Source organism: Ambystoma mexicanum, chromosome 14 (genome assembly GCF_040938575.1).
Source record: "Ambystoma mexicanum isolate Mex_15411 chromosome 14, UKY_AmexF1_1, whole genome shotgun sequence".
NCBI lineage: Eukaryota > Metazoa > Chordata > Amphibia > Caudata > Ambystomatidae > Ambystoma > Ambystoma mexicanum.
The window spans coordinates 252807268-253095625 of NC_090940.1; positions in this window are offsets into that span (position 1 = coordinate 252807268).

Sequence of the window (288358 nt, forward strand, 5' to 3'; positions counted from 1 at the left end):
CAAGGCATCCGAGTTCGGCCGGTCTTGTGGAGAGGCACAATGGGATTCTCAAGTCGAAAATCAGCAAAATATGTGCAGGAAGCAAGTTGAGTTGGGTGGATGCATTACCAATAGCGCTATTATGCATGCGTACGTCTGTACAGGCTAAAACTGGGCTCTCCCCGTACGAAATCGTAATGGGGAGGCCGGCAAATGTTTGGTGCGCACCTAAGCCAAAACGACTTAGAGAGGTAGAACATCCTGTGCTTAGTACTTATTGTGGCCTTTTTTTTTTTTAAACTTCAATTTTTATCCAGGTTTACAAAACAGTATTTAAACATTCCCCAAACCCCCTCTTCCCCCCTACCCCACCATCCCAACTTGTAACTGCCCCCCCGACCCCATGTCCAAACCAAGTCTGTTGTTCCGGGAGACTTTTATCGTACTCTCCTTCTCTTCGAGCGTGTCCCTTAGTTCCTCATAAGGCAGGAATTCACCCTCCCTGAAGATCTGCCCTGCCCACTCCAATCCCTTATCCGACCAGGTTTGGGAGGACCTAAACCCCTTGTTACCCAGGTTGAGGGGGTGGCCCTAGAGGGAGGTCATCGGGGACGGCCATGTAGTGAGGTACGCTGTCTGAGGCCCTTCCTTCCAAATGTCCCAGAGGACCCCCAAGGTCGGGTGGGTTTTCAAGTGACTCGGGATTGTTCTTCGTGGAGCCCACACAAGGTGGCTGACCTTCAGGGGGTGAGTGTCCATATCCTCCAGGTATGACCAGTATGTCCCCATTCCTTCCTTCATGTGTTCCAATAGCACTCGCCGCTGGGCGGCGCGGAAGTACAAATGGAAATCCGGCAGCCCAAACCCTCCCTCCTCCCTTGGCAACGTCAGTGTGGTCTTCCTGGTTCTCAGGGTTTTCCCCTGCCATATAAAGTCCTAGATAGCGTTCCGGAGGGCCCTGAAAGCCTGCTCTGGGACGTTGGTCAGAAGGGCTGTAAAAAGGTATAGGAGCCGCGGCAGTACGTTCATTTTAACCACCGTCATCCCAGGAGAGGATCATCCCGCCCCACCTCCTCAGATCTGATGTGATCCCTGTTATTATGGGGTCATAGTTTGCAGTGGCCAGTTTAGTTAGGTCCCATGTGAGGAGAAACCCCAGGTATCGTATTTCGGCCATCCCCATTTCGATCCCGTGAAGCCTGTCTAAGGGGTCTAGCGCCGGGTCCCGGAGTCTCATAGGGAGCAGGACCGATTTCGAAGCGTTGATTTTCAGGCCCAAGAAGCGTCCAAACTCGGTCACCAGGTTCAACAGAGGGGGGAGTGAGGAGCTAGGGTCCACCAGGTAAACCAGGATGTCATCTGCAAATAGGTAGAGTTTACATTCCACCTCCCCCCTGCTAATCCCCTTAATTCCTGGATGTGATCTGATCGCTATGGCCAGAGCTTCTATCGTGAGGACGTATATCGGGGAGAGGGGACACCCCTGTCTTGTCCCTTGAGGGAGGGGGAAGGCATCGGTCAACTCCCCATTCACTTGGACCCTTGCCGTGGGAGCTCTGTAAAGGGCCGTTACCCAGCTCATGATCTGGGTCCCGAAACCCATCTTCCTCAGGAGGAGATCTATGTACCGCCATTCGACCCTGTCAAACGCTTTCTCCGAATCTAAGGAGAGGACACTTGCGTTGAGCTCCGACCGTTGCGCGGAGTGGAATAGATCTATGGTCTTACGTATGTTATCTGAACCCTGCCTCCCCCTGATAAAGCCCACCGGATCCCCATGGATTAACTTTGGCAATATACCCTCTATCCGCCTCCCCACCACCTTGGCCAGAGTCTTAACGTCAATGTTTAGCAGTGATATGGGGCGGTAAAATGCACACTCTGCAAGGTCCCTCCCCTCCTTGGGTAACATCGCGATGATAGCCCCCATCATGGAATCCGGGAGAGTTTCCCCCTCTAGCACGGAATTGATAACTCTCACTAGGTAGGGGATTAAAGAGGATCGTAATCTTTTGGAAAAATAAACAGAAAACCCGTCATTCATCCCGCTTATCGCCTTGTCCACCTCTTCCTCGGTCACTGGCCCTTCCAGACCCTCGGACATCTCCCTAGACAAATCAGGGAGTTGGATTGAGTTCAAGAAATCTTCTATCGGAGCAGTTCCCCTATCATATTCGGATGAGTACAGGGTCTTATAATATCGGCGAAAGGCTTCTCCAATATGGGAAGACTCGCAACCCAGAGTTCCCTGAGCTTCCCTCATTTCCCTCACCATTTTGTTCCTCTGGACCTCCCTTAGCTTCCAGGCCAGGATCCTGTCCGCTTTGTCCCCTTTCTCATAGTACTTTTGCTTGACCATCTGAAGACTTCTCTCCATTTTGTGGAGGAGTAAGTCCTTCAGCTGGAGCCTGTAATCCTCCAGGGCAGCCACACGGTCGCGTTCCGGCTCTCGGTCCGGGCGATTTTTTCCCGCAGGGTCTTCTCCTGTGCCTCTCTCACCCTCTTTGCTGATGCACCCTTTTGGAGAAGAACACCTTGTAGAGTCACCTTAAAGGCGTCCCAGAGCGTGTGTGTGCGCACTTCCCCATTGTCGTTTAATTAAAAAAATTCTGTTATGGCGTCTGCAATCTCTTGGGCATGGACCTCGGCCTTTAGCAGGGCATCGTTGCATTTCCAACAGCCTCTGCGTTCTTTACGCCATCCCCCGATATTGTGACCCCCACCATGTCATGGTCCGACCAGGGTACGGTATCGACCCTGTAGCCTGAAACATACGGGCAAAGGGTTGCGTCCACCAAGATATAGTCTATCCTTGAAAACAAAGCATGGATGGCCGAGTAGTATGAAAAAGAGGGGATTCCTGTTCTTGGGGACGGGATTGAGTCTACCAGGCCCAGCTCTTCATTCACCCTCCAGATGGTGCGCGCCGTAGACTCGTCCGTGGGTCTGGGGTTCTGAGGGCCCACCCGCTTCCTATCCAAAGATGGGTCCAGCACCATATTGAAATCTCCCCCTACTACCAACATGCCCCGTACAAATAGCTTCTCCTTTACTCCCTCCCAGAATTGGGCCTGGCCATTATTCAGACCGTACACCACAGCCAGGGTCAGGGGGATCCTTGTAAGGTGCCCCTCACCATTAGGAAACGGCCCTCGGGGTCCTGCAGGGTGGCTTCGCTAGTGAAGCGGACATCCCTGGCAACCAGGATGGCCACCCCTCTTTTCTTCCCCTTGTGGGATGCATGGAAAACCTCCCCTATGCCCTCCCCCTCTCATTTTGGGTTCCTTCACCCACGGCCAGTGTGTTTCTTGCAAAAACAACAGGTCCAACATTGCCCTCCTGAATTCTCGGCAAAGCAGGGACCTCTTGGTGGGGGTGTTCAAGCCCCGCACATTCAGGGTGCCCACTCGCAGGGCCGGTTGGCAGTCCGCCATAATCTAAGTCGCCAGATCTGTTGGGCACCTGCCTAGCATCACTGTTCCCTTTTCGCTCCCTTAGTCTCATTGTTAGGACATTGTTTGAACCTTTCCTCAACTCATCCCCGAACCCCTTCCCCAACCAGAAACCCCCAACTAATTTCGTCACCCCCTTCCCCCTCCCCGGCGTCCAGCCTGTCAGTTCCGCCATACCTGGCATTAGGCCGGACCACCAGACTGCCCTTCCCGACTGGGCACTCACATCCAAGCTCTTTGTTATGAGCACCCCCCTCTGTTTCTTCCCCACCGTCGCCCCCATCTTACTTGCTGTCCTGGGTAAATCTTTGTTCATCCGGACCATCATTGCGTCGGGTCCCGTCCCTCAAGCGGATGGGTCGCCCCGATCCTCAGTCCTCTGAGTCATTGCGCACCCCCTCCCTCCCGGACGGTGGGATGTTTAGCTTCCTGTATTTTCTCGAGCCGGTTTTCCTCCTCCTGGACCCCGGACGGTCCGAGGTCCCCTCCCCGATCGCTGCCAGGCCCACCTGGCCTCTTCTGGGGGTAGACTCCATCACGTAATCCTGAATGGCCCCTTTTATATCCTCTTCTGTGATTAACGACGTCCGTTGGCCCATGTATTCGAAAGTCAGGGAGGATGGGTACCCCATCTGTAGCACCATCTGAAGTCCGTTCTCCGGTTTCCCAATGCCCCCAGAGTCCGCTCTTTCGTTCAAAAGGGGCGCAGGGGGGTCCAGCAGCCGATCCAGCACTGTGTTGCTGCCGGGGGGATCCGGGGGGCTCAATCCCTTTCAACGGCCCGAGTACGGCGGGAGAGCAACGCTCAGGCTGCCATCACCTGCGCGCCCCCTGGTGGCCTCTCCTATTGTGGCCTTTTAATGCAGAAATTGCGTTTGATTCATCAGCAGGTGCAGGAGGCATTACCAGTGAGATACACCAGTCCGGGGCACACGCTGGAGCCAGGAGACTGGGTGCTGCTTATAAATGTTGAAAGAAAGTCATCATTAGCACCCAGGTGGCGTGGGCCCTATCAAGTACTCTTGGCAACGCAGACGGCGATACGGGTGGATGGACGGAAGTCGTGGATCATGCCACCCATGCCAAAAAGATTCCAACTTCACTGAAAGACTTGCCTGACCCAGACGACCGGAAGGAGACAGCGGTCCCAGGAACGAAAGAAACTGTTGCCAGTAAGCTGCCACCAAATCTGCCCAAGCGAGAAGTAAAACTCGAAACAAAGCCTGAGACGATTGCCAAAAAGGGTAAAGGGCAAAGAGTGCCCCAACGTTGTCCAGCAGAATCGACATGACTGTTGGCCGACACGAAATCTGCCTTGCAAATACCAGCAGAAACTAAACGTGCACCCCTTTGGCGCCCACCAGCACTTGCCAGCATGCCAAAGACTGAATCTGCATCACCGGCGCGGCGCACACCAGCATCTACAGTAGCGCCACAGGCTGACTTTGATCCTGAATCTGGAAGTGCACCGGCACTGTTCACGGATCACACAATACCAGGAGTAAGGCGATACGATTTGCGGCCTCGAAAGACAAAGTGATCCACAGTTCTTTGGTGTTTATGTCAACCTCTGGTTCTGCTCAAGGACAGAGAAGGAACTAGAGGTGTAGAGGAGAGAAGCGTGAGAATTGTGCAAGTCGGACAGTTCAAGACTCGCGGCTCCTCGGTGCGATCATAAAAAGTACATGTGTCCTGAACCAGAGTGGACAAGCTGGGCGCACATGGTACTAAGGGAATAAGATAACTGATCAAAAGTCCTCTGAGCAGTATGAGAAAGGACAAGTGATCTTGCCTAAAAATAAATAAACAAATCCAGGCTATAAAGGACTGGCAGAACTTAACTGTGACAAGTCCGTTGAACTTATTGACATCAGAGCAAGTGCAACAAAGAGAGATATCCACGACGAACTGTAATAAGGAAGAAGAAGGATGATGAGAAACATGTCGGGACCGGTTCCAGCCTCCTTCTGCACCACTGCTGAGAATGAGTCAATTGTAGAGACTGTAAGTTTAAGAAAAACGCATGGTAAAAAGAATTGTATGCTGGCACTGACAATAATTATGTGCTTTATGAGTGTGGTAGCACCGATAACGACAGCACTAGTATTATGGTATGTGGAATCGATACACCCATTGGAAATGTTTTTACCAATAGTTAATATATCTCCTACTGAAAGCCTGGTTCAGGTGATTACTTATACCCTGTCCCCCATGGAAGAAAGGCACAGGGAAGGGTTTGGTAACAACACGTTGTTATTAATTATGAATATGACACATGCAATTCTGAGGAAAACAAATTGCTGGGTATGTGCCCATTTACCACAGCGTGCTGGGAAAGGAATAGGTTGGTATGTACATCCATTACCATTAAGTTCTGCATGTAGTGCATCTTTAAGTGCAATGTTCTATGGGAAATGGAATGAGAGTAGTACGGGTCAATTAGACAGAAGCAACATGAATGAGTTTGAGGAAATAATAATGAGGACTGTGGGTTGTTCCATATTCCATAAAGCACAAGTAATGACCCCAGAGCCTTACGAGGAAAAGTATGCGAAAGATAATCCGACAAAATAGACAAGATAGATTGTCCCCACCAGTTAAAACATCTGTGATGACGTTTCGTGTAAGAACAGACGGGGACAAAGATGCAGTTCCCCCTTATTACACGGTGAATTATAACCCAAGAACTGTCCCTTTTGTCTAAAAAAGAAAGGCTCCTTTTCAGTCGGAACATTTACTGGATGCATGAATACAGTGGTATTGAATGGGAAATAGAACCAGTATACGTGGGAGATCCAGTTTATTTTATATGTGGAGAGAAAGCATATCCTTGGTTGCCCAGAAACTGGGGAGGTACATGTTACCTAGGTCTACTGTTCCCAAGAGTGTTCCTCTTAGAAACAGCAGACATGGCCAGACTATCCAGATCTAGAGTCAAAAGGAGTAGCGATGGTGTTTTGATAGCGACTGACGTAGCAAAATCATTCATTCCATTATTGGGGTAGATAGTGAACTCCTATAATATAAGGCAGCTGTCCAGGATACTAAAAATACCATAAACACAACGACAGATATACTATTTAACATCCAACCCTCCTCAAACTATCACTTTCACCAATCATGCTAACACAGAAGGCATACCCCTATTAAGAACCCAAGATAAACATTCCAAAAGTCCCATCATAATCAAACAACAATCTAAAGCTATAGAGACTACCAACATTCACCCACCCACCCCAACCCAAGAGCCACCCCCAGCCACACACCTCAAAGCAGCTATCATCAATGCGCGCTCCATACCTACTCACGGCACTGAAATTCATGACCTCATTATTGAGCAAGAACTTGACCTACTCATAGTGACAGAAACCTGGCTCCATCAAGCGTCCGGCCCCTCGCTCTCTGCCATTATCTCTAAAGCCCACCTCAAATTAAGAACCAGCCCTATTGAGAGCCCAGGCGGCTATGAAGTCCTGCGAGCTAAACTAGCCATGGACCACAAAACCACAATAAACTTAATAACCATCTATAGAGCACCTAACACTTTATCTCAACCAGAACTAGACATACCACTATTGTTAACGCCACTTATAAAAGCAAACACAAAATGCTTAGTCCTAGGGGACCTGAATCTAGGATTTAACGACCCCCAAGACCACAAAGCAGATGCACTACACAGCGCACTTAAAGACATGGCTTTCACACAACTCGTGAACACCCCTACTCATATAAAAGGAAGGTCTCTAGATTGGATACTATATCTTAACACTATAGTATCCATAGACTCCATCTCCCCGGTACCATGGTCAGACCATCACTGCATAAACTTCACTATCCTGCGCAAAAATCCAGATTTACCCAAAATGGTTGTCGAAGAATCATATGTAACAAGAAACATCCGTAAACTCACAGCAGAAAACATCAACCCACTATTAGCCAAAGCCCTCAATAACAAAATCATTAACGCCAAAGAACCTTGTGCCCTGGCAGACCTTTACCATAACTCTCTTACTAGTACAATTGACGCCTTAGCACCTTGCGTTAACAAAACTAAACGTAAAGACAAAAAGTCCTCCTTCTGGTTCAACGAGGAACTAGTCTCTCTTAGACGAATCAAAAGATCACTTGAACACCGCCTAAAGAAAAACCAGACCCCAGAAGCTCTGGAAGAATTTAACTCTGCAAACAAAATCTATAAATCAGCCATCATCGCCCATAAAGCAGATGCCTTTAACACACAAATTAGTAATGCGTCCTCCGATAGCAAAGAGTTATTCACCATACTCAAGGAGTTGTAGAATCCGATCCCCATAATTAACCCAGTCAAACCAAGTAAAGAATGGTGCACCACTATCCAAGATGCCTTGGACACTAAGATTAAACAATTACAAAACAAAATTATCTCTAAAAGAAACCTCCTGTCCGACAAAAACTCCACGGCCAACCAGATCTCCACTACCTTAGAAAACACTGCCCCTCTCTTCAACTTTACACCAGTCTCTCATGATACAGTACTCAAGACTATAGCCAAACTTAAAGCGTCCAACTGCAAAGGAGATAACTTCCCAGCACACCTAATTAAACTCTGCGCCCCCACCCTCACGCCCATAATCACCAACTTTGTAAATGCCTCCTTCGCCACCAACCAGGTCCCAGACAGCATTAAAGCGGCCTGGGTCACCCCCCTACTATAAAAGCCCACGCTAGACCCACTAGTGCCTACTAACTACCGACCCATAACAACTGTCCTATTTTTACTTAAAATCATTGATAAAATAGCTTATAACAAATTACAAACCCACCTAGAACAAAATAACCTGCTAGGAGCCAGACAATCAGGCTTTAGGCATAATCATAGCACTGAGACAGCCCTCTTGGATCTTAAAATCCAATTAGACTCTATCAGAGATTCAGGCAAACTAGCTACACTACTGCTACTGGACCTATCAGCAGCATTCAACCTGGTAGATCATGACAAACTATGCAACACTCCAAAAAAAAGATGTCAATCTTTCCAACAACGCCACATACTGGATCAAATCCTTTCTCACCGACCGTACTTCCAGAGTTGCCATTGGGAATTTTGCAGCGGACCCCATATTAGTGCCCATAGGTGTCCCTCAGGGATCCTGCCTATCCCCCACCCTCTATAATGCATACACCAAACTCTCATTCTCATCCTTAGACGATATGGGTGCCATTTACACCAACTTCGCAGATGACACACAGATCCTCATCCCTATCTCAGGTGACTACACCCAAGACACTCTCACCATTAATAAAGTTTATTCCATAATCCAAAACTGGATGGCCCTGAACAGTCTTTGCTTAAATGATGAGAAAACGGAGGTCCTCATTGTGGGCTCCCAAAAAAGAATAAGCACCCTCCATCCGGACTACTCTCACATTAACATCGACGGTACCCGGATCCCAGTACTTAAACAAGTCAAAACGTTAGGTGTCTACATCGATGCCAACCTCTCCATGCATAAACAAATAGCAGCCCTCTCTTCGTCCACAGCTTACACAGCAAAACTTATTGCTCTCAGTCGCCAATTTCTCACCCCTGTAAATTGCATCACCCTGGCTAGAGCCTTGATCCTAAAAAAACTAGATTACTGTCACATCCTCTTCCCTTCCAAAACCAACATAAACAAAATCCAACTACTGCAGGAAAAAGCCCTTAGAGCGGCTTTAGGGATAAAGAAATCAGAACATATATCCAACACTAGAAGAGAAAATCACTGGCTGCCTATTGAAGCAAGGATCATATTCAAAACCCTTAGCATCGTCTACAGCATCGTCTACAAATGTACCACCAACAAAGAGCCCAGCTACATCAACAACTCCATCAAAATAAAAATGGCATGCAGGTCGCTGAGATCTAATAATCTGGCCCTCTTAGAAGTTCCTCCATACAAATATAGCAGAGCAGGAGCAAGTAGTTTCAAAGTTCTAGCCCCTTCGCACTGGAACGCCCTACCTCTGAGCATCAAAAATGAGGAATCATTACGAAAATTAAAAAAAAGCTCTGAAAACCTGGTTATTCAATAAATATTAACCGCCCAAGCCCTACCTTCCCACGACCAACTACACTGCTCAGGACAACCGCAGTGCTGCAAACAGGTCCAGAACATAAGGTTAAGGACTATCTCACCAATTGGAATCTAACATATGACCACATATTCTCTTGTAACGTTTGTATAAAAAATGTATTATTGCTTTGTAACTGTAACATTGTTTAATAATTGACTACCTTCTGTATCTTTCGCGGTGATACCCCAGGGTCTGGGCGAGTAACAAATGTAATAAATAAATAAATGACGTTGGAAGAAAAAGGAATCAGGTTGATGAAGCTGCAAAATAGAATGGCTCTCGATGTGATCCTGGTTGATCGTGGGGGAATTTGCAAAATAGTGGGATCAGCATGTTGTGTATTTGTAGATGACTATTCCCCTACAATCTTTGAAGCAATAAAGAAAATGCATGTCCTAACTTCTGAACTCCCTACTGGAGAAGGAGGCTGGGGAATAGGGTCTTGGTTTTGGGGAATATTGCATTCTTGGGGAAGGAAGTTGATTTTGATATTAGTAGTGGTGTTTGGAATATTCATAACGTGTTGTTGTTGCATACACTGCCTACCAATAGTTTGCGCTGAGGTAACTGAGGGATGTACTAAGGGATGTATGCATATGATGACAAAAAGAAAACAAACTCATGGTCGGGCTGACCAAGACACAAATTAGATGAAAACAGTAAAAGAATTGATGGCTATAGATATTAATGAAGATGATGATGCTTACGATAGCATGCAAAATTCAGACATAAGTACTTCAGACTTATCGTCATTAAAGGAGGATACAATAATTGGATGAGACGTTTGGCATACGGCCAAAAGAGGGTTTGTCAGTCTAGAAAAATGAATACCTCTCATATGTGACCGCAAACGTATTTTGATGGCCGTGGGCCAACCGTCTCATGCACGATATGACAGAATATAGGTTTCCGAGTTTGCCAATGAACGGCCATTTTGATGTAACAAGAATCGCCATTTTGTTTTCTAACCATTGCCCATTGCTTTCCGTTCTTATTGCTTCGCAGTACATTTTCTGCTTACACTGCTCGACTGTAAAACATTGTTATCTGCACATAAAATGACAAGGCTGCAGGGCCGCGAGGATAACAAGAGTTTGTTGAAACACAACGTAGGCAGTGCCCGGATGAATCCCCGGCTCCCTCCCGAATGTAGCCTTGAAGCAGAGCTGCAGGGCATTTAACCATTTCACAGCTGCCAGCCAGTCTTGTTATATGGTAGAATATGTTTAGAATAAAGCAGCTAAAGGCTTGAATTATGCTCTTCTTACGGCCCCCCTTTACTGAGCCCTGTTAGAGCGTGTCGGCTCCCAGGACACGAATAGCACCTAATAGATAGCAAGGTCTGGAATGCGACTCTTCCCCCGTATGTAGCTCGCTTCTAAGAACAGAAGCACTGTGTTCTGTTGAACAACTGAAAGATGCCTCTGCACTTACAAATTGCCTATTTTTACTAGAATAGATATTTGGAGATGTCATAATTGTCGAAAGTGTCCATCATCACACCGAGTTCAAAGAAACCCAATAAAGGGGGGTGTTAAACATGTCATAGATGATTTTTTGATATGCATTTTGTATATATATAACTGATGTATGTAATTCACTCTCTTGCGTCCCTCGAGGTCTAGACATACACGTCGCGGGGAGTGAGACCGAGTTGGCCAACTGAGACTTTTTGCTTTGCAATAAACCCTAGCTTTGGGAATACAACCTCGTGTCTGGCGTATCTATCGTGTGTGGTGACTCGCCTTGTTTCCATAGACGTAAAGGACCCCTAGGGGCCCCTTTCAACCTAACTAGTACCTGAACGTCACCGGAGGAATGGGCCCAGTGCTAGAGAAGGGCAAAGCGATCCAGAAGTGAAGTCATCTGAATTGGGTTGTAAATAATTATTTTCCGTCTGGTTCACCCTGGGTAGAAATTACAGACAAGACAGGGGGGAAAAATAGTATATATGAGTGAGGGACCTGACAGCCAGCTGGAGCGTTGAAGCAAGATGTATAACAGTGGATGCCATCCGGAATTCAAGAGACAGTAAGGGGCATACCTGCAAAAGTCCGGGCGAGCTGGAGGAAGACCGGCGTCTGGAAATGGCGCCTGTGCTGACTCTGCGGAAACGTGCTGCATATGTATGCTTTCGTCCTGGACACTACTGCGCAACAAGGTATTGTTACGTCGGCGCCGAAACGAGGAAAGTGTCTCGCATCAAAAGTGCGCGGACTCAGGAGAGTAGTGTCTCGCTACTGTGGCAGCTCCATGGGACTGTGGAGGGAGGTCATGGGAGCAAGACTGTATGGGTAGGTCGTAGGACCTGCTGTACAGTGAGGCCTTGTGGGACATGCGACGTCAGTGCGTCCGGCAAGAGAGTTGGCAGGGGAAATATATTACTGCCCAGGTGAGCTGCAAGGGGTGGCTGGTAGATGGGAAGTGGAATCTGCGGTGGCCCGTTGGAAACTAAAATGGGGCACCAGTGAACGGAGCATCACTGTACTAGTGAATGGGAGGGCGGGATGAGGGGGAGATAGCAATGTTGCGGCAATTCTGCAAGTTTGCAGAGACATGCGTACGATGACCACTCCTCATGTGGTACTTTCGCACTACGGTGCTTGCCATTTGGGCTACGTGAGTTCACGTAATTTGTTGGAAGATTTGGGACAGTTGGTTCAAGCAGTCATGAACATCTTTCCAACTGCGAAAGTAATTTTTTCTGGTTTACTCCCTGGTTTACTCCCTAGTGCAAAATGGGACAACAGTTCTGTTTTCTGTCCTGATCAAAGTATTGGGAGGTGTAACATCAATCGCAGCATGCGTGCTTTCATGTTACGAGCTGGTATGTTTTTATGCAGCCACGACAACATTGTTCCCAGCAATGCGGATTATTTTGTAGCAGATGGTGATGCACTATCTTCTTTGGGAAATGCCATGTTCTTTTGGAATGTAAGGCTTGCTTTAGAGAAGGTTCTGTAATGGTTGTAGGAGTAAAGTAACAGCAAAAAATAAAAAAAAACACAAAATAATAGGTGTCAGTAAGGCATCTGCCCAAAAACCAAAAAAAATGGCTCTTTTCAGAGCCTACCTTAAAGGGGAAAAGGGAAATAATACTTAAATGTACAGTCGTCACTCTCTGATCCTGTACAGGTCCGTGGACATGGCGGTTGTTTGCAGGCAGCGCACATTACCAACAGGGATTCTGGGGTGGAGACGCATGCAAATGAGAATGAGCTGAGCTAGGGATTGGTCAATAAAGTTCAGTAGGTGTGTTCTGAACTGAGAGATTTAGTGAGACGTCTACTCCCTGACAGGAGACCACACCGCCATGGCTCTGTGTGCTCAAAAACAGATGATCTGGATTTTGGGAGACTCATGGATACATTGGTTGAAGGTGCATGCAGAAAGTTGCCGTCTATCTACAGATCTTGGATTTCCTCATGTGGAAGTGCACTGGCATGGCGTGCGTGGAATGAGGTGTCTGGACTTGGTACCTCTCTGTGTTGCGTGACTGACAGAGCGTCATCCTGATATTCTTATCATTCATTGCAGAGGAAACAGTTTAGGCCATGTCTCTGGAATTTCTTTGCAATTTGCAATGAAGGAAGGACTTGCGAAGGTCATGGACATGTTTCCCAATTGCCACATAGTTTTTTCCCGTATTTCACAAAGACAAATATGGCTGCGTTCTTCTGCATTTGGTCCACAAATGGAGAAAGCGAGACGCAATGTGAATAAGGCTGTTTGTGCCTTTCTAAGAGAGGTTGGCATGTCCTCATTCCACAATGAAAACATTTTGTTTCGCAGCTCTTTCATTTTTCAAAATGCATTGCGCACTTTTTTGGAATCACACTAACCTATTTGCCATTCCGTTTTTTCCAATGTACAGTTTTTGAAGCACACAAAACACCACTGAAAGGCTCTTTTCAGAGCCACCACTTACTCCCAGCATAAAGTCCTTTGGTTTTACTCCACTTGCACCCTCCATTTTTGTGTCCTACGACTGTCTGCAAACTTTTCCAAAAATGCACGGGGGCCTACAACGGTCACTTGTTAGTGCTATTGTTAAACTGAGAAAGGCGGCTCTGAAAAGAGCAATTTTTTAAATTTGTGTTGTTTTCCACTTTCCTGCTTTTGGGCACATGACACACTAGGAGAGGAGGGCAAAGGAGGGTAAGGAAGGGACACCAACCACGGGGATAAGAAGGGGCAGGCGGAGAGAGAAAGATATAGGGTGAGCTTTACTTAGGTAGGAAGCAGTTCTTCTGGTGCTCCATGACCATAGCCTCAAAAGCACTTTGAAAACTCTCCACGTGCAGAGAACTGCGTCGCAATACATGCACACTATTGTCACCTTTGAAAGATAAGGGTCAAAAGTATCTCGAATGGCTTGTGAGGCAGCTGGAGGGATGCGCTCCCCCACAGGAGTGTCTCTTGTGGTGAGAGGATCGGACACGGAGGATGCTATGGAGGAACTCAATCTACTACATTCTTCACATGGCACCACCTTGTGAATGTCCGCATTGTGGAACAAAGTTAGGTGTCACTTCATGGTTGTCGTACCAAAGCTGTACAAACCAGGTCTTCTGCGACTCAGCACCAACTGGCACTGGTTACACCTGACCAGGTTCGCACGTGCTTTTGGTACGTTCCCACAAACGGAAAACAATCGCCACACCCACGACTCCCGGCAAGTGTTTGTAGTGTGGAGTTCCTCCACCTCATTCTCTTCTTCCTCCTCTTCCTCGATCTCTACATCCTCACCCGTATATCACTCTGCAGGCCCTTGGGGAGGTGGTGGTGATGGAGGGTTTGGGGGTGGTGGTGAGGCTAATGAAGCCACAGTAGCCATGGATGCCATAACAATCAGTTTCCTATTGGTTGCTACAGCAGTAAAGGCAGCACAACTCAATCTGCTACAGCCAGAAGCACAATGAAGATGCGCTCGGGAGTGTGGCCATTTATAGGGGTGGAGGGGTACGCCTCATGACCATCTTGATCACTCAAAGCGTTCCAAAAATTTAAAACGATACGTCCACCGGTACAGCTATTGTATAGGACATGTGAAATGATGATTTTATACTCCAAAATAATTTCCCTTATGTGTATACGTTCTTTTATAATGTTGCGGAAGCACACAAACAGCGCAAATTAGTCCACACGCTCAGCGTGGGTGCGGTCACATGATGACATCCTGAAAACATCTGCAAGGGTAATGGGTGCCCGCTGGACAGCAAAAGTAGACTAACACATGTGCGCATGCATGTAAGTGTCCTACGGTCAGTGTTCGGGTCCTCAAACTATTTAAAAGTGTGACACAAGTGAGACGGACAGTTAGGGACAGGCGCAATGTTCGTTGTACTTATGGGTATACTGCGCATGTGCATAAATGATCTGCTGACTGTACGGACAGGTCCACTGTCCTTAGGACACCTCAATTTTGTTTCCCCACGAACATGCCGGCCACTGCGCTTGTTCTACAGACAGTTCCTTCTTGGCTGCGGACGATAGGGACAGGTATACTGTCCTTAAGACACTCCCATTTTGCTCATTTACAGACATCCCGGACACCTGGTGTGTTCTACGAACATGTTCTATCTCGTTTGCAAGCGGTATGGAGAGTTATAATATAATTAGGGCGGCCCTTTGTTTATTTACGCACAACTTGCACAGATTGTGCGTTCTAAGATCAGTTCCACCTTGGTTGACATTGGTACGGGTAGGTGTATTGCCATTAGAACATTCGTATTCTATTGCTTACGGATAGCACGAACAGGTACGCTGTTCGCGAACATTTTAAGTCTTTAAAAAAAAAAAATATCCACAACCCCATCAACAACAACTAATATACAAAAACTTTCTAAAAACACAAACACACTTCAATCAACAGAAATACAGGGGGAAGCAGATACTGACACAAATATAGGGGAATTAGGATTCAACACGGGCTGGTTATGAGGGGAAGATTTGTGAGGGGAGGAAGGGATGGATGTTTCATCAAAATGTCTATTTTCTTCTGGACGGTTTGGGGATGGTTCACTAGGAAATGGAGAAGGGGGCAGGTACAGGTGGGACAGTGGTAATGTACTTTTCCTCTCACAAGCTCCTCCACAAATTCCCTTAAACTTTTAAAATTGTGATTCAGTGTCTCCATTTTCATTTCTATCCTTCTCAGCATGTCTTCCTCTGTGTCATTTGTTGCCTTTTCTTCTTTTTTTTCCTGGTCTGTTAAAAATAAATATACATATGTTAAATCCCTATAAAATGCTGGTCATTATTTTGCTTATGCAGAGCAGTGTACCATTGTAATCGGTGTCTTCGGACATTTCCCCAAGCGGAAAATTCTCCTCCAACCACTCCAAAGTACTTCACATTTCTGTGTCAAAAAAACAGACAGACATTATTTTCTCTGCCCCATATACCAAAAAAATTACACTCACATATAAGAAAAATGAAGATCACTTACTATTGTGTTGTATATTCCCTTCGTTGTACTGCGTGCGCCTACTGTCGGTCCTGGCGGCAGAGTTTCTGTGAGGTGATTACGTTGGAGGCATACCTTTCTTTGGTTAGGGTATAATCCAATTCATTCTACATGGTCATTAAATGCATGGTTTTTACTTCACACGTTTAGGTTTCCCTATTTATTTATTAGTAATTATAATGTCTTTATGTGTCCTTTTTCCAAGCTGTGCATTTTTTGTGTAAGACAATAGTACAATTTCAGGTACCCCCTGCCAGTTTGGGCACTGTTGACCTTGTCCGCGCCCATCCGCAAACAGGCGCTCAGTCCGTGCCTATCAAATATCAAAACCGCTGGGGTTGTGTATGTTTTATGTTACATCTATATAAAGTAAGTAAATTATACTACATATCTTCCAAGATCACATGATGATAGTGTATATTCACTAAAAAAACTTTATTAACGCAATGTTATGATTAAGTTCCCCTTCAAAAAACCTATGAAATTCAGTACAAAAAAAACTTTGTTAAAGGGACGTTATGGTTAAGTTGCCCTACTAAAAACCCGTAAAATTCACAACAAAAAAACTTTGTTAAGGGGACGTTATGGTTAAGTTGCCCTACCAAAAACCTGTGCACTTCACTAAAAAAACTTTTCAAACGTGCCATTATGGTTGAAATTAAAACCCAAAAACCCCTGAAATTCAGCAGTTATGGTAGGCTAAGCACCTATTCCTGCCATCACCACTATGCACTGCTAACACTAACACCCAGGACATGAAAGATGCCATCACAAATGTCATTGATGACATCACTGACGCCATCACATGTTTAGCCCCTTTGTTTTTCTTCACTGCCACATATATATGTATATTCAGTAAAAACTTTGTTAAAGGCACGCTATACTTCACATTAAAACCGAAAAACATTTGCCATTCCCTAATTATGGTACGCTCAATATCCATAACTCGCGCCACCTACGTGCACTGCTAAGACTAACACCCAGGACATCAAAGATGACATCACAAATGTCACTGATGAGATCACTGAAAAATGTATGTGCTACGAAACATAATATTTTCATTGTGAAAAGAGGACATGCCAAAATCTCTTCAAAAGGCACAAACAGCCTTATTAACATTGAGCCTTGCTTTTTCCATTTCTGGACCAAATGAAGAAGAACAAAGCCACATTTGTCTCTGCGCAATCCGTGAAAATATTACTTGAGAATTAGGAAACATGTCATTGACCTTCCCAAGTCCTTCTTTCATAGCAAATTGCAAAGAAATTCCAGACACATGTCCTAAACTGTTCCCTCCACAATGAATTACAATTATGTCTGGATGTTGCTCTGTCTCCAAAGTAGCACAGAGAGGTAGCAAGTCCAACCACTTCATTCCACGTACTCCATGCCAGTGTACTTCCACATGTGGAAATCCAAGATCTGCAGCTACTCCACAGCTTTCTGCATGCACCTTCAACCAATGTATCACGAATCTCCCAAAATCCAAACAATCTGTTTTTCTGAAACACACAGCCATAGCTATCTGTTGTTCTCTCAGCAAAAAGAGTATCTGAGAAACTCTCTCCTGGCACAACACACCCATTAAACTTTCCTGACGAATCCCTTTCAGTGCTCATTCTCATTTGCATGACTTCTGAAGCCAAAAATCCCCGGATGTAACACCCGATGTCCGCGAACTACCGCCATGTCCGCAGACATATCGTAACATGAACAGCCCTTCTACCATTTCCACTTCACTCTCTGTGCCATTCCCTCATTGGATGTAGCTAAGAAGTCACATGACTTTACACCAATCACATTCAAGACCTCAACATCTAACTGCATCATCATAGATCAGCACTGCACATGTACTGTGAATCTCTCTGGGTACAAGTGTCATATCATTGGCAAGCACCATCTACAAGAAATACTGTACAAGTCTCCAAGAATTCTATTTGTAGCTCCATGCATATCCATATGCATGAACACAAACTACAGGTATGCACATTTTCTGAACAGTACATGAACACATTTTCAAACTGACTTTTAGCCTGTGCAATCTGTAAAATGAATCTACTGTCTTTTTTCAATCTCCTAAAATCAACTGTCACTTATAAACCTTTATACTATTTGCTTTCTTTATACACACACACACTCAAATCATGTTAAACTAACATTTTTTAAATGAAATATATAGACTACATATATTCAAACAAAATTGCATGCATGCACACTCTATGTTCAAATCTCAAAAAATAATACTTATACAATTACATAATTTTTTAAATTTCTTTATTTATTTAATTACTTTAATTTAAGCATGACAGTGAGGCACTATTACCTGGAAGAGCTTAGGTACAGAAATAGTGGTATTCAGTGGTACATTATGAATTTCACAAGACATAGTAAAGATATTTTGTTTGCTACAGTTAGTCATTGCAATACAATTTGCTCATTAAGAACATATCATATGTATTGAACTGGTGTGACGTATCTTATGTAAATAAGATAGTTTTAATGGTTTTGAGCAAGGCGTTGAGGATTGCAATTAAAAAAAACAATGTCTAAATTAAAAACAGTGCTATATACAAACAAAATTACTAATTTGTTTCTTTTACAATTGCAGTGAAGACCATTTGCCTGAAAAGTAGCAGCCGAATTTGAAGAACAAAGAAGAACTAAGAAGTAACCTGTTCATTTTAGAAAAAAAGTAAGTAGAATATCACCATAATATTTGTATTATTACTCAAACACACTGTAAAGTTAATTCATGCTATTTCTGTGCCTAAAAATAGAGATTGTGCACCATTCTGTCTAAAAATCCCCATGTCTTAAACAGCGATTTACAGCCAGAATGGCCCACAAATTCCTATTTTTGGACACACAAATTACCCAACTCAACCGCTAGAATTTTGATATTATAGAACAAACAACTGTTTTAATTGTATACATTAGATTTATTATTTGTACTTCTCCACACCACTAGCTTACTTTTTTCTGTCATCTGAACCCCAGTTTAGTAGCACATAAATTCAAGAATACCCATCCCTACTAGTTGTAGTTCCCAATGCACAATCACACACCATTACATACATCTTTATCATCTTACTCAAACACTCATACACACAGCACACATACATTGCAGAACACCCCAACCCATACCTTTTTTATTTTTTTCAACAGACCCTAAAGAATGCCTACCAATAGTCAAGTCCGTAGAAAGCAACGCAGAAGTAGAGCAAATGAAAATAAAAGTGTCCAACATAAGCATCCATCTCTAGCAGAATTTGTAAAAAAAAGTTGAAACAAAACAGCTAATACAGTCATTTAGTGAAACACAAGAAGTTTCAAGTACAAAAACTTTGCCTCCTGTATCAAAATGTAAAACAAACCAAAAAACAACAGAAAATCAGCTATCACTACAGATAAAACTGCTTCTTTAAATTTTGATATAGTGCAAAGTAAGCATACCAAGAAAAGTATTTTAGCCAAAATGTACCATAACAAAGTCCTTCAAAATCTTATAAAAACAGGAGAGAAATCAGGTTCAATGCTTAAAACCTATGGTAGGAAATTAATCTTAGAAGCGTTCTCAAAAGAAAGTTATTTATTTTAGTGTTAAACAAAATGAAACCACTAACAAAACTAATAACTAAATTACAAAAAAGACTTCTCAATAAACGAAATGTCAACAGAAAGAACTTCTTAAGTACCTGCAGAGGTGAATGGAATCACACTACGAGCACAGAACCATACTTTAATGAAGAAGCGTACAAACAAAAGCAAACAAATACAATTGCCATACATCGCATTGGTCGAGGTTATGAAAAAGTGAATAATACCATAATGGAACAAGAAGTACTCCTTACAAAAATGTGCCCTGAAAACTTAGAATTACCCCTCCATTCGACTGAATCAGAACATCTAGTGTACAAATGGCCATGCACGTCAATGTGTAACATTCCCAAACAATTTTTCAAGTCTTTACGCCAATTCCTCAATCAATATGTAAAAAGCAAAGACAAAATCAAAATTAAACCACTGCAAAATATGGATACCTGTCCAGTGCGCAAGCACACAGGACTACGAGAACATTCATTGGCCTGCATTACAGGATCTACTTGTAAAACCACCTTCCATGATATCAAAAGGATATCAACACATCATTCAAATATAAGAAATCTAGTCTATACACTGTACTATGCTAAAAGTCCTGCTTTAGCACTAGCAAATTTAAATAACATTCTTCTACATGGTACAGCAAAAGACCTACTTGAAGAAATTGACTATATCCAGAAAAAATATTTTGGAAGTGAAAGCCACTTACAGAATGAAATAGCTTTAAACCAAATTAGCAACAAGTCTACACATGGCAACCTTTTACTAAACACATACGAAAAAGAAATACTAAAATTTAAAAGTACATCAGCTGAAGTACCAAACCATGTGTGCGTATGTTGCCGCAGAACTTTGTATAAAAGTAACACAAAAACTGTAGACCTACTGTACAAAATAGAAGACAATGAAGATTCTAAATGGTTTGAATTAGCTCTCTACCTTGTAGCAGAAAACACATATGAAATAACTGACCCCTTAATACTTTGCAGTTACTGCACTATAAACCTTGACAACAACCAAACTCCTTCACGTGTAATCACAAATAATTTGGAATTATACCCACTACCAAAACCCCTACAACAACTTAATGTATATCAGAGCATCATAATTCAAACAGTGCACCCATTTCAAGCAGTAACATGCCTTCAACCAAAAACAACAAAATTACCTCCCTCTAAATTGGTAAAAGGCATTTGTGGAATAGTTTATTTACCATTAGATCTAAAAGAAAATGTGCATACTCTAGGAGTGCAACGTCCAATGCAGCAATCTTTAATTATCTTGGTAAATGGAGTACCTACAAAAGACAAAAAAATATGGCAACAGCTGGTAGATTTACATAAAGTTAGACAAGCCTTGCAATATCTTAAAGAGAATAATGAATATTACAAAGAAATTAATATTGAATAAAACCTGAAGGATACAACTGAAATAATTCAAGAAACACAAGAAGCTGGTCAATCTGAGCTCCTAGATCCTGCTACAATATCAAATACTTTAGACCATTATACAATTCATCCTTTGCACTCTAATGACACCATAGAAGATGCACTGGAAACATACCAAATGCATCAAACAAAAGGATCACCAATCAGCATATGGGAAAAAAGTATAGAAGCATGTGCTTTTCCTCTACTCTTTCCTACTGGCAAAGGAGGAAGGTACGATGATAGACCTATTCAAATATCAGCATCAGAGTACCGCTCATTAAGGATGTATTCTGAAGATCCCAGATTTAGACAAAATGTGGAATACATATTCCATCTACTCTTTGAAAGTGAACTAGCAACTTTATGTTACGGAGTTGCACCCATATTAAAATCCGGATCACAGTTTCAAAATATGACAGCTACACAATTATTCCAAAAAGTGCAAAAAAAGGATGAGGTTTTACAATCAAATATTACAAATCTATTAGCAAATATGCGTGGTACTAAAGAGTACTGGTTTCAACGTCATGGAGATGTACGTTGTATGATCAGGACCTTGGCCCACCCACTTGGTTTGTTACATTAAGTTGTGCAGAATATGCATGGGAAGATTTACATGATTTCCTACGCATATCAAACAAAAACAAAACATACATATACTAACACCTGGAGAACTTTGTTCTTTGGATCCTGTTAATGTTTCAAGATATTTTCACCATCACTTCATTGCTATGCTATATTTTATTTTTAATAAAACTGTTCCTCCCCTTGGAGAAGTGCAACACTTCTTTTGGAGAAAAGAATACCAAGCCAGAGGAGCACCACATATCCACATGCTTTTATGGATTAAAGATGCTCCTAAATTTGGTCAAGACAGTGATGCCACTGTTTTACAGTTTATTGAGGAATATGTCACGTGTGAAATTCCATTGGAAGCAACAAATAGAGCTCTTCATGCACAAATTTTACAATTTCAAAGACACAAATGTGGAAAATATTGTCGTTGCAAATACAAAAACAAAGGGAAATACTACACCAAATGCTGATTTGGTTTCCCTAGACCAGTTACAAATACAGGTCAAGTGAACAACCTCATGTTTTCAGTTAGACATAGTATTAAAGGTAAGTCACCTAAAAATACATATTACATAAAAAGAAAAGAAGAAGACAAATATATCAATGATTATAATGCAATCATTGCCCACTTATGGAATGCAAACATAGATGTGCAGTACATTGCAGACAATTCTACTGCAGTTGCACGATATGTCATAGCAAACTTAACCAAAGCAGAAAAGACAGAGCTCCAAGACCTCTGGAATGACCTGTCATCAGATAAAACAGTGTCTCAGAAATTATACAGCTTGGGCATAAAAATGCTCTCCCATAGAGAATGTGGATCATATGATGCAGCTGATCGTTTAACTGGTACTGCATTGTATGGTAAATCTGAAAATATAGTATGGTTAAGTCTTGGTCTAGCTAAATCTAGAAAAAGAATTCTAAAATCATACAAAGATATAGAAACAATAGCCAAATGTGATCCCAACAGCCAAGACATTTAAAAAAACAATTTATTGGACACATACTACCCAAACAGAAGTAATACTTTGGAAACCATGTGTCTATACCACATAGCCCAAAACCACACATACAAAAATAATATAAAACCGGATGAAAAAAAAGGTAAATAAAGAGTGACAAGCTGTGAAGGCAGCTTAGTTAAACTCACCAAACCAAATTTAATTAATCATATCAAATTGTCATTAAAGACTCCTCAACATAAAAAAGTATATTACATGTCCCTGCTACAACTCTTTAAACAATGGAGAAATGAAGAAGAAATACTAGATAACTATGACTCATATGAAGATGCCTTCAAAGCAAATGAAAGCACTATAACTGATGTAAACTTTACACAGTACAAAACAATGTTGCACAATGAAAAGCAACACGAAGAAGAACTCCAGGCCCAACTAGATAAAGAAACTCCTGACAGTAGTCAACCTTCTGTAACAGGAAGCCAAGAACCACTGGGAGAATCACTAATAATAAATGAGGCAGAATTAGCTATGGTAGAAGTAGACAACACCATGTGTCAGTATGAAGATAAAGAAGACTTAACTATACTACAATAATAATAATAATAATCAAAACTAAACAATGATCAACGTAGAATTTTTCAAGAAGTAACAAAACAAAGTGCACATGGTGTACAACATGAAAATAAAGAATGTTCCTGCCATAATTATAAACCTATACTAATGTACGTCAGTGGTGAAGCTGGTTCTGGCAAAACGTTCCTAATCAAAATCATCAGTAAGTTCCTTCAACAATTGACAAACAACAAACTGTCAGCTGTTGTCACTGCCCCCACTGGTTTAGCTGCCTACAACATAGGTGGTGTCATGTTACAACGGTTACTACTGTTGTCAGTAGAACACCAAAACAAATTAGACTATTACAAACTTCCTGCAGAAGCTGCAATGGAAGTATGCAGAGTATTGAAACAAATGAAAATGCTAGTAATAGATGAAGTGAGCATGGTCTCCAACCAAATGTTGGCTTTGATTCACCTCAGATTACAAGGAGTACTCAAAACAAACTGAAGAGCTCTTTGAAGGAAAACACATTATTGTTTTCGGAGATCTTCTTCAATTGACACCAGTAAAAGGTGAGCCTATTTTTAAAACATTAGGACACAAACTCTGCCGTAAAACTGTAGGCAGCATTAGAAATGTCAACCTTTGGCAACATTTCCAATACAGAGAATTAACAGAAAACATGCAGCAATCTGCAGATCTCACTTATGCCAACATCTTAAAAGTATCAGAGTTGGTATACTTTCTAAAGAAGCAGAAGCAATATTGAAAACCCGGCACATTCATGCAATTTATGGTGATAATGCATGTGCTACAGATGTTATGGAAGAATTAGCCCACAAAAATGTCAATTGTATGGCCTTAATGACAACTCTTGCAAGCTGTTTAAAATTCATTGAAATGATGTTAAGTAAAGAAATGCAACCAATAATGGAAATTAGAGCCACAAACTAGATGTACATGGTATGACACTACCCATGTGTGAGTAAGCCACAACAAGACTAAATAGTTTAGAAAATTCGATCTCAAACACAGCTGGCTTGGAAAAGATATTAAAATTATCCTTAAATTGCAGAGTAATGCTTAAACGTAACCTTGACGTGGACCAAGGACTAGTTAATGGAGCACTGGGTACAGTTGTTGGCTTTCAAACATACCCACGTGACAACAAAACTCAGATTGTCAATATTCTCTTTGACAAACTTTCAGAAGTAAAAAAGATAGGACGCTAAACAGCTCGATTCCTTCTCTTCAAAGACATGTATGTACGCAGAGAACAATTTTCTCTAACTCTTGCATACGCAGTCATGATTCATAAATCACAAGGTCTTACCCTAGACAAAGCAATGATAGATATTGGTAATACGGTCTTTAAAGAAGGCATGAGCTACGTAGCACTATCACGCTTACGTACCCTTGACGGTCTATTTCTAATCAACTTTGATGCAAGTAAAGTAAACGCTGATATTCCTTGCATTTTAGAATACAATAGACTTCACTCACTATACACCCCCATCTAAACACATATTCTGTTCCACAAAAAGTAAAACGTTATAAAAGAAAAATAAATCAAACAGAAATGCAACAGTATGTCACTGCAAATCCTCCAAAGAGAGTAAAAGAAACTAATACTCTATCAAGTACCACAAGCAAAAAAGAATCACTTAGGGAAAGTAAACCAAGTACTTCTTCAAAGAAGGAAGACAAACTCCAAAAAAAGCAGTCAGATACAGAACTACCTGGTCCATTTAAACTCTCAAATATAGTTGGTGTAAGTTGCTACGCAAATGTAGCAATGAATATTGTATTTCAATTACCACCAATTGTTGACAACATTTACTTACACAGTGCAGACCCATTGTGTTTGCAAATGCTAGTACTTCATAGAAAAGCAACAAACAATCCTGACAACACGTATAGTGTTTATGGAATAAGACAACAATTGGGCTACTGTGCTGGAATGGTGAAATTCACTATAAACAGGAAGATCCACAAGAATTTCTCATGTACTTACTACAAGTACTGGAAAACAAAAACATACCTATAAATGAAATCTTCCAGATTTCATACATGTGGAAACATACATGCACTCTCTGCAACAATGTGACACAAGAACAAATCCCTAATGAATGCTTCATATATATATCAATACCTAATTGTGGATCCATTCCATTTCAGCAACTTGTACAAAATGCAAACCATGGTAGATTATGTTCTACCTGCAATTCAGATAATCCCTCCACGTTAGTAATACAAACACATAGTAAATACGTAATACTAATGCTTCTACGTTACAATGCAGATGGTACCAAAAACAAATGCAAGCTGACTGGATTCACACATGATCAAATATCACTTGGTAAGAAAACCTTCACAACAATAGGTATAATCTACCACGCAGGAGCCACAACCAATTCAGGGCACTACACTGCATATATAAGAAAGAAATGTGGATGGTTTGAATGTAATGATAGTACCATTACTCTAAAGCAGCGATTGCCAGCAAATCTTACAAACGCTTATTTAATGTTCTTAAAACCAAAATTTGATAACTAAACTGTACTTAAACCTTAAGTAAACTTGTAGTAAAAAAATATAAACTGTTAGAATATTCCAAAAGCTATCTAACTGCCCAAAGATTTGACAACTAATCAGCTAAATGAATACCACTAAATTAGAGCAAAAAATAGACAGTTAGAATACACCAATTGGTATCTAACTGTCCCAAAATTTAACAATATCCAAACAGATAAATCAATATCACTAAAATATATATAAAAAATAGACAGTTAGAATACTCCAATTGGTATCTAACTGTCCCAAAATTTAACAATATCCAAACGGGTAAATCAATACCACTAAAATATATAAAAAAATAGACAGTTAGAATACGCCTACTGGTATCTAACTGCTCCAAAATTTTACAATATCCAAACAAATAAATAATATGTCTCTGCTCAAAAAAAATGCAACAGGCCAATGTATAAAGCATTAGCCAGAAACAACAAGTGAACACTGAAAACAAACAAACAAATAAACTGTAGAATAACAGAAAAAGGTTTTTTTTTTAATCCAACATGGATTTTTTTTTCTCCCACTGACCCAATGATTTTAGCAACGAACACAGAAACTGAGCAAATTGCACAGTACTCTGGTTTGTAATATACTAAATATGAGGGCAAAAAAAAAATGTTGATTATACAATGTAATAAGTCATTACAAAATACTAATACTAACATGCTATTTTCTTTTATTACAGAAATGAACAAGAAATACATGTACTCCAGTGACTAAACCAAACAGTAAGTATATTATACACTCTATGCCCTGTCCACAACCATTGCAGCATATCACACCCATAGTATCTTATAACTTTGTTCCTTATAAATTTGTTTTTGATCCAAAGTTATAAGCAACTATAAGTGTGATATTCTGCGGTGGTTGTGGCCAGGGCATAGAGTGTTGGGTGCATGGCCAAATGGCCATGCACCCAACACTCTATGCCCTGGCCACAAACACTGCAGCATATCACACCTATAGTCAAACATTTCAACTATGGCCTATGGAAACTTTTAATGTCCGCGGACATTATGAGTGTTCTTAGAACACTTTCAACTTGCCAGCGAACAATACGGACAGCATCTTCAGGACACCCCCTACGAACATTTCAGGACAACGCAAGAGTTCTAAGAACACTTCAAACTTGACAACGAACAATACGGACAGCGTCCTCAGAACACCCCCATTTTGTTTATTTGCGAACATTTCAGGACACTGCGAGTGTTCTTAGAACACATTCAACTTGCCAGCGAACAATACGGACAGCGTCTTCAGGACACCCCCTACGAACATTTCAGGACAAGGCGAGAGTTCTTAGAACACTTTCAACTTGACAACGAACAATATGGACAGTGTCCTCAGAACACCCCCATTTTGTTTATTTGCGAACATTTCAGGACACCGCGAGAGTTCTTAGAACATATTCAACCTGCCAGAGAACAATACTGACAACGTCTTCAGAACACCCTCTACGAACATTTCAGGACAACGCGAGAGTTCTTAGAACACTTTCAACTTGCCATCGAACAATACGAACAGCGTCCTCAGAACACCCCATTTTGTTTATTTACGAACATTTCAGGACACCGCGAGTTTTCTTAGAACACATTCAACTTGCCAGCAAACAATACGAACAGCGTTTTCAGGACACCCCCTACGAACATTTCAGGGCAAAGCAAGAGTTCTTAGAACACTTTCAACTTGACAACGAACAATACGGACAGCGTCCTCAGAACACCCCCATTTTGTTTATTTACGAACATTTCAGTACACCGCGAGAGTTCTTATTACACTTTCAACTTCACAACGAACAATACGGACAGCGTCCTCAGGACACCCCCATTTTGTTTATTTACGAACATTTCAGGACACCGCGAGAGTTCTTATTACACTTTCAACTTCACAACGAACAATACGGACAGCGTCCTCAGGACACCCCCATTTTGTTTATTTACGAACATTTCCGGACACCGCGAGTGTTCTTAGAACAGTTTCAGCTTGCTTGCGAACAAAACGGACACATATTGAGTCCTCAGAACACCCCCATTCAATTTATTTAGAACATTTCAGAACACCCGTGATGTCCGCAGACAAATCAAACACAACAAGAACATCTACCACATAAAAAAACACAACTTTCAACCTACCTCATACTCTCCCACCCTCCCCAAACACTCCTACACACCAACACACTCTACTAAATACAAATTTTGAACCGAATTTCACTGCGCTGTCCGCAGACATCCTCGAATCCAAAATGACGGGTGCTACCGAAAATCAGACGCGCTTCACGCTCCACACCATCCAATCAGTGAACACGTCGCCTGTCCGCGGACACCACGCAAACTGATTGGCCAATCAGAACACTGTCCGTGGAGCGAACAGGGAAGTGTGTCCGCTGACCGATATCACACAATTTTTTATGACCTACTTTTTGGTCATTTTTAAAAAAACTACTGGACGGATTTTCACCAAATTTCAGGACCAAGCCGCTACTCCTGGTCCAAATTTGGTGAAAATCCTTCCAGCGGTTTGGGCTGTAGGCGCGAGCAAAGTTTTTTCCCCATTCAGTCTATGGGAAAAAAAAAAGTTTTGGGACCCCCCTTATAACTTTGCCCCCCCTGGACGAATCCTCACCAAACTTTGCAAAAAAATTCAGAGTCGGACAAAGTTTGGTGAGGATTCGTCCAGGGGAGCGAAGTTATAAGCCGCCCAAAAAGTGCTCTTCCTATGGAAACAGCAACTTAACCGTAACTGCATGGCCACTACGTGGCCATCTAATGAATGGAACAATCTATCATTTAAGTGTTATTATAAATAAAGACATGGTAAATATCATATTTGGGATAGAATATATTTGATGTAGCTTGTATGTACTTTGAACCGAAACTGAAAATAGTATGTTGATGCAAGTGTAAGCCTTCTTGAATCCAGGAATGCAGAGATCCATTTCCATCACTTTGATCTGATTTAATGGACACATCTGTGTTCAACAAAACGGAATGCCTGTGTTCAAAATCCAAAATAGCAAGCCAAAATGTATTCTAAAATCAGGATTTTCTTGGTTATATTTCTGTGGGTTTATCTGGAAGCCCTGCCTGGTAAAAGTGTGATGAATGCATTGTCAGGCTGTAATGGCAACCTCAAGTACGCAGATGTCCACACAAACCTTGACACTCGACCAGGCAGAGCAATATGTTCCTTTATAGCAGCGTACTAAAAACAATATTTGATCATGAAAGCAGATGGTTCTTTTAATGCCAGGAACGTAGTAACACATGTGATTCAAGCAGAAATTACAGTACAATAGGCACCAAATAATGCAATTAAAGAAGACAAGGGCAAAATACATTTTCAGCTGTGACATTTGAAAAATAAAACATAGATCTGAATTAAAGGGAATAACAATAATAATCACATGTATAAAGAAGGATGTATTCAAATGTATGATATTAATAAATATACATATTTGAATAACACTGCTATGCATGCAGTCACAAACACATAACTGATATTTCGGATTCAAAATACTCTTGCAAATCTGAATGTATTAATCGCACATATCCATACAAGGAGTTTTCAAGAAAAGATATGTTGCAGTTCACTTTTAATTTTACATTCTTAAAGGGAAGGCTAACTCATAGCTAACACATCCCATTATGACAGATATAATTCACTGTGGCTATCAAACAAAGAATAGTGAGTAAGTGAAGGGAACCGATCACAGGTTCTGACCAATCCATTAATGCTGCATCAAATGATGCTGCCTGGCCTGTGTTTCCTGGGTATTTAATCCCAAACACATATAACGAGTGGAGAGCTCTGGGAAAACAGAAAAGGAATGCAGCCTATGGAACAGGAGAAATGGTGATTGGGGCTCCACCTGGAAGCATCTGATTGAAAATCTCATTAAGAAGCCCCTTCAGATGGAGATGTATGCAGAACCTTCTCCCAAGACAGAACCATATTACAAGAGAGGTATTTTCGGAGCAGGTAGTTAGACTTAAAGGAAGAGCCTAGGTTGAATGTATGCCGTAAGCCAGAAAATGCCTGGCCTTTAAAAGACAAGCCAGAAGTGAGCCCCCTGCTTCCAGAGCTTTTCGATAAATGTTTAAAGAATTCATTAAATCCCACACAGCAATAAATGTATTTCGGGGACACCCTATTTACAAGATAAGTGGCTGAAAGGGCACTGGCCCTTTAAGTGAAACGGTTTGGGTGTATATGTAAACTAGATGGTCCTATATCTGTAATAGTGCAGGGCCTATTGTACTGCACATTAACAAATGATTAATGAATTCCCTATGTATTCGCAGGAGCAAACCTTTTAGTTTGTGGGTGCTGTATAATTCACTTATTTTCAGCAATTGATCAATTTCTTGACCTATAAAATCCATAGTTTACTTTTAAAAAATCCTCAATAGTTTTTTTTTTTAATTTTATTTATTCTTCCTACATTTACATTTTATAATCTCACTGTAGCAAAAATCGTGGTGGAACTAGCATTCAATCAAGCATCCAATCAACTCACCATAGTCACAGAAAGGCGCCAGCTCATCCACAACATTCAATCGTGTTTCAGACTCCACAGCAGCACTGAAAACACACTTCTATACATGAGAGAACACATCAAGCTTGCAGTAGAACAGAACACTCCCACCTGCCTGATCCTTCTAGAACCCTTGTCAGTGTGCCAAACTGTAAGTCACCCCACATGTCTTAAACACCGGCATTTCCACAGAGGCATGCATCCTCAGAATCCTCAGAAATACAGTTCCCTACTTGGAACTTCATCAAAAGACCATCATCACCAATATCCCAATACTCTCCAAACTAGAATACTGCAATTCTCTCTATATGGCTCTGTCCTCTGAAAACCTCAAAGTAATCCAAATTATCCGAAATAAAACAGCAAGATGTGTACTACACGTAACATCTAATGGCAATATCACTCCATTTTCAAACACACTCAACTGGTTACCCATCAAAACTGAAATATAACTAAAAATCTTAAACTTTGCTCACAAGACCATCTACTCTTCTAGCCCCTGATGCTTCCAATCTTTCCTTAAACTTACGATTCCACACAAATACCTATGGCCATCAAATAAGACTAAACTGACACCTCTCAAATGTTTGCACAAGGAACATGGAGGAAAATCATTGGGCCTCATTCCGAGTACTGCGCTAACCAATGGCGCTATTAAAGCCTTGGTTGACGCCGTACCCGGACCGGCAGCGCCTTGGTGGATGGCGGAATTACCGCCCCATTCCAAGGTTGGCTGAGTGGTAATTCCCCATTCACCAAGGCTCTTCCCCATTCCCAAATGAGCCCCCATAGGGCTCAATGGGAATGAGGAAGATGCAAATAACAGTGACCGTTCATTACGGTCACTGTTATTGGCTTGGAGGCCCCTTTGCGCCCTCGACTTTAACACCTGCTCAAAGCAGGCGTTAAGGGCGAGGGCACAAAGGGAACTCGGAGTATGGCGGTAAGGGATCACCGCCACCGGTCTCGTTACCGGTGGCCACTATCCATTACCGCCATACTCGGAATGAGGCCCATTCTCTTCCATTTCCCTCCAACCCCCCAAGGAACACACTACCAGATTGCATCTCACAAGAACTGAATTGAACACCTTAAACTCTGCAAAGGCTGGTACAGTGCCAACCTTCAATCACAAACAAGCATACTACCTGATTCAACCGTCATACACCTAACACTTCACCCACATGACTCCACACCCTCCTTCTTCTGGACACCCCCTTTTCAACTATATAAGACACTCAGATATCAATTGCTACTCCCCCACTATCCACCTTGGGTAATACCTTCCCCCCACTCCTCTACCGCCTTCCACCTGTCTTTTACCACAACAGCACTTTACTGATTTGCTCTTTCAAAGCCCATAGCATTTGTACCTCTTCAGTACACTGCACAAACGTGGATGGTTGTATGAATGCAAGGAAGGACATTCCAGGATCATACACCATGTTGCAGAATGGGCTGCAATTCTTGAGTAATTTTGTGGAGATATTGTAACTCCAGATTGTATGTTAAAAACAGTAGCACACGATTTTGGGCCCCTTTCTCTCTGTATTGTTGTCCTGTGGATCTGTCTGTCCAGAATTCTGCAGTTGTATCCATGGTTTAGGAAGTAAGATCTTAAAGCTTGTTTGTTTTTATACACTGCCTGTTGAGTCTGAGCATATGTGGGTATACCTTAATGCCTGTCTGAATATTGTGTCATGGTTTCTGTGCACTTGGTGGAAGCTGTCACTCTTCAAATAGCTGGCCTGATCTGATGGTTTGTCTTATAACATGGTCTGCAGCAGGCCATCTTTTATTGTTATGGTGGTGTTAAATAAATATTTTTTTTAGGAGAGTTTGAGGTGATGGTTGTATGGAATTCATTGAATGTTCAATGGAAGGTTGTATCTTCATATTCCCCGGTGGTCCAAATAAGGAGAATATAATTAATGCAGCACAGATATCTTAGTGGTCTGCAGTTGGAGGTGGCAAGGAAATCATTTCCTAGTTCTGCCATGAAAGGATGGGTGCACATCACTCAGTTTGTTTAGTAGGTCAGTGGTTTCCTGGTTATAGCTTGGGCTCTCGTTCACAAGTGGGTTCACAATGGTCTCAACCCTGCAAAAATATTCTCTGTTGGCGCTCATGATCAAGAGATGAGTGGGCCTCCATGCGGGAGGGGGTATTTGTGTATCTTGGGGAGTATGTAGAACGTACAGGGTTATGGGTTATCTAGGACCTGGCCCTGAATGCGTTCCTTGGTGACATTCAGAAGTGTCTTTACAATCTTGTTGAGTTCTCTTTTATATCATTTGGTTGGACCTTCCTGCACTTTGTTGAATATCATGTGTCAAAAGGTTGTCTGTGCACTTCATGCACATAGTCACTGGTGTTAATTATGACAACAGCTCCTCTGTCTACTGGTGGTATTGTAATAATCTGTTGTTCTGGGATTTTATTGCATTCCTTTCGGTCAGTGTCAGGTTATAAGGCTGTGTAATAGGCATATCCAGTATGGCAGATGTTGGACTATGTCTGATATATCACAAGGTACTCCAGATGATCCCCAAACTTGAGTCAGCAAGAATCAAAATGTATAGACCACCCTTCAAATGCATGTCCTATTGCTTCTTTCTCATTATTTTTGCTATGTGCAAACCAATGTGGTCACAGGGGGCCACCAGTAAAATGTGCTTCTCATATCAAGTCTTTTTACACAAACATTTGTCCTGTTTTGTGCTTAGAATATGTATGCATGAAGAATACGAGCGCTTCCTGGGTGAGTGGTTCCTGCGAGTGGTGACTGCTCGGCTGGAGGAGCACTTCTATTTTGCTGTTTCAAACGGCTCCAAATCTACTATTGGAAGAACGTTGTGCTAGACTCCGCCCACTATACCCAGAAACCTATTTAAATTGAAGCTGCACGCTTCCTGCGTATGCACTTCCTGCGCAAGTGGTTCCTGAGAGTGGTGACTATTCGGCTGGAGGAGCCCTTCTTTTTGACTGTGATAGACTTCTTCAAACTGCTCCAAATGTATTATTGGAAGGACTTTGGTATGATACACTCAAGAACAGATGTATATTGAATATACATAAGACATTGTACACTTACAAGCTAGTACGCATTTCTAAAACTTTTGTTTGTATATTTGCAGTGCCAGACTTCGGCCACTATACCCAGAAACCCATTTAAACTGAAGCCATGTGCTTCCTGCACGAGTGGTTCCTGCTAGTGGTGACTGTTCGGCTGCTCAGCTGTGCAGCGAAACAGCTGAACAGCCACTCGCGACCACCTCTACGAAAACCCTTCTCGAGTTTCTCATGTGCTCCAAACAAACAAATAGAGCTTCACTAACCGCAAGACTTTAATATACCCAGACTCTGTTCCCAAGCGGTGGCAGGCAGTGAAGCAAGATTCATGGAAAGAACAACTGATGGTGAAAGCCAAGTATCATTAGACAAAGTTAATAGTGGCACTCTGTCAGTGTTTTCCCTGTGCTATACACAAAGCGAGAAATGCTGATGACAAAACCAGGCCGGCCAGCTCGCTCATGCTGTATGAACTGTGCGAGCCAGTCAGCACCTCACGTGAAGTATGTATGGAAAGCTTATGCGGGGAAAAGGAAGCTGATCTCAACACGAAGGCGTATGTGAGCAAATTGTTCTCAATTTTTTGTGATTGCAGTGAAATTAAGAGGAATACAGCTCAGCACCCCCACCATCACAATCTACCTGTGTTTGAAGACATTCTTGTACCGGAAACGCAAATGAATAATTCAATGCAAGAGAAAATACATGGGAAGAATGATACAAACCTTTCTGGGTCCTCGATATTTATCTCGAGACCTACCACTCAAGTCCTGAACTCAACCGTGTACACTGAAAGGTCATATATTAGACCCACTCCCAGACCCTCCTTTGGATTTAAGAATTCAGTAACTCCATCACAAGAAATTACTCTTGCTGCCATGAATACCAGACTTTACAGTCTGACCAAAATATATGAACATCTTGATAGTAAAACTGACCAGAATATAGCCACCATAAATACCTTCCTTGCATGTTCTGAACACATTTCTATGAATGAAACCATATTAACTTTAAAATAGCTGATATCAAAAGCGAAATGACAAGTGAAATGGCATCCTTGAAATGTATATGTGACTATAACAAAAAAAGGATTGAGTCAAATTGTAGCCATATTGGAGGAAATCCTGTCTGCTGATCCCTCTGAAATATGTGATCTAAATCAGATTCTAGAGGGTGACCCTGGAGAAGCCCTAATTTCTATAACGGACAATGAAAATGAGCAATGTTTAATTGTAATTCAAACAAAACATCCACAAAAGAATAAGCAGACTTATGACTTGTTCAAAAGACAAAAATGTGGGCAGAAAATAGTCAGAAATAAACAAAATAAAAAAATAAAAAACCAGTCAGCTCCCAAAAATAGCAAAAAAACAACAGGTAAATGAAAATTCATAAAAGCATTGTCTACCCCACAGTCGAATACAAACAAACGAGGATGATAAAGAGGCAGGAGGCACATTGCAAGAAAATGATGAAGAAGCTGGAGTGAATTCATGTCCAGCAGTAGAAAAAGAAACCTTGTCAATCTAAATAGATCATGATGAGAATATGAGTGCTCTAATGAATATGACTACATGCTCTATAACAAATGATCTAAACGAATCAGACCAAAGACAACATTAGCCTGATATCACTGAGTGCCTCGATATGATTAATCCCAATGTAGGGAATCCGGCTGGCGAATTTCTCACATTGGAGAAGAGAAGGTCTTTGACCGAAAATCATGATGGAGTACCGGTCTCGAAGGGCAAAACCTCTGATATGAAAAGAGAAAATAAGAGAGTGACGATAGAGCCCCATGTGAGAGAGCCCATGACAGAAGGCCGACATGGAGATAAGACACATATGAAAGGTGGTGGGAATCAGGTAAATGATTGGTTTGCAATACGAATGACAGACAGGAGGCAAAGAGACACATACGCTAACAGGTCGACTTTACTCGCCCTATTTCACACTATTCATCCCCTAGATGCCATAAGTTCCCGAGAAATTGGATCTGTAATCATTGATAGAACATCAAGGTTAGACACAGCGATCATTTGTGTGCCATCTCTGATAATTATACAACTAATTTGGTCAGAGAGCGACAAAATAAATGAAAAGGGATTTGAGATACAAAATCAAAACTAACACAAAATGAGAGCCAAACAAATTGTAGAAATGCAAGCGGTGCAAGCAGTGACAGACGGGATCATCAATAGTGCATTAAACCGGAAATAGAACCCTTAATAATCAACTGCCAAGGCACCCACAGTCAATTGAAAAGAGATGTATACAATAAAGAGGAGCAACATAAAAAACCTGATAACAAACTAGCTGGATGGGCTTGGTTATACAAATCCATGAAAGAGACTAAACAAAGGACAAATGAGTAGCCAACATGTAACAGCACTGAATCCCCATTTAAAATTGCAATTTAGAATACCAGAGGCCATACGCATCTGATTCAACGGGATAATTATAAGCTATAGGAGAGCTATGATCTAATCCTATTACAGGAGACATGGCTGACCTCCGAACCCATATGGTCGAATCACCAGATATGCTCGGTGCCTGCTATAAAGAAGAATAGCGGCAGACCCTCTATGGGGTTGATAGGTGCTCTAAAAATTACTTCTGTGGGTAACTTGACACATTTGAAAAACTCGACACCCAGGAGTCCAACTTCTCAAATACAAAATCAAAAATCCACCATATTCCATTGGCATTATAAATTCCTATTGGAATACGGTAAGCATTACAGACGAGAAATTCCTAAAAATAATGTGCAATTTGTTAGATGAAATAGATTTGGATCCCACTTTTGTAACAACTTTCATTGCAGGTGATTTAAATATCCACTGCATTCCTAGAGGGCAAAAGGTATTATCAAACCGAGCTGATAAATGGTTTAAACTTATGTGTGATAGGAACATGAGTATTTTAAATGGTTGCGCACAAGGAGATGTTCCTCCCCAAGCAACATGGAAGAGGCAAAAAGGGGAAGCTATAATTGATTATGCCTTCTTCTCAAAAGAAATTTTGGAGGTGGTGTCTCAGTTCAACAATCTATCGACATATCTAAGTGATCATAATATTCTAGTTATATCATGTGAAACAACTAAAAAAGATATTAGCAACTCCTATCAACCTCAATTGGGGTTAAATCAGGGTCTGAATAGAATCAAATGTTCCACAGAAAAACTAGAGAGACTACTAAAGAAATTGGTAAACTACTAGCCAGTTAGAATATAAAGAAATACTTCAACAATTTAAAATTACATTAAATGAAAGTGGTTGCGTGAGAGAAAGAAACGTAAAACTCTATGATCCCACAATAAGGAAAAAGAAGGAGGAAAAAAGGCAAGCTCTAAGAAACATCAAATTGAAAAACAGTGAAGATTATAAAAATCTATGTACTGCAATAAAAACCCAATATAGAAACTTCCTTAAAAAATATCGAATTGTTAAATCACAAAAAGAAAATGAAACGGTGTTAGGAGCAATTGCTAATAAGTCAAGTGCCAAAGTTAGGGCCCTACTAAACAATTGAGCCAAGACAGATATAACACCACACTTTAAATGCCATCGGGGATCAAGGATGGGTGGACCACTTTACAAAATTATTTTAATAATAATACTTTATTGTGATGTAATCCTAAATTAGGATTTTTACACAAATATACAAATACATAGATAAGTACATGAAAATACTAATGCCTAAATAAATTGAACATCTTAGATCCTAAGTCACACCGTATTGATCTACTAATCGATGTTACTCAAAAATACAATGGCACAATAGTGCAAGAATACAAGTAAAACAAATAAAACAGATAGGCCAATAGAACAATTAGGACAAGGCGCTGGAACAATGAAACGGTGGGGCAATATAACAATGCAGGTTGGTACACAATGACAACATAACCAGATGTATATATTTAGATCACTTTCCACAATACCAGATGCCAAATATCTAGACAACCGGATCACTAGATGTTTTGTGCAGATTTTAAACCAGTAACAAAGTTTTGACGTGAGACCATATACTGAAGAGGGCTAGCTGGAATCCCAGGGATTCAGAGTTCAAACAAGTGTCCCAGAAGACCTCCTCATTTATTGCCTCATAGTTGAGGACCCAGTTCCTGAGTGCACACATATATAGTGATCCTAATTTAGACCAAAGGGTCAGAGCATGCCTAGTTGTTTCAAGCATTCCTGCAGTCTGACATATTCGGCAGCACCTAGACTCAAGAGGCACCTTCAAACGAGGACCAGCAAAAGCCAGAACCGGGAGCTGATTTGTCCGTAGCCTTAATATAAACTGCCTTACCTCTGGTGCCGGACATAGCATCAGGTAGGGTTGAGGTTTTCATCTGTAGATGACATGAGACACAGCCTCATATCCACTCAATTTAGACAGGTGGTTAGAGTTCATGCTCCAATCCCACCTGTTGAGCTTTTGTTCAAAAGATCTTTTTAGGTGGATATAGGGCAAGTGTTTCTTTTGGGTGTAGGACCAATTGATCTCCTCAAAGAGAGATTCATTAAGTTAAAAATTAAAAATTGAGCCCCGGGGGTGCTTTTCTACATCATAGTTGTCGCCGACCAGTTGCAACAATTTGCATGAAGGAGCAGAGCAGGATTTCAAGAAAAATACACCTTGCACACTCAGTGCCATGCCTCTCAAAGAGATGAGGCCCATCTATAGGAGCAGGAACTGCACTGTACAGGAAGGACCTAATCCCAAGGCACTGCACCAAAAATTGCCCTCCACAGCATTCAGACATTTTAGTTCTTGCATGGCCAATGCATCCAGGCCGTAAAGCATGGAAAGGGCAAAACAATGTTGGTATAGTTTTAGGATATCTGCCATGTTAAAGCCTGAGGTCCCCTTAGCAAATTTACAAGCCTGTAAGGTAAGCAGTTTTGCACAACATTTTTTATGTTTGATTATGGCATCATAGTTGGACAGAGCTTTGAAGTCCAATCCCAAATATGGGTAGAATCCACCACGGTGATCGTACGAAGATCAGTAGCGACGCCAGAGCGACAAGGTCAATTTCTAGCAATAGCTGCTATCTTTGTTTTGTTGAGATCGATAGTTAAGCCCAGCTGAGTTGCATAGACCAACAACTCATTTAGCATGCTCTTAATGCCAGATAGTGTGCAGTCGAATAGAATTTGATCATCGGCATGGAGCATACCGACAATAGGCGTATCACCCAATTTAGGGGGGCAATTAGACTTTAACAACATACGAGGGAGAAGGTCAGCGATATAGAGGTTATAAAGCATGGGCGCTACTGTGCAACCCTGCTTTAACCCTATATTTATGTGAATTGTTGATGACACTTCTCCATCATCATTAAGTCTTACCTTGGTAGATGTGTTACTGTGAAGGGCAATTAATATATGCATTATCCAGGCAGGGCAATTCATAGCTCTAAGCTTTGATCAAAATATGTCCAGTACCACTTGGTCGAAAGCACTTTGGAAATCTATGAAAGCTATGTACAGAGTGGCTTCCTTGTTACTGACAGTGTTATTTATTAGTTGGTCGAGCCCCCGGATGTTGTGGGTCGTGCTCGACCCAGGTATGAAGTCAGTCTGTGCATAGTTTAAGATCCTGTTTCCAGAGAATTATTGTATAACAAAGAGCTGGTTCAAGAGCCACCAATCATATATGACACATTTGAAAATAAGCTGGAGATTGAGTTAATTGAAATTGATGACATCATTAGGAAACTAAGTACCTCACGAGCACCGGGGCCTGATGGCATACCAAATGCAACCATGAATCTGTTCCCAGAAAAATGGCTGATGATCTTGGGGAAAATATACCTTAAAATGTATGAAACAGGGATTGTTCCATGCTCATGGACGTTGTCTATTATTTTCCCAGTTTTTAAAAAGGGCGACCGTTTAAATCCGGTTAATTATAGACCCTTAGCCCTAATGGATTCAGCAGGGAAATTATATGCCAAAATGATATTGTTGGAACTAAATAAATGGCTTAAGGCAAACAACTTATTAGATAATAAACAGTCAGGTTTTATAGCTGGTGTGGGCACAGCTCCTAACATCCTAATATTACAAGCACTGAAACATCAAGCCTTAAACAAGCAAAGACCTTTGTATGTAGCCTTCATAGACTACAGGCAAGCTTTTGATACAGTATCGAGACCAATGTTATGGAAAAAATTAAAACAAGCAGGATGCCCAACATATTTACTGTATTTAATACAGCAGTTATGCTCAGAGACAATAATACAGGTACAATTAAACAGAGAAGGGCTCTTAACACAGTCCATAAAAACGAATACTGGACTAAAACAAGGATGCCTGCTGGTGTCCACTCTTTTTAACTTTTATATATCCAACGTTGGCAAATACCTAGATGCTGCGTGAGCCTTCCCCCCGAAGTTAAATCAAAGAAAGGTGAGATATTCACTCTTTGCTGACGATTTGATAATATTAGATCAAACGCTGATTGGCCTAAGCAGAACATTGGGCGCCCTGGAAAAACATACAAAGGATAACAATTTACAAATCAATGCAAGTAAGTCTAATATTCTTATGCTAGGAAACAGCAAAATCCCTAAAAACAAATTAGAAAAGCGTTGGTATATAGATGGAAACATTGTGAATGTAACTAAACACTATAAGTACCTCGGAATAAACATCAATGACAATAAAAGTGAACTATTGTATAAAGATGAGGCCAAACGAAAAATGAAAGTACTCTGCTCTTAAGCTAAACTAATACAGCAGAAATATGAGACATTTTCCAGTAAACCAGTCATTGTGTATTATAGACAAAAGGTGACCCCTATTGTTACATTCGGAGCATATAGCAAACTGGATATTGACCAACCGAACTGGCTGCATCTAGAAGGCATATTTTGGAAGTCTATTCTCAATCTTCCAAAAAGGTTTCCTATGTCTATAGTAAGATATGAATTGGGACTCATATCCTTCTGAGAGGTAGTTAACTGGAGTTCATTACAAGTGAAAAATGCAAGTGCACAGAAAAATATGGTTGCAGAGTAATTGGTATAATATTCAAGATGTTCTCTGATAACAACACAGGCATGATAAATTACTGGCTACAAATTACTGGATAAAATACAAGCTGCAGAAAAATTATGTCAGAAGCGGGAATAAGTTAAACTCTCCTAACAAATAATCCAGAAAGATCTAAAAAGAAATATTGGTGGTTTGATTGGATAACAAAAAGAAATGATTGTGAAAGAGATACATGTTTTAGAAAAGGGTATTTTCCTGATAAAACGCTTTTTGAAATTCCAAAATATATAAAAAAATATCCAAACACACAATATCGGACAGAGATGATGCGATTTAGATTGAACCTGGTACCGACAAGGGAAGTTAAAGCCGTTTTGGATATGAATGTAAAAATGGACCCTAATTTTGTAAAAATGACAAAGTAAAAGTGACCCTTAGACACATCATGATTGAATGTAAGTCATTAATGAAACTGAGAAAAGATTTATATCACGCTCAATGCAAATGACATATGAGAAATTATGTGTCTTGCTAAACATATATCAATTAATTTAGCGATCATCAGATACTTGATAAGATTAGAAATAATAATACGTAACAAAATATATCTGAATTAGATGGTGCAGCATTGGGATCTGCTCTTTCATGAGTAAGCGATATTGTGTAACTCTTTTATAAAAAACAAATAAGATTTATGAATGAACTTATTAATGTTATGTTTATCATGACTGTGGCAAATATTTGGGTCGTCTTCGATGCTATAAGATAACCAACAAATGTATTGTAGACCCTGTCTTTCACAGAGGAAATATACTGTTTTGTTAAATACTCTGACAAGATTAATTTGCAATTGTTAAATATTATGGCAAGATTTTGTGTAAAGAAAACTGTAAAGTTGATTGATAGACCTTGTTTTTAGCAGATGCAAATATATTATATTGTTAAATATTCTATTGGCAAGCTGTTATGTAAAAATATTTGCAAAGTTACATTGCAACTAAACCATATTAAAACATTTTTTTTAAAGTATGCATATACCAAATAGATCTATGTGGCCTCCAAATCCATGGCAAAAACCTTTGATTTTAGCCATAGCCATAGCCGTGTTCCTCCCGGGATAGGGTGTGGTGGGTAAGGAGTCGAAGAGTTTAAATTCATCATGACGATACTGTCTCAAATCACCCCAGATGGGACATGAAGCAGAATGCTCATGGTTGAAGCTAACACATTAAAGAGGCTTTAAAGGTGTTTGAGATAACACCCGTTGCTTCCTCGATCTGGTCTCTCCTTGAAAAGAAGTACTTTGTAAACTCTCTTATAGACGGTAGCAAAATAGAATATATCTCTCTATACAAAAAGAGAAAAACTGTCCAGACCAATTACATAACATAACATAATATACCATAACATAACATAACATAACATAACATAATATAAAATAACATCATACATATTATTGAGAAATGTACAGGAAGTAAGGTTTTAATGAACAATTCACAGCTGCCATCAATTTTGGAATGATGAGTCCCCTGAAAAACTCAACACAGGGCTATAGCATATGAAAGTGTGTCCCGCATTCTTACATTTCCAGCATCTGTAATATTTCTGCAATCTGGACCAATACTTACTAACTTGAGTTCTAACATATTCTGAAATAAGATCACATATCTTTTTAGTTCAAGACAAGTATATCAACATTGCATATGGTCCTTCCCTTACTGCAATGGCTTGGCAGGCTGAAGAACAATGGTCTGCAGGGTTCCACAGAGCAGTGCCACAGATTTAGATTAGCCAAAGCATTCCACCCATCAATCCTTTTGTGGTGCTTAAGTCATTCTGAGCGGGAAGTGTATACACAGATGTGGGTCTCAGCCTGCTGGGCTTAGAGGTTCAAGCTACACCTGACTGATGAGGCTGAGAAATGTTTGCCATAGCTTGTGGTCTTGTGCAGAAGGGATGTGACCAAGCAGCTTGTGCTGAACGTGCCCTTCTTTGATATTGATATTGATATTGTATTTCTATCGCGCTCGTACACAAGTGTTTCAGAACGCGACAAGACAAGGGAGGGGAACAGGGGAGAACAAAACAGCGATCTTACTAGGCCCAGTGACATTGAGAATACGCAAGTGCACGGGAGAGGGGGAGGGGAAAAGTGCATGGAAGGGGGGAGAAGTGGAAAGTGCGAAGCATAGGAGAAACAGATAAATAACAATAAATAAATAATAAAGGCAACAAACAGTTTTAGTGCAGCCAGCAATTTGCAAGTGCTAGGTTTAAGGCAGCAGACAGGGTAGGTCTGATAAGTGCAGGAAGAAAAAAGGGGGGGCTGTATGGGTACAGATACAGACCCCAGTGCATGGAGTGGCCCGGAGGCAGTGCAGGAGGGTGGCATGGTGCGCATGTAGCTGGGCCCGGAGGACAGAGGGTGGCCATGTGCACGGTTCCAAGAGAGAACAGATCAGCAGGGGAGAGGGGGAGCGAAGGCAGAAGAAAAGAGGAAGGTCTTGAGGTGCTTCTGGAACCAGGGATTGTTCCCCTCAAGTTTTAGCATGGCAGGGAGGCTGTTCCAGAGGGAGGCCCCAGCCGAAGACAGAGATCTACCCCCAGCTCATTTCTTTGAAAAACAACTGACCTTGAGGGAGATGGAGGTAGAGGAGCGAAGTGCTCAAGAGGGGAGGTATTTGCAGAGGGATAGCTGAAGGTATTTTGGATCCAGGCCACAGAACGCTTTGTGGACAATGCAGAGGGTTTTGAATGTAATCCTTGCATCCACTAGGGGCCAATGGAGAGATTTCAGAGCTGGAGAGATATGATCCCAGGGCTTGAGGCCAAGGACAAGTCTTTCAGTCCTGTTCTGGATTAGTTGCAGAGGGCCGTGAGTAGAGGCAGGTAGATTTAGAAAGAGGCTGTTACAATAGTCCAAGCTAGAGAGAACCAGAGCTTGGGATGCCATGAGCTTCTGGGGGAAGGAGAGGAAAGGCAGAGTACCTCTGAGGAGGTGCAGTCGGAAATTTCTGGGGTGGAATTATGGCTGCTTTGCATGTGGTCTTTCCCCTTACTGTAATGGCCTGGCAGGCTGAAGAATGATGATCTGGAGGTTTCCCTGAGCGAAGCATTAGAAGTATAGATTAATTCACAAACTTCCAGACATCACTCTTTAAGTTGTGATCATCTTTAGAGCAGGGACAAAGGTATATAAATTCCAATACCTAATGTGAGCTATGAAACTACCAAGCACTGTCTCTGATTAGTTGGGGCAAAATGTTGTCCCCAGACTCTGCTGGTCCTCTTTTTCCAGAATACACAGTTAGCTGCTGAAAGAAGGCATGTGTACCTTGCATCCCTAAAAATACCCTTGCAACCTATCTACCTTGCAAATGTATGCTCCTCCCCCTTCTTGCTCTTGCTTTAGCTTTGAGCTCTGCAGAAAAAGGAATGCATAAAGGAGAGAAAGCAGACGCGAGAGGGTCTGTCTTCAGACAATGTTGGTTGAGAGGGGAGAGGAGTGAGGAGGAGCAGGGATACTTAATGAATCACTAGAATCTAATAAGGAGTACATCCTAGTTGGAACCTTCAGTCAATGAAGTGCCATCCATTGGTGTACAGGGGAAAGACAGTTGTTGGTGCAAGGTAACTCCTGGATGAAGTATGTGAATGAGAAGGTGTGTGTGTCATCTGCAAAGAAATGCCAGAAGTTTAAAAGGAAAAAAAACTTTCCAAGGGATCAGCTCAGGGGAGAGAGTATGTTGCGGGACCTTGTTAAGAAGAGGAGTTTCAGAGGGTGATTCTATATTGGAGGAGATGGAGAAAGGGGGTTTAGGCATGTTACAGGCAATACATGCAAAGAAGAGCTTGTGAGAGAGTTAACAGGAGAGATGAAAGGCTCATGGTGTTGAATGAAGAAGAGAGTTCTCGCAGTGCCATCATTATGTATTTTGTGATCTGGGACACTGAAAACCTTGGGCCTTCGTCCTACCAAACAAATCAAGGGACCCAACAACCTCAGGGTGCACTCCTCTCCCCTTTCGTCAAGCTTGCAACACATAGCTTGATATGTTTCACTGCCAGTGATTGAAATAATCATGGTAACCCACAAACCTACATCCACGCTGGAATGAGTACTTGCATTTTAGCAAAGCCAAAGAACTGATTCTACCAGTATCAGATACAATTAAGGCATTCATGATGTAGTATATATGCAGGGAACAGGCTAGAAGTCATATACAAAGGTGCACACTCCCCAGCATAGGCACAGAGCTCAGATTAGCAGCCTCACAGAAAGGACACATGCTTAAGTATGGATACAGAGGACAGAAGTGAAGGAATAAGGAAGAAACACATGATGTAGCATGGGTAGAGATACCGATTAGAAATTACCAAAAGGATGCATACATCTGAATATAGACGGATATCATAAGAATGTCATGGTTTTCAAGTGCTGTTGTCATGAATATGCCACTGCAAACCTGATGTTGTGATGTGCAACGCAACCACTGGATACTATGATTATATATGAAGAAACAATGTAGCCAGCTAAACCATGAGTAAGGGCTTTTTGAAGAGCGAAGTAAATTCCATTTATGGGCAGAGCATTTTGAAATATGTAGGGTCTAGTCATTACAGCAGTTTGGCACTATTACATTCAATAGGCTTCCCAGTTTAAAATACTTTGTTTAAGTGGTGAAGCTGAGATTTGAACCCCATCGGCACTTGTGTCGCTGTTGTCATCATACAGCAGCTTGCAATTTTTTGTGAATGTTTGACTTTCATTAACTAAAATAAATAAATGCTTTGAAGAACTGACTTAGAAAGTACATATATCAATCCGGCAATATTACAAAAAAAAGATTGGTATAAAATAATGTGATGCAAAAGCAGAATACTTGAACATGTATTTCCAGCATTACAAATGGAAGCCTGCAAGTACCAGATTACTAATTTACATGAGCATAAAATATCTCATCTGGAATATACTACTGTAGTTTAAAGATGTAAATGCACCCAGACAAAGAAACCTTGTGACAAGTTTACTTTCTTCGTTCACTGTGGACACATGTTTACAGATTATTATTGATGATGTGAAGACCATTTGAAGTAATAGGAAAAAAATAAAAACCAGTTTTTTCATCAACTAAACAGAGCTGATAATTGGCTTGCCACCGTGTTATGTGCTAACTTGTATATAACATTAGAGTAGCTGTAAAGAAAGAGAGTGCTGTTCAAGGGTATGAAGTATATGGATATAATAATGTGGATACATTTATAATAGGGGTTGCCATCCTGTTGCTCTGCATATGATTTGGACTACAACTTCAATGATCCCTTATCATTAACTATGTTGTCTCGGGGTAATGATAATTATATATATAACATCTAGAGAGCCAAAGGATGCAGACCCCTGACTTAGAACGGGTAGTATAGCTCAGTGGTAAACACGCTCATCTTAGAAGGAAGATGACGCCGAGCAACACAGGTTTGAATCTTGTGTCCGCAAACCAGTTATACATTAGAGGAAATATTATGGGTACATTTAGTAGCACATGAAGAGAGGAGATACAGAGGGTTGCAGGTAGAGGATACATGATAGGGAGGCAAAGCCAGTGACATTAAACCAGCTATCTACACTCTAGGATCCTTTACATTCAAATCACCCACATGAAAAGAAAAAGCAAGCAATGATCTGTAAATGCCACTATGATGTGAGAAAGAAAACCTTTCACTGAAGACAGCACAGTTACATACAGTGAGAAACGATGATCTGTCAAGTATCACAGTAGTTTCCAGTGGTAAAGTCTTAACTGTTTGGCTAAACTGTCTTGAATTTGGCTTCTTAATCACCTCTCCCAACAAACACATTATGTTATTATCAGGGCTTTCTTCTCAGTATTTACAACCCTTGTTTGGAGGGACCAAGCTTTAGAGCTGCACCATACGGGTGCTATATTAGTTTTCATGACTAGTGCTTCCTGGTGCAAATATGTTGCTTTGTAGCACAATAGTTGTTACTATCATCAACGTTTGTATAGCCAAGTTTATTAACCGCAGATTGTATAGGCGAAATGTGCATTACCAAGATGTGTTTGCTGGTTTCTTTATTTGTTTCGATAGCGCCCTACTCCTAGCTGCTTTACAAAATGTGCATTTTCAAAATGAATGCGATGGCACAATACATGAAATGATGGCAAACAATAAATAGAATACAACAAAGGGGAAGCGAAGAGGAAAGAAGGGGAAACACCATACAGAAAAGAAAATGGGCCCTATTACGATACTGGCGGCAGCCGTGCCGGTGAAACCGGCACCGCTTCCCCGGTATCATTTTATTTCCGGCGCCTGCGAATGGCACTACCAGGTCATTATGGCCTTTCCAGACCTGGTAGTTGCCCATTTGCGGGCGCTGGAAAAAAATGCTCGACATTCCCATTTGAGCCCCATAGGGCTCAATAGGAATGGGGAGGTCGTATGCAATAGCACCATTCGTGAATGGTGCCAGTGCCTCCGACATGCTCTGCTCGCGGGTGCGGTATGTCCCGCCAGGTCAGACATGGGGGGAAGGAATGTACCCGCGAGCAGAATTCGTAGTTTGCCGGTCTGGTAACAACGGTACCGGTAACTTACCGGTACCGTTGTTACCGGACTGGCAAACTTATAATGAGGCCCAACGAGTTGATGGTCCATAAAAAAAACAAATAAAAGAAAAAAAACATGTGGGAGTTTGTGTGACAAAAAAACATGCCACCCGCTTCAAAAAAATAGAAACATTAGAGGAGAGCCTATTTCAAAGTAAAACATGACTGAAAGTCCATTTACACTAGAACAGACATCAGAACACCAGGAATTACCCCAGATAAAAAATATGGATATATATGGCTCCAAACAAGAAACAGGACCTGCAACTTGGGCATAGTTTTTAGGCAAGCAAGATTGGATTTGGTATGTAGGTTATTTATCACGCGCTTAATACCCAGAGGTTTCTAAGCGCTGACCCGGGGATCGAACCTGCGTTGCTCCGTGTCGTCTTGTGAACACTTTGCCCCGGAGCTATCCACCTGAGACAAGAAAACGCTTGTGCTTGAAAACTCTTGCAACATAGATAGCAAGAGAGGTAAGAATGATTGCAAAGCTATCCAGATGTAAAATGCATGCTACCTGCAGGGACATAGTGGAGGAGATGAAGAAGCACAGGACGGACTGATTGCCCATACCAAGTCGTTTTTAAGAGGTCAGTGCGGCAATACTCCAGCACTGCCAGTTCACATTATCAACCTATTATCAGGGCTGACTGCAGTAGTGCTGTAGTCCATTCGGAGCTGTGATCTGGCATAAGAAGACAGATCTGTGCATTGAATCATCATGGCACACAATCATTTCAACTTTGGTTATTTCTTGTGATCAGTACATTATCCAAAGAAATATAAAACCCATAAACAAGTTGTGCTATAGTAAACCCACAAACTGGAAGTGCTACAGTGAACAAAGAGTGCATTCCAATGTTAATTGGTTAAATCAGACCGTGGTTGTTATCAACAGGCAATCAGCACACTATAGGGTATCAAGATGGGTTATTTATATTTATATATTTATATTTTGTAAAATAAGTGCACTGTCTTCGTACATCTGGCAGACAGCTGGGCGCCCACCCATGATGGGGGACCTGGGCAAGGACCCCTTTTACGACCCCACCCTCCTAAAGACGTCTTTGTGTCTAACAGCAACCCACGAGGCTCACTACCCTGACACATTTCAGACACTAATGTGCAAACACATATAAATAAAATTATTTGGAAAGATGCAGGCAAAGAGCTGGACCATTTTAAAGTCAAGACCATCTGGTTTATGAAAAGACTAGAACAAGCTGTTCACGGTGGTGAACATGTTCCCTACTTTCATTTTGTTTTTATTTATCTTGTTCATGTTATTTATTTTTGACAGGACACTTTATTTTTCATTTTACTTTTACTTTTGTGTTACTATGAGTTGGCAGCTTTTCTTTTTTTCTTTTGAAATACATTTTTTTCACATTCTCTTGAGGCATTACCTGTGTTAAATTGTTTGGCTCTCTGGAGAATATAGACCAGCATCACATTGGGCCTCATTACAAATATGCCGTTCCGGAAATAGCAGTGCCAGTATATCCTTACCGGCATATTTTTCTGGACCGGTAACAGAGGCATCGAAAATGACCCACGGCATCCGGTAACACCGTTGCCGGTATCTGCTGAAACACGCAGCTGCCTTGCCTGAGATACCGGCATGGTGTAAGTAAGTGCACATCCCCAGCTGCACAGACTTGCAATCAACGGCAAGGACATGCTGGTAACAACGTGAAAATGATGCTGGAAACAACGGCATCGCGGACCAGGCGTTAAGTGGAATCTGGTGGGCAGACATGCCACAGGTGCTCAAAATCAGCACAAGTGCTCCCAATGGGCTGTGCCACTGCACAAAAGGACCACTCCCACACCTCTTCCAAACCAGAACCACAATGCTAGCCATAGCTGTAGCAGTACAGGACCTGGAGGCCATGCCTGCAGAGCTATTGATTGAAGAAGCAGTGAGGCACCGGAGGTGCATGAGGAGAAGGAAGGTCATCATGGCCCAGCAAGTACCCAATGAACAGAAGGTTGTACCTCGCAGGCAGCCACCAATCCCTCGCCTAAGGGCCACCCCATTCAACCTCACCCCGGTCAGATTCACATCCTCTACCGGCTAGACAGGGACACCATCACCACTATAGTGGACCTGATACATGATGACCTGGTGAGCCTCATAAACATCCGTACAGCCACCCCAACCCCTTGCTGAAGGTAGTGTCTGTGCTACAATTTCTTGCCACAGGCACATATCACCACACAGTTGGGCAGCTGTATGGGATCTCCCAACACTGTTTCTCCAGTGTGCTCTTCCAGGTGCTTGATGCACTCCTTTGTCACGACCAGGACCACATCAGCTTACACCGGACTGCTGAAGAGGTAAATGCCACAAAAATAGCATTCCATGCCCTTGCAGGAATGCCTAATGTCATTAGTGCAGTGGACTGCTCAAATGTGGAGCTGGTGGCCAGGCGTGCTGTGGAGGTAGTGTACCACAACAGGAAGCTGTACCACTCACTCAACATACAGATGGTGTGTGTTGCCCGCCACCTCATCACCAATTGCTGTGCAAGATTTCCTGGCTAAACACATGACTCCATGGTGCTGCAGAACTCCACACTGCATCAGTACATGGCACGACACGTTGGACATCACACGTGGCTGCTCGGTGTGTCCAACATCAAGGGCATGTGCTGTGTTGAATTCTGTGGAGCAGTAAACAGCATAGCATACCTGGCGGCTGGTTGAGGCTAACTCCAAGGGCATGTGCTGTGTTGAATTGTGGGGGACAGTAACCAGCATAGCATACCTGGCAGCTGGGTGAGGCTAAGTCCAAGGGCATGTGCTGGGTTGAATTGGGGAGGGGGGGGCAGTAACCCGCATAGCATACCTGGCAGCTGGGTGAGGCTACCTCCAAGGGCATGTGCTGTGTTGAATCATGTTCCAGTATGACACCCAGGACCAGTGGATGTGCACACTGCATGCATTAAACCATCATTATTCCTACTGTCATTTTCGGAGTCAATTAACAAACTCCTGTGAAGGTGCACAGAGGCCGCTCAGGGAGTAAAATGTGGAAGGTAGATGAATAATAAAAGCAAGTTGAAATCATAGTCACAATTGTCTGACCAGTATCCGCATACATTGAAGTGCACAGGACCCTCCTACTCAGTGTTGTGAGTGCATGACATGTGCAAGTGTGTAGGTGTAAGTCAAGGTGCAACACAGTAGTGCCATGCCAGAGTGGAAGGGCTTGACAGCCGTGACACAATGTATGATGAATATACAGTGCATACATAACTAAATCTATTCTGTGCCCCAACATCCTAGAAACGACATGTAGCAGAGTGGACTACACCATTGTAACTACAACAACAAGCAAAAACACAGTCAAGCAAACACACAACTCATGATGCACAGTCACAGGCTGCATTGGCTAACACTTCCAAAACATCTTCTTGATGCACACACATGTGATTGGTACAGTTAGCTCATAAGTACCGGTTACATGACTCCATTACGGACACTGTACAAATCAATGCATTCATACTGAAACCTGCAAAACTTTACTTCAGTGAAAGACAAATCATCTACAATCTATTATGATTAGAGTGGTCACCACAAACCAACGCCTCCGACCCCAATTTCCCTCCCTCACGCTTTTGTACATACTAGACCTCACCACACTCACACATACCCTTCGTACCACTAAACAACACCTGCACATCATGGTAATGCTAAGGACACTGTGTAATCAATAGTTATATCAAGACTGGACTACGCAAACCCCCTATACCTCAGACTTCACGCGTACCAAATGAATAAACTCCAAAGACCACAAAACGCGGCAGCCAAATTGCTACTTGCGCTCGGCTTAAGGGACCACATCTCCCCAGCCCTTAAGACGCTGCACTGGCTTCCAGTAGCCCGAAGAGTGACCTTCAAAACCTTGTGCATCTCCCATCGAGCACTGCATAAAAGCGGACCTCAATATCTTCAAGACAAGCTAAAACCCTACCACCCCCCACGCACCCTAAGATCAAGCTCAGCCGGTCTCCTAGTCATACCGAAGACAAACTCAATCAGGTTAGACGGATCATCATTCTCAGCCTTGGCCCCCACGCTATGGAACTCACTCCCACCCCACATCCGCCTAACTGAGGATTTAATGTCTTTCTGCAAACTCCTGAAAACCTGGCTCTTCCCCTAAAAACAACCCGTACCAAACTAACCCAAACAGACCAACAGCAACTCAAGGACACCAATCCCTCAAACCACCTGATGCGAGAAACTAACAGCTAACAACCCCTAATATAAACTAGAAGGGCAAACAGAATTAAACGAATAAAAGTAGATCAAAGCAGTGAAAGTATTAATAAGAGTAAAACATACCGAAACAGTAAAGTAATTTAAACTCCTGAAATGAACTGAATGCATGCGGAGTGAACGAAATGAATGGTGCCAATGAATTAGCTAGAATGGATAAATCAGGTAGGACAAAGGAATGCGCTGAGTGGAAGAATGCATGAGTGGAAGAACAGCATAAAACAGATGAATGTCCGGAACGGATGAGCGTACAGCGGATAAGTGTGTAGAACAGATGAATACGTGAAGCAGTTGAGTATGTAGAGCACATGAGTACTTATAACTGATGGATATGGCAGTACGGAGAGTGTATAGATCAATGGAGCAGATTAATGTACAGACCTGTGAAAGCACAGAGCGGATGAGTGTATAGAGCAGATGAGTGTATAGAGCAGATGAGTGTATAGAGCTGATCATTGTATATGGCGGATAAATAGATAGAGCGCACAAGTGGATAGAGCGCACAAGCGGATAGAGCACACAAGTGGATAGAGTGGACAAATGGATAGAGCGGATGAGTGGATAGAGCAGATGAGTGGAGAGAACAGATGAATGTATAGTGCGGATGAGTGTACCGAGCCGATGAATGTATAGAGCGAATGGATGTATAGAGGGGATGAGTAGATAGAGTAGATGAGTGGATAGAGTGGATGAGTCGATAGAACGGATAAGTAGATAGAGTGGATTATTGATTAGAACGGATGAGTAGATAGAGTGGATGAGTAGATAGAGTACATGAGTGGATAGGGCGGATGAGGGGATAGAGCGGATAAGTCGATAGGGTGGATGAATGGACAGAGCGGAGGAGTGGATAGTGTACAGTGAAGATGAGTGTACAGAACGGTTGAAGGTATAGAACAGATGAGTGTAGAGATTAATATATGGAACAGCATAATGCTGTTAATGCGTGTAAAGCACAAGTGCCTAAAGTGGATAAGTGCAGAGAGCAGATGAGTGCATAGAGGGACGAGTGCGCAGAGGGGATGAGTGCGCAAAATGGGATGAGTGCGTAAAGAAGATGAGTGCGTAGAGGAGATGAGTGCGTAGAACAGATGAGTGCGTAGAGGGGATGAATGCGTAGATGGGACGAGTGCGTAGAGGGGACAAGTGCGTAGAGGGGACGATAGCGTAGAGGGGACGAGTGCGTAGAGGGGATGAGTGCATAGAGGGGACGAGTGCGTAGAGGGGACGAGTGCATAGAGGGGATGTGTGTGTAGAGGGGAGTGTGTAGAGGGGATGAGTGTGTAGAGGGGAGGAGTGTGTAGAGGGAATGAGTGCGTAGAGGGAATGAGTGTATAGAGATGATGTGTGCCTAGAGGGGATGAGTACGTATATGGCGAATGAGTATATACGACCGATGAGTGTATATGGCGGATGAGTAGATAGCGCGGATGAGTGGATAGTGCGGATGAGTGGATAGAGCGGATGAGTGGATAGAACAGATGAATGTATAGACCTGATGAGTGGATAGAGCAGGTGACCTGATTGAGTGGATAGAGCAGATGAGTAGATAAGTGTATAGAGAGAATGAGTGTACAGAACAGATGAAGGCAGAGAACAGATGAGTGTAGAGATGAATATATGGAACAGGATATTGCTGTTGAATGCATCTAAAGCACGAGCCCTTAAAGCGGATAAGTGCGGGGAGCAGATGAGTGCATAGAGGGATGAATACATAGAGGGGTCGAGTGCGTAGAAGGGTCGAGTGCATAGAGGGGATGAGTGCGTAGAGGGGATGAGTGCGTAGACGGGATCAATGCGTAATCACTGCTAGTTACACACCCCCCAGCCAGGCGTTCTCCTCAGGCCTAACGCAGCCACTTCGGATCTGGATAAATCCTGCCAGAACTAACACATACCCCTGACCTCTCAACCATCCCACCTACCGCTAGAAAGCAGCTATTACACAGATACCACACGAGCTGTACACATACCCGGTGCTCACACGCACCTTTTTGACTCTACTCTCTCTACTGATATGAACTTCGGTTCCCAAGGGCGTTCAACCTACCAGCACCTTCAGACCATACCAATGGTATATAAGGCGCTATATAAATGCAAAATAACAATAACAATAACAACATGCACATATAGTACTTTTTCATTTGTGACCCATGACTGACATACATCAATTCCATTTGTGTCACTTGCACGAGAAGTGATGTATCCCATGTAGTGTATGAATGGTCCATGTGAATGCACCTGCACAACAGCCCCACATGCATACTGACCAAGTGCCCTATCTGGTACTCGAAAGATAAGGAATGAGAGCTAAACTCAATTGTGCTTGTGCATGTTATTTTTCTCAAATGTATACTATGCAGCCTGTGCCAACATGATATAACCAGGAAATTGACATGTGCACATTCTGTTGCTCCCGTGCAGGTGATGCTGGGCATCCCCTGAAGCCATGGTTATTGACCCCTGTCAGGCAACCACACAACATCCATGAACAGGCGTACAACTGTGCCCATGTCTGTACCCGCTGCCCCATTGAGCAGACTTTCGGGCTGTTGAAGGCCAGGTTCCGCTGCCTCAGCAGATCTGGTGGGGCACTGATGTACAGCCCTGAAAAGGTTGGAAAGATTTTGCTTGCATGTGCCATGTTGCACAACATCGGCATCAGGCGCAACGTCCCCCTGCCCCCCAACATGGACATGCTTCCACCAGAGGAGGATAAGGACACTGATGATGAGGAGGCTATTGGTCAATGCTGCGAGGGCAGGGATGGACGTGCCACACGTGGAGAACTTATTGATCACTACTTTTGAGCACCTGTTACACACACAGCATACACACACAGCAAAGGACATTGAGCACAATGGGCACTGGGCACTGTACTTGAATAAATGCACTCACACTGAAAGATGAATGTCCAGTCATGATTTCTTTTGACGACACCAAATATATTGTGAATATATATATTTACAATTGAAAAAGGCCTTAACTCCCTCTACCATCCCACCCAAATATCCCTCCCTACAGCCCCTCCCCATCTATCCCTCCCCACACCCCATCCCCAACTTTCCCGCCTCACACCTCCTCCACAACTATCCCTCCTCACACCCCCTGCCCAACTATCCCTCCGCACACACACCCTTTCTGTGTCCTATTTATGCCCCCTTTTAGGCTGAGGGGTGCGCCCTTCTGCAGGGCGAGTCAGCCACTCCGATCTGTGCCTTGGGCTGCTTGGTAAGGTACTTGCTGCAGTGGTACTTGTGGATGGTGCCACTGGCAAGGGTATGTGCTGTTGGTCTGCAAGTGCCTGACCCAATACTGATATGGACTCCACCAGGGATGATATTATCCCATTCCCCTCCCTCACGCACCGTTCCAGATGGTAGATGGCTGCTAAGGCTCTGCCATGAACTTGTGCAGACCTCCTAGAGGTGGCATGAAGTGTCTCAGGCATGAGATGCGTCTCCTGCAGGTGTTCTTGCACCATTCTGGCCATCAATTCCTGTCTTATCTCCACCCTAGACAGGCCCCCTCTATATCGCTAACATTGCATAGGGGTGGTTGTTGTGTGGGATGGAGACTGATTGGGCCCACAGGACTGAATCGCTCAGCCTCCACATAGCTCTGGTTGCTAGATTGATTTTCCACCCCACTGGCGTCCCCAATGTTGTCGGATAGATCCCCTTGCATGAGGGGTGCCGGTTCCTCCTGCTGTGCTGGTGGATGTGCCACAGGTTCCTGCTGCTGTGCTGGTGGATGTGCCACAGGTTCCTCCTGCTGTGCTGGTGGATAGGCCACAGCTTCCTCCTGTCTGGGTTCTGGCTGGGCAGCAGGAGTAGTTGCCTGCTCCAGTCTGCTTGTGGATGCACTTGATTCCTGGGTGGAGGTGGTGGTTGACCGGCAGCGGCGTGGCCTGGTGTTCCTTGATGTTTTTGGCTGTTCAGCCTCATTGCCAGATGATGTGCCTGTGTGGGTCAGAAAGGCAGGGCATCAGTGATGGGTGTGGATTCATCAGGCAGAAATAAATGCTAGTACTTTCCAATGTGTGTGCAGTGTCATGGAAATGGTGGTGGCCATGGCATGTTGCATACATGCATGTGTCGGGAATGCTGTGTGGGTACATGTGTGGTGTGCGTACATGGTATGTGCAGTGGATGTTGCCTGGGGTACTGGTGTTTTCAGGTTTGGGTTCATGGGTGTGCCACACAAGCTGTATGACATGGTGTGTCTGAGTGTGGCACGGATGTGTTACACATGTGAATGCTGCCTGTGCAAGTTGCTGCATTGTTAATGATTTAGCGGGATGGGACATGGTGAATGGGACAAGGGGGCTACATGTATCATTGATATGTGCATCTTGTAATTTGCTGGTGGTGGGGGTGCTTGACACATGGCGGTGACAACAGCAGTTGTGCAGTATCAGGGGGATGTGTGTCTGATTGCCTGCATGTGCATCTTGTGGGGGCGATACAGGGGGCCTCTTTGATATGTGAGTGCTGTATGGATGTGGGTTGTGGGCAGGTTCGATGTGGATGTGTGCAATCAGGTTGACGGTGGATGGACTGCCAGCATGGTTGTACTGGCCTCAGGTACGGCATACTTCACATGTTGGCCTACTCATTTGCATTGAGGCTACAAGGTGTGTGTGATCTGAAATTTGGCTTAAAGGGACTCAGCAGCCTCATCAGATGTGACATCTCCAGCCTCTGCATCTCCAACTCCCTTGATAGCTTCCAGGTGCATTATGCTGCTGCAGGTTTCTTACCAGGCCTGGGGCCTCATTTCGACCCGGGCATTAAGGGATTACCGGTACTGGTAAGGGCACCGGTACCATTAATCCCTTACCACCCTACTATGAGTTCCCTTTGCGGGTCCTCCGTTAACGCCTGGTTTTACCAGGCGTTAAGGACAGGACCTGCAAAGGGACCTTAGAGCTAATAACGGTACTGCAATTTGCGGTACCGTTATAAGCGCCTTTCCCATTCCCATTGAGCCCTATGGGGGCTCAAATGGGAATGGGGAAGGGCCCTGGTGAATGGGGAATTACCGCCCCTGCCAACCTTGGAATTGGGCAGTAATAGCTCCATTCACCAGGGCGGAGTCGTGAGGTTTTGGAGGCACCCAGAGACGTAGATTGTCCCACCTCTTGCGGCAGTTCCTGATGGTTCTGGGGGTTGTCCCGACCGCTGACACCTTCCAGGCCACCTCCTCCTAGATGGCCTTCTTCCTTAATTGGGTTTGCCAGCGTAGGTCACTGCAGAAGGCTTATTCCGAGTTCTCCACTAACGTGTCCGCCAACATGTTCAGTTCAGCTTTGTTGAAACGCAGCTTGCGCCGCTATGCAGCTGGTTGCCTTGAGGACATGTCTGGGAAACTTTTTCAGAGCTTTGAATATAGCTCTGACTCCTGTGCACTGAGGATTGCAATGATTAGTGGTTTTTCATGGCTGCCGGTACATTTCCTCTTCAGGGATCACGTTAATTCCGGCCACATTAATACCGGTGCCGGTAACAACAGTGCCCGTAGGTTCGGGAGTGCGGAGCCAGAAACATTAAAGAAGTATAAAGTGTGGTGTATTTTCAATAATACATTAATTATTACAAAAAATATAATGAGATAAATATGTAAAATTGAGCTCTTCCAAGAAAAGTATGTGAAAATCCTGAAAAATCTTCTGGTAAATGCAGAGATACACTCGACCTCACATAGTGGGTCTTCTTTTCTCAATGTTTTTTTAGGATCTGTGTTGTCATTAAGAGTAGTTGATTCTCTAAGTCTTCCAATGGATGAAGCAACCATTTTGTAAAAACATCAAATGTGTAAAATCTGGAATAGAATAGGTTTTTAACAACTTCTACCACACCTTGGTCCCTATGGTGCAGATTGCAGTCCCAAGCTCAACCAGTAACTGATGGCTCCACCTTCTGCACTTTCTCAGCAGTCAGCAACAGCCCACCGATGTTCAAAGTATCCCAGATGTGCTGTTCTAAATCGACATAATCTGAGACTGTAGATGTGTGGGGTAGGAAGTGCTGATTGATCTTCAGCCTGGTTAGGATTTCTGCATTTTTGGATGACAGTCTTGCCCTTTTGTCTCTGGTGATCGCAGCTGCTGAACTAAGAATGTGTTCAGAGTTAACAGTGGCTGCAGAACACAAGAATCTTTTTTATTTCAAATCTGCTAACAATTGGTTCCCACTCCATTTTGATGTGCCAATAAAGCAAAATATTGTCATCAATAGTCAGCTACACATTATCTTCAAATTACTGCTTGACCATGTGTGGTCTTTATTTAAACAATAAGCCCTGAGTAGGGGGGGCATTACCACTTCAGGTAATGCCCCCCCTTGCCACAGACTTATTGCTGTTAGTGCCCCGGCCCGTAAGACCAGGGTACTAAAAGAATTTTTTCTGTTGCAAAAAGCTCTGTTTCGCAACAGAAAAAAAGAAAAAAATGGCCGCCAAGGAAGGGCATACGTAGTCCATTCTCACTTTCCATGGCGGCCGTTGTAAATAGTAAAAGAATAAAAAAGTAAACAAAAAAATGGCCGCCATGGAAAGGGAGAAGGGACTACACGTAGACCCTTCTTCCTTTCCATTGCAGTGTGTGGCAGATCGGGAGTGGACGCATTGGAGACAGAAGTGTTTCCAGCACGTCCGCTCACAAAGAGGAGCAAAAAAGCAGGTAAGTGGAGGGGGTGGGGGGAGGGAAGGGAAATCTGTGAAGGGTGATGGAGCACTTACCTGATTCCCCGATGGGGGAAGATGGCAGCCTCCAGCCATGAGCAGGCTCAGAGCGGAGCGATTACCATGTGGTCATTCCCCTGTTCGAGCCTTCCAATTGGTTGCGAGGCCGCCACACCCCCCCCCCCCCCCCCGACGGGTTCTTCTTTTAGATAGATATTTGTTCTGTTTGCTCTGGATTGACTGAACATTTGGCTAAGCATTTTTCAAATTGGGTTGTGTGCTCTTGAGACATACTTGAGCTGCTGTGCTCACTGATGACAAAGAAGATGGTGATTCTCCAGTTCCTTTCTTTGGATGTTGCAAGTGATACCTCTCCCTCTCAAGTGCAGCAATTTGGTGTATAGTCCACATCCTGTACTTTCCATATCACCCTACAAAGGAGTTAAAAATCAAACAGCATGGGTTTAAAATTGTAGCACATATGAACTCTTCCTAGCCATGCATGCATATGTTGATCCTTGCATTAGTTTCTAAGAGCTTTGGTAGGTTGTTGGCCAGATGCAAAACTTTGTAATCCTTTTCATCTCTGTTTTCCTGACCCACCATCATGATTTGGTTTGCAATCACATAAAACAGAGGATTACATTACTTATTATAGTGCAATTCATTGTTGAAGGCTTGCATAGCATGTTCAAATGGCACTAGAAGCTGTTTTAACGATTTCACAAGACCCAATGTCCTATTCGTCAAATATGTATGACCTTGTTTCACTGTTGTACTCTAGCACTTTGAAGTGTCCTATATGTGCTAGATGAAATTACCAGTAAAAATCTTAGACCAAATAACCGGACAGACCCAAGGAAGATGGTAAAATACTGCTTTTATCTGAATGAAAGAAAGCAGGGTGTTGTAGAGCTATCAAAATAGATGCATGCATAATCACACCTCCTCTTGTTTGTACAGAGTTTATATTATTTTTCATGCGTAATTTATGATGTCATTCTACGTGGCATTTTGCAAAAGCTACTACCGGGATGGATTGGATATGGGGAACATGTCTACTTATAGAATCATTGCAACATTGTATGCAAAAGTGCCAGACAGGCTTTATGATTGGTTTTCAACCCCATCCAACCTTGGACTTTCAGCTTGTTAAACAGTATGTGAGTAGAAATGAAACTTAAGGGCTCGAGATACGTCAATTCATTTCTTTTTTTCCCAATCAGTCTATGGACCTGATTCTTAGCCAAAGTCTTCTGTTTGTAGTTGACCTCATAGTGAGCTCACTGTTCTGTAACATTGAGGGAGAATGAGCAGACCACTATCTCCATATGTGTTTTAATGAATAGCCCTTGTTTTTGACTTCTGAGTCATGTGTTGGGAGACATCGATTTTGTCCATTTCCACCTCTTATTTAGGACTATTTGATTTTATTCAACAGGGCGCCATTACCCTTTCTGGCCTTTAGAGACTTGCTCACTCCACCTTACATAGGCGTTCGCCCTTGTGATTGTTCAACACTTTGCACTTGCAAATGTCCTTGTCTCTCCTAATCTTAGCAGAAATATGTATTCTGCACATGGTCCGTTCCTTCGACTCCCTTTGTGCCTTGCACCCATGTCTCGAAATATCCTCCTTGACTCCAGGCCAATGTACTCCCTTATTCTGCACACGAAAAACAGCTTCTTCATCATTTCTTCAATTTGCAACCCTGAGCTCCTCTTTTGAGGTAACAGGGTTGATTCTTAACACAGACCGTCATCCATTGTCTTTCAATGGCCGTCCTAAACGTTGTATGTATACCTATTTTTAGCGCAAGCTTGTATGTACCTGTTCTACCTTGTTTTACAGCATATGTATAGTTTTTGGTCAGCACGTTATTTCATCTTCTTATATTCACAATTACTTTGTCTTTAGCTATATGTTTCTCTTAGTGTTTCAGTTACATTCTCAATGTTAAGTATTTTCATATCGTTTCAGCATAGGTTCATACATCTCCTTTATGACACCATTCTGTCGTCTTCAGACTTTACTTAGAAATCATCCATATTACTCATAACGGCATTCTGGAAACTTGGTGGTGGGCACCCTTCCTGTTAGCATCCTTCTTCTGTTTCTACATGAGGGTACAGTCTGAAAGGCTGCCTGAGTGCATATCGTCTTTCATACACTTGACGCAGTATAGGAATGTTGCATGGATTCATGCATGGGTTCACAATTGTAGCTCTTCACCTGCTACTCTAATAGGACGGTGGTGAAGGGGCAGGGACCACAGGAGAGACATCCACCTTCTCCACTACACCTATGTACTGCATCACATACTCATTGATGGTGTTGTGTTGTTCAAAGAGGTGTAGATGCAAATACAGGGTCAAAAAATCAATTGGGTGGAAGCCCCCTATACGAATCACAGCTGGTGAAGACCATTTGCTGTTTTCAATCTTCTGACCTTAAATAAAATGGCAGAAATTGACACATATATTTTACCATGTGGCCATTACTTTGTAAAACATTTATTGGAATTTCCTGTACAAGGTAGAAGCAGTGGTGTACAAACAGGGCATATTTTAGTCATTGCTAAAGCAGAAACATGTCTTGGGATGCTTGTGGTTTCATGCAGAAGGGATGTAACCTATCAGTCCGGGCTGGACTGCCAATTTTGGAGTGGGGCCAACCCTGTTTTGCATATGGTCTTTCCCCGTATATAATGTCTTGGCAAGCTGAAAAAACGATGGCCTGGAGGGTTGCCCAGAGCTATGCCCATGGTAATGATCAATTTAAAACCTACCAGCCATTACCTATTTGTTTTGCTTAAGTCACCCTGAGTGAAATGGGTATGCCGGGATGTGGGTCCCGAGCCTTCTGGGCCTAGAGACCCAAGCTACTTCTCACTGATGATGCCCAACAAGGCCAAACCATGTCTGGGGGTGTGAGTGGTCTTGTGCAGAAGGGATGTGATCTTGCACTTTGGGCTGGACTGCCCCTTTTGGAGTGGGCCCAAGCCTGATTTGCACAGTCTTTTCCCTTCTGTAATGGCTTGGCAGGCTGAAAAACAATGGTCTCGGGGGTTGCCCAGAGCTGTGACCATGGTAATGATTCATTCAAAACCTTCCAGCCATCACTTTTTTGTCTTGCTGCAGTAATTGCTAACTACTATTGCACGTGCAGTGTTGCAACAGTTGTCACTAACAACAAAACCTACAGCCAATTCTTTTGGTCTGTCTGAGCAATCACAAAAAGTACATGCCTGATACTGCCAGGATGTTTCCATTTGTGTGCTCCATTTCCGTTGGCAAACCTTAAAGAGTGACTTGCTGGGAAGTCTTTTTCAGAGTTGGAGTTTAGGCAGTACTGGTGGTTGCACAGCCGGTGTGCAGTTCCTTAAAAGTAGCCAAATGTGCACTGATGCATACATGGTGTGTTTCCTGTCTCCTTGTGTACATGACATTTGTCATGTGAATGGTGTGCATTTTTGCTATCCTATATTCATGTTTGAGTTTCATCCAAACAAATTGATATGCACACTCTCCCTTTTCATTAAATTAACGTAACTGCTTGGACTCCAATATATTCAAATAGGTTTTCAAAAAAGTACCCCTATATTGAAAAACCTATCTCCACCGTCAAGGGTAGACCCATCAATGTATATACAACAAGAAGATAGATATAATTAATTACACAAGTTTTCTCATCAAACAGATAAGAAGGACAAATGATTTTCTGACACCTAATGTCCTGAAAGAATAGACGCAGTGCTGTTATATTATAGAACTATCACATTCATTTATTTATTCATATTGTTCACATTTCTAAAGAATGACCCTTACAACATACATAGTGGGTATGCAATATACATATAAATTATCTCTTTGATGAGAAAACTTGTGTAATTAATTATATCTATCTTCTTGCTGTATATACACTGCTTGGACACCATCATCCACATTGTCTCTTGATTGCTTAAGTAACTGAGTAATGCCTCTTGGACAACTGGTGCGTGGACCCCTGGTCTCTTAAGCATAATTAACAGAACTAAGGACCCAGTCTGTTAAGAAAAGAGATTTTTGTCTTTCTTAGACCTGAGGCCCTGTGATTTTGGTTTGAGTAGGAATTTAATTGTGTCCCCCTTTCCCATGTCTTTTTTTATTGTGTTTCCGGGACACAGAGCACCTTACACAAGGTAGTAAGACACATTCATCAAGTTTAAATATAAATCACGAATAGAAATTTAGCATAAAAAGAATGATACAATAAATCTTGTACTCTAAGAAAAATACACTTTACACATAAAACAAACACATGTAATACATTACTAGTCAATGTGCAATAATAGAAATACATAAACTTCTTGACAAAGAACTATGAAAGAGATGCTAACACTGTCTCCCCTTGATCTACTACATGCTGAACATTTTCAAAGATTTTAAAAAGGGATTTCACTTGTTCCTGTGTGAGAGATACATGGGAGCCCAACATTAGTCTGTTCCATAAACACTCAGACAGCACCTCTGAAGTAGATTATATATAAGGACCCGGGAATATAAATAATTTACTTGGTGCAAACAGTGCATTCAATAACAACATGATAAATGTATTACAAGCTCTCCGTCTTGCATAATCTGCAATTTCTGAGTTCTTTTGGAATTCCCAATTTTGATCCTATGACTACCAAAGTTGGTAGACAGTTTAGTTGAAATTTTAGGAACAGAGTTCCTTTGACGTAAATTTCTGATGATACAGTATGCTGCTATTAGTGGGCACATAATGAATGCCATTGTCAGCGTACAGTTTAAGTCTCTGCAGATCTTCTTGGTCTGCAATCTTACCAATGTTTTCTTTTTTTTTATGACCACACAAGTGTCAGTAACAAGTATCTCGAACAACTTCATAAAATCTGTAGAGCATTTTTGAAATTTACAAAGAAAAGGATTAGAAACCGTCTCAAATGTGTCCCTCAGATAGGATGCCAAAGAGGGTTTTTCTGCCTCAAGAACCTTCTCGTAAAAGAAGATACTTTTTTCATATACTGTGCCCACTATGAAAGCAAACCCATCTCCTCCAGAGTCATCCTTAATGTCTACCTAAATGGCACTGTCATGGTTCAAAGCCCTCAGGTCAATCTCCTCCTCTTCGACAGGCGGTTCCCTCGCCTCATTAACTTCCTTTCATCTCCGGCTGTCCCCTACTCTCATTCCTTGGCTACCTTGCCCACTCTTCCCACCTCCACAACTCCGCAGGGCATACCTCTGATTGGTACTCCTTCCTGGAAGGTCATTAAGGCCGGCAACCTTCTTCATCTTGCCACTGCTGTCAAAAACTCCTCTGACATCGGCCACCTCCTTGAAGAACTGGACCTTGATGTCCTCGGTCTTACGGAGACATGGTTCACGGCCAGCTCTGTCATGAGCTTTGACAGTAACCTCCCTGATGGCTACAATATCCTCTACGCACCCAGACCCTCCCGGGCCAAAGGTGGTGTAGCCCTGATCTTTCCTGAGTGGACTCCTGCACTATCATCCCCACTCAGATTTACTCCTCTTTCGAATGTCTTGTCTGCAGGCTCTCAATCTCACCTAGCCACTCTCTTACTGTTGCTACTCTGTACCAGCCCACTGGGCAAAGTACCTCTTTTCTTTCTGAGTGGTCTGACCTCTCTTCCTCCCTCCTGACCTCTACCACTCAACTAATCCGCCTTGGTGACCTCAACATCCACCTCGATTCTCACTGTCCCTCATCTCATCTCTTTCGCAACCTTTGCGACTCCCTCTCCCTCTCTATCATCCCCTCTGGCCCGAGGCACTCTGCTGTACACATACTTGATGTCCTGATCTCCTCTGGCCCCGCTTCTCTATCCCTCTGACCACTCCTCTCTCCTAGAGTGACCATTGTCTTCTCTCCTCTCACCTCTCACTCTCTTCTCCCCAAGCAAAGCTCACCCCAACACTGCCTTCTGGGACATCCGACCTGTGAAACATATGCCAGTTGAGGCTTTTGCTGCCACGTTCTCTCCACCCTCCTCCTCTGGCTGACTTACACCCAGACACAACTCTGTCCCTTCTCTTCTCTTCCATTGCTGATACTCTTGATGCTCGTGCCCCTGTCATGAGGATCCGCTTGAAGTCGAAAGCCAAGTGTAATTCCTGGTATGACTTCGACCTAGCTACACTTAAATGTAAGTGTAGGGAGGCTGAGAGGAAATGGAGGGCTTCTTGTTCATTCTCTGACAAACTGGCTTGTCACCTGCTCCAAAGGCAATACCAACACTCTATCCGCACCAAGAACAGAGTCCACATTCAAGCCCATGTCTATGTGGTATCTAAAACTCGGCCGCACTCTTTAAAATCTGAAAGGAGCTTGCCAACCATGCTGCAGTCTCTACCCCTTCTCTTGCCTCCCAGGCTCTCTGCAATGACCTTGCCTCTTACTTTTTCTCAAAAACTCAGGACATCTTGTCCACCATCTCCGCCTCACCCCTTCATATTCCCCCTCTGTCTGCGCTTGCTAACCCCCCTTTAACTACTCTCTAAGAGGATTCAATTCAACACTACAGCTAAGTCAATGCGTAGTCTGGGATACTGAATGGAAACCCTTATTGATATATCTTTACGTCCAGTTCATGCGTCTGGATGACTACCCCCATATAACACCCCTCTCTTGGAATCCCCCTGACCCCACTGAGCCAAGAAGTAGTTCTGTTTTGCAAGTTTAAAATGTTTATTTGATAATTTAAACAATAGATATATATATATCACACTTTATAATAAATTAATAATTGAATATCACACTTAATCTGAGCAGTAATCAATAATGGATAGTCCGGCACTAGCAAACTTCTTTATAATCAATGATGAGTGGTTATAGGATGGATAAGATAGCAACAATACTTTTATGGTTTCAAATGGATGCAAGGTGGAATGAAATTGCAGTACAGAAATACTCAATATGATTTCAACAAAACAATGTAATCACTTTTCTCTGGCAATCCACTCCCCCCTTTATGCAATGCAACGAAATGGAAGGAAAGCACACAGTTCTCAGAAATGCAATCAACTGTAATTCAGTTCACCCCAGCAAGCTTAGACTACAGAAGTTTGAAACACAGGCCCAAAATGCTTTTATATGTGCTGGCAATGAAGTGAAAAATATGCTAAAATGCTTTTAATTCCCTCTAGAGGTTCAGGGTGAGTGGTATCTAGTTAATATTAGTCCAGGCTCACTCTAGCAATGATTCAGGGATGGTTCTTAAGAGGCAAACAAATTTTTAGCAAGGAAAGCAAGGAAGCTGCTGTTTTCACACGTGGCTGGATTTTTAACCAAATCGCAAATCGCGGTAAAATTTGCGAGTGCGAGAATCGTGATTACGGCAAAAGTATGAAGAGTCGGTTATAGGCTTGTTGAAAAGTTGAGATTCTAAGCTTTCGGAGGAAAGTTAAACCAAGTTCCTAGCCCAAACGGTTCCAGAGATACGGACGATTAAATAAAGGTAGTTTTTCGGATTTGAAATTTTAAATGTTCAAAGCGACAGGTTACAGCTTGCAGCTAGAAAATGACAAGTGACAGCTTTGCAAATGACAGGTGACAGTTAGGAGGCAGTTCTGGTTAGATTAAAATAGATTGAATTATATTATTTTAACTAAGAGATTGGTTCTGCACAGTTCTGCTAGGTACTCACAATATAATTCTAAAAGGAATGGGCCTCGCCACGGATCTGGTCAACAGGTTTTCTTCACTCGCCAAGGACGGTTTCTGCGCACAGCGTCTGGGTCAGCTCTACTCTGCTGGTCTGGTCTGGGTCTCTGGTTCTGATCAGGTCTGTGGGTCCGGATACAGCGGTCTCCGGTTCAGCTGGTCTCTCTCTGGATACAACACTGCTCTCTGGCAAATGGCAAGAGTTCTTGCAAAGAATTCAAACAGCTCGCCTGGCTGTGAATAGTGGCAATGATTTGAGGCCTGCTAAAGAGGGATTTAGCTTGTAGTTGACCTCTCTGCTACAAATTCTGAAGTAAAGTCTTGGTCTCTGAAGGTGGATAGATTGAAGTCTCTATGTTGGCTCTCTGGAGGTTGATGGAGGTAAAGTATGGATTTTCCCGGCAGAGCGTCCCGCAGCAGATGGAATAGAATGTCCTTATCTGTCCTGACTGTCTGCTTTTATGTGTTTTGAAAGTGGGTGGAGAGGCTAGCTTTCTAGGCCCTACTCCTCTCCACTTGTCATTGGCCACTTCCTCCTCTTCCCCTTGATTGGGGGAATGAAATGAAGTGTCATCATGATGAGGTCTGTTTATGATACAGAGAACCCACCCCTGTCAACTTTACACACAATCTATATTTGACCTAAAGACATATTTCATAGATACACAGTGGTTTGAAATTACATGCACCCATCACATTTACTTATGGTAGCCCCTGTTCCAATTCTGTCGTTTCTAGGAGCTTGGGTTAAAAAATGGCAACATATTTCACTTTTTGGTCGGGTTACCAATATTGGATTTGTCCCCACATTTACACAAATGTTCGCAAAGCATGTGGGCATTAGGTGGTGGAGTGTCAGATTTTTAACATACATACATTTAGAGTAATATCCTCTTTTCCACTAAAAACCCCCCTGAACATACCACCGGGTCCTAACACGTCTTCAAATGTGCACAGAAAAATCACAAGAATAATGATATCACTTATAAAATTTTCACAAGTCCGCTCTATGAATGATCCATCTTTTTAGATTTATGTTCTGGCCCCAAAGGGGTGTGGTTTCCCAGGTCACATGGTGTAGAAACCAGTTTATCCAGTTTCTGCCAAGCTCAGAGACCCTGCCCCTCCCAGCTTCTGCCAAGAGGAAGCTATTTTATGGTCCCCCTAATAAACCATCTGCCTGGGCCCTGGAAGGCCCATTGTTCAAGAGGAAGCCATTTATGGCCTCCCCCCAATAAACCCTCTGCCTGGGCCCAGGACAGGCCTTTGTTCAACTCCCTGTAGCTGCTCCACCCCTAATCTAATCAGAGAGGTGACAACTCCTTTTGGCAAGGGGAAGAGTGGCTGAGCAGGTTTTAACTCATGTGGGGGTAGATGTCAGGCAGAATTCAGTTCCTTAAGCCAGGCCCCAGCTAATGTCACTTCTAGTTACCCAGTTTTCTGCATTCAAATAAACTAACAATTTTTACACATGCAGCTAGAATGCTGATTCTAAGTTCAAAACTATGACATTTTAACAGTGACAAACTATGTGGCAGTCACAAGTCTGTCCCTCAGTTTATTTACACATTTCGATTTTTGGTAATTTTAAATCCAGTTTCAGTTTAAGCCGCTGCAGACCTGCAGAGCTCAGCAAGTCTTGTTATAAACCTTCAAGTCACTTCAGAATATAACTTTACATTGTATGCACCTCTTAGTAAGTCTTTCTTTGGCCTGCTTTGGGTTCATTTATTCAGTTTTACACAAATGTCTGGTGTTGTTTTAAAACGCCGGCTTTCTGATAGTGGTGAGTACTGGTAATGCAACCATTTTTGGGATTTAAGAAATGAATTCCCCACAGTTCTAGGTTGCTTTTGGCAATCAGCTTTGCCATTCCCAATGGTTTCAGGCTACTGTGTGGGTAGTCCAATGGTGGTTTTAGGCAGTGCCCTTCTGTGCCCATAACATCGGCAAAAATGGGTGGCAGCCTATTCTTCATGCATTTCCCTGGGCATTTTCTGGGAAGCTCTGGCCATCATGATGTTTTCAATGCCAGTACTGCACGGTTTTTGTGGTAGGGCTCGGATGCATGGGCAAAAACATCCCACAAGCCCCCCTCTTGCGATGGCCATTCTGTTTCACTGATGGAACTCGCAAGATCTGAGATGTTTCCTCATCTTCTTCCAATAGATGGCACAGTTCAGCATCTTTTTCTCCATCCGGTCGGATCAATCGGTTCTCCTCGCTGGTCCTGATGGGAAGGTTGGGCGGTACCCCGGGCCCCTTGCGTCTCTGCTCCCGGTCTCCGGATCGTCCTCCCTGGCCAGTCTCAAGGTTTTCTTTCTCCTAGGACGACAAAGGAAGAGCGGCAATACCTATTCATAGACATTTTTCCCCCACCATTGATATAGTGGGGTGGCATATAAATTTATAGTCAAAACATATGAACATGCACATTTCTTTTTGCATTCAAAAACGAAAACACCCACATTGAGAAACTCAGAATTTGATAGGCGATATATAGGATATTTTAAGTTAGAACTGAATTAATCTGAGACAGTACCCTCTAGGATTCCAGAGGATTCCTCCAGTTGTTGCAGAGTGTGTCTGGGATGGCAACACTTCAACTGGTTAATGTGGACCCACTTGTCTTCCCCCTCTGCCAAACCGTCTTTGGGGATGCAGATCTTGTAGGCCACAGGGGAGATCTTGTCTATAATCTCAAAGGGTCCCTTCCATGTAGGCAAAAATTTTCGCTGTTTGACCTGGTTCCTTTGGAAATTGTATAGATAGACCCGGTCTCCCACCTGATATTCCTTCCTGGAAGTTTTCAGGTCATAGTGGGTCTTCATACTCTCAGCTGATCTTTCTAGATTCCGCTGAGCATAGGCAAAAGCATGTTGAAGGTGTTTCCTTAAATTCTCCACATACTCGTGAGTTGTGGAGGCATTTATTAGTGTCTGCTCTTGGGTCCTGTACAGAAAATGCTGCAGAAGCACCATCTTGCGTCCAGTCATCAACTCGAATGGTGACATTTTGGTTGCAGATGAAGGGGTAGATCTGATGGCCATTAGGACCAGAGGTAATCGGATATACCAACTTGGCCCAGAATCTGCCACAAACTTCTTTAATATGCTCACAATGGTTCGGTTATATCTCTCTACTGCCCCAGAAGAAGCTGGACGGTAAGCAATATGCAACTTCCTTTTGACCCCCAGTATCTCCCACATCTTTGTCATTACTTCACTGGTGAAGTGGCTACCTCTGTCTGACTCAATCCTTTGAGGTAGACCAAAACGGGAAAAGATGTGGTTAATCATCAGAGCAGCTGCTGTTTCTGCCTTGCAGTTTGGGGCTGGGAGACATTCCACCCACTTGGTAAACAAGCATGTAACGGTCAACATGCACTTGTTTCCTCCTAGCAGAGCGAATCACGGGGCCTACAAAGTCAATTTGCAAATCTGACCATTGCAGTGTCATCCCCCTCTTTTGGAGGGGTGCACGGTGCGTGAGGGATGATGGCTGAAATTGTGCACACACAAGACACCCCTTCAAGTATTGGTCAAGGTCCTGCCCCATGTGTGGCCAGTATGCAACCTCTCTTAAGATTTCCAGTGTTGTGTGAAACCCCCTATGACCGGCGGTGGCCGCATCATGGGTGTGACTTAACATCAGGCTTCGGAATGAGGTAGGAACCACCCACTGATCGTGGCCAGCTTTGGATTTCCTTACCAGCAAACCGTCTTGGATTCGGAACATTTTTGGACATTTCATCAACACTCTTAGGTCCTCTTTCCCAATGTAATCGGAATCCGTCAGGGGAAAGTTCTCAGGGTCCTCAAGGTGTTGGTAAAATTTACAAATTATTGGATCCCCCTTCTGAGCGGTAATCAAATCAGCATCAGGGGTCTCCTTACTCCATTGTGCAATTGAAAGGTCATTGTGAGCATTTGTCTGGGACCTAGTGATAGCAGTGACCTGGATTTCCCCCAACAGGGACTCAATCTCAATTAGATCCCCTTGGAGGGCCCCGGTTTTGGCCAGCTGATCAGCTAAGTCATTTCCAGTTTTGTCTGGTCCCTCTACTTTGGAATGACCCTTGATCTTTTTCCAGTAGATGTTCATCCCATTCGATGTGACCAGATCATCAATGTTTTGGTTCAACTTCCCATGTTTCAAGGGTTTGTTGTTAGCACATAACATGCCTCTGGTTTTCCAATTAACCAGGTGCTCCACGAACCCGTTCCGTACATAATCAGAATCTGTGATTATGACCAGTTCGTGGAGTTGATGCTGGACAGCAGTGAGGATGGCCTGATGCACAGCCATCAATTCTGCCACCTGACTACTTCAGGGACCAATTTTGTATCCAGCGGAGGGTTCTGGGAACTCCTTCACCCATGCATTCCCTACGCCAGCCACCAGTTCTTTCTCCCCGTCGTTGTCAACATGGTAAGAGCATCCATCCACATAGACAGTGGGCATTCCCTCACACTTGTCCTCTTCAAAGACTTTGTGTGGGGAATTAAGGTATGCCTCCGTGTTGTCCTTGATTTTTAGGCTTTCGTCCTCGAGACAGTTTTCTCTGGCACAATCATGCAAGTCAGCCAGACCTTGCGTGAGGGGACTCTTCTTGTTTTGGCCATATCTGACCTCCACAGGAAAGCCTTGCATTGACTGAATCCAGGAAGTAATTCGGGAATTACTCACATTTCCGGCCCGGATTCTGTCACTTTGGAGATATTGCAGAGGCTGGTGTGGAGTCTCCACTATGATGTGTTCCCCATGGATAAACGGGCGGTAATTTTTCAATGCCCACACCGTTGCCAGGAGTGCCTTCTCACAATCGTTGAATTTTTCCTCCACAGAGGATAAAGTTTTGCTCGCATAGGAGATTACTTTATTGACCTTGTCATGCTTTTGGTATAATACTGCCATCAAGCACGTATTAGAGAACCCCGTCTCCATGAAGAACTCCTTGTTTCTGACAGGGTAAGCTAGGCAGGGTGCTTGTGAGAGGCTTCTTTTGAGTTGTCTTACTGCCTCGGCTTGTTCTGGACCCCATTCCCACTTGACCCCCCCCTTCAGGAGATGAATCAGGGGTCTGGTGATCTCTGCGTAGCCCTCAATGAACTTTCTGCTGTAATTAGTCAGTCCAAGGAGGCTCCTTAGTTCCCGCAGAGTTGTGGGGTCTTTCAGTTTCTGAAGTGCCTCCACTTTCTTTTCCTGGGGACAGAGACCCTGAGGAGTAATCTCATGCCCCAAGAAATTAACACGGGTTCTACACCACTGTGCTTTCTGAAAGGAAAGTTTTGCTCCGGCGGCCCTCAACTGGGTCAGAACATAACGGATCTCCGCTTTGTGTTCCTCCTCAGATGAACTTTTGATGAGGACATCATCTACATAAGCCAGGTTACCCCTTGCACCCAGGTCGGGCATGGCCTTGTGTAGGAAAATGTTGAATTCATTGCCGGAGTTGAGGTATCCGAAGGGAGTCCGGGTCCATGTGTACTGCTGGCCCCCAAAGGTAAAAGCCAGCTTGTATTGGTCCTCCCTACTGACAGGCACGGTCCAGTATCCATTGGTCAGGTCTATTGCAGTGAATACCTGTGACCCCTGGATCTGGGCCAGCCCTTGGTCAATGTAGGGCAGAGGCCATCGGGAAGTATGGACCCGTTTGTTGAGCTCCCTAAGGTCGGCGCAGAGTCTCCACTGGCCGTTTGGCTTTAATATTCCCAGCACCGGATTATTGAAGGTGCTGTGGACGGGACGGATTATTCCCCTGGACTCAAGGTTCTTAATTATTTCAGTAAGGGACTCCATTGATGCGAGAGGCAAGCGATATTGCTTCACAAACACTGGAGTCATGCCAGGGTCCGTGGGGATTGTTGTTGTGTGGATGTCGGTGCGACCACAGTCATATGAGTCTACCGCAAAGAGATCTTGGAAATCCAAGAAGACTTGTTTCAACTTTTGCTTCTGTTCCAGAGTCACACAGGCATCAGCTAGGTTGACTCTCTCTTCCACCATCTGCCTGAAGCCTGGAAAGACTTCTGGTTTGGCTATCTCAGCTGCCTCCTCCAGCTGGGTGGAGAAGTCCCTGGTCAGAGTGCTGATTTGGACTGGAGGCCTCAGGTGGGAAAGGCAACCCTCATGGACCTGGAAAATCACCTCATCCCTCCTGAAGTCACAAGTCACATCTTCCTTACCATAGGGGCAGGAAGTGTACACCAGGAAGTTCCCCCCATGCCGGGTAAAAATCCTGTCTGGTGTTGTATTGTCATCACTGTCACTGTCAAAACAGTCCTTGGGGATTGGTCCTAACAGTTCATTCCCTAAATCGATGGAAAAATGTCGGTCATCAACCGCCATTCCAATAATGGTGCCTGCGGCTAGAGTAATACTCTTTAAGTCGCTGTTATCCACCTCTATTAGAATGCTGTCATGTTCTATGTTGACTAATGGAGTTGGGTTTACCCCCAACCCTTCCTGTTGGAGAGAAGCGTTTAGATGTATGTAAGCATCAGGGTTTTTCAAATGTTGTCCTCTTTTAGCTTTCACTTCCAGGGAGAATTGTCGGGTCCTTTCTGGGATGGTGACTTCCTCTTTGTTCTGAATTTCAACTGCATAAGGTAGCAATTGAGCTGAGCTAAATGCTTTTTCTGGATCATCAAAGCCCATGGGATTATCCGCTAATCGGGACCAAGCTTTGAAGTTTATTAGGTCCAAACTAATGGCAAAGCGATTGAGAATGTCACTGCCTAAGTAAAAAGCGTCAGTGACGTCTTGCACGACCCAACAATTGTGGACTATGCTCTTGTTGCCAATGGAGATTTTGAGCATACACCTGCTTGGCAGGAGATGTTTGGAATTGGGTGCTTCCAGGTCCATTTCCCATTTGTCTATCAGTTTGAATGTGGGAATGGCTGGATCTTTTGGGAGTTGGCGGAACATGGCTTCGCTGATGAAGCTCTTACCGTTGGTCACACACACTCGAGCGAGAACAGAGTCCTTCCCATCATTTAACTGAACAGGGATGAACAACTGCTCTCCAATTTGCTGAATATCAGCCAGGCTCTGAGCTGATTTCACATCTTTCTGGACTATAGGAGTGGGAGTTTCTGATTGTGGATTAGTAAAAAATTTCAGGGTGTTTCCTTCCAGTGTGGAATACCACCTTAAACTGGAAGGGAGGTTGATTTTCAGAAATAGAGAGGACCCCCCATCACCAGTCGGTTGTCCTACTGCTATTACTGTCACGTCTGGAATTTGGTTATTCTGGAAGTGGAATTCTACTTGGTCAGATATTTGTTCAACCATGTGGCAGGTGCCGTTTAAACTAACATGGTTGACACTCTGTTTTAATTTTATGGTTCGGCTAGTCTGGGTCCAGAGGACCTTGTTTACGCAATCTATTAGGGGTGACAACCTTCTCAGGAGGTCATTCCCTAGTAAACAAGGGGTGCCCTCTGGAGTCCCAACTATGACCGGGTGTTTCAACTTGTGTCGCCCAATTTTAATGTCCAAATCTGCCGTCCCCTCGATGGGAATTTCCTTCCCGTCAAAGTTCTGGAGTTGTCCAGGAAGTGAGGTGAAAGGAATTTGGTAATTCCCTCCCCTTCCTGCATTCGGTTCATCAAAGGCCCTTCTGGACAGAAGGGTAGCTTGAGATCCAGTGTCCACCAGTGCCAAAATTGTACCCTGCCTCTGTACTTGTACCGGGACATAGTATCTTCCCTCCTTCTCCTCAAGGGGGCACAGATAATGCACATTTTTGGACAACTGGTGGGCTAACTTTCTGGTTTTGGACATTGCAAGAGAAGAAATTTGGGCAGAATTCTGTGGAGAGCCTTGGGAATCTGAAAGAAAAAGTTGGCAACTGGAGATCAGAGCCATTGTGGGTTCCCCTGGTTCCGGTTCTCGGCCGCCCCCCCTTTTTGGAGGCAGTCACCAGGATGGGTTTGAACCAGGGGATTTCCGTATTGTGAGTTCTGGGATGAGATGATGGGCGGTGGTAGCTCAGTCTCCATATCTCCCCAGTCTGAATTGACATCCCTTGGGACCCATTTTTCCTTGGGAGGAGTTCCCCCATCTCTAAAGGAGAAGATCCTTTTCCCAGGAACTTCTGAGGATCCCTCTCTCTCAAATTGGAAGACCTGTACCTCCTCCACAAAGTGGGTCTGTTTGGGTCCTTTGTTTCTCCTACCCCCCCTCTGCTCCTTGGGAGGCGGGCTTTCAGGGGCAGGAGATTTTGTTTCCGGTTCCTGGGTTTCCAGGGGCTGTTTACAAGTTGGGAAGGAAGCTTCCTCCAAGGTTTTACACCCCCCTTCCCCTTGTGCCTCCTCCCTGGGAACCGGTGTGTTATCGGGGTGCTGTCCCCGTCATTGTTCTGGAGCACCAGGTCCCGAGTTTGGGGCATTCTGTGGTGGCATGCTCATCTGAGGGTTCTGTTGCCCCCTCAGTATGTGACCCAGATCCCGTGCCATATTTTGGACCTGGCGCTCTAACTGGGAAACCCACTCAGGCTGATACGGGGCTCTATTTTCTCCCCTGGGCTGATCCCGGGAAGGGTAGCTATCCCTTATCTGGTAGTACCCCTGGTTGGGAAGATTTTGGTACCCCTCCACCCTTGGCCTCCCCTCTCCCGGATTCGGTTGTCTGGGCTCAGGGAATTGGGGAAAGAAGGATGGATGATTTTGGGGCTGGAAATTGGGTGGATACCTGGGGAAAAAGTTCTGCCCAGGATTTGGAGAATTTCTGCCCTCCTGGGGGAAGTTAGGAGGGAAGTGCTCCGGGTCAGGTGCTTGGCTGGATCCACCCCCTTGGGCTGGAGGAGTCCACACATAACCCAGGATTGGTCGGTTTCCCTTGTAGCGGGAACTTACATAGTCAGGGGAGCGGGGGACCGCATTTGTGGGACTACCTCCTCGACTCCCTGTCTGTGACTGGCCCGAGGGCCTTCTGGGCTGTGAATTATTAGGTGCAGGTAGGTTTTTAGGCCCCCCCATCTCCAAATACAAAACAGGGGTGACCTTTACCTCTGCCACCTTGGCAGCAGCAGGGGTGCTGTTGGTTTTGGGATTTTTCTGGGTATTGCTTTTATTTTCTATCGGCTTCTGCACCTCATAGATCCGGGTAGCCTGTTCAATGACTCAGTCTAAAGATCTTTTCTCATGAAAATCTCTCACGAGCTGGGTCATTATATATTTGGGCAAGGCATGGAAAAATGTATTGACAAATTCTCTGCTGTCTGTGCGCATCCTTCTGGTGGTCTGCGCAAAGGCACGTTTCAGTTCTTGCACGAATTCTTGTGGGGCCTGATCCTCCCCACATTGCAAATTGTAGGCTGCCTTGCGAGCCTCTTGAGGATTTCTGTGAACAGAAAAATGTTTCAAGATGGCCGCCTTATAGGTGGACCATCTTAAATGATTTCGGTCCTCCAGCCCCGCAAAGAAACTGGAGTATTCTGGGGAGAATGTCCATTTGACGTACTGGATGCAGCTACTGCTGTCCTTCAAATGGAAAGTCTCCATCATTTGCTCATAGAGCTCCAAGTGTTCCCATACGGAATACTTGGCGTTCTTATGATAAGGCGTGATAACACTCCTTATTGCCTTTATTTGCTTCAATGGGTCCTTAAGCAAGGCCCTTTTTGCCTTATTGGCCTTTTTGGTTCGGGTAACCCTGGTCCATTCATCCTCTGACTCAGAGGCACTGCTCCCAGAGGTTCCTGTCTGATCTTCCAGGTTTTCCCGGATTCTGCGAGCCTGGGAATGGCTGGCAGAATGTGGGGACCTGGTCTCCTGTGTCCTGCGCCATTCAGAGGAGTCTTCAGGTTCCTCCTTGCTGCCAGGATTTGATGGGTACCCCCTCACTGACCTAACTTGGTAGAAGTTTTCAGGATGCCCTTAATGGGCCTATTCTCCGGGGGTTCCCCACTAAATTGCACTGTGCTTGGGTGCCCATACCCGGATGCCCGCCCATCCATTCCTGGGAGGTACTGGCCTATGAGCCCCATGCTTTTGGCTGGATAGTAATCTGCCATCCCTGTGGTCCGGTGCTCATGTGCGCCAGGGGACAGGGGGGTGGCAGAGTCCAGGGACTGAGAGAGATAAATGCCTCTAGTACTAGGGCTCCTGAGGTTATGCTCAGGAGTTTCCCTTTCCCAGCGAACCTGGTCTCTATCCGCTCCTGCTCCCTGTTGCAATGCAAGAGCCTGCGCCTTCAGTTCCTCAGTTAAGGCCTTACTAGACTCTATCAGTCTCTCCTGCATCGCTACCTGTTGTTGGAGCCTATCATTGTGCTGGCAGAGAGCCTCATTCTCTCTCTGCGTTTCCTGATTGGTCCTGGAGCACTGGGCCAGTCTTTGCTGCAGGAGGGTTACCTCCTGAGCTGAGTCCCTATTAGCCTGCTCCTTTCTTGCCAGAGCATCCTCCACCTTCCTGGTGTGCTCTAACAAGTTCTGGTGTTCTTTTTGGAGGTCACCCAGTCCCTGGAGGGCCAGGTGATTTTCTTCCATTTTCCTTTTTAAGTGGCAGACTTCCTGGCCTAAGGTATCCCTTTCCTGACTAAGAGCCTGCATCTGTGCCGCCAGGTCGTCCCTTTGCCTTTGGAAGGCACCAGTTTTCTGGCGCTCCTGGTCAAACTCTGCCTGGGTATCCAGGTCTTTCAAAATCAGTTTATTGCTCTCTGCCTTCTCCCTATCTAGGTGGCTTTGCAGGGTGACTACCTGCTCAGCACATGCCCTATTGGAGTCTAACTGTTGCTCCAGCTTTTTCTGGCTTTGCAGTAGGGAGTCCAAACCTTCTTGGTACTCCTTCTGCAAGGCCAGAAATCTGGTATCCTGGTCCGCCTTTTCCTGTTGCAGCACATCCATATCCTCTTTATTTTAGTGATGTACCGTCTGCTGTCATTTTCTGACTCCTGGCTCCTGAGCAGCCTCTGCTCAGAAGAGTCCAGATCAGATTGGGCCTTCTGTAATGCCAGCAGTTGCCTACTCGCCAGATCTTGGCCTTCAGCACATTTGTCCTGCATGGCTCCCATATGTAAATATAAATATGCCGCTACCCTGGCAATCTTGTGGTGCTCATCCTTGGCCTTCGGGCCATGTATAGTTCACTCAGGGCCACATGTAGGGGACCCTGATCTCCCCATGTATCTGACCCTGTTTCAGTGACCTGTTGCGCGATTGCCTGCAACCAGACCGTTTGGTCCTGATGAGTCCACTCACCTCTCACAAATAGCTTATGTAAGAAGTGTTCTCTGGCTATTTTCATATCTACCAAGGTCGTCATTCTAGAGATTGGTCTCTGTCCTGACTTACAGAAGTTTGTATTTTATTTTTGCAAAACAGACCTTTTCCTTAGAGCGTTCCTTTGAGGAGTGCTTTACAGCGTAACACAGCGTGGTGATCCAACCGGATATGTGTATGTGGTCAGCTGGCATGCTGTATTAATCTGCACAAGTGATAGATCTAACCCAAACGTCCGGCTCGAGCCCCCAATTTGTAAGAGGATTCAATTCAACACTACAGCTAAGTCAATGCCTAGTCTGGGATACTGAATGGAAACCCTTATTGATATATCTTTACGTCCAGTTCATGCGTTCTGGATGACTACCCCTATATAACACCCCTCTCTTGGAATCCCCCTGACCCCACTGAGCCAAGAAGTAGTTCTGTTTTGCAAGTTTAAAATGTTTATTTGATAATTTAAACAATAGATATATATATCACACTTTATAATAAATTAATAATTGAATATCACACTTAATCTGAGCAGTAATCAATAATGGATAGTCCGGCACTAGCACACTTCTTTATAATCAATGATGAGTGGTTATAGGATGGATAAGATAGCAACAATACTTTTATGGTTTCAAATGGATGCAAGGTGGAATGAAATTGCAGTACAGAAATACTCAATATGATTTCAACAAAACAATGTAATCACTTTTCTCTGGCAATCTACTCCCCCCTTTATGCAATGCAAGGAAATGGAAGGGAAGCACACAGTTCTCAGAAATGCAATCAAATGTAATTCAGTTCACCCCAGCAAGCTTAGACTACAGAAGTTTGAAACACAGGCCCAAAATGCTTTTATATGTGCTGGCAATGAAGTGAAAAATATGCTAAAATGCTTTTAATTTCCTCTAGAGGTTCAGGGTGAGTGGTATCTAGTTAATATTAGTCCAGGCTCAATCTAGCAATGATTCAGGGATGGTTCTTAAGAGGCAAACACATTTTTAGCAAGGAAAGCAAGGAAGCTGCTGTTTTCACACGTGGCTGGATTTTTAACCAAATCGCAAATCACGGTAAAATTCGCGAGTGCGAGAATCGTGATTACGGCAAATGTATGAGGAGTAGGTTCTAGGCTTGTTGAAAGGTTGAGATTCTAAGCTTTCAGAGGAAAGCTAAACCAAGTTCCTAGCCCAAACGGTTCCAGAGATATGGACGATTAAATAAAGGTAGTTTTTCGGATTTGAAATTTTAAAAGTTCAAAGCGACAGGTTACAGCTTGCAGCTAGAAAATGACAAGTGACAGCTTTGCAAATGACAGGTGACAGTTAGGAGGCAGTTCTGGTTAGATTAAAATAGATTGAATTATATTATTTTAACTAAGAGATTGGTTCTGCACAGTTCTGCTAGGTACTCACACTATAATTCTAAAAGGAATGGGCCTCGCCACGGATCTGGTCAACAGGTTTTCTTCACTCGCCACGGACGGTTTCTGCGCACAGCGTCTGGGTCAGCTCTACTCTGCTGGTCTGGTCTGGGTCTCTGGTTCTGATCAGGTCTGTGGGTCCGGATACAGCGGTCTCCGGTTCAGCTGGTCTCTCTCTGGATACAACACTGCTCTCTGGCAAATTGCAAGAGTTCTTGCAAAGAATTCAAACAGCTTGCCTGGCTGTGAATAGTGGCAATGATTTGAGGCCTGCTAAAGAGGGATTTAGCTTGTAGTTGACCTCTCTGCTACAAATTCTGAAGTAAAGTCTTGGTCTCTGAAGGTGGATAGATTGAAGTCTCTATGTTGGCTCTCTGGAGGTTGATGGAGGTAAAGTATGGATTTTCCCGGCAGAGCGTCCCGCAGCAGATGGAATAGAATGTCCCTATCTGTCCTGACTGTCTGCTTTTATGTGTTTTGAAAGTGGGTGGTGAGGCTAGCTTTCTAGTCCCTACTCCTCTCCACTTGTCATTGGCCACTTCCTCCTCTTCCCCTTGATTGGGGGAATGAAATGAAGTGTCATCATGATGAGGTCTGTTTATGATACAGAGAACCCACCCCTGTCAACTTTACACACAATCTATATTTGACCTAAAGACATATTTCATAGATACACAGTGGTTTGAAATTACATGCACCCATCACATTTACTGATGGTAGCCCCTGTTCCAATTCTGTCGTTTCTAGGAGCTTGGGTTAAAAAATGGCGACATATTTCACTTTTTGGTCGGGTTACCAATATTGGATTTGTCCCCGCATTTACACAAATGTTCGCAAAGCATGAGGGCATCAGGTGGTGTAGTGTCAGATTTTTAACATACATACATTTAGAGTAATATCCTCTTTTCCGCTAAAAGCCCCCTGAACATACCACCGGGTCCTAACACGTCTTCAAATGTGCACAGAAAAATCACAAGAATAATGATATCACTTATAAAATTTTCACAAGTCCGCTCTATGAATGATCCATCTTTTTAGATTTATGTTCTGGCGCAAAGGGGTGTGGTTTCCCAGGTCACATGGTGTAGAAACCAGTTTATCCAGTTTCTGCCAAGCTCAGAGACCCTGCCCCTACCAGCTTCTGCCAAGAGGAAACTATTTTACGGTCCCCCTAATAAACCATCTGCCTGGGCCCTGGAAGGCCCATTGTTCAAGAGGAAGCCATTTATGGCCTCCCCCCAATAAACCCTCTGCCTGGGCCCAGGACAGGCCTTTGTTCAACTCCCTGTAGCTGCTCCACCCCTAATCTAATCAGAGAGGTGACAACTCCTTTTGGCAAGGGGAAGAATGGCTGAGCAGGTTTTAACTCATGTGGGGGTAGATGTCAGGCAGAATTCAGTTCCTTAAGCCAGGCCCCAGCTAATGTCACTTCTAGTTACCCAGTTTTCTGCATTCAAATAAACTAACAATTTTTACACATGCAGCTAGAATGCTTATTCTAAGTTCAAAACTATGACTTTTTAACAGTGACAAACTATGTGGCAGTCACAAGTCTGTCCCTCAGTTTATTTACACATTTCGATTTTTGGTAATTTTAAATCCAGTTTTAGTTTAAGCCGCTGCAGACCTGCAGAGCTCAGCCAGTCTTGTTATAAACCTTCAAGTCACTTCAGAATATAACTTTACATTGTATCCACCTCTTAGTAAGTCTTTCTTTGGCCTGCTTTGGGTTCATTTATTCAGTTTTACACAAATGTCTGGTGTTGTTTTAAAACGCCGGCTTTCTGATAGTGGTGAGTACTGGTAATGCAACCATTTTTGGGATTTAAGAAATGAATTCCCCACAGTTCTAGGTTGCTTTTGGCAATCAGCATTGCCATTCCCAATGGTTTCAGGCTACTGTCTGGGTAGTCCAATGGTGGTTTTAGGCAGTGCCCTTCTGTGCCCATAACATTGGCAAAAGTGGGTGGCAGCCTATTCTTCATGCATTTCCCTGTGCATTTTCTGGGAAGCTCTGGCCATCATGATGTTTTCAATGCCAGTACTGCACAGTTTTTGTAGTAGGGCTTGGATGCATGGGCAAAAACATCCCACAACTCCCTCCCTCCTTCTCTTCATTCCCTCTCTTCTCCCCTGATGAGGTCGCTAGACAAGTCCGATCTATGAAAGCCTCATTAAAACAGCTTCATCCCTGTTCCTCTAAAACCATTAAGGACCACATTGACACCCTTGCTCCATCTCTTGCTGATTTTTGCAACCATTCCTTTGCCTCAGGATCCTTCCCCGCCCCTCTGAAGCACCCCCTTGTGCATCTCTTCTCAGGAAAACCACAGCTGATCCTTCCTATCCAGCTAACTATGGCCCAATCTGCATTGCTCCCCTTCTGCCCTTCTGGGCATACTCCTGGAAAAGCTGGCCATCTCTCAGCTTGACCTTCATTCTGATTCTGTTGGCTGTCTACATGACTGCCAGTCTGGTTTCAGAGCAGCCAGAAGCCTGGAAACTGCTCTCCTGAACATCCGTGAAGATCTGCTGTTGTGTTCCCAGGGGTCTAACTTCTCACCCTGGCTTTTCGACCAATGCGTGCCAACTCTCGCCCACTGCATTGCCATTCTATGCTCAGATTTCCAGTGGTACACTGACGACACTCAACTAGTTTTCAGGCTGCCCTAGGCCACCTCCTCTGCCTCTCTCATCTCTGATTGCCTAACTGCCATTCAAGACTGGTGTGCCACCAATTAGTTTGTCTGAATGCCAGCAAGATGGAGATCCTCCTCATCGGCACACCTTCACTGTCCTTTCCCCTCTCTCTCTGGCCGGCCTCTCTTGGCCCTCCTCCTATCCCCACCAGCGAGGCTAAGAACCTCGGGGTCATCTTTGACTCCACACGTTCCTTCTCTGCCCACATCTCTGAGGTCTCTTAAAAGTAAAACTTCCTTCTGCACCTCTTCAGAGGTACTCTTCCTTTCCTCTCCTTCCCCCAGAAGCTCACTGTCACCCAAGCTCTGGTTCTCTCTGCGTTGGACTATTGTAACATCCTCTTTCTAAATCTACCTACCCCTACTCTTCGTCCTCTGCTACTAATCCAGAACAGGACTGCGAGACTTGTCCTTGGCCTCAAGCCCTGGGATAGTATCTCTCCAGCTCCGAAATCTCTCAAATTGGCTCCCAGTGGATGCAAAGATTAAATGTAAAACCCTCTGCATTGTCCACAAGGCTTTCTGGGGCCTGGGTCCAAAATACCTTTAGCTATCCCTCCGCAAATACCTCCCCTCTTGAGCTCTTCGCTCCTCTGCCTCTAACTCCCTCAGGCTCAGTCGTTTTTCAAAGAAACAAGCTGGGGGTATATCTCTATCTTCGGCTGGGGCCTCCATCTGGAACAGCCTCCCTGCCACGCTAAAACTTGAAGAGAACCATCTCCGGTTCCGGAAACACTTCAAGACCTTCTACTTTGCATCTGCCTTTGCTCCCCCTCTGCCCTGCTGATCTACTCTCTCTTGGCACTGTGCACCTGGCCACCCTCTGTCCCCTGGGCCCAGGTACCTGCTCACCCTGCCACCCTCCTGCACTGCCTCCCGCCAGCCCTTGCACTGGGGACTGTATCTGTACCCATACAGCCCCCTCTCCCCATTTTCTCCTTTTTATGCACTTATCAGACTTACCCAGTTCTGTTGCCGTAAACACAGCACTTCCCACTTGCTGGCTGCACTATCCCTGTTTATTGCTCCATTATCTATTTATTTGTATTTATTACTATTTATCTGTTCTCCTCTGTTCTCCTCTGCTACGCACTTTCCACTCTCCCTCTTCCATGTACTTTTCCTCCTTTTCCCTTCCCATGCACTTGCACGTTCTCAATGTCACTGGGCCTAGTAAGATCACTGTTTTGTTCTACACTCTTCCTCCCCCTTGCCTTGTTGCACTCTGAAACACTTGTGTACGAGCGCGATACAAATAATATATCATATCATATCTCCAGACAAACAGCACCGATCTGGGCAGTCCAACAACCTCTTTAAGGATACGACCTTCCAGTGACTCAAGATACTGTCTACTTGAAAAAGATAGAAGCTCTGTGCATAAACGCACATGGGGTAACCTTCGGGGATAAAACTCAAGAAGGGGAACCAAAGAAAAGGCACAGAGCTTGTAATTTATCCTTTTTACAAAGGGTAAACATATTCTTCATTTCTCCTCTGTTTCATTTTTGAGTTTACAGTTTAAAAAGGTGAAAACAAGAAAACAAAAAGATTCTGCTTCCAACACTCTTGAATTATTAATCAACCAATTAAACATTTTTCCTATTTCTCCTAGCGCTGACAGACATTACACATGATTTAATAGGATTTATCATTAAATTTGAGTTGAAAATGGGCTGTGAAACTATCCAGAGAACGTTGCAAACTGGCGGGAGTAAAATCCATGATGAATTAATCATCAGTATACGGGATGCAATATGATTTTAAGCTCCCACATTTCAGTGGATATGCTCCCCAAAGCGTGCACTCTCTCCAGAGGTCAGCTAAATACAAATTAAAGAGAGTTGTTGTGATAACACACCTTTGACATACCCCTTGACAAAAGGAGATGGGGCAGGATAGGCTACCCTCGGTGTTGTATCAAACCCTCGCCTCATTGTTACAGTAGAAAAGCTGTAATATTTGAAGTAATCCTGGGTCTATCCCAATTCTACTAGCTTATTCCATAAGCAGGAAATATTTACATTGGTAAAACCGCCATAAACAGCTCTGTCCCCATACCCTCCCCCACTAAGAACATGCAGGAGGTGAATGATATGATATGATAGGATATTTATAACACACTTAATACACAGAGGTTTCTAAGCGCAGATCCGGGGATCAAAACTGTGTTGCTCTGTGTCACCTTGCTTCCAAGGCGAGCACGTTGCCTCTGAGTTATCCTCCCGAGACATACAGGAGATTAATGCAAAACCGCTCTCTATCCTACCCACTGCCCTTCTCCACCCCGTTTGAAGGGGGCTGAAGCAATTAATGCCTTCTGCCCAAGTAATTGAGTCCTTCAATAGTATAATAGCTAGAATTTTGGATGAAACATCTATCAGGGAATTGTGCCGATAGATAGAGGGTTCATTTCTTGTGCCTTTTTTAAAGATGGGAATAATGGTGGAGTGATTCGAAGAAGCAGGGACCCCAGCAGTACTGACTACTTGAATAAAAAGACTTCATAAAATGTGTGCCCACAGGTCTGAAATATTTTTCAATAATCCGTTGGTTATACTGTCTCGTTCACATGACCCACATTGTTTTAACTTATTTATAAGGTCCTTTATATCATCTGTCTCAAATATGCAGGACCACTTCACCCCAGTGTCTTGAGGCAGAATTCTCTCAATAACTTGTTTTTTACCACTACATTTGACAGTGAAATAGCTAACCCAATCAGCCTCAGTGACACAGGAGGATTGACATTCAGCTTACATTTGGAATTGATAGGCACGCTCTCCCTGTTCATTAAATAAATGTGACTGCTTGGACTCCAACATTCACGTTTTCTCTTGATTGCTTAAGTAACTGACAACAGCCTCTTGAACAACTGGTGCTTGGACCCCTGCTCTCTGAAGTATAATTAATAGAACTAAGGACTCTCTGCTTTGAGAATAGTGAATGTTTTCTTCTGTGAGTGGGAATGTATTTCTGTCCCCTTTCCCATGTTATAACCTGTATACCCTCAACACTAACTGATACTTGGCTCTAAGACACTTCTGTTTCTTTGTACTTACCTTTTTCAGTCTGATGGCTCTCTTATCAGGGACGAGTTTTAACATTACCATTTGGTATAACTAGGCACCAAGACTATCTGGAATGCTTGAAAACATCTGAAGGCCATCACACATCCATAACAAGTCTTAATAAATCTCCTCAATATAAGTAAGATATCATGAACCACCTAAAGGTGAGGTTTCCTTTAAGGTTGTCTCATCCTTTCTGTTGATTTACCATGTCTTTGCTAAAAAAACAAGTTGATATGTCTACATACATCCCTGCTTAGACGTTCATTATAACGTGTGCTATGTCACCCTGTTTGTTATGCAGGTTTGCTCAATTGTTTTCATCTATTCTCCCCCAACCTCTTCTCCAACAGTCTACGGTCTGGTTTAACACCCTGAGCAAGTTCACAATTCGCTTACCCATGGTCCAGAACATTGTGCAACACACGAGCAGGATGGAGCAGTGGGTGTGGGGCTTATCTGAATCAAGATATATTATGGCATTTTAAAGTGACCACGGTGGCGTTCCCCACCAAGTATCATGCAGGACACCATGTTAGTTATTTGCAGGGTATATTGTGCCCAGTTGTACACTGTTAGCGGCATTTGACACTGTCGACCACCCCATTCTGTTGGCCCGTCTTGCCCAGATGGTTATATCTGGGCAAGTACTAGCCTAGTTCACTTCGTTCCTGGTGGACCACACTCAGACCCTTGCCATGCCCCTTTCTCTCTGCTTCCTGTCATCTTAGCTGTGGGGTGCCGCAGGGTTCTTCCTTGTCTCTGATTCTATTTAATATTCACATCTGGGCACTTGTGTGTCTCATCCGTTCCTTCGGCGTCAGTTGCTACTCTTACGCTGACGACACCCAGATCCTGATCTGCTTAGTTCTGGATCAGGCTGAGGTGTTGTCATGCCTAGGGGGTGCCTGGCGGCCATGGGGGATTGGATGAACCACAACTGGCTTAAATTGAATGGAGACAAGACTCAGGTAATAGTGGTGGGCTGTCCTCCTGATCCTTCACTCTGGGTGTCCTCTTTTTGGCCCTCTTCTCTTGGACCCCTCCCGGCTCCGACGGAGAAGGTGAAAAACTTGGGGGGAGTTCTGTCTGCTTCTCTATCCATGCAGAACCAAGTTGCAGCTTTTTGCCAATCCACTCATTTCCAGCTTAAAGTAATTCAAGAGCGTACTTCCCATGATTCTAGCCCCCCTTCGTCCGCCTGTGGTGGCAGCCCAGGTGCTATCCCGGCTGGACTACTGTAACTCCTTCTATCTGGTGCATACGAAGGGGTTGATTTGGCGACTGCAGCGACTGCAACAACGAGCAACTCATGTAGCAACAGGCACGCCCTATGGAGATCATATCTCCCCGGTGCTCCGGTCCCTTCACTGGCTCCCGGTTTGCCAACGCATCAAGTTTAAAGCATTATGCATTGTCCATCGGGCGCTGCAGAACCTGGGGGCTGAATTTCTTAGAGCAAAGTTCACCCGCTACAGCCCTAATCGTTGTCTGCGCTCTGCCTCGGCTGATCGGCTTTGTGTGACCTTGTTCCGGCGTGTACGGATTGGAGGCCGAGCTTTTTCCATAGCAGCAGCTCTGCTATGGAACATGATTCCAGTAGCCAAAAAAAAACAAAAACGTCCCAACCATTTGGCCTTTGGAAAGGCAGTGAAGCCTATTTGTTTTAGGTGGAGAAGTTCCTTGTTATGGCCTTGCCTCTTTTTCCAGCACCGTGATACCTTAGGCTGACCGCGCGCTTTAGACATTCACAACACATAACATAACTTAAGTCAAAGTGTAGTACCGGAAGAAACACTGGTCCATCCACACACCAGCCAGCTCACACCAGCTGCCCTCCACAGAATACCAGCACACAAACCGCAACAACGTTCCACCCCAAACATTCCATAGCCCAGCACGTTCCACCGATACGGCACATTACTACACAGTTCCAACACCATCATCTTCTTCCTTGATCTTAAGCACTCTTCCTTCATAAGACGTTCCAGCAGCTCACCCACTTGTATTCTTTCCCTGATGAGCACACAATGAATGATTGTTTTCCAAGTGACTCAGATTCTCTTGTGCCATATGTGTGCCTGGATGTCCAAAATGCAGTTTTATACAGAGTGCTCAGATTTCAATATGGCTATTGTTCTCAGCGCAACTCAAAAACACGCTCATTTTGGACATTCTCTGCATAAAATATACATACATACTACAAATAGCACATCTTTCCACCAAAAAAAGAGTAAAAAAGAAACATACAAATATAAATACAATCGAAAGTGCTACATATCCCTTTGAATGGTAGATATCGCATAAGGAATGTCCCATTATTAAATGTGTACATTCATTAGCGCTCTCAATGATAAACTCACAATCTTAAAATTATTCATTTAAACTAAATATGTGATTTTCACTGCATGTAAAGAAGATCACTGCAGTGAGTGTTTGTAATTTAATAAGAACAGTAGCAGCCTTACCTAATAAAGCTTTTGATTACCTTTGCTCTAATATAAAATGTGGAACCACAAACACAGTCACGTTATTTAATGTTCATTTGCAGAGAAGAAGAGCACAGTGACCTGAGAGCCTAGTCTCTCAAGGGGGGGGAACAGCCAGTGCCATCATATATCAGAGTGCAGGGGACACACATACAGAAAATATAAAATATCTTTTCTGATTGTTAAGTAATAAGGACATTTGTCTGACTGCCCCAGCCCATCTGCACCTGTGAATGGTTAATGACAAAATACAAACTTTTCTCGACAAATGATTCTATGCTCTCTAGGTACTCCTGGACTCTAGGTTAGCCCTACAAATCCAGCATGAATGTCCCTTCTCAATGGTGTAAATATCCCAGTCTGCTGGTCTATACGCATTCACTGTGGAAACATAATTGACAAAGCTTCTTTTTCTGCTGCCAAATTCCGTCTAGAAAGAAGAATCTCGGAAACGTAGGATTTTTTTCCTCCACCTCCCTCCCTCCCCCGCAAACTATCTCCTCCTCTCCCCTCCCCGCCCTCCGAACCCCACTTACCTTCTTTTTCTTCTTTTCGTGGGAGCAAACGCGCTGGAAACACTTCTGTTCCCAGCCCATCCACTCCCGATGGCCGCCAAGGAAAGGGAAAACGGACTACGTTTTCCCTTTCCCGTTGGCCATTTTTTTCACGCTCAGGCCTGTAACTACGGCCCCGGGGGTATTACCTCGGGCCGTATTGGCTCCTCGCCTCGGGTCTTATTGCCACAGTAAATAGCTTACATTTTTTCTTTCTTTCACTGAGGTAAAATAGCTCAAACATGCAGGAAAAACATATTATTTTATGGCGCTGCATGAAACTACCAGGTATAAAAAAAGACCCATCTGAGGTTTCTTGTGCCGCTGTACGAAACTAGTACGGATCAAAAAAAGACCTGCACAAAGTTTCTTGTGTGGCGAACCTAGCCCAGATTGATAAAAGACCCTCCCAAGATTTCATGTGTTGCTGTGTGAACTGATCACAAATCAAAAAACCGTGCAGTTTCTTGTGCCACTGCACAAAATTAGCACAGATAGAAAAGAAAAGACCAGTGCGAAGTTTCTTGTTGCGCGACACAAAATTTACATGGGAGCAAACACCACACACCGTGTGAAACTGCACAAAACTAGTGAAATTTCAGTGGCGGTGGAAGAATAATGCTGATTTCACACATCAGGAAGAAGCAGAATCCAGTACAGATTCCGTACTATTCGGTTTGCGAGCAAAGATTTTGCTCACCCTTAACTATACACATGTTTAAATGCCAGAAAACATCACTTGCAGGCATTTATTGGCAACTATAAAAAAGCTTTTTATCTTTGTGATGCTGTCTACACAACTTCGCAAAGTGGGCATTAGCAACGTTCTGCGACTTCACAAAGCCCTAGCCAAGATCCAATGCAATTGCCTGCAGATGGAAGAACCAAGAGTAATCCATCTGGAGTTTTTAGCTTTGAAATTGGGGCGCATAAAAAAGGCTCCTGGGGTCCTTGTTGGGCCAACTTCAGGGGGCAATAGACAGTAATCCTAAAACATATGAAATGAAGTCTGTCAAACTTGACACTGCTTGACATTGATATCTGGGTACACTGCCATTTTAAAACTTTCTGCATCAGTGTCAAATTGGGCTAATGCTCTGTCAAGGCAACCACATGTATCCAACGAAAAGTGCAAAACAGACGGGACTGAGATTGTCGTAACCAGAGTAACAGCCATAATCTTGCCAGCCATGCCAAGAAACCTTGTCAATCTAGGTATATGGATGGCCTTCAGGAAGTCTCTGATGAGGTCACCTCCATGAACTACAATGATATGAGTCTACATACACCTGAACATCCATGATTAACTAGAGACATGAAACATTAGGCCCAGATAGAGTCCCTGATACAGCTGAATTCGGAAAAGCTGAGAAAACAATAATTGAAGCTCATCCCTGCATCAGAGACCGTGCTTACCAGACAGAGTGAGTCCTTGTTGTGGAATGAGGTTGTCCTGGAAAGTCAGCTACAGGATTAACATCTCCCCATTACGTTTTGCCACCTAGTCCTTTCTCTCTACATATGTAGAATGGGTACCTGTGGACAGAAAGAGATCAAAAACTCTTTCAAAGATACACTACTGGCCTAGCTTTCGTTCTGATGCACAGGAATATTGATACTAATGGACATGATGCATCACTGCAATAACCCAGTACAACCAGTAATCTACATGCAACACCTGGATCCCATTGATTGAGGTACGTATACATATTGTGCTTAGAAAAGGGCAGCAAGGGAATCAAGAACATCGTCATGGCCATAGACTACTTTACAAGATATAGCCCCATCATCACCCACCAATGACCAAAAGATCCCAACCGTTGCAAAAGTAAATTCGGGAACACTGCTTTCTGCAGTATGGCTGGCCAGCTCTGAATCACTCTAATGCTGGAATCAACTTGGAATCTTACATTGTCAACACATGTTGGGGCTTTCTGAGACTACCTGTGAGCAGAACGTTATAATATGTCCACTTGCAGGAAGAAGAGTCCACGTCCATCCCCCAAGAAGTCCTATGGCTGGGAACACATGCGAAGCAATGGAGCATCGGCTCCGCGATAGGATGGACACTGCCACTGCAACAATGTAAGCAGAGCCTTGCAACCCTTTGTCATAGCAAAAACAAACAAATGATGGATGGAAGGTTAAGAATGAATCGTAACATTTGGCATTGCTCTGGGAAGCCCTACAGACAATCGTTCTTTGCCTGCCAAGCCAATACAGAAGGGGAAGCACCATATGCAAATCAGGCTGGGTCCCACCCCAAAAGAGGCAGTCCAGCCTGAACTGCTAGGTGACATCCCTTCTTCAGACCACAAGCATCCCCAAACATGTTTTGCCCTTGTTGTGCCTCATCAGTGAGGAGTAGCTTGGATCTCTAGGCCCAGCAGGAAAGGACTCACGTCTGGGCATACCCGTCGCACTCTGGGTGACAAAGCAAAGAAAATGAGCTAACAGCTGGAAGGTTTAGAATTTTAACCTCTGACATTGCTCTAGGCATCCCTACAGACCATCGTTCTTTGCCTGCCAAGCCATTACAGAAGGGGAAAGACCATAATCAAATCAGGGTGGGTCCCATCCCAAAAGGGGCAGTCCAGCTCGAACTTCTAGGTGGCATCCCTTCTGCACAAGACCACAAGCATCCCCAAACATGTTTCGGCCTTGTTGTGCCTCATCAGTGAGGAGTAGCTTGGATCTCTAGGCACAGCAGGCAAGGACTCACGTCTGGGCATACCCGTCACACTCTGGGTGACAAAGCAAAAACAAAGAGGTAACGGCTGGAAGGTTTAGAATTAATTTTAACCTCTGGCATTGCTCTCTCCATCCCTACAGACCATTGTTCTTTGCCTGCCAAGCCATTACAGAAGATGAAAGACCATATGCGAATCAGCCTAGGTCTCACCCCAAAAGGCACAGTCCAGGCTGAACTGCTAGGTCACATCCCTTCTGCACAGACCACAAGCATCCCCAAACATGTTTCAGCCTTGCTGGGCTTCATCAGTGAGGAGAAGCTTGGGTCTCTAGGCCCAGCAGGCATAGCAGTTCGGGCTGGGCTGCTATCATTGGTGGCAGTACCTGAATGATTTGCATCTGGCTGGACCCCTTTTACAATGGCACAAGCGGACTAAAAAACATTGGTGTGGAAGGCTACCCAGAACAATGGCAGTGGTTCAGATTTATTCAAAACCTTCATCCATCACTTTGTGGTAAGAGTTTGTCTCACTATGTGAGAGAGAGTATGCCCAGGCGTGGGTCCCTTGCTCGCTGAGCCATAGGGAACCAAGCTGCCCAACAAGGCTGAACCATGGCTGGGGTTGCTTCTGTTTCTGTGCAGAGGGGACCTGGCCTAGCAGTTCGTGCTGGGCTGCTACCATTTGTGGCAGTACCTGACTGATTTGCATATGGCTGGACCCCTTTTGCAATGGTGCAGACAGGCTAAAAACTGTGGTGTGGGAGGTTGCCCAGAGCAATGCCAGCGGATCAGATTAATTCAAAACCTTCCACCCATCACTTTTGTGGTTATGGCCCTTTGTCCTGCCTTTCGACCAACCTGATTGGCCATACCAGGCTTTATCCAACACTGGCCCAGGAAGCTGGTGGGCATTGCCGGCCCCCCTCTAAGAACCCCCTTTAAGGACAGCTCAGAGTCCTGCCTGGCCTCATTTGCAGGAACAGGGGCTGGGAACACATGTGAAGCAACAGAGTATCAGCTCCATGATAAAATGGCTGCCCCTACTGCAACGATGCAAGCAGGGCCTTGCTGGCCCTTTGTCCTGCCTTTCGATCGACCTGATTGGTTGTACCAAGCCTTATCCTCCACTGACCCAGGAAGCTGGCAGGCGTTGCCGGCCCAGCTCCAAGGACCTCCTTTATGGACTGTTCAGAGTCCTGTTTGGCCCTGTCAGGCCGCTGGAGGCCAAACGCCAGACTGCCCTACATGGTATAGACTGCTCCATATATATGTGCCCAAGCATTCAATTACTCTAAAAATATTGCACACCTTGGCAAAATCTTCTAATGTGCCACCTACCTACTTCCTTCCCAACTCCCAGTCCCATCCCTTGTCCCTCAGCAAGATTGCAGCTCCAATGCTGCATGGTGCCCCTTGGGCCTCCATTCCCTGTTCCAGGAAGCACAGAGACATGCGCCTCACATCGCGCACTCTGCTGAGCTACCCTTACTCCCCCTACCCTCTACACTAGAAACAAAATCCTTGTCCTAAGACTTGTTGTCCCCAGCACCACACTAGCCCTTAGATGCGCACGCCGATCAGGACACAAAGAACATGCACATCCATGCCCTCAGCGACCTTCACACAACAGCCTCCAGACACCCGTACGCATCGAAAGCACAGGACAGATCCCCCAAGCAGCCTGCTCACTAAGAATAGTCACTGCACCACCCATGGCCATGCGCAGTTCCACTTCCGCAAATGCACTCAAGGTCAGAGCTGCACCTGAACCTTCAGCCGCTGTAAATACCAAGACCACGTACAACCGCAAGTCAGATATACCTACAATTACTATGAACAAATGTGCCTTAAAAGAAGAGTGCACTCAAAAATGTTATTGTCCCGATCGTTCGGCGAAGTCGTTATAAGCATACAGTGATGGATCGTAAAACAAATTCCGATACATCTTACCTTAGTTTTCGTCACTTTTACACAAACAAAAATAACGTGTTGGGCCCCGCCATCTTGTGCTAATTTTATCCGTGGTTCGATCGCCCTAAGTTCCAGTGCGCTCAGGCAATAAATCAAAACACCCGCCCCTGAAGCTGACATCAAGGTTCTCTGTCCACAAGTTATTGACGTGTCTCCTTGGAAATGGCAGGATGCCGCTTTCCTCAAGAAGTATAAACAGACCCTTTCTGATCAGGCAATACTCTAGTTTCTTAGTCAACAGTTTCACTGTGTTTAGTTTAGATCCCCGGTGGCTCGTTTCTGCTTGGTTGAGCTATCTTACTAGTTTGAAGCTCCTGCGAACCGTTACTTACAGTAGTGGAACTGATTTCACTTGTTACTTCCGTTTTGGTTAAATCTTTGTCGTACAATGTAAACAATACAGCGCTACCAGTACGAGTCTGAGTATTTAGAGGAAGAACTAATGAAAAGAGAAGGCTGCTGAAACGATGTGGAATCAGACAATAGTTGCAAGATCCATCACCCAAGCCACAGCCGAGTCGCATGGGAGACATTTCAACTTGGTGTACTGTAGGATATTTTGTGTAGATTTGGGGTCTGGCGGTATTTCCTTACCGCCAAACAAGATTGGTAATTTGGTGATGACTTATCCTTGCATTTAGATTGGATTTGGCCTTACCTCCTTTCAGTGACCATGTCTTATTACATTATATGGGATAATTTAGTAGTATACACTATTGGTGGTAATTTCTGGTGGTAAATTACTTAGTGGTAAATTACGTAGTGGTGAGCATATCTTTCCTGTTCTATTTATGCCCCATTATACACAAAACCTTCCTTATTCTTATAATGTTCTTGTGATCTATAGAGAGCTATGGACCTACATTCAGAAACACCACAATTTCACATAGAGCATTATCAATAACCTGTGGTGTTATCACTGATTTATCTATATCAGTGAACTATTCTTCCATAGGCCTCATTACTGATTCATTACTGGTTCATGGACCCCCAGTAATCTATATTTTGTATTAGATTTCACCCAGACACCATGCACTGGGTGAACACACGCATACAACTATTTATCACTGCTAAGTCTATCTATTCCATCTGCATGGGAAACATGACAAATGTACTATCTAAAAAAGAATCTTCCCTGTGTCATAAAATATTATTCCAAAGGCACCAAGAAAAGAGAAAAACAAAACTCTATAAATGTTCTGCTTTTATGTTGTATGTATTAGAAACAATTGCAATTCAAAATAACATCTTACCAATCACAGCGTGTTGTTCTCTATAATAAAAACAAGAAAAGAAACAATACAAAAACAGAGCAACATTCACTTTGCAACATTATCATATGACAAATTAAGTAGCGAGAACATAGGGCTTCTCAAGCCAATGATAAGACACCAAGATCATCGGTCTCTGAAGCCCAGCAAAAGCGATCTGGTCTTTTTCTGTCAGACTTTCCCCAGCAGATCTATGCTGCTTACGTGGCATAACTGCCGATGCACTTCCTTCCAATCATATTAGCAGAAAATGTATTCTGTTAACACCCTCATGTCACAAACAATGGTAGCTTCAGATTATAATAACTGTATCTTTTTCGATTTCCTGCTGCCTTCCTGTCTTTTGCATTCAGCACAGCAAGAGAAAATAAGAGAGAAAAATGCACGTTTAAAAAACGAATTTCAAAATATGCACTTTCACCTCACTTTGTACATGGGACTAGATTATAATGTTAATGAGTTAGCATTAGTGATTAGTACTTATTAATTAAATCAGTCAGTTATATAAATAATATTCAATAATGTAGTCCTCTATGCATGAGGGAATCCAGAGGAACAAAAAAATGATGCACTTTTACTCTCTGTAGAAAGAAAAAAAAATGATGCACATTCACTGTCTGTAACTCTATATTGGGCTTTGGCTGCATTATGAATTCCATACATTGCATGCCCCCAGCCATATATTCACCTGTTATTTTGGCAACATAAATATGACTATATGTGTGTGCCACATTATTGCTGGTGACAAAATGCCATCACATTCAGTGAGGTGCTATAAATTTCAAGGCACTATACTTCAAAGAACTATAAATTATACTACATTATCCCTCCTTTTCTGACAATTTGGCAGTGGTCCAAGCCACAATTGGAAGAAACCCAACGTGCGCTCCTTTTTCTTTTTCCATCATAGCAATTCAACAAAATGAATATTCACACTTTTCACAATAAATCACTGTTTAACCACCATAAAATCAAAATTCATCTCAAATAAGTCCATCAGTTCTTATAAAATATTTTACAAATAAAATAAAATAAAATATATAATTAAAACAAAGAATTAACATAACAAATTAAAATAATTAATTAAAATAATAAAGATGTGGAAGTCCATATGTCCAGGATACATCCAAATTCATGCACCCACAACGCTGCAAGTTTATTGTTTCTCTACTGTTGTCCGCCTCTGAGACATCCCGACCAGCAACATCACATCAGCTGGTTCATTTGGGGCATTCTTTCATCCTGCCACTCTTGGATGCTTTTTCCATAGGAGTCATCTCTTTTGGCATCCCGGTTACTTTGTCTTCACCTCCACCCGGAAGCAGGCATCACTTGATCTTCATCCCGTGGACTCCAGGACTCCATCGCCTCCTGTGTCCTCCGGTCCTGTGACGCAGGTTAGTATTCTAAATCGAAAAGAAAAGAAACAGATTAAGTATATAGCACAATACTAATTTCACCCTTTTACCAAAAATAAAATATCTATGTATTCAAAAATATTTTGTCCTTTTTCTTTCGCTTTTTGAAATTAAGCACACGTTAGAGAGAAAACAGACATACATAAAGCATCACTGATCATACTTTCAACTTTATAAAAATAATTTCATTAGTTTCAGCCCACTTTTAATGATCATCACATATAGTCTTTTTATTCACATTTATTCCATTACAACAATCATTTCTATTTTTATTTCTCTGTTATTGGGCCCTATAAATAGACACACGTGTCTTCTTTCATGTCTTCTTTCATGTATTTAAGGGACCTGATTTGTTTCTACATGCTCGAGCCTCCTTACTTCATGTTTGGGGTGCCAGGGCTTAATTTGGTTAACATGAACAAATTGTTCTGTTACCGTTTCACCTTCAGTTCTCAAAATTTTGTAGACCACTGGGGATACTTTATCTATAATTTGAAATGGGCCCTGCCAGGCTGCTAGAAATTTAGAATTTTTCTGTTTACTTTTTCCAAAATGAAATGTATACACCTGATCCCCCACACTATATTCTTTCACAGATGTCTTTTTATCATAATATGATTTTGCACTGTCAGCAGCCCTTTCTAAATTTCGCTGCACAAAAGCAAATGCATGTTGTAAATGCTTCCTCAGTTCTTCCATATATTCATGAACTGTAGATGTGCTTACAAGTGTCTGCTCATGCCAATACTTCATGAGGACTGATACCTGTGGCTTTGGCAGGAGTTGATCTGATTGCCATCAAAACCAGAGGTAAACGTAAATCCCAGCTGGAACCTGCTTCTACTAAAAACTTCTTTAATATCTCCACAACAGACCTATTACAGCGTTCAATTCCACCAGAAGAGGCGGGTCTATATGCAATATGTAGTTTTCTTTTCACTCCCAGTATTTGCCACACCCTACTCATTAAAGCGCTTGTGAAATGACTTCCTCTGTCTGATTCCATTCTTTGTGGTAACCCAAATCTTGAAAATATATGATCTACCAGTAACGAGCTGCTGTTTGCGGACTTCAATCTGGCGCAGGAATACACTCTATCCATTTTGACATTAAACAAACCACACTCAAAATATAAATATAATATAAATATAATAAAAAAGGTTCCCCTTGCTCAACCTTTTTACAGGCCCTACATAGTCTATTTGCAAATCTGACCATGCAAGAGTTAAGCCTCTTTTCATTAATGGGGCTCTATGCATTGGTGAAGCAGGTTTAAATTGGGCACATACTAGACATCCCCTAGTATATAATTCCACATCTTGGGACATATGTGGCCAATAAGCATAATCTTTCAGTATCTCTAATGTTTTTTGTGAACCTCTGTGTCCTGCAGTTACTGCATCATGTGCATGGTGTAGCATTAGCCCTCTGAATGAAAGGGGTACCACCCACTGTATTTGTCCTGTTATGGACTCTCTAATCATGAGTCCATTCTGTAGTCTAATTCGTTTTTTATTCTTTAATAGCACCCTCAACTCTTCTTTTCCCACACAATCATTTTCTGTTAAAGGGTTTTGTTCAGGGTCTATCAAATGATTATAATAGATTCCCAAAATGGGATCATCTTTTTGTGCCATAATCAGATCTTGATCTGGTGTATCATAACTCCACTGTACCACTGGTTGTTCTACCTCCTTTGGCGCTTTAGAGTGTGTCACTGCATCAATTTGTATTTCACCAAGTAAATGTTCAATAGGTAGCAACTCTCCCATCACAGCCCCAATTTTAGCTAAATGGTCTGCCTTATCATTTCCCTCCTTATCCTCTCCTGGAGTTTTTAAATGTCCACAAATGTTCCTCCAGTATATTGTCAAATCATTCTCTGACCCCAATTTGTCTATGGCTTGTATCAATTTTCCATGTTTAAGGGGATTTTTATTGTATGTAATCATGCCTCTTGCTTTCCAGCCAGGCAAATATTCCACAAAGCTATTTCATGCATAATCAGAATCAGTCATCAGGACAATTTCACTAAATTTAATATCAACTGCAGTAGTAATTGCTTTATAAATGGCTGCCAATTATGATACTTGACTGCTCCTAGCCCCAATTCTCATCCCTATACTGGGAATGCCTTCACATTTCAACCAGACATTTCCTATTCCTGACACCAATTGTTTATTACTGTCATTATCAATGTGAAAAGCACAACCGTCAACATATGCAGTTGGCAAATCCTTGCATGTCTTTTCATCAAAACCTTTGTGTGGTGATTGCCCAAATTCCTGTAAACTAGATTCCACTTCTACTTCATTTGATACATGTTCAGCTGCACAGTCATGTAGATCTGTCAAACCTTGAGCAACTGGGCTCTTTTTATTTTGGCCATATCTCACTTCTACAGGAAAGCCTTGCAATGCCAGTGTCCATGAAGTGATTCTGGACTGTGCTAGGTTACCTGACCTAATTACTTTACTCTCTAAAACCTGCAAAGGTTGATGATTTGTCTCAATAATTACCTTTTCTCCCTGAACAATGGGGCGGAAATGCTGTAGCGCCCACACAGTGGTCAAAAGGGCCTTTTCACATTCACTGAATTTAATTTCAACTTGGGAAAGCGCCTTACTTGCATAAGCAATGGTTTTGTGATTCAAATCATATTTTTGTGATAACACTGCTGACATACAATATTCAGTGAAACCTATTTCTATAAAGAAATCCCTATCCTTTATGGGGTATGCTAAACATGGTGCCTTTACAAGACATTCCTTTAATTTAGCCACTGCCTCAGACTGCTCTTTTTCCCATTTCCAGGGTGTATTCAACTTTAATAGTTTAGTCAATGGTTGAGTAATTTCAGCATCATTTTCAATAAACTTTCTGTTATACCCCGTCATTCCTAATAAACTTTTCAAACCTTTCACACTTCTAGGGTCTTTTAGTTTTTGTATGGCCTCTACTTTCTTCTTTTGTGGGTTTAGTCCATGTTCAGTCACTTCATGGCCTAGAAAATTACTTTTTTCTTGCACCATTGTGCTTTTTGTAAAGATACTTTGGCACCTGCCTTTTGCAATTGGCCAAGAACATGTCTTATTTCATCAAAATGGCTTTTCAAGCTTTTATTTTTTATCAGGACATCATCCACGTAAACTATGGTTCCTCTTTCCGCTGCATCAGGCATGGCCTTTCTCAAAAATATTCCAAATTCACTCCCACTATTGACATACCCGAATGGACCTCTAACTCATGCATATTGGGTCTTATCAAATGAAAATGAAAATAAATGTTGAATCTCCTCTGCCAATGGCACGCACCAATCCAGATGTGAGATCTAATGTGGTAAACACTTTTGAGCCATGCACCTGAGCCAGGCCTTGATCAATGAATGGCAGTGGCCATCTGGACACTGGCACTCTTTTATTTAATTCTCTCAAATCTCCACATAGACGCCATTGACCATTTGGCTTTAACACACCTAAAATAGGTGTGTTGGATGTGCTATGAATAGGCCTGATAATTCCCCGAGACTCCAAATTTTTAATTATTTCTTCTAATGACTCTAAACATGCCAGTGGTAATCTATACTGGCGTACAAATACTGGGCTTCTACTACACCCTTCCGGTAGTGTGGCAACATGTAAATTAGTTAGGCCGCAATCATAAGCATCTTTAGCAAAGACATCTTTAAACTCCATAAATATTTTTCTCAATTAATTTTTATCTTCATCGCTATCGCATGCATCTGCTGATAAAATCTGCTCCTTTACCATTTTTGAAAATTCTGGGAAATCTTCCAGTGGAGGAATCTCTGTGCTTTCTTCTAACTGTGTGACTGTATCTCTCTGTAAAGGTGCCACTTTAAATATTTTGGTATATCAGCTTCCACTTCAATGGGCTGATTTTCTGTTTCATTTTCATTTAAGTCAAATGTTATATAATCCTTTTGATGACAGCACACTGTCTCATTTGAATCATAAGGGTACACAGATTGAATTTTAAAGATCACTTTGGGCTGAGTATCCAGGTACTCTGGCAACACACCCCCTGCATCTACATGCCTTTCAGGGATATTTCCAATTACCATGTTATTGAAATCTGCAGTATAATGTGATTTTTGTATGGCCATTCCTAACAAAGAATTTTCCTCTAAATGAATATCTTGACATCCTCTATTATTCACCATAATGTTTACAGACTCTTTACCAACATCTATCACTGGAATGTATTCATAATCCAGGCCTTGCTGTTTTACGAATTCATTCAAGTACACAAATGCATCAGAATCCTTCATTTGCTGTCCATTTTTGCACTTCAGCGTTATTGCAAACTGCTTGGTGAATGCAGGGATAATAGTATCCTTCCTCAGCTGTAATTCAATTGTATATGGGACCAGTTGTGCTCAATGATAAGCCCTTCTTTTGTCTTCAAATTCAGGTGCCGGCCCACCTAGGCGTGACCATATTTTTTGATTAAGGAAATCTAACACCATACACATTCTGTGCATTGCCCATGTAAAAGTTATTTTGTGTCCCACTCACTATCCACACATTATGGTGAATTGCTTTCTGTCCAATACTAATCTTCAGCATACATCTGCCCGCAATTTGGTTTTCAAAGTCTGGACTGTCCAAACCAGAGACATATTGGTTTTTAATTCTAAATTTTGGGATCTCCTCCCTCTCCATTATTTTTTGCAGTAATTTCTCATTAATAAAGCTTCTTTCCTGTTCAAGCGCTAAATTGGCTTTTATTATTTTAGAATAGTCATTTATACCAATGTGAACCCATGGTTGCTCATCTTCCATTTGTATTTCAGCAAAAGTAGTGATGTGTTTTTCTGTGTCTGTTTTAGGAGTAGTATTCTGTTTGCATGTCTTCTCTTTTAAATAAAAACGTAATGTGTGCTCATCTATTGCAGTTTGCCATTTTTTCCTAGGGTCTAAATATATTTGTACAGATTGTTTCTCATTTTCACTTTGCATTTTATCTTGACACATCAAGATAACAGTGACGCTAGGTATACAGCTATTCTGGAGATATACTTCTACTGCATCATTTGTTTTGGCAACAGTGTGACATTCATTTATATTGCTGTTTTGTGATTTTAGTTTCTTAGGTCTCAATGGTTTTTTGGTTAAGGACCACAATACTCCATTCACCCCATCTATGAGAGGAGACAATCTTTTCAGGCAATCTGTCCCCATCAGGAATGGAATTTCACAAATAGATGTGATCAATACCTCCTGTTTCATTCTGTGTTTTCCTATCTTTATGTCAACCTCGGTAACACCTATAATAGGCACCTCCTCACCGTTAAAGTTATGCACAGGACCTTCATTTTGCCTCACTGTGATCTGATTCTGTGGAGACCTCCCCTCATTAATACTTTTTACCAATTCTTTGGACATAATTGTGGCCTGTGCGCCAGTGTCAATCATTGCAAATGTATTGCATTTCTCTTCTACAGTGATGGGAGCATAATACCTGTCCTCAACTTCCTCTAATACACATAAGAAGTGTGAATTCTTACTGATTTCAGGACTCACCTTTCTCAGGCCTTTTTCACTTTTGGCTAAGCACATTGGTAAATGGAAAGATATTTTTCCCTCCTTTCTGTCCATTTCTATGTGAGAGACTTTATTCATTTCCCCATGTTCAGAGGTTTTTTGGAGTATGGCCACTGTTCGCCCATCCATCCAGGTATCATCAGATGTCACATTACAATCCTCCAACTGAAAATGTGTAACAACATCACTTGGCAATTTGTCATTGTCTAAATCTTTGCATTTGTGATCATTTAGTATGGTACCAGTCCTTTTAACTTCTTCAAAAATATGCGGCTCAAAGAATTCTTCAGGTGATTGACCTGTACCCTCCTTTTGAGTATTTCTTTTTTCTGCCTTTGTTTGGTTATTGTTTTGATTGCCCAGGGAAGGAGTTATAGCATCCCCACTTACTCCCTGTTCACTGGTATTCCCCATACATGAGTCATTTTTCTTAAATCTATCTCTTTGTTCTTTTGGAATTTTAGGTTTTTCTGTTTCATTTCTACAAATCTCCATTGTTTGATTTAGCTCTAGGTTAAACCGAACTTCTTTCATAAAGGTATTTGCACTTTCTGTCACATGTTCATTTACCGGTATCTTTATTTTTGAATCTTTAGACATCTCAGAGTCATTATGCAAAATCATATCAGAGCAATCTATTTTCTTAGCATCGCAGTTATCATTCCTACTTAGTCACTTACTATGAGAAGCCCCCCAGTCGTTGCTATGGCCTTCTGCCCCCTCCTTTGATGACTGTTTTTGTGCTATACAGAGCTTTCCTATTTGTTCAGCCAACATTTTCACTTGGGCCTCGAGACACTGGAATCTTTCCATTTGTCTAGAATCCTCTCTCTGTGGCCTAGATCGATATTGGTTGTTTTCCCCCTGATTGGATCTATTCTGATACCTCTCAGGAGAATGATTTCTATTGGGATTGCTTCTGAACTCTTGATTCATATGTGGAGGGGAGCTAGGTGCACCCATCCTTTGATTGTAGTCCCCTGGTGGTGAATCATTGTATTGACGTGGAGCGTAATTCATATTCTGCCTCATGTCCTGTCTCTCATGTTGTGGATACTGACCCCTATGTTGATTCCCATTATCAGTAAATCGATCCAATATCGGGGTCTATCCTGATTACCATATATCATGGTGTTGGGATCAAATCTGCTCTGTGTCCCCAATGTCTGGTAGGGACCATTATTTCCTTGATCCTGACTTTGTCTCTGATTATTATTCATACCTGACATATCAGGCCGATAGCCTACCTGGGGCCTATCTCCTAAGTACCCAGGGCTGAAGTAGCTCTCCCTATTACTAGGATCATGTGATTGAAACATTGGTGCAGGAAGTGACGGCCTTTGTTGATTACCGCTTTGTTCAGGTGTCAAATTATTTTTACCTGGACTTTGAGCAGACTCAAGGGAGATTTTGGCTGACCTGATTTCCATCACTGTTGCTGAGGGTTCTTTAGATTTTTATCTAGTGTCTTTCATTTTATCATTTTCTCTACCCAGACAATAGAGTACCTCATATAGTTTTGTGCTTTGGTGTACAATCCATTCAAGTGATTTGTCACGGTCAAATTCACAGACCAACTGTGATAGGATGTCTTTCTGGAGCCCATAGAAGTAGGCAGTTTTAAACTCATTAGAATGGGGGTCAAAAGATACATCAAAGCGAGAAAAAGCTCTTTTTAAGTCTTGTAAAAATTGGCGAGGTGATGTATTAGGCCCAGCAGTGATTGTGTGAGCAACTTTCTTTGCCTCCTGTAATGACTGGAAAGGAGAAAAATGACATCTAATCTCGTTTTCAAACTCAGCCCATGTCATATTCTGCTGTTCATTTAATCCCCTTATGATACTGGCTGTGGGAGCATCTAGAGTTAAATGAAAATACTGTCTGTATTGTTCCTTAGGTATCTGGAGAGCTTTAAATATGTCATGCACCGCTTCTAAGTGATCGTCTATGCAGAACTCCCCTCCCTTTTTAAATGGTTTGATCAGAGCTTTGATGGATTTCATTATCTTTATGGGGCTACTCGTTGCAATGCACGGAATTGCAGTACTTGGTGATTCAACCCTGGTTTCAGGTGTATGGGATTGGTGGCGGCCCCCAATGGGTGTATCAAATCCCCCAAGGGCGCTGCAACCAAGTTCAGTCACCGGCCCAATCACTGGGGCACTAGCTCTTTGGGTAGAAATAGGATTCACTTCAACTCCATTGAATGTGGTGCTCTGCCGTCTATCCTGGGACCTGGAAATGCACATTTGCTGTTCCATATCCTTAAAGGGATGGTCTAGTAAAAAATGTTATTTAAAAAATAGATAGGCAACATAAAAAAGAAAATACTAGCATTCTCCGTTTTAAAACTTCCTATGTAAAATTTGGAGCTATTCAAGCTCAAAATTCGCAAAAGCAAGCACATGGGCGCAAATGGAGGCCCTCCTGTGCTGGCTTTTGCTTTTGCGGCACTAATGAAGGAAAAGCCAGCCAGCTGTAGTAAACAAAGGCTACCGTTGGGTGGCTTTCCCTTCATTAGTGCTGTAGGCGGAGGACGGGGACCAGAGACCAGAGCAGGAAAGCTGCAGCTGAATCTCAGTAAATGCTATTTATTTTTATTTTTTAAATAAGCACTAGCTGCAGTTTTTTTTCTACGTTTTCCGGGCTGGAGGAGCCTGGAAAACTTAGAAATAAAACCGCAGCTTTAAAAACGTTGTATTTATGTTTGCGGTCACTTTTGAAGCGACCGCAAACATAAATACAACGTTATTGTGTTGGAAAACGCTGTGGTTTTTCTTTCCAAGTTTCTCAGGCTCCTCCGGCTCGGAGGAGCCTGAGAAACTCGGAAAGAAAAACCGCAGCGTTTTCCAACACAACCGCGTTGTTTCTGCCTGAATCTGCTTTCACATTTGGGGTTCTCGGGCTCCCCACGGGGAGCCCGAGAGCCCCAAATGGTAAAGCAGATTCAGGCAGAAACAACGCGGCATTGCGGCATTGCGATGTTTCTGCCTGAATCTGCTTTCCCATTTGGGGAGCCAGAGAGCCCCAAATGGGAAATCAGCTGTAGGTAGAAACACTACGCTGATGTAAACGCGGCATGTAAACATTGCGTTGTGTTTCTGCCTGCTGTGGCTTTCACTTTGGGTCTGGAGCACCGGAGACCCAAAGTGATAGCCACAGCAGGCAGAAACACACGCGGTTGTGTTGGAAAACGCTGCGGTTTTTCTTTCCAAGTTTCTCAGGCTTCTCACGCTTCAAAAGCGACCGCAAACATAAATACAACGTTTTTAAAGCTGCGGTTTTATTTCTAAGTTTTCCGGGCTCCTCCAGCCCGGAAAACTTAGAAAAAAAACGCAGCTAGTGCTTATTTTAAAAAAATAAATAAATAGCACTTACCGAGTTTCAGCTGCAGCTTTCCTGCTCTGGTCTCCGGTCCCCGTCCGCCGCCTACAGCACTAATGAAGGGAAAGCCACCCAGCGGTAGCTTTTGTTTACTACAGCTGGCTGGCTTTTCCTTCATTAGTGCCGCAAAAGCAAAAGCCAGCACAGGAGGGCCTCCATTTCACAAAATGGATGCGCCCATGTGCTTGCTTTTGCGAATTTTGAGCTTGAATAGCTCAAAATTTTACATAGGAAGTTTTAAAACGGAGAATGCTAGTATTTTTTTTTATGTTGCCTATCTATTTTTTTAAATAAAAATGCTTACTAGACCATCCCTTTAAACTTCTTAAGGAGCCTGTCTGCCTCTTTTTGCAAATAGTTGTTTTCATCACTCATTTTATTAATTACCTCCTGCATATCGCACAATTTCATTTAGCATTCATTGAATTCTTTGTTTCTCTTGTGTCTTTCTTGAAACATTTTAACAATTTCCTGTTCAACATTCTGAAGATCACTTTCTTTTTCATAATGTTCTTTTTGTAAAATCTGCATTTCCAAAACAACCTCATCTTTTTCTTGTCTAATATGGTCTACCAACGCTTTTAAATGTACCAATCTTGTTCACTATACTCAAACTCTTTCTTGCTTTTGGATAATTGAGTATCAAGATCCCTACATTTTAACTGCATGTCTTTTTGACATACCTCCAATTCTGCTCTTAACATTTCCTCCTTTTTACTTGCCCCATCTAGGTCGGCTTTTAACCTGTTAATCAGCTTAGTATAATTTTCTTGCATTCGCAGGGACCTATTCAAAATAAACCATGTCTTGGCACATAGCCGTATCAGACAACCTTTCTCTGCATGTTTATCAGCTGCATTTAATAATCTCAGAACGCAGACCTGAATAATGCTGCTTTCTCCAAAAATGCTGGCTAGTGGTTCTTTCTGTACTTCACCATAAATGCGGTCATGCCATGCTGTGGCATTATTTGATGACCATGTCCCTTGTGCATATAACTTTGCCTCCAGATATTGTACTAGTTCTGAGAATGTGGCTTCTATTTGAGAAATTCTGAAATTTGCTTTTAGTGACACACTGCTATTATGAAATGGGTTCCCTCTAATGCATGGATGGTGGTGTGAGACACTTTTGAACATTGGAGTACTGACCCTAATGAATTGGTCATAATAATTGTTGTGTGCATGGATTTTGTTTTGGTGAAGTGAAATGAATGGTATGTAGGGTTGAATGTTGTGGATCTTCTGAATGAAAAGCATTAACTGTTGGTTTTTTTATGTGATGTATTTTCACACCATTAGGTGTGTTTTAGATATGCAATATTATTAAATATTTTGTACGAAGGAAAAGAATATTGAATCATTTGTTATTATTTATGAAGAAGCAAATATATAGATTGTCATCCTCTATCTATGACTTCAGGGCAGCCTGCCTCGCAAGGTCCGTGTTGAGGATTATGATGGTGCTTATGCACGAACTTCACGGAACAGTTTGGCCGCACAATCCAAGTAACAAGTAAGTATATTGTGGATGTGATGTAATTTTTAATACCTAGACCATTTGAATTTCATTTTTTTCTCCTACTTTCTCCGAATTGAGATCCATCTCTCTGTAGAAATGCAGCTCTACCTTCCCCAGTGCATCGCAGAGCAAGCCCACACACTCCATCGCCTGCCCCTGTCAGCTCTGCGCGAGCACTGTTCTTACGAAAGTCCTCCCGTTGTCATTGTTACAATTCTGTACTATCATTACCGAAAGAAGGTGCTCTGCTGAGAGAGTGAGACAGTGACAAGCCATATCCCAAGTGTACATTTAACTCCATTAAACTGCCTGTGCCCTCTCAACCCCAACCTTTCCAGTCCAGGGTCCCACCAGCCCCGACCCCCCAGTAACTTTCATGCTGATACTCATCTGACCCCCTTGTACTGACAATTCCAGAGGCACACAGGGAAATCTCAACAGTACCCAGTAGCCCAGTGCAGTCCTGGTTGGTGCACTTTTGCACTCGCCTTGTCCCCATCCATCCGCCTTCCAGTATCTATGGCATTTCACACCTATGACAGTGCGCTCCCAATGGGGCGGGGTGGGTGTGACCGCTCAAGTTGTCAAACATTGATGACAACCAGGTTTGCGTTTGTGTTGCAAGCCTGGTCCTATGGCCCTATTTGCTGCATGAGTAGGCCTACGCCTGTGCGCTGGAAAGGCAGCAGGGTGGGTTCATATGGCAGATGGGAACCATTGTGATGGAGGCAAAGTGGGTGTCTATGAACATGTCCACCTTTCACATACACACCCACTTGTGTAAGCTTTTTTAAACACCTTGAGATTTACCTGGAGAATTTCTGGGAGATCTACTAGGTATATCATCATCAAGCTACCTTTTCACCGGATACTTGTTCTTCTGCTTGCTGAATCTGCTCATCTGTTCGCCAAAGTAAGGGTAAGTCAACTAATTACTTCCCTATGTTCATTGAACGTTACTATGAACATTTAAGTCGATTTCCACCAAGTGTACCAAGGATTTTAATGTTCATATATCTCAAAGACTTATGCATTAGCGTTTAGTTCAGGTATTTCCTTCTCGATAACTACCACAATTCACCACTGTGCGTTGTAGTAGAATGTGCAGTATAACAATTGTATAAAAAAGTTGTCGCAGAGTTCATTGGGCTAGGTCACACAACTTTTCTGTCTTTATTCTAATTAAACTTTAAAAATAAATCTCTCATGCAGATTACTTTATTCAAATTCATCCTGTGTTTTTCATGCTAATAGTTCATATTTCTTTATACAGATCTCATACACTTTTCAAGAATGCCATCATGTGTGGTTGTCAGTTGCACTTCTGCATGCCAGATCAAAGATCTGGGTACTATCCTGCATGTATTCCCAAAGGATATTCATTTAATAAGAAGATGGCTTAGACATTGCGGTTGTAAAGTGGATGAGATTGAAATTAAGGCCAAGGAAATCTTGGCCGACATGAGGGCCAATTGATTCCGCGTCTGCAGCCTGCACTTCACCCAGGATATGTACGACCAGTCAAGGTACACAAAAAAACGTCAACTGTTAGTTCTTCCTAAATTGCTTCCAAATGCCATCCTAACTCATTTTCTGCATGCAGCTGGTGAGGTGAGTAGTGAACGTTGAGTTTGTTCTGTTTGTTGATATGTAGGACGATGGTCTGCATTAATAAGTATTTTCTTCCATCTGTTTATCTACATCACTGTTCTATTACTCCATTTTCCATAATCACTGGATTCAATGCAAGTGTCAGATATTTCATCTTAATATACTTCATCTTTCCCTGCTTTCTTGAGCCTCTAACCAGTAAATGTGATCCTTGATGAAAACTTCCACAGTGCCCCTTAGAAATTATGTTTGTGAAATTTGTTGGTTGACATATCCTTCTTCACTTAGAGCACATCAATGGAAGAGCAGACCCTCGCAAGCGGTGAAACCACTGACACGCCTTCTATCCCAATGGTGAGCCCTACCGACCTGCACAAAGTAAAATTGTATCACTTCACCTAAGTCCACTGTTCAAGTACTAATTTTCCTTTTCCATTGTACTATTTTCGGACATTGGGCTGAAAATGAAGGAGCAAGATTCTGCATCAATTTCTTTTCCGGAGTCAACATCAACCTCATACACAAACCAAGTAATTAAATAATACTACTCTTTGTATGCGATTAAACTACTTGCATATGGTTTGCTTTCAATCTAAACATATCAAAATGTATTATGTGTTGTACTGGCAATTTGTACAAGGTTGCAGGTATGGGTTTGTGTATGTGTGTACCATTGTGTGCATTTCAGTTCAGTATGTTCCTTCTTCTGCATCAGATTTTTTTTCTGTTATATTTTGCTTTTTAATCCATATTAAAACAAGTGCTGTATTACAGGTGGATGGTGGAAGTTTGACTACTATCTCGCCCTCCTTTGGAACAGGTCCACAGCTTGAGGTATTTCTATTCACATTTCACTTTCACGAATCACAGTTCATCCAAAATTGGATTTACTTTGAGACATAAATGTATGTGACCGTGCACTGTTTAAAACTTTCCTGATTTTGGTAGTAACGTTGCACTTCCCCCTAATGCAGAACAGTTACAAAGGACACATTACAAAGCCAAATACTTTGCAGGGCAACATTGTAATCACTATCTTTTACAGGGTGACCTCAAATCAAGTCTATGTTTGAACTCGGATCGATATCACGTGAAATATGAACTGAATGTAATGATCAAGTCACATACACTCAAATCGAGATTTTTGTCCATACTAATGTTCTATCTGTGTTGTGACAGCAACCCTAACAGTATATGGTTCAAAGTCTATGTAAAATACTTTGCTTGGAGGTACTCAGTCGAATGCAAAAGTTGTATTGTGCACTTTGGCTGACTGTATTTTTTGTATATTACTCTTTTCAAGGAAGGAATGTACTCAGATGTGGACTTAGAAGAGGTGCATGCAACCGAGGTATACATTAATGAAGTGAAATTGCGCATCACATTGCATTCTGAATACATTTTCATTATGTCGCTATCATTTCCAATCCGTCTAGTTGTTGTTGATTTGTAGATATTTACTTATGTTTGTTTGCTTTGAAATTAAATTTGCTGTATTAAAACCATATAAAAATGTTTTTTGTAGCCTGATGTCGCCGTCTGCAAAGAGAAGGCCACTGTTTCGAAACAAATCAAGAAAACAAGGGTAGAGAACCTAACAGTTGTTTTGCACAAGCTTTTGAGCAGATGTTTTAGTCTTTCTAGGTTTTTAGTTGCAACATAGAATGTTCGTTTTGTGAGCAATACATTCGGCATCTTCTTCTATTTATTCTTTTAGAAGCCCAGAAGTAAGAGGAGTGTAAAGTCACAGACATCGCTTGAAACCAAAAATGTTGCTTGCCAAACAGATTTCACATTGGAGCAACTAATATCTCAGGCACAGTGTGGCACAGTCAACAAGTAGACTAGTTATGCATGTGTCCAGTGGCCGGAAAATGAATAGAATGTCACATACGACCCTTACAATGTCATCCTGGACCATTGCTACTGTGTGCCAGGTCGAACACATGAAGATGAAAAAAGTGATGATGCATTGCAATTGCTTGCTGACCCCTTCACACAATCTACACCCGCTAAAAATGTTCTACCAAAAAAACATTCAAAGTTAGCTGTTTCTCCAATTCATGTTGAATTATCAGATCATGAACTGACAGAGGTTGAAGCTTCAACGAAATTGACCAATGATGTTGCACAATATCTTAACTTCAGATTTCAAAGTCTTGAGGATATGTCCACCACCGTTGACTCAAAAAATCAGTACTGCAGGATGATTGAGTACTAAAGGAGCAAAAGTACATTGTGTTTCATTGTAAAAGCAAGAGGAAATATCGAGGCTGAGTACCAGAAAAGGAAATACACCAAACACGGGTTTATAAAGATTCACAGATCTTTATTCGACTCCGCAGTTTACAAAGAAAATAAATCTGGCCCTCATTACATGTATGTATGTATGTATTTAGTTTTTGTAGAGCTCCGGTAGCCCGCGGGCATCAGGGTGCTTAAACATACGCAACAGATACTATGTGACATACGACATTTAAAGGGTCTGCTAACCACCGAAAGCCTCTAAGAGGCATCGTCACCCGATTTCTCATCTGAAAAGGTGAGTCTTGAGCACCTTCCTAAAGGTGGAGTGATTAGTTTCCAACCTCAGGGGTTCAGGGATGCTGTTCCACAATTTGGGAGCCAGTACATGAAAAGATCTGCCCAGCCCGGTTTTCAGCTTAAACTTGGGCACGATCAATAGGCATTTGCCACCTGATCGTAGATTTCTCCTGGGATTGTAGGGTACTACACTCATTTTCAGGTAGGCGGGCGCTGTGCCATAGAGGCACTTATGAACCAGGCAGAGAGCCTTGAACTTTATCCGTTCTTCTACTCTCAGCCAGTGTCAAGATAGCCTCTCTTCCGTAACATGATCTTTCCTCTTCAAATTTTTTACTAACCTGACCGCCTTGTTTTGGATCACCTGACAGCTGGAGAGATCCTTGGAAGAGGCCCCCAACACCAGGGCATTCCCATAGTCAAGTCTAGAGAGGATGATGGCTCTGGCTATCGTTGCCCTATTTCCCTCATTCAGCAATGGTTTGATGGCTTTCATCAGCCTGAGATAGTAGGCTGTGTTTATCTGGAGGAAGCTGGTCTGGGCATGCAAGTCGACCGCAGCATCGACCATCATCCCTAGTGTCTTCACTTTAGGGACCACCTGAATTGTGGCGTTCTTGATTTGGAATGTTTTATACTCTACCCCCAGTTTTTCCAGCTGGCGACTGGAGCCAAACAACATCAGTTCAGTTTTGGAGTCATTCAAGCACATCCAGTTTGCCTGCATCCAGTCGTCAATGATCTTATAAACCCTGGTATTCACTTCGCTGTCTGTGGTGTGATTCCTACCCCCTAGCTCCAGTATGAGTTGGGTGTCATCTGCGTAGTTTGTAAACGACACTCCGGCTTTCACCAATAGGCTGCACAAGGAGCGCATATAGATGTTGAACAACATTGGTGATAGGCTGGCCCCTTGGGGTACTCCGAATAGGATATCACAAGGGTCGGAGAAACTGTTACCCCAGTGTACTCTCGCTTGGCGGTTGGCAAGAAAGGACAGAAGCCAGTCAATGGCCCCCTCCGAGCAACCAACATTCTCTCTAAGAGCCTTGATAAGGAGGGGGTGATCCACCAGATCAAATGCAGCGCTAAGGTCTAGCAGCATCAACATCCCCAACTTGTTGTCATCCAGCAAAGTCAACATCTGATTCTGCAGGTCCAGCATGGCTGTTTCGGTGCTATGGAATGCTCTGAAGCCAGATTGTTGCTGGTGCAGGATTTCCTGGTTCTCTACGAATTGTTGGAGTTGCTGAGTAGCTACCTTGTCCAACAGTTTAAGGATGAAGTTTGAATTGGTTATGGGGCGGAGGTTCCCGGGATCTTTGGGATCTAGGCCCGCTTTTTTAACCAGTGGAGTAATAGTGACTTTCTTCAGCTCTTTCGGCACCATGCCCTCTTGAAATGAAGCATTTACTATTCTTCGGAGGACGGGAGCAAAGATATCCTTGTGTTGGAGAATGATGCCGGGGGGCAGAATGTTTTTGGAGCAAGTGGTGGGTTTCATGTTATTTAGCACCTCCAACATCTCTGCCTCTGAGATAGGGTCGAAGTTAAAGAGCTGCTCTCTGGCAGTAGTCTTGACTTCTATGGGGCAGTTCTCCTGTTTAGGAGAAGTTCTGGCTTTGATAATATTTTGTCTTGCCTTTTCCGTTTTTGCTTGGAATGCATTTAGCACCGTATTACAGTCCTCCTCAGAAGGTTCGAAAGGGGGAGTAATAGATACAGGCTTTTCAATGTTCTTCAAAATATTGAAGAGTTTACTTGTGTTGTTGTCCGCTTGCTCGATTTCTGTGTTGAAGAAATTAGCCTTAGCTGCCTGAATTTTGTCTTTATATTCCTTATCCTTCCCTTTCCAGCTCGCTTTACTCTCTGCCGATTTATCTGTGATCCATTTCCTTTCTAAAGACCGTTTTTCCTTCTTCAGAGCAAGAAGCTCTGGAGTATACCATTTTTGGCTATTGCTAATTCTCCTAGTTAGCTTAGTGGTAAGTGGTGCCACGGATTCTACTAACTCAGATAAATGTTTATTATATTTGTCGAGCAGGTCAATGCAGGAGTCGTGATCCTTAAAGGAGCACAGAATTTTGTCTAAGCAGGGCTTGAGCTGTCGCTCATTTACATTTTTAAAGTTTCTAATTGATACCTTGATATGGGGGTTATGCTTATGATCATAACAGGGCAGTTTTAGGGCTGGTTAGTGATAACCAGCCCTTCAGTGTGAGAAGTGAGAGGTACTGGACATCTGGACATTCGTACATTTATACAATTTCAGTAATAATGTCCAGCCCCTCTGCAAGTTAATAATCCATGATCTAGAGTTCGTGCCAAGTTCACTTATGGCTTATACGACAATAAGCACACGGATTACATTTGGTTTACCTATAAACAATTTACAATGGGAACAGTGTATTCCCAGGTTTAGCAGTAAGCCTTAGCACATGTCCCTTCACAATGCAGATTTCAATGGACAGTAAATTCTCTGGCAAACGTTTCTGGCTAGCTGGCAATGGACAGTGAGATTGCCCAGTACTTCACTTACCACTTTCAAGACATGCAAAGTAAAACAATTGTGAGTTCTGTCGTGGTGCAGGTGTCTGAAGGTTCATTGTCTGTTGCCATGGCGAAACATGGTTTCATCGAATCCATTCAACTTCTGCAATCCAAGGGAATGGAAATAGAAGTGATAGCCAATGACAGGCACGTTTCAATAGCAAAGGCCATGCGAGAGCAGTTTCCAAACATTCGGCATCAATTTGATGTATGGCATGTTGCTAAATCAATCAATAAAAAATGTACAGCTGCTTGGAAAAAGAAGGGTTTGGAAAACCTTATAAAATGGTGTCAGTCCATCAACAACCATCTTTGGTGGAGCTCCAAAACTTGTGATGAATCTGTGGAAAGTCTACTTGAGAAATGACGTTGATTGATGCACCATTGTACCAACGTACACGCATGGACAGAAAACCAACAATTCCACGAATGTGCACATGGAGCGTTGTCGAGGGAGGAGGAACGGAAGAAGTCTTTGGTGCCATGTTCACCTCCACACAAAGCACTTGAAAAGAATGTGTCCAATAAAACGCTTTCGAGAGACCTGAAGGGACTCACTGATTTCTGTCACAATGGAGATTTGGAGGTGTTCCATAATATGTGTCTAAAGTACATGCCCAAAAGGTTGTACTTTGGCAAAGACGTTATGGAGGGGAGAACAAGACTAGCTGTACTTGCCCATAAAAATAATGTCAGTAGGAATTAAGCGAGAATTTCAAGAAAATTGGGTGTGCAACGTTACTGCAATTACAAAACAAAGCAAACAATGGGTGGCCGAGCCAATATAAAAGGAAATGGATTTTGAATTTGTGAAAGATCCGACATTAATTGTGTTGGCCATGCATAGTCATGGACTGGAAGCTGATTTTGTTCCCAGGAGCCATACAATGCCACAAAACATTGCAAACGAGCCTTGTCCTCCAAAATCCGAACTTATTGTAATGTATGGTTCTAGATTGAAATGATATGTAGCTCTCTGTAAAATGTGTTCGAATACACATCTCTAGGTGTTATAAATGCCAAAAAATAAAATTTCAATTCAAAAGAATCTGTAATTGAATATTACACTCCTTGGTCAAACTCCCCTATATTAAATGTGATACCCTGCATCGGAGTTATTGGTTTATACTGTGCCTAGTATCTGAAAATACTAATTGTGTTGGCCATGCATAGTCATGGACTGGAAGCTGATTTTGTTCCCAGGAGCCATACAATGCCACAAAACATTGCAAACGAGCCTTGTCCTCCAAAATCCGAACTTATTGTAATGTATGGTTCTAGATTGAAATGATATGTAGCTCTCTGTAAAATGTGTTCGAATACACATCTCTAGGTGTTATAAATGCCAAAAAATAAAATTTCAATTCAAAAGAATCTGTAATTGAATATTACACTCCTTGGTCAAACTCCCCTATATTAAATGTGATACCCTGCATCGGAGTTATTGGTTTATACTGTGCCTAGTATCTGAAAAAGAGAAAAAAACATAAAACATTCTCTCAGTACAGAGTAAATGTTGGTGCCTTTGGAAAGGCCTAGACAGAACCAGTGCCCTCGACACAGTGAGCATCTAGATGAAGGTGAGATCATTGATCATTGGAGGCACACCACTCCAGGATAGCAGACAGAGAGTCAGAGACATTCGAGGTTGGTTTTGCTATTCTATGCCACCCAGCTATTGTCAGCCTTATGAAAACTGATCTGACGCCAAGGGCACACCCTACTCGAATAGTGGGGAACAATTCAACAACGCATTATGCCCCTTCCTGACTTGACACAGATATCCCAAGAAGAACTGTTTTTCATTCAGCGGCACGATCATGCACTTGCATAAGTTACTGCCATTTAAAAAACATTTTCTTTGGTTGTGCTTACACCCCTAGCACCAAACCTTTAATTCCTCTTGTAATAACGCATTCATGTTGTCAAACAAATAGAGGTTCTGTTTCAATTCATGAAGGTAATATTTTATTTGTTGTTTTGGTTTGAGCCCTTGTTGGATGGCACGTTTTCGGCATTAGAACTCTGCCTTTCTCAAACAAGGCTATTCACAACAGAGAAAATATAATCATACAAACAAAACATGTGACTTAGGTTATTGTCCTTGCTATTCAAAAACATACAAGATAATACAAAGCATTCTGTGTGCATCTGTTCAAAAACATAAGAAAAAGCAATATATTCTGGGTGCATCCTTTGTTATTATCAAATAAAATCAAATAAGAAGAAAAAAAGGAGGAAAAACCTGACCTGATATGATTACTTATGGGGTGTCTATGACGTGCAGTAAGAGCGGGGGTGTGGTTGGGGTTAGTGGGGATTACCCAATACACCAAACTATACATGAACTCGAGATACATCCAGCAAGCCTAACCCAGAAGGAACTCAAATCAAAATCCTGATTCTTACCAATTATCTCAGGATATCATGGTGGATGCCTTCTACAAAGCAGTGGCAAATAATTTGAATCAACTGATAAGAAGAACTTAAACAATTACCAAAAACACTCATAGCAACCTAACCCCTTAGGAGAGAATAGCACTACTGAATCTACAGAATAACAAATATTTTCTTATAAAGGAAGCTGATAAAGGAGGAAATATTATCATAATGGACAGGGTCAACTATATTCAAATGGCAAATAACCATCTAGGAATCCCAAATTGTTATGAGAAACTTACCACCAATCCCACTAAATGGACAACGCAGGACTTATTGAAGGATGGAATCAACAAGGGCTAATTATGGACGATGAAAAACTACATCTCTTTGTTTCAAAACCAGTAACACCAACAATTTACTTTCTCCCAAAAGTACATAAGCATTTTGAAGATATCCCAGAAGGCAGGCCCATTGTGAGTGGTATCGGTTGGGCAACCGAACCCATTGCTGAATATATCGACAATATACTGAGACCCAAGGTATGCCAAGTACAAGCCTATCTCAAAGACACCACAGCAGCCATAAACATGCTGGAACAAATACATTGGCAAGACAACTACCTTTTGGCAACTTGGGAAGTAAAGGCGCTTTATACCTCGATTGGGCACAACCTAGCACTCGAAACAATGGACTACATTTTTAAAGATAAGTCAGCCTAACACTTCAATTATGTATGTATGCTCAAGGAAATGACAACATTGGAAAATAATATCTTTACCTTTGACAATCAATACTTCAAGCAAATAAAAGGAGTGGCAATGGCCATGAAATATGCACCATCCCTTGCAAACTTAGTGATGGGAATGGTTGAGGATCTTTTTTATTTATCGATTGGATGCATACAATAACAAAACAGTAAAATGGATGAGATTAATAGACGATGTTCTTATGATTTGGAACGGAACCTCACAGGAATTAGAAGAATTTTTACATCAGGTCAATGATAACCAATACGGGTTAGAATTCATTGGACTAAGTAGTCAAACTGAAATCAACTTACTAGACTTAACAATTTTTGCATCAGGGAACCAGCTAAAAACAAAAACCTATTGAAAGGAAACGGAAGTGAATTCGCACTCTTTGCCACAGTTATTCTTATGATTCCTGCCCCTCATGTCCCCAGCCCTCCAAGATGTCAGGCTGGAGCCAGGCCACGATCACCTACATGGCCCTCAAGGGCCTCTCCATCTCTCCAAAGACCCACTTGGAGTCAGACTTGGCGCTTGTGGCACCATACTCACTCACTCCCATAGGATAACATTGGGGATTGGACTTGTAGTGCATTGATGGGGACAAGATGGATGCCCCCACATATTTCGGTTCCCAGAACTGTATGTGTGGTCTAGTCTTTTGGGTATGGTTCAGCGCAGAGGCTCCTGGGATACCCAGAGACTTTTTAAGCCACACCCAGGCTGAGAAACATGCTTTGCGTTTTCTGCACCTGCAGCGTGACACTCGCCGTGTTCGGATCGGTCTCCAGTATGCCTGCATCTTTCTTCTGCGCTCAGCTCCTGCAAGAACAATAACACTGTTAGGAACAGCCTTAACTTGCAGTGCTTCTGCCCATCAGTCATCGCTGTTTCTGTTCTGCTGGCATCTTCGGCGGTGTCATTGCCATCCTGGCACGCCGCTTCCTAAGGAAAAGGGAAAAGAACAGAAAAAAGGCATTAGTAAGCATTCTGCAAATCTTCACTTATTTTTAAATACTGTACGAGCTTCAAACGCTTACCTGAATCCCAACCGCTCTGGGGGAACTCTGTCTCCGGAATTTCTCCTCCATCTACAAGAGGGAAAAGACACTCCAGGTTAGCGTGGAAACATCTAGAGGCGCTGCATACCGTGCTTACCCACCGCATTTGTTCTTCATAACCGGCATCCACGCTGAAAACGTCGCGGCACCTAAAAGACACAGAAAAAGAACTCAGTTCGAAGCAAATACGAAAGGGGTGCATTGCGCCTCACGCTCTCACTCACCTTCAGCGCAACTCATCTCAGCAGCATGCTGATATCCCCGGACACCGGCCATCATCTAAGGAAGGAAAAGAACAAAGTTAGAGAGCTGTTCAAAAGACTCATTATACTTACCTGTCGGACTCTTCCCAGTGAAGTAACTAGGCTGCAATGAGCCCGCATCAATCAACGCACCCCTGCGCTGAAGCCAAGATGGAGAGCACACTATCCAAGAAAACCAGGTGAGCTGTAGTTCAAAGGGAAGGGTTGGACCCCGGGGAAGAAGAGGTTCAAGCACAATAGGGAGTTAAAGTCTACCAATCCTGTGTTTCAGGCCCAGTCTCCAGTCGAATAGCCTCCAGAGAAGGATTCAAGGTCATAAGAGGTCAGAACAGGCTGAGTGACATGCCCGTGGATACCAGATGAGCGTTACAGTTATTAGAAACATCCTCCCAAAGGGTGAATTCATACGAGCAAAATGAAACTGTACGGAAACAACAGCATTCAATGCAGAATGCAAACTTTTGACCAAAAGATTCACTGCTAGAGGGTACCCTCAAAAAGCAATCACAACAGCCCGGAAAAAAGCCCAGACAATGGACAGACGACAAACTCTTACTCAGAAAATCAAAGAACAGAAACAGAACAAACAGTTCAATTCATCACCACGTATTTTGCTAATAATAAGGACATCAAGAAAGTACTTAAAAGAAACTGATATCTTTTAAAACTAGATCCACATATCGGAGAATACATCAAAGACTGACCTACTATAGTATATAAAAGAGCGAAAATGCTAAGAAGAAGCCTAAGTCAGTCACTATTACCTGAGAAAGAGGAAGCAACGAGAACCACATGGCTACATCAACCATCTTCAGGATTCAGAAAATGCGGTTTCTGCTCAATGTGTCCACATGCAATGCCAAATATGAATGTATTCAAAGATAAAAACTGAGTAAAAACACCAATCAGAGAACAAATTAATTGCCGCTCCAAGTTCGTCATATACGCCATCATATGCACCTGTAACCTAATATATATTGTGATCACAATTTGTGAATTGAGGGTACGAATTAGAGAACACATGCCTGTGATTGGAAGTCAAGATAAAAACCTACCACTATCGGACCATTGGCAAAAGTACCACCAATTACAAGACAAAAGAGAAATCAAGTTTGCTGGACTAAAGAAGATCCAAATGGTGAGACGAGGAGGGAGCCAGGAGTTACAACTATGACAGGAAGAAGCCAAACTTATCTGCCATTTTAAAACTGTAGAACTTGGTCTGAATTCAGACAATAAAATGGTACACTTTCTGTGAACATGTGCAAAAACCAGATTCATTTGTCACAAGGATAGCCTCATAAATTAATATGCCTTTTTTTGATATGACAGGCATGAGAAAACCAGTCACAACAACCATAAGATATTGCAAGGAGAATATGTAATTAGACATTTGAATGATGGGCTGTGTTTCAAATGTGTAAAAAGAGTATGCCAGCAATGGAAACAGCAAGAATACCGAGGAATGCGAGATAGGTGTTATATTAATACACTCCGTCGGTGAGTAGGGCAACACATCAGGAATTTAGCAGCCGTTCTATTTCCTGCCCCCACTGACAATTTGAAAACCCCAAAAAAATGTAAACACCTCAAACCAATTATTTGAAAATCAATAAGCAAACAACATCCCACTCATTAATTTTAACCCAACCCAAGCCTATGAGTATGGAAAACCATTCTGAGCCCGAACTACTAAAACCACAACACATTGCAATGTACGCTTAGCCAAACACGGTCTTGTTACACGGAAAGAACAGTGCACCCAACATGGAGCGTACCAGCACTCCACATGCACGTGTAAAATTAGAAACACAAATTTAAAATATAAACGTAATGATTAAGCCTTTATTTTTTTGCGTTTGATACATAGGCACTTAAAACTTAATATCACTCACATCCATGAGAGTAGAATGGGACTGAATCGATCATAAACATTAACAACACAACCATACTGAGCCCAAAAAATGGCCACCGCTACACCCACAATGGTAAGTAAGGAAGGACTTAATTTCAAGCTGCCGTATGGTTAATAGTGTAAACAAAATGCCAGAGAGATGATCCACACAGCCGACACGTGAAGCAGGATCACACACTTTTAAGGTAAGCCCTTAGTCCGCTGGAAACCCACCCAAGTCAGTGGACTTTACCGAATTATCCCGCCCAAACAGGACCATGCAGTAAAGCGTGCGGTTTATACCGCGTAGCAAAAAATTAAACACCAAGGGACTTGTTTATATAGTTTTTGACAAGGAATAGCATGGTAGTAACAATAACAATATGGTGAGAAAATGCTTTCAAAAGAAACAAGCGTGACATTTAAAGAACACACATATTATTAGCTCTTATGAATCAAGCAGGAAATGATAGAAGAATGGTTCTTACCCAAAAGAGGTTGAATGTAAATACACCGTACATTATGTTTATCTATCTATCTAAGTCTTTGTAAAACCAGTTAATTGAACACAAACCAGACAAAAATGGTCTAAACCCATGCCCACACCTCCCACGTAACCCCGACCACATTATTTTGTTTGATAATAACAAAGGATGCAGACAGAATATATTGCTTGTTCTTATATGTTTTTGAATAGGTGCACACAGAATGGATTGTGTTATCTTGTGTTTTTGAATAGTAAGGACAATAACCTAAGTCACATGTTTTGTTTGTATGATTTTTTTTCTCTGTTGTGAATAGCCCTGATTTGAGAAAGGCAGAGTTCTAATGCCGAAACACGTGTCATCGAACAAGGGCTAAAACCAAAACCAAAAATAAAATATTACCTTCATAAATTGAAACAGAACCTCTATTATTTTGACAACATGAATGCGTTATGACAAGAGGAATGAAAGGATTGGTGCAAGGGGTGTAAGCACAACCAAAGTAACTGTTCAATGACCAACAGAGTAGAGGAACTCTAAAGTCTCCGTAGATGCACACACCTATGCGACACACCGAAGTATATATGTTGAAATCGAAATAAATGGAAGAATATATATAGGTCGTGCAGGAAACAACTGAAAATATCATCAGAAAGCCCCTTAATTTCAAATACATTTTAAAAACATGTTGACCCACTGCTCAGGGATGTGCTATGTCACCTGTCTTTCATGGTTACAGAGAGGGCTGACCCATGCACCTTTTGGAGGGCCACAGCACCAGTAATGAGATCACACACAGTGTCTGACCATGCACCGTTCATTGGTAAAACAGTGTACATAACAGCATTACACAGGGGTCGGAAGGCTACAATTGCTTTTGTGCTCATCTGTCTATTGATTGCAGTGTGTGTAAGCTACGATCATCTCTCCATGTAGCTAATGCTAGAGTCTATCTAACGCTCACAAGTTATATTGCGAAAGACACGATAATATGCTACAGCCTGCTACTCCATCAACAGGTATTCCGCTTGTTTGAATAAAACAGTTCTGGAGGAGGGTGTGGTAAGCTTTATTTGGAATTTCCTTTGAGGGCTGATAAACACTTGTGTGTTGCATCAACACAAACCATTTGTGAATGTTGACACGTTAACGTGACGTAACATATCTTTAAATGGATGTTTCAAGCTATCCTTCCTGTTCTGAAACACTGTACAAACTCAATGCCTTTTTCCTGCATTCTTTTTGCTGAAATTGAAAGCTAAACGTCTATGCCTTTGAATAGGACAAGCGCCTTATTGTAATTTGGCCTTGAATGCTAGGCAGCAATTGCTCGAAGACATAAATTGTTGGGAATAGAAAAAAGATCAATTAAACTATTTTGAGAGTGGCCATGTACCGCCAGGTTAGTGTGAAAGTGTGTGATACATAGTACAGAGTGTTTGCTGATCGCCAGAAACTAACCATGGAATTTCCAGAAATTATGTAAATTCAAGTTTACATAAAAATTGTATTGGGATTAAAAATGAGTAGGGTGCAGTGCTGTATGCACAGCAATAAATAATTGATGGTGAGGTAAACATTGTCCGTGTGCACTGTGTTCGCTTTTCGAACATTAATCTTGCAAGCTTCATTATAATGACACCTGTGCAGTGTTCAAGCTGAAAGGTTGCTATGTTTGTTCTTGGTTGTCTGCATGTGGTTTCCTTCCCATCGGAAGCTATAACTACTTCACTGCACTCAAATTGTATGCAACTTGTGGTCTGAAGTAGTACATCTTGATTTCATTTGTGTGTTAAATATTGGTTGTGTTGTGCTTAAGATTAGGTTTCAATTATTTATGAGTTATACGGTAACTTGTTATATTAAAATAAAGAACAGCTACTGAAATTTATTTTTATTGTGTTCTGTTTGCAGATACTATGTACCGTATTGCCCGTGCCATAGCTCCAAGATGCCAGCAGATGACTTCTTCAATAAACACTGGAGGATTACCATAAGCAGTGTTATTTCGATCAGCGTTATGTGGGAAAATCTATATGGCCCTATAAATTTCTTTGGCAATTCCGGCAATAAGGAGCAACATGTCAGCATTCATGATGTAAGAATGTGGAGAAGCAAGAGCGTTGGGCTTTGAAAGAGCAAAAATAAATGTCTTCTCCAACACGGAGCACCAATTGTTTTGCTGTTGTGCCATATGGCAAGACAAGGACACACAAGGACAAAGAACATTGAGCCTTCATCGTAATCTGTGTAGCTCGAGAGTCATGCGATGGTCGGCAGCTCTAACTTACCTGCAAAATTAAATAATTATTTTCCTGGAGTTTATAATTTCTTGTGAACATTCTTTGAAAAATAAAAGCACTTGCAACATTGCAGACTTTTGTTGATGCATTATTGAAATTTTGTATACGCAAATGCTATTTAGGGCAAGACAAAGAAGGTACGCTCTGTGTAAGGTTGTCTGTGATTATCTTGTGTTTATCTTGCTGTTTCTGTGGGGTGGGTGATGACGTGGCACGTTGGGCTATGCTGACCACAAATGTAATGAAAATAGGTGGAGCACATCGTTGGGATAAGTGATGTCAGCATCAGGGGCAGGTGTTTTGATGTATTGCTGTGAGGGCACTTGAACATAGGGAAATCGATCCACAGATAAGATTAGCACAAGATGGACATGCCAACATGTTATTTTCACGTGTGTAACAGTGAGGAAAACTAAGTTAAGATGCATCAGAAACAATTTTATGATCGATCACGTATGCTTATAACATCTTGCCTGAACGATCAGCACAATACAATTTTTGAGCGCACTATTCCTTTAACTCCATCCTATTAGCAAGCCCTAATAATGCAATATTGCATGCCTCATGGTCACTGGAGTCCGCTGCACCTATTACCACTTTATCTGCCTATGCCCTGAAACATGCCTCCATGTCATTGAGTGATGCCATGTTCACACGTGAGCCCACTACCCCACAGATAGCACAGTGCCGGTTGCTCCTTTCACCCCTGCTGCCAACTGCACTCACAAGCCTGCCGCCCATGTATTTATTAAAGCCAAACGTATAAGGGAACTTGCAGCCTCTGCAATTGACGTTGTAACGTGCATTTCAAAGCCTACTGCCCCTGTAATTGCTGATGTAACTTGCATCTCAAAGCCTACTGCCCCTGCAATTGCTGATGTAACCTGCATTTCAAATTCTACTGCACCTGTATTTGCTGATGTAACTTGCATCTCAAAGTATACTGCCCCTGTATTTGCTGATGTAACCTGCATTTCAAAGCCTACTGTCCCTGTATTTGCTGATGTAACTTGCATTGCAAATCCTACTGCCCTGATCATTATTGATGTCACCAGCATTTCAAAGCCAAATGACACTGTACCTGCTGTTGGCATTTGCACCTCAAAGCCTATATCCTCTGCAATTATTGATGTCACTAGCATTTCAAAGCCTGCTGCTCTTGTTTTTGCAGATGTAACTTGCATCTCAAAGCTTATTGCCCCTATGACTGTTGATGCCACATGCTTTTCCAAGCCTGCTGCCCTTGTAATCACTGACACCATAAACACCTTAGAGCCCACTACCTCCTCCATCCTCTCAGCTATTTGAGTTCACACAAGTCTCCATCCCAGAAGTCATAAAAATCATCAAAGGGCAGAAGCCTTCCAGATGCCAAGGCAACATCTGTCCAGCGCCACTCAGTAAAAATTGTGTGGCCGAGCTGACCCACATTCATCGCCTCTCTCAACAATAACTCCTTCTCCTCCGGTAATATACCAAACAACCTAAAAGATGCTTCTGTTCTTCTGCTCCTAAAAAACCTATGTTGAACCGTAACATCCCTAACAACTGCCGCCCCATCATGACAGTCCCCTTCTTACTCAAAATACTGGATAGTTCAGCTTACATGCGAATCCAAAAAGTCAGGGTTTCGCCCTGGACACGGAACGGAATCAGAGCTCCCGGACCTACAAATCCAAATGATGAGATCATAGACAAAGGTAATCTGGCCCTCCTCCTTTTGCTAGACCTCTCTGCTGTCTATGAACTTAGTGGACCACAAAATCCTATGCCAACCCCTCTCCACAGCAACCCACTACTCTCCCAGAGCCATAGCCTGGATTGAGTCTTTCCTATCCCACTGAACTATGAAAGTCTAATCTACCGCCTTGCCTTGAAAGGGTACACTCAGTCTGGTAACCCTCCAGGGTCTCAGGGATGGGAGGACACACTCTGCCCAATCCAGATACACCTTTTACGGGGGGATATAATTTGTTGCAAGGGCCAATGGTCTCTCTGCGACAATGCAACATTGTAAATTGATAATAGCAGAGGTGGTCCTAGGAGGAGCCACTAGATATGGCTATCCAATTTTAGAACCAACGCATATAGCTCCCATGTGTAGCCTACCCAAACTGACCAATGTAACTGTATGATATGTTTATGGTATGGAACCTGGTTTTGTGATGTCATACCGGGATAAAACCGGGTGACACATGCTTAGGAGGATACGTGCTTTTCTGGTGTCATTTTGTTTGCTAATAAAAGAAAGTAACTTTACCCCATGGCTGAGTCTTCTGTTCTTGGGGCCGGGAGTCTTTGATGGGCCCAAGTGTTCTCTGCTGATAATTGCGCTGATTGCTAGAGAGCCTCAGCCACACCTATATAGTGAGAGGAGGGAGGTAGACCAGGGAGCTCAAGATGAACATCAGCGGGTACTAGGAAGGCGGGAGGAGTGGGTGGAAGGAATCATGAAATGAGATGCTGCAGGTGTGAGCAAATAAGCCAAAGAGATGGGATGATAGCAGGGGAAGCGTTGTGCAAAGGGAAGTTAGACAAGAGGGTAGGGAGAAGAGAGAGAAAGTTAATTCCATTTGTTTTGGCTGTGCCATGGTGGTATCATGCTTCCAAATATTTAATGACAAGTCTTTGGTGTTGAGGTGAGTTGGATTGCATGCTATATATTTCCTTCTTATGTATTACTATGCACGCAATAGGGGTCAGCAAACTACACATCTAGATTTCCCACACTATTGGGTCATAGAAATAAATGAGAACATCTCTAACAGTCTCCCTGGATGACAACATAATGTAGGAGTACGTGATAGTATGGTGAAAGTTGTATTTAAGACGTTTTACCTAAAGAATGTTTTGGGCATTTTAGAGGCGTTAGTAAGAAAGAAGCTGTGAGTGTAACAGCTTAAGATGATATAAGAGGGAGTGGTAGCCATGGACGAGGCAGTAGAGTCTGCACCAGGTAGACAGGTTGTGAGGTGTGGCTGCAAGCAGAGTCAGGGACAGAAGAGACTGAGAAGGTTGAAGAGGAAATGTAAAGAGAGGCTTTGAAGTTAGGGGCTGAGGCTAGGATAGAAATGTTGTAGGAAGTTAATCAGATTGCAGAGTGAAGATAGACAGACGAGTAAGCAAAAGTTAGCTCAAAACGAGAATCCCAATATGAATCCCTAGATAGAAAGTATGTACTTGGCAGAGTAGGGAGGAGTGCACAGCAGGGCAAATAAGGGAATTGAGCAACTGTGCTAGATGAGGAGATGCATGGAGGTAAGGAGGGTAAGGTTAGGCAAGACAGGCAAACAGAGGACTGAGATGCAATGCAAGGATGGGGTAGCAGTGATAAGACATAGAAGATGATGAATACAGTGAGGAAGGGACAAGAGAAAAAAGCAGTAGCTAAAGGAGTAGGAGGAGAGAGAAGAGCCGACTGTACTTAACAAGTGGAGGCCTAAGCAATGGGGAAAAGGAAAATACAGTCTGAGATTAGGGGCCAAATAAGGAGCAAAAAAGGGAATGAAAGACAGATGTGGATAACCCTGGAAGAAGCAACAAGTGAGGAGAGTGTGGACAGCAGAGAATAATGCAAGAGGGATGGTGCTAGTGAAGCAGAACAGCTGTTGAGGAGGCAAGGTAAGTGGTGGATATTAAGATGAGGGAGATGTCCAGAGTGAGAAAGGACAAGACTGATAAGAACAGCAAGGCAAGGTAGAAGTCAGGGGTCCATGTTATAATGTCCCTGCAAAAATGCAAAAATGTCTCCTGACAAAAATGTCACTGTTTTTTGTGGAGACATTATTACATTGAACATGTGGGGGACACCCCTGCAACTCCCAAAATATATTGTTTTTTTTACAAAGGGATGAGGGGACATCCCTGCAACCCGTCCTCATACATAATGTCACCATATATAATTTTGCCAATGGCTTTTCCCAGCGACATTATGTATGGGGAAATTATTAGCCAATACCAAAGTCAGGGGTAGGGGGTGGAGTTAAAAGTGTGCATGGGACAACGAGGGAGGTGAGAACTGAGAAGTGAAGTTTGTGATGCAAAGGAAGAAGTCTATGAGATGAGAAATAAAGTGTAGTATTAGGATATACATGCCATGGGGACAAATGAGAAGGGGCTAATGGTCATCTAGAAAGGAAGTGTAACAGAAAGGGGACAGGAAGCCATCAGTAAGCAATGAGGGACAGAAAGGAATGTTAGTGGAAGAGATCTGAGTCAGTGTGAGAAAAGGGTATTAGCTGGAAAAGGTGTTCAGTGATAGGAGCCACTACGAATGAGTTGATATAGGACAGAGTGTTATGATACAAGAGAGAAGTCTGTAGCTGTGATAACCGGTTTTCTTGTCCTCAAGAGTGAGAAAGTTGTGGAATGGCATTGGCAGTTTCTTCGTGGGGGAAGGTTCCAAAACTCCATTGGCCCAGAGTGCTTAACTCAGTATTCCATGGATGGTGGAAAGGTGGTAACTTTGTTAATTCCCAAGAGGGAGACAAGACAAAGGGGAAAAATCCCTCTAGGTGCATTCCGAAGTGTGCTGATGAAAGGAGACTGGATGAACGTCTCCATCTTGATTGAACAAAGGCCTTCTGATGGTGCCAGCAGTTAGGCAGAACAAATAGAAACATAGGCATTGGAGGAGGCAGCAGCAGAAAACTGGACTTAGTAAAGCAGGAAGACAGACTGGAAGAAAGGCAGAAAAAGGAAAGCTAGGACTGGGGTGAAGCAGTAAGCAAAGTTGACAGGACAGGGATGCTGCGAGCCAGGATGAATGGAGAAACGGGAGGAAGGGAGTAGATTCACACAAATGGAGGAAACAGTGGTGCTGTAAAGCCACCAGAAGTCGAATAGGCTCAATGAATGCATGTTTGATGTGCAAATATAGCTTCAGAGTACTGTCAACTTAGATGAGTTCCCATCCAAAAGATCCACCAAATTTCCCACATAGGTCAACAATTGAAGGGTGCCAGCTGGGAGGGGGACATGACACATGGAATGAAGAGTGGACAGAAAGGAGAAGGTATTGTGTACAATAGAGGGAAGTGGCAAAGCAGATGAGATGAGAGGCTACAGAGAGGAGGTAGTGTCTGGGAACAAAGGAAAAGTACAGTTGGAGATACAAAGCCAGAGGACTAAGATGTGAGATGGATGAAAGTGAAAGCAGGATGCCAGGATGGAGTGAGGTTAAGTAGGGAGAGGCGGAAGGGAAATCAAGCGGAAATGATGGGAAGCGGTGCAGGGAGGAGGGCAGTGATAATAATGAAAAGAGGAAACAAGACAGAAGAATGCCAGGTAGCCCAGAGGCCATCAATAGACAATTGAAGGGCAGGTAACACAGCAAGAGCAAAGAAACGTGAGAGTGAGGATGGAATAAACTGGTTGTCTAGTATTAGAGCCAATTGAGAATAGTCTGAAGCTGGAGGTCTCAGGGTGGAGACGGAACAGGGAAGGGGGAGCCGGGATCAGTAATAGACTGAAGCAGAATGTAGCTCCAATTCTTTCTGGTCCAGGCCCTTGTCATGGGTGCACATTTCTTACCATGGCCGAGGGATGGATCCCACTGGAACCTTCCCCAGTCCCATAGTAGCTGGACAGGAAGGGGCACTATGCTACCTGCAAAATATAGATGTTAGACTAAACAGGAGATGGGCTACACCTTGAGTTCTTACCATATTCTCACTTCAGGACACAGACACAAGTTGCATTTTTTAAGGGATCCCAATTGGGTCCCCTTTTTAATTTAAACAAAACACAATACCTATATAACGATTTATAACCCAGAACTACAACTTGGCATGATCTCCTGTTGAGATTTCTGCCCCTTCAGCCCACCCACCCGCAGAGAGGTAAAAGGTAGACTCTTAGGGTGGAACTGATGGACCAGACCCCCATCCATACCTGGCACAACTCCCTGTTTTGGAGGGAAACAAGATGGACCCAGTGGGTGGCCCCATCCCTAGGTGGCCATTGGCAGGCTGCCACTTCCCTTCCTTACCTCACACCAGGGTACCTATACGTAATTGCCATTTATATCTATCTATATTAATAGAAGTCTAAAAAATGTTGTGGGTTTATGGCTTGGCGAAGCGTTGTTCCTTATACAATTCCACACTGCTTCACCAATCTGCACCAAATTGTGCATAGTTACCTGTTAGGACCCTCCGGGCATTATTAGCTACATGACATTTGGACACCCCACCCCTTTCCTTGGATTTCATCAAAAGTCAAAATGTGTTTGTGGGTTTGTGGCTTGGCGAAGCGTTGTTCCTTATACAATTCCACATTGTTTCACCAATCTGCACCACATTTTGTATAGGTACCTGTTACAACCCTCCTGACATCACTGGCTACATAACATTATTTGGACACCACACACCTTTCCCTGGATTTCAGCAAAAGTCCAAATGTGTTTGTTGGTTTGTGGGTTGGCAATGCGTTGTTCCTTATACAATTCCACACTGTTATACCAATCTGAACCACATTTTGCATAGTTACCTGTTAGGACCATCCAGACATTACTGGCTACATGAAATTTTGACACACTGCCCCTTTCCCCATATTTCAGCACCTTCACACGTGACGGTTGGCTGAAATCAGAGAAACATCAATGTGGTCCTAGAAGGACGGTCTGGACGAGGCCTTAGGATGCAAGATTTCTGAGATATATGCACTGTAATGCATTGCAACAAACTCCACTGCGACAGGGAGAGGCGGCAGGTGGAGAGAGAGCACAGGAAGTCTCAGTATGCAGCAGCACACCAACTCTTGCCTCCGCCCAATGTCTGCTCCGGGGTTTTAGAGCCAGCCACATGCACCCATTTTCAGTGGAGTTTACTTCAGGGTGCAAAGCACATCAAGCGATAAGCGTATGGGAACAGCAACCTACAGGATCATTGATTTTCAACAATTGATGACTGAACCTGTTGGGAAAACAGATACTTTTTGCTAGTACCCTATAAAATCTAGTTACTAAAGCACACATGATAAACATATACAAGTCAACATATACATATATATTTGTTCTTATATAAATATTTATTTATCTATTTAGACATTTGTTAAGCGCACTTAGCACAGGGGCATCTAGGTGCTGGTTAAAGAAACATGGTGGTTACAGATCATTTCTTACGTTGCTTATGGTTATAATGTTATAAGGATTTACAGTGGCTATTTTAGGGTATATTGTTACATCGGTCGTAAAGAGGGTTACTTATGTTGCTTGTAGTTACAGTCATACAATGAGTTACAGGAGAAATCTTATGGTACATTGATGCATCGGTCGTACAGATGGTCATGGGATACATGAGGATAGAATGGGGTGCAGATTCGAGGTAAAGTTCTACAGTTGTGCGAGGGTATCTAGTTCCCTTATACATTGGTGATTTGGATGTTACTGCTCTAGTCAGACACACCCTTTCAGGGCCTGTCTGAATGTGTCCTAGTTGTCCTTAGTGGTGTGGGTGGAGGCTTGGGTATTGGGCTGACCCACCTCAGGCACTGTTCTTCTAAAAGGGGTGCCTAGGCCACCACATGAGGCACTAGTAAATAAATGAGCATGGCCCATGCTCCAAAAGTCCCAAGACGACCCTGTACACATTGGGAGCTGCCATCTTCACCTCCACCATGACTGTCCTCTTCTTAGGCCCTCTGTGCCCTGGGAGGCTGATGTGATCACTGGCATGTAGCCTGTGGTGTACTCATCTTTTTTGGCAGCCCTGTCCACCGCATAGGGCCCCTAAAGTCACTGCCAGGGCCCACGGCTCATTCTCACTTCTAACTGCATCCCTGTTGCTACGCAGATGCTGCCTCAGTCATTCCCACATTCTGGCATGCATTGACAGCAGATGGGCTAGCCCCCACTCTCTCCTCCACGCATCCATAACAAGGGGTGGTGTGCATTCTTCACTCGGGCCACACTGATGCAGCCCCCATGACTTATCTTCAATGCCCCACCGAGTGGGAAGCAGTGCTGACTTCAGCATCCATGCTCCACTTTACCTCATGGGCCTTCTCTGGCATACGCAACATAGGAAGGCTTGTCTTCTAGGCAAACCTGTCTGGCCTCAACATGGGTCATGGCCAGCCCACACACAGTGCAGGGGATCTTTTCAGTTAGGAATGTCAGGTCAGGCACCTGGGTGGATGGACAGCTACACATGCCCGTGGATGCCCAGTCACACAGTCTGGACCCATGGACCCATGGCACATGCAGAGTCACACCTGGCATACATGTACACGCTGACAGGCATTGATTGACCATGGAGGTTGCTCGGCCACAGGTGCCTCAGGCAGTTGAGAGTTGCTTGCGTTTGGCTCCTTTCCAATCTTCCAACCATCTCCCACAACGGTCACCCTTTAAAAAAAAAGTTATCTCCCATGCCCATTCCACTCCTTGGCAAGGGAAGAATTTGTACACTGCTGTTTTCTTTCTTTTTTAATCTTTTAAACATTCTGTCCAGTCGCATTGTAGGCTGGATGGTTCAGTCCACAAGAAACAAGCAGGCGATGTAGTTAACACAATGCACAAGCACATACGCTAAATAGATAAAATATTAACACACCCTGGTGTCTGTATTTTTATTTCTTTATTTTCCTTCAAACTAAAAGCGTTAAGTCCACCTATTCAGGCCCATATTGGGCCGACGGCTGCAAGAAAGTAGACAACAAGGTAGTCAGTGAACAGACATGAAAAGGTGTGGTAGACGGGGGAGAACACAAGTACAAAGAGGTGCTGCCAATGGATGAACAGGCAGCCAATGAGGAACAGAAGAGAAACTCAATTTGGGGTCCGCTGAACAGAATACAGGGCTGGTGAAGGTGATTAAGAATGAACAGGTGGAAGAAGCCTGGCTGTGAGTTGTGTGGGTGGAGATGTTGGTTGGAGTGTGGAGAGACGATAGGTACACTATATAAGGAGGCAGCAATAGCAAGGCTAAAGGGCTTGACATATTAAATACACTGGAGAAGCAAGGGATAAGTTGGGAAAGGTGTGACATTAATAATACAAAGTAAGAAAAAAGAGAGGGTTCAAAGATATATATAGGAATGAGAAATGGGAGCATTCACAGTTCCAGGGACACAAGTTGAAAAATTAACTTTTGGAGGGGACACGTTCAAGCAGAGTGGAGGAGAGGGCCAGCCCAGTAAATTGGAAAATAGGGAATTTCCTTTTCCAAGACTCCATTTGCCAAGCTGCTTACGTCAGTCACAGTATCTCTAAATAATTTAGACGGCTGTGGTCTGCAACAATGGACCACCTGTCAATCCACATTAAAAACACCAGCAATCAAAACCTTATTTGTAGGATAAAGGTTATACCAAGTAAAGAGGGTCTTTTCAATTAAACATTGTATTTTCATTGTAGCCTTTGCCTGCCCTACCTGAATCAGTGTACTCAGTGTCTTTTTGCCCTGCTCACCTGAACCAGTGTGCTCAGCGCTCGCTAACAAGCATGCCACCATCAATTTTAAAATTCTCCAGCCAGTGCATCAGCACGTGCATCGCGGAGTGCAGAAGAGTGTCTTGGGTCTTCTTTCGATGGACGAGAGCCGGGAGCAGTGAGTGGTTTATTAAAAATATTTTTCTCTAAATTCATAAGTATGAAGCTCTCCGCCATTTGCAAATATGCATTACGCAGCGCGTCATCGCATGCAGGGAAAGGGCTAAGAAGTCTGGATGAAGCTACTAGTTCCTTAAAGGACTCTTAAGGACTTTCAACCTTACTTACTACTTTATTATACATTTATTTTACTTACTTTTGTTTCTGTTTTAGGCTTTTTGCACGTAATACGTGCCCCGCCTATAAAAACAGACACCCGCGCGCATCGTGCGCACGCATCATAGCAAGTCCCGTAGAAGTCCTGCTTGGCCGCTTAGACGCGGCGACACAGTGACTCGGTGGGGCTAGCTGCTTTTTCTGGCAGTATCAGGTGGTGTACATGTGAACGTACTCCTGTATCACGTTCTTACCAATTGTTGGTGCACTGTCATCTTGGTGCACTGTTATCTTGTAGTGTTTCGTGTGGTGTGCTCTTTTTTGTTGAATTTTTGGACACCTGTAAGTGAGTACAAGATCTATGCTCATACGATTACTATTTAAGAACAAAGAGCTCTGTTTTGTGGTTGTGTTTGCCTTTGTGTAGAGGATCGAAGACTTAGTTTAGCAGATCAAATGTCACGAGTTGTATACACCCTAAAATACAGGATGCCTTTATCGCCGGATCACGCGTCTGGTGAAAACAACATGCATGGGTCTCCTGCTACTGACAAAATCCAGCAACAAAATTAAATGTGCCACATGAACGTCAATAAAAAGTATCACCCTTACCCCCATGACCCAAACACCACTACACAATCGAGATATTCGCAAATTTTATGAAAAAAAATCAAATGTCGGCTACTGGTCAACCCACTCTGCAAGTAGAACTGGCTGATCCTTCAATGCCCTATATAATGCCACCTGGGAGCTCAATTCCAAATAATCCAGACCCTAAAGTGGGAAACCCCAGTCCCATTATCTCTGATCAAACTATTTTGACCATTCCACACACTCCTCTGAAAATTATACAGCATAAGAGAACTTTCTCTATAGTCCAAGAGGAAACTTTAACTGATGCTGAAGTATTTGTTAGTGCGGAGGGTGTTGTGGAAGTCTCTGATGAAAGTGTGAGTGGCTCTCCTGTGGGTGCCATATCTCTGCATGCAAGTATTGGGGATCTTGAAAGTTCTAGGCTTTTAATGTTACTGATTACCATCTCCACAGTTCAATGGACTCAACTAGACAGGTAGTGGATGAGTCTGACATACAGCCTACTCCTCTGCGATTTTTGTCAACTGGCCTGTCAGCTGGTAAATCTGGTGATTCAGTTGGCAACTGAGCACTTATTGAAATTACCTTAGGGGCAGTTAATACAACTATTGCGAGCCTCTACAAACTCTTTGAAGCTATGGATGGTAAGATTTCTCTCCAATCCGCAATAATAGATCAAATTGGTGAATGGATGAAAGGTGTTTCGTGTGACCCTTTGAAAGCAGACATGATTATGAATATGGTTCAGAGACTCACAGTCCTAGAGACTAACTATACATCTATTAAATCACTACCTCTTGAGCCCTTGGCGTCAGTTTTGCCCATGTTCCCCAGGATCATTCATCCTGTGGAGTGCGTGGAAGAAACGGATGACAAGAAGAATGACTCATGGGTTAGTATTGATTCTCCGGTGAAAATTGTGTCCAATGATGTTGTCCATTCTATCCAAGACAATCAGGGTAAAGTGGCCTCCCAGCAGAATCATAAAAAAATGCCGAAAAACACTGGTAATGAAAAAAAAAACAAAAGCATCAACTCATAAATTGATGCATGTGATGAAGCTAAATAAAACTAGCAAAAAAGGCTTGCAAGATCAAGCGATCATTTCGGCTGAAACAACTGAAGTAGACGTTGCCACTCATGTGTCTGCACAGTTGGAAGGAGGGAGTACTCCATACGTAGCGTCCAAAGTTTCAGCTGTGCCTACGAATCCAATGTTGGTGACATCTTTAAGTTGTCCTGTAAAAATACTTGAACCTCCTGCTCTTGCTCCTTCATTGGGGTATGATCCCCTGAATGAGCTTGTAGCATTACTTGAAAAAGAATCATCTGATTCTGGTCCACCAGATAAATCTGCACTTGCTGATGCTAATCCAATTATCCCGATGCGAGAGGATACATGTGGCATAGATAAACACTCTGCCTCTGTGCCTGCTTGCGATTTGGGCTTTGAGGAGCGCATGGCCGCACTTAAATCTGTGTTGGATGCCTACCTTCTTCGAAGAATAACTGAGGCTTTGCCGGGGGCCATTCCGTTGAATGATAATTCATGGCCTTTGCAGAAAAATGGCTCACAATTGCCTGATGCAGGCTATGTAAACAAGGAATCCTTGACTGTATGTTAAAAAAAATGCCTTGGATCTGAGAATAACGATTCCTCCATGGTCCAACCCATAAAGATGCTCCAATGATGAGAACTGATGGTAATTCAAACCTTAAACCTAGATCTAACTTTCAGAGAAATTCCAATAAAAACAATTTTGACTCCTTCCATACACTGATACTAAAGTGCTGTGATGGTCCGTTTGAGAAATATGATCTTTGTCGCTCGAGTGTCCTAAATATTTTTGGAGACATTCAGGCACTAGAAGATCTCTCCTCGAGTGATTTTGATCAAGTTGAATTTCAATGTGATAAAAATCTCTCCATAGTACGAATGTGGATTAAATCAGGGTTGGTTCGGAACACGCTATGGAAGGCCAAAATGGAACTCTTTAACATCGGCATTTTGCTGGCCTTAGATCCAGCTCGCCAAAATAACAATTTGGGTAACCAAAGTTTGAATAAATCTACACCATTGCCAGAGCCAGACTGCTCATGTCCGTTTTGTATTAAAGAGAACAGCTCGCAGCAGGTTTTGTTATTTAAAACCCAATTGTAACCATTAACTAGTGAGAAAAGAGAGGACATTTTGCTGGCAAGTTGGAATATGAGAGGTTTTCTGCTTTTAAAGTGGGCACTAAATGATCAGTTGAACTGTTTTGATATTGTGGCGTTGCAGCAAACCTGGATATTACAAAACCCTGTATGTGATGATCATGGTCTCATCTTGTTACCAGCGGTTACATCAGGTAAAGGTAGACCTACTTCAGGCTTGAAGTAGGTCTACCTTTACCTGATGTAACAGGGGGATTTCAGATTTCTGCCTGGATGTCATCAAATAATTTCATGCAACTAGTGAAGATTACTTATGCAACGCACACTTATGCCTTAATCAATCTATATCGTAACCCGGCTGAGATTACAGATGATGCCTTCTACCGTGCCCTGTCAACCCTCTTTGAAGAAATTGTAAAGAATGGTAACATTTCTGGCATCATGGTGGTGGGTGACTTAAATCTTACGTGTATCCAGTCAGAAAACAAGAAGGCTAGTAGAGAAAGGCAGAGATGGGATAGGTTTGCAAATGAATTAAATCTTAGAATGGCCAATGGAGCCATTCAGGGGGACATCCCACCAAATCATACATGGGAGAGAAGTGAATCTAGATCCACGATTGACTACATTTTTTTAAGCAACAATATTTTTGTGACTGCTAGCAAATTTGTAATTGTCAAACAAACCAAAAGTGATCATCATTTATTATCATTGTATTGGACTATCTCAGACCAGAGAATCGTCAAATTACAGAAGTGGTCCAAACAAAGGATAGTGTTCAATAATGCAAAAAACCGGTTCAGATGGTCAGAATACAAGTTAACATCTTTGAATGATTCCATTTTGAATAGTCAAAGGTTAGATGGGTTTGAGTCATATGTAGATGTGCTAGATACATTTAGGAACATCTTACCGTGCACCAGCAGACTGTCCAACACTCATATTCATGGCTTTGATATTGTTTTACAACATAGGAAAACTGAGCATGAAAGAAATCTGCAGATTTTACGTAAATTACCTCTGGCAGAAAGAGATAAGGCAATTAAAGTGGCTAAACGCTCCTATTGTAAATGGGCTCGTTCTAGGAAAGCTCATCTCTTTCAAATTGATGGTGAACTTTTCATGTCAGCCTGCCATAGGAAAAACTCAGCACAAGTTTGGGAACTGCTAAACAAATGCAACTCCTCTTCTCAAGTTGATCATCAAATCAATGGGGTTACTGAAGCACAATGGCTCACGCATTTTACCGAACTTTATGCTGATGAGAACATGGGTGATTATAATTACATAAATAGATCTGCCCCTTGCTGGTATTTAGCTTGCTCCGAAGATATTGTAAAAGAATTCATCAATAAATCCTCCTCATCACGGGCAGCAGGTCCGGATGAGCTTACGAATTACATGTTTAAACAAAATCCGCAACACTGGGCTGCTATTCTTAATAACACCTTCCAACACATTTTGTCATCCAGAAAGCTACCTAAGTCCTGGCGTTCCTCGCTGATTGTTCCTATATACAAAAAAGGAGATCGCAAGGACCCTAAATGTTATCGCCCAATTGCTTTGCTGGATGCACCTGGAAAAAGACATGGACCGCTAAGGTGCATCAGCGTGATCCAAAGCAAACGGGTTTTGTAGCTGGGTTGGGGACCGCTGTTAATTTGATTACCATAAATGCCATCAAATTGCAAGCACACTCAATAAAGCAACCGATTTATTTTGCCTTCGTAGACCTGCATTCTGCTTTTGATTCAGTTTCTAGATCTAAACTTATGAACAAACTCTTCAAAGTGGAATGTCCACCTACGTTGAGGGACATTATTTATGCCCTTCATTCAGACATTGTTGTGCATATAAGACTGAATTTTGAGGGATTATTATCAGCCGCAGTAACAACCAAACGAGGGGTGAAGCAGGGATGTAGTCTTGCTTTAGATCTGTTTAATTTTTTCATCAATGATGTCAAATGGATTTTTGACAAGGTAATGGCTGATGCTGCAAAAATGAATGGTGTTGAAGTTAAAGCTCTGTGGTACGCTGACGACCTTGTGCTAATTTCTAAACACCTATTGGTTTACAAAATGTACTGTCCGCCCTCTGTAATTATTTCAGCATCAATGAGTTGGTTGTCAACAGCAAAAAAATAAAAAATTGTCTTCTATGCACCTAGAGGTTCTTGGCGAAATAAAACAATGGAGTGGAAAATTAAGAACATAGCAATTGATGTTGTCCCAAATTATGTATATTTGGGGCTAATCTTTGATGGCCTCCCCTCTGCCCACTCTCAACTGGCTAAAATTGAACAAAAATTAACCTCGGCAATTTGCCAGACAAGATTAATTTTGTTTAAATACGGTAAATTCTCTATAAGGTCAGCCATTATGTTTTGGACTCAAAATGTAGTAGCTACTCTACTGTATGGTCTGAAAACCCAAAAAGTAATTCAACCAGTCTTTTTGAATCAACTGGAAGCAAAATTTGGGCGGGCAACCCTTCATCTTCTCCAGTGCATTCCAGGTCTTGGATGCGCTATGAGTTAGGGTTAACTTCATTAACGGCTATGTATGACTGGCATTCGTGTAATTTATTTCGAAAATGTTTGCTTTCTACTCCGAATGACTCTACGTTAGTTGTCCTTATTACGGGTACATAGGCCTCCTAGGTGGATAGCAATCCTCAAATCCACCAAGTCCCAGCACCTTTTCTTCCAGAGCCATCACCAAATGAGAGACACCTATTGAATCGGCCTGCAAATAAGACGGTCATAATTGATGCTGACATCAGATCGCTGGGTGTAATTGGCCAAACTTGAAGCAATATATCCCAATAACTTTAGTCCCTTTTTTAACCATAGTATCATTCTGGAAATGTTTTCCCAGATAAGGCAACTTAATATGTTAAGCTCTGAAGACATTACTCATATCGATCTGCCAAAGTTTGACTGTGCGACTAGTTGGACAATCATCAACTTTGTTGATAGCCGGTCAGGTGGCACAGCAAGTAGAGCGCTCGCTTTGACATCCCTGCAGAGCTTGCTAATGCAGGTTCGAATCCCGGCGGGGCCAAACTCAGCCTTTCATCCTTCTGAGGTCGATAAATGAGCACCACACACTGTGGGTAATAATAAAGCAGCGCTCAGATACCTGAGGGTTCTTAGCGCTATATAAATGCCAAAATATCATTATTATTTTATCCTTTGTTGGTTGCATTGCTAAAAACATGTGCTACAGAGCTAAATATTTTGAGCTTTCAACTAATAATTTGTCGGAAGCATCGTCTAAACCTGTTGGAAAAGGAAAAATGGTTATCAAAGACAGTTTTTGATTTGAAGAAATCTCTGGTGGGTAATCATCACAGAACAAGCATCTCTATTTGCCTCCACCTTTCGACCTGGTAAGACAATTGTGGAGAAAGGGCAAACAGAGCACTGGATCTGTGAAGCGGTTACTATAAAGACCATCTGACAAAGAAAAGGAAAGCATACTTTGAATTGGTTATCATGGAACACTAGAAGATACAGATGTTTTCTTGGCCAACCCCTAGGCCTTTCTTTACTTATGTCTTCTGATGGATTTATATTGCAGGCAACATGGATAACAGAAAATGCCAGCATTGATGGATATAATATTATGTGTAATCCTGCCACACACTCTCAAAGACATCGCCCTAATGGAGGCTTGGCCATCAGAGCTAAAACTAGATATTCCCTTAAATCGTTTAATAATTAAATTGGCCTACCCTACGTATTATCAGTTTCTCTATTTCAACATCAGGTTAATAAAGGAATACTGACTATTAATGTATACAATCCACTAAATGGTCTGGCTACAATGAAATTACAATGTTTAATTGAAACGATCCTCTTAATTTGGTAAAAACATTATCCTGCAAATAAGGTTTTAATTGCTGGTGATTTTAATGTGTACAATCTTCATCTACATAATCCTGAAAATGTGCCAAACAAAATGTATGCTTACTCAAGAGTGCACTTCACTGGTGGCAATGACCGTGGTTGGAAAAAGTTTTGCCAAAGTTATGATTTGAAATGTCTAATTTGTGAAAATCTTGAAACCAGATTATAATTATCTAAAATATTGTGGTTTATGGGTGTGAAGCTTGACTAGTGCACTATTGACCACTATTTTACTTTCTGTTTGAGGCAGGCAGTGTCCACCCCTCCACAAAGCCCACCCAAAAAGGCTTAGGAAATTTAAAGCACAAATGCAATTGGATTCTGGTGAAACACGCCCTGTCTTCCTAATTCTTCAAAAGTTTGTTAGTAATGAACAATGAATTCTCAGTCCTGCAATTATATCTTCCAATATTTAATTTATTCTTGATACGATCAGCCGACATGTGTTTCGCCCTTAGTCATTTTCTAGATTATCTTTTACTGGATCAGTTGTTGGTCCGATTTCTGTCTTGTGGCCGCTGTATCAGGACTTTTGTAAATATACTTGTTGTAAAACTTGAATTTAAATGAACCTTATTTCAGGTGCATCTTCAGTAGACACATGCGTATGCATCAGAAATATGTAGTGGTGGAAATGGTTTTTGGTAGAATCCCCGGAAAAGTAAGAATGGATTTGACTCTGCCTCAATACGTTAATCAGTTTTCTCAGGTAAAATCCCTCTGTCACTGCCCTATAGGTTTGCAGCATTCAATAGATGGCGTTGCCAACTTTCCAAAAAAGAATTTCCTGATAATTAATACAACTAAAACAAAAATGATTTCTCTAGGGACCGGTGTTCCAAAAAAACATGCATTCATCTTGAAATTGGATAATGTAAAATTTGAAGTGGTGGATAGCTATATTTATTTGGTTCCCCTGTAAGGCCTAATCCTATCATTCATTTTGCGAGGATGTTATTACAATCAAGATTTGGAAAAATTATTAGTAATAAAAAGCTACATAGCAAGCAAGGGAGGACATAATTTGGAAGGAATGCTAACAATATACTGTACTAGTATCATTCCAGTCTATGGATTACAGGCGCTTCCTCAGAGTCAACTCAAGTGGCTTGATACCTTTGAAGGCCCAATACTTCACTCTATGATAAATTTACCAAATTCTGCCCCAGTCAAAGCACTGAGGATGGAATTTGGTCTCTTCTCATCAACTACAATATGGCTTGTCCAATGCACTAGTCTATTTTTTAAATTGGTTTCACCTCCAATAAACTTCTGAGAATTATGGGTAAACGATCTTCTAGATCAAAAGCCAACACTTTTGTATACGAATTGGAACAGTCTGCCTCATCTCTTTTGCCGTCATTGAGATTATTGCTGCCTTCAGCACAGTAGTTGCCTAGCTTTGATTTAATATTGAAGAAAAAACCCAGATACTGGGACCAAGAATTTAATCTGGGAGGACTTGTGAATAAGAAGAAATATGACGTTTTTTTCTTCACAAAGCTTTTTATTAAATGATCCATGTACGTACTTAACTAGGCCTTGCTCCCCTGCCCTAAGGCGGTATAGTCTTTATCTATGGCTCAATCTGCTTCCTACAATGGATTTTCTGGGCGCTTGGGAGAATATATCCTATAAATGTTGCCTATACAGAAAACAGATTTAGACAAGTCGTCATGTTTTGAAATTATGTTCCATGCTAACAAATTATTATTGTAAGGGATATGGGAAAATCGTAAAACAAAGTGAAAATATTGAAAATGATCAGTTTTGGAGTACTCTTTTTTGTGCAGAATCATAAGTTTTTACAGCTGCTGCTTTGTTACATTTGGAAAAAGGAATGGATGCTTTTAATGATAGCTTAAATTAATTGAATGCATTATTTTTAATTATGTGATATTATGGTATATTACATTTTAGAATTCGGTAACAGTATGGTCAATTTAAAGTATTTATTTTGCTATGATGTCTAGATTAATGTTTTGAGTGAAATAAACCAGATGTATACTTGGTTGGTGTTTATACAATGAAAATAATATTTTTTTGAAAATTTTATCATGAATGAATATAATTTGTAAATGTGCTTAAGGTTTGTTTAATAACCGAATGCACAATACGTTTTTTTTTTTATAAATAAAAAAAAAGAATATACAGGGGAGGCTGTCGATGGGATAAGATGAGGGACCAAGTGAGAATGCAAAATTCATCAAGGGTCTTCTGACTGGTTATAGTGGCTGCACCGCTAGTGTCCTGTGACCGGTGTTCCTGCCAATTGGAGGCTACTCGGGGAGAAGGAGGTAGTTCAGGAGACCCTGTCAGAAAGGGAAAAGAGGACTTACTGAAGCCTCATTGAGGGTGGCCATTTTAGATTTGGAAATGATGCAGTGAAGCAAGGCACCTGAACAGTGATGGGTGTTTTTGTCACCAGGCATGCCTCACCCTTGGTGCTGGAAACACAGAAGGCGCTGCGGATGTGATGAGGGAACCAATTACCATAAAAGCGTATTGAGAAGACATGTTTATATAGAAATCCAAATTAAAACAAGTAAGTTTAAGAAAGCATCAGTGGTGAGACGTACGGCCATCTCTAGTGATTGCTCACTGACTAGGATAGAGTCCACCAATGGTCTTTTTCTGATGTGCATCGGAATATTCTATGGGGCTAACAAAGTGCTCCCATGTCCCTTATGAACAGGCCATGCATGTGCAGAATGAAAAGCGTGCCGCCAGACGGCTCTGCCACTGCGGGCTGTATCTGAAGTTGTATTTCTTATGGGTAAATGAGAAAAGAGCTGTGACAGATACTGTATGCAGTAACCAAATTGAGCGGGAAAGGTCAGGAGCGGTGTTTCGCTACTTTTATACTTTTCTGTGTACATTCCTCTACTTTTTACCATCATATCTCACAAACACGCTTACTCTCTCCTTACATCACCACTCAACTAGAACACAGAGATACTATGACACCATTCGGTATAACTGTTCTCATATCAACATTCGCCGCTTACTCCACATCATTCTAAGTAATCACTGCTGGTTACACACCCCCCAGCGAGGCGTTCTCCTCAGGCCTAACGCAGCCACATCCGATCTGGATAAATCCGGCCAGAACGAACACATACTCCTGAGCTCTCAACCGCCACACCCATCGCTAGAAAACAGCTATCACAACGATGCCGCACGAGCTGTACACATACCCGGTGCTCACACGCACCTTTTGACTATCTCTACTCTCTCTACTGATATGAACTTCGGTTCCCAAGGGCGTTCAACCTACCATCACCTTCAGACCATACCAATGGTATATAAGGCGCTATATAAATGCAAAATAACAATAACAATAACAATCATATTCACCATTCTGTACAGAGGATTTGTCCATTCATGTCCTTGTGCAAGTGTAAAGTTGATATTGGAGCCTCAGTTACTAGTCACTTACACTATTGCAATGCCCCGGCCGCGACACCTTGTCACATGTTGCACTATGCTTCCACCTACCTCTCCCGGCGGAGACCACAGTTGCACTACTTTTTCTGTACACTTCTACCACTGACTGTATGTCACACCTGAGCTACAACACACGACAGACTCTCAGAATAAAAACCAGTAGCACATCCCCGCAGACAAGTGCTAATAGCAGTACACATTATTACACAGACTATTCTCAAATATACTAAAACACACAGGCTGACCGCTACACAAAATAAACAGAAAAGAGCACGTGTTGATAAGGGGCACTAAAATGAACTTCGAAATGCGTTTGTATTCTGAAATGCAATCTGAATGTAGAAATGTATTTATGTCCTGTAATGGGCATATGCCACCCATTATATCCCCCTAAACGTTTGGATGCAAAACATAAATATTAAAGGAGAGCTTTAATGTAGAGACTCGCAGTCCCTAAGTGAGTGGTCTAAGCTGTAGACATAAATAACTCACGCCTGCTCCTTTAGGAGCCCTAGGACAGGGTTCCAGTTTGCCTTGTGGTAAGAGCATGCACGTGCAGGCTTGAGGGCCTCTGCTGAAGGATAAGGAGCCACCTACTGGAGAAGCGAGAGACAGGGAGTCAAGCCCTTGCGCTGGATACATCTGGGTGAGATTTTGAAGACAGAATAGTATTGTTGTGCGTTGATGAGTTGGCAGTTTTAACCAAAATGTCTTTCCCAAATACAGTATAGAACTCCTTCGGCCAGATGGTGCTGTTAAGGAACTAGGTGTTCAGACGGGCTGGTACCTTTGTCTCTCATTACCTGCCATGGGGTCAGGGGTGTGATGTGGCAATTATCTAAACCACATCCTTCATTATGGGGTGTCTAGTGTGACGGCTCCTGAGCCATACAATGATTCAGAAAGCGAAATGTTGCCTTGTGCAAGGACAACACAGCCTGGATGTCCATTGCGTGGGTTCCCCCAACTGTTCTCTTTTTTAGCAGGGTTGGTATCAGTTGTCCAAACCCTGACATTTTTGGACACGTTGGATTAGTGCCTGGGGTGGATTTTGGCTGAAATGTGCATCAACGTTTTTTAAAGTGCATTGGGCTTGTAAGGAACAATGATCAAAACTTCATGCTGCCAAGTACCCAAAGTCATAACATTGGCCACCAAAACTAGTACCACACGGCCCTTTTTCCCTGTTGCCGTACCGTCCCAGACTGTGTGCGGCAGGCAAGGCAGCCCTATTTCGCTTCCCTATTCTGTCCTGCTGGGGTGCATGGGCAGACTGGGTATTTAGGAGTCTGGGCGCAGCACTACCTGGTGCCCCAAGAAGAACGTGATGGTGGACCTTTGTGGTGTATCAGTGGCAAGGGCTGACGGTAGACCGTGGTGCTCCCACTGCATGCAGGTTAGCCTCCTCCACTACAGTAAGTGTGGATCACTCTATACGTTCCTTTTTCCCACATTGTTAAAATGGCTGCCATTGAGTGAAGCACTATTATACCCTAATATCGAAGAAAGAGCAGAACAGGTAAATGCATGCACCGCGATGGGATAAACCTAAAGCAAAACAGATTCAAGTTGCTATGGATAAAGCAGATATATAGAGATATTTTCAGATCTGAGACATGGTACATCACCTTGTACAGAAAAAGAGATATAAAATATGAGCGCCAGATGCATCTGTACCACTACAGGAACTGAATAGATGTGGCGGATGCGGCACTGTTTTGCTGCATTGCTGCAATCTATCAGAGCACAGTACAGCAGCCTATCTATTATACATATCACCTTGTCGCACAAAGGAAATAATCTTTTAATGCTTTGCTGCACACAGCGCTAATCCTCAGACATCGTTTATCACTATCATTTAGCAGATTGCCTTTCCCCTTGATAGATTTTGAGTTTGCAAAATACAGAAGATGAAATTTCTCCTGCTTTCGAAACGGCCTAGCACTAGGACGTTTGTACTCACACTGCCCGGTCGTTGCCACGCAGTTGCTCTCTGTTCCCATTGCACCGGGATCACTTTATTTTTAAGGCACCATCTATTTGCACAGGTGGATTTAGGGCCTCATTACACGGAAGGCGGTAAGGGTTAACGGTCACCGGTAATGGTACCGGTGACCGTTAACCCTAACTGCCTTACTACGAAGTCCCTTTGCGGGTAGGTCCTTTAACGCCTGCTGTTTAGCAGGCGTTAAAAACCAACCCGCAAAGGGACCAGGGTGCTAATTACGGTACCGCAATTTGCGGCACCGTAATTAGCGCCTTCCCCATTCCCATAGAGCCCTATGGGGCAAAAATGGGAATGGGGACGGGCAATGGGGGAAGGGGGAATTACTGCCCCGCCAACTTTGGAATACAGCAGTAATTCCCCTTTCCACCAAGGCGGTGCCGGTATTTTACCGGCATGGACCAAGGTGCTAATAGCACTTTTGTCCTCCGCCTACCGTGTAATGAGGCCCTTAGAGTTTTAACTTTCTCATTGTAAGTGCGGGCCAACAAGGTATGTTAAGTTATGTTAAGTTCAATTATACTGTGCACCATTGCCATTTCCATGGTCTCCCGGCGCTCTTGTGGCTCTGTGAGGTATGTTGGGGTTGGTTGGATAGGGAGGGAGAAAGGGATAAGATAGTTCTTGTGCTCATCTGTTGATGCTTGTAGAGCCAGGAGCAACTGGCATCTGTGCATGTGAGCTTTCTCAGTGTGCTCTGTTTTGTGTACACTGGATGCTTATTGCTTATGGATGGGTGGCATCTCTTGTTATCATGTGTATCAGCTCCAATAGCTCCCTTATGAGACTGATAGTCTTTCTCTCCTCTTTTAAGGGTGTTTGATTTCCCCTTATTTGAATCCTTCGTTTTGGGTTACAGGGTTCTGAGTATTCTTGTCTCATGCCTTCTACAAGATAGAGCTCTATTCCAAAAGTTGGAAGTAGAGTTGATGCCTAGGCATATAGGGTAGTGGCAAAGGATAGCCTGGGAGTTTCAATCTGGCTTGCGCTAATCTACTTGGAACTCTGCCTAGATGGTGAAGTGGGAGGAGACAGAAAATGAAGGGGACAGTACCTCGTGGAATGTGCCTACTTTCTGCATGACTAGCATGTCGTTGCCTTGATGGGAGATCGAAATAAGAGTGGTACTACAGGACTTCCCTGGATTTCTCGATCAGGAGTGTTCATTTCTTGTTCATTATCCTGGGAAACCTCCATTCCTTCTATGCCCTGACCCTCACTAGCGTAATGGTAACCCCTCCCCTGTCACCGGCAGTGCAGTGCACCAGACCAGCAGATGTTCTAGGAAGGGGCCCCACTTGGAGAAAAAACATTTGTTTTTTTTTCAAAATTTATTTTTCTTTTTGATTTCAATTTGCATTGATTAAGAAATTATTTCTGTAACAGAAATAATTTCTTTATGAAAGCAGATTGACTACAAAAATAAACTTTCTTTTTGAAGTCCGAGGGATCCCGAGGGATCCCCGCACCCCATGCAATGGAAGACCGTAGGCTGGAGGCCACCATGCCAGGGGTAGGGAAACCCTATGACTTCAAAAAGAAACACTATCTTTTTGAAGTCATTCATAAAGAAAGTATTTCTATTATGGTTCGGTCCTTAACAGAAATAATTTCTTTTTGAAGTAATAGGACTCCCCTCAACCCCATGACGGGTGTGTGTGTGAGTGTATGGTGAAAGGGTGCACACTTAAATGTATGGGTGACTGCCTGGGTGTGCCTGCATGGTGAAAGGGTGCACACTTAAATGTATAGGTGCCTGCCTGGGTGAGTGTATGGTGAAAGGGTGCACACTTAAATGTACGGGTGGCTGCCTGGGTGTGCCTGTATGGTGAAAGGGTGCACACTTAAATGTATGGATGGCTGCCTGGGTATGCCTGTATGGTGAAATAGTGCACACTTAAATGTATGGATGGCTGGGTGTGCATGTGGGTATATGGTGAATGGTGTGTGTGCTTGCGTTCAGGGGTGCAACAAAACCTACATTTTGGGGGGGACTAACCCTTCAAATGTTGGGAGAGGCGCTAACTTCACGAGCAGTGGAGGAGGGGCACACTTTTTTGTGTGAGGGCATCTCATTTCTTTACTCATTTTAATGAAACTATTCTAGTGCAGCTTCAATGTTACAAGCAGTTAACTCTCTCCTTTAAGGTTGAAAGCTCCTACTTATGGACTGCTGTGAGAATTGAGTGGTCTCCTGTTCCCTCTCTACCCTTCCAATCACTCCCCTGACATGCAAGTACTAAACCCACATCACGATTTCAATTGCCTAAAGAATGTGGCATTTGAATGCAGGTACTAACAGTAAAATGCTTTATGTTAGTAATTGCTGGGATCTTTGTCACAGCGAAACCCAGGTGCCGTCTAACATCTTTGTCCTGTTCTGTCTGGCAACTGCTCTGAAGGTCAGCCAGGTCGAGTCTACATAGCCCAACATTTCGAGGGGGACAGCGGGGGTGCTGATTCCCAGTCAACTCAATGGTGTTGCACCACTACTTGTGTTTAATGCCTTGGTTACTTATTGGTAATCTTCCTTACTCCTAGCCCTATTCTTCCTTGTCCCAGTTCTTGTGTTTGAGGCACTCTGCATACACAAGCACTGGGAAGAGGTAGAGGAACATGAAGGTAATGTCTGATTTAGCTACCTTTAAACTTCATTACTCCTAGTCCCACTCTTCCTCAACCCAGGACTTACCTATGAGTCAAGGAGCCTCATACGTAAACTCTGGGAAAAGGAAAAGGGATGTGGAGGTAATTCTGGGCCAAGGAGCTGATTTTGATTGTTGGTGCAGGGGTGAGAGGGAGAGGGGATGTTTATGGGTGGTGGGATTGAGCGACAAATCATAATGGTTGTCCATGTCCAGCCTAAGCAGGCATGATATGTGGTATTAGTGGCTAAAGAGGCATTTTGGTGCAGCCAGTCTAGTCATTCCTCTGTTTGCTATGATGTTTTTTTATAACTGGGCATTTCTGATAAAGCAGTCCTGCTAAGTGTAATTACCTGGCTAGACTGGCATTTGGGTGCTGCCAAACTAGTCGTTTCTTACTGGGGCATTGTATATTTTTCTGGGCATCTGTGATAAAATGATATGATATAGTCATTTATAACGTGCCGTACACAAGTGTTTCTAGGTGCGACAAGGCACGCAAGGGAAGATAGAGGGAGAACAGGACAAACGATCTTACTAGGCCTTGTGTCATTCAGATTGTGCAGGTGCGAGAATGAGAAGTGCAAGGGGAAAGGGAGGGGGAAGTGCAAGGGAGGGAAAAACAGGGCAGCAATGCTCTGAGTAAGTGAAGCCAGGGCAGTAAGGCTCTGGGTAGTGCAAGGAGAACAAGGGACTGTAGGGTTACAGTTACAGCCCCTAAGTGTGTGGTAGTCCCAGAGGCAGTGCAGGGGTGACTGATCAAGAAAGAGTCTGGACTCAGTGAGACTCTGATGGTAGCCCAGCAACCAGTCGGTACAGCAGACAGGTAGGTCAGGTAGGCCAGCAGAAGGGGGAAAGAAAGAAAGCAAAGGATAAGAGGAATGTTTTGAGCTGCTTCTGGCTCTTCAAGTGGTCCGGCTCAAGTTTGAGAGGGGCGCGGAGGCCTTTCCAGAGGGAGGCACCTGCATAAGCGAGAGATCTACCACATACCCCCCCCCCCCCACTCTCTGCCTGGGGAAGTGTCTAACCCTTAGAGAGTTGGAGGTAGCTGAGTGAACGTCTTGAGAAGGAAGGTATTTTGGAAGAGAGTGTTGGATGTAGTGTGGGCCCAGGCCCAGAAAGCTTTGTGGTCAATGCAAAGGGTCCTGAAGTTGATCTTTGCAGCAACCGGGAGCCAGTGGAGAGATTTCAGGTTCTGGAGTGATATGAAACCTGGGCTTGAGGCCAAGGATAAGTCTTGCAGTCCTCTTCTGGATTAGTTGCAGAGGGCAGAGAGCAGTGGAAGGCAGGTTGAGAAAGAGGCTGTTGCAGTAGTCCAGCCTAGGGAGAAGCAGGGCTCTGGAGACATTGAGCGTTTGGGAGAAAGTGAGAATTGGAAGAGTCCCTTTGAGAAGGAGCATCTGGTAGTGGAACTTCTTGGCGATGTTTGAGATGTGAGGAGAGAAAGAGAGAGTTGAGTCAAAGATGACAACAACGTTTTTTGCCTCGCAGGAAGGCGAAGGTAGATGGTCCAAGGCGGGCGGGCAGAGTGCAAGACGGAAAGCAGGGGCAGGGGTCCCAATGAGAATGATCTCCATCTTACTGGCCTTAAGGAAGAAATCGGTGGATGCGCACCAATCCTGAATCGCGGATAGACAGTCAGGAATGACAGTCAGGAATGAGAGCGAGAGGAGAGTAGCCTGAGAAACCAGAGTGAGAGGATGGAACCCTGAGGAATGCCACAGGTATAGAGAGATGTGGCGGAGAGAAAGGGACAAAGTTGCACCTGGGAGGGGCAGTCTCAAGGGCCTGATCTGTGATGCCAAGGTTCTCATGGAGTCGATTGATCAGGAGGCATTGGTTGACATTCAGAAAGATGAAAGAAGGAGAGGATCCATTGGTTTATATTAAAAGTTTTCAAGACACATGAGCGCTTGAAACACAGGCAGCTTGGGGGAAGTCTATACCTGCATTTTACCATATATTATGCCAACGGCTGCCAGAACAGGTGCAGAAGCAGCTGAAGAAATTAGTGGGGACAGAGGCAAAACCATGGTTGGAAATTCAGTTGACCATCTCACACTATTGCAGACTCCTACAGGATAAGAATTGCAAAAAGGACGATACACAAAAAGGTGATGAAGCAAATTTAGTGCAGAAAAAACTATCCAATTATGCCATTGAAGGGGTAATGTTAATTAACGTGGGTGGATCAAACCCACAGCAAGCAATACCTATGCCGCAAGTAAACAACCAAAGACCGTTTGATCAGACAAATAGTGGATATGCTCCAAGAGGAAGGGGATATCAAGGGAGAGGTTGGCAAGGTAATCAAGGGTATTGGCAGAATAATCGGGGAAGTTTTCAGAATAACCAACAAGGGTTTCAGAGTTTCCAAAATGGTAATCAAAACATGCAAAATAGGCAGATGGGAAGACAACCGCTTGTGGTTTGTATGTGTGGAATGACATGGCACATAGCTTGTATGTGTAGAAGCCAAGGGATGGTACAGAATGCTCAGTTTTCAAGACAGAGAATGTCAAATCCACCTACATATTTGCAGCAGAGCGGAAATGGAGTAGGGCAAGATCAAACCGTGCAGCAGCAAACGCCGAAAGTGCAGCAAGGTTTGCAACCACAGCAAATGACAGCTAATCAACTGCAAGGACAATCGCAGCAATCTCCTATGCAACTTCAGCAAAACACAAACACAAAGCAGCCTATGACGTGTAGAATAGGAGGTGTCACTGTTGATGGAGGAAATCCATTCACGAGTGATGGAGTGAGGTTGTACCCGCAATAGGTCAGCTCACTGGGGGACCTGATGTGTTCAGTCCTATCTATTATGCAGAATCCTTGTGAGGAGCCAAGGATAGACATAGGGCCTCATTCCGAGTATGGCGGTAAGGGATAGCGGCCACCGGTAACGAGACCGGTGGCGGTATTCCCTTACCGCCATACTCCGAGTTCCCTCTGCGCCCTCGCCCTTAACGCCTGCTTTGAGCAGGTGTTAAAGTCGAGGGCGCAAAGGGGCCTGCAAGCCAATAACGGTGACCGTAATGAACGGTCACCGTTATTTGCATCTTCCCCATTCCCATTGAGCCCTATGGGGACTCATTTGGGAATGGGGAAGAGCCTTGGTGAATGGGGAATTACCGCCCGGCCAACCTTGGAATGGGGCGGTGATTCCGCCATCCACCAAGGCGCTGCCGGTCCGGGTACGGCGTCAACCAAGGCGTTAATAGCGCCATTGGTTAGCGCCGTACTCGGAATGAGGCCCATAGTTATAGGCAGCAAAGCTTACTCCTTCTTAGTGGACACGGGTGCAACATGCTTGTGTATACGTGAGGGCACATTTTTAATGTCTGGCGATGCAATGAATACTCAGGGCTTTACAGGAGCTACGAGTCGTGTTCCTTTTACAGAAGAATTACCAGTCTCTACAGGAGAGTGTGATATGAAGGTACCACTGTTTTATTCAAGGCAAACAACTGTCAACATATTAGGATGAGATTTAATGACAAAAATGAAAAGAATATGACCATTTTATTTACAGATGAAGGCATAGTATGCACAACCCTATGACTAGGCTTACTGAAAGGAGTTGGGGAAGTGAAGATTAAATTGAAACCAGGAACAATTTTACCTTGAGCACGGCAATATCCCATGTCTCGAGAGGCAGATGAAAGAATTTTCAAGACGATTTCCGCCATGATGGACCAAGGTATGTTAGTGATGTCAGAGTCACCATGTAATACTTCGATTTGCCCAGTGGAAAAAGGAAAGGGGGGTTGTGGCGTTTAATACACGATTTAAGGCCAATAAACAAGATTGTAGTGGCCGACTTCCCTCTAGTCCCTAACCCGTCGACGATTCTATGTAATATTCCTGTAGATGCATGATATTTCACGGTGATTGACTTGAAAAATTAGTTTTTCTAAATCCAATTGCACAAAGACTCACAAGAATTGACATTGTTCGTTTTTAGACAAGTAGGATTAAAAAGCACAAGGCTGCACCAGGGGTACTGTGAGTCCCTATCCATTTTTAACAGTGTCCTCCAAAATGGACTTAAGCAATATTGCTTTAGAAAGTGTAGTGCTGCAATACATAGATGACATTTTAGTTTGCAGCACCGCAGAGGAAGAGTACAGACGCGATTCTGTTCAGCTGATGATTATACTGGCTGACAAATGATATAAGGTTGACAAGGAAAAGTTACAATATTGTCAACAAGAAGTGTTGAACATAGGCCAATTGATTTCACATGAGGGAAAGAAATTTACTCCTGAAAGATCTGAGGCCATTTTAAAAACAGCCAAGCCACACACGATAAAACAAATACAGAGTTTTCTAGGATTATGCAATTATGTCAGAGCATGTGTCTTTGACTACAGCTCATATACTAGGCCGCTTTTGTATGCCTTAAAGAAAGCACCACGACTAAAGAAAAAATCGTGTTGACTGAGTCAATGGAAGAAGTGTTTGATGAACTGAAAAAAGCCATTTGCACGGCTCCAGTTTTAGGGATTCCCAATTATGCAGAGGATTTGTTTTATTCTCGCACAGAGATGGTACTTTTATGACAGCAGTACTTACACCAGAACTACATTGGGGTACAAACCCCTTGCATATTACAGTGGAATTATGGACCCAGTAGTGAGAGGCCACTTTCCATGCAAACAAAGTTTAGCATCTGCTGCGTTGGCCATAGAGAAGGCAACAAACATAGTGATGGGATGTTCCATGACTTTATTTGTTGAACATAAATTATTCGCAATTTTAGAAAAACCAAAAGGCACGTTGGCTACTCAAAGGGCTTCTGCCTATGAGGTAATCATATTGACTCCGGCGATTAAAATAGTCTGATGTAAAATAGTAAATCCAGCTATGTTTATGAGTTATGTGATGAGCTTCCTAGAGTAAAGGAGAATGCACTTGCAGGGGGAGAGATTGTCTTCATTGACGGTTCTTCAAAAGTGATCATAAGTACTCGATTGCCATCACATTATTCAGCGCAAGCTGCAGAATTATTGGTGTTGATACTCGCAGTCGAGAATCACGCAGACCAGGAAGTAACAGTGTACAGCGACTCCGACTGTGTGATGTCGACGGTACACGCAGGATTAGCACGTTGGAAAAGGAGGGACTACCTCCAAGCAGATGGCGCGCCAGTGCAGAACGCAGCCTTATTGGATAGGCTTATTAAGGCACTATAACTCCCAGTGGGCATACCAGTCGTTAAATGCGCAGCTCACACAAAAGGGACAGATTTGATCTTGCACGAAAATCAAGCAGCAGATGCTGAAGCCAAGCGCATAGCAAATGCAGACATAGAAATGATGAATGTTCAAATCATTGATGTAAATGAAAAAACGACTGTATTATTAAATATGGACAAGAGATATAATCACATGCTTAAAACACAGATAATAGAACTCCAAGGGGAGGCACCGCAAGAGGAAAAGAACTTGTGGAAGCGAAGGGTGTGTTCTTTAAACCCCTCTGAAGCATTGTGGTGACAAGACAGCACTGGTAAACCAGTAATGCCTATAACCTTATTAAAAATAGCGTTAGAACAACTACACTATCCAGCACATACAACTAGGGAGAATCTTGCTGTAACCATTGCTGAGGATTGATTTGTACCAAACCTAATGGAACATGTTGCATTTTTTATGGTAAATTGTATTATTTGCCAGCAGTTCACGGCTGGGCATACACTACGCATAGTGAGGGGGTTGATCCCAAGACCAAATGGCCCTTTTCAGCACTTGCATACCGACTATGTCGACATGATACAAGTTTGTAATGGATACAGATACCTTTTAGTTGTAGTATGTCCTTTCTCCAGATGGATAGAGGCAGGTCCGTGTACGCACCAAAACTCTACCTGTGCAGCCAAGTTGTTGGTGCAGGAAGTGTTTCCCAGATGGGGGGTGTGTGAAGTAATGAGATCGGAAAATGGACCGCATTTTGCTAATGCAGGTTTCGAGCGGATCACTTCGCTGCTCGGAATAAAACATACGTTTTATTCGGCTTATCATCTGCAAGGAAATGATATCTGCGAAAAGCTCAATGGCCTGTTAAAAGAAAGAATAGCTAAGTTGAAGCTTACTTTGAGAAAAGGGTGGTTGCACAGCCTACCACTGACATTGTATGCATTAAGGAACCAACCAGGTTCTGACCACCATCTTCCGCTGCACAAGATTGTGACTGGCAGAAGAATGAGAATGCCTTTAATGCCTCCATCCCAAGTTAGAAGTGATGCTCATCCAACATCAGAAGTGTTAGGACTTGAATTGCAAAACTACTTGAACTGTTAACATCTAGTTTTTCTGTGATACCAGGACAGTTGCAGAGACGAGGTTGTAAGCAGTACAGAACACAGAAGGAGATGCTTCAACAATCCAAACTCCTGAATTTATACGGCCAAGAAGTTATCCAGGTGACAAGATCCTGATTCGTAATCACACAAGGAAAAAGTGGGAGGAGCCCCGCTTTCACGGTCCTTTAATTGTCGAGGATGTCAGGCCATCTGCTGTCAAAGTGCAGGGTAGGCAAGCTTGGATCTTCTTGGGCAATACAAAGATCTATGCCGGAGAGACACCTCTGCTTACACCCCAACGGGAGGAAGCTACAATCATCGGGGAAGAACCACAGCACGTGCAGACGAGATCCATGATGAGGAGGAAGAACACATAACCTGTCAAGTGGAAAGCAGGAAGAACTCTTTAGTGGACTGTGGCTTAATCTGGACACTCCCTTTTTAGCTTAAATAAAAGCGTAAAAGAACACATTCGAACACTCTGTTTATCCTAGTTGCAGGGTTAAGGGAAGATCTGCATTCTTGAAAGTAACATTAGGTTATTAACTTTAGACTGAGGCACACTTAAACCTTGATAAGAATAAGGATATGCCAAACTTTGATCGTGGACACAACAATTGGAAAAGAATACAGTATCCAGATTTGTTCCACACAGAGCTCTTCTTCAGAGTTACTCATGGTGTTATCCAGTGATGACCTTTCTAGGCACGTACTTACGTACTTTGAATTGGTGTTACGTACGTATCCAAGACTGGTGGTGAGAACTTGTCGCATACCAGATTTTCTTGCCAATACTGACAATGAGAAAATTGTCAGAAGACTGCTTATAATCATCGCTGAAGATTTTTGAAGAAAACACAAATGCCCCTATCACCCGACGCAGCACATACACTGGTGGTGTTCTTTCGTCTAATTGAAGACTACACGCATCTCGTTGGGAGGCACACGGATGTGGTGTCATTTCTAAGGGACTCAAGAAATACTACAAATTTGAATATGATCCTGGAGGGCATCATAATGCAGGTGGCAATCTATTCTGAAGAAAAAAACACAGCTGTATAGAAACTTTTCCTCTGAGGGACAGATCGATGAAGTGAAAAAACTTAAAACGTTGTACATGCTGACAGGGAAGCTACAATGTAATTTGGCCTAAAAACTTAAAATTTTGTTCATGCTGACAGGGAAGCTACAATGTCATCTGGTCTGAAGCAGATTCGAGGTATCGATTGGGATTAATGTAGCAGAGTTCATCGCAGCTCACAGAAATCATCTTTTTTCACAATAAAGGAACATTTGCACCACGACTGGTGGAGAAATTGGTTCCAGTAAACAGCTAGTTGATCGAGGACGAATGCTGCAGAAAACGACAAGTTTCCAGAAATAAATCTAAAAATGCAGTGCCATTAAAGATATTTTCCTTCCTTAACATCAAATGATCGAGATGGGAAACCAGAGAAGCAATTTCGTGCTGCCCCAAGAGGACAGATGGTCATACTGCCCTAGAAGCAGCTGCTGCAGGCTAACGTACAATTGTATTGTTTACACATGTATTGTATTCATATTGCTTTCACTGACAGTTAGAACTGCTTTCTATATAGGAGCAAATGATGGTTCCTATATATGTGTCTGAGCAAAAGGAAAAAGTAATACATTGCGCATAGCACTAGTTTCAAACACTACTTTTGAATGCCGGAGACAGGGTCGGCAAAACAAGCAAAGTGAGGGATTGACAAAGGTTGGGCCCACACAGATAATGCATGCAGACACACCTGATCCAGTGACAAGAAGCCCAAGCACAAGTCTCACAAGACAATCACGTGCAGAGTTGATAGCAGAATCAATATGGCCGTTTGTAGCCATTGCCAGAAAGAGACAGAGGGATAAAGAGAGACTTGCTGAACTTTCTTCTACTCAGGGAACCCAGATGGATGCTCCTGTAAATCAACCAGCTAGAAGAAGTTATACTGACGTGTTCAGAGATGTGGTTATAGCAAACTACAAAAAGACTTTGAGAATTAAAAGAAGCACCCAAGAAGACAATTATGAACTGAATGATTATCTGGACAGCACAGCACACTTGGGAAACAACATATGTTACTGTAACGCTCACCTGATTCCCGTAGAGGCGCCGGTCTTGACTGGGCGTATACCGTATCTTCAAAGGTGATGTGTAACACACGGCTGGCTCTTTGGGCTGGACCTCTGTGCACTGTATGTCTGACTCGAAGGGTAAGATGTCTGCAGATAGAAAATATGGGATTAATGAACTGGGTTATTGAATGTCTCTCTCTTCTTCCCTTTCTCTTCTCCTGTAGAACCCCAAAGGTTAACGCTCTCACCTTAGGTAAGTGAACGCCGTGCTCTCCATCTGCCTCGGGGCAGGGTGCTGTAACCAGTTTCTTCACTGGATAAGGGGAGCAGGCCTCTTGACTTCAGAGGACTGCTGTCCGTCGTTTACTGCACGAACGGTAAGTTTCGAGTAATTCTAATGTCTTTAAAAGTCTTTAGTAATGATGTCTCTTGTTTTTGCAGGGTTCCGGCGATGGCGGATGACGGGCTGAAGTGAGTTGAAGATGGAGCCCGTGTGATGAATGGAAGCGCCTGGAAGCACGTAAGTAAGCGCTTGTTGCCTGCTTCACGATGCGCTCTAACTGTCTTTTTATTTTACAGGTACAAGTTCGGAGCGGCTGCAGGGTGCCGGAATACCCACTGGGTTAGATGTGGAAAGGAGTAATGGCACGTGAGTACTAAAGTTCTCCAATGTCTTTAAACGCACCTTGTTTTGTCTTTGAGATGCGGGATGCAGCGCCGAAGGCCTCCGGAGCGTGCGAAGAGCTGGTAAGCTTTTGTCTTTCAGATGCCGGAATGCAGTGCGAAGACCTCCGGAGCGCACGAAGAGTAGGTAAGCCTTTGTCTTTCAGATGCCGGAATGCAGCGCGAGGCGTTGGTGACAGCCGATGGACCAGGTAAGTGAAGCGCTGTCACTGAAGACCGTAATGCTAACCTGTTCTTTCTTGTCTTTATAGGTGTTGCTGAAGACTGGATTCAGGATGGTAAGCCTTTTTCCTTAGGCCCAGGATCAGATGCAGAAGACACGATGAGCGTTCTGCTGCAGAGGATGCAGAATAACGCAAAGCAAGATTCATCCATCGGGTGTGGTTTAAATAGCCTCCTGTAGTGCTTAGGTGTCTCCTTCCACAGCCACGCCTAGGTAAGAAAAGAGTTCCTGCTTTCCAGAAGAGTTCCAGTGTTCTGAACCTAGGGAGTGGCTCCTGCCCCACCCAACAGGAAAAGTAGTTCCAAACAGAAGAGGATCAGAGGCTCAACTGGCAGGCAAGTAAGCAGCATGGTCTGCTGCAGGTAAGTCCACCCAAGCATTATGAGCCCGGCGCTTCCAGCGCTGGGACTGGGCATATTTATGAGCCTGGTGCCACTGGCGCCAGGACTGGGTCCAAAAGGTCCCAATTGGGACTGGTTGGCACTCGGAACCTGGGTTATGGATCTGCTTCCAAGGGAGTTGGGAAAACCCTGACCTTTTGGAAGCAGAGATCATGACAGTACCCCCCCTCAAGGCCCCTCCCAAACCGGGCTTCTCCGGGGGTTTTGGCTTGTCAGGAAATGTTCGGTGAAATCTTTTGATTAGGCGAGGAGCGTGGACATATTCAGCAGGTTCCCAGGATCTCTCTTGGGGGCCGTAGCCTTTCCAGTCAATTAGGTAAAATAGTTTAGATTTGGAGATCTTGGAGTCCAGAATGCTTTTGACTTCAAACTCGAGTTCTCCATCAACTAGGATGGGTTTTGGAGATTTAGTTAGTCGGGTTTGAGGTTGCACGGGTTTTAATAGAGAGACGTGGAAGACCGGATGTATCTTCATGTGCGGGGGCAAGTCCAACTTGACCGCTACTGGGTTTACTATGGTAGTGATGGAATAGGGACCAAGGTACCTTGGGTTGAATGTGCGTGGCCCTTTTAGAGGTAGATATTTGGTGGATAACCAGACTTGATCCCCTACTTGATATTGAGGGGCTTCCTTCCGATGTTGATCTGCTCCTTTCTTGTATTGTTCTTTAGCCCTTTGAAGGTGAGAAACAGCTTCCTTAAAGGCTTGGGTGATAGTAGAATGCAGGTAGTCTACTGCTGGTGTTTCAAGATCTTGGAGGGGATCCAACTCCGAGGTTCGAGGGTGACTGCCGTATAAAAGAAAAACAGGGTTTTCCCAGTTCCCGAATGGACAGAGTTATTGTAGGCATATTCGGCTATCCAAATGATGTCTTTCCAAGTTTTTTCAGTTTGTTGCAGCATGCAGCGTAAATACTGTTCCAGAGTTTGATTGGTCCTCTCGGTTTGTCCGTCGGTCTGAGAGTGGTGACTGGTCGATAGTCTCACATCAATTTGAGCCGACCGACAGCAACTTCGCCAAAAATGAGAAATAAATTGACTACCTCGATCCGAAATTAGAACCGAAGGAAAACCGTGCAGTCGGACGATGTTTTCGAGAAATTCTCGGGCCAGAGTTGCTGCTGTTGGCAAGCCTTTGAGCGGAATGAAATGCGCCATCTTGGAGAATAAGTCCACGATTACTAGAATCGTATTATATCCGGAGCATGGAGGTAGATCGGTGATGAAGTCCATAGAAAGCGTATGCCAAGGGCGAGGTGGGATGTCAATAGGGCGTAAGAGGCCTGCTGGTCTTTCCTTTTGACTCTTGTTTTGGGCGCATACTCCACAGGACATTATAAAGTCTCTGATATCTTTTTTCCAAGACGGCCACCAGAAGTAGCGCTTGATCTTTTCTGAGGTCTTGGCCATACCGGGATGTCCTTCCATTAAAGAATCGTGATAACAAGAGATTACTTTTTTCTTTAAATCTGTGCTGGGCAGGTATAATCGTTCTTGGAAATACAATAAGTTGTCCTTTACTGCAAAGTCCTTTCCCTGCAGATGCCAATTCTGTATGTCTGCTGGAGTTACAAGTTGCCTGGCGTTATCCTTAACTTCCTCTATGGATTGTGTGGCGATTACACCCAGAATTCTTTGTTCGGGAATGATTGGTACAGGTTTAGGGTTGATCAAGTGTTCTTCCACTCCCATCCGAGAAAGGGCATCAGCTTTACCGTTTTTTGTACCAGGTCGATAGGTAATTATGAAGTCAAACTCGGCAAAGAATAATGCCCAACGGAGTTGTCTAGAGGATTGGGCTTTTGCGGTTTTCAAATATTGCAGGTTTCGGTGATCCGTAATCACAGTAACGGTATGTCGGGCCCCCAGCAGATAATGCCGCCAAGCCTTAAAGGCAGACTTGATAGCCAGAAGTTCCTTGTCAGTAATCGTGTAATTGATTTCAGGAGGTGAGAATTTGCGGGACCAAAATGCCACGGGATGCAACTGATTGGTTACCGGGTCCTTTTGTGATAGAACTGCCCCCATGGCAAGGCTTGAAGCATCAGTTTCCACGATGTAGGGGAGTTCGGGGCGAGGGTGTTTTAAGATTGGTGCAGAGATAAATTTAGTCTTCAAATCCTGGAAAGCTTGTTCCGCCTCGGTAGACCATTCAAAACGTTTGTTTTTCTTTAACAAGGCAGTGATGGGCTGGACTATTCGAGAAAATTCGGGGATAAACCTGCGGTAAAAGTTAGCGAAGCCTAACATGCTTTGCACACCTTTTACGGAGGATGGTGATGGCCATTTGAGAACTGCATCGACCTTCTTTGAATCCATACGCACTCCGCCAGGTAATAATATGAATCCCAAGAATTCAACTTCAGTCACGTTGAAAACATATTTTTCCAACATAGCGAAAATTTTGTGTTGACGCAATCTTTCGTGGACCAATTTACGTGTTTCCGATGTTCAGATTCCGATGAAGAATAAACGAGGATGTCGTCAATGTAAACAACAACACACACATCTATGAGCTCTCTGAGGACATCGTTCATAAAATATTGAAAGGCGGCCGGGGGATTGCAAAGTCCGAAGGGCATGACCTGATATTCAAATAGCCCATATTTGGTGCGGAAGGCCGTCTTCCATTCATCGCCCTCTTTTACTCGTACCAAGTGGTAGGCTCCTCTAAGATCCAGCTTTGTATATATGCATGCTTTTCTGACTTGGTCCAGGAGTTCAGGGATCAAAGGTAACGGATATCTATTCTTGACGGTGATCTGGTTCAGGGAGCGATAATCTATACAAGTTCTAAGGTCTCCTTCCTTTTTTGGAACGAAGAACAAAGCTGAAGAAGCAGGGGACTTGGAAGGACGAATAAACCCATTTGCCAGGTATTGATCCAGGTATTGTCGAAGGTGAAGGTTCTCAGGCTCGGTGAGGGCATAAATTCTACTACAAGGAGGAGTAGATCCAGGTATCAGGTCTATATGGCAGTCATAAGACCTATGAAGAGGTAGAGAGTTAGCCTGGTCCTTCCGGAAAACATCTTGGTATTCTAGGTATTCGGGAGGTAACTGGGGAGTCTCTGAAGAAATTGCTGCCAGTGCAACACCAGGTGGAGGGTGACAAGTAGAGACACATTCTGGAAACTGGACTGTTCTTGCTCGCCAATCGATCAGAGGATTGTGTTTCTCTAACCAAGGTATTCCTAGAATAATCTGAAACTGAGGAGCCTTTATCACATCGAACACGATCTTCTCATGGTGTCCATCTTGACTTACTAGCGTCACTTCTTGAGTGGTATGCGTTACTGGTCCGGAGGCTATCTCTGTTCCATCCACCGTAGTAATGACGTCCTTTACAGCCTTGGGACAAAGAGTTAGATTCATCCTCAAAACCATTTCATGATCCACATAATTGCCGATGGCACCGCTGTCGACGTAAGCTTCAATTGCATGTAATCGATCCGGATTTTCAGGGCTAATGAGGACCATAGGTATCACGAAATGCGAGGTCACGGAACTGGTTTTCACGCTCGGCAAGAGGACCTCTATTCTTGTCGGGCGAGGTCGTTTCCCTGCTCAGAGTTTGTAACTTTGGTAACTGCAGCTCCTACTGCCTTCTTGGCAGGTTTCACCGGACAGTCTCGAAGAAAGTGCCCTGAGTTTCCGCAATAGAGGCATAATTGCAACTGTTTTCTCCTTTCCCGCTCCTTTTGTGTTAGAGGACCTTTCAGGCCCCCTATTTGCATGGGTTCCCCGGAGTCTACTCCTTTGGAAGGAGTTGGCGGTTTGGAAAATACTCGAGCATCAAACTTGGAACGATCAGCCTTCCTGTTCTGCAGTCTGTGATCTATTTGAACGACTAAGTCTATATAGTACGAACAATCTTGTGGGGGATTCACTACTTGGGCTAACACATCTTTGAGCTCTCCACGTAGACCTCTATAAAACAGCGTAATCCTTTTGTCCTCAGGCCATTGAGTTTCCACTATCAGTCTGTTGAAAGACGCAATATAAGCCAAAAGGTCTTGATTACCTTGTCGCAACGAAAGAAGCTCATTGTCCAAGGCCTGCCCCTGTGAATGTCTTGCGAACAGTTTTTCCATACCGAGCTGAAAAGCTTGAAAATCATGGAGGACCGGATCATCTTGATTTACTAGAGGGATCGACCAGTCTGCCGCATTGCCACTAAGGTACGAAAGCACGAAAGCTACTTTAGCTTGATCAGTTGGAAAGGCTGCTGGCCGGCATAAGAAATGCAACCGGCACTGATTGATAAATACTGCAAACCTCTTTGGGTCACCAGAAAATCGTTCGGGCGGAGCCAGAGGTACATTCCCAGGTAGGTTGATCTGCACTGGATTCATAAAGGATGTAGAAGGAAGATTTCCCCCAGATGCGGGTAACGGGGTCTGTCCGGCTTGTGACTGTAGCAATTGTCTAGCGAGATCATCTGTTCGCTCCTTCGAAATAATCAGTTCCCTTCTTAGAGCGTTCGTTTCCTGACGGGCTGCATGCACTTCTGCCCTTAGTTCCCCAAGTAACTGGGCTAGCTGGTCGGTATCCGAGGTTTCCATAGCGCCTGGACGGGAGTTTTGCGGTAGGCTTTGCGTTCTGTAACGCTCACCTGATTCCCGTAGAGGCGCTGGTCTTGACTGGGCGTATACCGTATCTTCAAAGGTGATGTGTAACACACGGCTGGCTCTTTGGGCTGGACCTCTGTGCACTGTATGTCTGACTCGAAGGGTAAGATGTCTGCAGATAGAAAATATGGGATTAATGAAATGGGTTATTGAATGTCTCTCTCTTCTTCCCTTTCTCTTCTCCTGTAGAACCCCAAAGGTTAACGCTCTCACCTTAGGTAAGTGAACGCCGTGCTCTCCATCTGCCTCGGGGCAGGGTGCTGTAACCAGTTTCTTCACTGGATAAGGGGAGCAGGCCTCTTGACTTCAGGGGACTGCTGTCCGTCGTTTACTGCACGAACGGTAAGTTTCGAGTAATTCTAATGTCTTTAAAAGTCTTTACTAATGATGTCTCTTGTTTTTGCAGGGTTCCGGCGATGGCGGATGACGGGCTGAAGTGAGTTGAAGATGGAGCCCGTGTGATGAATGGAAGCGCCTGGAAGCACGTAAGTAAGCGCTTGTTGCCTGCTTCACGATGCGCTCTAACTGTCTTTTTATTTTGCAGGTACAAGTTCGGAGCGGCTGCAGGGTGCCGGAATAGAGATCATGACAGTTACCAACACATGAAAGAAGTTGGAAGAAGACCGTCAGAAGAAGACTGCTTTGTATGCACACTCCTGCCATACAGCATGGGGAAGTCAAAGATCTTCATAGCAATTATAATTGATTTCCAGGCAGCACATTGCCTATTGCACATAGCACTTTGCAAAGCAAGAAGTACATTTATGGGTAGCGATGCTTCTCTTAAATGGGCAACTGAAAAGACAGATCCAGATGAAGATGACTACATACAAGATATAAAGACAAGAAATATAAAAATCATTGATCAGATATGAGAAGCCAGGAGTGAAAGGAGCTGGTATTAGATTGGAAGTGAACAAAACACTTGATGTCAAAGGAAAAACTACAGAGAAGCTTGCAGATGGAAGAACAGAGGACAAATGCAGATTTGGGGGACAGTATTATCACCAAACGGATGGGAAAAAGGTGGGGTGATCTTCAGAGCATGGATGATCATTGGATACTACAAAGAAACAATTGAGAATGCACAAATGTTATGCAAGCCATTATGGCCAAGACTTGCTAAACTAATGACATGGGTGGAAGATAGGGGAGAACCTTTGCAGATAGCAGATAGTACTATTAGAACGTTTTGCTTCAGGAACAATGGTACAAGAAAAATGGGAGAAAATCAGAACTGTGGACAAATATTCAATGCACCAGGAGTGATGCATGGAACAGCAGTAATAATGGATCTTTATTGGGCTTGTGGATCAAAAGCCTACATAAGACTGCCTAAAGACTCAGGAAGAATTTGCACTGTGATGAATGTCCATGTTCCTGTATTGCTGACTCCTAAAGGTGACCTGAATATTGACAGTTTTCCAAAAGCAGATGCTCATCTAAGGAAGAGGAGATATGTGGAGCTTATAAGTCGAACAAAGAGAGAATTACTTCTCTGCTAAATCAATAGAAGCCTTTGATGCCATTCCGTATGAACACAGGCTGTTCAGCCATACCTCATCAGTGTTCACGATGATCTATATGCAAAGAATCCAAGTTGGAGCAAATACAAAGTGGTTACAGATCACCAGATGGGAATTGCTGCAGACAAATAACACAACTATAAAATGATTCAATGCAATCAGAGAAGTACTGGGAGCTGTAAGACTAATGGCTCTCCAGAACAGATACATTCTGGATATGATTACAGGCATGGATGGAGGTGTTAGTGCAAAAATTGGAGAGTCATGTTGCACATTTATACCTTCTCATGATGACAAGAATGGAACTTTGACAGAGGCCATAAACATGCTGATGAAACTTCATGGTCAGATGATAGAAGAAGTAGGAGATATTGCTGATGACAGCTGGTTTGGAAATTTCTTCTCATGTGTTCTACAATGGATGGGAGATATGTTCAAATTTCTTGGAGCGTTGCTATTATTAGTGATGCTTGGATTCTGTGCGATCAAGATAATATTCTTGCAGTGTAAGAAGACAGCAGAGAAAGCCATAGGAATGAAGATCATGATCGATGTTGAACCAGGATGGAAGCCTAAAGACTTAACTGATCAAGAGATCAGAGACTTTGGGAAGTCTAGCATCCATGCACCTGAGGGAACGAAGTTCCTGTATCCAAAGGACCACAGGAAGTATGTGGGTAGATGGATCTACTGCAGTCCAAGTGGACAGTGCATGCTCATGACATGGAACAAGGATGAGCGTGTGACAACAGCAGGATGCCTGAAAGGAGGCATAAAAATATGGATCCCTAAGAGGCACTTTTTCAGACCTGGATGTCTGGATATGGAAGAAGATGAGAGAGTGGTCGATACATCGGCCAGAGGGGGGAGTGTAGAGGAGGAGCCAAGTACCCCTACTCCACCTACCCCACCTACATTACCTGAGAAGTATGAACCAACATATGTGACATATACTACACCAATCAGAAGACAAGAAGAAGAGCAACGACTCTGTGCAGTACCTATAAGAATACCTATACCTAAGAGACTATGGGAAGTAAAGTATCCATTAAGGAAACCATACCTTCATCCAAGACAATATGAAGGCCATTTGAATGCGAATCCTGAAGAAACAAAGAAACTGAATGACCAGGATGAATGGTGATGTCATACGAAACTGAATCAATTCCGTTTATAGAAGATAGCAAGACCAGAGAGGCAGACCGTTTATGAAGAATGAAGAAGTACCAGAGATAAGTGACATTTTTGGATCAAGATGAAGAAACTTATGCCACAAATGTGATGAAGATATTTACTTAGTTTAAACGTGTACAGATGCAATGAAATGCAAGCAGCAAAGCAATCATGAAGCTAGCCAAATGCTTATAGTGAGTAGATAGCGGCAAGCACCAACATATACATATATACCTCATAGATTCATATGGATTGAATAAAGAATGAAGGTTCCGCTACGTATATAGCAGTCTTGAACAAACGAGCAAGGCCTCAAATGCAGTGTCGGATTTACAAAAGCAATTGAATTAAATAGAATATATTTCAGCTAAGGAGTTGGATGAGCCAAAGAGCCATGGTCAATCAAAATTGGCAGACATTAGATACAATGAACGTGAAAGATCAGAAGCTCCTGTTCAAGAAGGTCAAGTGAAAACAACAGATGTCAGAGGACTATTGGAGGATAAAATCAAATACAAGAAAAGGCTCAATTCATGGTGTCCAGTCACGTGATGGAAGAAAGTTGGATGCATGAGGAGATCACACCTACGCACGGAAGCCAGACAGTACCCATACTCCTTAAAAAATCCCAGAGAACAGTACAAACTCAAGGCCAACTTCAGACACTAATTGACACTGAACCGTTGAGGTGATGATGGAGTGTCCTTTTTAATTGGTGGGAAGCTGGTATCAAGACAAGCTCACCAGCACCTGGTTGTTCAGTCTGCATGCTGCTCACGTAGGTGGAAACTTATTGACGGGTGTTAGAAGCCAACGAATTGTAGAGGGCCATGTAGTTGGGGGTCTTATAGTTTGTATAGCCAATGGGACGTTGTACATTTAGTGACATTCATTGTGGCCATTTTGAAGGGAGGGCTTAGTTGCCCAACCTGTTCTTGACTATTCAATTATTTATCTCTGTTACTCTATACAGATATTACACCTATGCTTAGTAGTTCAGTTAGCCAATCCCTCTTCCGGATAGGTTTTAGAAGTTTGCCAGGTAGGATGACGTTGGTAATGACGCAGGTCTACACATCAGTAGTGACACATTTGGTCTATAAAAATACTGTTTTTTCTTAAATGAGTTGAGAGTTGAGTATCGAGCAGTTGCTGATGTTGGTTGTACTCCCTGTTTTACTTACTTACATTAAAACAGACAAACGTTTTGCCAAGCTATTTGTGTCATCTGAATTATTGATGTTTGATTAGAATCTGCATCCCCATCCATCTCAAGGGTATTGCTACTGATCTTAAAAGTCTGGGAGTCCCCAGTTCACCTGTGAAGTCCAGCAACGATCCATCATCTTCCCCCTTCATTTTCAACCATTACAAAGTACCGCTCAGAACCCTTCGGTCTCCACGCAACATAAACATCTATCAATACTGTTGACACCCAGCTCTACCTCAAGATATCCTCCATTGATGGCACCAACACCTTAAAGGCCAACCTCTCTTTGATGCATGTGTAGAAGTCCAGTGCTCACCTGAATTTCAACCCCCCCCCAAGATTGAATTTCTACTGCTGACCAACAACACCAAACACCTGACATCCAGACCTGGGTCACTGCTATGCACATAGAGGGTTTGACTGGATGAATCAACTTCCGGTGCACCAGTGGTCCAGGAATTAATATTGGTTTCTAAACCATCAATCCGCTCCACATCTCTAGTACACCAGAAGAGATCTGAACAGATTGGAAGGACAAGCAAATTATAAACCTCCTTGTACAATTTTGATTATGTGGATGGAATGGCAGGCTTTTCTCTGAAAGGTTGTGGATCGTTGGTTAGTTGCAACACAGCAAAAATACAATCATTACCCAATGATAAAAGAGACTGTCCCAGACAGTTCTATCACACTACAAAATACCACCCACCCTGCAAAAGAATGCAGAGTACAGCCTGTTTCAAAGAAGTAAAAGGGATGCTCTCTGGTTAAAAAACTGCAGGGTAGTCAGTGTAGTAATTAAGTGTAATAGTTCAAGGATACTTGGTTTCAACACAATGGGCCATAAAATGTCACTAGGGGCCTTCAGATAAGGATCAGAGGGGACAGAACCACAATGTTCCTTATGCTGTAGGAGTTTTCGGTGTACAACAGGGCCAAGTTGGTTTCAGGGCGCTTTTCAGCTTCGGCAACAGAGTTCAAGATGGGAGACAGATGCAGGCATCAGGCGACTGGCAGTTTGACTGCAGGCTAGTCTACACGGTGGCTCAGGGTGGGGAATTGTCTCAGTGCTGGTTGGTGGTTCAAAAGCACTGGTTGAGGTGTCTCGGATGGCTTTAGTTACTGCGGCATAACAAGAGTCAGTGGTGCAGTCAGTTGCAGCTTGAGCGGCTCGACTGGTTCAAAAAATGTCTTTTAAGGCAGTTGTCAGTCGATGCTTGTCGATGCACTCCTCCTAGCTTCTTCTCTGGGCTTGTGTTCTCCTTTAAGGTGGATGACCCAAAGTTGAGGATAGTGTTGCAGGCAGATGCCTTGTCCTTGATTTGGTTTAGAGACTCTCTGGCACTTTCCACCTAGGAAGCTTACTGCACAGCCCAGCAGGGCACACTGTGTGCTGGCTGGGTACCAGTTCTGAAGCTGCTTGAGGGTCCCCCAGATTCTGTATCTTCCTCTGTTGCATGGGAGGTGTTAAGGGGAGGAATCGTGCTTCCATCTTGGAGGTCCTGACCTTCATTCACTGGCAGAAGATGTAAGGCAGACTGTACTTTCAACCAGGGTCCAATGCTGGGTTCATTCTACTTCTGGTGAAGCCTTCAGATGATCTCCCAAAAGAGGGGATAAGCCCTCTTTTAAAACCAAATGGATCACAGGGATAGGTGTGGGGCAAGTCTATCTTAATGGACCAGTCCTGGATCCCCACCAACAATCTCCTGTATGTGTGAGTGTATAACCAGAGTGCTTTGCAACAGAAAAGGTAAAGGGGTGAAACCATGTACTACTAAGCCCCATCCATCTTCTTGTCTGTTGTGGATGAAAAGATCCCTATGGTTAATGGAGCTCTCTGTGGTTCTTTATTAAAGTGACAGTTCTCCCTTGAAGCTGCAGTGAGACCAGATTTTCTGGCTCTGTCAATCCACATACTCATACCTTCTGAATGTGGTCTCCCTGCAGGGATGACTACTGTAAACACACAGTCCCAGACATGACATTTCACTGTCACTCGATACTGAGGGCGGGTGCTCGCATCAGGTTGACACAGTGCATATGAAAGGGTACTGTGGTTGCCTGACTCCTTTGTAAGCATTTGCAGCCAGACCACATGTGGGCCTGTTTGAATTAAACTCTGAACAATTATAGTGAGCATGGCGATGCTGCCACCAGCTCCAGGGCTCAACAAAGGGAGGACAGGCAGATCCATGGAGCCTTTGTTAGTTAATTGGGCTGGCCATGACAGTTGGAAGGTTTGACCCACCCCTTTCTGAGATGACATAATGTACTCCTGGCTGTCATATTCCAACTAAATATGACAGGGGGGACTGCGCCTGTAGGCTGTGTTAACCCAGAGTGCATAGGTTTATGTGAATGTGATGCGGGGAGCATAGGAAAATGTCGGCGGATTAGCCCCACACATTTTCTGGAGGTTGATCTACCATCTTTTTATTTCATTACAAATCCAAAAAAGCCCAGGCGTGTGCACACCCACCTTTTGGCTGGTCGAATTCCTCACATTAACACACCAGCTGGTCACTTGCGTGGAGTCTCTTTGCTACGACATCGATAGACACCTCACATTCAAACAGAACATAGCAATAAAGACACAACAACTTGGTACAAACTTTCTCTCTTGCGGGAAAATAAAGCCCTTCATCCCAGCAAACAACTTCATATCTGTTGTCCAAGTTTTGGTCCTCTTGCATCTGGGTGGTGGCAATTCCATTCTATAAGGCCTTCTGATAACTACCATGACACCCCTGAGATGGGTCCTACATGCTGCAGAGTGACTCATCAAAGGACTCTGCAAATTCAACCATATCACATTGACCCTCATCTAACTGCAGTGGCTCCTGCTGAAAGCACAGATCTCCTTCAAATCCTTCAGCATCATCTACAAGGTTGTCAAGTCCTCAAGCTACCTCACTGACAGTATCAGCATCTCAGGTGGCCTAATATCCACCAAAAATGTCTGGCAGAGCTAGTCCAGTGCAATATTAAAAGAGAAGAGTTTTCAGATGTCTAAATTGCAGATGGTTGGCAGTACATCTAAGAGCAAGATGGAGTACATTCCAAAGTCTACCTGCTTCCACAGAGAAGGCACAACCACCAACTCAGGACAGGTGAAACTTAGGGACAGAAACTAGACATGCACTCCCACAGCAGAAAGTTCAAACTGGAAGAAAACGGGTAAACCTATCACGGAGATAGTCTGCATCTTGAAGATAGAAAGCCCGATGGACTAATTAAACAGCCTCAAACTCCACACGTCTGTCCACTGGAAGCCAGTGGAGAGATCATAGAATGGGTGTAATGTGGGTGCCATAGGGTGTATTTGTGCAACAGCTGAAGCTGGCGGATAAGCCCCGCTGGCTGAGCCAAAAACAAGGAGTTGCAATAATCTATATGGCTCAGAACCAGTGAGGCCACCACCAAAGGTCTCAGATGATAGGGTAGGAAGGGCAAAACCCTGCACAGAATCCTTAGATGGAAATGAACGGCCTTGCAAACTGCCTGTTAGGCGGAAACCTGTGCAGTTCCCTCTGGGACCACTGCAAAAGATTTAGGACTACAGGTGTTTGGCAGTAAACCCACTTGGTAGCAGTCTGTACCACACAGATTCACTGTTGGTAGCTGTGGCTGAGCAGTCAGACCTCTCTAAGAAGAGTTAAGCAGTATGTGGAGTATACAAGATAGGGCAATTCTTCACAGTAAGACAAGCAAACACGCAACGAGACTCAGTGTAAAGATATTAAGGTATTTATTTATAACCAACATCTATCAAAAACACTATGGCACTATCACGGCAAACAAATCAAACACGAGAAAAAGTATCAATCTCTAACAATGGGACGAATCCCATAGGGTTATGTTCGGGGTCGAACATAACAAGTAGTTTCCACTGCCACCAGCCAAAACTCGACGAGGGGGGACGGGACAGTGCCCCCTTGAATAACAGATCCAGGAGTAATCGAATTACCCCTACTAGTACGTTCACAATAAGATGGTTTGTACTAGTTCTGTTAGTAAATTTAGGTCTAGTAAAGCCAATGGTGACTTTACATGCCTGGGGAGACAGTAGTCAGTCCCCGGGTATGGAGTCTATGGTGGCGGTCCGCTAGGACGCCCCAGTGTTACGGCACGTAGGGTGCGGTGTAACACACATAGAAAACATATGAGACCCTATGGAGTAAAAGACCCCATAGCCCATAGAACACATTGACATTCAAAGGAATTACACACATACATGTCCAAGAGTGGGAGGAAAAGAGTCTCACTCTTGGCAGGATGGAAAAAAACAAACTCCAGAAATCCAGCAAAGCTGCTGGGGGACTCACTAGGTTAGGAAATTCAGCCTAAACAGAGAATTCTCACTAACACTGCCCCAACCTAAGGTGCCATAGACAATGTCAAAGACAAAGCAACCCCAAGATTCCTAACAGCCATCACTGGACAAGGGAAGTCACCAAGGGCAGCATGTCAAAATGATGGAGTCCAGAGAGTCTGATTAGGATGATAGCCCAAGTGCCATTGCATCTGGCTAACTCTCGTGCACCAATCCCTGCATGGGAACACGGGCTGCAACTGCAAGCCTGTAATCCATATTTTCCAACAGCTGCCAATTATGTGTCTTTCTTTTTCTACTGAGGGTGTGGGTGTGCCTTCGCCTTTGCTATATCTCTGGTTCACCTGTAATTACATTCCCGCTACTCACACAGTGTCACCACTGCCTTGCATGCACTGCTCCTCCCCCCATTGTCCCTCTGTTATGTCTCCTCTGTAAATCTGGGCAGATTCCTCAGGAGTAATATGCTCACCTTGTCAACATGGTGATATAATGCCAAATTGATGTGATCCCCATTCAAGTGCTTAGAATCTGACTGGAGGAGGCCAACATGAAGCACTATATAAACAACTAGTAATAAAACAAAATATATATTATATACGACACACAGCATCACGCCCACATCGTGTCCTCATACCTCATAGGTTTCTCTTCCACTCTGCTGTGTATTCATATTCTCTCTATATCTTTTGATTGCCTCTTGGAATACACCATCAATTTCTCTGGATCCTAGCCAAGTTTCTCCACATTTCCCTGGGCCCCTCACAGTTTGGTGTCTCCAACATCACCTCCTCCCCAGGCACATTGAAGAAACAGACATGATCTCAGATAATAGCTAATGGGATAGCTCTGTGAATTAAGCGCTCGCGTATTTGTTTGCATACATTTACACATTCAAATCCTGGGAGGTCTGAGTTAGCTCTTTATCCTTCCACACTCAAGTTGCATACCATCAAATTGGGTTATAAAACATCAATTATTAAAATACTTTACAGGGAGAGGATCCAGCAGGAAGCTCTATGTGGAATCTGATATTATTATTATCATCTCAATCATACTAGAGAATTGTAATTTGTTTACTAGTCATTCATTAAGGGACTCGGCCTGGTAGTTTATAAACCCTCCCACCTGATTCCTAGGATCATGTTTAACACAGCATAAAACTAAGTGAACAGTTGTCAAGGCAATATTTTGATGCGTGCATTTAGATGCATCAATCTTGACATCTTTGAGTGCTTTCATCTTGTCATATGGGTATGGTGTGAAAGTATGCAATGGGGATGACCCATATGAACCATTTTCCACTCACTGCTGATCCTGTCCTACCCAATCATGGTCTATAGGATTACTCCAGCGTACTGTGACGCTTTTTGCTGTGCACCAACCTGTGTCTTTTTCACAATAGCACTACTTTGGACCGTTGCCCTTTATAAGCTTTATATCTCATCGCTCACACCCCGGTGTACCTACTCTTCCTCCCCCAATCCCACCGTGAATTTCCTCTGGCCTCTTCACATCTCTCCCAATCACCCTCAACCTCCATACTTTCTTTCCCTGTCATGGGAAACCTCTGCCTCCACCCTATACCCCATCGTAGCACCTCTACAATCTTCTTGCGTGCTGCCCCTCACGCAGCATCTTCCACACCTAGTCATTTGTGTATACTCTGCCAACTCACTCTCATTGTGGTGTTCACAATGTGCTGCTCTCCCATTGTCCCTCTATGAACTGCTTTGCAGACACGGCTGTTTAGAAATTGATTCCCAATGACCCCCTAATTTAAAACACGGGTGGGGACAAGTGCCCGTCAGCATGGCATGTGCATAATTCTGTGTCGACGAAATATAGTGATGTGGTTGATGGTTTTGTAGATGGGTTTGCTCTGGAGAAAGCTACCTCGGACACAAAATATCTGTCGACACATTTTAGAGTTTTTCCTGCTTATCTATTGGGATTCCCCCAAATCAGATGATATCTCTACTATTGTAATGGTGTGGCACCAGCACTTCTTCGGGACTGTAGGCTGTCTAGTGATGTGGTTTGAGGTATTGCTCTGTCTTATGCCTGCGTCCCAGTGGCTGCCATCAGGGTCTGGCTGAGCCACAAAATTGGGTTGGGCACAAATGAAAAAGTGTCCTACAGTCGAAAACGACAAATCCTTTCTTTTGTGACAGACAGTTTGAGTAAAAAACAAGCAAGAGTTTTGGGGTAAAAAGTGTTGCAATGTGTGCATTATAAAGAATAATTGTTCACTCACATTGATCAACACTACTACCTGAACAGTGAAACTGACCCACATTGACCAAAACAACTGGCCCACTTAAGTATGTTGGTCCTGCACTTCGGGCTTTGCCCTATTGCTGTAGAGTCCAGTCTGAGGCTGGCTGCCATTGCTGCCCCAAACATTCCAGAGGGTACACGCAGTGAACGGTACCATGTCTGATAGAAAGAAAGCTGTTGCCAAGCAACATCGGAGTGATGCAGGCTACAGAAGTCGTGGGTGATGAATCTGTGGAGTTGGACGTTCAAGCCTCGCATTTTGGGGATGTTTCAAAGGTGATGAGGAAGGGTGATCTGCTGCTCAGCATTGGGGATGGGGCAAGTGTTTGAGAAGCGCTTCTTTGGATATTTCAGACAGCATACTATGGTATTCAAAAACCAACTACTCCAATACTAATCTCTTTCCCAATCAAGACGTGTATTATTTAACAGTGGGTTAAATGCAGGCTGCCAAGACGAATGCTCTTGGGTGCACTTGCATAAAGATGCACAGCGCTTTGCATAGGTTAAGACAAAATATGGAAGATCTGGGCGCACGATCACTGCAAGAAGGTCTTCCTCAATTGTTCTCCATTCTACAGATTTGGAAGGATCCAATTTTTGGAACTGGTTCATTCTGTCTGGACTCTCATTTGTAATAGGATCATGAAATCTATTCAAATTCCGATGCTGCTTTACCAGCATCTCTCAGCACATGTCAGTGTCAAGAACTATATGCTATACCTGGTGCAGGTTAAAATGTGTGCTCTCCCTTCTCCCTTTCTGCAGCCCTCTCCCTCACCTTTTGTTTTCCTCTGGCTCTACCAGAAATGTTGTCAGGCCTAGTACGGTAGTCGCCTGTCTGTTTCCTTTTCCTTCCCACTCTCCCCCTCCCTTCCTTATCTATGTCATAGCTCTTGCACTATCTGAAATGTCATCAGGCCGAGTACGATAGTTAATTTCACATCCTTACTGTTCATGGCCTGTAAGAATGTCATTGCATTTTCCCTTGTTCCCTCCCTTGCCTCAAAGCGCTTTGAAACACATTTTGTGTAGGCGCTATATAAATAAACTATTATATCATATCACCGGCTTCCTCATGTGTTTTGGTTGAATTTACAGCAAGCTTTGTTCACGGTTTGTTAGTCGGGTGTTCTTCCCAGTGGTCAATTCTGTCTTTAGTCCCAAAACCCTCACCTTTTAAGCAGATTTCTCCCATTCCTGCACAGCCAGCCAATCAGGACTGGGTGCATTCAGGCATTCCAAAGGACAAAGGACCTGCCTTACTTCATGCCCTTCCAGACACAGTGGAGCCAGAGGTGCGTGTCAGTACTGAAGCCCACCAAAGGCAAACCGAACAAAGGGCTCAATCCTGGCTTGGAGCGCAGAGTAACACCCAAGAAAGACCTCACAAACAGAAAATGGTGAACAAAGAAGACCGAGGCCATTTTCAGAAAAATGGTCACCTATGGGTGCTATACTGCAGCTGAGGATTCAGCCTGCGGTAGAAAAGCACAATAGTAGGAAAATTAAACCACTATCAACATCCATTTAAATTAGTGAGGGTAACATAAAAAATGTTACATAAGTAGGTATGATAAGGGGCTACCAAATAACCCCCAGGACTACACAAAAGATGGTGTGTGTTGGACCTACAAAGAGAAAAGGTAAGTAAAGTGAATTTTTGAGAACAGTAGTTCACACAAGAACAGGTATTTAAACCTTATGAGAAATCTAAAGGATTTCTCTGTGACACTGCACTGAAGGTGCTGCGTGTCACCACATAATAAATGCCTATGGAGTTTGTCAGACTCCAAAAACAAAGGAAACACATCATCCAAATCAGGTCAAACATATGAGAGAGTGAGAAAAGGGGCTCCCTCACTCCAAGTTTAAAATTAAAAAGTCCTAAACTCTGGGAATTAGTACAAAACTGAGAATTCTCCCTAACACTGCCCCCCCAAACTAAGGGACAGGAGGATCTAATACTCACCAACATGGATCTCCTGTTTCAAGTCGGTTAAATTGTTTGCGGAGAACACCATCAACCTTTTGTAACCCTTGCTATGGCACTTTTTAACAGGTGTTTTCATTTGCAAGATATATGACCTAGACATACTGTTGGGTACATCTCTCTTGTTTAATGTATCAGTGATGTGGGTTAACAGTCCCTCAGAAGTTGTGACAACTTCTGAACCTACAATAGGCTTTTTCAAGGGGTCCTTACAAAGAAGTCCTTTAGACCTAGAGGGGTCTTCATGATTCCTCACCATATCTCTTAAAAGAGCAGGTTGAGTCTCTGGTATCTTGGTTGGAGAGGTTGTGGTTAAGCAAGGTACATGCTTCCACTTCCTCTTAAATCGTATTTTACCTGGCTTAGACGTTTCCCTCCTAACACTAGGATTTATACTGGAGTCTTCAGCAGAAGAGCCAACAATTGTAAGGTGTTTAGCCTTAGAGTTTTCTTTCCTGGTTTTCCATCAGTTTTGAGAATTACCAGTTCTCACAGGCCTAGATAGGGGTTCTATTTGTCTATCCACCTCCTCCTCAGAAGCAGTGTAGGTCAAATACTCTATAATAGGAGAGGCAATGATGTACATGGTTTGGGCTCCCATTTTCATAATACTCTAGTCTTGGGTTTGCCTGTGTTAGAGGTTAACTTACTAACATAAGAAATGACACTGGATTCTCTGTAGAGGATCCCACAGGCTCAGAGTGGTCTCTTAAGGTTGCCTCTCTAGCCAGCTTGGTTTGTTCCTGTTTCTTCCTACCGGGAGGCCTGGGGGTACTGGACACTACTGAACCCGTAGACCCTTTAAGAGAGGTGGCGCTCTATAGGAAAGAATGGGATGCAGATTGTACTCTCGCACCAATAATCAGACCGACTCAGGAAGTTGGCAAATCGTTAGCTGTTTTAACAATTATCTGAAACAGGGAGTACAACTGGCATCAACCGATGCCGTACAAGCGTTCTCAAAGCTTTTCATGAAAAATTACATTTTTATAGCAAAACCTCATCATACGTGATGTCATACTGCGTGGCAAAATAAACAGAAACCTATGTGAGATTGTTGTTGGCTTAAGGGGAACATCTAGATATACTTTCTAAGGGGTATGGGAGTGTGATTGGATCTCTAAGGTCAGGTGGACAGCTATGCCCATCCCTAGTGCAAGTCATCTTCTGTGTCATAAAAATACACGTTTCATTGGCTTTCAAATTATAGGGCTCTTTGCTACGTGTCCCTCTACAATTGGTTGGCACGCTTGTACCCTTCTGGAATATTCCACTTGCTAGCAGCATGCAAGGTGGTACCCCAGTTGCTGGAGGGTTGGGCTTGACCATACCTCCCCACCCAATTAGCCTAAAATCCATCATCGCTCTTACTGTCTGCCTTGCAATTAGTCCTTTGAACTCGGCCTTGCAAAGCATCACTGTGCCTGAGAATTAAAGGGAGTGTGAGCATGGTCTTATCTTCTGGTCTCAGTGCAGCTCACCCAAAGTCTGTTTTCATCTGACCCTGTGACAGGAGACTGTGGGCCACATTACACGGATGGCGGTAAGGGATTACCGGCACCGGTAAGGGCACCGGTGCCGGTAATCCCTTACCGCCCTACTACGAGGTCCCTTTGCTGGTCCCTACCTTAACGGCTGGTTTTACCAGCCGTTAAGGACGGGACCCGCAAAGGGACCTTGGAGGAAATTATGGTACCGCAATTTGCGGTACCGTAATTGCCACCTCCCCCATTCCCATTGAGCCCTCTGGGGGCTCAAATGGGAATGGGGAAGGGCCAATGGTGAATGGGGAATTACCGCCCCGCCAACCTTGGAATGGGGCGGTAATTCCGCCATTCACCATGGCGGGATCGGTAAATTACCGGCGGCAACCATGGCGCTAATAGCGTCATGGTTACCGCCTTCCGTGTAATGAGGCCCAGTGTCTTGAGCTCCTTCTTTGCATTTAACACCATTAAATGAATAAAACCTTGCACTTCTAGTATTTTTCCATTACATCTCAACTGGAGCCCGTCTTGCTTCTCACATTCATTGTATTCCCTTGAATAGATAACCAGTTTCTTGGCTGCTCCAACCACTGACACTGAGTCAGACAACCTTTCTCAAATCGTCCTTCGCTGTTGGCTATTTTCTTCAACTGCGCCACACTTTCAGTTCTTCTATTCATGGGGTCCAAGTTTGCTAAAATTCATTGTGGAACATCCAGATTCTATGCACACATATATATATATTGGCGGCACCGACTGCAGTCTATTCACTACGTATAGCCAGTCTTATGATTACTTAGTCTACTTGCGTTTCTGCATATGTACAATTATAAAATGTTTTTGCATTTTCTTCAGTGCTCTCCGCACGTGCAATCTTCACTTTGCTCATGAAATGTTGCTCAATTCTTTACTTTGCCATCAGAGTCTGTAAGCTCTTTGTACTCTCTTCATAGGCATCTCTTCTGGGTGCATCATCGCTGCTTCATGTGACGTCACCAGTCTTCCCTTTCATTAATCTTCACACTTATTCCGGAACTTCCTTCAGAAGACTGTCATTTCTTTACAGGTACGTCATACAGGGTTTTCTCAATGGATACCTTGTTTCAAGGACTTTTCGCTGTATAGGTGACATCAATGGCGTTGTGCATGTTGCAATTTCCAGTTTCCAATGCATAGGCAAAATGGGGCGGGACTTCCGGTAGAGGCACTCTGGTTGATTCATCGACCGCTCTCCCATCAGTCTTCACATCTAGACATCCTCGTCTGAAAAAGTGGTTCTTCTAAGTCCTTATCTTCATTACTCCTTTCAGAGATCATACTGATTTTACATGCGCATCAGCACTCCAGGTCATGAGATTACATTGTCCAATAGAGTTGCAGTACATCCATCTTCCCACATACTTCCTGTGGTTTCTCGGATATAGGAACGTCGTTCCCTCAGGTACATGAATGCTGGCTTCTATATATTTTCTGATTTCTTCTGTGTCAGCTCTTTGGGTCAAAACCCTGACTCGACATCGATCATGATCTTCATTCCTACTGCTTTCTTTGCTGTCTTCTTGCACTGTGTGATTATTATTTTGATCACACAGAATCCAAACATGATCATCACCAACAATGCTCCAAGGAACTTGAAGATATTCGCAATCCATTGTGGAACCCATGAGAAGATCGACGCAAACCAGCTGTCATCTGCAATATATTCTATTTCATCTTCCATCTTGATTTGTAAGTTTGTCAGCATTGTTATCGCCTCTGTCAAGGTCTCATTCTTTTCATCATGAAAAGGTATGAATGTGCAAAATTATTCTCCGATTTTGGCATAAACACCTCCATCCATGGCTGTAATCATATCGAAGACATATCTATTGTGCAAAATCATCAGTCTTATGGCTTACAATTCGTCATTGATAGCTTTGAATCCCTTTATGGTAGTGTTGATCGTCTGCAGGTGCTCCCATCTGGTAATATGTAACCATTTGGCATTCACCATCGTCTGGATCCCTAGCATGAAGATTGTCGTGAATACTGAAAGTCTGACTGAACAACCTGTGTTCATATGGAATAGAGTTAAAGGGGGTAATTCATGGATTCATTGTGCGCCGAAATTTGAGGCGCAAGCGTGAAAAAGCTAGCACACGCGTGCGATTCGCACACGTGCGATTCATGGAAGGCCATGTGCATGTTTTTCCTGGGATGTGCGCCAAATCCGCGCCTTCCTTACACGTCACTGCGACTTTCCAAACGTGTGCGTGACAGGAACAGGCAGGAAAAGTGCACAACTTCCCGCACACACACCTAAAAAGGGGGTGGAACACGGGGAATGGGGAACAACGCGTGAAAATGTAAGCGTAATGTGGGAAGTACAGCTGGGAAACACACGCAACGCCCACACGCCAGTGAACAACACGTATTCATGGAATCGAATAGGGAAAACCCACGCACGTCAAAACACATGCACCCGCACAAATACGTCTGCCACACGAAAGCAGGCAGAAGGGCCCCCACGCAGCATAAAAGTGTGTGCAAACAACAAACAAGCATATACAGTAACAATGAATGTCCAATTCCTTGCAGCAGTGATTGTGGTAGACCGCAGGAGGAGGAGAATTGCCAGGCCCCACATTTTCTTGCCCAGGACCAGCCTTTTTGGGATGCCTGATGATGAGGTCTATGGCAGGTATAGGTTTCCACCTCATATCATGCTACAGCTGGTCACTGAGTGGGAGGATGAACCCACCCTGTGCTCCCAAGCATTGAGCCCCTTGGAGAAGGTGCTCAATGTACTGCATTTGTTGGCCACTGGGTAATTTCAGCAGACAACTGCCATATTGGGGGGCAATCTCACAGCCCGCCCCTCATGTCCGCAGGCACATATACATGCCAAGAACACCCGCAGAAAGGCAGGATGTGGTCCAGGACATCTACAGGGTGGCACACTTCCCCAAAGTGCTCGGTGCCATAGATTGCACCCATGTGGCCCTACGTCCACCTAGGGCCACTGAAAACATCTACCGCAACCGCAAGCACTGGCATTCCATCAACGTGCATGTTGTATGCAATGCCATGGGAATCATTACCTCTGTGTATGCAAACTATCCAGGGTCCACCCATGACAGTTTCATATACAGAATGTTTGCCCTGAGCTGGGCCCTGGAAGCTGGGAAGCATGGCTCATAGGTGAGTACAAATGCCGGTGCACATGCGTGCATGCATGTCACACACAGACAAATACACAAGCCCAACTAATGACAACCATTATCACGTTACCAGGGAACAGTGCCTACCCTCTGAGCACCTACATGATGACACCAATACGGAACCCCACCACACCACCCCAGGTAAGATACAACGCAGCCCATATTGCAACCAGGGCCATAGTGGAGCGCACATTCAGAGTGCTCAAGTCACGCTTCCGCTCCCTTGACCGCTCTGGAGGACAGCTACTATAGGCACCCCCAGTAGTGTGCAGGACCATTGTGGCAGCATGTGTCCTGCACAACGTTGCAACATGGCAGGACATACCGGTGGACATGGTGGTGCCCCACATCCCCAACCACACGCACGCCCGCTGCGCATGGCAGGGAAAGGGGCACGTGGCGAGGCAGCCTGTACCCAGCTTGTGGCCACATTTTTCACCTAAACTCCAACCCCTGAAGAGTGCACACAGGCTTGGCACATACCAGGTGACAATCGATGATGAGAAAGGGACAGTTAACTGTCACAACCTTACCACCCTGAGAATGTGTCCATGGAAGTGCCACATTGTGTGCATCCCGAGCTACTTAAACACAACCAATCACGTGTGACCAAAAGGAACACATGCAAGGTGCATATCCCACCCAGCCCCCTGCAAAACAGGGCATGGAAGTACTGGTATGCCACCTAAACCCTCCCAACCCCCATGACCCCCGTTTGCCACACCATGCCATGGTATGCAACGGCAAAACATCAAAGCATATGCACACCACATGACACAATAGTCATGAAGTGGCAGGTGAGAAATGTAAATAGGCACCAGACAATTACACCTGACATGCAATCTGAAGAAATGACTGACCAAAACCTCACACCCTGAAAACTGTGGCACAAATGCATGCCACCAGTGGTGCAAGCAACAAAATTCAGAATACCTGTTGCCATGCACATTGGACAATAGCAAATTGGCATTACAAGCACTGTGTGCTGCGTGTGTGTCCCCTGCAACACACCGCTCACCGGACAGCACAGTGAGTGTGCATTGCGTTGGGGAAACCCCTTGAGCATAATGCAAAGTAAGTACAATCTACAAAATAGTACCCTGTGATGCATGTACACGATCAATGAATTGAAAGTAAACATGGATTGTAGGGACACAGCATACCTGAGAAGGCAATCTGGGTGCAAGTGTGTGCATGGTGTCGCCGTAGTTGGTGTGGGGGGTGTTGCCTAAGTGTGTCACTAAGGACATGCTTTGAATACATGCAGCTGAAATTAAGTGAGCCTCAGTGTCCTGTACACTGCACATGTGAACATTGCACTCAAGGACCCCCCTGTGTGTTAAACCACACCGATCCCCTGACACCTCAAAATCAAACCCAACAAAGGATCAGCCATTGACCAGCAGAACATATCATGTACAGAGTACCCCACATCGACAATGGCAGACAGTGAGCAATCACTGATTCATTGAAAATCTGTATAGGGCCTACACACAAAGTGCATCAAAGTGCCTCAAGGAGGGATGGAACAAGGGAGAATAACAGAACCTTCCTACAGGTCATTCAAACAGTCCAGAATGTGAAAAATAACAATCAAATCAAAGTAGATAGTACAAGTGCTTGTAACAATAAGTGAGAGTCTAGGGTGGGAATGTGGGAAACCCAAACTAGCATTAACATTGCTATGCCTGGCAGCAATAGTTGCAGTGCAAGAGTCACATAAGGAGGGGGGTGAGGGAAGAGGAGGGAAGAGGTGAGGAGATTAACAAAACAAGTGACGAACAATAGAAGGTCGATGAATAATCAAGATAGTGCTGGGGAGGGGGAGAAGAAACACAGAAGGAACGGGGGAACAGACTAGCTGTAATCAGTGGTGGAGGGACTGATGGTAAAAGTAAGTGCCAAAACTAAACTCAAAAAGGTGAAAGTGGGGGGTGGATGGACGGAGGCAGAGGGGGAAGTGTCTGCAAAGAACAAGCGGCTAGGTATCACCATGCCTGATGGCAATTGGGGTAGTGCCGGAAAAAGACAGATAGAGGACAAGGAGGAGGGGAAAGGGTGGTGGAGAGGGAGGAGAGAAGGAAGGAAGGGGCCAAGGTGTAAAGGCATGAAGGGTTAGAGGGGGAAAGAAAGCACACACAGGGGGCAGAGGGTGCAGAAGGGGGGTGTGACGGTGAAGGTAGGGGGGACAGAGGGAGACTTTCGGGGGACAGGTGGAGACTGGCAGGGCCAAGTGCAACCAATTGGAGGCAGGAGCAGGGCCACGCCACAAACTGGACAGTCAAGTCAAAAGCAATGCGGCCATATTTCAAATGGCACAACAAAACACCAGGCAGGGCTGCAAGATGGCCAAAGCAGGAGAAGCAAGGAATTGGGGGGTCGATGAAGCATGTGGTCACAAGGATAACTCAGCATGCAGCGTTCATGTGGCATATCAAAATCACTATAGGCCAAGTGTCCCTATGCAACATTGTCAGCACACGGACCCCTCCCTCCATCAGTGTGTGTTACACAGCCAAAGGATGCATGGTACCACCTACAGCAGGAAGTGCATGAACATAGACAGTCAAGTCATAAAAAAATCATAAGCAACATGATGAAATACACAGTCAACAGAATACTCACCAAAATGAAGTGCCGACATGCATTGGAGAAGCCATCCGGAATACCCACTAGGGGTGTACACTCAAGTAGGACTACAGGCTGGTCACAGATATGACCGAAGCCCAATGCCCCTGTGTGAGATGATGTCACACTCAGCCATCCTTGCGAGCCCATGGAAAGGGGAAGCAGGACTAGCATATGTGTCAGGACCACCCCAAGCAACACACATACACGAGACAAGCCTGAATGGGCCCTGCTGGAACACACAGTGGATGCCTTCAAATGGCACAAAGCACCACACTGTCACATGAATGCACAATAGACAAAAGAACATAATTATTATTATTATTTTCAAGAAAAAGAAAAACAAATCAAAAATGGCCACATCTGACCTGGGGGCGGGTCAGGGGGACAGCCAGGAGTGGAGGAGGTACAGAGTGCACCTCAACACCCACATGTGTAGATGTTGAGATACAAAAAAAACCTCAATGGGCTCAGCGCCTGCACGCCCTGACCTATGTGGGAGATAGGTTGTTGTCATCACCCTCTGGAAGGAAATCAGAAGGATGGATGCAGCACAGTTGCCTGACCACGCCTATCCATGCCTTGCCCATCAGCGGCAGCAAGCATGCGGGTCTGGTAAACTTCCTCCTGCAAGGATTTACGTGTAAGACGGAGTTCTGCCTGCATGGCCTCACCTGACATACGCAGTACCTCCCGGCTTGCATGGAGTTCAGCTAAGATGGTTCTTTCAAGCTGCTCCATCCTGTCTTCTTACCCGTCTACTGTCATCCATCATGAGCACACCCAGAGTTAATCGGAAGTTTGGTGTTCGACCCTCAGGGCCTCACGGTGTGCCTCTGCCTGACCAGCAAATGCTTGATGCAGAGCCACCATTTCAGCCCGGCACGCCCTGTCAGAGGCCGCCATGCCCAGCTTGAGTGAGAGGCATGTGGACTGCGTAGCCTGCTGCTGGAGTTCCACTTGCCTTTCACGGGGGAGGATGGAACGGGACACACTTTCCATACCTTGAGCCATCATCTCAACTGCCCCCCCCTGTTGCTGTGGTATGGCAATAATGGCATGCTCCCACTCAGTTGACCCCGGTGGCGCACGGCCACACCGTTACAGGCATGACACCTGCCGGGCCCAAGGAGCCGTGGTCCTTGCTGGGTTGGTGCCACCCGCGGCTGCAGGACTGCATCCCTGCGTCACCTGATGCCCCAGGAACATGGACAACTGGTGTGGAGTGTGACCCTGCACCCGTAACCACCACAGGCGGACATTCCAACCCTGCCTGGCCCCCTACTGGAGGTGTCACGGACAGAAGATCATCCAACACAGGATCACTTACCGGCGACGACACGTCATGATGCAGATCCGGCTCAACATAGTGGTCAGAGAATCCATCAGAGCCAGACTCGGAGTCCTCTCTGGGCACAATGTCCTGGAGTACCAGTGGGTTCTTGTGGGCTGCCACCCCACGACCACCACTGGTGCCTGATTGGTCATGTGAACTGACCACCATGTCTGTAATGACATCTTCATCTTCCGTCTCCACTGCGTCATCACCTGCAACATAAACAAAAGAAACATGAACATGCATGTCAGTAGTACATACCACACACATACAGATCACAAGAGTGACAGCCAACACATGAAGCAGACATGTCACACGCAACTCAAAGACCAACATGCATCCAGTGGCATTGCAATGCAAGGTTATCCCGAAAGCAGAAAAGGATGTGTGCAAAATGTGAATCCAACACATGTTTTGCATGTTGCCCATCCCCTGCATCACACACAACCTCTAGCAGGCACATATCTAAGGCAGAAATGAGAGATTACAACAAAGAGATAGCACATAGCATAAGCATGTGGGAACACACAAATAGCCACAGCTAGCAATCACACCGAACACACCATAACACATGTAGCATGCATGTTCACGTGCAGCACTCAACAGCCATCGGCTATGCAGAATACATGTGTCACAGAGGCACCTACGCTACTGCCTTTTGATACAGTGAAAGGAGGGACATGGGTACATACATGGCAGGTCACTATCACACAACAGCATTGTGATGGCATGTTGAAGGGCTGAACTTGGCACAGGAGACGGTGTGTGTGGTGCAGTGCATGTGTACCCCCTCAACTTCCAACATCAACACGTACGTAGTGATGGCAATCTAAAAAAATGACGGCAATGTAAGGGCAATTGCAGCCATCATGTGCAAATGGCATGCACTATGTAGCATGGCTACCGTGAAACAACCACCCTCTGGGCCATAGCAGGGAGGCACTGCATGGCAATGAAAGGTTCACCACAGAACTGTGCATTGGCAGACAGTGTTGGCATGCGTCTATTGCATGTCGTCAGTCAAATGTCACTACAGCCGATGAGAAGTGGACATGAGGCAGGACAGATGAGGAACCATCAGTAGTACACCCATGCATACAGAAGACACAACACCATTTGAACAGAGGCAGGGGGCCTGTAATAGGGGGAGCCATGTGCACGACACAGATGTGGACACCCTAAAGTCGTGCGTGATGACACACAGACCCACAGTGAGCATGAGATGGCTTTCCAAATAACACGGCACTTGGATCATCCTGGAGACATACTACAATGAGCAAGCGGTCAAGGATACCTGGGGGCATACATGAAATTCATATGGAGCATGAATGTGCACACATATGCATGGGGAACCACTGCCATCAGCACAGTCAGAGTGAGACACACTGCACCAAGGACAAAGGACGTATATGACCTGATATGACATCTCATCAGGATTGCCCTCGTACACAAGTGGCACAGAGCGCAACCAAGCAAAGGGAGGGGAGCAAGGGAGAAAAGAAAATGAAAACAATGATTATACTGAGCACAGTGTCATTGAGAACACGCAAGTGCATGGAGAAGAGAAAAAGGGGTGAAGTCCCTGGAAGGGGGAGAAGTGGTAAGTGCCAAACAGAGGAGATCAAAGAATGAAAATGAAGTACAATTAAAGAATAGGCATTCAAAAGGTGGTAGTGCAGCCAGCAAGTGGCAAGTGCAAGATCATTTGAATAGGGCAAATCTGATGAGTGCAGAAGAAGAATGGGGGACTGTATGGGTACACATACAGGACTCATTGCAATGGGAGGCCTGGAGGCAGTGCAGCAGGGAGGCAGGGTGAGCAGGTACCTGGACCCGAAGGACAGAGGGTGTCCAGGTGCACAGTGCCAAGAGAGGAAACAGTTTAGCTGGGGAGAAGAGGGGCAAATGCAGGAGCAATTAGGAAGGTCTTGAGGTGCTTCCGGAAGCAGAGATGTTTCTCCTCAAGTTTCAATGTGGCAGGTAGGCTGTTCCAAAGGGAGGTCCCAGCCGTAGACACAGATCTGCCACCAGCTTGTTTCTTCGATAAACGACTGACCCGGAGGGAGTGTGAGGGAGAGGAGCAAAGGACTCGAGAGGGGAGGCATTGGCAGAGAGATAGTTGAAGGTATTTTGGACACAGGCCTCAGAAATCCTTGTGCACAATGCAGAGGGTCTAAAATGTTATCCTTGCATCCACTGGAGCCAATAAAGGGATTTCAGAGCTGGAGAAATAGGATCCCAGGGCTTGAGGCCAAGGACAAGTCTCGGCGTCCTGTACTGGATTAGTGGTAGAGGGCGGAGTGTGGAGGCAGGTAGAATTATGAAAGAGACTGTCACAGTAGTCCAACCTTGAGACAACCAGAGCTTGAGAGACAGTGAGCTTGTAGGTGAATGAGAGGAAAGGCACAGTGCCCTTGAGAAGGTTAAGCAAGAGGATAAAATATCTCGAGACATCAGAAATGTGTGCGGAGAAGGAATGTGTGGAGTCAAAGGTGACCCCGAGGTTGTTGGCTTTGCAGGTGGGGGTAGGAGGAGGGCCAAGCGAGGCCGGCCAGAGAGTGAGGGGAAAGGATGGTGAAGGTGTACCGATGAGGAGGATGTCAGTCTCGTTGGCATTTAGAATAGAGATCATTGCCAGTACACCAATTTCAAATGGCAATGAGGCTATCAGAAATGAGGGAGGGAGAAGAGGTGGCCGAGGGTCCCCTGAAAATGAGTTGAGTGTCATCAGCATAGCACTTGAAGTTGTAGCAGAAAATGAAAATGCAGTAGGCGAGAGCTGCGAGGTGCTGTTTGGAAAGCCAGGCCGAGAGGTAAGACCCCTGGTGAACACCACAGGTAGAGAGGGAGATTGATGAAAGGAAGGAGCCAAGTTGTAGCTGGGAGGGTCACATACGCCAAACACACATGCCATTGAGTAACATGCATCTATGCTCACCGCACGATGCATCATAATCCATCCTCTCTCCCACTCCACAGATATGTTCTGCCGGGATGAACTCTGCAGCGATCTCCTCATGCTGAGTGAGTTCGTCCTCCTCTAGTGCTGGCCCACCACCAGTCACCTGAGACATGGCATAATTGGAGGCACGCTTTTGTTTTGCACAGCGTCGGAGGTCATTCCAAAGCTTGTTGCAGTCCTGAGCTGTGCACACCTGGAATCCCATGGCTGTCACACCACCCGCAACATGCTGCCAGTGGACCCAACGCTGGTGAGGCGTTGTATGGCACTGTGGCCCACAAGCATATTGCGTTGGACTGCCGACACGTAGTCCACAAGGAAATCCAGTTCCTGCTTGCCAAAAGGCTTCTTCTTCGACGTGCCGGAGGCCAAAGCCATGTCTGGCATCTCAGCCTCGTGCGCAGGGGCACGCTTCCTCCTTTTGTGAGGTGGTACTGACCCTGCGTGGCAGAGGTGGCCCTGATCAGTGGGGCAGTGGCGCTGGTGGACTGGACCAAGGGAGTGGGTGTTGGAATGAGGACGGAAGGTCTGGCTTGGGTCTGACTCACTGCTGCGGTGGTGTTGGCTGCATCTGCCCATGCAGTTACCACCACCTGGCTGATTGGCGCAGAAGATGTCATAACTGTCCCAGATACGTGTGCCCTGGTCACAGCTACACTGGACATACGTGACATGCACCTCCTGACAAGATGAAAATCGTCCAGGGAGTCCTCATCACGCAATGCAACATGCGCTGCCCGGCCCCGAGCCCGGGTGGTGGTCCCCACAGCTGCACCTGCAGCTACCACCACCGGTGGGCCTGTGACAGCAGATGAAAGTTGCTGTTGGGTCATATGGGCCCCAGGTTGTGATGCAAGAGCTGCATCTCCAGGAGCCACAAGGGGTGGTGGCATGTCTGCACCAGCACCTGGCTGGGCATCCGGCCCCAGTGGGGCACCCCTGCCTCTTCCCCCTCTGTAGCCACCCTGGACTCCCTGTCCCCCCTGGTCTCTGCGCCCACGTGCCCGACCACGCACACCCCTGGGAGGACCCCCAACTTTGCCGCCCTTACCCTTTGGTGGCCTCCCAACCATGGCACAGATGGTAAATAGCTGATGAGAGGTGCACTCAACAATTGTCCTGGGCAATTGGGTTTAAGGGGGCAGGGTACTGGATGGAATAGGCACCCCTGTGCTCCTGCAAGGCTGTCTGTGATCCCTGGGGAAAAATGACAGGTAACGCAATGCTCAGGCCCCCCCAAAAAATAGAAAAAATAAATAAATAAAAAGAAAAAAGTTTTAAAAAAGTAAACATTCAAAAGAAAAACGTGCACGTGACCCTGGTAGCCCATGTGCATGGATTTAACCTCCAGCAGTACGGTGTGGCACCCAGGGACACAAAAAACACATACGCGTGCAACATGCGGGCTACTATGACCTCGAAAATGGTAAACGATGCACAGGAGGAACCACAGAGGGGAAAATAGCATGCGCGACTCACCATCTGCCTTGTGTGGAAAAGAAAAAGAAAAACACACGCGCTTGTGCGCGTAGGCAACACCCCGCCAAAAGAAAAGGTACAAGCTTCAAATGCTGTGAAGTGATCGCGTGTGAATCCAGAAGAGTAAACAGACGCGTCGGTCTCCACAAAAAGCACATACAGTGGACTGCTTCCCCGCTGGACATTTAACCCGTGCTGACGGTAACGCCCGCACGCGTAACATCACTTGTGTGTTTACCCGCTAAGGCCCTTTCCTCGAATTACATGCTGACATGCTGTTTTTTCACATGCGGATTCACACCAGTGGCAACCCCCAGTCAGAGAGGCAGAGGGATGCCAGCTTCACAGAAAATGAAGTTGGCATCCTGATGGAGCGAGTCCTGGGGAATTATGAGGCCCTCTTCCCAAGTTTGCGCCTTGACAGGGATGGACGGAGGAGGATCTGGAAGGACATTGTGCGTGCCGTCAACACAGAGGGGGAGGCATCCCGCGACTACGACCGTGACCTGAAGCAGTGGGAGGACTTCAGGTCCAGGGCCCTCAGGAAGGCCCGGCGCCTCGTTGATCCTCATGGAGAAGTGGGGCACCGGGACCAGCTGACCGACAACCAGATGAGGGTCCTGGAGCGCATTAACACAGCGCTTCACCACCAAGTCCTCCAGATGCAGACCCATCCGGATTAGAGTAGTAAGTGTCCATGTGTTCATCTCCAGCATAGTGCATGTGGAGGTGTGTCAGGTGCGTGTACCTTGGACGTATGTGTGGCATGCACCATGTATGGATGTCTGTGTGCAGAGACATGACAGTGAAGCATGTGATTCCGGTCAAGCGTGTGGAACGAAAATGGTGTGTTTGTTCATATGCATGATGTTCACCTGCATGTGACGACGCACACATGTTTGCATGCCTGTGTCTGTACCTGGCCATGTCTGTTGTGTGAATCATGGATGCTGATGTCATCCTCATGGACATGCATGGTGTACATGTGTGTGTTACAGAGTGGTGAGTGTGTGACTAGGAAAAACCATGGATGCATGACACATGCACATCTCGATGCGTGCATTGACTGTTGAGGACTAGCTGTCCATGATTGCACTGTGATGGGAGGTGGACATGGACAGATGCATGACTGTGCAGTGGTGTATGTGCATTGCTTGTCATGCAGTGGTGTATGTGCATGTGTGTTGCTTGCAAGGACCCGTGTGTCGTGGAAGGTGATGATGGCTATGACATACGACAGTGCCACTCATGTGCATTTGCTTTGTGTCTGGCAGACTTACGTTCAGTCACCTGATGCTTGTCTTCAATGTCTTCCTTTCCACAGTGGCAAGTGAAGAAGAGGGTGGAGACAGCACTGTGGAGCAGAGCGGCGGGGATGCCTCCACGGCCGTTAACACAAGGCCCAGTCACCCTCCCAGGTAATGCCATCTTCCGGGAGCAAGGGGACTGGTGTCGCTTCCGCCACTACGGCCGCAGCTGCTGAGGAGAGGCCCAACAAGCCAAGTTTGGAAGTGGGCTAGTCGGCAGCGGAAGGGGCAGGTGAGCCCCCACGAGGGGCAGGATAATGAAGAAGACGGTGCAGAGGCATCCAGGTTGGTGGTGGGTGAGGAGGAGGAGGAGGCTGCTTTAGACCAACACGTGGGGCCTGTTGGGGGAGATTCTACTGGTGCAAGTAGTGCAGTCCAGAGACAGGGGCAGGAGGCAGCACAGGTCACTGCGGAGGTTCTTGTGCGTAATCCTGTCCCTGATTCTGCGACTGCATCTCTCTGCACCAGCAGGGATGCCGCATTCCAGGCCCGTCCACAGGTAGCGGATGTGTCCACATCAACTGACTTTCCTCTACCTGCGGACGAGGCAATCCATGACAGGGTTGAACCTGTCCTAGTCAGTGTCTCGATGTGGACACACGTGATTCATGGTGATGTGCATGATTCTAGGAAGGACATAGCACATCATCACGAGCAGCTGTGTGCCATCTTGAATTGGCTAGGATGGCTCATTGTTGCAGGGTTCCTCCATGTGCTGGCCATTCTTGTGACCCTCTCCTCCTCTGCACCCACTATGCACCAGTCGTCCTCCATCCGTCTTCTGCCCCAGATGCCATCAGGGCACTCTGTGGACCTGCCTCATCCACCGCAGCCAGGCTGGTGGAGATTCCATCCCTGCCACAGTCGGAAGTCGGAGGTCCAGCAGAGGTGGTCACCCAAGCAACAGGATCCCTGGTAATTGAGGATGTACAGGCAACTTCCAGCAGGGCACGTCCACGACAGGCCCGGGGGTTGTCAGCATCCCGGAGCCAGTCGTGGTGGCACAGGCAGATGACATCACGGCAGCAGCACCAGGCTCGATGTAGGAGGTGTCTGGACTCGGGGCATTCAACATCAGAGGGGCAGGCATTGGCCGAAGGGCAGGAGGACCCTGGACTATGTGTGTCTTCCGTGTGGCAGCGGATGGGCCAGCAAATGGTTGCAGAGCGGCGGCAGGCAGAGAGGGCACGGCTCACCATGGTCAGGGCGGAGAACTCCATGGGGCAGAATTTAACTGGGCACAGTTTCTCGAGGAGACTTGGAGGGAGTTGGAGGAGACCATGTCAGGGTCCCGGTGATCCCTCGAGGACAGAGCCCTGTCCCGGCTCCAGGACATAGACTCAGCGTTCAATGATGTCCTGGCCAAGACTCTTGGTAAGAACGGTGAGCCATAGGACTAGCTCGCTGCCATTGTGTATATTTAATTAGGCTTTGGTTTCCTTTCGCTCTATTTTTATTTTGGAGTCCATGGACATTGCTCCACTTTTTGTACATTTGTATTTTTGTAGGATTTTTTATAGGTTTCATTTGGTTGTGGGATCATGGACCCTGAGAACTTTCATTATTAATATTTCTTGAACTGTGGACTTTATTATTTTGATTTTTTAACGCACATGATGTTTTTTTTTTATTTGCCCTTTCGAATCTGCATTTTGTTTTCTGGACATGGACCACTGGGAGCTTTTCCTTTTGTTTTGATCAAATTGTGTTTTTTATTTAGCATTTCAGTTCACAATCATTTATTTGTCCTTGTCAAGGTTGTTTTTCGTTTGGGAGATTTCTGTTATTTGATAAATTTTCTTCAATTCACATATTTGTGTTGTATGCTCTCATTGGTTTGGTCCATGTGTCAGTCGTCATTGCCTCAGTCATGTGTCGCTGCTGTGCGGCCATATTGGGCATGTCTTTGGGTGCATGCATGTGTGCTTCTGTGCATGACATGCCATGGGGCCTGTATTGGGAAGTGGGGACAATGGATGGGTGTGGATTTGCACTGTGGGGAAGGGCAGCATGGGGTGGGATTTGGGTGGACATTTCCTACATGCATGTATGTTGTTATAATGGTGGTCATTCCAAGTTTGGAGGTAGCCATGGTGCTTTTAGCACCATGGCTGTCTCCAAACCAAGGTCCGGGTCCGGTCTGACTGAATGGGGACTTACCGGGTCATTCCAACCTTGGAGGACCCGGTAAGTCCCCATTCAGTAAACCATTCCCCATTCCCATTTGAGCCCCCATAGGGCTCAATGGGAATGGGGAAGGCGCTAATAACGGTACCGCAAATTGCGATACCGTTATTAGCTCCAAGGTCCCTTAACAGGACCCGCAGAGAACGGGTGGTCAGACCAGCTGTTCCTGCTGGGACCTGCTAAGGGACCTCGGAATAGGGCAGTAAGGGTTTACCCGCACCGGCATCTGTAACAGTGCCCGTAAACCCTTACCGCCCAACTCGGAATGGCCCCCAATGTGTTGGTTGGGTGGACATGAGTCAGGGCCTGCTGGCAGGTTGCCGTCACTGGGTGTAGGGGGTGGGGGACATGAGTCAGGGCCTGCTGGCAAGTTGGCGTTACTCGGGGGTGGGGGCTGGGGGACATGAGTCGGGGCCTGCTGGCAGGTTGCCGTCTCAGGGGTGGGGCGGGACATGTGTTGGGGCTCCCAAGTGCATGGTGCCATGTGGCCTGCCTGCAGGGCATGGTCAGGAGTTGTAGGGGTTTCCCCTGTGGTGTGGGCTGCATGCGGGGCATGGAGAGGTGGGGAGGGCAAATTGCATGTGAAAGTCCTCGTGCACCTCCAGAATGCACGTACCCCGCTCGCGCCAGGCCAATCACGTGTAAAACACCCCGTGCACCCCTCGTTATACGCATAACCCGCTCCCGCCAGGCCAACCGCGTGCACCCCTCGGAATATGCATACCCTGTTCCCGCCAGGCCAATCGTGTGGAAAACTCCCCACGCACCCCTCGCAATACGCATACCCCGCTCGCGCCAGACTAATCATGTGGAAAATGCTCCGCGCACCCCCCGGTATGCACGTACCCCGCTCGTGCCAGCCCATTCGCATGTGAAAGTCCTTGCCCACCGCCGGAATGCACGTACCCTGCCCGCGCCAGCCCATTCGCTTATATGAAAGTCCTTGCGCACCCCCGAAATGCATATACCCCACTCGCGCCAGTCCATTGGCGTGTGAAACTCCTTGCGCACACCCAGAATACACGTACCCCACTCGCGCCAGCAGAATCACGTGAAAAGGGCACTTGCGTACTCCCATATTCGTGCACCTGTGTGGTGAGGGGCCACATGCATCCCCTGCAGGTAGCCCACACCACAGGGGAGCCCCCTACAACCCTGGAAATGTCCCACAGACAGCCCATCCACCCTGACCATGCCCCACAGGCAGCCCATCCACCCTGACCATGCCCCGCAGCCATCTCATCCACCCTGACCATGCCCCGCAGGCAGCCCATCTACCCTGGCCATGCCATGCAGCAGCCCATCCACCCTCCCCATGCCCCGCAGCTAGCCCATCCACCCTGACCATGCCCCGCAGGCAGCCCATCCACGCTCCCCATGCCCCGCAGCGAGCCCAACCACCCTGACCATGCCCCGCAGGCAGACCATCCACCCTCCCCATGCCCCGCAGCCAGCCCACACCACAGGGGGGACTTTTTCCATGCAATGTGCCTAGCGATTGGCCTGGCGCGTGCGTGGTACGCATATTCCAAGGGCTGCGCTGGGAGTTTTACACGCGATTGGGTTGTCGCGTGAGTGCTGAGTGGGGTGTTTTTAGTGCAAATTCGTTGTTGGGTGGCTGTATGCTGGTCCACTGGCCTTTGCACCATGTGGGGGATTTATGCAGATGTTTTTGGCACACGGGGCGGGGTTGGAGGAGTAACTGGCGCTGCTGCAGGGTCGCTGCACCACGCTGCGCCTCGTCTGGTTATGGTTTGTTTGTTTGTTTATTTGATTTATAAAGCGCTCCAGACCCAGGGTTATATGGGCGCTCAAGAATATGGTTACATGGCAGATATATACATAGGAGCAAAAGTGCCAAATTTATACAGTTTACAAACATGCAATAGATACAAAAAGCTGTCAGAAATGTAATATTTTGCAATACATTTATAATGAGTACATAAAGACACAGAGTTATAGAGGCTGTGTCAAAGGGCGTGAGGTGGTAGTGGGTGCATACTGGTGTGTATGCGAGGTGTCCCGAAGGACCCGAGGTGGTGTTAGTTATTTATTCAGTAGCCAGGTGATGACCAGGGTTCTAAATGGTTGAAAGGTAGGGATGGATTCAGGTATGGATCCATGAATATGCTGTGCATCAAAATGGGTTTCGGCGCACTCGGCTGGCACACGCTGGCGTACGCTCCCTCTCTGCGCTGCCCGTGTATGCTGAATTTGCGCTCAATTCTGTGAATTACCCCGAAAGGCTTCTATCGATTTAGAATTCTCCCTCTTTGTTCAATTGAGGAATTCAACTGATCTCTTCTTTCTCAGGTGAGCATCTGCTTTTGTAAGCTCTCCAAAGTTCAGGTCACTCCTTGGAATCACCAATGCTGGAACATGGACAAGTTCTATAGAACACAGCCCTCCCCAGTCCTTGAGCAACTTCATGTGTGCTCTGGATCCAGAGGTCCAGTAGTGATCCATTATCACTACTGTTCCATCTTTCAATCCTGGTACATCGAAGATTAGACCGCACTGCTGATTCTCTCCAACTTTTCTTGTGCCATTGTTTCTGAAGCATATTTCTGCACTTGCCAGAGGCACTATCTGCAACGGACCTCCTTTGTCATCAACCCATGTTAGCAGCTTTGCAAGCTTTGGCCTGAGAGGTGTGCATCCCTTTTCCACACGATCTATAACTGGTTTGTGATCTCCTGTTACTGCGACTGCTCTGCATATGACACGACTATGCCTTCTTCCCATCCATCTGGAGAAGGTACTGTTCCCAATATTTGCATCTGGCCTCTCTCCTTGCATCTTTGTATTTCTTCATCATTTCATCATTCTTTCCTTGACAATTGAGCTTTTTTTTTATTTCCCATCTGATTGCTGCTCCCTTCATCCCAGGCTGTTTGTATCTTCTCACATGTACTCTAGTGTGTGTTTTCGCTCTTGTCTTCAAATCATGCACGTAATCATCTTGCTGTCCATTCAGTCACCCATACCATGGATGCTGTTCGACTCTGGAACTGACCTCTTGTATGGCAGAGTGCAAGGTGATCCAGGCAATGAGCTGTCTGGATTGCTATTTCTATAGTTATGAATATCTTGGACTTCCCCATGGCATAAGGTAGGAGGGCACAAACATAGCAACTCTCCTCAGGAGGTCTTTTTCCCACCTCTTTCATGTGCTGATACCACATGTTATTCCCCAAATATGATGTAGCGTCTAGATAATTATTTAACTCATAATCATCTTCCCTTTGTGCTTCTCTTGTGTCTCCCTTTTGCAATGTGAGCTTTCGCCTTAATGATCACAGAGTTTATCAAACATGGACCTTCCTACAGGGGGAATCATAGGAACACTTGTCAGAGAAATGGGTGACTTTACATGTGTCACTGGTGTAAGGATAATCACAAATGGCCTTGGACTCTTTGCAACAGGTAAAATACTCTGATTGGAGATTGAGTCATTCATCATTGGGTTTTGAAATGACTCCTTATAAAGCTCCTTGAGCTAGGAAAGTGGGCTCTATAGAATGCTCCTCGTCCAAACACTTGTCATATACTAGACAAACCCCTGTGCTACTGTTCTTTATTACCACAGTCCCATCCCCTTTATTTTGCCAGTCCCCTCAAACTACTCACCAATTGCTTTTCAGCTCAAGACCTTTGGGATCATCACCTGTGGAAACCAGGAGGTATTTCTTCAAAGAGGGACCAGTCCCACTGGTATCATTTTTCCTGCAAGAGTTCTATATTGGCCATTCTCCACAGGAAACGTTGCGATCCTCCAGCTGGATATTGGAGGGTGTCTGATTTTCGGAAAATTCTAAAGACCTACTCATGGATGGACCTAGAACCATCCTCTGCTACCACGTGAACCCGTAGGCCCTTTAAGAGCTGTGGCGCTGTATAGGATGAATGGGGATGCAGATCTTACTCTCGCAATAATAATCAGACGGCCTCAGGAAGTTGGCAAATCATTAGCTGTTTTATTAACAATGATCTAGAGCAGGGAGTACAACGGGCATCACCAGACGCCGCACAAGCATTCTCAAAGCTTTTCATAAAAATGTACACTTTTATAGCAAAAACTCATCATACTGATCATACTAGGTGGCAAAATAAGCACACACCTATGTGAGATTGTGGTTGGCTTAAGGGGAACAACTAGGTATACCTTCAATGCGGTATGGGATCGTGATTGTATCTATAAAGTCAGGTGGACAGCTATGCCCACCCCTAGTGCAAGTCATCTTCCGAGTCATAAAAATACACAATGTTTCATTAGCTTTCAATCTATAGGGCTCTTTGCTATGTGTCCCTCTACAATTGGTTGGCACGCTTGTACCCTTCTGGAATATTCCACTCGTTAGCAGCACACAAACTGGTACCCCAGGTGCTTAAGGGTTAGCCTTGACCATATCCTCCCCACCCAATTAGCCAAACATTCATCATCACTCCTACAGTCTGCCATTCAATTAGTCCTTTGAACTCGGCCTTGCAAAGGATCACTGTGCCTGAGAATAAAAGGGAGTGTGAGCATGGTCTTATATTGTGGTCTCGTTGCAGCTCACCCAAAGTCTATTTTCATCTGACCACATGAGAGGACACCGTGTTTTGAGCTCCTTCGTTGTATTTAATACTATTAAATGAATAAAACCAGGCACTTGCAGTGTTTTTTCATCACACCTCAACAGGAGCCTGTCTTGCTTCTCACGTTTATCGTATCTCCTTGAATAGATAAACAATTTTGTGGCTGCCCCAACCCTTGACACTGGGACAGGCAAACCTTCTAGAATCTTCCTTCGCTGTCAGCTATTTTCTTCAACTGTGCCACACTTTCAGCCCTTCTATTAATGGAGTTCAATTTTTCTAAAATGCATCATCGAAAATCCAGATTCGATACACACATTACATGGCCCACGGTAGCAACCGTGTAGTTATGGTTAAGTTGCTAAACTAATAGGAAGAGCACTTTTTTGAGGGGTTATAACTTTGCTCCCCCTGGAGGAATCTTCACCAAACTTTGCAAAAAAGTATATGGCCGGCTCAGAATTTTTTCACCAAGTGGGGTGAGGTTTTGTGCGGGGGGTCTGTGTTATATGGGGTCTCCATTTTTGTTTTTCTCCTTAGACTGAATGGGCAACAACTTTGCACATGGCTACAGGCCGCACGGCTGGACTGACCAGTAGTTTTGCTGCAAAGGACTCAAATGTATGTCCCAAAAAATGTGTGCTCCTTGGGTCAGCTCCGCAGACCCATTTCGCTGTTCGCTCCGCAGACCGAAGTGTCATTGGCCTGCGGTATACCATGCTGTCAGCAAACATTGGACGCGACCAGTGGTTGGCTGGAGGGAAGCGTGCTGTGCATCAAAGTTTTCTTGAACCGCCGCCATGCTGTATCGGAGGACAGTGCGGTGCTGAAAGGGACTGGAAAATATACTGTACGCTATGTGTTGGCGGTCAAAAGGGATGGAAAGGATGGGGGAGTGAGAAGTGGTTTATGTGACATATGTAATAAGGTGGAAAAAGACAGACATGTGTCTGCAGTATTCGTGCATGTAGAGCCAATTGGCGGGTACCTCCATATGTGACTGCCTTGTGTGTTGAAAGGAGGCAGCTGTCGTAAAAGGCTGATGTATTGGTCGTTGCATGGTTGAGGTGATAGTTGGAATATACTACAGGATTTTATATATGGCTGGAGATGGTGCAGTGAGAAGTTGTGCAGTGTGGCCACAGGGTGAAGGGTTTGTATAATATGAGTATGGAAGAGGGTATGGTAGAAGTGCAGTTTACGTGTGCCTGATTACTGTGATATGGGCAGATTTGCTGTAGTACGCCCTATGTTGTGCAGATGGTGTGGGTAGGTTGGCAGTGACACAATAGTTTGTGAATGGCAGGGGGTAGGGGTGGCGGAAGCAGTGGTATGTTTGTGGTTTCTGCTAACAGTGATATATTTTGGTGGATTGCTGTGTTATGGTGTTGGGGAGTTGGGTCGAAGTGCTGCTACGTATGTTACCTTTGTGGATAATGTTAAATGCGCACATGGTCGAATGCATGATCCATAGTGCTGTGCTGGGTGTGTGCAAGGCCAGCAGTGATGTGTGCATGGCCAAGGTTGTCCACCACTGTTTGTAGCCTTTATTATTTATTTATTTATTTGTTTATTTGTTATTATTTATCTGTTTCTCCTTTGCTTCGCACTTTCCACTTCTCCCCCTTCCATGCACTTTTCCCCTCCCCATCTCCCATGCACTTGCATGTTCTCAATGTCACTGGGCCTAGAAAGATCGTTGTTTTGTTCTCCCCTGTCCCCTCCCTTGCCTTGGCGTGCTCTGAAACACTTGTGCACAAGCGCGATAGAAATAAAATAGCAATATCAATATCAATACCAGCTCTCTGTGATTAAGGTAGGTGATTTAATTTGGTGTTAACTTACCATGCAGAAATGTACATATGTAACATTTGAACATCATTTCATGTTGCACAGTTTGATGGGTTGTACATTTTAGAATGCTTCAATGGTGCCACCAGTGTATGTTTGGTATTTTCCTGTGATGTCATTGTTATGCAAATTTCTTTTTAAAACGTGAAAACTCCAACATCTTTTTGGTCACAGAATGTGGGCAAGTATGTCAGTGGTGGATTTTGGGAAGGGGAGTGAATTGCACATGACATAGGTTGGGTGGGAGAGCGGGTGGCTGTGCTATATGGGTGGAATAAGTTAGTAAGGCACATGATGGCTTGCATGTGTGCATTACGTTGTGGTGGGTGTGTTGAAGGACTAGACTATTGGGTGCATGGCAGAAGGCTGTAGGCCATGCACTGGAGAGTCTAGGGCTTCAGCACACCCACTGCAGCAATGCATTTTTCACTCTGCATTAGGTAGAGGGTGGTTCTTGCATAGTCTGGTGTGTGCACAGTAGTTGGTGTAGGGCCAATGCTGTGAACATTATGTGGTTTGATTGGGAGCAACACAATAGTTTGTGAATGGAAGTGGGTAAGATTATAGTAGGTGAAGGAAAGCGCATAGGGTTGTGGAGACAGTGCTTTGTTTGTAGATTATGGTAACTGTTGCATTTTTCCCTGCATAGCTCCATTGTGGTGCACAGGTTGGGTAGGAGTGCTGCTGGCAGTGGTTTGTATGTGGATTGTGGTAGTGACAAGCTGACAATTACGTTCCGGTGGGTGTGTTGAAGGCCTAGACTATTGCGTGCATGGCCGAAGGCCCTGGCCGTAGGCCATGCACTCAAGAGCCTAGGGCTTCAGCACACCCATGGCAGTAATGCCTTTTTGACTCTGCATCAGTTAGAGGGTGATGATCTTTGGAGAATGGTTGTGGAGCACATTGTGCACGTGCAACAGCAGCAGACGTCAGTAAAAATGTGTGTACTGGTCGTTCCATGGTTGAGGTTATAGTTGGAATATGCTACAGTATTTGATGTATGGCTGGAGATGGTGCAGTGAGAAGTGGTACAGTGTGGCCACAGGGTGAAGTGTTTGTAAATTGTGAGTATGGAAGAGGGTATGGTGGAAGTGCAGCTTACATGTGCCTGATTACTGTGATATGTGCAGATTTGTTGTAGTACGCCCTATGTTGTGAAGGTTTTGTGGGTAGGTTAGCAGCAACACAATAGTTTGTGAATGGCAGGGGGCAGGGGAGGCAGAAGCTGTGATATGTTTGTGGATTCTGCTAACAGTGATATGTTTTCGTGGATGGCTGTGTTATGGTGTAGAGGAGTTGGGTGGAAGTGCTGCTACGTATGTTACGTTTACGGATAAAGTTAGCTGTGCACATGGTTGCATGCATGGATCCATAGTGCTGTGCTGGGTGTGGGCAAGGCCTACACTGATGTGTGCATCGCAAAGGTTGCCTACCAGCTCTGTATGATTGCCTTCTACGAAGTTAGGTAACTTAATTTGGCCTACACTGATGTGTGCATCGCAAAGGTTGCCTACCAGCTCTGTATGATTGCCTTCTACGAAGTTTGGTAACTTAATTTGGTGTTAACTTACCATGCAGAAATTTACGTGTGTAGCATTTGAACCTCATTTCATGTTGAACATCATTTCATGTTGCACAGTTTGATGGGTTGTACATTTATGAATGCTTCAAGGGTGCCACCAGTGTATGTTTTGTATTATCCTGTGATGTCATTGTTATGCAAATTTCTTTTTAAAATGTGAAAACTCCTACATCTTTTTGGTCACGGAATGTGGGTAAGTATGGCAGTGTTGGCAGGTGATTTTGGGAAGGGGAGTGAATTGCACATGACATAGGTTGGGTGGGAGCGCGGGTGGCTGTGCTATGTGGGTGGATTGCGGTAGTAGGGCACATGGTGGCTAGCATGCATGCATTATGCGGTGGTGGGTGTGTTGAAGGACTAGACTCTTGGGTGCATGGCCGAAGGCCGTAGGCCATAGGCCATAGACTCAATAGTCTGGGACTTCAGCACACCCACTGCAGCAATGCATTTTTCACTCTGCATTAGGTAGAGGGTGGTGCTTGCATAGTCTGGTGTGTGCACAGTTGTTGGAGTAGGGCCAATGTTGTGAACATTATGTGGTTAGGTTGGGAGTGACACTGTACTTTGTGAATGGGAATGGGTAAGATTATAGTAGGTGAAGGAAAGTGCATAGGGTTGCAGAGACAGTGCTTTGTTTGTAAATTATGGTTTCTGTTGCATGTTTCCCTGCATGACTCCATTGCGGTGCACAGGTTGGGTAGGAATGCTGCTAGCAGTGGTGTGTATGTGTATTGTGGTAGTTGGTGACATGCTGACATGCATGGTGGCATTACGTTGCGGTGGGTGTGTTGAAGTCCTAGACTATTGGGTGCATGGCCGAAGGCCCTGGGCCGTAGGCCATGCACTCAAGAGTCTAGGGCTGGAGCACACCCATGACAGTAATGCCTTTTTGATTCTGCATCAGTTACAGGGTTGTGATGGTTGGAGAATGGTTGTGGAGCCCATTGTTCACGTGCAACAGCAGCAGAAATGAGTTAAAAAGTGTGTATTGTTCATTCCATGGTTGAGGTGATAGTTGGAATATGCTACAGTATTTGGTGTACGGCTGGAGATGGTGCAGTGAGAAGTTGTGCAGTGTGGCTACAGGGAGAGGTGTTTGTATAATGTGAGTATGGAAGAGCGTATGGTTGAAGTGCAGCTTATATGTTCTTGATTACTGTGATATGTGTAGATTTGTTGTACAACACCCTATGTTGTGAAGATGGTGTGGGTAGGTTGGCAGTGACACAATAGTTTGTGAATTTCGGGGTGTAGGGGTGGCGGAAGCTGTGAAATGTTAGTGGATTGTGTTAACAGTGATACATTTTGGTGGATAGCTGTGTTATGGTGTGGATGAGTTGGATGGAAGTGCTGCTATGTATGTTCCATTTGTGGATAATGTTAGCTGCGCACATACTTTCACAGCACACAATGAGGAAGTGCTGGAAATATGCCAGTGGAAAGGGAAAATGTATTGTGTCTCATTTACTGGGGCGTGGCCCTCGCTGTAGCTGGGAAGCGCATGTGCCACATCCTGCCATTATGAGCATGATGGCCATGGAAATGGAACTGTGGGAATTATGCAATCAGGTATTTAAGGTGTGGTTGATAGGAAGGGGCGGTATCTTTGTTGGCTACTACTGTGTCGTGAGGTTGGTAGAGATGTAGAGATGTACAGTGCTTATGGTCTCTGATAAAGCAGCGTTAGTAGTAATTTTGGGTTGGAAGGAGTCAACGCTCTCCTGGGCTGTCAGTATGCGTGCAGTTTCGGTGTAATGGTTCGCCTTTGCAAATATGTGGCCTCCGTCAGAAATGTTGATTTTGTCGTGGTGCACTATGGCAGTCTATATTTGGGTTACATGTCCTGTGGACGTTTAATCCGTTCCCTGAAGAGGTTGCTGAACGCAGTGATGCAGATCTTTCCTACTGCCAAGGTTGTCTATTCATGCATAACACCATGAGGAGAACGAAACCATGCTGGTGTAATTTGTCCACAGCCACAGGTCGGAAGGTGTGTTGTAAACAGAAGAATATGTGAATTTATGCAGACTGCTGGGATGTTCGCCACCAACTATGAGATCATGACGTCTCAAAATATCCAGTGGTTTCATAGAAATGGCATTAATTTGAGCGCCATTAGCAATGCCGTTTTCTTTTACACTGTGCAAGAAGCGTTGAGCAGAATTTGGTAAAAATGTGAGGCGAGGCAAACAGAAAGGTTATAAAGAGAAAATAAAGTTTCTCCCAATAACGTAACAAAGAAACTGACAAAAAAAAACACTTTCACAGCCACGCTGGAAGATCCAATCCCCTACCATGCTTGAAATTGCTGTGGGTGGGCATGTGGATGTATTTGGATGGAGAAATTGTGCATAGTTTTACTGAACTTTGTAGGGGACGTGCTTTCGGAAGGCACCACACTTGCAGTGCGAATGTGTAATGCTACAAGTGAAGTGTTGTACAGGAGTGACACAGTTACATGATGGCGGCCTGGATGCCTTTGGTGGATGCGGTGTCACTATTGAATAGTAACGAATGAGGTAGTGGTGGAGCAACAGTAGTGGACAGGGAAGAAGGACTACTCCTGCATTGGTGGGGCACGGCCGTAGCGGTTTTTGGAAAAGCGCACGTGCCGCATTGTGCTCTTCTCATCAAGCTGTCCAATGGAAATGTGACTGTGGGATTTGTCCAATCAGGTGCTTGGGATGTGCATCACAGGAAATGGCGGCAACATTTTGTTCCATTTCTGTGTGCAGTGGGGGTGGCAGGCAGAGATGGACAGATGCATTGTGTTGGTAGTCAGTGATGAGTTTGTGGAAGATCTGTTCCACTAGGCTGTCAAAAAGGCTTTCATTGTGATTTCGACATGGAAGCAGTGGACGCTTTGTGGTGCTGTGACGATGTGTGCATTTTTGGCGTTCCCATTGCAGAATTTTGACGAGAGGGCACTTTTGCAACTGTGTATGCTGTGGTTGTGCATTATGGAGTATTCCATTTGGGTTCCATGCCTTGTTCCATGTGTACCGCCAACTCAAGAAGTTGATGAAAGCAGTGAAGCGCATTTTACCCATTACCAAGGTGCTTTTCTCATGTATCCCACCACAAATCATATGGGACTATTCCAATGATTACTGTCACCATCCAGCAACATTGCACTAGTAAAAACCTATGCAATGCAATGGACAAACGTTGTTACAGGGACGTTATGGTTACAGGTAAAACCGAAAAACCCCAGAAATGTGCGAGTTAGGGTAAGCTAAGCAACCATAACTCGCGCCACCAGTGTGCACTGCAAGGACTTACACCCGTGATATCAAAGATGCCATCACAAATTTCATTGATGACATCACGTGTGGCTGCCCCTTTTTTGTTCACTGACATAAGTAGGCCAGGTGCTTTTCTTCACTAACAGTCAGGAAGTAACAATTCAAAAGGTTCTATCTTTTTGTACGGCACCCTTCTCATATGTTCTTGCTCTACTTTCCTCAGGGTTCACGCACATCATAAAATACATATACATATAGGGGAAGAAGAAAGCATAAAACACAGCAATCTTTTCTGTGCATGAAGGTAATCAGTAATGTCATGAACACTTTCCGGTAATACTGCTCCTTGTTTGCTTATTATAATTTCCCCGTATATGCTCATATTTCCATGCATTGTGGCGTCTTTTTGTTTTCTGCGCAGTATTGCAATTATGCACTTATTAAGGCAATGGTAGCTACCTCTTACATGTTTCACAGTACCCGAAACTCTAAAACAAAAGCACTCATGATTTCACTATGTAACATGGGAAGATTTTCCAGATTACACTTCTATGGGCATGGTGCAGACAATGGCTACGTGTCCACATGAGTTGGTTCATGTACTTTAAGGAATTCTGTAATACAATGGTTTCTATACCAATGCATTGCGCAATGAACTTATTATCTCATGATAGTTCTTCCAATGATCTTTGATAGTTTTCTGCCACCATAACAATAACAATCCCTTGTGGAGACTTTCCATGAAAACTAAATGCACATGTGATGTTGTCAGTGATGTCATCAATGAGATTTGTGATGGCATCGTTGATGTCATGGGTGTTAGTCCTTGCAGTGAACACTGGTGGTGCAAGTTATGGTTGCTTAGCTTATCATAACTGGAGAATTTCGGGGGGGGGGGGGTGGTCGGTTTTACCTGTAACCATAACGTCCCTGTAACAACATTTGTGAATTGCATTGGATAGGTTTTTACTAGTGCAACTTAACCATAACGTCCCTTAAACAATGTTTTTGTTAGATCATTTCCTAGATTTTTCGTAGGGCACTTTAACCAGAACGTTGCTTTAGCATAGTGTTATTTGTAAAGATAATAGCTGTTTGGTACTGCAACAGAACCATAACGTCCCGTTGATAACGGTTTGTTACTGATTCCTTGGCTGCCCTCATAATACAGGTGTAGAAAGGATTAATTGTCTGGTGTATGTATCCATTTGTGCTACCCCTTCTGTTTCCAAATAGTGTGGGTGTATTTTACCAATTACAGATGTACAAGGTAAATGTTGGTGAGTGTTTGAGTAGTTTCTTTTTTTGTGTTAACATTGCATGGCGAATCTGTGCCACACAGTACTTGCAGAGATGACTACAGATGAGCAATATGGATGTTTCCTAGGGAGACTGCACCTGGTCGGCGTAGGTGCAACCACACAGCAAGTATCCGTAGGACTCCATTAGGTGCTGCTTGTCTGCATCTTCTATTGCACTTTTAAATAGTGTGGAAGCGCACGTGTATGTGTTCCACACCTATACCCATGCATAGGTCATCCACTGTGTGCTGGCAACACTGCCCCTGTCGCCAGCCCTATGGATGCATACGGTAGGCTACCTCATTTCAAGTACTCCTGCTGACTACTTGGGTGGCTCTGCAAACCTACCAATGTGTGACTAAAGCACGCCTGACTGTATGACGCCCACTGGTAAACAAGGAACAGAAACCTACAGTGTTACGTGGGCGTGTTAAATGTCGCATTAATTTGATTGATGTGCTACTTGCCTTTCCATGACCCGTGAAACAGACACATTGTGTCTGCACTGAGCAGTGTGACGGAAAGTGTCAAGAGGTCGCCTGCGGGTCATACAGTTGAAGTAAACATGTAACTGCAGGTGGGACAGTTTGCAGTGAGTCTGCAAAATGGTAAAGCTGGTGCGGTTTGATCACACACATACTAGTGCTTGTAAAGGCAAGTAAGCAAACAGCAGAATGTGCAGAGCGCAAACAATGTTAGCAGTAGTTAGAAAAGTACTGTAGCTGCATGGGTCACACAAAATAAATGTCTTCCTGCTCCACTAAATGAAGCTGTGTTTCCCCTTGTTGTAAACATTCTTGTTTTCTGGAATGTATGCATCTCCGTGAATGCTACTCCTAACACTAATGGCGTAGCATAACGGCTTTGTACTGCATGTGACGACAACTGACATGAAAGCTCAAGGGACCAGTGGGAATTCTACCGTCCTTCCAACAATTACGTAGGGTATTTTCATGTACAGCATTTGCCACATCTACTGCAGGCAACAAGAGGGGCATGCCTATAGGGCAGCAGAGCACTAAAACATCCTTGCAGATCATATGCCGCGCTACAGACCGTAACCTGTCAAAAGGCATTGTATTGTGCATGTACTGCAACGCGCTACTCTACAGATGGAAGGCACTTGGAAGTGCGTGGGAAGGGTCCTTCTGGGAGCATGACAATGACTAGTGCCTATGTGGGTAATGGCTACCCAATAATTCTGTCTCTCTGCACATCCCCCATGTTATCCATGCAGGTGCTGCCCCTTCTGCACTGGGCCTTTCCTGCCATTCCTTCTGTGGCGTGTGTCAGAAGACCATAATAAATGGAAATGAACTGGGAAAGGAAAAAAGGAAAATAAATAAAGCACATTTAAGAGATGAACAATGGAATTACCAATGAACGGATGCAGGGCGGGAGGTGTGTTACTGTGCAAAACACTGTAGTTGAATTGGTTGGAAAGGGGGTCGCTGTAGAAAGAGCTTTCTTTACTTTTGCACAGCGTTTTGAAGAGTGTCAGTGCGTAACACTAACTACAAACATTGTTCACTACTTTGAAGAAGAGCACCAAGGGAATTTGGATGGGATGTGCAGAAATCGGGATGGCAGGCATAGTAAAATGAACATTGCAGCTGGGGAAAATTGTTTGTGCTGTGAAACGTCATATTCCCATGTGTGAAGTACACCATTGGCACATGGCGTACAAAGGCACAAATACACCACGTTTTCTCCATTTGTGGACCAAATAAAAAATGACGCAACCACATCAGTGTCTGCATAAAGTGATAGAAAGTTATGCAAGAGACTGGAAACAAACGCATGACCTGGGCAAATGCCTCCTTCATCACAAACAGCACCGAAACCCGTGTAACATGCTGTGCAATTTTCTCTCCACAATGAACAACAGTAATATCGGCATGTTGCGTGTCACCAAAGTGTCACACAGACAAACCAAAATCAGTCACTTCATTGTAGGTACTCCATAGCACTACACATCCACATGATAGATTTCTAAATGAGCAGCCACTGCACAGTGTTTTCCATTCACTTTCAGTCAATGTATTTTGAACTCCCCTAAAACCTCCACGCTGTGGCTTGTGAAACACATAGCCATAACCGTACTCTCTGCATTTCTGTCGACAAATACACCATGTACCACAGTCTGTGCGTACACACCACACCCAGAAACCTTATTGACGAATCCCGTAGCCTCTAAAGGCCCATGTCTATGGCCGTCATCTGCAAAAGCGGTGTATGTAACACGTGGCACCCTGCAACTATCGTGATATTTGCTGAATTTTCGTGCTGTGCACTCAGGGGGATGGGGGAATAACTTTCAACCAGGGTAGGGGAGGTCCATATTTGTGGCGGCTCTTTTTTTTTTAAAGGTGCTTCCATAGAAACACCTTTTTTGCATTTTTTGTTAGTAATTGTGTGTTTTCAACGTCAGCTCACATTCTTATAATAGGGTCTTCAGTGCAGCCTGTAGATTGTGAAGCACAATGTCATTGCCACTGTTCGACAAAGACATGCCATTTCCTTTGGAAAGGTTTATATATCGAGCACCAATGTTCTCATTCTCACAGGAGAACATCCCAGCAGCACTCAAGAAGTCACACATGCTTCTGTTGATGAGACCCCTTCTGGCCTCTGGCTGGTGACAGGAATCATTCGAATACTTCCACACTATTCTCGGGGGCATACATGAGAAAAGCACTTTGGCTGTGGGAAAAATGACGCAGCCACATCAGTGTCTGCATAATGCGATAGAAAATCATGCAAGAGATTGGAAACAAACGCATGACCTGGGCAAATGCCTCCTTCCTCGTCCTTCTCCTATTGGTGCTCTAGCCTGTGACGAACACCCTGAGCACCTGATTGGCCAAAGGCCATAGTCCCATTTCCATTGGCTAGCATGGTGAGAAACACAGAATGTGGCGCATACGCTTCCCCAAGAATCAGGAGAGCCGCGGCACAGTAAAGCAGGAGGACTCCTTTTTTCGCTTTCCACTCCAGCCATGCACACAACGCCAAAGCCCTCTCCACCAAAAATACACCATAGTACAGGCTATGGGTAAATGCTCATGTCAAATGCCCTGCACTCCCCATCTACAATTCAGCCTGCCAGCTTTCACCCCGGGCACATATTTGCATGCATGGCTTCATAACGTTGTGTTGGGTGTGCTGAACGGTATATAGTAGCCCGTGTATATTAGCCATAGTTTACATGTGTACTGCTGAGCACGGCCTTTCATGCTGTAACATCTTACAGCACTCCCAAAAGCAAGGCTATTATAAGTGCCAAACTATAGGAAAGGCACCATAGGAAAGGCTCCCTTTTGTTCAACAGGGGCAATGATGTACACTGTATGCTAATGTACACATACCAACTCACTTCTACTGCTGTGCCAAGTCTACAATGTCCTCCACAACCATTGTGTAAAAGTCACCAACTTCAAATGCATGCAGACACCATTGTACATGCTATGTTTAAATGCTCATGCCATATGCACTGCACTCCCCATCTTCAATTAAGGTTGCCAGCTTTCACCCTGGGCACATATTTGTGTCCATGGCTGCATAACGGTCAGGTGGGTGTGCTGAACGGTATGTAGGAGGCCGTATATGTTAGCCATAGGTTACATGTGTGGTGCTGAGCACGTACTTTCATGGTGCACTATCTTGAAGCACTCCGTAAAGCAAGGGGCTTATAAGGGGCAAACCATGTGAAATGCACGTGGTGGCATGTGGCGGCCTATTGTGCAACAGGGGCATTGATGTACACCATATGCTAATTTAAGCATAGCAGTTCTCTTCCGCTGGTCGACCAAGTGCACAATGTCCTCCACAACCATTGTGTAAAAGTTACCAACTTCAAATGCATGCAGAGTGACAACTGCATGGCTGCAATAGGTTGTGGTGGCTGTTATGAAAGGTGCAGGTGTGGTGAACGGTATGTAGGAGGCTTTGTGCATTGGCCATGTTTTACATGTGTGCTGCTTAGCACGTCCTTTCATGCTGCCATAACTTACAGCATTTCCTAACGCAAGGGTCTTCTAAAGGCCTAACCATAGAAAACACAAATGGTGACATGTGGCTCCCTATTGTGCAACACAGGGTATAATGTACAATGTTCTACCAATCACCACACCCATGCAAACAACAATGTGTGCAATGCAGCCAAACCACACACACAAAGCAACAATGTGGCTCTGACTTTCAACCAGTCGACATACCTTTTCAACCAGTGGACAGACTTTTCTGTGCAACGGCTGCAGCCAAGCATTAAAGGGGCTACTAACTTGCCACATACAGCTCACCATAGTATACCCTATTTGTAAATGTGCATGCCTTGTGGAATGCACTCCCCTTCTGCAAATGTGCCTGCCACCACTCATTACAGAAAGACATCTCTGCTGCAGCTGGTATGCCATAACGAAGGCTGTCTGCAATGACCACACAAGATTGTTACCTGTTCAGATAACTGCAAATTGGCATAGTATGCACAGATACCGCCTGTACACCAGCGTCTTCTTCTAATGATTGTGTCACTTGCAGCACTTCTCACTCCGCCACGCTTTCCATCCCTTCTTCCCACCACCAGATGCCGTAAACTATGTTTTCCAGGCCCGTAGCGGCCGCACTGCCCTCGGAAAGAACATGCCGGCATTATCGAAAACTATTCACGCACAACACCTCACTGTACACTGCAGTGCAATCACAGTTTTCACCCCGCAGCGAACAGGGAAAAGGGATGCCGGATCGGAGGCAGATATGAGTACTTTTAGTGGCCACACAGTTACAAACAAGAGGCCCGGCCATGAACACAATGCACACACACCACTACACTGTCCTCTGATACACCATGGTGGTGTTTCTCAAAACCTTTGACGCACAGCACGCTTCCCTCCAGCCAACCAACGGCTGCGTCCAATGTTCGCCGACAGCACAGCGTTCCGCAGGCCAATGAGACATCGGTCCGCGGAGCGAACAGGGAAAAGGGTCCGCAGAGTGGACCCAGATATCACTAAATTTTTGGGACGTACATTTCAGTTCTTTGCAACAAAAGTACTGGTCCAATTTCCGCCAAACATACAAAATCACGCTTTCTGACCCAGGCCCCCGCTCCTGCCACAAATTTTGGTGAAAATCCATCCAGCCATTCAGGCTGTAGCCGTGCGTAAAGTTTTTCCCCATTCAGTCTATGGGTTAAATTGGCACCCCCCTATAACTTTGCCCCCCCTGCACGAAAACTCACCCAACTTGGTGAGAAAATTCTGAGCTGGCCATGTACTTTTTTTTGCAAAGTTTGGTACATTTTACAAGCCATCAAATCTTACCATGTGTTATGTACAGCATCATCTGTAATATAAAAGAACAAACAGGTATTTTGCAAACATGAATTAATATTCCCACACTTTGAATATATAGAGAAAAATACACATATAATATCCTTAACCTCCCTGCACTGCAATAAATCTTAGCCACACACACATATGGCATACAATCTGTTCCTCAATTGGCACAAGTCTCTTACCAAGGCCAGTAATCTGAGATTCCTGCACGACCTCAGTGTCTTCTGCAGTCCCAGTGTCAGCGCGTACCTCCTCTGCATATTTGTGTGGGGAGCACCAACTGATTAGATTCACAGTCAGCGCTCAACCCTTTTTGAGACAACACCATCCGTCTGTCTCCGGAACCCAGCATGAACTGCCAACACTCCTCCTTTCTCTTCCTTAGGAAAACTTTGACTCAGCCCTTTATTGACATGGCTTGTCTACCTACAATTTCTACCAATCAGGGTAAAAAGAATGTGCTCTGTGCCAGCCTTCGTTTTCAAAACAATGAAAACTTCTTGTCCAGAGTAACTGTTTCGTTTTGCTTCCTGCATCTTGCATATTTTCTGTTCTCGACAAGCTGAATAATACGCTAGTGTGCATTTACAAATGAATTTTAAACAGTGCATCCAAAAGATGGATTTTACCTCATTGTGCATATAAGACTGAATTATCATGTTAGAAATTAGCACTTTAGTACGGTTAGTAATATTAATCAGTTATGTATTTTAATGTAGTCTTTACATATGAAGCATCCAATATACATTGTGCACCTCATTATTTTAACCTGGCAGCACACTAAGTTTGTCTATGTGTGCTCTGAATGCCTGCAGTTTCAAACTGGGCGTGCCTGTGGACTTTGTATGCTAGCAATAACACTATATATTATATACTGGCAAAAATGCTACCTACTATATGCTGGCAATAAGAATGCTATATGCTGGCAATATGAATGCTATATACCATATGCTGGCAATAAAAATGCTATATATATCCTTGCACTCCTCTTTATTGTGATTGGCCCGAGAATCCTTATGAGTGGCCCTGTTTACCCATTAGTCAGCTGCTTATGCTAGCCTTCTGGGATCGATTTCTTTTGAGTCAGCCAAGAGCTGTCTCAGCTCAGGATATCAGGCATCAAAAATAGATTCCAGCAATAATATTCCTCATTCCTTCAAAGGTGTGCACCCTGTACCCCTTAACCTAACCATCTAAGTTCTTCAAACATTCACATACCCAGGTAGCGTAAGGGCTACCATCAGTCTTTTTAAGGGTCCTGAACCTCTTAAGGTACTGGGAAGGAGTTTTCCCAAATCTGGATATTAAGGCCAGCTTTACTGATTCATAATCCTTTCTCTCAATGGCACCCAACTCCATCACAGCCATTCAGGAGGAGCCTAGACATGAGCGATGGAATAAAAGCATTCCCAATGATTCATTGAAGACCAGAGTGTATTCAAACACACCCAGCCAATCCAACACATCAAGTTTAGGTCCATACATACTCACTGTTTCTTCGGGCAGGTGGGGCATCTTAGGACACTCAGACCTAGAGGACCCTGAAAGGGAAGCAGAATCAAGGGACATCCTTCTCATATCCCATTCATGTTGCATCTCTTCTCTTAGTTTCACCTCTTGATGTTTAGCTTCAGCTTGAGTATTTAGTTTCTTGAACTCCAACTCTAATCTTAGTCTTTCAATTGAAACATATTCTGGGCTTAAATGTGGACCTCATAGGGTCCCACTGAAAAACGGCTGAGGAATAAGGGCAGGCTGTGGCAGAGAGGGTCTCTCTTCCTAAGACTCTTTTACCTCCTCTGACTCCTCTTGCAGATTGGAGCTTGACTGTAAACTAGCATCCTAATCATTATCTTCCACATTACTTGGGTGAGTAGGTGTTTCAGGCCTACCACCCAACATTTGGTGATTCAGCAACCTTGTAATCAATTCATATGTATTTCCTTTCAGAGTCAGACACCTGGTTTGGCACATGTCTTTCAGTTTATCTACTATCAGGACAATCAGGGCTGCCTCATTAAAGTTATCTATATTTGGCATGTTACAATTGCTTCCCTTTTTGATGGATCTTAGCCTTGTGGCTGATTTAGTTGAGCACACGTACAGCAAATAATCAATGTAAACACTCTATGTCTATCCCACTGCCTGGCACCAGTGTTAGGCAAGAATTAATTTAGTAGCCCTGTGGGAGACTACACAAAACTTATCCTCGTGGTATTAAGTACTCCACCTTTTGGTATAGGCCTGTACTAAGCAAGTTGGTAGTGTAATTAAAGGATAGTTCCGGGACTTTTTTTTTATTGTCCCTACGGGTCGGCCATGTGTTTGTAAGCATAAATCGGTAGATCGTAGGAAACTTTCCTATGGACCTTACCCGACTTTTCGCCCATTATCGCACTCGAAATCAGCCTCCATTTTGTGATAATCCTATCATTCCGCCGCATCGACCTGGCTCACCTGCCTTTGCGGCACTAAATCAAATCCCCCGCCCCTGAGCCTGACATCAGCAGACGCGTACTGCCCATTTCAAGCACGTCTCGTGTCAACAATCGCTGCGCCTCAGCTATTGACGTGTTGCCATGGAAATGGCAGGACGCCTCTTTCCCCAATAAGTATAAACAGACCGTTTCACAACACACAGCAGCAGATTTTCGATTCAATTCCTCTCTCTGTGTTACTTTGAGTATTCTGTGACTCGTTTCAGTGCTCTGGTCAGCTACCTTCGCCGCTTGTAGCCCGTGTGAACACCTGTACCATCTCTGTAAATTATTTTACTATCTTTACCGCACAATGGCCACAATAATGCCGTATATGTACGAGCCCGAGTACACCGAGGAAGAACTACTGGAAAGTCAAGCACGCGAAAACGATGGGGATTCGGACGGCAGTTGGGAGGACCAGTCAACGGATGAAGAGCCTGGACCATGTCGCATGGACGGCGTCTCCACCTGGTGCACGTGCAATCGGTGCGAGCTAATGCCAACTGAGGAGGAGAACTGCTGCTGCCGTGAAAATTCCGGGTGCTTGGCCTACATTTCGGAAAGCGAGCAAAGTCTGCAGGAAGGCGAGCAAAGTCCGCAATGCATCACCGAGCTGCCAGAGTTCAGGGAAGCCTGCCTCTCACGGACCGTGTTGAGGATGATGATGGTGCTTATGCACGAACTTCGCGGCACTGTTCGTCCGCGTAATCCGAGTAACGAGTAAGTATTCTCTGTTTGTGATGTCAGTAATGCCACCACTATTTCATGGTCGTCTCCCACATATAAAATTACATTTACATATCATTCGAACGCATGTAAATTTGTTCCATATAGTGCATTTTCTAGATATAATTTTTTTCTAAGAAAAATGACATGTGTTACCTGAATCGACATTGATAAGAAAGTTTGGTCAGTTTAATACAGTTTGCATCTTTTTTTTTCACAGGTGGTACAGGCTGGTGGCCTATCGTTGCTTCACTTGGTGGCTTCACGGGAGGCTCGGACACCGCGTTCGGAGAGTAATACCTGCCTGTGCGGTACTTGCCATTAGACAACATTTCCCCAGTGACAGTGGACAATACCGCGGATTTTCCCTCGATGTGCTGCAACCTCAACTTTACAATGTGTAATGTTTATTATTTATGTTTAATTAAAATCTAAAATAAAGCCCAACATATATTTTAACAATGGTTGTTTTGATTTTTTAAATGAATCTAGTGTATATTCTCCTGGGAGGGTGAGGTATTTATAAACTCACCCCCCTGCATTCCATGTAGTAGATCCTGCAGCCATCCTCTTACATTCAGTTAGATGGCCTCTCCTTGGTGAGGCCCTGCGGCAAACGGGTCTTGTCTGCACGACCACCGCCCCGATCCACCCCCCGCCCTATCAAAGGCAGTTTGCACCGGGGTACTTGTGCTGGCAAGTGGAGCTGTCAGGGAGCGATAAAGGCCAAGAGGTGCCAAAGACCATGTACACTTCAAAGTGGTCTATAGAGCATGGGTTGTTGTTCCCATGTCTACCTCCAGACCCCGTGTCTCCTGCCAAGCATCCACCCTCACGCTGGACGGCCCCCTGCAATCCACATAAGTGTGTCTCCATTCACGAGTCTTCCTGTGTCTTGTCTGCACGACCACCGCCCCGATCCACCCCCCGCCCTATCAAAGGCAGTTCGCACCGGGGTACTTGTGCTGGCAAGTGGAGCTGTCAGGGAGCGATAAAGGCCAAGAGGTGCCAAAGACCATGTACACTTCAAAGTGGTCTATAGAGCATGGGTTGTTGTTCCCATGTCTACCTCCAGACCCCGTGTCTCCTGCCAAGCATCCACCCTCACGCTGGACGGCCCCCTGCAATCCACATAAGTGTGTCTCCATTCACGAGTCTTCCTGTGTCTTGTCTGCACGACCACCGCCCCGATCCACCCCCCGCCCTATCAAAGGCAGTTCGCACCGGGGTACTTGTGCTGGCAAGTGGAGCTGTCAGGGAGCGATAAAGGCCAAGAGGTGCCAAAGACCATGTACACTTCAAAGTGGTCTATAGAGCATGGGTTGTTGTTCCCATGTCTACCTCCAGACCCCGTGTCTCCTGCCAAGCATCCCCCCTCACGCTGGACGGCCCCCTGCAATCCACATAAGTGTGTCTCCATTCACGAGTCTTCCTGTGTCTTGTCTGCACGACCACCGCCCCGATCCACCCCCCGCCCTATCAAAGGCAGTTCGCACCGGGGTACTTGTGCTGGCAAGTGGAGCTGTCAGGGAGCGATAAAGGCCAAGAGGTGCCAAAGACCATGTACACTTCAAAGTGGTCTATAGAGCATGGGTTGTTGTTCCCATGTCTACCTCCAGACCCCGTGTCTCCTGCCAAGCATCCCCCCTCACGCTGGACGGCCCCCTGCAATCCACATAAGTGTGTCTCCATTCACGAGTCTTCCTGTGTCTTGTCTGCACGACCACCGCCCCGATCCACCCCCCGCCCTATCAAAGGCAGTTCGCACCGGGGTACTTGTGCTGGCAAGTGGAGCTGTCAGGGAGCGATAAAGGCCAAGAGGTGCCAAAGACCATGTACACTTCAAAGTGGTCTATAGAGCATGGGTTGTTGTTCCCATGTCTACCTCCAGACCCCGTGTCTCCTGCCAAGCATCCCCGCTCACGCTGGACGGCCCCCTGCAGACCGCATAATGCCACGACATATACACGTCATTCATTCACAAACACACCCCTGTTTCGAATTCTTTATAACCCACTTCATATTTCTAATGAGAACTTCTTTGCGCTTTGCTAGTCAACCCGTGAAGGTGCTGGTTATCTGCTCTTCGTCTCTGTGAACTTCCGTGACCACTTTGAGCAAACTCGTCAGTTTGCAACCTGTGAACTGCTCCCTGTTCTACGACAAGAAACTACTCTGATCCCTGCATCTAACTGTTTGTTCGTCAAGGTAAGTCCATGTACCATAATCATTTTGCGTCCAATTTTTTAATTTATATCTATTTGCTAGTAGTCATCAAATTGCATCCATGTTTTCTTTTCGTTCACGACAGTACATGCAAGGAACTAGTCACATGTTCTGAGTTTAGTCAAATTACTTTTTCTATTTTTTGAAAGTTATTGAAATACTTATCCGCATGTGAATAACATGTATAGTTCCAAGAACCAAAACGGACCTTGCATTGAACCTTTTATGTGTCATTTAATGTTTTAACACATTGGTATTCATAGAGAATTGTTGATCTTTACTTTTCAGAACTTTCCATAATGCCTGCCTGTTCCATTGGCGGTTGCCCTTCGAAGACCCATAACAAATCTGAAGGTACTATAATGCATGTTTTCCCTAAGACAATAGATCAGATAAGAGAATGGGTCCGATATTGCGGATATCCAGCCTCTGAGATAGAAAGTAGAGTCCTAGAAGTCTTTGCGGACAAGAGGGGTGATCGATACCGCATCTGCAGCAGGCACTTTAGCCCAGACATGTACTCCACATCATTGCTAATAAGGACGAAAACACCGCGAGCGAGGCGAAAATTGCTCTCAACCGCTATTCCCACTCTATTCGTCCACATCCCTCCACTGGTGAGTCAAGTTTACGTATTTATCTCTCGGCATTGCGGTAGTGTGTAGCATTAGCTAACAATAATTTCCCCATTTATGTATCCACTCAATATGAAGGCTGAAGATTCTCCATCCGTGTCGTTATTGCAGTCATCAGCCACTTCAAGCGCCTATCGGGTAATCTTACTTAGCTATTCTGACACTGACTTGTTTTAGGCATGTAAATCAATAGTTTTAATTGATCGTGTAATTATTTTACCTAATGGTACACCACAGTACTCGTCCTCTAGTCTTTGTTTTCAGTTATAATTATTGTTATCCAAAATAATGCAAGTACTGTCTTTCAGGGAGATGCTGAGGAGTCCAACGCATTGACGACAACCGTAGATGTCACTCAGATGCTCGAGGTACGTTTCCGGACAGTTCCATCGATGGAGATCATCAGATCTTGCATTCTTGTAGCGTGATTGTTACACACAATGTTTCTTTCGTTTTTAGCCATTGGTATGTCCTTCTGTCGTCGCCCTCCTATGTGTCTTCTTTTTTCAATATTGTGTTCATTACTAATGAAAGTCCTATGTTTCAGGGAGTCGATGGAGCATTAGTCCAAGAGGAAGGGGGAGCATGCAGTTACGGGTCGGCGCAACAGCTTGCAGAAGTGTGCACCGCAGTTACAGCGTCCCTTGATGTTCTTATGCATTTCGGGGTATGGATACTGACAGATCAATCATGCGAGATCAAATGACGTGATTACATCCGCTATACTTCCTTCTTTATTAACGCAAGTACTATGTTTCAGGGAGCTGACGGAGCTTCTTCAACAAGAACATCACCCCTAGTAGTTGATGCAGATCTCTGGGTGGTGACACTTCCAAGGATGGAGCAAATCGAATCATATTTAGATATCCATTATTTATTTTAGACAACTGATCATTTGTGCAGGTCTATTTAGATGAGCCGTTGACGCCTGCAGAAAGTTTATGTTCTTTTAAACAAAATACAAAACCATACTAATGCAATTACTGTGTTTCAGGGAGTTGCTGAAGCCTCATCTTCAATAATATCATCAATGGAAGTCTATGCGGAGCCCGAGGTATGGATCTTGACAGTTCAATCTAACTAGATCAACAATGCGTGAACTATTGTCGTTTGAATGTTCTACACAATGCGTTCATTCGTGTTTTGCTATTGAGATGTACGTATGGGTATTGGTCCCCAAGTACATTTTGTGTTTTCAATATTATTATACATACTAATGAAAGTTCTATGTTTCAGCGAGTCGATGGAGCCTCAGTGAGTGATGGATGTGCTTATCATGAAAGTATAGTCGTTGCAGCGCGAGAGGAAGTGGAGACATGCACACACGAGTCGGAGCAACAGCGTCCAGATGTTGAAGTTCGAGGAAAGAAAGTTTCAAAGAAAAGAAAGCAAAAGAAGGTTAGTGTCCTGTTCACTATATTATGTTGTCTTTCACTGTCAATAGTTCAATACTGTAAGTTGTGTTTAAACTGAACATCCCTTTTCTAATCTGTCCTCTAGTTGCGAGTGGGTGTAAGAACTAGATCTACACAGACAGTGAAGCGAACGAGAGATGTTGCTTGTCAAACCTTTTGGCAGGGACTTGAGACTGGAGATGCATCGTGCCAATGGGAAGAATATGAAGTGATTGACAACGGAGCTATACCACCACCAGCCATTGATAGTGAATGTCCTCCTGGTAGTTTGGATGCAGTCGTAGATCAATTCACAGAATCCACACCCGCAAAAAATAAGAGCACGCGAAAGTTGAAGACATTGTTTTTTTCTCCCATCTCCGGACAAGGAACAGATGTTGCAATGGAAGAGAATGAAGTGGACGACAATGAAACACCATCAATATCACTCAGCATAGCGGAAGACGATATCAGAGATTGTACCTTTCATGCGAGTGACATGTCCTCAACGTTACAGGCCGAACCAGCTGGGATGCAGAGTGACAGTATAAGGAAAGAGGCCAAATTCATTGTATTCGATAGCTGTTTGATGGATATTATTATGATGATGAAATGTGGGCATTGGGTTGGTGGGGAAGTATGTGGGGAGCCATTGATTAATGTGACTCGTGCAATTCGAGGCACTAACCTTAAAATACATGCCACCTGTACACAATATCATCCGTTCGCATGGTCTGCACAACCCATGCTGGGGCAACTGCCAGCAGGCAATCTACTTTGTGCAGCGGCCGCACTTTTTAGTGGTTCAAGTTTTAAAAAGTTACAGTATTTCTTTCAGTTTGTGGGAATCCATTTCATTGCGAAAAGTCAGTTCTACAAATACCAAACCGATTATCTATTTCCAGCCATCAGCGAAGCTTGGAGAATGGAAAAAATGTCAATGGAAAGTACATTCGCGGGCAAACGCTTCAGGCTAGCCGGTGATGGACAATGCGACAGTCCAGGATTTTCAGCCAAGTACTGCACCTACCACTTTCAGGACATGGAAAGTAAGAAAATTGTGAGTTCGGTGGTCGTGCAGGTGTCACAAAGTACATCCTCAGTGGCCATGGAGAAATTTGGCTTTGTAGCATCATTGCAAGAACTACAATCGCGGGGAATGGTGATCGACCTGATAGCCACGGACAGACACGTTTCAATTGCCAAGACAATGAGAGAACAGTACAAAAATATAAATTACCAATTTGACGTTTGGCATCTTGCAAAATCAATCAATAAAAAATTGTCGGCTGCAGGAAAAAAAAAAGATATGCAAGGTATTTCACAGTGGTCCAAGTCAATCAGCAACCATCTTTGGTGGAGCTCAAAAACATGTGAAGGGTCGTTGGAAATTCTACTGGAAAAATGGCGGTCAGTAATGTTGCACTGTAGCAACGTACATCGATGGTCGACAAATGAGCATTTCCACAAATGTGAACATGGCCATTTGTCCACAGAGGAGGCACGGAAGAAGAAGTGGTTGATTCCTTCATCACCCACTCACAAGGCCATTGAAAAGATTGTATTTGATAAAACTATAACAAAAGCTTTGAGGGGACTCACGGAATTCTGCCACACAGGAGATTTGGAGGTGTTCCACAATATGTGCCTCAAGTACAGGCCCAAAAGATTGCATTTTGGCATGGAAGGCATGATAAATCGGACTCTTCTAGCGGTCTTGGCACATAACCATAATGTTGGCCGTCAACAAAGTAGGACGACCGGAACTTTAGGGACGCTTCGCTACAATAAGGCCTTCACTAAAAGAAGTAAACAATGGGTGATCAAACCAGTGTTTGAGGATATGCAATATGAGTTTATTGAGAGACTTATCGTAGATGTCCTCGATAGGCACATACATGGAGTGGTGAACGAACCTATGCAGGGGACAACTGCATTGCCACCCAACATTGCCTCTGTTCCATGTCCACCTAAAGCAGAGCTCATTGAGAAATACACATCACGGTTTAAATGATTGTAATTCGATTGTCTGTTCTCTCGAGTCTCCTCATGTTGCAGGCCCATTGCAATTAAACCAAACAGTAATATAAATCATTTTTACAAAAATTATAGAATGTTTCCGTATTACAAACACATGGCCGACCCATAGGGACAATAAAAAAAAAGGCACGCAGACAAGATGCCCTTACACTAACTGGAGCTAACTAGAAATGTGTGCTCGCTCAAAGTGAAGGTCAGCTGCTTTGATGTTTTGCTCGGGTGGCGGAACGGCCCACGACCCAATATAAGGTTCTATTGTGATTTGACCTTGACAGGCCGGGACCATCCTGAAAGACTAAGAAAAGATAATGAATAAAATTTCAGAAACGAAACGATGAGCCACGTTCATTAGAAGAAGTAACGTCGGCAAAGAAGGAGTGGTGTTTCGGGTCTGCCCTACACAGAGACACAATGGAAAATGCAAATATAATGTAAGTAACTTTTGATGAGTTTATACCGCAATTTCATTACTATACAGTGGCTTTAAAGACGGGTTCAGTTGTACTTGTTCGTTCTATGTGGCATAGTGTTTTCTACCGCGCACTATCTGGAGGAGAAACATCTGCTTTTACTGAAGCACCTCAAAACCTTCCTCTTTGCTTCTGCTTTCTCTCTCCCTCTCCCCTGCTACAACTGGTCCACTGTCTGCGACCTCGGTCCTGGGCCCTTCCACTCTCCACCTGCACTGCCTCCCTGTCAACCCCTGCACTGGGGGACTGTCTCAGTATCCTACAGCCCCCCCTTCCCAGCACTTGTTCTGCACTTACCTTGCACTTGCCACCAGCTGGCCCTATTTATTTATTATTTTATGCTACTTACCTTGTACTCCACTCCCCCCCCCTCCATGCCTCGCCACGCCTTTAAACACTTGTGTACACCCAGTAGCGCTGTCCTCGCTATGAAATGAATAATTTTAATAAGGATCTGATGGTGAGACTAATTTCATTTTTTATGTTTTTAGGTACATCATTCACTACTGTCTGTGTCACGAGTACCAGACACCGGCGGACGGCTTCTACAGCCGCCAGTTGCTTCTCCGCGTGAACAACGTTACCACCCTGACCATTTTATGGGACGATCGCCAAGTACAAGTATGCCCTTACGCGGTACTAACGGTTAGATGCAACATACCTACCGTTGTGGTGGCCTAGTGCCTCGTTGTTGGAACAGCCATGCGATTATCAGTGCGACAGAAGAGCTTATTTTTATCGTAAACCAACACCCTGTGTACTGCACACGAACATCGCTTCCCTCAAGACGAACTAATTTGGATCGAGAGCAAAGAAAAATGCAAATCGCTGAATATTCTCTAAACATTTGATGTCCAATAAACGTACTTTGCCAAATGTACAATCTTGCCGTTTGCTTTTAAACCACGGTTTCACATTCCGAATTGTGGTGCTGTATTGTGAGATGCTCTAAGACCCTGTGTACAGCAAAGGACCATCGCGTTCCTCAATACGAACTTTTTGGAACATGAGCAAATAAAAATGCAAATCGCTGAATATTCTCTAAACATTTGATGTCAAATAAATGTACTTTACCACATTTACAATCTTGCGGTTTGATTTCAAAGTACAGTTTCATATTCCGAATTGTGGTGCGCTGTATTGTGAGCTGATCTGTGTTGATTTCCGGGGTCTGTGTGGAGTCGCGTAGAAGACGCCTGGGCGCGTTTGCCTACGCAGCTCAGTCACGTCACGGATAGAGGCGGGGAATATGAATGTTTTGATAAAGTCTGTTTCAGGGGCGGGGGATTTGATTTAGTGCCGCAAAGGCAGGTGAGCCAGGTCGATGCGGCGGAATGATAGGATTATCACAAAATGGAGGCTGATTTCGAGTGCGATAATGGGCGAAAAGTCGGGTAAGGTCCATAGGAAAGTTTCCTACGATCTACCGATTTATGCTTACAAACACATGGCCGACCCGTAGGGACAATAAAAAAAAAGTCCCGGAACTATCCTTTAAGTAGCCAGGCTTTTCTCAAGAGGGGTAAATGTGAGCTGAACTAATACAAGTAGCAAAGTAACACTTACACTCAAGGTTTTTGTTATGAATACTTATTTATTTAGTTAACAGTAGCTTTTAAATAAGCATTCTTAAAAAAGGGCAATATATTTAACAATCAAATATACTTTAAAATACTTTTCCAGAATCAACACAAAGCTAGTAGATACTCTTTGGAGATGCTTCTTACACACTTCCTACACCCTGAGGTGACTTCACTAACTAGGATATATCACTAGTACACTTTGTAGATTCTGAGGATTGTAGAAAGGAAATGTTAAGGGAAGGAAAAACGTTAAACAGCTTTTCAGAGCATGTGAGCACTTAAATCTTCCAAGGAAGTCTAGATAAAAACCTTTCCTATTAATAATACTTAAAAACCAAGTTATCACCTCTCAGGGACAGTAAGTATCAGTCAAGAGAACTAGAACAGTCTGCAGGGAGCCAGGACAGCCAAAGTCAATTGGAGCACAGTCTATGGAGCTGAGGCACTTCTTAGATATCAAAATCTTGCACAACGTTAGAGAGCGTGTTGAAGAAAAATCACTCTAGGGTCACAAGCTGTTAGAGTTGTAAAGGGCAGAGCTGAAATCTACTCTAGAAAAGTAGCTTCTGCAAGTCTCAACTGAGACGAGCAAAGCTAAAGACGCTGAGGTAAGTACCCCAAGTCAGAACAGTACCTTTGATTAGAAGAAGAGTGGTCCAGCTGGCTTCTGTCTGGTTGCAATGATGCAAATCCTGGGTTCCTGAGCCTCAGTCATGGGGACAAGAGGGAGGACATTTGGAGGACTCCCGTGGCAGAAATTCATAGGTCGGCGGCAGCTAGGGCTCTTTTCAGATCAGCGGCACTTTGCGATTTCAGCACTCGGTAAACAGCACCACTGAGGATTTTGGATACCAGTTGGACTTCTTTGACTCCTTGAGTCCTGCACTTGGGTGAGGGGACTTGAACTTTCATCATCCTACTTCTGGAGGGTCCTGGGGACACTCCAGGACCTTCTAACCAGATCACAGATGTTGCACTCGACTATGGATTTCTCAACCCCTGGCACTGGGTTCCTGCAGCAGAAAAGAAGTACAGCCCGACCAAGAAGATGGTCCAATGGAATTCGTCTCAGGGTTAGGTGGTCCCACTAACCCAAGGGAAGAAGTTGTCCCTTCTGGAGTTTCTCTTGTCAATTGGAAAAAGGAGTTTCAGCACAGCAGCAAGGATTCACCAGGCAATTCAAAGGTCCAGGATGATGCAGCAAGCTTCGTTTACGGTTTCTTCATTAGGTGTTCTTCCTAGTGGTTGACTCTGTCTTTAGTCCCAAAACCCTCACTTTTTAAGCAGGTTTCTCCCATTCATGCACAGCCTAGCTGTCACTCAAACAGCAGGGTGGCTGGACAGCCTGGCAACCAATCAGGACTGGGTGCATTCAGGCATTCCTAAAGACAAAGGCCAGGTGAGTTTCAGGAACTTCCCTCACTTCCTGCCGTTCCAGACACACAGGAGCCAGAGGTGGGTTTCAGTACTGAAGCCCACCAAATGCAAAATGAACAAAGTGCTCAAACCTTGCTTGGCACACAGAGTAAAACCCAAGAAAGACCTCCCAAACACAAAATGGCAGTAAAAGTAGACCGGCCCATTTTGACATAATGGTCACCCTTGCGTGCTATACTGCTGCTGAGGAGTCAGCCTGCAGTTGAAAAGCACAATGGTAGGAATATTAAACCAATGCCACCACCCATTTAGGGTAGTGAGGGTAAAATAAAAACATGTTACATGAATAGGTAGGGTAAGGGGCTACTAAGTAACCCCCCAGCACTCCACATAAAATGGTGTGTGCTGAACCTACAAAGAGAAAAGTTAAGTAAAGTCAATTTCACTTTACTATTCTTGGGGACAGTAGTTCGCACAAGAACAGGTATTTAAACCTTGTGAGAAATCTTAAGTATTTCTCTGTGACACTGAAGGTGCTGTTTGTTACCAAACAAAATGTAGATGCCTATGGAGTTTGTCATACTCCAAAAACAAAGGAAACACATAATCCAAATCAGGTCAAAGCACATGATAGAGTGAAAAAAGGGCTCACTCACTCCAGGGTTAAATTTAAAAAATCCTAAAGTCCAGCAAAAGTGGTGGGGGTCCCTAAGGTTGAAGTGAATTAGCACAGAAATGAGGATTCTCCCTAACAGCCCTCACTACTGCTGCCAGCTGATCACATTTCTGCAGCTTCAACATTGCAGATCACATGGAACGTCTAGTCATTGCCATGTATTGGGTTAAGCCTGCAGCCAATTACCAATTATCCAGCCGTTGGTGACCAAAAGCCCTACCCCCTCAAACAATACAAATCAGCTTTCCCTACACTCCAGTGCAACAGATGATGGAGAACATGATGCTGAGGCATGTATAGCATTTGGCAGTGGGTCGCTGTATTAGTGAGGCTTCCAATGACTTTGGTAGCAATTTTATAATTTTGTATATATGTTATATGTTTATCATTTGTATATTGCTATATCAATCTCAAAATATAAATTGCTTTGAAAAAGCCAGAGGTTCCAGAAAATGAGACGCATGGAAAAAAACACTTTGATGGTATTTTTTAAGGGGTAACTGCAAAATGGACACTGGCTTTAAATGCACACACGTGTGTCTCAATGAAAAGATTCACAGCGACAAATGAAGAGCAAAGTTCTGTGCACAGCTGGCTCGAAGCTGCAGGACTAGACACTGTTAGTGCACGTTCGTCTTAACTGCACATCTTACAGAGAAACGACAACAAAAGCTGCAGGAGGAAAGGTCAGAAGTGTGAAGTGCTATTTGTATTCACTGCTGAAACCCGACCCGTGAAATGAAAGAAGAGTATGACCTCCAGTGGGAACGAGAAGCCGAGACCCAGATGCTTTCTCCTGTGAGGAAGGGTTAAAAACATGCGCTGCTTCTTCCCCTTTTCCAAGCCCTGATCGATGCCACTGACCTGTAATTTGCCATCTCATCAGAGATGGTCAATGGGGTGGGGAGGTTACTGCGATTGGGTTACCTCAATTATTCTATTCATTTGCTAATTGAAGACTGTGCGCCGTAAAGGCATTGCATAACATAACATTCAGATGGGCTAACAAGAGGCCTGCAGTTCGGTGGCAACAGCAGTGTTATCTTCCCTCTGCATGCAATTATGCCTCTAGTGGGAATGTGGTATTTCTTTTAAAGTAATGGTGGTTAGCCTGTGGTATGTTGTGGCATTTATTTTCATCCATGAAAATATCTCATTCACAATCCACCCCTGGAGGATGAGGACACAGTGCCTGTCGCAGAGGCATCAGTACGTATTGGCATAGATGACGTCAGAGCAGGATGAATGGTACGACAGGACCTTATGGACAATTTTATCTAACATGACGCCATGGCATATACCGTTCACCACTGTGTACCCACACATATTAATGATTAAACACCATGACACAATGACGAATGTCCTTGCATTGATTCAGTTGAACAATGTTTTAATCTAGTAGTACACCAAATATCCCCCCTCCCCATCCCACAACACCCCAACACACCATTCACCTCACCCTCCCCACAACACCAACCCAACACACTAACCCCCTCCCCATCCCACAGCACCACCCCAACACACTATCCCCCTCCCCAACCCACAGCACCACCCCAACACACTATTCCCACCTCACAACACCACCCTAACACACTATCCCCCCTCCCACCCCATAACACCACCCCCAACATACTATCCCCCTCCTCCACCCCACAACACCACCCCAACACACAATCCTCCCTCCCCCCACCCACAACCCCACCCCAACACACTATTCCCCATCCCCACCCTGTAACACCACCCCAACACAGTATCTCCGCTCCCCACCCCACAACACCACCCCAACACAACATCCCCCCTTCCCGACCCCACAACACCACCCTCACATGCACACTGTGGGCAACAACTAGGACTGAGTCACTTGCGTGACCTCTTCCCCCACAGGGCATCCCCATGTATCTTAAGGACAAGATTGCTCTCTAACGGCACCTTGGGGTGCTTGGAAATGACCCCTCTGTAGGAGTAGCGGAAATCAAGGGTATGGCCCCTTGGACCCCGATGTGTTGCAGAGTCAGTTCCATTGCCTGCTGCATGGACTCCACAAAGGTACAGATGCCCTCAGTTATCTCCCTCACACACTGGCCGTACACTGTCAGAGTGGCAGTTGTTGCAGCTGCATGTGCCAGGTTGGACTCCATGCTTTGCACGATCCTGTGTGTGGCACCTTGCATGCAGTCATGTATGGCCGGGAAGTGGAGGGAGTGGGTGTTTGCAATGGGTGATAGACCTTCTTCCTCATCATTTTCAGCCTCTTCCTGAGCTGCCTGAGAGCCAATAGGGGACATATACATGCTGTCAGACATCGTACGTTCACATGCATTGGCATGCAAGTCACACATGCTATTGATCAGAGAGACACGCCACCCATGTGGCATGATGGGCATGGATCTACAAGGCCCATTGCATGTGCCCACTGCAGTGTGTGACTGGTCGCTGCTGTTTGTGTGTGACCCATGACCAGGTGGGGTTTGGCTGGTCAAGGCAGCCTGTCTATGCAGGTGTAGCTGACTGGGTCGACCATGGATGCAAGAGGTCCTGCAGAGGCATGCATAGTTTGGCATACTCTCATGGTCATGTGCTGGCATCCAGGCCCAGCCCTATGTTTAGTAGTGCATGGGATGATTGTATGTACTCATACCCCCAGAGCCCCTTCCCTGGAGACGCACTTCTGGTGGGAGTGGATTTAGTTGCATCAGCTAGAGCACTGCCATGGCTCAGTGGGACGCTGCTGTGCAGCCAACATTGGTGTTTGTCTGGTTTTGTGTTTGGCTTGATGCACACATGTTGATGCATGGAGTCGAACACTGCCATGGGGTACTTCTGCCATACCTGCATGCCGCTGACTGACTGGGCTCGACACATGTTGGTGTGATGGCTGTGCAGTTTCATGTATACTCACACACCACACTCCTGCTGGCACGGAGAGCACCAGCAGGGGTGTGGGGTGCATTGCACTTGGATAGGCCGCTTGTCACACCTTCACACTCCACACCAGCTCAGGGGTGCACATGGTGGCCTGCTGACATGTGTCCCGGTCAATTAATGTATTTTATGCTTAGGAAAACATATATGGACGGTCATTAGAAAATAAGATTTTGGAGGGGTGACGCACCTCCTGGCTGCTGGCACCCGCCTCCACTCCACCAACTCCTCGATATCCTCCATGTTGAGGATGCTGCTGCACTTCTCCTCCCATGGTGTGAGAGCAAGGGGCTTGGTGGTTCCGCCTCCTGTGGCCATGGCCTCCTGCCGGTGTTGTGTGAGGAGGCCCTGCACCATGACCCTTACTTCATTCCAGTGCTTGCAACAGTCTTCTGCTTTGCAGGGCACCATGGCAACATCTGCAGTGACCTTCTGGTTTATTGCCTGCCAGATTGCCGTCTTATTGCTGCCCCGAGGTTTGTCTCTGCCTTCTCCTGTATAGCTCTTCACAATGTCCAACCACCTCATCAGTGAGGACTATTCCCTCCCCCTCACTAAATTTAGACTTCCGTAGCTGGTTTCGGGCAGCTTTCCTTCTGTACTCTCTTGTAACATGATCCCAGTGGCTTTTGAAGTTGAATGACTGCAAGAAGTGGGGGATTCAGAGTGGATTCTGTTTTAAAGATGGTTGCTTCCATGCTTCCCGTTCCGGCGATGACGCGATTTCCATGGGTGCTAATTGCGCCGACTACTGTCCAGTGGTCACGGTAATTGCGCCGGAGTTGCAGCAGAGTGCCCTGTTTCGGCACCGATTCCGCGGGACGGAATTAGCATTACTGTCGAAGTAGTGTGCGCATTTGTGACACGTTGTGATCCACCGTAAATTGCATTGCAGATCACTGCAGTAACACTAATTCCGGTCAGCGGAATTAATGCCGGAATACCGCCAGACCCCTGATTAGGCCCATAGATATTCAATGTAATGCCAGCTAACAAGCACAAACGTGGTGACCAACTGTAGCATTCTTCTTCCAGCGTAACACATTCCTGCATTCTATGTTTCATCTGCTCATCCATCTGTGGGGAGAGTGGAACATAGAACATGGAATGCTGGAGGAGGGATGCTCAGAAAAATGTTATAAAATGCAATTGTCTTGTACTGTTCATTAAGCCGGTGGGCTAATTATCCAGACTTAAATAAACCTTCTCAATCCTCCATACCGTATTGAGTAACATAATTTCAATGGCGACGAGGATGGGATTGAGACCAGAACTGCAGCCCACCGAGTAGCCGTTCATTCCAGTAATATATTGAAAGTGGAGCTAATCGTGTATTGTGGCCAGCCAGCTGTGACCAGAGACTCTTAAACACTACCAACGGACCATTCCAGTGCGGAAGCGTTTGGACCAAAGTTGAGGATCTAGGGAGCAGAGCCACGAACTGTGACCAATTATAAACACGATCTACAACATATCCACTCTAAGTCCAACATTTGATGGTGCGGACGGCACTGTACACCAACAATTTAACAGACCATTTGGATGCCAAGGTGGGTTACATGCACTGCACAGACATAGGGCCTCATTACACGGACGGCGGTGGACCAAGGTGCTATTAGTACCTTGGTCCATGCCGGTAAAATACCGGCACTGCCTTGGTGGAAAGGGGAATTACCGCCCTATTCCAAGGTTGGTGGGGCGGTAATTCCCCCTTCCCCCATTGCCCTTCCCCATTCCCATTTTTGCCCCATAGGGCATAATGGGAATGGGGAAGGTGCTAATTACGGCACCGCAAATTGCGGTGCCGTAATTAGCTCCCTGGTCCCTTTGCGGGTTGGTTTTTAACGCCTGCAAAAAGAAGGCATTAAATTCTCCAACCCGCAAAGGGACTTCGTAGTAAGGCGGTAAGGGTTTACCGGTACCGGTAAAATACCGGTACCGGTAAACCATTACCGCCGTCCGTGTAATGAGGCCCATAGTGTATTGCTTTAATTCATGCACAAAGACTCTGCGCTGAGTTGCGAGTTTTGAAACCCCATAAGAGCAACAACATGCATTGTTACCCTGATTACGTACTTGCCAACCACGACTTCAGAACTAAGCACGAGATTCCTACAGTTTTCGATCCAAGCGTCCCACTGCAACCAAGCTGCACAGTGACACACGTCTTGAAAAACAAGAGGAAAGGACCCTCATGCGTCACTAGTATGTGCCGCCATATTGTGTTTCCTTGACAACTGTATATGCACTGCATGTAAACAAGGACGCGGAACACCGTTTCTGAGATAGCGTAACTTACGAAAAGTGAATACTTTCGAAAAAAATGTTCTGTTTCAAGTAAATGATGTTAGAATAATAATTCAAGCATTACTACACTGTGCATTCGACAACAATATCACAGTTATTAAAGAGAAATATGTAATATTCTGCAGAAATTGAAATTGATGCAGATTTAAACGCACATGTGCCAGTGAAGGTGAGACCTATCACCAATCGGAAGTATATACAGATGTAATAAAAGGAAAAGGAAACAATCAATTGTGAATGTTCATTGAAATATATACATATATTTCAAATTCCATTAATAAATACAACACAAAAAGCACTAAGTCAATCAATCCACCAGCTCTTCATTCATTCAAAAGCTGAAAGAAGAAAGAGCAATGTTTATTCACTGGAAGAAACACACTGCCACCACAATTAAAAGAGAACAACAACCATTCTGCCAATATTTATAAATTAATAATTACAAAACAGATCAGCTACAGGAACAATCCCTCTTTGACCACCAGAAATGCAATGGATACCCCCTCCAAACTATGTTTTAGATACAAAGGGCGAGCCAGTGGTACCTTGGAAAAGATGGAAGAAACGTTTTGAACATTATGTTTTTGCAGCCCATGGATAAAATTTTGTCAGTGAGCGAAAACATTTTTTACTTATACACTGTTTAGGGAATTATGGGCAGGAGCAGTTTGAGAATCTTCCATCTTTGTCAGAAGAAGAGTCAGTGGGACTCACAGAATATGAAAAATGTGTTATAATGTTGGACTTAAATTATGAAAAATCTGTGAGTATGCTCCTTGGAAGATACCACTTTGGCAAATGAAAGCAAGAAGCTGGCCGAACAATATATTCCTGCATTACATCGATTAGCAACTTTATGTGAGTTTGGCAATAATTTGGATGAGCAACTACAGAGCAGTTTATGCTAGAATGCAATGACAGCAAAGTGAGGGAAGCATTGTGTTCCAAAGGAAATCCATCCATTGAGGAGGTTCTCAGAGTTGCTAAAGAAGTGGAACATACTAACAAAACTGTGAAAGAACTTGAACGAAGAATTGAAACTGAAAGTAAGAAAGAGGAAATATCTCAAATACCAGAAGTTTTCATAGTACAAATCTTTTGTCGAACGGGTGTAAAACACAGAAAACTGAGACCACCTGAATTCTCATGCGTGCCATACGCCCATTCAACAAAGCAACCTAAATTGCAAAGAGAGGACAGCAGACAGACACGTTTTGGCGGCCACTGTCCTTTCCACGCAATAAACACTACAATTAAAATGAGCCGAGTAATCTGAAGACCACAAGCAGTAAATATGTTCATCTTTGAATTATTAAAGACATCTTCAATGTACGCATGATCTAACTAATGCTTCTACATTGGCAAACTCGTAACTTTAAAATAGTGTTAGTTTAACTTCCGGCTCCTGCTGTAAGCAGTACTGCAAAACGGTCATATTTCACGTTCCTTGTGCCTCTTCAAACCCTTGCCAGGCATGCCTGAAGCCTTATGCTTAGGATCAATTAAAGGCGCGCTCTCTGCTGGGAGAAGCGCCCGTTGACGGTCTGTCGACTTTTGGCTGATAGGCTTTCACAAGACGAATTGCTTTAATTTGCAAATGCACCCGAGATTGCATTGGAGCTCAAAATCTGTGCGGGCTTTCAGTTAAGGCAATTACAAAATTCCTGGAATTATGGAGCAGAAATAATATGCACATCGCCGTCTGCAAAAATGATGAGTCAGCTTTGCAGTAATTATGCGAAACCACTCCCATTTGGGTGTGGGATTTTACAACATCCAACAATGGGGTTTCGAAAGATGCCAATCACATCGAAAACGTCACCAAATGCCTGAATACACTCCTGATGCATTGCCGTTAATGTGCAGATATTGTGAAACAATGCCTTAAACCACCTTTGCCCAACCGTTTTTTGTTTTGTTTTTACTAATTGGAAAAACAAGCGTTGATGGTTATAGATACAACACACGTTTATCTGCATGTCATGAAATGTGTCATAACAATAACAGGAAAGGATGCAAAGGGAAGGGAAGTCAAAGGAAGCTATGTGTAAAAAAGTGTGTTCTGATCAAAATATGGACTATGTTTCCAAATACATCATTCATAGATTTCATTAAAAGTATCACACACCTCTTCATCATTTTCCAATGCATGACGTGTGTGAAAGGAGACCTTCTCTCCGGCAGGGACGTCATTTCACCAAAATGTCAGGGGTAGTGGAAGTGACATTGCATTACCCTTGACCTCTGATGACATCACAGGAAGTGATGTCATTTGACCCCACCCCAAAGATCGATGGAAGTGTAGGTTCAACACTTGTGTATGAGAGCGATAGAAATAAAAAATCAATAGTGTTAGTTTAACTTCCGGCTCCTGCTGTAAGCAGTACTGCAAAACGGTCATATTTCACGTTCCTTGTGCCTCTTCAAACCCTTGCCAGGCATGCCTGAAGCCTTATGCTTAGGATCAATTAAAGGCGCGCTCTCTGCTGGGAGAAGCGCCCGTTGACGGTCTGTCGACTTTTGGCTGATAGGCTTTCACAAGACGAATTGCTTTAATTTGCAAATGCACCCGAGATTGCATTGGAGCTCAAAATCTGTGCGGGCTTTCAGTTAAGGCAATTACAAAATTCCTGGAATTATGGAGCAGAAATAATATGCACATCGCCGTCTGCAAAAATGATGAGTCAGCTTTGCAGTAATTATGCGAAACCACTCCCATTTGGGTGTGGGATTTTACAACATCCAACAATGGGGTTTCGAAAGATGCCAATCACATCGAAAACGTCACCAAATGCCTGAATACACTCCTGATGCATTGCCGTTAATGTGCAGATATTGTGAAACAATGCCTTAAACCACCTTTGCCCAACCGTTTTTTGTTTTGTTTTTACTAATTGGAAAAACAAGCGTTGATGGTTATAGATACAACACACGTTTATCTGCATGTCATGAAATGTGTCATAACAATAACAGGAAAGGATGCAAAGGGAAGGGAAGTCAAAGGAAGCTATGTGTAAAAAAGTGTGTTCTGATCAAAATATGGACTATGTTTCCAAATACATCATTCATAGATTTCATTAAAAGTATCACACACCTCTTCATCATTTTCCAATGCATGACGTGTGTGAAAGGAGACCTTCTCTCCGGCAGGGACGTCATTTCACCAAAATGTCAGGGGTAGTGGAAGTGACATTGCATTACCCTTGACCTCTGATGACATCACAGGAAGTGATGTCATTTGACCCCACCCCAAAGATCGATGGAAGTGTAGGTTCAACACTTGTGTATGAGAGCGATAGAAATAAAAAATCAATCAATCAATCAATACGACCTTTCACCCCCTTGACAAAACAGGAAGTGGCATCACATAACATTGCTCCTAAGTACACTACGAAAAATATGGTTAAGATATCACTATGATGTGATATACATTTGGTACAAGAATGGATCACCATATGTATCATTAATATCAGTGTGTATAGGCCCATATTACCAAATTACTGTTAATGCAAGCAGACGTCCAAGGGCAAATGATAATGATGTGTTGTTTTATAGCACTCATGCTTAAGCGTGTTATATAGAACAAATATACATACAATGTCACCCAACCTTTGTTGGTACTCATTTATAGACCTCAGAAGGATGAAAGGCTAAGTTGAGGTGTTTTAGAACAGACTAAATCAGTGACTCACCCCTGAAGTGTGCCTGAAATAACTCAATGAGTCTAGCAATTATGTTATAGAATTCCAGAAAGACAAATTATTTGTTATTCCTATTCTTTCTTATTTAGGGTCACTGCTGAAAGTGTTACACTTTTAGAACCCCCTGTTTTATTAAGGGGCCTGTAAAACAAGGATTCCACCGTAATCGGGAGCAATTTTTAGAAAATCTCAAAAATTAGTTCTGAGTATTTCAGTGTTATAATTGTTTCACTGAAATTTTGATGTGAGCCAAAACAAAATTCTAATAGCCTACAAGAAATTATATTTGGATTTATTCAATTGGTTACAAAAAGACAAAGAAAAATGCATATGTCAACAGTATATGTGCAAATGAATGCTCACAAAATAGGAAAAAACGGAAAAAAACATATTATGACATAATTCAACCAACACACAATTAGGCACGTGAATGGTATCCCAAAGTGAATACAGTAAAGGACAGGAAAAAAGTGAGAAAAATATTTGGTAAAGAGAAAAGGAACTTTTTGAGAAGAAGAGTATATAGACAGGAAAGAGTGTATTCTTTCTTCTTTCTAAACTTGTAATTTCATTAGTCGATTGTCCTTCTTCACTCTTTATTCAAAATTCTCTTTGCAGGTCTGCCTACGTGCAGGTGTCCAATTGGACATCTACAACACGTTTCGGCGAACAGTGCCTCCTGCCAGGCAGTGGTTTCAAAGAGTGCCTTCCTCAGGGCAAGTTGTCCCTATGGGGACGCAGACATGAAAGAAAAAAATGAAATTAAAATTAAAATTGAGATTAATTGCTTGTGGTTTACTGAATTAATTTAGCTAGACATCTGGGCATAACGTTTTATAACTATTTGACTGCTTAATAACTATAAGTCCCTAACATGCAGCTTACCCAATTAATTATATGATATGATATGATATGGCATTTATAACGCGCCTATACACAAGTGTTTCAAGGCGCGACGAGCAAGGGAGGGGGAACCTGGGAAGACAGATAACGATCCTACTAGGCCAGATGTCATTCAGATCACGCAAGTGCATGGGAAAGGAGAAAGGGAAAAGTGCGAGGGTGCAGGGAGAGGGGAAGTGCAGTACATGGGATAGAAGGATAAGAATAAATAACGGCCAGCTAGTGGCAAGTGCAAGGTAAGTGCAGGCATAAGTGCAGGTAGGGGACTGTAGGGATACAGAAACAGAGTCCAAGTGCGGGGTTGCCAGGGAGGCAGTGCAGGTGAGCAACTGGCAGGGCAGGGCCTGTGAGCAGAGAGGGAGGCCATGTAACCAGTGCAGTTTCAGCCAGGAATCAGCAGGGGAGAGGAAGAGAGAAAGCAGAAGCAAAGAGGAAGGTTTTGAGGTGCTTCCGGAACCGGAGATGGTTCTCCTCAAGTTTCAGGGAGGCAGGAAGGCTGTTCCAGAGGGAGGCCCCTGCCGAAGAGAGAGATCTACCACCAACTCGTTGCTTGGAGAAGCGACTGACCCTGAGGGACGATGGGGCACGATCTGTAGGGAACTGGCCAAGAAGAACCTTGGAGGAGCAACATTCTGTAAATTAGACAGGTAAAACTGCTGACAACCCACAAGTGGACTATCCACGTCGATGCCTTAGATTCAGGTGCAGTAAGTCAAATTGTTGTGAGCAATGGGCAAAATGCAGTCCTGTAATTTAAACAAAACAAAAATAATATTTTGTAATGCTTTGTGTTAGTAAAGGCTCACAAAATGTGTAGCTTTAGAATGTCATAGCGGAGTAGCACCAGCTCTTTTCTGTAGGTTCAACAAACATGAATATTGTTTGTGTAATATTATGGGCAATAGATGAGCAAAAGAAAGAAAACGAAAGAGAACAAGCAAAACGGTGGCATACCTGTAAATTGTAACATTTGCCGCTCGCCATGAAGCTCAATCAAATGATGCTTCTGAAACGAAGGGGAGACATCTTTGCATTATTGTGGTCAAACACGGACTTCTAAGCGTTTAAACTGTGAAAAGAGCATGGTTTGGAAATCAGGTTCGAATGCGCAATAGCGCATTGCTGAGATTGTATTGGGATTAAAAAGTGCGAGCGGTAAAATGTACACACTTCGTACCTGTTTGGTCACAGGGTCTGTGTGTGTCTTCACTCGCCGGCAGCTTGGCTGTGAGAGCGACAGCCTGATTGGTGGAAATATTCTAGCTACGTGTTCACTTGGTAGGTTTCCAGGGGCGCTTGTGATTGGTGAATCAAAAACGAGCCTTCCTGTGAATAACTGTTGCTTGTAAGGCGTTTCTAATGGTATGATATGATAGGTTATTTATAACGCGCTTAATACCCAGAGATTCCTAAGCGCAGACCCCGGATCGAACCTGTATTGCTCTGTGTCGTCTTGCTTCCAAGGCGAGCACGTTGCCAATGAGCTATCCCCCTGAGTTTAGAAATGAGTGTATATTCGCTATTCTTATGCAGCTGCGTAAAAAAGTACCTCACTGGGTTGGGGGTTAATGACGCCATTTGTGAAGCCATATTTGCACATTTTTTTTTTTAAAGTACGTGCATATGAATAAGTTATGCATCTGTTGTTAATTATCCATAATTAAAAATAATGGTGGTGTTACTGCTATAAGGCCTGAAGTTTTTTAACACTTGACAATGCAGCAAAGATACATATTTGAGGAGCGCCGTGACTGCAGAGCTATTATCTGTGAGAATACGTGTTTGAGGAGATGGACGGGATCCACAAAAAAATATTTTTTATATTCAATGTAGTGTGTATCTATTGCAGAAAAGCTTGAAGGATTGTATTACGGTAACTAACTGCAAAACACCTGAAAAGGCCACCAAACATAGAGAGTCAATACTGTAGCCCTTATTTTTGAATAATCATGTAAGGGTGGTCGGATCCACTAACATCCCGATGGAATCATATAGAATGGAGTGGATATTTAGTTTGTATTCTTGTTTCTTTTATTTGTGACGAGCAGACGACTAAAAAGGTGCTTAAATCACATTAGCAAAAGTGAAACAAGATTGGCTCCTGAACCCCCTTGAAGTGTTTATTGGTGGAAAGGGAAATGGAAAAGGGTGTATTCCTAAGGCATCCTGAAACACATCAGTGCACACATTCTGAGGTTATCAAGGCAAAATTCCCAGAATTTATATAGGTGGTAAGAACTCTTCGTTCAGGCCGTTGATGTGAGAAGACAATCTGTAAATCCATCTAGCCTCTTTTTTGGTGCAAACTGCGTGTCACATTATTAAGAGGCCTGAACAAGAAGGCCAGCCACTCCAGAAACAAAGAGCCAAATGGCACTGGCCACAGCCCAGGAGCTTACATTTAATGCAACCCCTGGCGACCCCCAAATTACGTCCCGGCTCTCCAGCCGAGAAAATGTTGCAAGAAGGTTCTTAACAGTGACGTTACTGAGAACAGAAACCACTACTTGGGACATCTTGTCAGACTTTAGGGTGGAGGGAACTGATGACTGAAGGAGCAGGACCCACCTGTTGCAATGGATAGCGGCAGTGTCAGGGGCACACCTGGGGCATCTTCCACATTCCTGGGCACTGTCAGGCCGTTCAGAAACAGGCTGACAGAGTGCATGGCTGAACTTCAACTCTGTTACAGTCTATGGTTGTATTGCCTGTGCTTATAGTGGCAATGTGATTCTCTGTTGTAAGTATAAGTTCTGGAGCAGCCATCTTGACGTAGGAAGAGGGTCAGCTAGGGCCTTCATTTCTCCCTGACAGCACCGCACATCCACCAATCCTTCCACAGGGGGGTGGCCCAGTGGCTATTTGGCTCTATCCTTTCTCCTTACAAAGGGTGCTTTATGCATGCACTCTGCATGCAGGCCCCATACAAGTGGCATACATGTAGATGTTATGTTAATATGGTATTATACTGCACCAAATCACCAATGTAGTAGTTTCAGAGCACATAGGTTTGCGTTATCTGCAACGAGGCCCTGCATCTTCAGAGCTTTGTAGACTCTCATCGGGAAAGTATGTGTGTCTGCAGTCGATGGCTCCTGACAATGGCCCATGCAACCAAGAGAGTGCTCTCTCATAGCCATACTCTATATCCTGCCACCCAGAGCATTGAAATTCCAGGGACCATAAGGCTGTGTTGATGTGACCACAAATCAGAGCATTGTTAGGTTCCGGGGGGCGTATCAATAGACTATTGCTAGGAGCCCATTACAATAGCAGAATGGCACTTTCCCAGCGGTAATAACATAACATTAAGAAGCAGTGTCAAAGATTTCATTTACATAGTATACAAGTGAAATCTGCTCATGCAAGCATTTGTTTAACACCTGTGAGGGGCACTGGCCTTCCACTCCATAGGGATCTTGTAGGTTGTGTGCATCCCTTGTAAATATGATGCAGTCATTCAGAATTAAGAGCTCTCCAAGAGACTGAGGCCTATTTGTCTGATCTCAGAATCTGGTTCGAAGAAAATGAGAGCATTAGATTTATAGCATGAGGGAGAACTGGGGAGGCGGCCGTGTGGGTCCATATCACCGGAATAACATGTTTCCAGTCCTGGGATTGAAAGAGGCCTTTTGAAACTTCCAAGAACAAAAGAGTGAGCTACATTTAATAAATAAGAGTGGTAATTAGTCATGTATTTAGCGCTTTTATGTTAAAAAGAATATTGTTATATGTGACTATTATTACCCAATCAGAATAGGTACACATTTCATCAACCCAGATAAAATGAACGTTTCAGTAAGCCATACCTAGATTCAAACCTGTGACCGAGAATATACAGAATTCGGCAGCAAATATGTAACCCACTGAGTTTTTTGTTTACCGGATATACTGAGGCAGCCTCTCCACTAATGAAACTTAGGATGGCACCTGAAATTCGTAATAAGGTCATGTGCGGGTACTAAATGTGAGGACTGTGAGGAAAAAATGGTTATTGCTCTGAATAAACATGAGTGTAAAATGAAATGAAAGTGCCATGTCAATATTCAAAGGCACCCATAGACATTATGCATTATGAAGTGAAAAGTAATAAAAAGCCGAGTAACGTATCATAGAATAAATAACATGTAGAACTCTATAAGGTGACATTTGAGAGTTGTCTTAGACAAGCAGCAAAGAATATTGATGTGGAATGATTCCTTAAAAAAGTGATTGAGTGAAGTTGAAAGTTTGCATAAAATCCGAGTGACGTACATTAAACATAGTCCATACTATCCATTTGACAGGTCTAAAAAGTAGTCTGTTGCTATCAGCAAAAAGTACTAATGAAGAATGAAACCTTATAATTTGTATTCAGGGATGCTTTAAATTGGCATCAATGTAGAATATCCTAACATGACAAAAACACTGCATACAAGCTTATCATATAAAAACTGCATGGGTCCAATTAGTAGTCCCTCACTTTAGCAAAGTATACTTATGAGGAATGAAGACATACAATAATGGCTTGTTAAAGATTGACATTTGCAAAGAAGATGAGACATAAACTATTATAAAATATAATTACTGCTATCATTGGGGTGGATTTACTTTAATAATTTGATTAATTGCAGAGAACTGTCTCCTATGTAATTTGACCCAGCACAATAATCTCACTTGAAAATCTGGCACAAAAAACAGGCCATTTTATTCTGAATATTTTGTTTTATTTAAAATAATTAATCAAGAAATTGAAGCAATACCGCTAGGTTAATTTCTCGGGAAATCACACACATTATTCCAAATGACTACGGGCAGCTTGTCTACAGAAAAGAAAACACAATCTACCTGCTGTTTTCTCACTAACATTTTAAATCCAGGTTGCACAAAACATCCATTTATGTTAAAACATATATGAATGACTTTTCTAGGCAAAAGAATAAAATAAAATATGTCACAGTGCAGAAAGAACATTTGACATAGGTTGTTTGATTAAAAGAAAAACTTATTCTAATAATAATTGAAACAAAGCAAATCATTTAATTTTCTCTGTAACCAGTGTTAGAATCAGAGCAAAACATTGGCGCCAGATGTGATCCTCTTGTTCTTGGACTGCTTCAAATATACAAATGTTGGGCACTATGCATGACCCACCATTGGTTCCTAGCTTTGGCATAGATACAAGCATGTTTTAGTAGGGTTTAATTGGTAACAATCATTTTAATGGCTGGGGTCCAAGAAGTCTGCTTCTTTTTGTAATGTTAGCACAGAAGCACGTAACTCCCACACTATTCTGTAGGAATCAGGTTCAAACCCGCAAACCCCAGTTCAATATGCATTAAGGAATACATTTTAATTACATTATTGACTATGGCAGACACCAATCACAAGGATATTTCATTTCACATTTTAATTCAGGATTTCTATTGTAGTTATCAGTCACAAAGCAAACACATCTAGTACTACATTACCACTTTCTTTGACATAGCTCGTAGAGTTCCCGAAAATACTTTTGTTATCTGGAATTTATTTAAACCTTGGGGCATCTGTCTAAATTCTCTGAGATTATTGTGCCCACTTCTGCTTTGTCTTTCAAAGGCCTGCTCAAGTAAAGACATGAACTTGCTTCCGGCATCACTGCCAAATAGGCTTTCCCTTTCTTTTTGTGCACCTTCTCCCAACATCTCTTACAGGTCGTAGGTTCTGTCTTGGGAAAGACCTCTGAATTCAATCCCATCAGGAAAAAGACTACTTAATGAGATTTTCCATCAGCTGCTTCCAATTATTTTTTTAAACTTTTATTTTTTTATTTGTATTACTTGATTCAATTGTTTTACAATTTTTACAAGTCACTTTCATCAAATCCCATTAAAATGAATGAAGGACGGCTGAATTAAAACATATAACATCCCTGATTTTCCAAAGATGGTCCAAAAGAAATTCCTGCACTGTTGGGTCCTTAAAACAAGAAGCGGACAAAGTCAGAGGGAACAAAACAAACAAAAGTAATGGAAATGGAAGATAGAGGAAGAAAAAACATCCCTCTGTCTGTCCAACGTCCTGCCCCCATGCTCATGTCATCTGATTTGTTCTTTCTGCCTCATTTTCAACTTGTTTCTGAAGCTCAATGTTTCAAAAATGGGTGTCACTGCTATCACAAAAGAAATGGGTTCTCCTCCCATTAGATGGTGCCACCAATCTTCAGAATCTACAGATTCGCTGGTCTTGAAAAAGGTGACCCATGTGAATGTTCCTTACTTTGTTCAGGCCTTTGCAAGATAGTAGCAACTGTCTAACTGTTTCCACTTGTTCCGCTTTATTGCTGAATCAGTAATTTGTTTGAGGACGAAATTCCTCTTATGGCCCTGATTTCATTTTTCAAAAGTAGGATCAAATGTGCCCTCATGAAGGTATTTCATAAGATTTTATTAGGAAATTTCTCCAGGTATGCCAGGAGTTGATGTATTCGCTTCATAGTCGCTGGTAGGTGGGACGTCAGTTCATTTCCAGAAGCCATAGAAATTGTCTGTATCCAGTCCCATTCTTCAGTTTTTTCTTTACCTTAGTTGGAGTTTGCTTATGGTCTTTGTTGTAACTTTCCCTGAGCCTTCCATTCTGGAACCTGGAAGGCTCAGGAGATTCGAGGTGGGTCGGTGGATGTAGGTGGCTGTGGCTCCTAGTAGTCCCTACAGGCCCGTAATGAAATACAGAACTTACCCAATTTAAACCGAGCCGGCACTTCCTTTAGTGGCGACGAGGAGGGCGCGGCGTGGGTCTGTGTGGAGCTCCGACTCATCCTGCACGGCCTGGACGGCGACCGAGCAACCAAGCCAAGAAAGTTTATGGCATCAGACCAGGTGGAGCGCATTTTGTTGTGGAGGCCCCCGCCAAGAAGAATAGTTCAGGTAGGTGCAGGGAGGGAGCAGAGAGGCAAGTCCCAAAACAGCAGGAGCAACGGTAACACGCTCGCAGGCTAGAGGAAAGCACCAGCGAGCATGGATCAGAGTCGAGCTAAGCGAGGGGTTACCATGGCAACCCAATAAAAAATATACAACAAGGCAACAACACACAAATAGGCCTGTAAACAAGCCTAAGAAACAAATACATAGCAAAATGAAAGGATTCAGAGCCAGCAGAGGAGGTTTTTCATAATAAAGAGCTTGTGTGCTACAATAAAAAGAAAATTTTAACTACAATTGCAGGTGACAAGCTGCAAAACAACTTGTGCGCTTTGAAAAGTGAAATAAAAAGAGCACTTCAACTACAGAGTGTAGGTGACAAGTGGCAAAACAAATATTGCTAAGTGACAATTAAAGGAAATACAAACATGGCAGCTGCAAGTATGGCACCGCCCACACCTTTTTTGACTGAACCAGGCACACCTGCAATCAGGTGGGACAGGTGGAAGAAACTCTTTGACACATGTTTGTTGGCAATAGGAGGGGATACATTTGCAGCCAGCAGGAAGCAAGCTGTTCTTTTACATAATTTAGGCACAGAAGGAATAAGTTTATATGATGGGTACATAGAGGCGGAAAGGAAATTACAAAATCACTTTGAAGCAAAAAAGAATATCACCTTTGAAAGGCAAATATGTTTTTTGAAAGAACACGAGAACCACAAGATCATCAAGTCACACATGTGATTTTGGTGTCCTGACAAACTCACTAATAAGGGATCAATTAATATGTTGCACTAACAGCACCAGGGTGCAAGAGAAACTGCTATCAAAGGATGTACCACTAGAACAGGCAGTAGAAATTGCTAGAGGAATGGAGCAAACATCCAAGTACATGAGAAGCATGAAGAATGAGAAACAAGGAAATGAAATGGCAGCATTGAGACAAAACAGAAGACCTAATGAAGTGAAGTAGATTAAATACTACAAATATGGTAGCAATCGACACCTGTCGTCCAACATTGTCTGTCCTGCTAGAAACTTAAATTGCATCAAGTGCAAAAGGAGAGGACATTTTGTGAGAGTATGTTGTGACTCAGCTTCAGTGGAGCAAATTGAAACAAGTGGAAGACGACCAGAGCAAGAAGTAAGCCAAATGAATATGCCAATGGCCCAAATAAAGCATGTTTTGGAAGTAAATGACGTATCAGGAAGGGAAAGAGGACCCAGGGATGTCTTCATATTAAACAGCAAGGTGGTAACCATGAAAGTGGACAGTTGTGCACCTTGGAAAATAATGTCTCAGCAGACTTATGAGGAATGTGTAGAAGGAAAATTTGGAGACTTGTTGAAACATGAAATAGAACCATATGCTTATGGTAATGTGAAGATTGACCTCTTAGGTACATTTTCAGTATAAAAGAAGGAGCTGTGTTGGGGATATCTATGTAACTAAAGAAGGTTCATCGCTGTTGGACTGGAATGAACAGAAGCATCTAGGCATTCGAATTCAAGCGAATGCACCAATGCCAATCACCATAGCGGAAGTAGGCGACAAGTGGGAAAGGGAATTCTCAGAAGTTTTCAAAGGAGAGTTAGGGAAATTTAAAGGTTTTGAGCACTGTATCAAGCTTAAGGAGAATACTGTGCCAAGAGTGCACAAGGTGAGAACAGTTCCTCAACAGCTGAGGAGTAAAGTAAAAGAAGAATTGGAGACGCTACTGCAAAGAGGGATAATTGAAAAGATTGAAAGCTCAGAGTGGTTGTCTCCGGTAGTAATTGTGGTGAAATCAAATGGAAGTATTAGACTTTCTGTGGATTTAAGGGATCATAATAAGAACATTTGGGTGGATTGCCATCCACAACCTGTCATCTCGGAAGCATTACCAACCTTAAACAATGCAAAACTGTTTTCAGACAGAGACCTATCTACTGCATATCATCAGGTGCCTCTGTCAAATGAGGGTCAACATCTCACGGCCTTTGAAACAACAGAAGGAACATTCAAGTACGGTCGTATGCCTTTTGTATTGGCCTCAGCGGCGGCAGTATTTCAAAGGGTAATGGAGAAAGTTATAGAAGGAGTGCCAAACATATTTATATTTCAAGATGGCATTCTGATACATGCTGCGTCAACTGAAAGACATGAGGAACTATTAAGAACTGTCCTGGCTAAACTGAAGTATGCAGGTTTAACAGTACAAAGAGGGAAATGCCAGATTTTGGTGGACAGTGTGGAATACTTAGGTCATACTGTGTCAGGGAACGACATCAGCCCAAAACTAAGTTTAGTGGATGCCATTGATAAAGCACCTAATTCAGTACATAAGGATCAATTTTTGGGTTCAGCCGAGTACTATTACAAGTTTGTTAAAGATGTCGCTGTTTTTTCCACACTGTTGAAGTCTCTGCTTAAGAAATGTGTGTGGTCAGAGGATTCTGAGGAGGCAATTTGCAAGATAAAGGAGGACATTGTGAAAGCACCATCAATTGGAAGATTTTCGTCAGGAGACAAATGCATGCTAACCGTGGATGCAAGAATTTTGGGGTTAGGAGCTACACTTACACAGTATGATGAGAAGAAAGAAGAGAGAGTAATTGCATTTGCATCTACAACACTAAAGGGGGCTCAGTAAAATTACTTGAGTGCGGTAGCTGGGCCACTGGTTCACCAAGGATTAGTCATTGGTGTCTATGCCTACAGGGTTATGACTTCAAAGTATTCTATTTACCAGGGAAATGTAATGTGGCAGACTATCTATCAAGAGTGCAGTGGTTGAGGAAGAGGTGTACAGCGAAGAGGAAGAAGGAAATATTGTTACTGAAGTGAATTTCGAATGTGTGGAACGAATGGCGTGGGAGAGATGTGAGAATTTGGGTGAGGATATGAAAGTTATCAAGGAATGGACAGTATCAGGTTGGCCAGGTAAGGAAGTGCTTGAGAAGAGGTTTGAAATTTGGTGGTAAATCAACGATTAGCTGAGTATCATTGAGGGAAGACTTAGAAGAGGTTTATGAAAAATACCTCCAGAAAAGGTTAGAGATTTGTTGGTAGAGATAGCTCGTCAGGGACATCTAGGAGAGAGTGCCACCAAGAGGAAATTGAGACATAGTTTTTGGCAGCCAGGTATAGGCAAAGCGGCAGAGAGGTATGTCAAGAATTGTGGGCCGTGTTGTCTTAGTGATAAGAATAAAGGTGTGCGTGAAATGCCCCTTATTCCCAATCTTGTCCTGGATCAACCCTGGGAAAAAATGGCGCTTGACATAATGGGCCCAATTACAGGCTTAGGTGAGGGGTTAAGGTTTTTCTTTGTATTGGTGGATTACCACACTAAATGGGTGGAATGGAGTGCTCTCAAATAGGTGACGGCAAGAGAGTTAGTGGCATTCTTGGAGAGAATTTTCTTGAGAGAGAGTTTTCCCTCAGAGATTTTCTCAGATAATGGTGCTCAGTTTTGCTCTGAGTTTATGAAAACCTTTGTAGGTATCTATGCTATAAAACACACACGCACAGCTTTATACCAGTGGGTTGGTAGAAAGAGGAAACAGATTTATTAAAGGTGGTATCCAGTTGGCATTTGGTTCAGGCCTACCATGGAGAGAAGTTCTAAATCACATGTTGTAAGAACTATCTTACTACACCTCATTCAGTGACTAGAGTGTCACTGTGTGTGTCCTTGAAGGGAAGAGAGCCGGGTACTAAATTGTGTCCGGGATGGTTAGGGTTGGCAAGTTCTGTGGTGGTAGAAAGGGAAAGAATAATGGATAATGTAAAAAGGAGTCAGGTGGTATCAAAAGTGTCATGCCTGCGCCATGGGCGCATACATTGGAGATCAATATGGACTAATTGTTATTCATTTATATGCGGAAAACTCTTGGATCAACCGCTATTCACTTCTTGGACCTTATTTCCCATTTGCGAGACTTTGGTGCTTTTCTATTTTTCCCAACAAACTACACTTACCACAATGCACTTGGCTATAACTATCTATTCCTAGCTATTCCTATTTGTCATCCTCGGAACTACAATCCCTAGAAGCCCTAGGGATCAGATCTGCTTCCACCAGCTCAGGAACAGAGAGGGAGGAGGCAGATTGTATGCAGGTGTGCTGATCAAGGTGCGACCAATTAGCCTGCCTCTGTGCTGGGCAGGGCGGTATAAAAGCTGCTGCCTACAGGGGCTCAGTCTCTTGCATTAAGAGTCCTTCCAGCACCTTTTTGCTTCGTGCTACGGATCTTTGTATGCGGTTCCTCCTTACTCCTGCTTTGGATCCAGTGCCCTGCCGGGCTCTCTGCATTGCAGCCGATCACGCTCTGCTGCTTTCCAGCCTCCGCCTTTGCCCTTCCGGGCTCCTGCCTTGCAGCCGATCACGCTCTGCTGGCTTCAACCTACAGCCTTCGTCTGCTGGGCTTCCTGTCTTGCAGCCTGCTACATCCTGCTGCCTACAGCCCTAGCCTTTCGGGCTCCCTGCCTCACAGCCCTGCTTCTCTGGGCTTATTCCTTGCTGCCCGGCCCTTCTGGCTCCTTGCCGCGCAGCCTGCTTCACTCCGCTGCCCTAAGCCCTTTCCCTCTGGGCTCCCTTCCTTACAGCCCTGCTCCTTTGGGCTTGCTCATTGCTTTCCTGCTCCTCTGAGCTCTCAACCTTGTACACTACCGTCCTCTGCTATCCACAACAGTTCACCTACATTGTTTACTTTCAGTTATTGCAGTCCCCCTGTTTCTTGACTCCTGCTCCCTTGCTTTCTTCCTTGTTTTCTACCATCTGTTCTTTATCCCTATCCAATCCTGTTATACGGCTTTCCCTTCATTTCCTTCTGCTAGTTTGCTTATCGACTTCCTTTTTCCTGGATTTGTCTGTTAGTGTGTTCTCTTGTACTGTTTTTAGACCCCTTTGTACAGAGCTTGTCTGTTGGTTTCCGCCAGGCAACCTCTGCCCCTTCCCTTGTCTCGTTTCTGCGTTACAGACACCCATAGCTGTTGTTCCAAGCCATGAGCAAACAGCGTGGGCCTCTGTTATAGCAAACTGTGCAGAAGGCTAGAGTTTTTCCTAAGGTCCGTGGAATACTCTTTTCCTATATCTGCATACACACCAAGAGGGAATCCATTCTGTTGTACCTTATTTCCTTGCTACACTTGCCTACTCTCTTTACTTTCAGCTGTGTGTGTACTTATCTGTCCACCTTACTTCGGCACAACCACCCAAACCCTTCCTGGGTGTCCTGTGCCACTCTTAACAGAGTGCCGTCCGTGACAGAATGCAAGAGCAAAACATTTCTTGTTCCATAGGCAGGAAAGGCACATACAGACCAAGGATGTTTTCCTTTCGGGTTAAGAAACCTTTGCAAAAATCTATAGTTTCCCTAAAGACATCAAACAAAAACATTAGTCTAAAAGACAGTCTCGCCTTAGTTAACAAAGATTTACAAGCACGGTACTACACTCACTGGCTAGCTGACCCTTTTTCCATGTATAATTATTATGACATTTGCGACTATGATCCGCAGTCCTTATCTGTTGAAGAGCTACAGCAAGATAATGAATTCTTACAGATCTTGTTAGCCCAAACAGTGAAGAACACTCCTGCGTCTTCTGACATTTCTTCTAAAACTGCTACAGCCAAGGATATAGCACTCATTGTGGGAGACTCTAAACCAGAGTACGCTGTTGCTAGAGGGAGATGTTCAAGATCAGCTTGGCAAGCTCCCCAGACTGCTGGAACCCCTCATTTGACAGGACACGGCATTAAGTATTCTGAGGTTAGTCCACCTGGTCCTGGGTACAAAAGACCAATACTGACCATCGGTTGTCTTATTACTTCCCCAGTATCTACTAACCATAATAACTTTAAGGTCAGTCTTCCTATTACTATAACCGAATTTTCTGCTACACCAGATTCTGAAGCTTTAGATCAGGCTAATGGAACATACCTGCTTCAAGAACAACTCCTACGCCTTAAAAGACAGACAGTAGATCTCTATGATGACTTTGTTTATTTACATATTAAAATGTAATGAAGGGACACAATATTCCAGAACTTCTGACAGTATGTCCTACACCCGATATTCTGTCTTTAGAGATCGACATGATAAGGCCTGGAATTACCACGCAGAAAATGATACAGACTTATACCAAGCATATGGAAGACCTAAATTTAGCATATGCATCCCTTCTAAAGTCTGACAAAGCTCTTTCACTTTCCAGCCACAGTAACTCAGGTTGTTGTACAGACAGTAAAGAATCAACTCCTTCGGTGGGCCAAATCACTCACACTGCCATTACACCACAAGACAAATGTAATCTTCTGATTAGAGATCCTTCTGAGTCAAAGGATTGTTCCACTCTTACCCCTGACTACTGTCCTTTACTCACACTTACAGCCTCTTCAGAAATGTACTCTGCTTCTAAGAGTTTTTGTACACCAGACCACGATTCCAATTCTGAACAATACCCAGTACCTGTCTGGAATCCAGCCTTTCCATCAGTCAATACCCCAGACCCACCTAGCAATCTGGCCACACCAGACTTTGAAGATCAGCCTTCAGAACGCCTACCCTATCCTGACCCCACATCTGTCATACTACCTGTTACTGTATCTGCTAGCCCAATCTCTGCTGCTCCTCCTGCTAATACTTCTAAATCTGCTACTGTTGCAGCATCTCACACCACTCTTTCTTGAGTAGTAGCACCCCCTTCCTCTCTACCTGCAAGGACAGAACCTGTTGCTAAGTCAGATAACAACTTTTCTTTTAGGACTACAGCTCTGGGTGTTCCTGCTGGTGCCTCTGCAGCACTAGAACTACCAGATTCTACTCTATCAGTCTCAGGTGCATCACTGCCCGCTGGTTCTTCTATGGCACCCACACTCCCAGTTGCTACAGCATCGGAACTATCTCCAGCCATGATCTCCCTGCTGGGGTGGCTTCTGAACTTCCTACAAATCTTGAAGAACCCGCCACTGTGACTCCTGAATTCTCTGTGGCTAATCTTGACCTTGCCATTGCTGCTTCTGACGCCTTGGAAAACCTTTCTAGAGTAACCAACTCAGCTGAATCTCTTGGTCCACCTTTCCACAATATACTGTTGCCGACCCTTAGGAAGACCACTACTTTCAAGACAAAATTCGCCCTGGAGCCTGCAGCAGACATTCACAGTTCCTCTATTCATGAACACACTGTTGGGTTTTGTGCTCCAAAGACTTTGTCTTTTCTGAATTCTACCTCAAAGGTTCAGAACATTGATACTGTCTCTGTCCTTCAATACTCCCACCTTGCAACCTTAAACAGTTTTTGGTGCTTCATGATGTGCCTTTTTGGTATGACAGACATTCTTCTTGTAGGTCGGTCTTCAGGGAGCCTGGAGAGGGGCCTGGAGAGGGGCATACTTTCATGCCTGCGCCATGGGCCCATACATTGGCGATCGATATGGACTAATTGTTATTCATTTATCTGCGGAAAACTCTTGGATCAACCGCTATTCACTTCTTGGACCTTATTTCCCATTTGCGAGACTTTGGTGCTTTTCTATTTTTCCCAACAAACTACACTTACCACAATGCACTTGGCTATAACTATCTATTCCTGGCTATTCCTATTTGTCATCCTCGGAACTACAATCCCCAGAAGCCCTAGGGATCAGCTCTGCTTCCACCAGCTCAGGAAGAGAGAGGGAGGAGGCAGATTGTATGCAGGTGTGCTGATCCAGGTGCGACCAATTAGCCTGGCTCTGTGCTGGGCAGGGAGGTATAAAAGCTGCTGCCTGCAGGGGCTCAGTCTCTTGCATTAAGAGTCCTTCCAGCATATTTTTGCTTCGAGCTACGGATCTTTGTATGCGGTTCATCCATACTCCTGCTTTGGATCCAGTGCCCTGCCGGGCTCTCTGCATTGCAGCCGATCACGCTCTGCTGCTTTCCAGCCTCCGTCTTTGCCCTTCCGGGCTCCTGCCTTGCAGCCAATCACGCTCAGCTGCTACCTTCCGCCTTTGTCTTCCAGGCTCCTGCCTTGCAGCCGATCACGCTCCGCTGCCTTCAACCTACAGCCTGCTACACCCTGCTGCCTACAGCTCTAGCCTTTTGGGCTCCCTGACTCACAGCTCTGCTTCTCTGGGCTTACTCCTTGCTGCCCGGCCCTTCTGGCTCCTTGCCGCGCAGCCTGCTTCACTCCGCTGCCCTAAACCCTTTCCCTCTGGGCTCCCTTCCTTACAGCCCTGCTCTTTTGGGCTTGCTCATTGCTTTCCTTCTCCTCTGAGCTCTCAACCTTGTACCCTACCATCCTCTGCTATCCACAACAGTTCACCTACATTATTTAGTTTCAGTTATTCAGTTATTGCAGTCTTCCCTGTTTCTTGACTGCTGCTCCCTTGCTTTCTTCCTTGTTTTCTACCCTCTGTTCTTTATCCCTATCCAATCCTGTTATACGGCTTTCCCTTCATTTCCTTCTGCTAGTTTGCTTATCGACTTCCTTTTTCCTGGATTTGTCTGTTAGTGTCTTCTCTTGTACTGTTTGTAGACCCCTTTGTACAGAGCTTGTCTGTTGGTTTCCGTCAGGCAACCTCTGCCCCTTCCCTTGTCTCGTTTCTGCGTTACAGACACCCATAGCTGTTGTTCCAAGCCATGATCAAACAGCGTGGGCATCTGTTATAGCAAACTGTGCAGAAGGCTAGAGCTTTTCCTAAGGTCCGTGGAATACTCTTTTCCTATATCTGCATACACCCCAAGAGGGAATCCATTCTGTTGTACCTTATTTCCTTGCTACACTTGCCTACTCTTTGTTCTCTTTACTTTCAGCTGTGTGTGTACTTATCTGTCCACCTTACTTCGGCACAACCACCCAAACCCTTCCTGGGTGTCCTGTGCCACTCTTAACAGAGTGCCATCCGTGACAAAAAGAAACATTTGACAGGAAAAAAGGTGTGAAGGACCTTGAGTGGAATGTAGGAGAATGGGTTCTTATACAGAATCCAAGATTCACACATAAATGTATGGAAAGCAAACATATCGGCCCCAAGGGGATGTGAGGAGTGGAGTGATGATTGTGGAAGGAGGGGAAGTGTGCTCAATGGGCTTATTGGCCAAATATGAGAATGATCACAGGGGTGTGTCAAGAGATACTGAGAGTGTAAATATTGATAGTGGGAATGGTTGTAGTGGCAGATCAGGAGATTTTGGAAGTGGGTGTACTGACTTACCAACTACAAGATTGAGACGAGAAGCGAGATGGATGCAGGATTGTGTATGTGGATAACCATGTAGCAGGGAAGTTTTATTATTGTTCTTAGGTTACAATTATTTAAAAACAAATGCAGGATGTTGCATTTTTTTCAAATAGTTTAGGTTCACTGTACCAATCTGTTTTGGTTTGTTCATCAATTGTTCCTCATTTTAAGCTGTTATTGGTTCATTGTGGTAAAGGGGGAAATGTGTTGTAACTTTCCCTGAGCCTTCCAATCGCAACCAGGTTTCCTCCGGGATCATTGGCATTGCATCTGACCCATATATCAAGGTGGGGACGTCCTTTGCCCTGTAAAATTGTATGATTGGTGTCATGGAGAATCCAGCAAATTTGTTATCAATTGCTTTAGCTTGTGCTGACAATTTCTTAACTTTCTCGAAGAGGCAAGCTTGCATATGGGACTCCCGTGAGCTGTTGCTCAATATGACCCCAAGCTATTTAAATTCTCTTACATGTTCTATTTTTGAACCCTCCAGATACCACTGCAATTATTCAGTTTTCCTGATTGATCTTTCAAACGTCATGACTTTTGCTTTCTTTTTGGCTAATTCCTAAGTTGTTTCTTGTGATGTATTTCGCCAAGTTGTTTAACTGGTGCTGGAGGCCAATCGCTGTTTGATTTAGCAAGATCAAGTCATTCATGTAGAGAAGGCGTGTGACCTTAACCTCTTCTTATGCCGTGGGGAAGGATCTGACATCAGCTTCGGAGTCATGGAAATCCCCTAAGTATAAGTTGAAGAGAGTTGGGGAGAGAGGACATCCCTGCATTACCCCTCTTGCTGTTTGGATTACTTTAGACAGTGTACCCACTTGATTCAGCCGTACTCTCATTGATGTATTTCTGTGTAAGGATTGTATTGGATCCAGAATCTCCCCAGAATCTCCCCAGGGCATTTCCTGTCTGAAAGTTTTTTTCCACAGGATTTCACGGTTGACCTGGTTCAATGCTTGGACCAGGTCAACAAAGGCTACAAAAATCCTGGGACTGCCGTTCATAATCCTTCCCTTCATGGCACTTAAAAGGAGGATGTTTGCAGATATTCCTGCATCCTTTACGAAGCCCGATTGGAAAGGGTCTGCACAATCGGCTGATCTAACCCACAATTGAAAACGATACAACACCAATGAGCCAAAAACCTTTCCAATAACGTCTAATAAAGCTATTGGGCAGTAATTTCTTGTGTTATCTCTTGGACCACTTTTGTAAATTGGCACCACCATTGACGTTGTCCATGATGTTGGAATAGATCTTGTTTCTATGCATTTTTTGATGACCTCATGGATGAAAGTGGTCCATTCCTTCGGGTGCTCTTTAAGTTCTGCATTGGTGATTTCATCTGGGCCGGGTGCCCTTGAGGTATTTAGTTTTAAAATGTTCTCCCTGATCAATTCCACATCACAAGGTACGTCCCAAGTTGTCTGGGTCGTCTCTCGGTGGGGAGAGGTATTCACGGCTGGTTTTTGGAAAAGAGCGGAAAAGTGCTCAACCATGCTTTTTCACCTACATTATTCTTTAGTGAGTTGTTTGTGTCTTTTGCTGTTGTTTTTGTCAAAGACCAAAATTCCCTTGATTTCATGCCACAAACCACTCTTAATGTTTCTTCGACATCTGTCTGTTACATTTTTGATCGCTGGAATCTCAGCCATTTTTTAGATTTTTCATGGCCATACTGGCCTTTTCTATATGTTCAGCATTGCTGGTTTTTGCTGCCAATCGTTTCACTGTTTGTTGTTTTCTCCATTCAGCAATAATTTGTTGTACAGATGACAAAAAGATTTTGATATAACATTATTCAAATGTTTTCTTTTTGTTTGACAGATAGTTTGAAGTGGTTGATATTCAATATTCGCAGTGTCAGTTTCATCTTTATTTATGGTGGTTGAGATATATGTAGATGTAACATTTTTGATGGCATTTTCGGTTAGTCTTAAGTGAGTTCAACCGCTGCAGTCCATTACTGCTGCTGTCATTTAGCTTCTTATCTCACGCTTAGTCTTCCACTTCATCGTTAACAGATGATGATCACTGTGTTTAGTCCAAATTATTTTGAAGGCAGAGATAAGAGGGAGAAGTTCTCTAATGTCATGTGGAGGTTATGAAAACCTCAAGAAACCATCAATGATGACCACAATGTACCTCTCTCAGCAGTAGGTGTCAGATTTTTGCATTTACTCTTAACTTGCAGCAAGTTCAGACAGGTCGCATTCAGGTTGCCACATAATACTATATACTTGGGTTGAAAATCTATGTATATTTCATCCATTATATTCTCTGCCATTTCCATGAATTTCTCATTGGTCATGGCTAGCGGATTCTAATATATATTGTTTGTTATCATGGCGTCTCCCTGATCATCCTTTTCTTGAATCTCTCCATGTCTCCAATTTAGTAATAACACTTGAAAAAACAAGCTTGAGACTAGGGTCTGGACAAGATGAAATTCACTGCTCAATCGTATTGCATTTAATAGTCCTGATGATGGTCATCCTTTCGAGCCTTTTGAGGCTGGTGAAATAAACATTTCATAACCGTCCAAGTACTGTTTTTCAGTTAGCCATGTCTCTTGGCGACATAAAATGTAAAAATCGCCTAAATTGGTGTCGCAAGGTGTTATCAAAAGGCTGAAGCCTCTCCTATTCCAAGAACCCATGGTTATTAAACATTGAACCAGGGGTTGATCTTCCACCTCCACCTTTTTTTCCTGATGGTTTTTGGCATCTGTGAGTGGCTATCTTCTAACTTGGTTTGCTAAGGTTTCAGAAATCCACGCCCATTTCTGATGATCTTGAGTTTGCGATCCTTTATCAGGAATGTTACTTTGTTCGTGTTGATAAGTAAAATTTGCATCTGGTTTAAAGGTCACTGTTAATTTTGGGAGCTGACATTTTGGCTCACGGCCTGTGCTCAATGGATCTTCATAGGTCTTATTTTCTCTTCTCTTAGGTCTCCATGGATTATCCTCATGGGCACGCAGATTTGGCTCACGCTCCGAAGTTATCTGCTCTTCCCATGCTCTGAATTTGTAACTAGCGTGTTGTGACAGGGCTCCTTATATATCTTTGGACTCTCTCCTTTCGTCACATTTTTTATTTTCTTCTGAATTTATTAAATTAGACAAAGGAACCGGGCACTCTCTATTTGCCCGTGGTCTCTCATTTTTCTTGCAATGTTTTGGATCGACCCCCTCTGTGGTACATTCCGTTAAATCAAAACCTAACATTAAGAAGCTCTCCATTTAGGCTACCAGAATCGTCCGAACCACCAATGAAGGGATATGGAGATATACACTATCTAATCTCCCCTTTGATCCAAACTCTACGATTTTCAAATCTTCTGAGCAAATCTGCCGCAGATTTGGGATGCATTGAAAGAGGGTCATGATGTTTTTCCTGTTAAGGGTGGTCTCTTCTTGTTTATCCCCTATTTGTTCTAGCTTAAAGTTACAAGTACTCTTGATCTTTAGGCTGTATGGGAGGCGTCGCCCCATTTGCTGCTCCTCCCTTTCATTCAGTCTCAAAGCTCGCTCAGATACTCTCGGTCGTTCAGTTCGGGGCTAAACCTTCTCTCCCTTTCTTTGTTTCATAACAGAGGAATTTCCAGTAGACCCATTGCGCCTTCTTCTCGCGGGGCTTGTACTCAGGCATGGTCTAGTTTGACTACATCCTGAGTAGTCTGTGGGCTTTACAGAATAGACTTAATTCGTTCTTTCCCCTGTTGATATTTGGTCACCCAGCCCCTGATCGTGGGATCTTCTTTCCTTTGTAAATTTTTTGCACCTGTCGGCCAAGGTCAAAAACTTCAGAGAATTCCTTTTATCCGCAGGTTGACTGATAGTTGGTTTCTGAGAGTTTGCTGTTATTTGTTTCCCCCCCCGATGGTAGGACGGTAAATTCTGATTCTGACTCTTCCACTGAGTATTGAGTTAAATCCATTAAGTCAATACTCTCTTCTGATTCTTTTATAGTTATGTTTGTTTGTTTGTTTTTTTAATTGTTTGTTTGTTTGTTTGTTTATTATTTATAATGCGCATCATACCCGGGGGTAACAGGGCACAGCAGTTACACGTATATGCAAAGCTTAGTTACAACACAGGAGGTACAGAATTTACATACAAGTCATACTTACAGGAAGGTATATACAAGTGGTGTCTATTTACAGGAATAGGGTATGAAGAGGTATATACAAATAAAAGAAACATCTTGCAGGCGCAGTATGCAAGTAATACGGACATCTTGCAGAGGCAATATATACAGAATTAAGGGTATTTGTAGCCGTGTGAGGGCAGGGGTGAGTCTAGATATGCAGACCGTGGGTAAGGCAGTTATGTTAACCGCAAGGGAAGCAGGTCGGGAGGAGCAGAGGAGGTTACTCCATAGAGCGTGCGGAATCATAGTATGGAGTCCTAGCTGCAAAGCTACGCAGGGTTGTCTTTTACTGGTCATTAGATTTCAGCCACAGAATGATGTTGGATCTGAATTTTTGGTAGGATTGGTCAACTCTCAGAGTAGGGTGCAGGGAGTTCCAAAATTTGTCTGCCTTCACGGAGAATCTGTTACCTCTGATAGTGGAGCGTTTGAAGTTAGGTATGGAGAGGCAATCTCTATAAGCTGATCTGAGTGGTCTCAGGGATGTCTGTTTATGGAATTTCTCCACCAGGTAGATTGGGGCTGCATTGTTGATGGATTTGTGGGTGAGCGACAGTGTTTTTAAAAGGATTTTATCCTTAGTTGAGAGCCAGTTGTTCTGACGGCTGCTCTCGGAAATGTGGTCTCTTCTAGAAATGCCTAGTGCCGCTCTGAGGGCGTTGTTTTTTTTTATAAGGGGTGTATTTCTTTTCGGTGTCCTGACATTTGAATGCAGCAACCAAAACTTTCCATCGAGTTTCTACTACCATTTTCCTCAGGGCAGAAATAGGAGTTGGATTTGTAACTTTGATCTCTTCACTCTCTTGTACAGACAAATGGCTCCCTTGTTTATCGCTAATAAACGTTACAAGTCGTGTGTCTGTCTGTTTATTACATCTTGTTTTGGAGAACATTGGATAAATATCCTTATCACTCTGGATGATGTTTCCATCTTGTTTAGGTAAATGTGGTAGAGGATTTGTAATCAATGCTTTTTCATTGTTTTCCAAGACTATACAGCCATTATGGGGTTATCTTGGTCGATGTAATATGTTTTTCGCACACTCCCGTGGTATGCTTCTTGTGGGTTTTTCCAGTAGTTTCTCAGTATCCTTGTTATTTTTAGTTCTGGACGTAATTTCTCTGCTAGCATTGCAAGCGTCATCAAGTAATGAAGTATTCATTGTGCAAGGTCTAAGGTCTTTATTAGGCTTGAATGTTGTCTCTGTACCAATTGTCAAAGAGCCTGACACCCTCCATTCATTACTTGATTGTAGAGATTCAAGATCCGGGACTTCTGGTACATCCAGTTGTTTGCCTATATCCTGTACAGTCCTCTTTTTAGCATCTAATGCTGTGATGTACCCCTCTAGGTATATCAGCTTAGTGTGCATCATAGCAGCCATCGTCGTATGGTCCTTCAAGGTGTCATTTAAAGCCTTGTATAGTTTACTAAATGGGGCCAATGCAATCGTCACTGCGGGCATTATGGCAAAGATATCCAGTTTTTTAGTTGTGGTCTCTTTGCCACTAGGTTGAGGTGTAGCTGTAGATCTTCTGTTTGAGACTGGGGATAGCACAGATGGTGGTACATTTTGAGGACTTGTAGAATTGTTATTATTGGAAATCGAGTGTTGCTCTGGAGCAGTCATTTTCTCATCATGTTGTGTTATTGATTGGTTAATTGGCGAGTCCAGTATCACCGTTTCTTGACCTTTAGTATTCCTTAATTCAGTGGGGAGTTTGTTACTTCCCAAGTTCAATAAATGAACCGGTACTCCTGTCATGGTTGGGGAGAGACCCCAGGTGGAAATTATGAGGTCTTCCTGGGTATCCTGAGTGATGCTGTGGGGAGACAAATTGTCCCACCTCAAGTCAGGGCTATGCTGATGGTTATTTATCAGCTTGTGATGTGTGTCTTCTGTAGTATCCTCAACTAATTTTAGGAGGGGGAATAGAGGCCTTTTTTGCATATGAAGCTTGTTCCCCCAAAATGTACTTAGTGCGGGTACTCTGCTTACAGTTTTGCCCTAAGTCGAAAGGCCAGTCAGAGCTTGTAGGTTCTATAGGCGTCTCAAGTACAGGACGAATGTCAGGCCAGGTAAAACCCTGTTTCTCGGGTTTCTCATGGTAAGGTTTAACATGAGCTCCTTCAAGGATCTCCACATCAGAGAGTTCACCAAAGTTCACCCGGGCGAAATTTTTGTGCTTTTGAAAAAAGTTTACTAATGATCCCACATTACCCATTGTTCTTAGAGAAGTGATTTGTCTGTATGTCCTCGCTTTTTCAAACGCTATTGCTTCTTTGCGAACATGTTTCACCAGGGAGTCCATTGGGTAGTTTTTGATTTGAGTACACCATTTGATTTCCCATGGTTTTGCGATACCTTTGCGTTACTCATCGATTTTGCGTGAAATCACATCAATGGGGTGGCTTTAAGCCCCCGCTTCAGGGATTAATTCCCCAAGTCTGAGGAATTCATGGGGATTATACACATCCTGTAGGGAGTCGTTTAAACCCTTGGTATCCACGCTACAATTTCTCGTTGAGGCTTGCGTGTCTCTGGTCACTTCCCCTCTTTTTGATGAATCAGGAGTATTCAGAGAGGGGCTGGGCTCATCAAATCCTCTCTATGAGATGTTGCATGGATTTCAATTTGGACCTTTATCGGTGGCATCTTCGCATCATTGTTCCTTTAATCCATTTGCCCGGCATTACTTTCTATTTGTTTTGCCTGTTTGCCTGGTGTATTATTTGCACCAAAGTCCTCGTTCAAATATCTCAAGTCTTTTTTAACTGGTTGACTTTACCGCACCACAGCGGGTGTAATTCATTCAGTTCATTTCTTTCGTACACCTCTGTTTACTTAGTTTCTGCAGCGTTGAGTTGCTGCTAGACAGAAGAGGCGGGGGCAGCGAATCTCCAGACATGCCAAACCCACGACACTCGTCACTCTCTGATCTCCCCCATCCGCCATACCACCGCTCGAGCCCCCCTCACCACCTCATACTTTGAGGAAGCCTGGTAAGTTATTACTTGTTTTACTTTTTAGTAAGCACTCTGTGTGGGAATGCGTAGAGCGTGAGGGCTGAGTCGCAGGCGTAGATATGGGAGCAAACAGTGTTGATTGAGAGACTTCTAGAACAGAGTTCATTTATCTCCTCCCAGTATCAGAGTCTTTGCTCATCTCGGAAGACAGTGTTGTAATCTTTTTTGTCAGGGGTAGAGTTTTTAGTGGACTCCTATGATCCAGCCCATGATCTTCACGATGGGGACGCTGGCTACATAGTCAGCGCCCTCCCTCCTCCAGACTCCACGTTCGCGTCTTTGCTGCCATAGACTGCCGCAGACTGCAACTCAGCAGCCAACTCCATGGCTGCTCCGTGGCAAAGTGGAGCTTTTGAAGTGCCTCCTCCTCTTCAAAGTAGTATTGCTAGACAGACTGCAGTCACACCAGGGATCACAGCAACAGAATTGAAGGGACTTCCACAGACTGCAACTCAGCAGCCAACCAGAGTTTCTCCTTTGAAACAGGCCCCCTTGCTTGTCTGCTTTCCTAAACTTCTGCCTTCTTGCAATGTGTTTGAATTTATGTATCCAGCAACCCACACATGCATCATTATTTGACAGGGCATTTAAGGATTGGACAGGGGTTGCGATAGGTTCAATTCACTTAATCACAGCTTCAGGATCCTCCTCTTTGCTTTGATTGGACAATTGAATTGAATTATGTTTGTTAAAATGGTTTATATTTGAGATAGTTCAACTCTTAGGAATGAAAAATCTAAAATGAACTGATATATTTATTTCCCTTATAATTTCTCTTATGGACATGTGATATTGTATTGGAATGTGATATTAATAAAACATAATATATATTCAGATTTCTGAGAATATTCTGAATCCTGAGACCTCCTTTATATTTGTGCAACTGCATGAATAGGAGAGGTATACAAATATGCAAATGTATTGTGTATTAATAAATACAACATTTTAATATATCCTTTTCATATACATGTTATGTACTTATGATTGGTGTTGTTCTACTCAATGCAGAGTTATCTATAATGTATGATTTGCACTGAGGGATCCAAAGTTATAGCTTATAAATATATTTTTGTGGAATTCTGATATTGTTTTGACAAAGAGCTTGAAGTGTTTGGATACCTTGCAAACTCTAAAGAGAGATGTTTAATAAGACAAATAAAATATATTGTTTTTACAGTATATAATGTTTATGCTCATAATATAGACACACCATATATGCTTGACAGATTGAGCTCAAAGCAATAAGACTGGCAAGCTCTGTATTTTGTTTGTGGGGACTACAACTGAGCCCACCATCCTTATATTACCAAGTTTACATAAATGTGAAGGTTTAATCAGGTTGCTCCTGAGGAAGTGAAGCTATGGAAGAATATAGCAGTTTTTTGCAGTTGGTTGAATTACGTTGTTTACATCCCACACAGAGGCAATATAACTTTTTCTCTCCTGCACAGCAGCAGTCTCATCGATTGTCTTCCTCATCCTAATTGTGAGTACTTAGGAATTACATTGTTCGACCACGGCGCACTTTTTTGACAAAGAATGTAATATGGGGAATTTAACGTGAAGAATGGGATTTAGCTTTGAATTAAACATTTTTGCATGCTACTGAATATTGTAAAATAATAAAGTTGGAATGAACGTAGTGTGGAGAACTAAACAGTGGAATAGGTTGCCAACAATGTGTGGGATTGGCTGAATGCATTTTTATGGGCATTACAACCTCCTATTGTATCTCTGGGGACGATGAACAACTGGAGCGCAACCAGTTATTTGAGAATATAGGGACTACTGAAGTTACTTATTTACAATAATTCTGGGGATCTAATGGTGATGAGAAACCAGCTTGCAACTGAATATTGATAATGGAAGACATTAGGTGTTTTATTATCAGTAAAGTACTGAGCAAGCTCCTACTTATACTGTGATGACCACTATATCTGTGATAAATGTATTAATAGGAATGTGACTAATTTGTCCTTGGATAAATATAACTCCACGCCGAATTCATGTATTAGGAATGGGCACCTACCTTAATGTAAGATTTAGAAGGTACATTTTAGCTTTTTCAAAGGTTTTTACTGTGCTTTATCAACAAGGAGTGGCAACTTTATGGGGACAGAGAGTAATTATTTTGCTGATTTAAATTTGTATTTAATTATTCATTTATTTTACAATTGTATAATGCATGATCCAGGTTCTAAAGGAGCCATAGTAACAAAACAAAGACTTTACACAAAAATGAATCCGAACCATTCCATATGCTCCAAAAAAAGGAATCTTACACTGATAGGGAAAACCCAAATGATCACTTAGAAGTGATCTTCTATCTTATTTTCAGGAAAGTAAGAACCATATATAAACAAAGGTAGGAACAGAATTATCAACACGTGGGTCACATAATTCTGGTCAGACCATCTGTCAGAATTCTCGCGCAAATCGTAAAACAGAATTAAGCCGCAGTGATTTTTATCACATAACTGGGTTCCTACTGGCAATTTGGAACTTCCACCAGTGATGCTAGAGCCACGGCCAGCTTTGTCTCTTGTGAACAAGTTTTATTTCTCGTGAACTCGATTTTTACAGACTGTTTTATCATGGTGAGAATTTTTGCAGACCAAAATAACCAAAAACTAAAAAAGGACTATCCCTGTACTCCTATGATGGAGCTCGGGCTTTTCCAGTGTTTTCGTTCTCGAGCAGGACCATTCCGCATTCGTCATTTATAAAGAAAGTATTGTATGCACCCGAGGACCTCCCTTTGAACAAGACCGTGCATATTGAATCACGCAGATCTGTTCTAAGTTCGGAAGACTCAAGGGGTGATTATGTATACCACTAATAACCTAGAGAGCGCCGAGTGAACAGAGTCACAGTAATACAGTTTCTATACCTTGATTGTTTGGATGGCCCACTGATTAAAGGATGGATTTTTTCTTGGAGCGCGCAGATTGCTGCTGAGAGGAGACGGTTAGCACATAATGGCACCTGTGTAGACCCATTTGGTTTCGAGCCAGTGGACTCTACCAGCGGATAGAGCCCCACAAACAAAGCAAAGCTACGAATTAAAAGCACTGTCTTGAGGTACACATTTTTTGATTCTATCATAAAATGAGTAATCCTTATTAACAAATTATGAAGATCTTGCAAAATAGTTAGATAGCTGTAGATGTCCTTATCCTTATTTTTATTCAGTAGGATGAACTAGATGCTCTCGAGGGTACTGTAAGAGGAGGTGATTTGACTACCAGGGCGTTGCCACTACTGCCCCCTCCCTGACATTAGAGGATTTACTCCATTTTGAGGTAAGATAATGAATGATTTGAATGAGGAAAGAACACAATGTGTTGCACATTCATGTGTCAGGCCTGATAGTCCTCCTATCCAATCCGTAGGTTTTATTCAGACAGAATCGAGAATTTTCACCTGTCTGTAGTTACATGTCCATTCCTGGACGTCTAACCATCAAGGAGTACTCTCCACGTGCATTTTTCTACCTCATCCTGCCTTGATAATTCAGTGTTGTCCCCAGAAATATGAGCAATTAAAGCTTACCCTTGTGTTGTTCTATGTTTTAGCAACAGTTTTACCTACCAGTTATGAACAAGACTTCATTAACACAACCCTAGCCTATGTGACATCTCCTGACAAATGTCCCCTATCAACTCAGAGGACAGAAACATGTTGAGTCCCAATTTCTAGTGATGGTGAGACTAGAATTGTAAATCAATATCAATGAGTGTTATAACAACAAGAAGATAGTCATTCATTCTATTGTTGTTTCAGAGCTAATAGGGCATACAAAATGCCCATTCTTTATTTATAAAGGTTTTCCTGTCACCCAGACTAGTGTTTATTTTTTAAGAGTGTTGTATGTATTTGTTGTACCCTATTCTCCTATGAGAAATTTGTTCTGATGTTTTCGAAATAAACTTTGGAATTGATTTGTGTAAATCTGTTTCAAGGCCTAACTGTTGATAATTCTGTTTCCATCTTTGTTTTGTATGGCTAAAAAAAAAATATCATAAAATAAATAAATAACATTTTTAGGCTTACTGCTGTTGGCGAGGATGTGCTAGTGCACCCTTTCAATTGTATAGAGTGAAGTCAATCTTTTTAATTCTCAGCTAAAACCTCACTTAGTTGCTAAAGTGTGAGCAGCACCAACCATCTCTCTCATCCTCCCTACCTGACCTCCACCACTCCCTCCAATGCTGCATAATAATGTAATTTTTTGTATTTTTAAAGTACAACTCTTTCATTTGGAGCACTTGCCTTCCAACGTTAATGGTATATGTGTAGGCCACCTGTATCCTACATTTGTTTTCTTTGTCTCCTGATCTACCTCCCACTTTGATCATGCTTTGATTAACTTACTCACACATTTTCGAATTGAAATTGATATCCCTGTGCTTCAAATAACTACAGATACAAAATGTAGGGATAGCCGGTTTGTTAAAAGACACTTCACCAGGTGACAAAGCAGGGCAAGTTGGTATTACAGTGGATGTCTGCAAGCAATTTTGGGAATACTGATCCCTGGATTTTGTACTTCAAGAACAGCAAATAGATATAGAGAGATGGTCTGCTTTCATGGGAGTTGATAAATGTATTCATTGTGCATTAAAAAAAGTAAGCATTCATCTTAACTGAGGTCTTCTCATTGAATTCCATTATTGATTACTGACAGCATGATATATGCAAAAATAAGGGGCAGCCATTTATAGCAAATAACACAAGTAATGATAGGGGGAAAACAGCATGGTAAAAAGTAGCACAGATCATATCAGTATATTGGAAGTGATAACAGACTTGGCCTTGCAGGGGGACTAACATGTATTGTGTACTTTTTGAATACTGAAAACACAGTGTGTGGACTGGAGTTTCTCTGGGAGGCACTGGTTATACTGGTTGTTCCATGTTCATTTATTAATAGGGTACGAAATTATTATGCAAATATTTATTCGGCAATCTGTGTAGATAATCAGCTTTCTGCTATTTCCCTGTTCTTCACAGCCACTAGCTGGAATTTACCATCTCCCCTTTCTTATTTTCTTTTCATAGCAGTCTTTCTACAGATTGCATTGGGAAATATCCAATAACTACTTCCTTTGCAATGAGGATGCCCAAGAACTAAAAATTGAATTCCATGCAGATGGTGGGATTATGGTACATACAATCTTGTGTGATCATCCAATTTCAGCAGAGTCTCAAATTATTGTTTGAAGCTGGTTAAGACACAAGATATGATTTGGGACTGCCTAATCCAGAAACTTAAATCTGCAGAAGAAGCAGAATATGTTGGGAGAATATCATGAAAGATCCTGCATCTAAAGGTGCTGAGAATTTTCAGAGAGTAATGGAGGAGTTAACATAGAATATTAAACAATGATATTGTATCGATCATTGTCAGAAAAACATAATCAAGATGGCTATTCACCCAACCTTTTATATCTGTTTAGGGTGATGATGATCTGTCTGATCACTGAGCAAAATCTGTCAATGATTATTTGTTTTTAGAGTTTTTTTCTGGAATCATAAAAAGTCAAGATATGGTCATAAAAAGGTCTGATAGAAGTTAGGTTTTCTCTCCCAGAATTGTGTGTTTGCAATTGGACTGCTAACTAGAGAAGAATGGTGTGGTTATTACAGGGCTCAAGGGGGCCTGATATATATTGCACTATTGTGAGAAAGCCAAGGTAGGGACACACATTTAAATGCATCTATCATATGTCTTCTTAGAAGGTGAGACTGAACTCCATCCAAAGTACGCCCATATTTGGGCAAAAGTAAGATAATTGTCCTGGGGTTTATGAGTATGAATGGACTGGGTCCTTCTCTCAACCATACCCCTGTCCAGCCATATCCATGAGAACACATATCCTTGTGCGGGACAGAGAGACCAGGCAGCCAGCTGGAAGTGAAATGTGTCTTTAATAATCAAAGCACATACTCTCTCAATACATTTTTGATTCATTCTGCATTTATAGATTTCTCAGCATTATGCAACAATTTTATGCAAATTTGCACCTTATATTTGGTAGGCTTTTATAGGCCAATTTATTTACAGGTCACAGAACACACAACTTTTCCATTGGACACACACGCTTTCCTAGACAACATGACTTTTTTTTCTTGTCACTATGACTTGCTTTTTGCAATATTTTCCAGTAAACATGAAACATTTTGCAACTTTGAGAACAGGTTTAAAAGCAGTTTGGGATGACGCACGCCTTCAGACTTCTTAGCACACTGTGCCCAGAACATAAATAAGCTATCTGGGTTTCTACTGGTTTATCTCGCTTTTACATACTTTTAACAAACTGCCAAATGTTATTTATAGTCTACCTTTCCACATGACCGTTAGAAACTGCATATTCCTACTATTTAAACTATAGAATCAACTCATACTGGCTTCTGTTCAAATGCACTCCCATTTATGCACACAGCACTTAATTTCAGTCTTCTCAGCATTTTTTCTAAACACTTTGTGGGATTCTAAGATTTGCGGCCATTTCAACTGAGTATCCATTTTAAAAGAATGGAGTATCTTGCTAATGTGCTATCTCTTATGACAGGGAGCTATATGCTGTATATATTTAAGCACTAAATATTGCAGACACGTTATTTGGAGATACATTATTCATAATATATCTCTGTAGTATCTATTGAGTATTTATAATATCCTCAATATTTAAATATAGTTTGGCCTATTGTCTGTGTTATTCATGTTTGTATGAAATGTAAGCATACTTTTTATATCCTATGCTACCCTAAATAAGTGTGTCTAGTATTCCCTATTTTCAATGCATTTTCCTTGAATAAGGACAGCTTCACTACCTACATAGAAAATAATCCTGGAGAGTGGAGTTTTGGCCGTAGCTGCTATATTTATCTTCCTCCCATAAGAGGGGTGTGTGGTATAGACCCCCTCTACAAGTATATTATTAAAACATTTGAATGAAGTGATTTTGGATTGCAGACGTTAGAACATCTTTCTGTTGGAGGTGTACCACTGGACTTTGAACCAATAAAGGAGTATTATAATATCTATGATTTCAACTTTTAAAACTATTTACAGATGATGATTTTTTTAAATAAGAATTGTAATACACTGATTGTGGAAAGTTGGTTTAATAATGGTACTATGGATGTATACTAGTTGACAAGAAAGTAACAACCTTACATACCTTTGGCAGATGTGATAGGATGTTTATAGAATAGTTTAAAGGTAGCACATACAATTGCTATTGCCTAGAAACAAGCTGCATCAATTCAAAATCATTTTTGGTGCACCATTCGCTGATGAAATTAAATATAAATAGCGGAAGAATCAGGCATACTCTAGATGTACGGATTTTGATGTGGATCACTCAGAGGGATGGGGATATTTGCAGAAGATATCTTTCTGAGATTATCAAATTTAATTGTTGAACCAATTTATCACTCAATATGAAATATTGTATTTCCGGTTAGATTCTAACTGAAACAGGAAAATATGTGCTAAAGCCGGAGTTCTGTTTATTTTATTAGAGAGATGGTTCATAATGCATGCATAGAAGGGGAATCTCCTACACATAGCAGATGGGGAGCAAGTGCAAATGGATCTAGGTCACCTGGCATAAACCCCACCCACCTGGCACCTTCCAGGTTGCCGCTCTTTTTCACCACTTAGCAAGCCCTGCCCACTTGGTGCCTTCCTGGTTGCCGCTCTTTTCCCTACTTAAGGAGCCCTCCAGCATCTTTTCCTTTGCAGATGGGGAGCAGGTGCAAGTGGATCTAGGTCACCTGGCCTAAGCACCACCCACCTTCTTAGCCCTGCCTCTTCCTTCCTGCTCTTAACTTAGATCAAGGGCGTTTCTCACCCGGGCGTCCGAAGCAAAGGGCAGATGAAAAGGGCAATTCCTGTACGGACCAGGAGGACCCAGGGCTCGACCCCTGCTCAGACAGCAGGTAAGCATACACCAACATGTGTTTACTCCCTCTGTCCCCACAGGCCATCCCCACCCCCTCCTGTCCCCCTGTGATGTTCCCTTGTGCCAGCCTCCCTTCTCACAAACAGGTGGTGCCTATTTTTCTTCATTCTTCTACCCTGCCCCCCCCCACCCTTTCCAGCCTACTTCTGCAGGAGTCTGTCCTGATACATTCTGGTTTCACCATCACCATCTTGTGGCCAATGCTGGATTTGACTTTAATGGACTGCATTGATTCACGGTGTGTCACCCTTTTCCAACTGTCATGCTGGACTTCCTTTGCATCCTGTACTCATGGTGGCCCTGAATCATGGTGTTCCCATCTTCATCTTGTATCCTGGCTTGCAACATATGTGTTACTACTGACTTCTGCAATTGTATTCGCTCTCCCCTTTTGCTTCTCCACTCTTTTTGACTGCTTACTCTCTGTTCTCTCCCTTTCTCCTTTTTCCTATCTCCTCTCCCTACTTTCTTCTATGCACTTACTCTATCAGACCAAGACCAAGTATGAAAGCAACCTCATCTGTCCCCTCGTCCTTCCCCTTACTTCTTCCCCCCAGCACTATCAGAAGTGTTGTCAGGCCTAGTACGATATTCGCTTGTTTTGTTCTTCCCCTCCCTTTCTGCACCCCTCTCCCTTTTGTTTTCTCCGGCTCTACCAGAAATGTTGTCAGACCTAGCACGGTAGTCGCCTGTCTGTTTCCATTTCCTTCCCACACTCCCCCTCCCTTCCTTATCTATGTCTTAGCTTTTGCTGAAATGTTGTCAGGCCGAGTACGATAGTTAATTTCACATCCTTACTGTTCATGGCCTGTAAGAATGACACTGTATTTTCCCTTGTTCCCTCCCTTGCCTTGAAGCGCTTTGAAGCACATTGTGTATAGGCGCTATATAAATAGACTATCATATCATATCATATCATAGCGTTGAATTTGTATGCAGAGATATTCGATCAGCTGTACTCAAGATGTGAGTCTAGGAACATTCATTCAGATATGGGGACCTATTTTTGGAAATATGTATATCCATTTCAGTGATGTATTTAACTGTTTGCATAATGTGTTGATATTCTAAGCTTGTGTTCTTTGGTGATTGTACTTTCTATTTTTGTACTTGCATTTATTTGTATAGATTGGTTTTCTTTATTTGAGATTGCTCTGCATGTGTACTGATGCACTTTTATCAATCAAGTACTGTAGACTTTCTAAAACAGCATATTTTGGAATATACTTGCACTTGAGGGAATATGCAATCGGCACGTGGCACTTGACCATTGTATTAAAAGTATAATGTTGTAACATGTTTTTTTTGTGTTATGTGAACACTTCAATAAAAAATCTAAAAAGCAGAATGAATCTTTATGTGATCCTATTGCTACTAAGTAGACTATGCGCTGTTAGCTTTTGACCAAACGGAGAGTCGCAGTGAAGCACGTTGCAACAACACTTCCACTAGGAGCTCCTTCTTTAGGTATTGAGACATATAAGGGCTTATTTAACCTGCCTCTATTCACAGATGAGTAACTGGAACTCACAGACTCAATTGGCTTCTCCCTAGAGGCCAAAGGCAGTGTTTAAAGATTCAGACAGCAGGATTCAAGACAAGCCATTCCAATTTGTTGTTGGTGTTCCTTACGCAATCTTCATCGATCCAGGACATCGAAAGCCTTGTATCCTCTAGGTCATGTAAAAAAGTTGTACAAATGACTACAAAGCAATACAACATAGAAAATTAGACCAATTTAATTGGTGCAATTTGAGGTTAAATGGAGGCTTCAAAATGCATCTAATTCTCAAAATATTATGTGCCCCCAGATAGCGGCTTGTAATTTTAGAAATGATGTCTTTCCTCCAAGGTGCAAATTAGATTATTAAATTCAACATACACAGAGAAAATCCTCATGGTGTCCAAATGGATTTGAATGAGGCAAAAATAGATGGGGTTTAGTGGTGTTTGATATTAAAACGTTATATTTAATGGCTTTTTAATCAATGTTGTCAAACTGTAGAAAGTGCAGCTCTAGAATTAAAACTCATCGATGCAAACAGAAATACACAGATACAAGAGTAAGCAAACAAATGTGGTGTCTTCTTTGTTTCTTTACCTCTCTCTGGGAGTTACCCTGCCCTTCAACTTAACTTTCTTCCTTTGACCCAAACAGGGTCCCTTCCTTACATAAGGATGTGAAGTGGCTAATACAAAAATGAACAGAGGCATTATACAATATGAATTTAAAGTTTGGTAGATCTTTATAGACAGTGAAAACATGTTTTTGCTTTGTAGGAGAGAATGACAGCAACACCATCTGGAAGCCATTCTAGTAACAAGGCTTTTTATGCATATGTGTAGCTACGTGTCTTTAACAATTTTGTTTTTGTAACTTTTCATTCTTCCTAATGCCAATGATAGCATTATCAAGTGCATTTTCAGCACGAGAGATCTGGCAGGCTGGCTGCATGGCTTCTGTTTGTATTTAATCTAGGTGGCAGGCAAAGTATTGGATTTAGATTGCAAAAAAAGATCGGTATCACATTTGTGGGAGGGTAAATGTTTTATGCTTTGCTTACAGCACAATCTACCATTAGTGGTGATCATGTTTATGGGAATCAGGAAACTGAATGAAGAATGTATGTCTTTGCTGGAGTCTCTGTCTCTTTCTTGCTCTGTTGCTCGCTCTTTCACTCTCTCTCTAACTTACACTTTCTCAACTCGTTCTCTAAACCCTTTTTCTGTATCTATCCATCCCACACTTTCTCTACACTCTTTCTCTCTCTACCTTGCATGTGCTCGCATCCCTTTTGCTCTTTCTCTCGCTCACCTATTCTCTATCTACTTTCTTTCCCATTCACTCATTGTTTGCTCTCGCTCATACTGTATATCTATTTACTCTCTCATTCTCGTTCCATATCCCCCTCTCAGATTCCTCACTCTTTCGTTTTTCTCTCTTTCGCTGCACATCTCTGATCAATCAGGTGACCTTGCCTGCAACACTGTTGTCAGAAGAAAAGGCCAAGTAAAAGAAGTGGTGGGAGTCTTCCTTAGCTGGATTGTATGTCACAGTAGGAGAGGTAATGTCCAGCTTTAGCAAAGGGAGGAACCATAAAGAAGCCCAGAATAGGCTCTGGGTTGCAAAAAGCCTGTAGTTATATTCAGGGAGCCAACCGACAAGACTGTGGACAAGACGAGAACACCTGCCAAAGTGGAGAAGATGGCAATGGACAGCAGTGAGTTGCTGGGAAACTAAAGCTGCTCAAGGGAGTACTACTGTGTGGAAACAAAGCAGTACTGAAGAGTGAGGTACCAGAATCATGCAATATCCAATACCAGGAAGGGGTGGAATGTCTGCAGATGGATGTCGAAGATCTGATGAAGAAGCAGTGAAGACCCAGAGACTAAGAGGAAACAAGAACTAAACTCTCATGCTGTTTTCAAAGGACATTTTGCATGATGGAACCTAAAGCACACATTCCTAGAGAACATTGAGGGGCCGATTCATGGAACAAACGTGCGCTGAAAATCCCAGCGCAAGCAGGCGCAAGGAGGCGCAAGCGTGAGAAAGCAAGCGCACGCGTACGATTCAAGGAAGGCGCTGCGCTACTTTCCCACTGGTTGTGCGCCAAATCCGTGCATGGCGCACGCTGGCGCACACGTCTCCAAACCGCGTGCGCTAAGCGCACAGTGAAAGCGCACATAGCGCAGCACACACAACAAAAGTAGGTGGAACAGGGGGCGTAACACGCGGAATGGGGAATAACATGTGAAAAAGAAGGCGTAACGGGGAAAGTACTGCTGGGAAGTACACGGAACGCCCACATGCACGCGAACCACACGTATTCATGGAATCGAATAAAGCAAACCCGCGCACGGGCAAAGACACGCACAGGCCTAAACACGTCCGCCACACGAAGGCAGGCGGTAGCGTCCCTGTGCATTACAAAAGTGTGCACAAATAAAAAGCACGCATATACTGAGTGGGGTATGTGTATTCCTGGGGTTCGTGTGAAGTTTTACATGCGAAAGGGCCCTGTGCAGTGGGGTATGTGTATTTCGGGGGTCCGCAGGAAGTTTCAGACGCAATTTCAGCAGGGTACGTGTATTTTGGGGGTGCGCGGGAAGTTTCACACGCAATTTCAGCAGGGTATGTGTATTTCGTGGGTGCGTGGGAAGTTTCACATGCGATTTCAGCAGGGTACGTGTATTTCGGGGGTGCGCAGGAAGTTTCACACGCGATTTCAGCAGGGTACGTGTATTTCGGGGGTGCGCGGGAAGTTTCACACGCGATTTCAGCAGGGTACATGTATTTCGGCGGTGCGCGGGAAGTTTCACACGCGATTTCAGCAGGGTACGTGTATTTCGGGGGTGCGCGGGAAGTTTCACACGCAATTTCATCAGGGTACGTGTATTTCGGGGGTGCGCGGGAAGTTTCACACGCGATTTCAGTAGGGTACGTGTATTTCGGGGGTGCGCGGGAAGTTTCACACGCGATTTCAGCAGGGTACGTGTATTTCGGGGGTGCGCGGGAAGTTTTACACGCGAAAGGGCAACACCTGTGCGCGATACATCACAGACGCGAATTACACGCTGACGTGCAATTTTTTCACGTGCCAAATCACTCTGTATCAAGCTGGACACGCGAAAACACACGGAAGACCACGCTCCTGCCCTGAAGGCCATTTTCCTGCCCCCCAGAGCTCCGAGCACGCTCCCACCTGCCATCTGCTGCTGCCTGACTCCCTGCTGCCCACGTGCCCTGTTATTTGGTGCCTGCACATCAGCCATCTGCAGGGGTCCAGTTGCTGTTTCCACCCCTGCTGGAACAGAAGACTCCCGACTGGTATACCATCGCTCCACAGCCCAGCCCCAGGACCCAGTTGCCCACCCACGCCTGCCTCGGGGGTCGCCATGTCGGGGCAAACACCATCTGAGACCACTGGCGACCCCCAGCCAGAGGGGCAGAGGGCCACCAGCTTCAGTCAGAAGGAAGTTGGTGTCCTGGGGGAGCATGTCCTGGGGCATTATGATGCCCTCTTCAGAACATCACGCGCCAACAAGGAAGGACGGGATAGGATCTGGGACGACTTTGTGGTTGCCAACCCACAACATCAAGCAAGTCAAGAAGCGCTGGGAGGACTTGAGGTCCAGGACCCTCGTAAAGGCCCTGCGCCTCGTGGAGGGGGGCCGGGGCAGCATGAGTACCATCCAGATGAGGGTCCTGGAACGCGTAGCCCCAGCGTTCCATGCCCATATCCTTCAGAGGCAGATCCGTCTGGAGTTGAGCGGTAAGTAGCCAAGCATTGCTGTGTGAGACAGGGCATGTTGCAGGGTGCTGGTTGTCTGATACTTGCCTGTATGTCTGACATAGGCCATGTACGTATTTGTGTGTGCAGGGACATCATGGTCATGCATGTGAGACCAGTAATTTGTGAACCACATGGTAGGTGCATGTGTTACAATGCAACATGCGGAGCAGCATGCGGAATGCACACATTAATGCATGCCTGTCTCTGTTATTGGACATGGATGGGGTGTGAGAGATGGGTGCTGCGGTCATGGACATGTATGGTGTCCATGTCTGTGTGTCTGGCTTGCGTGTCTGTGACTTGTAAATGCCATGGATGCATGATATATGTCTGTGACAATGTTCAGATTCACTGATGCAGCCTACTCATCCTTGTATCCACTGTGTCTGGGGTGTACAAGGCCAGATGGATGAAACTACGGTGAAGTGTGTGCATGTGATAGGCATGACCCATGATGCATTTGAGTTACAAACCAGCATTGTATGTCTCAAGAGTCCTTTGGACATGTATGCTAATGTCCATTGCATGCGCCATGCCTGTTACTGCACGTGTTTTGCCTGCACTGACCCATGTGTTGTGGAGGGACATGATGGAAGTGATGTTTGACAGTGCCACTCATCTGCTATTGCTTCCTGTCTAGGGGACCATTGTACAGTACCCTGATGCTTGTGTTCTATGTCTCCCTCTACACAGCGGCAAGTGATGAAGAGGGCGGAGACAGTGCTGTGGAGCAAAGCGGCGGGGATGCTCCCACAGGCCGGCGACGCAAGGCCCAGTCACCCTTCCAGAATTTACCATCGTCCGGGACCGAGGGGACTGGTGCTGCGTCTGCCACTACGGCTGCAGAGGAAGGGGTGGGTGAGCCCCCACAGGGGCTTGCAATGGCAGAAGATGGTGTGGAGCCATCCAGGTTGCTGGTTTCCACAGAGGAGGAGGAGGCCGCTACTGAGCCGCACATGGGGCCTGGTGGGGATGGTACCACTGGTGCAAGTGGTGCAGTCCAGGGGCAGGGGCAGGAGGCAGCACAGGTCGCCGTGGAGGGGCCTGTGCATGTCACTGTCCCTGACACTGTGACTGCACCACCTTGCACCAGCAGGGATGCCCCATCCCAGGCCCGTCCAGAGGTAGGGGGGATGTCCATGTCATCTGACACTCCTCTACCTGCGGACGAGGGGACCCCTGGCCGTATGGAGAAGGTCCTGATTGGTGTCGCGTTGCGCACGCGTGGCATTTGTGATGATGTGTGTGCTTCCCGGGGGGAGCACGCACGTCATCACGAAGAGCAGCGTGCCGTCGTGGTCCAGTTGGGAGTGTCCATGGTCAGGGGTTTTGTACATGTGTCGGCCACTCTGGCGGCCCTCTCCTCCTCTGTGGAGACTATGCGCCAGTCGTTCTCCATGCCGTCTTCCGGTCCAGATGCCACCAGAGCCCCCTGTGGACCTGCCCTGACCAACGCATCCAGCTTGGTGGGGATCCTGCCACAGTCGGGAGTCGGAGGTCCAGCAGGGGTGGACACCACAGCAACTGGACCCCAGCAGATGGAGGATGTGCCGGCATCATCGGGCAGGGCACGTGCACGACGGCGTCGGTGGATTCCATCAGCCTGGATGCCATTGTGCTGGCAGAGGCAGTTGCATCAGAGGCAGCGGCAGGCTCAACGTGGGAGGCATCATGGCTCGGGGCCATCTACATCAGAGGGGCAGGCATCGGCCGGAGGGCAGGAGGACCCTGGAATGGGAGTGTCTTCCGTGTAGCAGCGGTTGGGCCAGCAGATAGGTGCGGAGCGGCGGCGGGCGGAGGAGGCACGGCTCACAATGGTCAGGGCGGAGAACTCCATGCGCAGGGCGCTGAGGCGGGCTGAGTGCCTCGAGGGAATTCGCAGGGAGTTGGAGGTGGACATGGGGTTATCCCTGAGAGACCTCGGGGCCAGAGAACAGGCCCGCCTCCAAGACATTGAACAGAAGTTTGATGATGCCTTGGCCTATGACATCAACAAGTGAGCCATTGGACTTGCCCGCCGCCATTGTATATAGCTCATTAGTGTTAAGTTTCATTTCTTTTTTCTTTCATTTGGGGCGCATGGACTATGCCCCACATTTTTGTATATAGTTAGTAATTAGGTGGGTTTCATTGTAGGTTTCATTTATGTCGTTGGGCTCATGGACCCTGGATTTGCTATTTGTACATAGTTTTACAGTGGATTTTCTCCTTCATTTTTTTTTTCTTCACCATGGAGCAATGGATATTACGCTTTTCTTTCCCTTTGGATTTGCTTTCTTGGATGGTGACTTTGGACACATTTTCATTTGGATTATTTTGGATTTGCATTTTATTTATTTATATTTTTTTGGGGCATGCTGCATTTTGATTATTATTGGCATTATTGTGTGTTTTGATTTCATTTCCTTCATTTTGACTTGAATACATTTTTGTTTCTTACTTCAATGTGTGGTCTTCTCTCATTGGTTTCATGCATGTCACAATGTGGGTTTTCTCAGTCATGTGTTGCCATTGTGTGGGTCGGACAGACTTGTACTCATTCGCATACTGCTTATTTGTGATCTATCATGTAATGGGGATTTTAATTCGGAGCGACTGTAAAGCTTGGTTGGGTGTTTGGACTGGGGTGGCGTGGGGTGGGATTTGGGGGGCCATAAAAGCCAGGGATCTAGATTGTGATGATGTATTGGCTGGGGGACATGTGTTGGGGCCTGCTGGCAGGTGCTTGTCAATGCTGGGGGGGTGGAGGTGCTGGGGGACATGTGTCAGGGCCTGCTGGCAGGTGCCTGTCAATGCTGGGGGAGTGGGGGTCCAGGAGGAAATGAGTGGGGGCCTGCTGGCAGGTGTCCCTCACTGCTGGGGGGTGGGGGTACAGGGGGAAATTAGTGGGGGCCTGCTGGCAGGTGCCCCTCAATGCTGGGGAGTGGGGGTGCTGGGGGACATGACCAGGGGTGCAGGGTAGTTCCCTGTGGTGTGTGCTGCCTGCAGGGGCCGTGGAGGGGGTAGAGGGGACACCTGGGAGGACCCACACTGCGAATTCACGTGTAGGACTCCCCGCGCACCCCCAAAATATGCGTTCCCCGCTCTGACAGCATAATCGCGTGTAAAACTTCCCGGCACCCCTGAAATACACATACCCTGCTGAAATCCCGTGTAAAACTTCCCGCACACCCCTGAAATACACGTACCCTGCTGAAATCGCGTGTGAAACTTCCCGCGCACCCCTGAAATACATGTACCCAGGCCAATCGCGTGTAAAACTTCCCGCGCACCCCTAAAATACACGTACCCTGCTGAAATCGCGTGTGAAACTTCCCGTGCACCCCTGAAATACACGTACCCAGGCCAATCGTGTGTAAAACTTCCCGCGCACCCCTAAAATACACGTACCCTACTGAAATCGCGTGTGAAACTTCCCGCGCACCCCTAAAATACACGTACCCAGGCCAATCGCATGTGAAACTTCCTGCGCACCCCTGAAATACACGTACCCAGGCCAATCGTGTGTAAAACTTCCTGCGCACCCCTGAAATACACGTACCCTGCTGAAATTGCATGTGAAACTTCCCGTGCACCCCCGAAATACACATACCCCACTCGCACAGGGCCTATCGCGTGTGAAACTTCCCGCGCACCACCGTAATACATGTACCCTGCTGAAATCGCGTGTGAAACTTCACGTGAACCCCAATAATACACGTACCCCACTCGCACAGGGCCAATGGCGTGTGAAACTTCCCGCGAACCCCAGTAATACACGTACCCCGCTTGCCGTGCTGGTCCAGGGTTAGCGCAGCCCTTTGCGCTGAATTGGGGATTATGATGGCTTTACCCTGCGCGAGGGGCGTTCTTGGGGGCGTAACTGGCGCTGCTGCAGGGTCGCTGCGCCACTGTGTGCCACGGCTGGTTTTGGTAGCTTAGATCCATGAATACGCTGTGCGCGGAAATGGATTTTAGCGCACGCGGCTGGCGCAGAGTTTTGCACGCGCACACTGTGCGCCAGCCGTGTGCGCCACTTGTGCGCTAAATTCTATGAATTACCCCGAGTATATCACATGAAAAATGCTGAATGCTGGAGTGTAGAATATGAGTTCCAAGAATGTGTTCTGAAATTCCCATTGAAAAGCCCTGCTGTGCATTTAGAAAGCCTACTGCGGATGAGATTTTGCATGCTGGAACTTATATTGGGAGTTTATAGATTCCATTGAGCCACATTGAAAAGACACAAATAATGCTGAAACTTAGGGTGCTAAATCCTCAAACAACTTGAGTCAATCCATGAGCAGCTGACTAGAAGGAGTAAAGCTGCACACTATAATATAGGGGGTAATGATTTGCAAGCTCCTGCATAAATCATTGATAAAGTGAACCTTGCGAGAACTGTTGCATTTTAAATTAGGCCAAAGTTACTAAAGAGCATTAATAAAGAAACTGACAAAAGGTTGTTGCATGTTGGAGCTTGCAGTCAAAGTATTAACGGGAAAACGCACAAGTAGATAACTGTTACTAGAAACAGATGTCAGGTAGACAGCCAAGGCATGCACAAGAGATTTAAGACAAGATATATGGACATCATTTTATTAAGTAGTTCAGCCAAAGTAATCAAGGAAAAGAATGCAAACTCAAAAGTCCATGCAGACTTAGTCATTCAGCATCTCCTGCACCCATCTTCACACAGTGAGGAGTGTAGGGAAATGTAATGGGGAAATACGTTTCCCTATTCTGAATTTCAACAAGGTAGCTCCACATTTCATCATCCACATTTTAGCAAGGGTTGAATTTTAACTAGGGCCAAGGGTGTGAGACTCATGTGTGAGGCTCAAGCTGTGCCTAATAGACATCAGTATTATTACACATAACACATAAAGCACACACCAGCCAATTTGAATTTGACCCTGCACAACAGATTTGATCATTTGCACCGCACCACACCAATGGACTAAATGCAATGAAAGTAAAATTAACATATTAATTCTACTAACATCCCAGGACCCAATAACCTACTCTGCTACTAATATTCAATGCAATTTAGACCATTGCTTATGAGTGCAAAACATTGGTGCATTGGGGTAAAGTGGCCCATTTCATAAATGTAAAAATATTTGAGCTGTGCAAAGTCAACTGGAGATGTAGGAAATTCAGGATTAGATTTGTGTTGCGGTGAATACGTGACATGGTTAGATGTGAGTTGATGTATTTAAACTGGGTCAATTGTTCATTTGTGGGGAAGCAGGAAATAGCGCCAGATGAAGGTAACATTTGCATTGAGTGCTGCAGCTTGAATCTCGGTCAAAGTCACAAAAGAAATCACGTGCTATTTAATGGGCTAGTTTGTCAAGGGGAGGTTCTTTGAATGACACATGAGTTTTAGAAAAAGTGGTTGCGCAGAAAGGGCTGGGGGCATTCACTCAGTCACTGGCAAAGGAAGCAGAAGGACTGTCAGAGAGAGAGAGAGTGCTGATTCAAGCGCTCTTTCCCTCTGGCTGACTTTGGGAGCTGAAAGGCTGACTTGTTCGTTCCAGGCGAAAAGGGAGTGGGGGTGATAAGAATTCTCCTGTCCCATCCTGTCCAGTAGACGAAAAAGGGGGAATATCGCCAGCTAGATCTAGGTAATTATGCAGTAATTTAGGAGCGTGTAGTGTACATGAGAAATGTTTTACAGGCTATTGTGAGATAGAAATATGTTTGCTTTCTTAAAGTAATTCACAATCTATATTTTAAGTGGTTTCCCATTTATGAAGCAGGTTTTTGTCAAGACAAGAAGCTCATAGCTGGCAAGAATTGCGAGACAAACCGTTATGGTTACATTAAACTGTGTGTTATCCAGCCAGCAATAAATGTGTACTTGAAGCTTGTTACTGGAAAGGCTGTCTGATGTGTGCGAGACATTTATCCATGTTCAAGTATACATTACTATAAAAAAATAGCACAGCATAATGCAACTGTTCATTTATTTTCAGAATTTTAACATTGTATAAAGCCACAAAAGGAAAACTTAGTTAGCCTCAATATTTTCATTATGTGTCTGAATTATTATATTAGCACATAGATTGAGGTCCAATAGGTGGTAAGCTCATTTTACTGCAGGTGGTAATTCACATTACCACATGTGGTAAAACATAAGATCATTTTTTTTGTCAGTTGATTTTTCACAGAAGTACTATGCGTGTGTGTGTACGACTATTTTGTGATTTGAAATGATCATTGTATATTGATTCACAGCCAAAAGAGTGGTATTGTACATAAAATACCACAAGCAGATAAGAGTGTACTAAGTCCAGTAGTTGTTTATCAGTTGACACCGATAAAATAATTATTAGGCAGTGTTTTGAAGTTAGTCTCACCACAAAAAACCACAAAAAATAATACTCCAATATGTTTACCACAATATATTACCAAGGGCTAACACAAAACCACTATACCAAGATACCACAAGGTACCACGAGTTATCAAAATATAACCAAAATATCTCTAACAGGAGCAAATTCAATAACATTGTCTGCACCCATCTTCACACACGAAGGAGCCAATCCAATATCTTTTGTAACTGGGCTCTATTCATCCCTCTGTCAGAACTCTCAATAGATAGTAATACTGCATCCCCATCTGGGACTCTGGATTTCTTCCACCGAGGCCAAGATTAATAACAGTCATTTTGAGTTTAGTCTCAGATTGTACCGGCAGGATTCAGCTCCTTGAGATAGTTAGGCAGCCATTGGGGTTGGAGCACCCCCTGCCTCCAAACATTAATCTATTGCTTACCTCTCTACACCTGAGCTGGCTATGTTTCACCCGGCCACCACTTCTTGCATGTGTACCTCTTTCTGCTGTGGGCTTTGCCACTGCAGATCAGGACCATGCCACTGCTCGTTTACCTGGCCCAAGTGCACCCTATCCTACTTACCTTGGCTTGCAGACTAGGTCTTCCCTCCAGAGTCTCTCCTTCAGGTGTACTTTGTACAAAACCTTGGGTGCTTCACTGCTCACATCCAAATCTTGTTACTCTTGCCCAACCTCATAAGGCTCTATTTCTCCCACCTCTTCTTGTTCTTCACCAACCTCCTGCTCTACTTCACACCCTCTACCTTCTATTGTTCTCAACCAACCCCTTATCACCATTTACCCTCTTTTTCCTTGTGTTCTTCTCCAATCTCCTGCTTCTGCAGTTCACTGTCTGCCTTCTCCCACTTTAGTCGGTAACCCCCTTCTTACTTTCTCCAACCTCTGACCCTCACCTTCTTTAAAAATCTCAACTATACTGTAACCACCTTGCACCAGTTCCTTCACCCAGCTCCATCCGAGTCGGTCTATGACCATGGCTTTCTGTCCCTAGGCGGCCCCTCTTTTGGTTCAGGGTCATGTGTAGGGATCACTACTTTAGTAGAGAGATTATTCAGATTGTGGAACTGGATGTAACTAATTGCCACAGTTTAATATGATGGTAGTATTATGGATGGGAGCACACATTTATCACATTGCACCACCAAATTTGGATTTCAAACTTGGAATACATTGTTGCAAAGACTTCCTCCAAGGACACCTCTCTGGAAGAATTTACTAGATTATAGGTGTAAGATTGAGTTGAGGATCTATGGAAATGTACATGGGCGAAACTTCAGAAACATGTGATAGATATGCTTGGAAAGGCTGTGTGTATGGCACTGGTATTGGCTGCATCCTCCATTATCTTTCCAGCAGGGTCCATAACTGATCCGAGCAAGAGCATTGTCCTCATTCACCTATCTGTTCCCTAGCTGGTATAGCAGGTGAGGAGGAATGCACTGTGAAGCAGCCCGGTCTTGCTCAGAGAGGCCTGTCCTGTCTGATGATCATGAAATTAATCCTAAATTACTTCAGTCCTCTAAAGGCACTAGGGTTTGCACATTTTGGTGTACTACATACTCTTCTAAAGTTGGCATAGTATTTCTAAAAAGAGTTTAAAAATGACACACCACTATGTGCATCAGTGTAAGTCGGGGTTTATTGTTAGTATAAGTAGTGTCCGTTGGTGACATGTGTTTTGGCCTTTGGCCTTTTTCTCAGCCGGATTTTACTGTTTATCTCTCTCCATATTTCTTAAGTGAACCAATCAATGGTTGCATTCCCGGAACCTCGTCCTTAGAGTTCTGTTCTCACTTATGAATTCAATCCCGAGGGAGAGACGAACAGTAATCACCAATTCGTAACATATGTCCGGCTAAGAAAAAGGCCATCAGCCGAAATATGTGTTGTCAATGGACACTACTTATACTAACAATAAACCCAGGCTTACACTGGCACAAATTGTGGTGTGTCATTTTTAAACTGTGTGCAAAAAGAGGTGGTGGGAACCCTTTGGCCACATGTAGTGCGACAGTGTGTAACAGGATATCATTTCAACAAATATAAGGCAATCTGGCGTGCAAGAAACCCCTTACAACAATCCCACGACACTAGAACACGTTTTTTGTTAAAAGAGCATGTGGTCTTGTTTGCCCAATGTTCACCAAATCTGAGAATCTCCCATCAAATGGTGGGAATTCGTTGTTGGTGACCATGGACTCCTCCTTATACTACCCTTGGGTGGAATATCAACTTGTCTCATTAGGTACCTGGGCCACCCCACCACACTATAGATCCCCACTGCTAGGCGAGGACTTAAACACAAAGAGTAGTGTTCTAACCAATTGCGGGCTACTACATCATGAGACATGATTCCACAGCAGACTGCTGCTGTTGATCTGCAGATGCCACGCTTTGCCCAGAGGTCCTGACAACAAGATACCCGAACTAGAGGCTTTTTGGGAAGATGGCCAGCCACGAACAATTGGTCGCTTAGATGGGAGTCAGGTGAGTCTGTTTCAAACCGACAGTGCTGCCTGATGTTGTTTTGAGATGTTTGCACGCTTCCAGATATTGGCCTGTAGAACTGCTTCTTTAGACATGCCAGGCTTTAGTAAGTTGTCATCCTGTTGGGCAACACTTTGTTGTAGGGGAAGACAACTGAATGATTTGGAACATAGTCAATCGGCACCACCACCCCAGGGTCACCGGCGTATGATATGTTCATAAAATATGGTATAGAAGCTGTAGTATTCAATAGTATTTGACATTGTCAAAGCAAAAATGAACAAGAACGTCAGTGGCTGAAATTGGGGAGTTTTGAGACAGCGAGATTTGGCCATTTGGAAACTGCATTGTTGCAAAAGAAAGCGAGACCGGCTGCATTTGACGTCATTAGGGATTGACAGATGGAAGCCACCCAACGTCTCAACATACACGTAGACACAATAACAGAGGTTGGTAAAGCATTAGCACATGACCAACAAAAAGAGGAAGAGGCCATGAGAAAAATGGATAGGGGTTTCCAATTAGAAGTACAGAAAATATACCCGTCAAAAGATTTGCATGCATCTGATGAATTGACAAATAAATTATTAAATGAGAGGAGAACTTCTACCGCACCACCTCTATATGTACCGCCACATCCACAGGCAGCACAAGTACAACCACCATTACTTGCACCAGCTACACTCTCTGATAGTTTTCCTTTGCCTCGTAGTACACACGATTTACTCTTACTTTAATTACCGACTACTTCTAGCACTCCAGTGTTGACACATGACAATACTGTTAGCGATCAAAGGATTGTGACCCGTAGCATTATATAGCCTGCATGAAAGAGGGAATTTCGAGATTGGGCAAAAAAGTATATAGGAGTCGGTGATGAAGCAGCAACTTCACATTCTCTATCAGACATGGGGGTATTCCTAAACAAAAGATATTGATAGAGCAAATGGGTTTATACTTAGGTGAGGTTTGGGGTGATTTAACTGATTCAGCTGTACCACAGGAATTGTGGGATTCAAATTTGTTGTCTCGTACGAGAGATACTGCACTAAAAGTGTGCGATCATGTGTTGAAATTGTTCTTCTACAAATATGAATTAGATCATTTGTACCAGATAGCATTAGACGAAGGTACACGATTACCATAATATGTGCAGACATTTTTTTTGCTGCCTCCAATGAAAATAGTTAGCGAAGAAATGCGCATATGTACAAGAGACGCTCTTAGATGGATCTCAGATGCCTCCATTACATCCATTGAGGTACGTGACAGGTTTAGCCTACATTCTATTCAGAGAAAGGTATTTCAAGTTATGGTAGAATATTTCCAGGATGAATGTTTGAAAAAGAATTTGTGTTGTCTTGCTGACATTATGGTAATTTATAAACGCGAGTTTTCTGCTGACACTTCGCTAACTTCATTGTCACTCGATTTGTTTCCCTTTTCATGACAGGAAGTAAACACCATTAAGCAATCAATTCCAGATATTAGAAAGAATCCTACAGGATTCTACAAACAAATAGAGTCAGTTCTGAATTTTTCGGTTTTCAACTTAGGTGACATTGACTTTCTGTTCCCTGTTATTTTACTTGCAGATTTATGGAAGCAAATTAGGACCATACACAATCAGGCTGCCATGGGAGATACTTGGGTTGCCCTGGAATTAGCTGATAGATCTAGGAACGCTGGAGAAAAACTGCTGCAGAACATATTAATGTTACCGAACCACATAGTAACTAAACTTAAAACTTTAGTCCCTGAAAAGAGGATTATTTGGGACAAATTGACTGCTTGTATGCAAGGAAAGACAGAGGGAGCAACCAAGTTTTTTTTTTATAGGTTTGAACAAGTATTTTCAGATATCAGTGGTCTAGACTTAAGTACATAGCCTGGGAAGAGATTATTTGTTGACATATTTGTGCGAGGATTATTGCCACCAGACATTTAGTCGCAGATCACTGCTTCTGAAAGTGCATGGCAAGCAAAATACCAATCAGAAGTTTTACATATAGCTCAGTACAATGAGAATAAAGTAAATAGTGAGAAAGAGAAAATTAAGAAGAAGAAAGGAGATTTGGAACTAGGGTACTACAGATTGTGAGAGGAGCACGGTGTGGGAATAATGAGAATACACAATCAAGAAGCCAGTTCATGCCACAAACAGGGCCAGTGGGCCAGTGCATGTGAACCAATGTGTCTATTGTAGGCAAGAAGGTCTCTGGAGGGCATAGTGTCCCACCCTTCAACAGAGAGAAGCGAGCACGCAATGGCCCCGTCTAAATAGGAATCAGTTTGCTCAGAATCAACAGAATCAGCCACAAGATAATAATGCAGGTAATCAGGGAGGTCAGCAACAGAATACTGATAATACAAACACCTTTGACACCAATTTGCACTCCTATTTCACTGAAGATCTCACATTTGATGATGTTTTGTTTCGCCTGGACAGCCTGAAGCAGAGTCAGGAACCTATTCCTATTCCCGTAGATCTGAAAAGACCCTATCTAGAAATGAAAGTCGGCAATAGAGAACATGTTTTTATAGTAGACACCAGAGCACAGAAGTGTTCTATTGACAATCTGTGGGTTCCAGATATCCCACTCTCAGGGCAAAACAATGTTTCCATAGGGTTCTCTGGTACTCCAGTAGTAAGTCTGGTTTTTCGACAGATACCGATAGCTTTGAGTCCATTCACTGACTCATGTCCATTTTTATTGACGACGAATTCTGGTAAGAATCTTCTCGGATTGAATTTGTTCAAGACATTGAATGCAGTGATTTACTGCTCACCAGATGGAGTATATTTGACCATTTCACCCCAGCGGAATTCCACTTCATAATTTGTGACTTTGCCTTTACCAAGTGAGTTACAAAAAGTGCCTATGCATTTACGGGCAATAAATGACAACGATGTAGGGATACTGAATGTTGAACCTGTATGCATAGTATTAAAATCTGGTATTACATTAACACATATTCCGCAGTATAAAATATCTGTAGAAGGTGAACAAGCACTTAAAAGTATTGTTTCCGATTTAATACATCAAGGTGTTATTGAAGATATTTCTGGTAGTACATGTAATAGTCCAGTTTGGCCTGTTTATAAGAAAGGAGATAATACTTTACCCTACCATTTTATTATTGATCTCCACACAGTTAACAAAGCAGTAGCACCACAGTTTCCCATTGTCCTGACATCACCACTATCTTGACTCTGATTCCTGCTACGGCTACACATTTTTCTCTAATCAGTTTAAAAAACGCATTCATTAGTATACCTATTCATCCAGACAGTAGATACTTGTTTGCATTTTCCCTGAGAGGCCACTCTTTTACTTTCACACTCATACCACAGGGATACACTGAGAGTCCTAGTATAAAAGCAGAACACTTAAAGAAGAACTTGATATGCTGGAATTGCCTTCAAATTGCACATTGATACAGTACATTGATGACCTACCCATAGCTGCAGATTCTGAGGACGCTTGCAAGGAGGGCACTGTCTTATTGTTGAAGCATCTAGCTGAGCATGGTCATAAAGCATCTTTAAAAAAGTTCCAATATTGTCAACATGAGATCGCCTATTTAGGCTATCTCCTGTTGAAGGAGGGTAGATGGCTTGCACCTGAAGGTATACGAATTATCTCTGATATAACTGTTCCAGATACGCAGAAAGAAGTCAGGGCTTTCATCGACATGGCTTCATATTGTAGACAATGGATTTTGATGAAGCCAATGTTGACATTAACTAGGAAGGATGTAGTTTTACCATTACCTTGGGATACAAATTGTCAAGAAGCATTTGATCTGCTCAAAACCGTGTTATGTTCAGCACCAGTTTTGGGTAGACCAAATTATAAGAAGGAGTTCATTTTATGTGTGCATGAGAGGGTTGTGTGTGCCTTGGCTGTTCTGACACAGGAACATGAGGAAGAAGCAGACTGTGTGGTTATTTTTCCTCCACATTAGACCCTGTTGCATGTGCTTTTCCTGAAATGTCTTAGGGCTGCCACTGCTGCTGTCGCCTAAGTGAAAGAAAGTGAGGGTATGGTCTTCAGTCACTCCTTGACCATAATGGTACCTCACTCAGTAGATGTTCTGTTAAATAGAACACAGATTCAGCATCTCACATCTGCTAGACTCATGAGGTATGAATTGATTTTATGTGCACCTCCTATCAAAATTAAGAGATGCTGTTCTTTGAATCCAGCTGAATTATTGCCTCCTTTGAATGAGGATTGCGCTGATAATACATCTCATGACTGCCTGTACGTTACTGAACAAGATACAAAAAGCAAAATCGATCTAAGCGATACACCATTGACATCGCCATAAGGAGAGCTATTCTGTGATGGCTCTTGTTTTAAACTACCTGATGGCAATTCTACTGCTGCCTATGCAATCACCCCTTTAGACAACATTATTGAAAGCAAGAGAATTCCACACAACTCCGCCCAGGCTGCTGAGATAGTTGCTTTGACCAGAGCTTGTGAGATATCCCAAGGGCTTAGTGTTAACATATACACTGATAGTCAGTACGCCTTTGGAGTCGATCACAACTTTGGAAGGTTATGGGCTGAAAGAGGATTTCTAACATCTCAAGGTACGAAAACACAGCATGGTCCCTGGATAGTGCAACTATTATCTGCATTAGCTCTTTCGCTATAATGAAATGCGCAACACAACAGAGGGTGACTGACGACATTGGAAAAGAAAATGCATTTTCTGACAAAATAGCTAAACAAATTGCTACTGACTTACGCTTGCGTATGTACATGTTAGATTCTGCTAAATGGGTTGATGAAACTGGGATGATGGAGAAGGGCGTCAGTACTGTGAAAGAGATTCAGGCTGAGGCCCAGAGGGAATATATTGAATCTTGGGCTTCAGGAACTGCAGTGTTGGACAAGGAGGGATGTTGGGTAGATCGGGAAGAAAAAAGATGGATGCTGCCCAACGCATACATAACAGCGATAGTTACTATCGTGCATGGACAGCATATATTCGTGCAAAAAGCATTTGTAAACACTTAGACGCAGTTTGGTACAACAATAACATTCCCAAAGCTGCAGAGCAATTAGTTCAGAACTGCATGATCTGCCTACAACATAACATTGGTAATGGTAGACCATCACTCAAAGGTAATTTTGGACCTCCCGCTATGCCATTTGAAGGGTTATACTTTGACTTCATCGAGATGGAGTGGTGCCAAAACTACAAGTGTGTGTTAGTGGTAATATGCGCCTTTAGCAAATGGGTTGAAGCCTTCCCTCTGAAGGATAACACCAGCATGTCTACTGCAAAGTAATGCTAAAGTAATGCTAAAAGAGTATTTCCCTAGATTTGGACTACCCAGAGTAATTTGGTCCGATGAAGGACCGCATTTTGTATTGGCTATCATACTACAGGTATGTGTGGTGATACAAATAAATATGAGATTTCTTTCAACGCGGCATCCACAGATTGTCATAACGGTATAATTAAGAATAAACTTGCAAAAGTATGTGCACATGGCAAACTGAAATGGCCTGACGCTTTACTGTTAGCTTTATTGTCAATGAGGACTGCGACACAGACTTGGACAGGACTTTCTCCTTACAAGATTGTCATGGTGAACCCTGCTAATATATGGAATGCACCCAGTCCTATGAAATTATGTCAAATAGAGTATCCACTACTAACAGAATACTGTGACCAACTGACTCAAAACTGCGTTTTATTCACCAACAGGTTCGAGCTGCTTTGCGTGAAAAATACGAAGGGCTGGGTCATCGCATTCGACCTGGGGACTTTGTTCTGGTGAAAGACTTCGAGAGGAAGCCCTGACTTGCAGGTTGTTGGAAGGGACCATATCAGGTGTTACTGGCTACTCCGAAGGCTGTGCGAGTTGCAGGAAATCTCGATTGGATTCATGCAGCGCACCTGAAATGAGTGCCCTTGCCTTTACCCTGTGACAAATGGGTTAAGGAGGGGGTTGATGATCCTGATTGCAAATATGTGCCTGTGAACAAGGGCACCCATTCTGATTCTGGGCAGAATTTTGAGCCCAAACAACTCGAGAGGTCTTCACTTTCTTCAGATCCAGTTTCCCTATTCATTAATCACACTGTACCTGGAGTAACGAGGTTCAGCCTTCGACCACAGAAAATCATTAGGGAATTACATTTTTGATAGATTAGGAAAGTGTTGTTTGTATACTGCACCCACAAGAAAGCAACGGCCTTCCCTAAAGACGGTCCAAAGAGTTCCAGAGGGGGGCAGGGCAAGGAGAAGACTACAAGCAAGATCGGCCACGTGGTCAAGTGCCTCCTACGGATGGACATACAGAGCCGGTTTCAGTGAGGATTCTTAATGGACACTGAAAACTATGCCTATCTTTCGGGCATTTAAAAACGAGGACATGGATAGCATTGCTAGTGGAAAGCCCATATCTAGAGGGCTATGGTCAACAAAGGAGAAATGTATAATAATCACACTTGCAGCATGTGTTGTGATGATATTAATACCTGTATTATGGTACTTAGAGAGTTAACATCCACTTAGTATACTACTTCCTACTGCCAGCACCACTTTGTGGATTCTCCTCTCTATGTGCATTCTCACACTCTTCATCCAATTGATTTAAAACATTGAGAAGGCTACCATAATAATACGCTCATACAGATTATGAATGCTACACATGCAATCTTGAACAAGCCTAACTGCTGGGTATGTTCTCACCTACCACAACACAGTTGAGAAAGGCTTGGGATGGTATATCTATCCACTGCCACTATCGACTTCTTGATATGCATCCTTTAGAGCACTTTTCTTTGGGAAGTGGAATGATAGTGCCACCAGTAACTTCGATGGGACAAACATCAATGAATTTGATTGATTAGTATTGCTACCCTTAGGATGTTCTGACTTTGATAATAAGAGTACGACAAATATTGCCTCCACTGGAAGCAATTATAAATATGCTAGACCCTATCAATCCATGATTTCATTTAAAATGGCACCAGTAGGAGACAGGGAAGCAAGTCCTCCATCTTACATAATTAATCATGATCCAGATATAGTATATAGATAAAGCTGGAAACACACTTGATTGGATTCTTACTAGGAATATTACACCCAGTTTAACTAACATAGATCCATGCCCATGGTCCGACCACCTCCTGGTGCACTTTGTACTAGCACTAAAATTTAACCTGACCCCGATAAAAACCAATAGTATAATTGAATCACGTAATATAAAAAATATTACAGTTGATACTTTTAAAACTACCATACAGCCCATGCTACCCCCTCTGGTAGGTAACTTATCATTGGAAGACTTTACCATTGCCTTTAGAAACGCCACCAACAAGGCCTTTGATATCCTTGCCCCCCTCCGACAGATGAAAAGTAAGAAGAAGCAAGGTTTTAAACTTCAGCTCACGCCCGATATAATCTCTGCCAGAAAAAACAAACGGAGATGTGAACGCCAGTGGCGTAACCACCCGTCCCCCTCCACCCTATTGACCTATCAAGTCACAGCCAGAGAATACAAACATCTTGTGGTGGAGGCCAAACAACTGTCTCTTAATGACAGAATTGATAAAGCTGCAATAAAATCCAAAGAACTCTTTACAGTCCTTAATGAACTTAAAAAACCCAACACTGAACATAGGCTCTCCATAAACAATGAATGGTGCCAAAACATACTCGATAGTTTCACTCACAAAACTGAACTCCATAAAGGACGCATTAGGGATAAAATTGAGTCTCAGTGCCTAACTGAATTATCACTACCCTCTCTTCCAGAACCCCCGCATCATGGTATAAAACCTTTCCCCTTTATGAGCATGACAGAGTCAGAGGTTCTAGCGATCATTGAAGGCCTTAAACCTACATCATGTAAGGGAGATATCTTTCCCACCACACTTTTTAAGGAATTTGCTAATACCCTCACCCCATGGGTAACAGAACTCGTCAACCGCTCTTTTCAGGAAGCCGTTGTTCCTATCAGTATAAAGGAGGCATGGATCACCCCTTTACATAAGAAGGATAATCTTGACTCCCTGCTACCTGAGAATTATCGTCCCATCACGAATGTTCCTTTTATACTTGAAATATTGGACAAAATAGCTTATTTACAGCTGGAGAAATATTTCAAAAATAATAACATTCTGGCCAGGGAACAGTCTGGTTTTAGAGCCAATCATGGAATGGAGACAGCACTGCTAGATCTTAAGGCTAATATAACATAAATACTTGAAGAGGGCAACTCTGCTCTGTTGCTCCTGCTGGATCTTTCCTCCGCGTTCGACTTGGTCGACCACAAACTATTAGCTGAAAGACTCCAAAAAACCGGCTTATGCTCTCCTGAAACAGTACGCTGGCTAAAATCCTTCCTGGGCCCCAGGAATGCGTGTGTCGCAAAGGGATCTTTTAAATCTTTAAAAATTCCTGTGACATGTGATGTCCCTCAGGGATCATGCCTATCCCCGCTACTTTTTAATATTTACATTAAATGCCTATGTGATCTGCTAAAATCAATGGGCATACAATTTGCTAATTATGCCGACGACACGCAGATAGTGATTAAACTATCTGTGGTCTACAAGGTCGATCTAGCTACTGTAAATAAAATCTATGATACCATTCAAAAATGGATGGCTCTTAACTCTCTTGCCCTAAATGACAAAAAAACAGAGCTGCTGGTTATTAGTACACAGTTTAGGCATAAAAATATGGACTCAGATTACACTGCTTTTGTAATTGGCGGTAACAACATTCATGTATCAGACTCCGTAAAGACACTGGGAGTTCCCTTTGATACTTATATGACCTTTCAGAAGCATGTTTCTTACCTCAAGTCATCATGCAGCTTCTTCACACATCTCCTATGGCAAAGAAGACCATATTTGTCCGAAGCCAATAGAGCATCCATTGCAGCAGCCATAGTCAATACCAAGTTAGACTACTGCAATAGCCTCCTGATAGGCACCTCAAAAAGAAATATTAAGAGTCTCCAAACTATACAGAATGGAGCTGTTCTAGCTGTATGTGGCCAAAGTCGACAAACTCACATTACAGAGCACCGCAAAAAGTTACACTGGCTCTCCATTGAGCATAGGCTCAAATTCAAAGGATTAGTAATAGTCTTTAAATGCCTCTCAGGCAAAGCCCCGTAATATCTGAAAACCAGGCTCCAGATAGCGCTTCCTAAGCGTACGATACGCTCAAACAATCTTCTGCTATTGGCGCAACCACATACCCTTTTGAAGAAACTGGGTGAAGCAAGTTTTGAAGCCTGGGACCCTAAGAACTGGAACACAATCCCTCTTCATCTTAAACAGTCCACGTGTTAAGGTGTGTGTCCAGGGATCGGGCAGCACCTGTGGAGGCAGGATTCCTGGAAGGCGTCGGAACTGGGGAGGCCAGGCTGGTGGAAGTGTCACTGGCTGAAGGTATACTATAGTAGCAACTCCAATCCTCCTCGGTAGGACAAAGAAATTGGATACACCTCCAGAGGTACAAATACTTCCCCTGTGGGTCTGATGAAGTTACTGCGCCGTGAGAGATGGTGATGCTACTGACAAAGGAGTGAGGAATGCACAGGAGGTACTTGCAGAGTCTGGACACCACAGCGAGATGGGCGAAGGGAGAACCAGAAGCGTGGTGATCTGGAGTCTGGAGATAGGGAGGAGCAGGCAACTTGAGAAACCAAGGGAAACCGGAGAGGGAAGCCAAAAGGCGAGGCAAAAGGTCAGAGACCAACCAAGGTGGCTTAAGGCTTGCTGATTCCAGGTCAGACAGCATGGGGAGGGACCCCACAAGGGATCCAAGGAAGAGTAGTGCCAGGGATCCGGCTGGAGAAGTCTGGAACCAGGCAAGGCAGGCAGGGTAGGAACCAGAGAACCAGGGAATCCGGCAGGGAAGGGCAGAAGCAGGTGAGGAAGGCAAACTGGAAGCAGGCGCTGCTACGGCTGGTCAGGAACGAACCGCGTTAAGACGCAATTCGTTCTCTTACTCAGCTGCTATTTACGGCCCTTGGCATGAACCCGAGGCCTGAAGTACAGGCTGGACCACGCATGCGCAGCCGCCCTGGCCAGGAGCGACAACGAGGTTTGGAACGCAAGCCGCCGGCCTCCGCGTATCACGGCGCATGCGCGCGCCGAAAACAATCAGAGGTTTCGGACGTCAGGAGGTTCCTCTCCCTACGAGCCGAAACCTCGGATAGACCCGCCAAGACCGGCAGCGTGTCACCGCCCCCCAGGTAAGTGGCCTAACACCACAACACTGCAACAATTCAGAAAATGTCTTAAGACCTTTCTTTTTGATGCTTAAATCCCCCACCTGGTGCCGTAAGTTCACTGGCTACCCCTCAGGACCTGTTAGTCGCCATGACCCATGGAGGCTACTCTCTTCTCTCCTTTCTGGCATTTTTAGTGTTATGTGTTTGTATTCGTTCATGTAAGCGCCCTGAGACCTTTGGGTGAGTGATTGCGCTATATAAGAAATTCCTTAGTTAGTTAGTCAGTTACCATTTTCTTTGAGAAAAGAAGGTTCCCGGTATACGGGCACATATGATAAATGTGTAAACACTGCTGTTTTGGTGAACGAAAATAGGCCCTTATACATTGGGGGACCCATATACTTTGTGGAAAAGAGGCCTATCCATGGATACCTAAAGATTGGAAGGGGACTTGTTATCTGGGGATATTGCTGCCAGGGGTTTATGTCTCACCCACTGCAAACATACTGAAACATCGCCCTAGCAGGCGAATAGATGATGATACCCCCCTCCAGGATTTGGGAGATGTAGCAAAAGCCATGATTCCTTTTTGGGGTCAAATCATTAATTCACGAGATATTAGAAGATTGGCTAGAGTATTAGAGAACACTATCAATGAGACTTCTGATATATTGTTCAATAATTAGATGAGTAGCTCTTCAGAATAGAATGGTTTTAGATGTCATGTTGGCTGAACGTGGTAGTGTATGCAAAATGGTCGTTTCCACGCGTTGTGTGTATGTATCTGACTTCTCCCCCATGGTGTTCCAAGTGATAAAACAACTGCACATACTTAGTACTGAAGTTCACGTTGCCAAAGGGGATTGGGACATAGAATCTGCTAAAAACCTGGGTTTGGAAAATCTTCTCAGTGCTTGCTATTATCATTGGGGTAATACTATTTTTTGGCTGCTGCTTCCAATGTCTGCCCATTTTAGGTTCTGCACTAGGTAACTGTTCTAATTGCCTAATGAAACTAAGACCTGGTCCTCATCCTCCTGTGAATATAACAAATGCCTTGATTATACAAGCCACTATCAAACAGTTTATGTCTATCAATATAGATGACAGTGATGTCTCTGGTTGTTCTGATAATGATACATGGTCACATAACTCTGGCAATGTTTTAGCTTAGGTAAAAAGTAGGGTTTGTAAAAGCATATGTATTTTACGTTATGATTGTGGCCTAAGCACGTACACATTGAACCGCGCCATCACGGTTTCTAAAAAGACATCTTGGCTGCTTTGCTCTCATTTTCGAGTGTTCATTCTGAACGCGGTGAGAGCTCATAAAGTCACTGCTTCGGAAACTTCCCTAAAACATGCCCCTACACAGGAATGCTGAAACCGCTGAGCATGCTGAACTCTGTAACAGAGGGCCTTGAAGAACTGGCACGAACATAGCTAATCTGTAAATGAAGTGCCATCCTGTCTTCCTTGACTTTCTTGTTTTCCGCATCTAATTGTGTTTGTGCAATCCAGACAATTAAAGCGAGGCACAATTCACAGCATATTCTGTTTCTGAACTGATCAGCTACTGAGTAGAACTACAGACTGACCTTTTAATCTTGGAATAACATAGATAACGTAGTGCGAGGAATGTTACTTTGTGATGGAGAACACGATATCCTCCTACACCCCTCTCTGCTTTGGTTCCTAGACAGTAAATAGTCTGCAGGGTGACATGGAGTGTTTAAGCATATGTTGCCATTGTAAAATACGCACGTCCATAGGTCTATAGGTCACACGTCATTATCACGTGATGAGCTAGCCCGAATCCGTCATGGTATTCCAAAGGTGCTTAAAACACATCTGGGCCCACATGTTTTTCCTCACTTTTTCTATGCCTGTATGCCATGCGTTGTAAAAGTCGATTCCACTCGAGGGTGAATAAACTGTTGTTTATATATTTGTTCCTCGTGATGCTGTGTCTTCATTTCTTTGCAGTAGCCTCCTATTTTTGGACTAACAATTGCATTACTGCATAGGATAATTCAAAGTGCGGTCCTAAAGTGGAGGATACATTTCTAGCAATAATCTGGATGTAGATATTCTACTTTATCTCCAGTAATTAGCACATTTTACACACAGAATTGCCCTTGTAGGTAGGGTCCCCGGCCGTTGCTTAGCCATGGTTGTTTGTAAGGCTCTCACTTCCTTCTACGAACATTGAGGATGTACACAGGGATTGAATGAATGCAGCTATTGTTTTGGAGGGAGGCAGAATAAGTGTGATGGAAGGCCTTGTGATAGTGCGCCATGAAGATTTGCTGGCAAGGAGACCAATGCATCTCGAGGGTCAGTACCTGGCTTATTATCATGATTTTGGGAGTGATATATTTGTGATGTACTGATATAAATCTGGCAACATTCTGACAGTTTTAGGATAGTTAGGGCTAGTTTGTTAACGGCTCATAGGCTCTCTGTTATATTCTGGTTTCTGGTATGGTAACGGTTTGTAGATCCCAAACAATTTCGTGAATTCTGGTGTTAGCGAGTAACAGCAATAAAACTAAAATAGGCGGATGATGAAACTGGATATGTTATGAAGGGGGAAACTAAATTGCCCAGATTATATAGGGCTAGATGGGGAGAGTAGAGAATGAGTGCCCTATAGTATTACAGGACCACTCTACAGAGTCTCTATAAATCCATCTCCCTGCTTGGGACAACACAAGAGTGCAGTCACAGTATCATGGTTACAGGGGCAAGTGAGATTGAGCAAATGGTACTAAAACTAGG